Consider the following 288,358-nt stretch of genomic DNA (forward strand, 5'->3'; position numbering starts at 1 on the left):
TTGACCATTCAGTCAGTCTTCAATAGATTTGTGCTCCTTATAAAGTACTGGTGCTAGGAGAAATTATTTTGAGAGACTCACTACTTTGGTCACGCTTGCCAGTGTCATTGCTTAATCTGTTCTGTACTTGACAATATTGAATTTATGCACTTTACTTTGTTTATGTGAAATCCATCTGTATGTTTTGTCCCTACTTTCCAAAGTTATTGTGTGTTATATGTGCGTTATGCGTACCACTGTGGTTTAAACCCTGGTTCAGAGAAACATTGTCTGATTTAATGGTATACATGGATACAGTTAAAGGACAATAAACTTGACTTGATTTGACTACCTTGTGGGCCCTTAGCTCCCAGTAGAGCATAGGCGATTGATGTTTTGTCAATGTTTCTGCAATCCATTGTATCCACCATACAGGGGATCGGCCAATAAAGCTTCACCCGAGCCCTGTTGGCCTTGCTTATTTCCACCTCTTAAAACAGGAATGTAGAATTAGATTTCAGATGTCATTCAGTCAGTGATGTTGGGCAAGGACACCGAGACTCTGGATTTCTTCTTCACAAGGCAGTTGAAGTCAAGCCAAAAGTAACACACAAAGCACTGGAGGAGCTCAGCAAGCAGGTTAGGCACTTCAGGCTGAGGCCCTTCATGCAAATTGCATACTGGCCAGAGATGCTGCCTGACCTGCTGAGGTCCTCCAGTGTGTTGTCCTACATTCCAGCACACCTTATCTCTTGCATTTTAGTAGAATAGTGGATAGGTTTTTGCCAGGTGATATTAGAGATTCAATGGACTTGGAAAAAGTTAAAATAGATATTACTGTGATCATTAAATATTTATCTTCCTTTTCTTTAAATACTTCCAGTGACCCTGTCATGAGCCTGTGGGCCTATGCAGTGAGCTGTCGAGCATTGGGCTTCCAGGTTTCTCAAGCACCTGTATTTACTAAGTGTTATCATAACGAGAGTCATTAGGCCCTAATACTGTCAGTTTAATCTAATTTAATCAAGTTAATTCTGACTGGTGCAGGTTTCCTGTATTCTATGATTATTTAAAGGGGTCTCTAGTTACCTTTTAGTAGAGTCCTACCGCATTGTGGAGAATGATTGGTCTTGCGATGTTGCTCTGTCATCCCCCTGAGGCTTTCTTCGTGTTCCTATGCTTAACCTCTTGCCCGAAACCTCTTCATGAGGATTCTGCCATCCAGCACTCCTGGGTCAAGTCACGAGCTTGCCATTTGCCGCTCTCAGTGTTGAGCTGTGCCAGTGACTATCATAACAGTGAGAGAGTCTGCTGTTCATCCACACTTAAGTGCAATTTTGCGAGCGTGCGCCGGGACAGATCCAGCTTCCATAACGTTCCAAAGTAGAGAGTTGTAGAGAGTCACCATCCTCTAAAAGAAATCCCTGCAATCCTCAGTATTTAATGCTCATCTCTTGAACTTGTAACTATCTTCCCTTGTTTGAGATTGGGATGCTGTCACTGATGGAAACCGCTTTACATCTACGTTCTCTAACATGTCCCCTTTTCTGTTTCAATATTATCATTCCTCATTCCACTAAACTCCAAGGAGTCTTCCCTTCTCAATCAGATTTGCCCTTCTCCAGCCCCTTATCTCTTTATCTCTCTTGTCCGCTCTCCATCCATGCTGGTTGAGCGTCAAGCTAGCAACTCGACTTCGTAAAAAGTACTAATGATGTTGAGATCTTCATCCATGATGATGGATGAAACTTATCTCTTTAATCAATCAACTTCCCAGGTCTTTACTTCATTCTTTCCTCTCTCTTGGTTTCACCTATCACCTGCCACCTTGTACTTCTTCCTCCCCTTCCCTCCCCTCACTTTCTTACTCTGACTTCTCCTCTTCCTTTCCAGTCCCAATAAAGGGGCTCAGCCCAAAACTTCAACTGGTTACTCTTTTCCACAGATGCTAGACTTGCTGAGTTCCTCCAGTATTTTGTGTGCTGCTTCAGATTTCCAGCATCTACAGATCACCTTGTGTTTCCAAAGAGTACACATCTGGATTTTCATCCTGGTGAATTTATTTTGAAGTGGCAACAATGTCAGTATACCCTTGCTTAAGTGAATTGTGTACAGTCCAGCTGTTGCCTCATCACTACTTTATAGATTGAAACATTACTACTCCATCTATGAACTCCAAACCTCATGACAAAGGCCAATAAGCAATTTGTCTAGGGAACCACATGATTTCTTGCTACTATTTGTTTCATGCTCACAAAAGCTTCTAAATTCCTCTATCATTGCTCACATGTAATCTCTATTCATTTAGATAACTGCCTGCTTTTATATTCTTCCTAAAGTGCATAACTATGCTCTTCTCTCATTAAGCTCAATTTACAGAGTTTACACCCACACATTCAATCATCTGTATCCTGTCTAAGTCCTAACAGCTTCATTATGAGCCATCCCACCTATTTTCTTGTCATTGGTAAACAGTGTACTTACATTCTGCCCTCTCTTCCAGAGTATTGAAATCAGGAGTAAATAAATGAAAGAATGTTGTGGTCAGCCATGAATCAGAGGCCCCATTCATACTCCTGCATGTAGGTTAAGTTTCATTCCAGAAACTTAAGGGTAGAATCTCAATAATTCACTGATGCAGTAGGATGTCAGCATATTTGGGTGCAGTGACCTCTCGGAAGCCAACCCAAGGTGTGTTTTCTTTTTTGAATGTCCTTTTTATGATTGCAAGACATTGCTGGATTCCAAGAACTTAGGGTGCTGCAGGTCTACCCCCTCATAGACATCTTGTTGGCAGATGAGCTGCACTTGATGCAGACTATGTTGCTGTCTGCTTCCGTAAGTCATCTAAGGTGGCACGCAGAGTAACTATGGTTAATTATCTTGGCTGTTTCTCCTAGAATCATAAGACCCTGTTGAGCATTGATAAGTCAAGATGCCACAGGCCTGTCTCTCTTGTTTGGTGGTACAAAAGATGGTAGGGAAGCTGTGTGGCTTTGGTTGCAGTGAGGACTAGGCCTCAAGCCGCGGGTTTGCCTGTTGCTGTAGTCCGGGCAAGGAGACATCGGAGGCAGTGTAGCATGGTGACCATGGTTGGTTGGGGGCTGGCCTCTCCCATTGGAGCTTCCTCCCAGTGTCTGATTGGTGGAATGAAAATTCCGATTGCATGTCTGTGTTGATCTGCGGACTGCCTGGAAGTTCCCTATCAATTCGCAAAACGTGTCACTTGGGGACTTGCGCTATATACATTTTTTGTGTGACTACTTTTTTTTTGCTCACTCTCTTTAATGTGCTGTGTATGTCATGCACTTTGGACCCAGAGGAAAGCAATTTTGTTCGGCTGTGTTCAGGTATGGTTGAATGATAATTAAACCTGTACTTGATTTGATGTAGATGCCTGGCTTTAAGTGATATATTAAGTTGAGATACAGAGTGAAAGTTCACCTAATGCAAACAATCTCTCTCTGCCCTCTCTCTCTCTCTCTCTCTCTCTCTCTCTCTCTCTCTCTCTCTCTCTCTCTCTGCCCTCTCTCTCTCTCTCCCCCTCTCTCTCTGCCCCCTCTCTCTCCCCCTTCTCTCTCTCTCTCTCTCTCTCTCTCTCTCTCTCTCTCTCTCTCTTTCTCTCTCTCTCTCTCTCTCTCTCTCCTCTCTCGCTGGATGGTGAATCAGAGTCTGTCGGGCTCAAGTCAGGGGACTCAAACCAAGCAACATAGCAGATCGTAACATCAAAACTGTAAGCTGCTGGTCTCCCACCCACATTTGTTGCAGGAGTGATATCTCTCTCTCCCTCTCCCTTGCTAGTAAGAGACAGCCTAACTGTGATGTCAACATGTTGGGATGGACGCTAGATCATGGTCCCTTTGAGGGCTTTGCTCTTGCTTGCACATTGAAGGGGGTTGGGGGTCGGGCGTTTGCTGGAGCAACTGGGGGTAGGGCTGGTGCTTTTGCTGCTGCGTGTGCAGGGGAGGGGCATTATGGGGTTCTAATGTTTCTGTCAATTTTTTTTGTTTTTTCTATCTCAGGAATGTCTGCAAAGTGTAAGAATTTCAGGTTGTATACAATATACTGTTGTGTCTGTGCACAACTACATATTTATTAAATAAAAACACACATGCAGGACATGGCTTTAACTGGTGTGTTCACAAGAGAGAGAGAGAAATGAGCATGTGTGGACAACAGATCAATATTTAGTGCTAAGGGGCGAGTCATTGCTCTAAGAGAAATAGATCCATACATCACACTTCCTCTTCCTTCAGAATAATTCAACATAAAATTCTATGTACAAAACATTCAATTCCCCTTTCATAAGCCCATATTCCAAATAAACATGCTTTCACAATAACAGTCCATAACTAGCTTCACAGTTCTAGAGGTTCAATCTTTTGGGTGACGCTCTGTTTCTTTCAGGATAGCACCTCTGGACCTGTGGAGTGACACCAGGTTTGGTAGATGTCTTGTCTAAAGCAACATTCTCGGTTTCCAGTGTCATGTTGCTGTCAGTGACATCATCACTGAGAGAGAAGTTCAGTGACTGTAATGTGCCCGTCTGGTTGGATGTATTCAAATCAGGTATGTTCTTCAGTTGAGCATCCAGTATCTGCTCCACATGATGTCTCCATGTATGGCCTCCAACATCTACTGTTTACGTTAGTAGACCATTTCTTGTAGCTATTCTACCAGGTTTCCACTTGTCTTCTCAGTTATCACATGTTAGGACTTCCAATCCAATCTAGAAGCTCCTTGCTGCTTCACTTGGCAACAGGTTGAACTGTTTATTCTGTACTTCTCTCTGTAGATCTGGTTTCAGGAGGTCTACGCATGATTCCAGATTCCTGTTCATGGACGGTATTGCTGGTGTTCAATTTCTTCCTGCGTGACCAGATTCTGATACACAAAAAGGAAGTTGTGGACCTTGTGCTGTAGAGAAAAGTCCTCCTTGTCCATTGCTTCAATTGACTTCTTGGTTTGGATAAAATTTGTTATTGGGTGTGAGGAGCTGACTTGACATGTCTGATTCCACTTTTCTTCATGAACAGATGGAACTTTTCTGATGTGTATTGTGGGCCATTGTTACTACATTTGTTCTGGTAAGCCAATTCTGGTGAAGATAGTCCTCAGAGAGGACACAATCTTCACTGAGCTGATTGACTTCATCGGCATAACCTCTGGCCATTTCGAATGAGCATCCACAGCAATCAGAAACGTGGAGTCCATGATTAGCCACACAAAGTCAATAAACACTCTTTGCCATGGTGATGATGGCCATTCCCACAGGTGTAATGGTGCCTGGGGGGGGGGGGGGTGCATTTTGAATTTTTTGGCATTCCAAACAGCTTTTGGCCAAGTCTTCAGTCTGCTTATCTATTCCTGGTCTCCACATGTAGCTTCAGGTGAGACTCTTCATCTTGATTCCTAAACCATTGTCACAGTAAACAAATGATAGGTTCATTATTTACAACCAGGAGTTTTGCCACACAACAGGCCAGGCAGCATCTAAGGAGATGAATAAAGAGTTGACATTTTGGGCTGAGATCCTTCATCAGGACTGAAACAATGATGAAGTGTCTTGGCCCAAAAATCTTTCTTCCTCTTTATTGATGCTGCCTGACTTTTAGCGTTCCTCCAGCATTTTATGTGTGTTATTCAGTATTTCCTGCATTGGCAGAATCTCAGGTGTTTTTGCCAGCAATACAGACAAACTTCACAAAATATAAACAAGAGAAAATCTGCAGATGCCGGAAATCCAAGCAACACACACAAAATGCTGGAGGAACTGAGCAGGCCAGGCAGCATCTATGGAAAAAAGTATAGTAAACGTTTCGGCCCAAGACCATTCAGTAGGACCTTTTGCTATGTCCTGCTGAAGGATCGTGGCCTGAAACGTCAACTGTACTTTTTGTCACAAAATATATTCTCTTCAGATGGGTAAATGACTTACAGAGGAACAATGGATATTGGCAGCATTCTCATATTATCCAGATGAAACCTGGGGGTCATTTTTAGGTGAGCGTTGGCCCTTCTGATTGTGGTATGTGAGGTTGATTAGATGCCCAAAGATGGCTGCTCGCCAAATTCCTCTCCACAGCTTTGGATGGTAAAAACAGTTGAGGGATCAAAAAGCTAGCAAATTCAAAGGAACTATAACATGGATATCACTGTATCTTCCATTGGATGAATTGAAGGGGAGGAAAGCGATCAGATGAGTTAAAGGAAATGGAAAAAAAATATATAAAGACCTAACACTTAACAAATATGAAAGATTAAATTGAATAGAACCATTCATCTTTTTCTATACTTTTTTCTAGAATTTTATAGACTTTTCACCCATTTCCCATGATTCATCTAATAGATTTATCAAATTAGATGGATTAAGATAAATGGAAAATAATCTTAACATATTTGGGGATGGAATGGAGGTATAGTGATTAGCAAAATGCTATTGCAGCTCTGGAGACCTGGGTTCAAATCCAGCCACTGTCTGTATGGAGTTTACGTTCTACCCATGACCTCCAGTTTCATCCCACATTCTAAAGACATACAGGCTAACATGAAAATTGGTCATGAGTGTTACTGGGTGGTGTGGACTTCGGGCTGGGTGGTCCTGTTATGCTCTAAGCAACATTTAAAGAAAACAGATATTAAGAGCTAACGTTAATAAAAATGAAAGAAACAGTTCATTTGATTAAATGCATCTGTGTTCACTTGTTTTCTTGGCTTTTCTCATATGCCAGTTTAATTCCTCACCTTCCTTCTCTTTGCAAGTGTGTTCCCATTCTTAGATAAAGTCACAGAGTCATAAAAAGTACAGCACAGAAACAGATCCTATGGCCCCTCTGAGCCATTTAAACTGCCTACGCCCATCAACCTGCACTGGGACCATAACCCTCCATACCCCCACCATCCATGTACCTATCCCAACTTCCCTTAAATGTGGAAAGCAAGCTTTCATGCACCACTTGCACTGGCAGCTCCTTCCACACTCTCACAGCACCGAGTGAAGAAGTTTCCCCTCATGTTCCCCTTAAACTTCTCACCCTTCTCCCTTAACCCATGACCTCTAGTTGTAGTCCCACCCAACCTCAGTGGAAAATGCCTGCTTGCATTTGCTCTATCTATACCCCTCATAAGTTTGGATACCTATCTACATATAGAGTAACACAAGACCACCGTCTTTCTCGTCCACTCCTTGTTGCCTCATCACCACATACCTCACCTTCCCACTGCCTGATAATGAAAATAACTTTCATTTTCATTATATCTGCTACATCCTCTGATAACAGCAGGCCAGCCTTACATGCACTCATATTTCAGGCTTTACCCTGCCAAACAAGCTGTTATAAAACAAGCAGGTATATTAAAGACTTTTAAGAGTTGTTTAGATAAGCACATGAATGTGAGGAAAATAAGGAGGTATGGACATTGTGTTGACAGAAGAGATTAGTTTAATTAGCTATTTGATTACTAATTTAATTAGTTCAGCACAACATTGTGGGCCAAAAGACTGGTTCATGTGCTGTGCTGTTCTAAGTTTTAAGCAAGTAACTGCAATAGGTAATGTAAGGCTGTGATAGAGTGAATATGGAAAAGATGTTTCCTCTGGTGGAGGGTGTCTAGGACCTGAGGACAGAGCCTCAGAATAGAGGGGTGTCCTTTTAGAATGGAGATCGGGAGGAATTTATTGGCGAATCTGTGGAATTTATTGCCTCAGGTGGCTGTGGAGGTCATTCATTGGGAATATTTATGGCAGTGGTTGATAGTTACTTCATTAGTCCCTGAAGGAATACAGGGAGAAGGCAGGAGATTGAGACTGAGAATGAAAATGGATCAGCTGTGAAAAATGGCAAAGCAGACGTAGTGGTGCTAGAAGGTTTATGAACCCTGTAGAATTTTCTCTATTTCTGCATAAATATGACCTAAACTGAGATCTAAGTAAGCCTTAAAACTAAATAAAGCGAATCCAATTAAATGACACAAAACATTATAATTGTTAATTTGTTTATTTATTGAGAAACATTATCAATATAACATGTACAAATATTTGTATTTTTTGGAAAAAGTATGTGAACTTTTTCTTTCAGTAACTGATGTGACTCCTTCTACAGAAATAACTTCAACCATACAGTTCCGGTAACTGTTGATCAGTCCTGCTCATCAGCTTGGGAGAATTTTAGACCATCCCTCCTTACAGAACTGCTTCAGCTCTGGGATGTTGGTGAACTTCCTTGCAGGAACTGCTTGCTTCAGGGTTTCCACCATACTTCTATAGGATTAAGGCCAGGACCTCGACTTGGCTGTTCCAAAACACAAATTTTCTTCTTTTTAAACCGTTCTGTTGTTGATTTACTTTTGTCTTTTGAATCATTGTTTTGTTGGATTAACCAACTTGTATTGAGCTTCAGGCAATGGACTGCTACCCTGACATTCTCCTGTAAAATGTCTTGATGCAATTTTGAATACATTGTTCCCTCAACAAATGCAAGCTTTCCAGTCCCTGAGGCAGCAAAGCAGCCCCAAACCATGATGCTCCTTCCACCATGCTTCACAGTTGGGATGAGGTTTTGCTGTTGGTGTGCAGTGCCCTTTTTCCTCAAAACATAGCAACTTACATTTTTGTAGTTCTACTTTTGTCTCATCTGTCCACAAAACATTATCATAGAAGAATTGTAGAACATCCAGGTGGTAGTTTGCAAACTTGAGATATGCAACAATGTTTTTTTTTTGAGAGCAGTGGTTTCCTCCGTAGTGTCCTTGCTTGAACACCATTCTTCAGTGTTTTTCTTATAACAGACACATGAGCAGAGACTTTAGCAAGTTCTAATGATTTCTGCAGGTCTTTTGCTTGTTACCCTCGGGTTCTTTTTCACCTCCTTCAGCGTTGCATGTCGTGCTCTTTGCAGGATGCCCACTCCTAGAGAGCGCAGCAGCAGTACTGAGTTTCCTCCAATTGTAGACAATTTATCTTATTGTGGACCGATGAAGACTCAGGTCCTTAGAAATGTTTTAGTAGCCTTTTCCAGCCTCATGCATCTCTACAATTCTTCTAAGATCCTCTAAAACTTGTTTTGATCAAAGCATGGTGCACATAAACACATCTTTCTTGAGAAGCGCAGGCTTTGTCAGTAACCTGCGTAGTATGTCTTTAGGGCAGGGCCCCTCTACAACCCACATCTCCAATCTCATTGCATTGACTGAACCACCTGATAACAGAGAGTTTTTGTAGAAGGCTTGTAGAGCCCAGAGGTTTGCATAATTTTTCCAGCAAATACATATAATATTGGATCATTTGTTTCAATAAATAAACGAACAAGTAGAATATTTTGTGTTATTTATTTGATTGGGTTCTCTTTATCTAGATTAAGGACTTGTGTGAAGATCTGATCATATTCTGGGTGATATTTATGCAGTGATAAGGAAAATTCTATGGGTTTCACACACTTTCTAGAATGACTGTAAATGTCAGGTGGTGGGGTGGAGATACATCTCTTCCAAAGGAGGTGTGAAGCGCTTCTTCCCTTCGCTAGCCTGCAAATCACCCTTGGGCAAGGTGTACCACCTGCTTAGCAACCCCTCCCCTCCCATCAGGATCACGTGAATACATGGGAGAAGGTGGTGGATGGTCATATGAATAGCTGGTGCATATCACAACTCTAGACCACGTGACCACTGATGCCAGGCAGACAGTCTCTAACAGTATTGGTAATGGCTGGGGTCACCCATCTTTTAAAGACACTGCCTAGAAGAAGACAATAGCAAACCAGTTCTGTAGAAAGAGGATGGAGCTTAGGAGAAATTATTTGGAAAGAGCTCTATTTCTATCTTTAATATCTCTATTTTTCCCTTTCAGGATTCTTTTGAAGACCCTGACGGAGTTACATGCTGGCTTTGATTCTTTACAGGAACGGGAACCGCTCTTAGGGTCTTATGACTGGCCGTTATTCAATATAACCAGGATGTGGCCTAAGAGACTAGCTCACCTTTGGAGTTTCAGGATTTCGTGGCTCTGGAGGTGGGTGGACTTAAGGTCGGGGCCTCTGTAAAAAATTGGTGTGTTGTGGGAGACGGAAGATCTCTGGCTGTGTGCCCAGACACCCGAGTTCTTTGGGCACAGAGCTCGGAAAAAGCGACACAACAGACTTCTAACATCTTAAATCAGCGAGTCGTATTGTTATGTCTCCCCTCTCGCTGTGAAATGGAGACATCTATTGTCCCTTATTAGAGAGAGAGAGAGCCTGTGGTATGTTGAATTACTGGGTGAACAAGTAGTCTTTGGGGTACTGCAAGTCTGTGTCTTTTTTGCTGGTTTGTTGCACGTTTGGGTGCTCGGTGGGGGCACTAATGCTTTTCTTGCCGTGGGGGAGGGAGGATTGTTGCCTTGCTGCTGCTTCCGCATGGGAGGAGGGAGCTGGGGGGGCTGCTTTGTGGTTCTAACATTTAATTGATGTTCATCTTTTAAGGCACCCTTCTGTTTTCATGGATGATTGCCAAGAAGAAGAATTTCAGGAAGTAAATTGTATGCATTTCTCTGACATTAAACGTACTTTTGAAACCTTTGAAAAAATTGCCAAGGATAATCATGGTCATGGAAAAACAATGATCACCCGTGCCACACAACACAGCACATAATGATGATGATATTTAAAGGGCTGCAAGAATAGGTAATTGTCAGATGAAGTTTTGTGTAGCAAAGTAACAGAATCAGTACATGGAGAAAACATAGAATACTTTATAAAGGGCATGAAGGATCAGAAGGGCTTGGATGTGTTTTTGCATAAATCCCTGAAAGTGGCAGATCAGCTTAACAGAGTGGTTAGCAAAGGATGTGGGTACCTGGGATTTATGGGGATATTAAATATGGAAGCTGAGAAATTATGCTGAATCTGCTGGCTGGGCCACAATGGGAGCACTGCATCCAAACCACTTGTCCTGATCTGACATTAATTCACAAAGATCCTTCCACAGATATTACCTGTTCAAGTTCAAATAAAGCTCTCAACACCACTGAGCACATCTGTATGGAGCACCCTTGAAGGAAAGTATCATCCATCATCAGATACACTTTCCATGAAGGTCACGCTCTCTTCTTGATGCTGCCACCAGGAAGGAGGTACAGGAGCCTCAGGACTTACATCAGCGGGTTCAGGAACAGTTATTACCCTCAACCATTAGGCTCGTGAGCCAAAGGGGATAACGTCACACATCTCCATTGCCCCATCATTGAAACATTCCCACAACCTATGGACTCACTTTCAAGGACTTTTCCATTTTCATGGACATCCACTGCCTCTCCTTTGTCCACCCTGCTTGTTACTTCCTCGAAGAACTCTGACGGGTTTGTCAGGCAAGATTTCCCATTACAGAAATCATGCTGACTTTGATTTACTTTATCATTAGTACACCGAAACCTCATCCTTAATAACAGACTCCAACAACTGTCCTATCACGGAGGTGAGGCTAACTTTATAACTTCCTTTCTTTTGCCTTCTTCCCCTCTTAAAGAGTGGAGTGACATTTGCAATCTACCATTCCTCTCGGACCATGCCAGAGTGAAGTGAGTATTGAAAGATCATGACCAATGCTTTGCTGTCTCTTAAGAAACCTCTCTCATATGGCCCAGATGCCTTATCCGCCTTAAGACCTTTGAGTTTGCCTGGCACTTTTTCCTTTGTAATACCAATGGCACTCACTTCTGCGCCCTGACACTCACGGAGCTCTGGCACACTTCGACAGTGACTTCCACAGTGAAGGCAGAGGCAGAGCACCCATTAAGTTCATCTGCCATTTCTTTGTCCCTCACTGCTACCTCACCAGCATCATTTTCCAGTGGTCCAAAATCAACTCTCATCTCCCTTTTACTCATCATTTAATTGAAAAAACTTTTGGTAACCTGCTTTATGTAAATAGCAAGTCTGCCCTCATATTTCATCTTTTCCCTTCATATACTTTTAACTGGATTTTATAAACTTCGCAATTATCCAACTTCCCACTCACTTTTGCTTCTTTATATGTCCTTTCCTTGGCTTTTATGGAGTCAACTTCCTTTGTTAGCCATGATTGCCTATCCGTGCCATTTGAGAACTTCTTCTGTGGGACATATCTATCCTGTGCCTTGTGAACTATTCCCAGAAACTTCAGCCACCTCTGCTCTGCCATCATCCCTGCCAGTATCCTCTTCCAGTCCACCTGGGCAAGCTCCTCTCTCATGCCTCTGTAATTCCCTTTATTCCATTGTAGCATTGATCCATATGAGTTATGCTTCACCCCCTCAAATTGCAGTATGAATTCAATCATATTATGATCTCTTCCTTCTGAGGGTTCTTTTATGTTAAGCTCCCTAATAAGATTTGGGTTATTACATAAGACCCAGTCAAAGACAGCCTTTCCCAGAATAGGCACAAGCTGCTCTAAAAAACGGTTTTGTGGGCACTCAACAAATTACCTCTCTTGTGATCCGACAGCAATTTAATTTTCCCAAACCCCTTGCATTTCAGAGTCAGAATCATCAGAATCAGGTTTATTATCACCAGCATGTGATGTAAAATTTGTTAACTTAGCAGCAGCAACTTAATGCAATACATAATATAGAAGAAAGAAAATAATAAATAAGTTAGTTAATTATTACAGTGTACGTATATTGAATAGATTAATAATCATGCAAAAAACAGAAATAATACATATTAAAAAAGTGAGATCCTTAATAATGGTCGCTGCCTTTCTGAGACACTGCTCCTTGAAGATGTCCTATATGCTTTGTAGGCTAGTACACAAGATGGAGCCGAAAATATTAACAATCCTCTGCAATTTCTATTAGTCCTTTGCAGTAGCCAACCCCCCTCCATACCAGACAGTGATGCAGCTGTCAGAATGCTCTCCACAGTACATCTATAAAAGCTTTTGAATGTATTTGTTGACAGACCAAATCTCTTCAAACTCCTAATGAATATAGTCGCTGTCTTGCTTTCTTTATAACTGCATCGATATATTGGGACCAGGTTAGATCCTTAGAGATCTTGACACCCAGGAACTTGAAACTGCTCACTCTCTCCACATATAAACCCTCTATGAGGATTGGCATGTGTTTATCCTACCCTTCCGGAAGTCCACAATCAGTTCTTCTGTCTTATTGACATATAGTGCCAGTTTTTTGCTGCGACACAACTCTACTAGTTGGCATGCCTTGCTCCTGTATGCCCTCTCATCTCCACTTGAGGTTCTACCAACGATGGTTGTATCAACAGCAAATTTCTAGATGGTATTTGAGCTATGCCTAGCCACATGGTCATGGGTATATAGAGAGTAGAACAGTGAGCTAAGCACACCCCCCCCCCCACCGCCCGAGGTGAGTTGATCGTCAGCAAGGAGGAGATGTTATCACTAATCTACACAGATTGTGGTCTTCTGGTTAGGAAGTTGAGGATTCAGTTGCAGAGGGAGGTACAGAGGCCCAGGTTCTGCAACTTCTCAATCAGGATTGTGGGAATGATGGTATTAAATACTGAGCTATAGTTGATGGACAGCATCCTGTCTTAGGTGTCATATAGGCATTGATGTTGTTCAGGTGGTCTAAAGCCATGTGAAGAGCTATTGAAATTGTATCTACTGTTGACCTATTGTGGCAATAGGCAAATTGCAATGGGTCTAGGTCTTTGCTTAGGTAGGAGTTCAGTCTAGTCATGAGCAACCTCTCAAAGGTTGGTGAAGTCCCCCATTACAATTGTGTCATTACCCTTATTACAAGCCCTTTCCAGCTCCTTTTGCAATCTGAGCCTCACATCTTGGCTACTATTTGGAGGCCTATATATGATTCCCATAATTGAAAGCCTATAGTGAGCCTCTGTCACCTATTTCTAAAGATGCAATTCCATTTCTTACCAACACAGCCATTCCTTCACCTATGCCCTCCTTCCTGTCCTTTCGATACAAAGTATATCCTTTGATGTTTATCTCCCAACTATGCCCTTCTTTCAGCCATGACTCAGTGATGCCCACAATGTCATTCCCACCAATCTCTAATGAGTTCTTCCACCTTATTTCAAATGCCACGTACATTTAAATACAGTTCAGCATTCTTTGCCCTTTTGAATTTTGTCTCTCTGGTACAATTTAACTCTTTGCTCTGACTGCATTTGTACCCAATCATTGGCTTGTCCTTCCTTATATTCATGTTACACCCATCATCTACTTGTAAACCTGCTGGCTCATCCTCAGCTCTATCATACTGGTTCATCCCCCAGATTCTGATTCTTTCCAGCCTCCATGGGCTGTTATTTGCTTATGTTCTTCAGGTGTTCAGGGAGAGCTGGTGCCTCTGGTGAAGGGGCTTGTAGAGTCCAAACTGAAGCAGCTCACTCACCTTTGGGTCCCACCATATACTCAGCTCTCACCTATGACCCCAAGAAGCTGTTTGCATGTGACAATAGCTACATCCTAGAACACAACATCAACAGCCAGACTATACCTATCACGAGGTGAGGACAAGGGTGCTGGGAGAGGACCCACAAGCAGGACACTTCTTTCTTAGGTACAATAAAATAGCGTTTATTACTCGCTACACAGAAGATTGGGAAATCAAGGAGGACAAAGAGGAACACGAACCTTGGACTAGGGACTAGGATTGTCGTGGACCTGGGACTTGAACAGTGGGAACATGGACAGCTGTGGACCTTGGACAGGGGGAACATGGACAGCCACTGCCATGACTGGGACCCTGGGGACTGGGACCGCCACAGCTCTTGGACTTGGAGACTAGGACCTTGATTCACCACCACCAGACACTTGGACACCATGAATCACTGCAGCCAGAAACGTGGACATCAAAACACAGAACAAGGAATCTTGAGCCAGGACTCCTCCTTCAGCTCAGGCACCGAGCCAGGACTCTTCTTCAGGGGGTAGACACGGACACTGGGCATGAACATCGAGCTGGAACTCTGCCTTCAGCTCAGGCACCGAGCCAGGACTCTTCTTCAGCGGTAGACAGAGACACTGGGCATGAACATCGAGCTGGAACTCTGCCTTCAGCTCATGCACCAAGCCGGGACTCTTCAAGGGGTAGACATGGATAAGGGGCATAAACGTCGAGTCAGGACTCCGTCTTCAACTCAGGCACCGAGCCGGGACTCTTCGAGGGGTAGACACAGACAAGGGGCATAAACGTCGAGTAAGGACTCCGCCTTCAACTCACCCCTGGTAGATTGACCTTGCCAAGACCCACTCTGGTGACGGAAGGCAAATTGCTGGTACTCCGATGTGGGCTGGGTCACTCCGGTGACGGAAGGTGAATTGCTGGTACTCCGATGTGGGCTGGATCACTCCGGTGATGGAAGGTGAATTGTTGGTACTCCGATGTGGGCTGGGTCACTCTGGTGACAGAAGGTGAATTGCTGGTACTCCGATGTGGGCTGGGTCACTCCGGTGACGGAAGGTGAATTGCTGGTACTCCGATGTGGGCTGGATCACTCCGGTGATGGAAGGTGAATTGCTGGTACTCCGATGTGGGCTGGGTCACTCTGGTGACAGAAGGTGAATTGCTGGTACTCCGATGTGGGCTGGGTCACTCTGGTGATGGAAGGTGAATTGCTGGTACTCCGATGTGGGCTGGGTCACTCTGGTGATGGAAGGTGAATTGCTGGTACTCCGATGCGGGCTGGGTCACTCTGGTGACGGAAGGTGAATTGCTGGTACTCCGATGCAGGCTGGGTCACTCTGGTGATGGAAGGTGAATTGCTGGTACTCCGATGCGGGCTGGGTCACTCTGGTGATGGAAGGTGAATTGCTGGTACTCTGATGTGGGCTGGATCACTCTGGCTTGTCGTAGTGGCAGCGGTGACTTGCGAAGGCTTCCTAACACTCTCGCCCCGAACGGCTAAAGCCAGGGGCTTATAAGCTGCCGGTTCAGGCCGAGGGTAGATTGCCTTGATTGCCAAGCACAAGGGATGCGTGAAATGGAATTAGAAGGGAACAAGAAGTCAATGGTCCGGATTGCAACCTTGCTAAATTTAAAGGGGAACCGATCCGGACCATGACAAAACCAGGAGAGGGTAGCCAGCAGGTATCATACCCCAGTGAAATTGGGACATGCCTGTACAAGCATGTGAAGTCTGCTCCAGTGTACAAGGTGGATGAGATCTACAGTGAGGTCCAAAGATCAGGAAGGCAGTTCTGCAACGTTGTGTCGGGAGCGAAGGGCTTGACAAGGAACAGAAGACGTCATGGTCATCCATTGCAACCTAAGAAGACTCCAGTTTGTGACACTTGTTTGTACCTCTGGACCTGGACTTCCAAGATTGAGAGAGTGAAACTGCCCCAGTGCAATGGTTTTCCCAGTTGCACAGGTTTCCTGTCATCATTGGACATGATGGACAAACACCAATACAAATACCGTTTCATATTAACTAAGTTTATTCTTGGTCAGTCAGAGGAATCTGAACATTCGGTTTGATTGACAGGAAAGATACAATGCTGCTCATCCTTTTGGGGAATAATATCGCCCCTACACACCGCCTTCAAGGGAATATTTGCGCAAGTTGCATTTTAAATGTTATTATAAGAATGAAGCAGGTTCAGACTGAACCGGTTTGACCACTCAGAGTGCAGACAATACTGAAATCTACTCAAAGCAGTGAGATGCTATCTCTCAGAAAAGCTGGTGAAAAGTCAACAGGAGAACAAAATTAGAAATTCCTGTGCCATCTGCAGATGAGATCAATAATTCTTGTTTTATTCTTTTATGCTGAGTCAGATTTCTCCTGACAAAAAACAGGAGAGCAGTTTTGTCTTTGATAGCTTCCTGCCTCTATGAAAACATCCCCCTATACACAGCAACTGTCACAACAGTACTACTTGTAATCTAATATGCCTGCTGGTGATCAGGCCTTTGAAACCTCTGTTATTAAGCTGCTAGAATCTAATTGCAAGGCAATTTGCCTTTCACAGCCAGTTGGAGAATCTATACTGAATTTAATGCATGGTTTGCAGGTTTTAAGAATTCTCCATTTTGTCCTATTTGCTATGCAAACATGTCTATGTAAAATCTTAAGGTGTCCTAGTTTCTGGACAAATATCTCACCTTGATTTCTTTCAGAGATATTTGTTTACCACTTCCACTCCACCTCTTCCCCTGCCACCACTCCAAATTTATTTACAATGCCTATAAAAAATATTCACCCTCCCCAGAAGTTTTCATGTTTTACAACATTGAATCACAATGGATTTAATTTAGTTTTTTTTTGACACTAGACAGAAAAAAGACTCTTTCATGTCAAAGTGAAAACAAATCTCTGCAAAGTTATCTAAATTAATTACAAATACGAAACAGAAAATAACTGATTGCATAAGTATTCACCCCCTTTAATATGACACACCAAATTATCACTGGTGCAGCCAATTGGTTTGAGAAGTCACATAATTAGGCAAATGGAGATTACAATCGGCCCTCCTTATCCGCGGGTTCCGCATGCGCGGATTCAACCAACCGCGGATCGGGAAAACCCAGAAGTTCTCTCTCCAAGCACTCGTTGTTTGAGCATGTAGAGATTATTTTTTCTTGTCATTATTCCCTAAACAATACAGTATAACAACTGTTTACATAGCAAATACATTGTATTAGGTATTGTAAGTAATCTAAAGATGATTTAAAAGTGCAGGCAGTCCCCAGGTTATGAATAAGTTCTGTTCCTGAGTCTGTCTTTAAGTCGGATTTGAAGTCAGAACAGGTACATCTGGTATTATTTAGTGTCTGTTAGTAAAATGTTTTTCTTAGTGCATAGTACATATTTTACCTTTCTATGCATATAAAACACTTAAGAAGCATATGTATTTCAATAATTAAACCACTGCGTTGCTTAGTAATAATTGTAGCTTTCTTCGCGGTAGGGCCTTTCACATGCTCCATTAAAATTGTTCTGATCGTTGACCGACTGTAGCCTAACGCTTTTCCAATGACCAATGGCATTTCTCCTCTTTCTGATCACTTTATTACTTCCACCTTATTTTCAATCATAATCGTGATTATTCTCGTGAACAGAAACATTGCGGATTCAGAGTTGCGCCAGGTCCTAAAGTCCACCACACTGACACAGGTTAAAAAAAGTCTGGGTTTCCGCTGAGTCCTACAGACCACAGCACAGCCAGGGTAAATAAGGGATTTGAGCATCTGTGATTTTTGGTATGCGCGGGGGGTCCCGGAACCAATCCCCCGCGGATAAGGAGAGCCGACTGTACTATGCTTCAATCAATTGCAGTAAAAACAGAGTGGAAGGTCCAGCTGGTGAATCAGTATCCTAGCAAAAACAACACTATGAAGACAAAAGAAAACTCCAAGCAACTCTGTGAAAAGATTATTGAAAAGCACAAGTCAGGAGATAGAAACAAAAAAATTTCCAAGTCACTGAATATCTCTTGGAATACAGTTAAGTCAATCACCAAGAAATGAAAAGAATATGGCACAGCTGTAAATCTGCCCAGAGCAGGCTGTCCTCAAAAACCATGCAAGAAAGACACTAGTGAGGGAGGCCACCAAAAGATCTATGACAATTCTGGAGGAGTTACAGGCTTCAGTGGCTGAAATTTGAACAACTGCACATACAATGGTTGCCCAGGTGCTTCACCAGTCGATGCTTTATGGGAGAGTGGCAAAAAGAAAGCCACTGTTGAAAAAATCTCACATGAAATCTCAGCTGGAGCTTGCCAGAAGGCATGTGGGAGACTCTGAAATCAGCTGGAAGATGGTTATATGGTCTGATGAAACCAAAATTGAGCTCTTTGGGCATCAGACTAATGTTTGGTGTAAGCCAAACACTGCACACCATCAAAAACACACCATCCCTTCCGTGGAGTACGGCGATGGCTGCATCATGTTCTGGGGGTCACAAGATCACAAGACAAAGGAGCAGAAGTAGGCCATTCGGCCCATCAAGTCTGCTCCACCACTCCACCCTGAGCTAAACTATTCTCCCATCTAGTTCCAATTTCCAGCTTTTTTCCCATATCCCTTGATACCTTTCACTGCAGCAGTCCCTGGAAGGATTGTGAAGGCTGAGAGTGAAATGAATGTGGCAAAATACAGGGAAATCCTTGAGGAAAGCCTGATGTAGTCTGCAAGAAAAATATGACTTGGGAGATTTATTTTCTAGACAATGACCCCAAGCATAAAGCTAAAGCTACACGAGAATGGCTTAAAAACTTCAAAGTTAATATCCTGGGGTAGCCAAGTCAAACTCCAGACCTCAATCCAATTGAGAATTTGTGGCTGGATTTGAAAAGAACTGTTCATTCATGATCCCCAAGCTGTCTGACACAGCCTGAGCAGTTTTGTAAAGAAGAATGGGGAAAAATTGCAGTGTCCAGATGTGCAAAGCTGATGGAGACCTATCCACACAGACTCAAGGTTGTTATTTCTGCCAAAGCTGCATCTACTAAATACTGACTTGAAGGGGGTGAATAATGCAATCAAATGTACAATCGGCCCTCCTTATCCACGGATTCCATATGCGAGGATTCAACCAACCGCGGATCGGGAAAACCCAGAAGTTCTCTCTCCAGCACTCATTTCTTGAGCATGTAGAGATGATTTTTTCTTGTCATTATTCCCTAAACAATACAGTATAACAACTATTTACATAGCATTTACATTGTATTAGGTATTATAAGTAATCTAGAGATGATTTAAAAGTACAGGCAGTCCCTGGGTTATGAATGAGTTCCGTTCCTGAGTCCATCTTTAAGTTGGATTTGAGATCAGAACAGGTACATCCGATACTAGTTAGCGTCAGTTAGTCAAACGTTTTTCTTAGTATATAGTACATATTTTACCTTTCTATGCATATAAAACACTTAAGAAACATATGTATTTCAATAATTTAACCATTGTGTTGCTCAGTAATAATTGTAACTTTCATCGGGGCAGGGCCTTTCACATGCTCCATTAAAATTGTTCCGATTGTTGACCGACTGTAGCCTAACGTTTTTCCAATGACCGATGGCGTTTCACCTCTTTCTGATCGCTTTATTACTTCCATCTTATTTTCAATCGCGATCTTGATTATTTTCGTGAACAGAAGCACTGCGGATTCAGGTCTGCCAGGTCCTAATGTCCACCGCACGGAGACATGTTAAATAAAGTCCAGGGTTCCGCTGGGTCCTAAAGACCACAGCACTGATACATGTCAAATAAGGGACTTGAGCATCCGTGAATTTTGGTATCAGTGGGGGTGTCCCGGAACCAATCCCTCGCAGACAAGGAGGGCCGACTGTATTTTATGTTTACATATCTCTCTCTCTGTCTCTTTCTCCCCCCTCCCCTCCCCTCCAGGTGGACCAAAACCATGCTGTGGTTTGGATGCTTGTACTCCTCAATGACCCCGTGAACTCTATTGGCTGGAATCAGGGCTTTATGCTTTGGCTCTTGGTAGGGTCCCCCATGTCAAATAGGTCAAAAGGCCAAAGGGTTCTCCAAGTTCAAGGGTTCAGCTCAGGGCTAACAGGTGAAACAAAACTGTTACAGAAGCAACAAACCGCAATGGAGAGTCCCTCGACATCTGAGCATGATGGTATTCTTGAGCTGTCAGATGGGACTTCAGAAGATGGTCAAGGGCATTCAGAGATGGAGGATCTTCATTGCTGCTCTAAATGCCAACATCCTGATGGGCAGTAAATAATTTATTAATATATTGAAACGCAGCGTGGAATAAACCCCTCCATCCCTTTGATCCACACCGCCCAACAATCCCCAGATTTAATCCTAGAAGAATCATGGGGCAATTACAATTACCAATTAACCTACTAACCGGTATGTCTTTTGATAGTGGGAAGAAACCGGAGCACAAGGAGGAAATCTACAGTCATGGAGAGAATGTACAAACTCCTTACAGGTAGTGGCAGGAATTGAACCCGCGTTGCCTGCACTGCAAAGCATTGTGCTAGCCACTATGCTACCATGCCACCCATTATATATGTACGTATTTATGTATCTGTGCGTGTGTGTGTGTGTGTGTGTGTGTGTACGTGTGTACGTGTGCGCGCGCGCGTGTGTGCGTGTGTGCGTGTGCGTGTGTATTTTTAAAATTATATTTATTTATTGGCTTGTTCATTTGTGGACTCAACTCAGTAATAGTCCTTACTGACCCAAATGAGCCAGTGCTGCCCAATTACACCATTGTAACAAATTAACCTACTAACCCAGGCATCTTTGGACTGTAGGAGGAAACCAGAGCACTCAGAGGAACCCCATGTTGTCATGGGAAGAACGAACAAACTCCTGACAGATAAGGCCAGGGGTTGAACCCAGGTTACCCATACTGTAACAGAGTTACATTACCATGCCACCCCTAATGAGATGCAAACATGGGTAAAAAGATATCTGGTACATCAGGTGTTCTTTAGCAATGATACAAAAGCTCCTTTAAAAATAAATTAAGTAGAATTTTGAGTTTTTTTTTAGATAGGGTTTTATGTAGTAATACCATATGCACAGTGAGCTTCAATACCAGTAATCTCTTGTGTTAAGCGAACTTATCTCTTTGACGCTATGGACTGCTCCCAGCAACACTTCTGAATAGTTATTCTTCAGGTGTCAGTGTTGAAATGAGTTTTGACAAGGTGAGGAAAGAACTTACATTATTCTGAGCTGTTCACAGCTTCAGGATGTCCCATGTAACCCCGTGATCGAGGAAGTATTGTTGAAAACTACTCACTGTTGTAATCCTCATTCACTAAACACAAGAGATTCTGCAGATGCTGTTAATCCAGAGCACACATACAAAATGCTGGAGGAACTCAGCAGGTCTGGCAGCATCTTTGGAAATGCACAATCAGTCTAAATTCTGGGCTGAGATCATTCTTCAGGACTTCATTTCCAAAATGGCATCAATTTCTTTTTATTAATCTTTCCCGTGATTTCTGACCAGTGTTGGTTCTTGGTTAATCCATCCACTCATGCTACAATGCTTATATAATTCCAAAGTACGCTAGTAGCTTCTTCTCATTTTACAACCATCCAAGGTATCTGCGTCTCATCAAAAACACAGGGAAATCTGCAGGCACTGGACATCCAGAGCAACACACACAAAATGCTGGAGGAACTCAGTAAGTCAGGCAGCATCCACAGAAATAAATAAACTGTTGACATTTGAAGCTAAGATCCTTCTTCAGGACTGGTGAAGAAGAGTCTTGGCCCAAAACGTCAAGTGTTTGTTTATTTCTGTGACTCTTGACCAGCTGAGCTCCCCCAGCATTCTGTGTGTGTTCCACCTCATCAATTCTAACCTCTTAATCATCTCTGAATTATGAGCATTTGTAGTTGTCATGGCCCTGAGCTTTGTAATTCCCTATTATATCTCTGTATCTGTGCTCCGCTTTTGCTCTTTCAGAACCATCATTTACACTCGGTTCTTAGAGTTCTTAGAGCAGCACAATTGGATAGATATCACTTGTCCTTCATTATTGTTCGGTCTCAGTTCTGGAATGCCCCACCATTTTATCATCATGGGAGAAGGACCATATGACACAGGCCATTTGGTCCATCTAATCTGCTCTGTCATGGCTGATTTATTATCCTTTCAACTCCGTTCTCTCACAACTTGTGATGCCCTCAGTAATCAAAGACCTACAACCTCAGCTGTAAATATACCCAATGACTTGGCCTTCCAACCGATCTATGACAATGGATTCCACAGGTTTACAACCCTCTGGCTAAAACAATTCCTCCTCATCTCACTTCTAAATGGCGGCCCCTCTTGTCCCCCACGAGACAAACCATCCTCTTCACAGCCACTTTATCAACATTCAATAGATTTCAATAAGATTCCCCCCTCAGTTTTCTAAACTCCAGCAAGTACAGTCCTAAAGCCAACAAATGCTTCTCAAATTTTAACTCATTCATTCCCGGAAACATACTCACGAACCTCCACTGAACCCTCTGCAATGCTAGCAGCAGATATTGTAAATTGTTGTAAAGTACGTTAAAGGTTAAATGTTAAATGGGGTGACATGGCTGCAGAGCAGTCAGTGCATCGCTTTACAGCACCAGTGATCACTGAATGGGGTCCAGTTTCCACCACAACCTGCAAGAAGTCTCTATGTTGTCCCCATGTTTGCGTGATTTTCCTCTGGGTGATCTAGTTTCCTCCCACAGTCCAAAGACATAGGGGTTAGGGTTAGTGAGTTGTGGGTGTTAGTGTGTCTTTGAAGTAAGGACATACAGCAAAATGTTAACCATTAACTTCAGCAACTAACTTCTGCCACCAGTCTGCAGACCTGAATATGGACTGTAGATTAAATTAAAAATGCAATTAATTGGCAAGTCAGACAATGCTGATTTAACATTGACTTTGGGTGTCTGTAGTGTGGATGCGGAGAAGGAGATGTAGAAGCTATATGTAATACAAAGGAAGCATTGTAGATATATTATCAATATAGAATTGTCCTTTGATTCTTAGCATATAGAATGACATGAAATATTGGGTCAGGCTGGCCTCTTCCTCAGAAAGGGTCTCAATATGATGCCGGCTGTGTCTCATTTAGTCAAATAAAAGTCTTCTTCATATCCACCAGCTGCGTCTCTCCAGCAACATTGTTCATGCGACAACAGTGGGCATACTACGTTGGCACCAGAAGGGTGACAACACTTGCTGGCAGCCCTGCACAGACCTCGCTGATTTGATTTGATGCAAGTGATGCATTTCACTGTATGTTTCTCTGTTTTAGTGTAAATTTGACAAATAAAGCTAATTGGTCCTTAATCTGTTTGCCTTTTCTGCAACAGAAAGTGAGCAAATATTTGAAAAATCACTGTCATATCAATAATTCAGGACACAACCATTTGGGAAGATGTAAATGATTTCAAAACCACCTCAGTTGGTGACACACCTTTCTGAGCTCAGACTAGTCCCATTGGAAGGAATAAGGAATGACCTTCAGAAGGCTTCTGGATTCCAGTGTTGTTCAGCTCAGCTGAACACACAGGAAGGGAACTGACCCAACGGGCTCCTGTGTAAGCAAGCAATTCATAAAACAGACACAAACAAATATTTTTAGAAAGAGAATATTTCTTTCCCCAATATCGATTGGGTGAGTTAGTGAATAGTCCTTTGATTTGGTCAGGGTTAATCAGGGGTTGTTGGGCCTCGTGTTGCGAAGAGTTGGAAGGGCCTACTCTGTGCTGTACTCAATAAGTAGTAAATATAGTAATCCAGTTTAAGTTTATTATTTCAAAGTGTTCTCATATGGTGTAGCAGTTCATTGTCAGAATAATCCTTCCTTTAGAAGTAACCAGTAAGGTTAGAAAGTTCTCTTTGCTTCCGCTCACTCCTTTTAAACAGCCTGTAATGTATCATATCCCTACTGTACTGTGTGTGGTCCACTGGTGTGTGTAAATCTGAATGAGTTAGCTTGTGACACTGAATTTATTGGCCAGAAGTCAGGAAACTTCGTTTTTAGACAAGCCAGAGAAAATAATGTTACTGCTGACTGAATTAGGGGACCACATTTCTCTTATGGTGCCCATGACCAGAAAACCCTACGAAAGTTAATGGTTGTAGCAGCTCAGTCCATCACAAAGTCTGCCCCACCTTTGAACACATCTGGTACAAAGAGTTGTCGCAGGAAAACAGCATCCGTCATCATGGACACTTACCATCCAGGACATGCTCCCTTCTCACTGATGCCATCAGGAAGGAGGTACAGGAGGCTCAGGATTCTCATCACTACCAGGTTCAGGAACAATTACTACCTCTGAAACATAAGAGGCTCTTGAACGAGAGGGGATAAGTTTACTCAGCTTAACTCACTTCATCACTGTAATGTTCCCACGACCTATGGGCTCACTTTCAATCTTTTCATCTCAGTTTTCATCTCAGGTTCTCTTCATTTATCGCTTTGTTATTTATTATTATTATTATTTATTTCTTTTTATATTTGTGCAGCTTGTTGTCTTCTGCACATTGGTTGAACATCTAAAGCTGATGCAGTCTATTATGGATTTACTGAGTATGCCCACAAGAAATTGAATGTCAAGGTTGTATGTGGTGACATACAAGTACTTTGAGAATAAATTTACTTTATACTTTGGTATCTAGTGTTCTCCATTTATCTAAAACAATATTGAAACGTCATCTATTTATTTTGCCCTGAGACATGAGTGCAGTACTGAGTTGGTATTTTATTCATTCCTACAGGCACTTGACTTAGCTGGTAGCAGTCTTGCCTGAGTCAGAAACTCACTCCAGCAGCAAGAGACATAACCTAGACCAGGGGTCGGCAACCCGCGGCTCCGGAGCCGCATGCGTCTCTTTCATCTCTGTGCTGCGGCTCCCAGTGGTTTGTTAGTTTTTGAAATGTAATTCGAAATTTGAAGATTATGGTGATCTTGTACAATATAAATAAAACAATGTGGCGACACCATTTCCTGGCACATCCGAACCGGCTCACAATTAGCCACCGTTCCGGCTAAGGGAGATAGCCAATGGGGGTTTGTGAGTACGTGTCTTTTGGAGCATCCGCGCCCACGGAGGGCGGGTTGAGGGAGGCTTTAAAGTAAGGCTGTTTAGTTCGAATAAATTTATCTTTGACTGCAATGGCGTTATCTTAGCGCTGCGTATAGCACACCGCCACAACGTGTTTTTTATCGCTATTAATATACGTCACCACTGCCAATCCCTGACACCCGCCAGTGTGCGATTTCTTTTAATTTTTCGATCGAAGGTAGGCTAACTATGGAGTGACCTTCAACCCAACGTCTTTTTTTCGGAGTTCAAAATGTTTTTGTTGCATGCAGAAATGTAATTTCGTTTTCTCTGCAGGAGTTCATCAATTTCATAAATGTAACACATTATAGTTTGTTTATACATTGCATAAAGGCAAAAAAAAACATTGTATGCAGTGTTATTTCATTTTAAATGTCAAACGGGTTTTGTGGCTCCCAGTGTTTTCTTTTCTGTGGGAAAAGGGTCCATATGGCTCTTTCAGTGGTAATGGTTGCCGACCCCTGACCTAGACCATCTTTCTGAGTGGGCATTGCCTTTATAATAGAGTGCTGAGCAGACATTGTTTTACTAAGAGGGTGCTGAACAGGCATTGTGTTTCTGAGGGTGCTGATCGGGCATTGTGTTTCTGAGGGTGCTGAACAGGCATTGTGTTTCTGAGGGTGCTGATCGGGCATTGTGTTTCTGAGGGTGCTGATCGGGCATTGTGTTTCTGAGGGTGCTGATTGGGCATTGTGTTTCTGATAGGGTGCTGATTGGGCATTGTGTTTCTGAGAGAGTGCTGATCGGGCATTGTGTTTCTGAGGGTGCTGATCGGGCATTGTGTTTCTGAGGGTGCTGATCGGGCATTGTGTTTCTGAGAGGGTGCTGATCAGGCATTGTGTTTCTGAGGGTGCTGATCGGGCATTGTGTTTCTGAGGGTGCTGATCGGGCATTGTGTTTCTGAGAGGGTGCTGATCGGGCATTGTGTTTCTGAGAGGGTGCTGATCAGGCATTGTGTTTCCGAGGGTGCTGATCAGGCATTGTGTTTCTGAGGGTGCTGATCGGGCATTGTGTTTCTGAGGGTGCTGATTGGGCATTGTGTTTCTGATAGGGTGCTGATCGGGCATTGTGTTTCTGATAGGGTGCTGATTGGGCATTGTGTTTCTGAGAGGGTGCTGATCGGGCAATGTGTTTCTGATAGGGTGCTGATCGGGCATTGTGTTTCTGAGGGTGCTGATCGGGCATTGTGTTTCTGATAGGGTGCTGATCGGGCATTGTGTTTCTGAGAGGGTGCTGATCGGGCATTGTGTTTCTGATAGGGTGCTGATCGGGCATTGTGTTTCTGAGGGTGCTGATCGGGCATTGTGTTTCTGAGGGTGCTGATCGGGCATTGTGTTTCTGAGGGTGCTGATCGGGCATTGTGTTTCTGATAGGGTGCTGATCGGGCATTGTGTTTCTGAGAGGGTGCTGATCGGGCATTGTGTTTCTGAGGGTGCTGATCGGGCATTGTGTTTCTGAGAGGGTGCTGATCGGGCATTGTGTTTCTGAGGGTGCTGATCGGGCATTGTGTTTCTGATAGGGTGCTGATCGGGCATTGTGTTTCTGAGAGGGTGCTGATCGGGCATTGTGTTTCTGAGGGTGCTGATCGGGCATTGTGTTTCTGATAGGGTGCTGATCGGGCATTGTGTTTCTGAGGGTGCTGATCGGGCATTGTGTTTCTGAGGGTGCTGATCGGGCATTGTGTTTCTGGTAGGGTGCTGATCGGGCATTGTGTTTCTAAGGGTGCTGATCGGGCATTGTGTTTCTGAGAGGGTGCTGATCGGGCATTGTGTTTCTGAGGGTGCTGATCGGGTATTGTGTTTCTGGTAGGGTGCTGATCGGGCAATGTGTTTCCGAGGGTGCTGATCGGGCATTGTGTTTCTGAGGGTGCTGATCGGGCATTGTGTTTCTGGTAGGGTGCTGATCGGGCAATGTGTTTCCGAGGGTGCTGATCGGGCATTGTGTTTCTGATAGGGTGCTGATTGGGCATTGTGTTTCTGAGGGTGCTGATCGGGCATTGTGTTTCTGATAGGGTGCTGATCGGGCATTGTGTTTCTGAGGGTGCTGATTGGGCTTTGTGTTTCTGAGAGGGTGCTGATCGGGCATTGTGTTTCCAAGGGTGCTGATCGGGCATTGTGTTTCTGGTAGGGTGCTGATCGGGCATTGTGTTTCTAAGGGTGCTGATCGGGCATTGTGTTTCTGAGAGGGTGCTGATCGGGCATTGTGTTTCTGAGGGTGCTGATCGGGTATTGTGTTTCTGGTAGGGTGCTGATCGGGCAATGTGTTTCCGAGAGTGCTGATCGGGCATTGTGTTTCTGAGGGTGCTGATCGGGCATTGTGTTTCTGAGGGTGCTGATCGGGCATTGTGTTTCTGAGAGGGTGCTGATCGGGCATTGTGTTTCTGAGGGTGCTGATCGGGCATTGTGTTTCTGAGGGTGCTGATCGGGCATTGTGTTTCTGAGAGGGTGCTGATCGGGCATTGTGTTTCTGAGAGGGTGCTGATCAGGCATTGTGTTTCCGAGGGTGCTGATCAGGCATTGTGTTTCTGAGGGTGCTGATCGGGCATTGTGTTTCTGAGGGTGCTGATTGGGCATTGTGTTTCTGATAGGGTGCTGATCGGGCATTGTGTTTCTGATAGGGTGCTGATTGGGCATTGTGTTTCTGAGAGGGTGCTGATCGGGCAATGTGTTTCTGATAGGGTGCTGATCGGGCATTGTGTTTCTGAGGGTGCTGATCGGGCATTGTGTTTCTGAGAGGGTGCTGATCGGGCATTGTGTTTCTGATAGGGTGCTGATCGGGCATTGTGTTTCTGAGGGTGCTGATCGGGCATTGTGTTTCTGAGGGTGCTGATCGGGCATTGTGTTTCTGAGGGTGCTGATCGGGCATTGTGTTTCTGATAGGGTGCTGATCGGGCATTGTGTTTCTGAGAGGGTGCTGATCGGGCATTGTGTTTCTGAGGGTGCTGATCGGGCATTGTGTTTCTGAGAGGGTGCTGATCGGGCATTGTGTTTCTGAGGGTGCTGATCGGGCATTGTGTTTCTGATAGGGTGCTGATCGGGCATTGTGTTTCTGAGAGGGTGCTGATCGGGCATTGTGTTTCTGAGGGTGCTGATCGGGCATTGTGTTTCTGATAGGGTGCTGATCGGGCATTGTGTTTCTGAGGGTGCTGATCGGGCATTGTGTTTCTGAGGGTGCTGATCGGGCATTGTGTTTCTGGTAGGGTGCTGATCGGGCATTGTGTTTCTAAGGGTGCTGATCGGGCATTGTGTTTCTGAGAGGGTGCTGATCGGGCATTGTGTTTCTGAGGGTGCTGATCGGGTATTGTGTTTCTGGTAGGGTGCTGATCGGGCAATGTGTTTCCGAGGGTGCTGATCGGGCATTGTGTTTCTGAGGGTGCTGATCGGGCATTGTGTTTCTGGTAGGGTGCTGATCGGGCAATGTGTTTCCGAGGGTGCTGATCGGGCATTGTGTTTCTGATAGGGTGCTGATTGGGCATTGTGTTTCTGAGGGTGCTGATCGGGCATTGTGTTTCTGATAGGGTGCTGATCGGGCATTGTGTTTCTGAGGGTGCTGATTGGGCTTTGTGTTTCTGATAGGGTGCTGATCGGGCATTGTGTTTCTGAGAGGGTGCTGATCGGGCATTGTGTTTCCAAGGGTGCTGATCGGGCATTGTGTTTCTGGTAGGGTGCTGATCGGGCATTGTGTTTCTAAGGGTGCTGATCGGGCATTGTGTTTCTGAGAGGGTGCTGATCGGGCATTGTGTTTCTGAGGGTGCTGATCGGGTATTGTGTTTCTGGTAGGGTGCTGATCGGGCAATGTGTTTCCGAGGGTGCTGATCGGGCATTGTGTTTCTGAGGGTGCTGATCGGGCATTGTGTTTCTGGTAGGGTGCTGATCGGGCAATGTGTTTCCGAGGGTGCTGATCGGGCATTGTGTTTCTGATAGGGTGCTGATTGGGCATTGTGTTTCTGAGGGTGCTGATCGGGCATTGTGTTTCTGATAGGGTGCTGATCGGGCATTGTGTTTCTGAGGGTGCTGATTGGGCATTGTGTTTCTGAGAGGGTGCTGATCGGGCATTGTGTTTCTGAGAGGGTGCTGATCGGGCAATGTGTTTCCGAGGGTGCTGATCGGGCATTGTGTTTCTGATAGGGTGCTGATCTGGCATTGTGTTTCTGAGAGGGTGCTGATCGGGCAATGTGTTTCCGAGGGTGCTGATCGGGCATTGTGTTTCTGATAGGGTGCTGATCGGGCATTGTGTTTCTGGTAGGGTGCTGATCGGGCATTGTGTTTCTAAGGGTGCTGAACAGGCATTGTGTTGCTGTGTTTAAGATGAAATTTTTATTTCTTCTGCTAATTCAGATAGAAGTAACAATTAAAATTCAATTTATCAAAAAATTTACATGATATACTGTACAACCATAAGATTTATCTTCTTGCAGGCAACCACAAAACAAAGGAGCACTAAAGAACGTATTTTAAAAAATCTACACACCTAAGAATGTCATACACCCAATGTGTGAAAAAGAACAAATCATGCAAGCTATATAAAAGCAGGAGTTCCCAGCAGTGAGTTCACAGGCGATCTGCAGCAGATCCAGATTCCTGATTGCGCAGGCCACATCCAGAGTCAGTTCGGCTCTGAAACAAGTGGTGAAATCTCACCGGGTACTGAGCTGAACACTGGGTCAACACTCTCGGCCTCAACACCTTGACCTGGTTTGGCACTTTAATCAGTTTGCTTTCCTCTCTCAGGCCGGAGCTTCAGCACATTAATCCATCCCAAACTTTCATTCGGCCTTTAGTCTGCTCCAGCAATGGCTGCCATAGCTGCACCTGCATTTTTCAGAGTCCAGACCAGTCCAGTCATTTTCACCGTTACTTCCAAAACATGTTTGGAGTAGTTCTCATTGTGACCCCGTCAACATTGTTTCCCCAATCATCAACATTAAAAGCAGATGATCTTTGTCTCAATCGTTGTTGCAGGATCACAGGACTTTCCAAAAAGCTGCTGTACATTTTCCCAGAATATTGTAAATGCATAAGAACTAAAAGTGATTGTAATTCAGTTGTCAGTTGGAACATGCCCTCTCATCGTTTCACCCATGTCACCTTCCACCCACTCCCCCTCTCCCCCACCCCGCCCTAACACTCCTTCTCTCCCATCTGTTCCACAACCCTCCCGCAGTGCAACACTCTCACCATTTCCAACACCCTCACTAATTGTTCTGACCAGATTTACAAACTCGCTGTCTGTTCCACATTGACAAATACAGTTCCATGTAGACCTGTTAGGTACCCCAGCTATACATATGTGTGCTTAAGACTTTTGCACAGTACTCTATATATATATATATATACATACATACATACATATATATATATGTGTGTGTGTGTGTATTATGTATGCATACAGTATATATAAGAAATATATTAAGTACAAATTTGATTTTCTTTTTATATATATTTCTCACTGAAATTAATATTTTTATCATTATGTATTGCAATATGCTGCTGATACAAAACATCAAATTTCATGATATACATATCTTGACTTGACATATGTCAGAGATATTAAACCTGATTGTGATTCTCAAAACAACATGCCTAATTATTGCTTCAAGTCCACTTCAAAGTTCAATGTTCAAAGTTCAAATTACATTCATTATCGAAGTATATGTATATATCTATTACACAACCTTGATATTCATCACTTAACAGCCATGGAACAAAGGCCATCGCACCCAATGTGCAGAGAGAAAGAACACTTTTCCACCTGACCCACCATATCCCTCTGACTGCACAGCAAAAAAATGCTGGCTGTAAAATAATTCGGGATGCTTTGCAGATGTGACTAATTGCAAAGTATATAATGGTAAGTTTATTTGTATTACTATTTTGTGAATGTTCACAACTGACAGTGTGAACCAATAAATCAGGAAAGAGTAAAACTGATAGTTGGACAATGATACAATGATATGGCATTTACAGGCTAAAAGTTCCAAGGAGCAGTGGAGATGAAAGACCATATCTTATGGAGGACCATAAGATATAGGGTCAGAATTAGGCCATTCAGCCCATTAGGTCTGCTCCACCATTCTATCATGGCTGATTAATAATCCATCTGAATCTGCTTCACCATCTTTCTCCCTGTATCCTTTGACACATTGACTAATCAAAAGATATTAACCCCCAATTTGAATATACCCAATTACTTGTCTTCCACAGCCATCCATGGCAATATATTTCACAGATTCATCTGGCTAAAGAAATTCCTCCTCATCTCTGTTCTAAATCAATGTCCCTCTATTCTGAGGCTGTGCCTTCTGGTCCTAGACTCTCCGACTATAGGAAATATCCTCTCCACATCTACTCTACTGAGGCCTTTCAATATTCAATACTTATCTAAGATATTCCCCCCTCATTCTTCTAAACTCCAGTGACCAGAGGCCCAGAACCATCAAATACTCCTCATACATTAACCCATTCATTCCCAGAATCATTCTTGTGACCCTCCTTTGGACCCTCTCCAATGACAGCACATTTTTTTCTTAGACAGGGCACCCAAAATTGCTCACCGTATTCTAAGTGCAGTCTGACCAATCCCTTATAAAAAGGAGATTCAGGAAATACAAGTCATTGGATGGAATGAGAAACAGCTTGACACAACTAAACATGTTGTGATGGGAAAACAGTAATGATATAATGTTGGTCTGCAAAAACAGAAAAAATTGAAAGGAGGAACAAATGTTAAGCACCGATAAACTCCGAGGCCTGAGGCACAGTACAGAAAATGAAAGGGTAGGCAAAGGATACAATGTGGAACATTAAGGTTGACATACAGTGACCATGCAAAAAGATCTCTTGCCAAGTTGATCAACTGCGTTATCTTGGGAAAAGGCAACAAGGCACTGATCCAGAAGTAACGCCTCACTGAAATAGAGGCGACAACAGATACTCCTGGTCAGTTAAAGCCTTCACTGTGAATTTATTCAAGGACAATATATTTTCCAAAGGTAAAGCATTTCATTCATCTGAAATAATATTCTTTACTTTGACAAACATGACAATCAGAGAAGGGCTTTTTTTTTTATCATTGTCTTACATTAAATGAATTTGTTGCTTTCCAGCAGCAGAAACAGTGGCTGAGACATAAAATTACAGAAAATTACAAAACAAGTATTGTGTAAACAAAAAAGGGATAAGGTCAAGTTATGAGTTCACGGGTTGTTCAGGAATCTGATGATAGAGGGTCTGTTTTGGAGGGTGCCAGTGAATAATGTGACCAATGGCGACATCCTTCGAACAGTTCACAAACTGTCTTCATTTACTGCTTCTTCTTCTTCCAAATATGCTTCTACTGCTCAGCTGTGTGTAATTGGACTCTGTGATTTACATTTTGATAGTGTGTTTCTGGACCGATTGAGTAGTCTGGCACTTTGCTGTCACTGAGTGAGTTTGGTGAGGTTTGGAGCTGAGTGTGTGGCCGGGAGGTCTGGAAACCTGAAGACGGAGCATGAGCCCACAATCGACTCCATTGCTTCTCTCTGACTGTGACATTCAGGACACAAGCCCATGATTGACTCCATTGCTTCTCTCTGACTGTGACATTCAGGACACAAGCCCATGATCGACTCCTTTGCTCCTCTCTGACTGTGACATGAATGGCACGGCCCACAATCAACTCCATTGCTTCTCTCTGACTGTGACATTCAGGACACAAGCCCATGATCGACTCCATTGCTTCTCTCTGACTGTGACATTCAGGACACAAGCCCATGATCGACTCCATTGCTTCTCTCTGACTGTGACATGAATGGCACGGCCCACAATCAACTCCATTGCTTCTCTCTGACTGTGACATTCAGGACACAAGCCCATGATCGACTCCATTGCTTCTCTCTGACTGTGACATTCAGGACACAAGCCCATGATCGACTCCATTGCTTCTCTCTGACTGTGACATTCAGGACACAAGCCCACAATCAACTCCATTGCTTCTCTCTGACTGTGACATTCAGGACACAAGCCCATGATCGACTCCATTGCTTCTCTCTGACTGTGACATTCAGGACACAAGCCCATGATCGACTCCATTGCTTCTCTCTGACTGTGACATTCAGGACACAAGCCCATGATCGACTCCATTGCTTCTCTCTGACTGTGACATTCAGGACACAAGCCCATGATCGACTCCATTGCTTCTCTCTGACTGTGACATTCAGGACACAAGCCCATGATCGACTCCATTGCTTCTCTCTGACTGTGACATTCAGGACACAAGCCCATGATCGACTCCATTGCTTCTCTCTGACTGTGGCATTCAGGACACAAGCCCATGATCGACTCCATTGCTTCTCTCAGATTGAGGACTGAGCAAGGTTGACATCAACGAGGACAAGGGTGGAGGATGGATGGTGTAATGTACCATCTGCCTGTGTTGGAACAGTTCATTCTTTTCACTAGCTGCTGTTGGAGAAAGAGGGTCTTAGGATCCACATTGCAAGAATTGAATGAGAAGGCTGAGGACCAGTTTTGGGGGACTTTGGAGTTCATGTTGCATGTGTGTCTGGATTCTGGTTACTTTTTCTTACTGTTTTTGAGTGGCTGGATCAAGGTGATTGATGTGGTCTGGGATGTTTCAGTGAAGAATGCTTGCCCTACGGTCTGCAATGGACAAGCAGCATGATGTTAAGCTGACGTAAACCGAATACTACTGCAGTCTTAGTTTGATGTTTAATATTCTACACGTCGTCCACTTGCTTTTTGTCATTTGTGCAATTTACTCTTTATTTGTGCTTCGGGTGTTGGATGTTTTCTTGAATGGGTTCCATGGTGTTTCTTTGTGTCATGGCTGCCTGTGGGAGGACAAATCACAGAGTTGTATTCTGTAAACATACTTCGATAATAAACGCACTTTGAATCTGACTTTTCCTGAATGACTGCATGAGGACCTTCAGATGAATATGTTAATTAAAAAGAAGGAAACTCTTTTTTTATATACAGTACTTTGTAGAACCTCAGGTTATCCCAGAGCTCCTAAAAGCTCATAAGGCTGTAAAGAAGGAAACACAGCAGCTAATTTGCATACTGGAACCTCCCACAGAAAGAGAAGCAGCTAGTGGAACTTGATCCAGAGTTGGATGCACTTAGAGAAGTGGAGCAAGGCACATGGATATACAGTAACAAGAGAGAATCTGCAGATACTGAGCACACAAAATGTTGGAGTAACTCAGCAGGCCAGGCAGCTTCTATGGAAAAGAGTGAACAGTTGATGTTTCATGCTGAGACCCTTCATCAGGATGGATATATATTAAATTGCTGGATATTAAATGGTGTAGAGGAACAGAGGAACCTTTGTATATAAATTCACAGCTCCTTAATGTCAGTACAAATTGATAAGATGCTTAAAAGATCTTATGGAATGTTTTTTATTCCATAAGTATAGAATATATGGGTAAGAAGTTGTATAACAGTTTTATGTTATCTTATCTTACAAGAGTTTTGAGAATTATCACCTTGTTGTGGAGGGATCCTGAGATCCCAAGAGTGATGCTGTCTGGAGCTTAGCTATCTGGTCATTAACAGCAATAAGGTCAAAGGGGAGTTTCCAGAGCGATTCAATCAAGACAATCAGTTGTGGAGCTGGGAGAAGATGGTGACACATCACAACGGCTGAGACAGCAGAGGAAGGCTGCGCTTTCCATCTCATCATTCCATGCTACGAGACCCTGACCCCAAATCTGTCAAGGACCATGTGCTGGCTGCCCGTGCATCAGCCTTCCCATGTTAAACAAAGTTAAACAAATTTAATGAGCAGAGCAGTATCTTCTTTTATGAGAAGATAGAGGGATTGGAAAATTGTTGCTCTGAGGAAAAGACTGGATAATGTGTATCTTTTCCTCTTTGGAACAGAGTCGGCTGAGAAGACACTAGAGGTGTATGAAATCATGAAGTGCCTGGCAGGAGTACTGTCTCTTTCAGCACTGGGATGAAAAGCAAGGAGCCATTGGTTTAATGTAATTGGTAGATGTATGAAAGAAAATATAGAAGTTACTACCCCTCAGCCACCAAGCCAGAACAATTACTACTCCTCAACCATCAGGCCAGAACAATTACTACCAGCAGGCTCTTAAATATAGGCGGTAACTGCACTCACTTGCCCCATCATTGAAATGTTCCTCCAACCAATGATCTCACTTTAAATACTCCTTATCTCATGTTCTTATTATTTATAGCTATTTATTTATGTTTGCTTTTGCATTGTTTGTTGTCTTGTGCACCCTGGTTGATCTTTCATTGGTTTTGTTATAGTTACTGTTCTATAGATTTATAGATTTGCTGAGTATGCCCAAAGGAAAATGAATCTCCAAGTTGTATTTGGTGACATACATATATATAGATAAAAAATTACATTGAACTTTGAAAAGGAAGCAGAATTTCATCCCTTGTAAGCATGGCAGAGGTTTGTACCACATTAATTGGAAACTTAATGGAGTCAGAAAAAGCTTCATCTGATTGAAGCAGTATTGGACCTGTATTCAACCTGTAGGGAAAGGTCATCATGCTGAAGCAGAGGTCTAGGCTAGATCGTGCTTCTTTAACTTGCACAAACACAATCTGGTGAAATTATTGTAATACTTACATAGGATTCCATTATTTTATGAGTAATAACCTGATAATCAGCATTGGCCGTGACCCCAGGGACGATTCACTGGAAGTGTCATGGCATCTTTTACACTCTCTTGAATGAACAAATAAATCCTTGGTTGAATAATTCAAGAATCAAATTTATTTATCAGTGTACATTGAAACATCCAGTGAAATGTGTCATTTGGTTTACAATTGACACACCTGAGAGTGTGCTGGGGCAGACTGTAAGTGTTGCCACATATTCAGGCACCAACAAATCAATCCCACATAGCTTGGCAGAACAACACAGTACACAACAACAAGCAACAGAACAAGAAAGGCAAAACAAGCCTAATTTCTCGCTCCCGCCCACCCTGCACATACACAATCCATCAACCATGGGACAGGCCATCTTCAGCCTCCAGCAAACTCTGGCTCACAGACACTGGGCTTTGATTTCTCGAATGGACCCGCTGAGATTCGTAGATTGGAGCTCCAGCAACAAGCTTCAATTTCTGAACATCTAATGTCCCTTCGGCCTCCATCGTTGGCACCAATCGTAGGATCCCCTGATCACTGCACACTCAGCCTTGAACTCTGGACTCGTCGATAATGGGACCCTGAATATTAGGCCTCAAACTCCAATCTCACTGATTTGTAAACCCTGAGGACTATCGAACCTTGTTCCTCTTGCCTGCATGGAACTCCAAAACTCACTGGCCCTGGAGGTGCCATCAGCCCTCATCCATGCTGGTATGAAGGCTACAGATGTCCCATACACACATTGCTGGCCCTTGGACATGTGCAGAGGCTTAAACTCTGGCCTGACCTCCGATTACCCCACATCCTTGTCAATAAACCCTAATATGATCCCCTCAGTACTGCATAGAAATATCATCAAAGACTTTGAATATCCTGATCTTTGGAGTGGGAATCAAGCCCAAAATGTTTAAGATCAGAGGAAAAATACTTTGTAGTATCAGTCAATTGTAGTAATGACAATCAGAAGAAGATCAACTCACTGAATTAGGTCTAGTGAGCCAAAAGCCATTTTCTCATAATTGTGTGTTGGATTTAACAAAGTAGCGGAGATGTAGGTACTAAAGGGTCTGTCATTAAACTCAGAGGATGCTTGACTCAAAATAAGAGCAGCGGAGATGATTTAGCTGTGAGCGATAACTTCAATAATAGACTGCAAAATAACAATTCATGAGACAAGGCAGAAGAGAAAATAAACATAACATCAATGAGGTCATCTTTAGGCAGGAAAAGTGAAAGCTATGAACAACTGCTTGAGGCAGATCAATGCATGAACAAGGACTATAGATGAGAACTGTGGTTCAAATAGGCTGCAGGTGATGAGTCTGGAATGATCTTATTCAGAAACTACACACACACACACACACACACACACACACACACACATCTCATACCAGACAATGAGGCAACCAGTCAGAATGCTCTCCACTGTGAATCTGTCAAATTTTGCAAATCTTTTTGAAGACATACCAAATCTTCTCAAACTCCCATTGAAACATAGCCACTGGTGTACTTTCTTTGTTTCTACATCAATGTGTTGGGTCTAGGTTAGATCCTCAGAGATATTGGCACACAGGAATATAAAATTGCTCACCCTTTCCACTTCTGATCCCACTATGAGGACTGGTGTGTGTTCCCTCATCTTACTCTTTCTGAAGTCCACAATCCATGATGTGTTGCTTTTTACACTGTATATACCATTGCTGAATATTATCCCACCTACTGAGAATATGCTGTCATATTGGAATTGCAAAGGTTTGAATGAATGGCTAGCTCTTATAAAATAAAATGTTAGCACCTCTGCAGTCACTAAAGATTCAAGGTAAATCAAAAGACTAGAGGCAATGTTTTTACTGGTAGCTTAGTGAGGAAATTAAAATACTTCCGTCTATGTCCTGATGTGCAGTAGAGGGCAATTCTAACATGCTACATCACTGCATGGTATGGAAATTACACTGCAGTGGACAGGAAGCATCAACAATGGTAGTCAAAACTGCCTACTTGCCATCAGGGACATATATACAGAAAGATGCTGGAAAAGGCCTAACAACATTGGGCAGGATCCCACTTACCCTATTCATTGGCTGTTTATCCTATTCCCTTCAGTGAGGAGGCTACATATCATACACACCAGGACAACTAGACTCAAAACTTCCCTTAAGCTGTAAGGCTCATCAACAACTCCACCCACCCACCACTTCTTTATCATTTGCTATCAGAGTCACTTTATGTACAAACAGTCCTGTGTCTGGCATCACTTTAAGGACATATAATCGAACTATATTTATATATAGACTCATGTTTATAATCTGAGAAGATGGCCAGTAACATCATGGAGGATGCCAGCTAGCCTGCTGGTGGATTGTTTGTCCCACTCCCATCAGGGAGGATGCCACATAGCATCCACACCAGGACCAGCAGACTCAAAAAACATTTACTTTCCCCAAGCAGTCTGACTAATCAACATCTCCACCCACAAATGCACATCTTCACACCCTCCAACTGCCATTACTTTATCATGTCCTGTTAGCCACCTTACGTACAGACACTCCTTTGCCTGGTGTCACTTTATGTACATATAATTAATCTATGTATATATCTTATGAATTTATATTTATTGTTCGTTCTTTATCTTATTATGTTTTTTTTAGTGCTGCATCATCAGACCCAGAGTGACAATACCTCGTTCTCCTTTACGCTTGTGTACTGGAACTGACACTAAACAATCTTGGAGGAGATCGTGAGAAGGTGATCATGTTAAAAAGAGGAAAAAAAAATCCTGCGAAGAAAATCTGCCATTCTTATCCAGTCTGGCCCAAATGAGGCCCCAGAAACATCAATATTGATGATTCTTGACTGTCCAATGTTAATGGCCCAGTGAACCATTCAGTTCGGCAGTTGATTACAGATGGACAATATATTAGACCAGAAGATATAGGAGCAGAAGTAGGCCATTTGGCCCATCGAGTCTGCTCTGCCATTCAATCATGGACTGATCCAATTCCTCCAGTCCTCTCCACTCCCCTGCCTTCACTTCATACCATTTGGTACCCTGGCTAATCAAAAACCTATCTATCTCTGCCAATGACTTGGCCTCCACATCTGCTCGCGGCAACAAATTCCATAGATTTATTACCCTCTGACTAAAGTAATTTCTCCGCATCTCTGTTCTAAATGAATGTTCTTCAAACCTGAAGTTGTGCCCTCTTGTCCTAGAATCCCCTACCATGGGAAATAACTTTGTCATATCTAATCTGTTCAGGTTTAACATTCGGAATGTTTCTATGAGATCCCCCCTCATTCTCCTGAACACTGGGGAATACAGCCCAAGAGCTGCCAGACGTTGCTCATACGGTAACCCTTTCATTCCTGGAATCATTCTCGTGAATCTTCTCTGAACCCTCTCCAATGTCAGTATATCCTTTCTAAAATAAGGAGCCCAAAACTGCACTCAGTACTCCAAGTGTGGTCTCACCAGTGCCTTACAGAGCCTCAACATCACATCCCTGTTCTTATATTCTATACCTCTAGAAATGAATGCCAACATTGTATTCATCTTCTTCACCACCAACTCAACCTGGAGGTTAACCTTTAGGGTATCTTGCACAAGGACTCCCATGTCCCTTTGCATCTCTGAATTTTGAATTCTCTCCCCATCTAAATAATAGTCTGCCTGTTTATTTCTTCCACCAAAGTGCATGACCATACACTTTCCAACATTGTAATTCATTTGCTACTTCTTTGCCCATTCCTCTAAACTATCTAAGTCCCTCTGCAGGCTCTCTGTTTCCTCAACACTACCCACTCCTCCACCTATCTTTGCATCATCAGCAAATTTAGCCAGAAGTCCATTAATATCATAGTCCAAATCATTGACATACATCGTAAAATGTTACTCTCGTGAGCAAAGTCCACTTTTGTGAATGATCCCAACAGGAGGATGGTACAGGAGCCTTAGGACCTACACCACCCGGTTCAGAAACAGTTATCACTCCTCAAACATGAGGGTCTTGAACTACTGGGGATAACCACTCAACTTCACTTGCGTCACCACTAAACTGTTCCCACATCTATGGACTAATTTTCAAGGACTCTTATCTCATGTTCTCAATATTTATTGCTTATTAACTTATTATTCCTCCAAGAGGACCACAATCTCAATGACCTGGAGAGCTATGCTAGCTGGAATTGGGGCTTTAAGCTTTGCCTCTTTGCAGGGTCACATATACCAAACAGGTCAAAGGGTAAAGGCCAGACAAAGAGTGGTCCACCGGTCCTCCAGGTCTGGAGGATCAGCTCAGGGCTAACAACCCTGACAGGCAAAACTTAATTGTTACAGAGACAGCAATGAAAGCTTCACCTACATCCAAGAGCGATGGTATTCCTGAGTCTCTGTCCAGGACTTCTATGACTAACAGTAGTGAAAACCAAGAGGAAGCTACTGACACGATGAAGGAAGCCCTGAACGCCACCAGAGGCAGAGGATCTTCATTGCTGCTCTAAATGTCAGTGGCAGAATGGCTGCAAGTAAGTAATTTATTTAATTTTTGCATTTGCATAGTTTGTTGCCTTTGCACATTGTTTTTCCTACTTGGTGTGGTCTTTCATTGATTTGATTTAATTCTTGGATTTAGCAAGAATGTCTGCAAGAAATTGAAACTCAGGGTTGTATATGGTGTCAAATATGTACTTTGAACTTTGAATGAATAAAAAACAATGGTGTATAGAGGAATTTTGGACTGAGGGAGACACAGGAGGAGGCCGAGAAAAAGAGAGGGTTGTAAAAAAAAGGGAGAGAATTGAACAGAGGGATTCAAAATTACTGTAAATGAAAGCATTTCATAAAAGAGTAAAGTAAGAAATGTCAGGAGAAGTCAGTGGAGTTTCTCTTAGCATAAAATGTTCATTATTGAAGAATAAATGCAGCTACATCCCTGTGGATCAAAACAAATTGTGACACTTGTGAGCGCAATGCTATTAAATATCCAGTATATCTCAACATATTGCAGAGTATGTTGTCCATTCCTGCCTCATACTTTCATTTCTCGAATTGCGTTTGCCCTTCCTTCTCTGTTAGTTTCTCACATAAAACCATATCATCAGCAATTATGAATACAAGAATTGATACTAGAATTGCAACACCAGAGAAAACAATGGACAAAGAAAGCTCCAGAGGTTAAAGGGATAAAGAAAAAAATAACTGCAGCCAAAGCAGCTAAGATCCAAGCAGAGAAAGGGCTGATAAAAAAGAAACAAAAGGACACCGTGTAAGGTACGTTGGAACAGAAGCAGAAAAGAATAAAAGAAGTACAACAGTGCTAAAACATAGCATGCCAGATTACTGATGAGATGATATTGGACAGATTAGAAGCAAGGTGGCAAAGAGTAGGAGCACCTGGAACTGAATAATGCCAAGCACCATCTGTGTGATAAGTGGGCCTGGCTCCCCTTCCATCTATATTTCAAGTCAGTTGGATAACTGTGCATCTACACATTTACTTTGCATGGGAGTGCAACCAAGGAGCAGGGGAAGCTCATTTGAGAGCCAAGTGTTCACTTGGAACAGACAGCGTGACAAGCAGTGAACACACCAGCAAATTGAACTCTATTGTATTTGGCCGCAGGGAATTTCTTCTGCACTGTTTACTCCACAATGGCACAATGCACTCAACTTACAGAGGAGCTGGCCAATGTAAGCAGTGGCATTATAGCACTCCACTTTAAAGTTGGGTTCACAGACACAGAAAAGCTTGCTTGACTTTCAAGTGTATTAAAGTCACAAAGGCCTTCTAAAGTACACATTGCACTAAGCAAAAGTCTTAGCCACATATATATAGCTAGGGTGCCTTAGATTTTTGTACAGTACTGTAGTAAGTTTATGTATTGCACTATAAACACAAAGTGCACTGCAGATGCTGTGGTCAAATCAAGACATCTCGACCCGAAACGTTGACTGCTCCTTTCAACGGACACTGCCCGACCTGCTGAGTTCATCCAGCTTGTTTGCACGTTTTGTATTGCACTATACTGTTTCCATGTGGCCAAGTGGTTGAGTGGTTCGAGCCTTGGCTGAGGCTTGCGTGTGTACCCTTGAGCAAGGCACTTAATCACACATTACTCTGCGACGACACCAGTGCCAAGCTGTATGGGTCTAGTGCCCTTCCCTTGGACAACATTGGTGACGTGGAGAGGGGAGACTTGCAGCTTAGAACCATAGAACACTACAGAACAGTACAGGCCTTTCAGCCCTCCATGTTGTGCTGACCCATATAATACTTAAAAAAAAGTACTAAACCCACACTACCCCATAACCCTCCATTTTTCTTTCATCTATGTGCTTGTCCAAGAGGCTCTTAAATACCCCTAATGTTTTAGCCTCCACCACCATCCCTGGCAAGTCATTCCAGGCACTCACAACCCTCTGTGTAAAAATCTTACCCCTGATGTCTCCCCTAAACTTTCCTCCCTTAATTTTGTACATATGCCCTCTGGTGTTGCTATTGGTGCCGTGGGAAACAGGTACTGACTATCCACCCTATCTATGCCTCTCATAATCTTGTAGACCTCTATCAAGTCCCCTTGGGCAACTGCCGGTCTTCCATTAAAAAAAACCTTGCCCTGGAAACTTACCAAGGTGCAAATCCATGGTCTATTGAAACTAACGGAGGCCTACATACATACACACTACCCACTGTTTCCGCAACAACAGGAGTGCCATGACCGGCACTCTCCACCGGGGGCGGTGTGGCGTGACATCCAGGCTGGAATCAGTGCTGCCCCCCAGTGTTCGCCTAGTGGGAGACGGGCTCTATTATGGTTGACCGTCGATTGATGTGGATTGAGTTTTGGTCTTTTTTATTGTGATACCACGTGCGCTTGTTATCTTCTGTGTGTTTTGTGCTGTCTGTGTGTGACTGCTGGTACTGTGTTTTGCACCTTGACCCCAGAGTAACACTGTTTCATTTACCTGTGTTCATGAATGGTTGAATGACAATTAACTTTGGATTGGATTGGAAAAAAAACTCAAATTTCATGACCTATGTGAGCGATGATAAACTTGATACAGATATGAGTCTCTATTGCGGGCTGAGAGTGGGAAGGGCACAGGGAGAGAGGAATCATGCTTGGGAAAAGGGGAAGGGAGAGGGAAGGGAGCAGGAAGCAACAGATAGACTTTCTGTAATGATCAATAAACCAATTGTTTGCAATCAAATGACCCACACCATGCCCACCCCTGGCACTCCTTCTCTGCCATCTGTTCCACACCCCTCTCTTGGCACTTCACCCTTGCCATTCCTAACATCCTTTACTTCTGCCAGATTTACAAACTTGCCCTCTGCTCCAAGTTGACAAATACAGTACTGTGCAAAAGTCTTATACACACCAGCTATATATATGTGCCTAAGACATTTGCACAGTACTGTATCTTGAGTACTTAAGCAATCATGAACCTTCTTAATTATTAAGTAGCATAGCTTCCAGCTAGATAATCTTCAAGCACCAAGCTCAAGAAGCACCATATAATAAAAGTGATCATTCTGACTTTTCTAACTCGCAAACTGTATTGAGAATAATAATAGTCTTGAGAGACCATTGGAAATACCATTTGCGCCTTGGAAAGAAGGACCTGGGCAGGGTTGTATGGGAGGCTGGCATTTGCCCAAGCTGCAAGCCTCCCTTTCCATGCCACTGATATTGTCCAAGGAAAGGGCAAGGGCTGATATAGCTGGGCACAGGTGTCATTGCAGAGCAATGCTTGGTTAAGTGCCTTGCTCAAGGACACAACACACTGCCTTAGCTGTGGCTCAAACTAGCGACCTTCGGATCACAAGACCAACGCATTAACCACTTGGCCACGCGCCAACACATTGAGAAGTGTTTTGAAAATACACTGACTGATTTATACAAGTGTTTTATGAAACGTGTCTTTTTTCAATTAACGGTTTGCTGAATTGAATTACTTTTTGTGCATTTCCAAGGATACTGATCCATAATGAGATATGAGGTTTCTGAAACTATCATCCATTGCATTAGTCATCATACTTCAAGGACAATGAAGCAGGTGGCTATTTGATCATGAAGCCAAGTCAATAGAACTTGTAGTACAATCACAAGGACATATATAAAGAAAGATGCCAGAAAAAAAGCTAGCGATATCATGAAGGATCCCACCCATCCTGATCATAGACTGTTTCCCTCAGTCCCATCAGGGAGGAGACTATGTAACATCCAGCCAAGGACCATCAGTCTCACAAACAGTTACCTTCCCCAAGCAGCAAGAATGATCAACAGCTCTACCCACTAACCCACCAACAAACAACACTACTTTATCATTTCCTGTCAATCACATTATGCGCAGACAGTGTCACATAACCAGGACTTGTGCCATGCACCATCTGCTCATAAACCTTCCCATGGCTTCACATGACCCTCTCGGGGAGTTTAAGCGGGTATTACACCTTGGCCAAGGGTGACCTTTAGGGTAGCAGAGGGAAGGAGCACATTATACCTCCTTTGGTAGAGATATATTCCCACCTCGCCATCCCGGAGAGTCTCTGTGTTGAACTTGCCCACATTTTATTTCAGGAATGCCCTTACCTATTGTGTCAGTGCATAACTTTAAATAATAACAGTATATTAACTTTCTTTGCAAATAATAGACCATTAAACATAGGAGCAGATTTCAGGTCACTTGGCCCATTGAGTCTGTTCTGCCATTCCATCATGGTTGATGGAGATTGGTGTCTCCAACCTTTTTCATGCCACGGACCCTTACCATTAACTGAGGGGTCCGTGGACCCCAGGTTGGGAAACCCTGACGGAGATGAAAATTTATGTTTTGCTTTTGGAATTGGTTTATTATTTTCACATGAATCATCTTGAATCCTATTCATACAGAGCAGATCATTGCACAGTGCATTGATGTAAATCACAGTAAAATAACAGAATGTGAAATAAAATATAACGGTTTCATAGAAAGTGCAGTGCAGGTAAACAATAAGGTGCAAGATCAGAACCAGGTAGATCGTGAGATTAAAAGTCCAATTTATCATACTAGGAAACTATTTAATAGTCTTACCACAGTGAGGTAGAAGCTGTCCTTGAGAGAAGGCTTTTGAATATGCTGGCTGCTTTACTGATGCAGCAAGAAGCATTGACAGAGTCTATGAAGGAGAGACTGGTTTGATATGCTGACCTGTGCCCACAACTCTCTGCAGTCTCTTGCAGTCATGTGAGAACAGTTGCTTTACCAACCCATTAAGCGGGCAAAATCGTTTTACAATAGACTGATAAAAATTAGTAAGGGTCAATGGGGATATGCCAAATTTCTTTAGCCTTCTGAGGATGGAAAAGAGTCGGTGAGCTTCTTGGTTAGTCCATGTACCTGGTTGGACCAGGACAGGCTACGGTAACTTCACAGCTAGGAACTTGAATCTCTGAACTCACTCAACCTCAATATTATTTATCTGATAAATCAGTACATTTTTGTAAAGTGCTGCTAGGATATCAAAGAATAAACCCTAATAAATAAAACTACGTGCCATCACCTAATTCTGTGCTATAGCTTATAGTCTTATAACAAGTTGGATTGTGAGGTCAAGAGTCCATCTTATCATACCCATCATTATCATTATGTGCCATGTCATATGATGAGGCCAGTCATGGTCTTTCCATCACCATGATTGTTCTTGGCAATTTTTTCTACAGAAGCTGTTTCCTGTTTCTTCTGGGCAGTGTCTTTTAAATAAGGGTGATCCCAGTCATTATTGATTATATTAAAAAAAGTTTAATTAATATCACAAACTTGGTCTATTCATTCACTTTATTGCCAAGGGGTAAGAATTCTTTAGTCTGCAGTAACTCTCTAATTGATGTATTCATCAGAATACAGGTAAGATCACCTTAACAAATTAACTTACACTGTCTCTTCCCTCTCCACCTGACATTAACCATTAATCAAACTAGACGTTACCAATTAAACTGCCTGCAGCTATTACACCTGAAACTGAGAACAACCTTGGGAATTTACACATGTGGTCAAACATGAAAATCCAGAAGTTACTCTAATTCCCTACTCTTCCACAGGGTGTGCTGTTTCACCCCTCTCAAGTGTAATCTCCTGAATCAGAGAATTGACAACAACTTCAGGAATGCATGAATTGTACTCACTGAAAACTGCCCTCAAACTATTACACTTCGTTGTATGGGACAGTATAGTAACGCTGTGCACTGCTTAACAAACTCTCCGGCTCCAAGAATATTACGTTTGAGTTTTAATTCCTTTAAAAAATGTATTAGAATATTATTTGCGCAAGAGATTCTATGGATGCTGGAAATCCAGAGCAGCACACTCAAAATGCTGGAAAAACTCAGCAAATCAAACTACTTCTACGGTCAGGGAATAAACAATCGACACTTTAGGCCTAGATCCTTCATCAGGATTAGAAAGGAAGGGTACAGGATATTGCTTTCTTTAATTAAAGTTTTTAAATAAAAAATTAGCTGTTACCGTAATTGTATGTATAGATTACTGTCTTCACCTGTAAATTTTTATTTAAAAGTGAGCTTTCTCTTTGCACTTGTTACCGTCACTGAGAACTCTTCAATGTCATTAAAGCAGTGGATGCAGCCCAGCCCTACCCACTATGGAGCACATCTGCACGGAACACAGTCGCAGGAAAGCAGCGTTCGTCATCAAGGACAACCACCACCCAGAATTTTTCTCTCCAGTCCTGCCAAAGGGTCTCAGCCTGAAATGTCGACCGTAATTTTTTCCATAGATGCTGCCTGGCCCGCTGAGTTCCTCCAGCATTTTTTGTTTGTTACCCAGGCTATGCTCTCTTCTCAGTGCTGCCATCAGGAATGAGGTACAAGAGCCTCAGGATGTACGCCGCCAGCTTCAGGAACAGTCTATAACCCTCAACCATCAGGCTCTTGAACAAGAGGGCATAACTTCACTCAACTTCACTCACCCCATCACTGAACTGTTTCCAGAATCTATGGACTCACTTTCTAGGACTCAAAAATGATTTTTCTTATTATTTATTGTTATTTATTTATTACTATTACTTTGTTTGTTTCTTGTTTGGTATTTGCATAGTTTTTTGACTTTTGCACATTGGTTGTTATCCATTCTATTAGGGTTCCTCTTGGAGTCCACAGACTCCTCGGTTAATTGTAGAGGTCCATGGCCCGTAAAAGGTTGGGAACCCCTGTTAATTGTGTTTCTTATATTAACTGTAAATGCCGGCAAGAAAATGAATCCTAGGGTTGTACTGTATATAGTGACGTGTATGTATATTGGTAATAAACTTACTTTGAATTTTGAACTTCAAACTGCACAGCTTGGTGATGGTACTGCAGCTGAGTTTCAGGAGTTTCCGTTTCACTACCAGTTAATAACAAATGATGTCAGAAAACTGGAAGTTCATTTCCCAGAGAGCACTCAAACAATTTTGCTAATGATCCCAAAGTGCATGTCATTGTAGCTTTTTAAACTGATTTTCCTCGAAGACCTGTAAAGTTAGATTGTACCCTACATGTTTTCAAGATGTCCAATGTACTTAAGAGCCATGTAATACTATTAAAGTCTGGCCTTTGCCATTTAAAAAGTGCAAGAAATAATTACTAGACTGATTACTGTCATGGCAAATAGGGTTAAATTGTCTGCTACTCAATGCAATGAGAGGAGATCTTATTAAAACTTGCAAAATTGCTGCAGGACTCCACAAAGTGCGTGTGAAGAGGATGCTTTTTTTTCCTGGGGAAATAAATGAGAAGCATCTCATTTAAGACAGAGATGAAGAGCAATTTCTCCATCAATAGGCAGTAGTATTTGGGTTCTGTAACGTGGAAGGCCTCTCAATCACTGGGTTCATTTAAGATTGAAATTGATAGATTAATGGATATTAATGGATTGTGCAGGAAAATGGAATTGGGGTAGAAAATCAGCCATAGGGACAAGTCTCAATTGTCAGATATCCTACTCTTGCTCATAATCTTAACGTTCTTGTGTACTGTGTGTGTATATATATACTTAGGTATACCCGTGCATCTGCTCATCAATGTAAACATTGAATCATCCTGTCATGTGCCAGCAACTCATTGCATAAAAGCATGAAGAGATAGTCAAGAGACTCAGCTGTTGCTCACAACACCCATAAGAATGGGAGAGAAAAGTGACCTATGTGATTTTGGAATGATTACTGATGCCATACAGGGTTCCTTCATCCAGGAATGAAAGGGTTACCATATGAGGAGCATCTGGCAGCTCTTGGGTTGTTTTCCCTGGATTTCAGGAGAATGAGGGGGTATCTCATTAGAAACATTCTGAGTATTAAAAGGCCTGAACAGATTAGATATGGCAAAGTTATTTCCCATGGTAGGGAGTCTAGGACAAAAGAAGACGATTTCAGGATTGAAGGACGTCCATTTAGAACTGAGATGTGGAGAAATTACTTTAGTCAGAGGGTGGTAAATCTGTGGAATTTGTTGCCACGAGTGGCTGTGGGGCCAAGTCATTGGGTGCATTTAAGGCAGAGATAGATAGGTTCTTGATTAGCCAGGGCATCAAAGGGAATGGGGAGAAGGTAGGGGAGTGGGGATAACTGGAAGATTTGGATCAATCCATGATTGAATGGCAGAAGACTCAATGGGCCGAATGGCCTACTTTTGCTCCTATATCTTATGATCTTATGGCTTGAGTATCTCATCTCCTGGGATTTTCACACACAACAGTCTCTAGAGTTTATAGAGAATGGTGCAAGTGAAAAAAAACATCCAATGAGTGGCAGATATGCAGAGTATATATAAAATGCCTTGTTTATGGGAGAGTTCAAAGATGAATGGACAGACTGGTTCAAGCTGATAGGAAGATGAGAGTAACAATGCTGTGCAGAAGAGCATCTCTGAACACACAACACATTGAACTGAGAAGTGGATGGGTACGGCAGCAGAAGACCATGAAGACCAGGAGGTAACTAATAAAGGGAGCACAGTGTATAAAGGGTGTAATGTATTTGAATTTGGCAAATACATCATGTTACCAGCATCATGAAAAGTGTAGGCCAAGATCAAAAGGAAACAGAACATTTTAGCAGTTTATTAACCACAAAGACCTGCTGTTGTCCTCACACAGTGTGTCTCCTCTGGTACCTTCTCTGACAAGCACAAACACTTCTACGATCAATACTCATTCTGTGTCAGGTGGAGATATTTTACTGGTGAACTGCATCTTCTTCTGCTATGTAATTCCCTTTACCTTTAGCCACACCTTCTTTCATCTACATTGCCGTCTGTTTGGCAGACCACCAATCTTTATCTCTGTAATAAAGATTCCCCTATCTGAACTACAGATAATCACCTTAAAACACAACACCTACTCCAAACACATTTATCTTGATCAGATAAAGTCCTCAGAATGAGTGGACAATATTGACTTTGATCCATTGACTGCCCATTAACTTTGTTGGAAAAAATTTATGTTGATTCTGAGTAGATATTACCCATTTTATTATGAAAGACCTAATCTAACTCCAGACGTCCATGAATGGGAAGGGACAATGTGATATTTGGACAAGACTTAAGAAAATGACATCATAGACCCCAGATTATAAACAATTCTGCTAAGTTTATTTTAATTCCATCTTTGTTATTGAATTATCTGTACATATTCATTACTAATTTATTTAACTATTAATGCATCAATATATTGGCTTGTCACACTACTTCCCATAAGATCATGAGAAATAGGAGCAGAATTAGACCATTGAGCCCAAATAGTTTGCTCCGCCATTCCATCGTGGCTAATTTATATTCCCTCTCAACCAAATTCTCCTACCTTCTCCCTGTATCCTTTGATACCCATTTCGATAGGCAAGTAAATGTACAGGAAAAGATGGGGTATGAATAATAAGTAGGCAGGAGATAACAACTTAATTAGACATCATAATTCTCAATAATTCAGCACAATATCATCAGCCACCAGGTTCAGAAAACATAAATATGGCACTGGAGCTGTGTTTAGCCTCACAGACATGATTTGTCACAACCATGGATTCAGCAGCGCAGCAAATACGGAAACTGCACTCGTGAATATGTATGCGTCAGCTAATTATTATTTCAGTGTGATAGTATTTAACTCCATTCATTTCATCATAGTATTGGTCGAGACTTGGACACAGCAATGCTTCGCTGCCTGTTTGTATTCTGCCTTGCCTGAGAAATTGAACTGTCGAGCCAACTGACTTTGAAGACTAGCGGTATTCATTTTATTCTTAGTTGTTCTTTTCAGCTGTGTGTAGGCTTTGTTTCCCATTTGAGAGTTTTAGTTAATGGCCCTGTTTGGCCTACCATTTACTGTTCTCTTTTCCCCTTAACACTGTTCACATTAAAGTCTGTGAACTATCAACCCGCTTCAGTGTCTCTCACTCCGCACTGGGGCCATGTCTGAACCAAAGTGACATGATTATAAAGTGAGTAGTTCAGGGGGCTAAGAACACAGCCTTGTGCTGCACCTGTGCTGATGGAGATCACGGAAGAGATGTTTCTGCCAATCCAAACAAGAAGAACCTCCAGGCTATGCTCTTTTTGTGCTGCTGCCATCAGGAAGGAGGTACAGGAGCCTCAAGTTCCACACCATCTGGTTCAGGAACCATTATTACCCCTTAACTATCAGGTCCTTGAACCAGAGGGGATAACTTTACTCAACTTCACTTACACCAATACTTAACACAAACTATAACACAAACATTTTTGAAAACTCTTCATCTCATGTTCTTGATATTTATTGGTAATTCAGTTATTATTATTACCTTGTTTTTTCTCCCTTTTTTGTATTTGCAGCTTGTTGTCTTTTGCATACTGGTTGTTTATCTTGTTATGTACGTTTTTTCATCGATTCTATTACGTTTCTTTGTATTTACTGTGAATAACCAGCAAGAAAATAAAACTCAGGATAGTATATGGTGATATATACACGAGGAAATCTGCAGATACTAGAAATGCAAAGTGACACCCACAAAATGCTGGAGGAACTCAGTAGGTCAGGCAACATCTGTGGAAATGAATAAACAGTCGATGTTTTGGGCCAAGACCCTTCTTTAGGACTGAAGGAGGGTCTCACTCCAAAAAGTACATATATGATGACATAAATGTACTTTGATAATAAGTTTACTTTGAACTTTGAAGGTTCAAGTGCTGTACTGTTCTATGTTCTATGATATAAGGACATTAAGATCAATCATGGGGGTGAATACTCAAGTTGCAATTGTTCCATTGAGTTACTGGTTACACAGGCAAAACACTGAAAGTGCTGGAAAATGTTTATTCATTCTGTCCTATTCAACTTTTCAAATTATATTTTATTTATTGAGATACAGTGCAGAATAGGCCCTTCAGCCTCTTTGAGCCAACCAACCAGCAACCCACCAATTTAACCCTAGTCTAATTACAGAACAATTCACAATGTCCAATTAACCTGCCAACCAGTACGTTTTTGGACTGTGGCAGGAAACCAGAGCACCCAGAGGAAACCTACACAGTCACGGGGAGAACATACAAGCTCCTTACAGACATCACTGAGAAGTGATGCAGGTTGCTGGTAATATAAATCCTTGTGTTAACCACCATGCTACCATGCCACCCTGCTGGATGAAAGGTCATCAACATGAAATGATAACTCTGTTCTTCTTTCCGAAGATGAGGTCTGACCTGCTGAGTGCTTCCAGCACTTTTAAATGCCAGCTCAAAACTTATTTATTTAACCTCCCATTTAACTAACATATTTCTATCTTCTATTTTCATATTTTAACTTTATCCCATTGTAAAGCACTTTGAACTACATAATCTGTATGAAAAGTGCTCTATAAAGTTAATATGATTATAATTATTATTTACTGTTTTAATTTCAGTTTCTCAGCATTTTCATATACAAAATACATACATCTCCTCTGAAGTTACTTTTTATTAATCACCAAATCTATACCACTCTCTTTCACTTAGTTCAAACTTTCTTTTGTCAGTTTATCCCTCATGTCTTCCATTTGGGTGGCAGAATGGTGATATGTCTCTACCAAATGAAGTGTAAAGTTTTCCTTCCCTCTGCTAACCTGCAGATCACCTTCAGGCAAGGCGTAGCACCTGCTTAGCCTTACACCCTGACCAGGGTCATGTGAAGCCATGGGAGCAGGTGGTGGATGGTCGTATGAGCAGCTGCTGCATATCACAAGTCCTGGTTATGCCTCCACTGATGCCAGGCAGACAATCTCTGAAGAGTATTGATAACGGTTGGGGTCACCCGTCTTGTAAAGACACTGCCCAGAAGATAGCAACAGCAGACCACTTTTATAGAAAGTTTGCCAAGAACAATTATGGTCATGGGTCAGACCATGATCATCCACATCAATATGACAGGGCACATTTTTCTAAGTTGATTAAGAAACAGCACGGAATAGACACTTCCAACCTTTCGAGCCACACCACCCAGAATTCCCCCAATTTATTCCGAGCCGAATTACAGGACAATTTACAATGCATAATTAACCTGCCAAACGGGACATCTTGGGACTGTGGGAGGAAACCAAAGCACCCAGAGGAAACCCACACAGTAAATGATGATCTGAACTTAATCAAAGGTCATTGAAAGAAGGCGGGAGAATTGGGTTGAAAGTGTTATGCTGGAATAGCAGAGCGGACTCTATGGACTGAGTGACCCTGTTCTGCTCCTGTCTGCCGAGATTCGGCATGACATCAAGAACTTTAACAAACTTCTATAGACGTGTGGTGGAGGGTGTATTGACTTGCTGCATCACAGCCTGCTAGGGAAACACTAACGGCTCTGAATGGAAAATCCTACAAAATGTAGTAGATACAAACCAGTACATCATGGGTAAAGACCTCTCAATCATTAAACACATCTACATGAAACACTGTCATGGGAAAGCAGCATCCATCGTCAGAGTTCCTCACCACCCAGGCCATGTACTTTTCTCGCTGCTGTCATCAGGAAGAGGGCACAAGACCCTTAGGACTCACAGCACAGGTTCAAGAATAGTTACTACCCTTCGGCCATCAGGCTCTTGAACCAAAGGCAATAACTACACTCACTTACCCATCCATTGAGAAGTTCCCATGCCAAAGATCTCATTTTAAGAACTCTTTATCATGTTATTTCATGTTCTTGTTATTTATTACTATTTATTTATATTTGCCTTGCACAGTTGTTGTATTCAGCTCTTCATTTAAACTTTCATTGATCCCGTTATAGTTACTATTCTATAGATTTGATGAGTAAACCCACAGCAAAATATATCTCAGTGTTTATATGCTGACATTATGTACCGCACACTGATAATAAAATTTATGTTGAACTTTGTGTCTTGTAGTCTTAGTCAATGGATTTCTTGACCTAGCCTCCAACTGTCTTTGCAACTTTAAAATTACTTTACTTCATTTTTTTTTCCAAATTCATACAAAACATGGTTTGAAACATTAACCATGCTTCTCACTCCGCAGGTGCTAACTGGCACTCTGAGCATTTCCAGGATTATATGGTTTATCTCATGATTACCAGATGCAGAACAATGGGGACTACATCTAGATTCGGTGCGTAGAGAAAATCAACGTTTGCAATGAACAATGAAAATACGGCAGAAAAATGCAAGTAGAAATGTGTTCAAAGTATATCACTGGCATCTGCCAAAGGTCTCTCACCTGAAGTCAGGAATGTCTGACATCAGAGGGGTAGCAATTCCATCTCCTTTATTACTCATGCGCCACTCTTGACCCATTCGAGATGCCAGACGCTGGAATCTGGAGGACCAGACAATCTGCTGGAGGAACTCCATGGCTTGAGCAGCATCTGTGGAAGAAACAGCAGACTTTTATTTAAGTACTTTCAGCTACATTAGGCCCTTCTGGACCTTCGAGCTGCATCTGGTGGGAGGACCTACAGTACACAACTTACCTACTGGTAAGTACACAACTTACCTACTGGTCCGCCTTTGGAATATGGGAGGAAACTTGAGCACCTGGATAACGGGGAGAAGGTGGCAAGGCCAGGAATTGAACTGGACCGTCAGTCTGTAACCACTACCCTACCATGCCACCCACCTATTTCAGGCTGAAACTCTGCATCAGGACGGATTTTCCACTGTTGGCTACTGATGTTCCATTGATGGTCAGTGCATCTAGACAGACATATCTCCAAAACTGACACAAAAAGAGTGGAGGTTTGATAAAGGTATGCGACATTATGAGGGGTATAGATAGGGTAAATACAAGCAGGCTTTTTCCACTGAGGTTGGGTGGGGCTACCAGAGGTTGTAGGTTAAGGGTGAAAGCTGAACTGTTGAAGGGAACGAGCTTCCAGCGTAAGTGGTGGATGTGGGTTTGATTTCAACATTTAAGAGAAGTCTAAAGAGATACGTGGATGGGAGGGCGATGGTCCGGGCGGAGGTCCATAAGCCTAGGCTGATTAATAATTTGGCACAGACGATAAATCAAGGGCTTGTTTCCGTGCTGTAGAAACTGCTACTTCCATAAAATGGCTTGAGGCCATTCCAGGGATTTATTTTTCTCTGGTAGAGCTCTTCCTTCACACAATTTTTTTTGTGTATGAGTGTTATTTTAATGTAGTTGTTAATCTGTTGATTTCCAAGCAGATTAACAGCTGTTCCTTTATGTCGGTACGAAAAGGAGAACCAAGTTAAAGTTAGCGGAATGAACCACTGCTTTCCAAAAAGGAAACTGTCAGCGAGTTGTAGAATACGTACTGAAACCTAAAAAAAAGTGAGATCAAGTAGCGAGGTACAGGAAAAAGAAAGACGTGTATTCGCGTGATGCCAAAGTGGTTAACAGCCACTGAAGTACTTTTAAGAAGCAGAGAGCCTCAACTAAGTGCCAAACATGCTTGGCTTGATATCTGGCGTCAGTCCAATTGAGCGAGCGTGTCACCTTTCATTCACATCAGGTGAGAATTTCTCTCCCTGGGATACCGCAGTCCCACTCTTTCCCGCACCTCTCCGCCAGTCCGAACAGAGTTGACGTTCGCGCCTGGCACCACCGCCTCCCCCCACCCCCGCCCCGCCAAAGCGAACACACTCTCACAATGCTAAGGCAGTAGTCGAATGTTTCAAGTTACTTGAAATGGTCCTGCTTGTAAACTGCCAACACGCATTTACAAATTCTTGTAGTACACACAAAATGCTGGAGGAACTCAGCAGGTCAGACAGCTTCTATGGAAATGAATGAATATTCATGGTTGGAGCCGAGCGCTTTCATCAGGACTCTTGTGCAATGTTTACTGACCAGAGGGAGAGAAAGGAGATTTTTGATGATTATTCTAACATAGACGATTTCTCCTTACGTGCTTTAAGGTACAACGCTGTCTTTTTTTTAAATCCTAAAATATTCTCACCGCAGTAACGCGACTCCACCTGCGAATTCAGCAGCAAAACCTCAACAGCCCGCGCTCAGCGAATGGCTGGGAAGAGTTAAATTACATTCTGGGGCCGGTGAGATCAGCAAGTGGGCGTTTTCATATTTCAGACTCAGGAGTACAGGACTGTTTAAACTTCAGTTCCCAAGAATTCAACAGGTTGTCCCCCCTCAGCGGAGTAAAATGGTTCTCTGTGTGACTGGCGAGCGTAGAAGCGGCCAGAATTGAGGTAGGTCTTGGTCTTGGTCCCAAGTCGTAAATTCGTTTAAAAAGGCAGAGGGGGTCTGGATTACCAGTCGTTGTGGATAAAACTGCGAGCTACATTCATAAGAAAAAAGTATTAAGCCAAGTTACTCTGAAATCGGGCAGCTGGTTGTTAAATTATGTTCACTTTTAACGCAGGGAAGGTGAATGCGTTCTGTACACTTTCTAATTAAACTTTCGTGTTTATTTGCAGTTTCAGATCACAAGATTAAGCGCACGATTTCGCCGATTTTTCCCTATTGCGCTACATGTTTTATCTGCTCCCTTCAATGTTTCACGCGTTCCAGCCACACGTGTTGACAATTCGCTGTTTTCTTAAGCGCCCTATCTTTTCACGCATGTTTTCTCTCCTAATTGCCTCTCTGCTTATGGATGCCCTCCACTTCGGCCACGCCGCAATGGCCATTCGTTTCAATTCTCCAGTATCGCTTTCACGATCTGCAATCGCGACCGCGGCAAACTGATAAATGGTGTTTATCGGTCAGGATACTTCCCCTCACGTGTTGGAAAGGAAGGCAGTGAGTTTTCACGGATGCTTATATCCCAGCGCGGCGCTTCCCTCCTGAAACCCCGGTTCTCAATTGAGAAACACACACAAAATGCGAGAGGAACTCACGGATCGGGCAGCATCTCTGGAAATGAATAAACAGTCAGCCGAAACGGGCCGAAACCTTTTTAACAGGAAGGTTGAGTTTCAGCTGAGAAACCTCGTTTTCCCCTACTTCAGACTTCCCGTATAAATCCACCACAAAAAGCAAATCAAAACTACCTTGCGGCGGCGAAGACACTGGACAACAGTATGATACTAACAAAAGCTGCTTAGACAAGCCTGTCATCCGAAATATGTTTGATAAGTGTTTTTTTTAATAGAACAGGTCTACAAAGTAGAGGGAATCTTAAAACTATCGAAGTTGTTTATTGTTTACTGAATTGTCCGCTGTAAAACTGTCCTCAAATCGATCGGATTAAATAAAAAAAATTCAATTAAGACCAAAAAAACTATGTCCTTTTTTCGCGGTTGCGTTTTTTTTTGACAACGGTTAAGCCTTTTAGATCCAGGGGAAGTATAGGCTAAAATAAATGTCTTTATTACAGCTCCCGAGCGTCTGGTAGGAGAACAGTAAATAGGAGAGGAGAAGTACATAAACAAAAGACTCGAAATCTGGTCACTATCTACTTTCCACCCCCCCCCCCCCACCCCCCAGCACTGATTCCCTCGCCAATTTGATCTCTTATCCAATAGGCACAGCTTTCAGTTGTTGGAAGGACTCATTGCCTGATCTTGCAGTCAAGACTCGTTCCAAACCAAATGAACTTCTCAAGCGCTGGAGAAGTGTTAAAAAACGACCCGCCCCGGGGCTTTCTTTCCCGAGACGAAGCTTTGAACTCGCACCAGGTGGGCGTAGAGACCATCTCTCTACGCGGGGGGAGTCAAAAATTGACATCCCAATACCTGAGGGTGATCACAGTTAAACCGAATAAGACTCCCACCCAAAAAGGGGTGAGATTCTGGCTACGAATGGTAGCTGTATTTAAGTGGACGGCGAGTGGTTGTAAAGGCTGTATAAAGAAACGCGGAAGCAGGCTCGATGGGCTGAATAGGCTGTCTATCTGGGAAAACAGTTCCTGGACAACCAGCGTCATCAGACTTGGCTATCGGGACAAGTGGTGAACTAATTTAGAAAAATGATGTGCGCCGCGAGAAGAGCGGAAAAAGACACTGACTCCCTGGCGGCGGAAAATAAATAAATCGACTCCCTTTCGCTGCCTGTCGAAAACAAACGTGTTTCAGAAATGCAGATTTATAACTTAAAAACGACAGACACAACAACGGGAAGGAAGTGGTTCTTTCCTGACACAATTCACTGTATGGGGTGTTTTGATGTAAAATGCAAAATAAAGATTTTCAGCTTCCAAATCTAGAGCGATTCGAAATTTAACTTGATGCTGGGCAAGTCACTAATCTGCTTGTGTTGTCTACAAGAATCGAGTCCAGACCAATTCGCATTTTGCAATCATGTTTGTATAAACATAAAAAAATTCTTAATTGTCCACTTTTACACCGAATCGAAATGCAGAATCACTGAAGTATTTAACGAATGGATGCAAGTTTAATCACTTACTCGTCTTCGGAACCACTGCCTTATTCAGGATAGTTTTATTAAAACAATTCAATCTATGTATATACATTTTTATACATTTATTACGCATTTTGTTGTGATTTTTTAATCTTCTTGTGCTGTATTGGATACGGAGTATCGATTGTTTCGTTCCCCTTTACACTGGTGTACTGGAAATAAACAATCTTGAATCTTGTTCAGTGACAATCATACCCGCCCCATGCTCAGAGAGATGTCGGTGATAACTTCATTGGTACAATAGCGGTTTAAAAAGCAGCTTTATGCTCCACTATTCACTGTAATTGGCTCGTTTTCGTTCTAACACAAATGGTAAAAGGGAAGGATCCGTTTTCTCATTTTAAAGTGGGACCCAAAAAGTGAAATGTAAACACATTTCCTGAGCTCCCTTTATGATTAAATAACACATTGGCTTGTTGCAGTCAATCTGTGCAAAGATATGCAGCGGTTTTCCAGCCTAAGAGAGATCATTGGGTGACACTGGGATTTTAAAGAAGGCGCCGGCGGGATACAACTTTATCTGTCGCGCACTCTCTCTCGCTGATGTGTGAGGTCTCCTAACACGTAGAAGTATTCTCTTGACAACAAACCCGCCTGTGTGTACCACTCTGATGATTACTGTGTGGGCACTGTATAGAAATGCTTCTGTTTCCTCTCCATCCACTATTGAGTTGTTTATTCGTGAATTCGGCACGTACTTCCTTTCAACTATTATCTCATCACAAGCTTCTACTTTTTTTTGGGTCTGTTTCGGGGTTGAGAGATCAGTTAACGTGGCACGTTAAATCTCGAGCAGTGACCAACTCCTACACTCCCCATCGATCCTGCTTTCTGCCCTGTCAGCGTCTTATCTCGACTTGGCGGCAGTTGCTGGCTACACGCTCGCTGTCTCTCCCGTGAATGGGTGAGAGTGGCTGCCGACTGCACAGCGCCTCTCTTGCCGGCCTCTCAGCGCCGAGCGAGACGTGGAGAGAGCACCAAGAGCTTTTCCGATTTATTCGGATGTTTCCAAAAGCTGAAGATATTCGGCCCATCCCAGAACCACTACTTTACCCTTTCTGTCCGCCACCTTCTGTACAGACACCAGTACCCAGCGTCACTTATGCACATACAATCAGTCTTCGTATATAAGCTATCTTACGTAATTATATTTATTGTGTTTTTTTTAATTATTGTGTTCTATATCTTATTGTGTAATTTTGTGCTGGATAGGATCCGGAGTAACAATTATACGTTCTCCTTTCAACTTGTATACTGGAAATCTTACGCAATCCTAAAAATAATCTTAGTTCACAGAAACGTGTAAAAGATTGTATCTGTTACCGTCGGTAAACACCTCCTTCCGATACATCACTGTGTAACATAAGGCGGCAATTCGGTTGTCTGTGTACAAAGCTAGATTGTTCGACAACTAGATTTTAATACAATGTACAAGCCTTTCCTGTTTTTCCACTAATTGCGTGAGTTGGTATCTGATACCCTACGTGCTAAACTTTAAGAAAACTAATAACTTTAATAGTTCAGCACTGAACGGATTCCACTACCTAATGGATTCATTCTTAAAAGACTACAACTTGTGTTCTCAATGCTTATTGTTTATTCATTTATGATTAGTATTATATTTTTTTCTTTATGTATTTGCACAGTTTGTTGTCTTTTGCACATTGGTTAGTGTCTTGTGAGGTTTTTCATAGCTTCTATTTATTGTGAATGCCCCCAAGAAAATGAATCTCAGGAATGTATACAGTGCCATATATGTATTTTCGTTACACATTTACTTTGAACTTAGAACATTTTTGAACTTTGAATTACAAATTGGAATAGATTGCTGCTATTTCTTAGCATGTAGGGCATCAGATACCCATTCACCCAATTAGTGGAAAAACAGGAAAGGCATGTGTGGTGGGGTGGAGATACATCTCTACCAAAAGGGGTATATGGTGTTCCTTCTCTCTGCTAGCCTAAAGGTCACCCTTGTGCAAAGTGTAGCAACTGCTTAGCAACCCCCACCCCCCCTCGCCTCCACAAAGCGGGGGAACACGTGGTGGATGGCAAAATGAGCATTTGGTGCATATCACAAGCCCTGGTTATTCAAACACTGATGCCAGGCAGATAGTCTCTGAAGAGTATTGATAATGGCTGGGGTCAGCCGTCTTGTAAGAACACTGTCCAGAAGAAAGCAATGACAAACCACTTCTATAGACAAATTTGCCAAGAACAATCATGATCATGGGACCACAGAATGCACACGTCAAGTGACACTGCACATAAAGATGATGATGAGTCTTACATAAAATATGAGAAACTTCACTAGTTAGATGCTTAGCCTACTGTAAGATGTGAACAGCTTGCATACCAATGCCATCGTCTGTGATGTTAGACAACCTTTCAGCACCAACATTGCCTTCTCACCCTCTGCAATTTTTACACCTTTGCTATATCAGTAAACAAATAACCAAGTTCAAACTTCAGGATTGTTTAATGTCATTTCCAGTACACATGTCTAAAAGAGAACAAAATAATTGTTACTCCAGATCTGATGTGGCACAGAGAAAAACAATAAGAAAATATATAAAAATACAATTAATATAAATACATGAGATAGCTTATATACTTGGATTGTCCATAAAGTGAAGCCAGGCACAGAGGTATCACAATGAGTGCTGGTTTCGACTGAACCCAGGTGTGGACGAATGGCAGGCTCCCATGTAGAGGCAGAAACAAAAGGTTATACATAGGAATTCAAACTGAACGTTGGTGATATGACTGAGCGATACCACAAGACAAACATTCTCAACACACAGTACCCCACAAGGAGTGGTAAACAGGAGTCCACTTTAAATAATCACAAAATGTGGAAAACCCATGCCAGTCACAATGAAGTTGACAAGATTCAACAGGGAACACAGCTCCAGTTCAGACAACAATCAGTAAACACAGGTGCTTGAGAAACTTAGAAGCCCAACACCCTACAACTTGTTGCAGAGGCTCACAGAGCTCATGACACAGGAGTGACTGATATGAAATAAAGGAGTGATGACGGGGATGTGGAGTGGTGGGTTAGTGCGTGGAGTTGCTGAGCAGCTTTGCTGCTTAGGGAAAATAAGTGTTTTGAGTCTGGTGGGTCCTGGTGTGGATGCCACATTTTGTCCTCGCTGATGGGTGTTTAGAGTAATGCAGGAGTAGGAGTTAAATGGAAAAAGAATAAATTATAAGAAATACCTTGTACATAATACAGATGGTATCAATTCAGTTATGAACAGGATTGATATAAACATACACTGAATGGTCATTTTATTCGGTAAACCTGTATCTAATCAGACAATCATATATCAACAACTCAGTGCATAAAAGCATGCAGACAAGTCAAGAGGTTTACTTATTGTTCAGATCAAACAACAGAATGGGTAAAAAATGTGATCTAAGTGACTTTGACTATGGAATGATGGCATAAAAAAAGGTTGGGATCCCCTGCTCTAGAGTTTACAAAGAATTATGCAAAAAATTGTGAAATGAAGTCCAGTGAATGGCAGTTCCATGGGTTCTGTTGTGTATACTTTCAGATGTTCTTACAGTTTCAGATACCTTACAGTTTATCCCCCACACCTCAAAGTTTAGGCTGCATGTAATTTGGTACTGACCAGCATGTCTCTCAAGTTTTCTCTCCTAAAAGCCGACACTATAGTATACTGTAGGCTAAAATGCTTTATTAATGAGAGAAGTCAGAGGAGAATTAGTAGAGTGACTGAAGTTGACAGGAAGGCAAGAGTAACTCAGATAACCTCATGTTACAACAGTGGTGTGCGGAAGAGCATCTCTGAACAGACAACATGTTGAACCTTGAAGTGGACATGGTACAGTGGCAGAAGACCACGCCGGGTTCCACTCCTGTAACTATTAAAGTAACCATCAATCCTCTACAATCTTCTTCACTATACTTAGACTTGAAAGGCCTCACAAATCCCAGACCACAGCAATACTGAACCTACTGTAAAACCTAACACATCGACAAAGACTATTAGGCAGAATGAACGACAGCTGGCATAGGGTGGCGCTTTGGCACTGCAAGGAGTGTTGCTCCATCAGAGCTTCAGTGGTTCTATCCTAACATCAGGTGCTGTCTGTGTAGAATTTATGTACTTCTCCTGTCACAACATGAGTTCCCTCTTGGTGCTTTGGTTTCCTACCAGCCATAGTAAGCTATTTTCTCTCCCAAGCCCATCAAATCTCCCTCAGTTTCCTGCCAATCACTTTTATAATGAATTAATTCACCATGCCATCAATAGCAGCTGTTGGCAGGAAACCCAGAGGGAGTTGATGGGCATGTGAGACAAAATAGGTTACTGGAAAATAAGAGTGGAATGAGACCTATGTGAATCCTCTGGGAGCCAGCCTACACCTTATTGACTGATCGTCCTTATTCCAAGTCAAAAGTCAATATGAGCAAATGACTGTAATGCTACTGTTACTGTCAAAGTCAGTTTCCATCAGCTGCTCTCCTACCTCTGAGTTATCTCTTCAGTGTGCTATATCGTCATTACAGAAACAGGCCCTATCCACCCAGCTATTAATAAAAACAACAACAACTGGCTTTTATAACAAGAGGAATTGAGTATACGAGTAAAGAGGTCCTTCTGCCCTGGTGAGACCACACCTGGAGTATTGTGTGCAGTTTTGATCTCCAAATTTGAGGAAGGACATTCTTGCTATTGAGGGAGTGTAGCGTAGGTTCACAAGGTTAATTCCTGGAATGGCGGGACTGTCATATGTTGAAAGATTGGAGAGATTGGGCTTGTATACATTGGAATTTAGAAGGATGAGAGGGATCTAATTGAAACATATAAGATTATTAAGGGATTGGACACACTGGAGGCAGGAAGCATGTTCCCGCTGATGCGTGAGTCCAGAACTAGAGGCCACAGTTTAAGAATAAGGGGTAGGCCATTTAGAACAGAGATGCGGAAAAACTTTTTCACCCAGAGAGTGGTGGATATGTGGAATGGTCTGCCCCAGAAGGCAGTGGAGGCCAAGTCTCTGGATGCATTCAAGAGAGAGTTAGATAGAGCTCTTATAGATAGCGGGGTCAAGGGATATGGGGGGAGGGCAGGAACGGGGTACTGATAGTGTATGATCAGCCATGATCACAGTGAATGGCGGTGCTGGCTAGAAGGGCCGAATGGCCTACTCCTGCACCTACTGTCTATTGTCTATTGTCTAACAACAACAACAACAACAACAACAACAACAACAATAATAATAATAATAATAGCAACAATACTAATGATGGAACATGAACATTGTCCCTGTAGTAATATCTACAGCTGTTATCATCCCTAAATCACTACACAATAGCATTAAACAATTTGGGCTATGCAGCAATATTTATGTAAATCTCCAGAAAGCCACAATAGTAAACACCACTGGAATAGTCCAGAAGTTCTTTCAGTTGAGCAATGAGTGTGCTTGGCTATGCCCGTTACCTCAGGTTTTACCAGCTTGCGATCTGAAATAAAAGTACTAGAATAATACTGAAACTTATTTTTAGCGCACTTTCCATACAGACAACATAGTTTGAAGTATTTTACAATGGAATATGCTGCAAACATGAATATAAAAGACAAGAAGTTGTCAGTTAAAAGCAAGTTTAAATAAATAGCTTTTGAGCTGGTGTTTAAGATGGACAATCTGCACCCCTTAAAGTTTTAGGTATTGAGTTCCACAGTTTAGGAGCATAGTTCAGAAAAGCTGATGTGCTAATTATCTTTTGAGAAAGATTGTTTAAATTTAAGGGACTGGCAGATGAAGACCTGAGAACTGTAATGCAAAGCAAATCTGTGATGTATTCTGGTCCCAGACCATTGAGAGCTTTAAAAACAAGTGAGAGAACTTTAAATTCAATTCTAAAAGATAGAAGAATCTGATGCAGAGCGGTAAGGATGTATAGAATAGTGGTAAAGAGTATAGATTAGGCATCTATACTAATCCCATACGCTGGTACTTGGTCTATAGCCTTCCCATGCCTTGGTAATTCAAGTGCTCGCCCATTGTGAGAATCTCTTCCTCCACCATCATTTCAAAGTATTCCAGATTCCAACCATTGAGATTAAAAAAAAATCTCACTCAGATGTCTCTGGAAAACCTTCTTGTCTTCATTCTAAATGTATCAAGGATGAACTTTTATTGGCCAGATCTATTTGCATGAATTAGAAATTTTCTGTGGTGTGACATGCAACTAAAACAACATCCAACAATCATAATAAAAATTAATACAGAAATAACATTAGAAGTATAGATATAGAATAAAATGTGCATCAATATATAAATATTCTCATGTATTTACAATGCACTGATTTAAAGTGTTTTCAGCACAGTGCAGTGGTGGGGTAATGGATGGTGGGTGTAAAGTCAATTCAATTCAATAACTAGAATGCTTGGTCTGATTAACTGCTTGGGGGAAGATACTTTTAAGATGGTATGAAGATTTTGTTTAATAGCCCTTTAGCACTTTCCAGAAGGGACCTTTTGGAAAAGGCAGTTTGCAAGGTGGGTAGTATCCGCAATAATTTTTCCTGGCCATTTCTCTGTCCTCGACACATATAAGTCTTGTAGTAATGCTAGATGGCAGCCAATGACCTTTCTTGTTGTTGGCTGTACTTTTTCTTATCTTGTGAGAGGATGATGCACCAAACCAGACAGTACTGGCTGATGTGAAGATGCTCTCTATGATGATAAGTGTTCCATTTTTAATATCTATTATAGGACAAAGTCCACTTGAATCTACCCTGCTTATGCCCCTCATAATTTTGTGTATCTCAGACACTAATGATTTCATCGATGTAATAGCATATTAAACTTCTTCCATTCCTGACTCTTCATTTCCTCTCTGTCGCCTTTTATTTGTCAACAATTTGGACTCAGTGAGGTATGAGTATGTGGTGATGGGTACTGGAGTTCTATGCTTTGAGTGACTGGCGATTCATTAGCTTGCCCTGCATCAAACATGCTCCTTAATCTCATTCTTGATAGAAAGCTTTTCTAATGCCCAGATGACCTCTCCACCCCTACCCCTACACTGGTGCCTGTGAAATTTCCCAATGAACGTGCTGATTTAGTGCCAATTTGTGCTTAATTGGGCTAATAGCTTCTAATAACTGGACTCAGACTGAGTATTTATTTACTTAGAGATACAGCACAGTAAAGAGGCCCTTCCAGCCGAACGAGCCTGTACAGGCAGCAGCAGTAATTGAGCCTGGGTCGCTGGCACTATAACCACTTCTCTACCGTGCCAAGTAATTTTGGGTAATTTTTGTAATTTTGATGACCTGAAATGAGTAATCTCATTTTGTTTAAGTTATATTACCAAGTATAGACACAAAACTGTTTTGCTCTCATCAAATCGAAATGAAAGGCCATTCTCTTATACTGCTACTGCCCCAAAAGCCGCAATACCCTCTAATTGCTTTTCTTTTCTATGATAATTTCAGGAAATGGAATATTTTCTTGCCCTCTCTCTGCAGTGTTAACTTTAAGTAACTTAGGTTCTGTCATTACGTGTCTCACGTAATGTTCTCTCTGCATTGAGCTTTATCTTCAACCTCAAAACCTGCTCTGTTATTCAATCAGTGTGACTTTTTCCAGCTTGAACTCAGCCCACCCTGTGGCCCCGAATAAGAGTACCAATTTATTATTAGCAGCAGAGAGAGGAGACTTTCATCTTATGAACATAAGTTGGACTCAAACCAAATCCTGAGATGAAAGGCATTTAAGTTAGTAGTATGTTATTACTGTACGTCCAATTTTGAAAATTCATTTACTTCTGAAGTTGGCATCTTCGCATAATCTTTCCATGTATTAGAAACACAATTTAATATTCCAGTAATTTCCTCATGTATTCAGTCATCTTCATTAGATTTTGCTTGTATATTTTAAGCCACATTATAATTAGGATCCATGCAAGATTTAATAAAAATACCTGTCAACACTTTAAAGTCTTACATTCTTCCTAACTGATCATTGTAAACGCTCAAAATAATTAAACAAGGAAAATTAATTGTGAATATCACTGAATTTTTCACAGGATAACTCCAAGTGTGGTCAAATAAAGCTTAGCAAGTCACATTGACAATTAAATCTCCTATCAGTATTTCCTGCAGTTTACTGTTAACTCCAGCTGTTGTTACTTAACAGAAAATAAATTGGTTTTTATTGTATGCAACACACACAAAATGCTGGAGGAACTCAGTAGGACACACAGCATCTATGGAAATGAATACACAGTTGATGTTTCAGAATGAGGTCTTTAATCAGGACACCCATAGATGCTGCCTGACCTGCTGAGTTCCTCCAGTATTTTGTGTGTGTTGATCTGAATTTCCAGCATCTGCAGAATCTTTTGTGGCTATGACTTGGGCTTTTAATTTTGCCTTGTTTGAATGAAGAAGCAACGGGGGTACAGATTCCACCAGGTACACAATGCTGAAATTTCATTCTCCCATTGGATTCTATCGAGAGTTGGAGAAGAATCAGGAAAACTTTGGCTAATTTAATTCAATTATTGTCCTTTCCTTCTTGTGGATTCTAGTGTGTAAATTAGAAGTAGAATTTTGTAAACTATAACAGTGGGTCCACTTCGGATGTGCTTAACTGTCTGCAAAGAGTTTGACATTCAAGGAAACAACACTGTGCAAAATAGGTAAAATATATATATATCTATATATGAATTTGTCAACATGGAGTGGAGAGCGAGTTTTTAAATTTGGCAGGGGCAAAGTGTATTGGGAATGATGAGGATGGGGCACTGAAAGGGAGGTGTGGAACAGGTGGCAGAGGAGAAGTGCCAGGGGCAGGGGGATGCCATGGGTGCAGTCACACCCACACCTGAGACACCAGGCAAAGTTACATGATTCCAAACAACTGGTTCATTGATCATTATAGAATGTCTCTCTGGTGCTTTCTGCTCTCTCACCTCTCCTTTCCCTCTTCCCATGCAGGTGAATGCAGGCTTGATTTCACCATTTAAGTGAAATTTGGATAAGTAGATGCTCAACAATGGTAAGGAGGTGCGGGTCAATGGTACTATGCAGAATTATTGTCCAGCTCAGATGAGATAGGCTGAACTTGTTTCTATTCTGCAGTGCTGTGTGACACTAATATAATGATCAAATCGGCTGGGCTATTTGACTCAGATCAGAATCAGAACCAGGTTTAAGCTCACTGGCATATGTCGTGAAATTTGTTGTACTATGGCAGCACTATAGTGCAATACATAGTAATAAGACTATAAATTACATGAAGAAATACATTTTTCAGTTGTGCAAAAAGAGAGCAAAAAATTGGAAAGAAGATGGTGATGTAGTGTATATGGGATCAGTGTGTGTTCAGAAATGTAATGGTGGAGGGAAAGAAGCTCTTCCTAAAATGTTGAATGTGTGTGTTCAGTCTGCTGCGCAGTGAGAAGAGGGCACGTTCTACATGACATGCAATCACCAAGGTGACAAAAGTCTTAGACAAATATGTATAGCTAAGACGCCGAAGAATTTTGCACTCCACTGTAGTCATTTTATGTATTGTAGTTTACTGCTGCCACAAAAGAAAAAACACATTTCATGACATATGTGAGTGATGATAAACCTGATTCTGATATGGGTCTCTATTGTGGACTGAGAGTGTGAATGGGGTAGGGAGAGGGGAATCATTTTTGGGAAAGGGGGAAAGGAGCGGGAAACACCAGAGAGATATTCTTTAATGATCAGTAAACTGATTGTTTTGATCAAGTGCCTGGTGCCTCAGGACTGGGTGTGTCTGTGCCCGCACCACCTCCCACCCCTGGTACTCTTTCTCTGCCATGTGTCCTACACCCCTTCCACAGCGCTCCACCCTTGCCATTCCCAACACCCTTTGCTACTGCCAGATTTACAAACTCACTCTACTGCACAGTGACAATTACTAGCTATATATATATGTGTCTAAGACTTTTGCACAATATTGTATACAGCCATGAAATTAACTGTTTTGCGGTAGTACGTCACAGTATATAATAAAAATATAAATTACAATAAAATATATCTAAATACAAGTAGTGTAGTGTACATTAATTCATTGTTGGTTCAGAAATCTGATGGTGGAGAAAATGAAGCTGTTCCTAAAATGTTGAATGTGTGTCTTCCGGCTCCTGTACCTCCTACTTGATGATAGCAATTAGAAAAGGGCATGCCCTGCATGATGAGGGCCCTTTTAAACAAGTCTTTTGAACAAGTCCTTGATGCTACAGGAGGTTAGTGCCCAGAATGAAGCTGGATGGGTTTGCAACTTTCTGCATCTTTTTGTGATTTTGTGCAGTGGCCCCTCATACCAGTGATGCAACTGGTTAGAATGGCTCCATGGTACGTAAGTAGAAATTTGCTGGAGTCTTTGGTAACATATCTGCACCAAACGTCCTTGAACACTTCATGAAATATAGCCTTCTTAGTAATTGCATAACATGTTGGGCCCAGGATAGATCTTTGGACACAAAATGCTGGAGCAACTCAGCATGTTAGGCAATATCTATGGAAATGAAGATACAGTCAACATATCAGGGCTGAGAATAAAGGGGAAAGACACCAGAATAAAAAGGTCAAACACGAGGAAATCTGCAGATGCTGGAAATTCAAACAACAACACACACAAAATGCTGATAGAACACAGCAGAGCTTCTCCCTATAGATGCTGCCTGGCCTGCTGTGTTTTACCAGCATTTTGTGTGTGTTGTAGAATAAAAAGTTGGTGGGAGGGGAAAGAGGCTAGCTGTGAAGTGATAGATGAAGCCAGCTGGATGGGAAAGGTCAAGGGCTGGAGAAGAAGGAATCTTAATAGGAGAGGAGAGTGGACCATCAGAGAAAGGGAAAGATGAGGGGGAAGTAATAGGCAGGTGTGAAGAGGTGAAAGGTCAGAGTGGGGAATCAAGGAAGAGAAGGGGTGGGGACAATTTTTTTATCCGAAGGAGAATTTGATATTCATGTCATCAGGTTGAGGGCTACTCAGATGGAATATAAGGTGTTACTCCTCCATCCCACTCGCCTGGCTTCACCTATCGTCTTCCAGATAGCCTCCTTCCCTTCTCCACATCTTCTTATTCTGGCTTCTTCTCCCTTCCTTTCCTTTCTTGATGAATGGCCTCGGCCCAAAACATTGACTGTTTATTCATTTCAACAGATGCTGCCTGACCTGCTGAGTTGCTCCAGCACTTTATATGTGCTGCTTTGGACTTCTATCATCTACAGAATTTCTCTTGTTTAGATCTTCAGAGTTGTTGACACCCAGGAGCTTGAAACTGTTTTTATATTATACAGAACTACATAAACTGAAGTCATTACTGTTCTTAATGTGGATAGTTGTTTCAGATATTGATTTCTACATTATTTTCTTTGCAGGCTTTGAAACTACTGTGAGAAAATTATTTCAACAAGTTGCATTTTTAAAGGAGGATTGTCACAGAAAGAATCGAGACTAAGCGTTGTTCAACTCAAGGTACGTGACTGAAACAGTGTTCAAAGCGAGAATTTGTGAGAATATTTCGAAAGGTACAGAAAGAGAAGAACAAATGAAAGGGGGTGGGAGGGCAGGCTTGGACATGAGGGGTATCAGACAGGTGTCCAAAGGTAGAATAGCAGGACCACTGTAAGCAAAGCTCTGAATGAGTCAAGTGAGGACATCAAGATTCAGGATTGTTTAATGTCATTTCCGGTACACAAGTGTAAAGGAGAACGAAATAATTGTTACTCCGGATCCAAAGCAGCACAAAAATCACAATAAGATAAAGAATAATAAAACCACAATAAATACATAAGATGGCTTATGTATATAGATTGATTGCATGGCCATAAATAGGTGTTAGGTACAGGACTGTCTGCACATAAGGTAATTCTGACAGGAAATGATAAAGTCATGATGGTTCTGGGATTGGAGGAGTGGACTAGTGGTTGGAGATGTTGATCAGCCTTACTGCTTGGGGAAAGCAACTGTTTTTGAGTTTGGTGGTCCTGATGTGGATGATATGTAGCCTCCTCCCTGATGGGAATGGGACAAACAGTCCATGAGCAGGGTTGGTAGGGTACTTCATGATGTTCAATAAGATCTTGCCTGAATCGACTTTGCTGTCAACATCATCTTTCACATTTGTACAATTGATGAAGGGTCCTGGCATAAAACACCAGCTGTTTCCTCTACTCCATAGAAGCTGCCTGCCCTCCTGAGTTCCTCCCGCATTTTGTCTGTCTTGTTCGCATAATTTAAGGGAAACAATCAATCTCCACCTGGAATATATTCAATAGCCAACTCCAGCACTTTCTGGTATGAACAGAATCAGAATCCACATGCAATGTTCCAGATATCATTATCAGTGAAAACAGCTCATCCTCGGAATCTCACGTATCTCAATAAGTTCGTCTCTCATTCTTCAATCCCCCAGTGAATATAAGCCCAGACAGATGGACATTCCTTCGCCCCAGATATCAGTGTAATGACTCCTCTCTGATTGTTTCAAATGTAACAACAAACTAAGCGAAAGAAACTCTGCTGATGCTGGAAATCCAAAGCAAGGTGTACAAAATGCTGGAGGAACTCAGGTGGTCCGGCAGCATCTATGGAAATGAATAAACAGTCGCTATTTCGTGCCGAGACCCTTCTTCAGGACTGAGAAGGAAGAGGGAAGGTGCCAGAAAAAAAAGGTGGGGGGGAGGGGAAAAAGGCTCGTTGGGGATGACAGGTGAAGTCAGGTGTGTGGGAAAAGTCAAGGGCTGGAGAAGAAGGAACATGATAGGTGAGGAGAGTGACCAGGCAAGAAAGGAAAGGAGCAGGGTTCCTGGGGGAGGTAATAGGCAGGTGAGAAAAGTTAAAAGGTCAGAGTGAAGGATACCGGAAGGGGAAAGGAAAGGAAATTTGTTTACTGGAAGACAAAATTGATATATCTTTCCCCAAGTATGGAAACCAAAGATGTAAATACTGTAGAACAACAGCAGTAGCCTCAACAGTGCAAAATTATACTATTTTTTCTGCTGCTTTTATACTCCATTCCCTTTGTAGTAAAGGCTGTCATTAGAGTTACGTCCACTCGCTTGGTCCGGATACTGATACTTGTATCATGTTCTCTTTCATCCCTTTCATCCCCTGGTCATATCCTAAAGCCAAAATTCTACTCAAAGCCCCTGGTATTTTTTGTTTTTAGTTGGTGGTTAAATGGTGGTTGGCGGTTTAGTGATTGAACTGTATTGCGACAACAACCTTGTACTCGATGTCAGTAAGACTAAGGAACTGATTGTAGACTTCAGGAATGGAATGTCAAGGGAACGCACACCAGTCCTCACCAAAGGAAAGGGTGACCAGTTTCAAGTTGCTAAGTGTCAACATCTCTGAGGATCTATCCAGGGCCCAACATATAGATGCAATTACAAAGTCTAAGGCTGCACAACTCCAGCTATATCTCATTAGGAGCTTCTGGCAAATTAGTATGTCACCAAAGACTCTAGCAAATTTCTGCGTATGTACCATAGAGAGCATTCTGACTGGTTACATCACTGCCTGGTATGGAGGAGCCATGCACAGGGTTAGAAAAAAGTTGCAGCAAGTTGCTAGCTGAGGCAGCTCCATCATGAGCACTAGCCTCCCCAGAATTGAGGACATCTTCAAATGGTAATGCCTCAAACAGGCTGCATCTATCATGAAGGATGCTCATCACCCAGGATGTACCCTCTCATTGCTACCATCAAGGAGGAGGTACAGAGCCTGAAGACACACACTCAATGTTTAAGGAACACTTCTTTCCCACTGCAGTCAGACTTCTGAATGGACAATGAACCCATGAACACTACGTTGCTATTTATTTCTATTTTTGCTCCTTTTTGCATAACTTATTTAACTTATTTACATATATATATTCTTATTGTAATTTGTAGCACTTTTTATTATTATTATGTGTTTCAACATACTGCTGCCACAAACAAGAACTTTCAGGACATATGGCAGTGATATTAGACACAAAGTACACTGCAGATGCTATGGTCAGATCAAGACGTACAAGCAAGCTGGATGAACTCAGCAGGTCAGGAAGCGTCCGTTGACTGCTCATTTCAGCGGATGCTGCCCGACCTGCTGAGTTCATCCAGCTTGTTTGTACGTCTTGTCAGTGATATTAACTTGATTCCAATTCTGATAAAGTGGCAATCTATCATTTCCCTTCTCCAGTGTTTGTAAATCCAAACACAGGATGTGAATTGAATCTCTTTCCTCCTCTTTGCCACCTCCTCTCCCATAAGGAAACTCATGAAAGATTACTGCATAATGAAAGTACAAGGGTTTGGGGAAATATGTTGACATTGATGAGGAAGTGGTGGGGGGCAGAAAGGGACCATGAAACACAGAATATCAACATTGATACAGACATAAAGAACTCCAGCATATTTGTTAACCATGATTTCCCTTTCATAAATCCATTTCTTTTTGATGTTGGATTTGGCAAGTTAAAAGAAAGAATGAGTAAAAGTGGGTGAGGATGAGTATTAATTGAAAAGCAGGATTTCTAACATTATCGGGCATGTGGAACAATTTAAACTCAGTTATATTCTACCAGCAACACAACCTCTAAATGAAATGAAGAAATATTTGGAGGAAATAATTGTGGAAGAAAGAGAGGTTGATAGTAGAGTTGTAGGGTGGGGAAATGAACACAGGTTGGTGGTACAGATGAGGATACAGATTACCGTAAATTCCAGACTATAAGCCGCTACTTTTTTCCCACGCTTTGAACACTGCGGCAACACTGCGGCCTATACTACGGTGCGGCTAATGCATCTTTTTTTTCATGCCGCCAAAAACATTTCGCCTCGTAACAGTAGACCAATAAAATTGATGAGTAGTTCACAGAGGTCCAATGAAATTGTACGATAAATCAAGCGCACTTTCACAATTAAATTGTTGTAAATCAGTCAACTGTACTCACCCTCATCAACATGGAAAACACTCGAAGAAAAGCATAAGATGCAGCTTTTAAGTTAAAGGCGATCAATCTGGCGGTTGAAGAAGGAAATCGAGCTGCTGCACATAATCTTGGCATAAATGAATCGATGGTGAGACGGTGGAGACGCCAGCGTGAAGAACTGAGTCAATGCAAAAAGACGACAAAAGTTTTCAGAGGTAATCATAGCAGATGGCCCGAACTTGAAAACTTTCTTGAAGACTGGGTTAACACACAGAGAGCAGGCGGCCGCGGTGTTTCCACAGTGCAGATCAGACTGAAGGCTAAAGCAATCGCCACCAAAATGAAAATCGAAGATTTTAGAGGTAGGCCATTGTGGTGTTTTAGATTTATGAGACGTAAAGGCCTGTCCATCAGGGTACGCACGACTCTGTGTCAGCAGCTCCCTCCCAACCACGAGGAAAAACTTGCTAACTTCCGCACATTCACTCAAACAAAGATAGCGGAGAATTCCATCGGGCCAGATGATATCATAAATATGGATGAAGTACCTTTGACGTTTGACCTGCCTCTCACTCGGACTGTTAATAAAAAAGTTGACTCGTCCATCACACTGAAAACAAGTGACCATGAGAGAACGCATTTTACTTGTGTTCTGAGCTGCACAGCATCCGAACTAAAGCTTCCACCAATGGTGATTTTTAAGCGGCTGACAATGAAAGTTCAGTTAAAGCTGCCATCAAGAGTACAAACTCAATTCCAGCTGTGATTCCTGGGGGCACTACGAAGTATTTGCAGCCACTGGACATCAGCGTGAACCGGGCATTTAAAGTGGCGCTGCGCGTTGAGCGGGAGGCTTGGATGACGAGCGGCGAGAAATCCTTTACCAAAACAGGATGCATGCGAAGAGCATCTTTAACTCAAGTCTGCCAGTGGATCCTAAATGAATGGAGCCGTGTCACAACATCCACCATCACCAACGGGTTTCGAAAGGCTGGACTGCTGCGTGATGAAGAGGACCGCGTGCGCTCAAGTGAGAGCGACAACGAAGAGACTGAAGTGAGTGACGAGATCCTGAGGTTGTTCAATTCGGACACTGAAGAAGAGGACTTTGATGGTTTTAGTGCGCAGGAGGAAGATGAAGAAGGCAATCAATAACTTTTCCCGGTAGGCTGCAGTATATATATTTTTTTTACCAGTTGTTAGGAGATATTGGAATGTTGTTCGTGCACTGTTCAGTAAAAAAGTATACGCAACGTAATTTGTGTGTTACCGATACCTAGGTATATTTAAAAGTAGCTGTGTTACAGGCACTGTTCGAAAAAAAGCATTTGCAATATGTATTTGTTTATGTTACCATACGGATTTAATTAAAAGTTAAAAAATCCTCACGTGTAATATCTTTCTGTGTAAATATCTCATATTACAACGTGGGACACCTGCGGCTTAAAATCCGGTGCGGCCTGTACAAGTACAAAGTTGATTTTCTTTCTAAAATTAGAGTGTGCGGCTTTTAATCAGGTGCGCTCTGTAGTCCGGAATCTACGGTACCTTGGAGATGGCTATAAACTCCATTTCTTAAACTCAGCTGATAGTAAAATGCAGACACTAGAACCGTGCTTCACCAGGAGAGATTGTAATTAGATCTCTACATGGTAGCTTTGCTCTTGTCTTTTGTTCCTCCACAAACTATCTCTTTAAATCTTTTAAATCCCACCTCAAAATGGTGAACAAAGGAAGTGTGCACTAACTTTTATGATGTTATTTAAAAAAAGCATTGGCACTTTGCCCGAGAGGACTTCATTCCTGGATAGTAGGCATGCTCAGTCATTTTTCAAGATTGGAATTATTTTAATGTGCCGTACTGTTTCATGAGCATGATCTTGGTCTTTCCATGACCATAATTGTTCTTGGAAAATTTTTGTACATAAGTCGTTTGCCATTTCTTTCTTCTGAGCAATATCTTTACATGATAGGTGACCCCAGCCATTATCAATACTCTTTAAGGATTGTCTACCTGGCATGAGTGGTCACATAGCCAGGACTTGTGATATACACAGGTTGCTCAGATGACTATCCACTACCTGCTCCTGTGGCTCCACGTGACCCTGATCAGGGGGCTAAGAAGGTACTGCACTTTGCCCAAGGGTCCCTTGCAGGCTGTTGGAGGGAAGGAGTGCCTTATATCTCCTGTGGTAGAGTTGTAATTCCACCCCACCACCCAATTGGCACTGTATCCATGGCTTTTTCAACAGTGGTCAAATGGAACTGGTACATACTAAAATCTGAAAAACCCTTGGTGTCAGAAAAGCATTGGAGTTTTGCCTGAGTGGATTTTATTCCTCAATAGCAGGCTTGTTCAGTTATTTTTAAAGTCATGGCCTTCGCAATAATGGTCAAATATATTCAAGATACTGGTACACACTAACACCTGAAAATTCATTGGGAATCAATACTGTAGATGTTAATGTTCTGTGTGACAGGTTTGTGTGAATCTGCAGCAGATTTGAAGGTAGGAGACAGTATTCTGAAAGAGTGAGAACAGATGCCTGCATTGTAGAGCTAAGCAGCTTGTTATAAATACCCAGCAGTTTAATTGGTCTGAAGATTTTATCTTTATCCAAGTTTTCAGCAAAAAAATACAATAGTTTTTCAATTACTCTAATGTGATAATTCAGCCCTTGTTTTACAGGAAGTCATGATAATATTTTTTTGCTGAAATATTTTCAGATCTCTCCATGTTATTTCCTTCACTATTCATGATTCTGAGGAGTTTCTGAGCTTCTAATTCTGGTCTATTTTATTGCCAAGGTGTAATCAATTCATTCTTGACAACTGTGTGATTAGCTGACCCTATCTTAAGCTTGGCAATCTAATTCCTTGAAGTTTGTTGCCTGTCTAACACCGTTTTAAAACAAAAGTTGTTTAAAACTTGATTCTTATTATTTAGAACTTTGTTCCTCTGAACGTTAAAGGTTGAGGGGAGAGTTGATAGAGGTATACAACATTTTGAGGTGTGTAGATGGTAAATGCAAGCAGGCTTTTTCCACTGAGGTCGGGTGGGACTGCAACTAGAGGTCATGGGTCAAGGGTGAAAGGTAAAATGTTGAGGGTCATAGAATCATAGAAAAATACAGCTCAGTAACAGACCCTTCAGCCTATCTATTCCATGCTGAACCATTTAAACAGCCTACTCCCATCGATCTGCGCTGGAACATAGCCCTCAGTATGCCTACCATCCATGTGCCTATCCGAACGTCTCTTAAATGTTGAAATCAATTTTTTATAGCAGAAGAGTAACCTCTCTATTCCTGAAAATTAATTGTCCTTCTATTAATATCACAAAATCAATCCACAATTTCTGGTCACCCTCATGCTGATTATTGTGGGAACTTACAGAGAATGATGTGAAAAACTAAAATAGAAAATTCAGAGGGCAAAAGCACTTTGTTAATGAGGGAGGTCAGAGGAGAATAGCCAGACTGGTTCAAGCTGACAGTAACATTTTACAGTGTACAGAAAAGCTTCTCTGAACACACGACACATCAGACCTTGAGGAGGATGGCCACTTTATTAGGTAGAAGAGGTACCTTTACACTTGGCCACTGAGTGTTGATTTCTGTGCTCAGTTTCCCATTCTCTGTAAACCTGAGAGAGTTGTCCATGAAAATTATAGAAGATGGGTAGTTTCTGAGATACTCAAACCACCCCATCTGGCACCAGCAATCATTCTATGGTCAAAGTAATTTAAATAACTTTTTTCCCCCTATTCTGATGCTTGGTCTGAACAACAACTGAGCCCCTTGACCATGTCTGCATGCTTTTATGCAATGAGTGCTGCCACATGATTGGCTGATTAGATATTTGCATTAATGAGCAGGTGTGGGGGTGCGCCTAATAAAGTGGTCACTGAGGGTAGAATAAACATTTCAGTGAATTCCAAAGGAGTGCAGCAATGTTGGAACATCAGTCATTTGAATGACAGATTGAATCAAACGCTTGCATGCTCATATTCTATGCCAGACCCACATTTATACCTCAATCACAGTAACCAAAAATGAATTGGCTTGTCACCATCATGTTAGTCTGAGGGACCATGATGCCTTGTTTCTTTGAAACAAAACCAGTTCAAGAAAACACATTAACCATGCAGGTAATACCTGCTGATCTATTCACGTCCTGTGTGATCTCTGCTTCGAAAAAGAATTATTTCCCATTGAACTAGCTACCAAGTAATTTGAGAGGTCAGATTAAGCTGGCGGCCTGAATCTTGTACTTCCTACATCTGTAGCTGCAGAGTGTACACTCCACACCTGGATTGCTGACAAGTTGTTAGCCATCACTAGTAAAAGCCACTCTTTAGGAGAAAACGCTGGAAAACATGAAGAAATCAAACGGAGCCATTTGTCACCTCTAACTCAAAAGCTGAAAACCTAACATCTAAAGCTTATGATTCCAGGAAAAGAAATTGCAAATTACCCAAACTCTAATAGGATGCCTTTTGTATTTTGCAGTGCTTTTGGATTCAAAATTCAAAACTCAAAATTGTTTAATGTCATTTCCAGTACACAAGTGTAAAGAAGAATGAAATAATCATTATTCCAGATCCAATGTAGCATAAAAAGACACAATAAGATGAAAAATACAATAATATTAAAACACAATAAATATAAATAGATAAGATAGCTTATATACATAGATGCATAAAGTGATGCTAGGCCCTGGAGTGTCTGTACATAAGGTGCCTCTGACAGGAAATGATAGCATAGTGATGGCTGGGGGAGATGTGGTGGGGTGATATTAGTGGTTGGAGGTGTTGATCAGCCTTCTTGCTTGAGGAAAGTAAATTAAGTAAGGTTTACAATGGCACTGGTGAAAGACAATGACGACTTATTGGCCACAAACAAAACTACTAACTACTTTATCAATCACAGTTTTTCTGGAAAATTATCACTGCAGTCATAGCCTGTATCCTCCCTTTCAAAGTTGAGCTTTCGAACTACCTGTATGACCTGGCATTTTTGTAGTGCAAACTGAAGTCCCGAAGGTGCAGGATGTGGCGTGTACAGGCCAAATCGCGCCAGTGGGGCCCGGACCAGAGAACGAGGAATGAGCTAATATATGGCCATTGCTGGAACGACTTGGAGCCAGTTCGAAGAGGTAGATCAAGGTGAAGCGGTGGGGCCCATGCACGAGAGTGAGAGAGATGGTTGGCTGATTTTAAGCTTCAGGCCAGATGGGAAAGGTCGACGCTGCATAGCTCAGGCCTGAGGGCATATCAAAGTGGCAGGGCCTGGGTCCGAGAGGGAGGAATGACCCCAGCTTTGGATGATTTAAGCACTGGGCCAGATTGAAAATGTCAGGATATTGGGGCCAGAGGTGAGGGACAGGCGATTCAGCTTACTACTCCATGAGGTTTACTGAACTCTGCACTGAGATCTGGGTGCTCTGGTTTCCCCCCACAGTCCAAAGACATACTGGTTATTAGGTCAATTGGTCATTGTAAATTGTCCTGTCATTTGTCTAGGCTTAAATAGGGCATTGCTGTGCACCATGACTCAGAGAGACAGAAGGGCCTTTTCCATGCTGTATCTCAATCAATCAATAAATAAGTAAACAAACATATTATATAATACTGAATTGGAGACTGCAGCTGCTAGAGCAGGCAAGGATTGATGCTGAAGCAAGGTATGGGCTGGAGTTGAGATATGAGGCCAGAAGGTGGTGCGAGAGGGAGAAAATAAGTGGAGTGGAATGCTGAGAACTTGAAGCTGAGTGAGAGAGCAAAGTGGTAACAATGGGTTTTCAGTAGCCTGCAGATGGGTGCATAGAAAGCCCAGATGGAGCTAAGGATACCTGGGGGCAGGTTAGGTTCCAGTTCCTCAAGGAAATCAAGTGGGAATGTAATGCTGAAGTTTCATAAGGCATTGGTCAGACTGCAATTAGGAGTACTGTGCTGGGCAGTTTTTGACCCCTTATCTAAGAAAGGATATGCTGGCATTGGAGAGGGTCCAGAGGAGGTTCACGAGACTACAACTTTCAAGGACTCTACAACTCAAGCTCTTGATATTTATTGCTTATTTATTATTATTTGGTTTATTTTTTTCTTCTTCTTGTATTTGCACAGTTTGGTGTCTTTTTCACATTGGTTGTTTGTCTGTATTTGCTGTGTATGGCTTTTCACTGATTCTGTTGCGTTTCTTTGTATTTCCTGTGAATACCCATAAGAAAATGAATCTCAGGTTGGTATATGGTGACATATATGTACATTGAAAATAAATTTACTTTAAAATTTGGACGAATGAGAATGTTACTGGGAATGAAAGGGTTAATATAAGAGGAGTGTTTGATGGCTCTGGGTCTATACTTGCTGGAGTTTAGAAGAATGAGGGGGTATCTCACTGAAACCCGTCAAATATTGAAAGGCCAGATAGAGTGGATTTGCTGCGGATGTTTCCTATCACGGGGTAGTTAAGGACCAGAGGGCACAGCCTCAGAATAGAGGGACATTCCTTTAGAAAAGAGATGAGGAGTTAATTATTTCTCCAGAGGGTGGTGAATTTGTGGAATTCATTGCTAGAGCTGGTTCTGGAAGACAAATCACTGGGTATATTTAAAGTGGAAGTTGCTAGATTCTTGATTTTAAAGAGCATCAAAAATTATGAGAAGAAGGCAGGAGAATGGTATTGAGAGGAATAATAATAAATTAGCCATGATGAAATAGTAGTGCAGATTCAATGGGCCAAATGGTCCCTCCATCAGATGTTTCGTTAATCGGATTAGTTGTCCCAGTTGTTTCTTAATAAAGACAAATCGTTTAGGAGTTTGTATGGAGGGCACAATTTCCAATTTCCAAATCTGCAGGTTCACAAACTTAAAGATGCAGTGGGTGTTGTAGAGAACAATTGTCGGCTCAGGGAGATATAGAATGGGTGGTGAATTCAGCAGAAGGATGGCAAATGATGCCTATTAATGAAAAATGTGAAGTACAGTGGATTCCAGTTAACTGGGCCATCGGTTAATCAGCATAGCCGCTTATTTGGGACAAATCTTAAAGAACAAAAACTACTCTAGAAAATAGACTGGATTTACTTCATTTATTTGAGACACTATGTCACAATATTGGGGCAGGAGACTGTTATTGATCAGGTTCTAATTAGTGTCAGTTGCATGCACTTCTGTGGCCGCTCAGTGCTACACTGTACTTTGAGTGATGAGGTTTTAAAATAGCATCAGTTGCGGTTGTTTGTGTTCAAAAAGCAATGATTTTTTTATCACTGTTAGCCGGTAAGAAATAAACAGTAAGCCAATTCAGAACTGTTTTGCTCGGAGATGTTCTCCAGTCAAACTTGGAGATGCCAGAAACAGCAAGGAGCGAAAATGAAACGATTTCACTACGTCAACAAATTAGGAACTACGAAGAATTTGAAGGTATCGTCAATCATCTTGAACGTTACAATGCAAGTGAATATTTGGATGCCATCATGGTTTGAAAGTAGTCCATTTTTTGCTCTAGGTATCTACATTGATTTTGTTCATTGCGTAGACTGGATGAATTCATCCCTCGATAAATATTAGGAACTAATAAAAAATTTCATAGTATTGTAGTAGTATTGGTAGTGTTCTAATTTGTTCTGTATTTCACTTAAATGCATAATTTGTTTCTCGGTTTGTCCTTTTTATATCTTTTTAACTACTTCCATGAAACTTCGGGGCTAGTTGGAGCAGCCTAATAATTAAGACCAAAGTGTCAAGGACACAACTGAATCCATTGTACATATGCTGATAAGAAAAATGTGAAAATGCAATATTCATTTGTCATTAAGGACTTCCATCACCCAGGACATGCCCTCTCCTCATTGCTACCATCAGGGAGGATGTATGTATAGGAGCCTGAAGACACACTCTCACTGTTTTAAGAACTGATTCCTCCTCTCTGCCATCAGATTTCTGAGTGGATAATGAACCTATGTACACTAACTCACTATTTTTCTCTCACTTTTTGCACTAGTTATTTAATTTAATTTATATATGAAGTCTGCTCAGGTGATCCAACAGCCAGGAAGGTGGTATTGCAATGCTCTGTGGAGGGCAAAGGGCATTGACAAGACACAGAAGATGTCATGGTCATCCACTGGTACCAAGGAAGAGCCCAGATTATGACGCTTGTTCATACCACTGGACCCGGACCCGGAGTTTGAGAGAGAAGGACCACCCCAGTGCATTGGCTTTTCCAATTTAAAAATTCTCCTGCAAGGGTTTCCTGTCATTGATGCACACCATGGACACCGCGACATATACAAAGTAATAGGTTGAGAGGGTTACCAACACAGAAACTCTGTGGATTATTCTTTGAAACTAGAAAGTCAAGATGGTGTTTTAGAAAGATCATACATAATCCTGGGTTTCATAAATTAAATTCAGCAAGTCACCATTATCCTTTATAAAATACTGGTTCAGATCCAGCTGGAGTATTTTATCGAGTTTTGGGCTCCACACTTTAGCAAAGATGTGAGGGCTTTAGAGACCATACTGAAGATTTACTGAAGATACCAGGGATGAAGGACTGCTGTGTGTATGCATTAGAAAGGCAGAATTTTTCCTCTTGAAGCAGAGGATGTTATTATTAATAATAATATTAATAACTTATTTATAGAAAATCTTTTATACAATGTAGTTCAATGTGCTTTACAATGGGATAAAGTACAAACATGAAAATAAAAGATAAAAAAACTTGTTAGTTAGAAGCAAGATTAATTCAATAGTTTTTGAGATGGTGTTTAAAAGTGTCAACTAAGTCTGCATCACTTATAGTTCTAGGTATAGTAGTCCTCATTCTAGTAGTCCTAGGTATAGTAGTCCTAGTTCTACTAAGGTAGGTGGCGTTGTGGATAATGAAGTAGGTTTTCAAAGTTTGCAGAGAGATTTAGGCTGGTTAGAAGAGTGGACTGAATGATGGCAGATGGAGTTTAATGCTGATAAGTGTGAGGTGCTACAGTTTGGTAGGAATAATCCAAATAGGACATACATGGTAAATGTTAGGGCACTGAAGAATGCAGTAGAACAGAGTGATCTAGAAATAATGGTACATAGTTCCCTGAAAGTGGAATCTCGTGGGTAGGGTAATGAAGAAAGCTTTTGGTATGCTGGCCTTTATAAATCAGACCATTGAGTATAAGAGTTGGGATGTAATGTTAAAATTGTACAAGGCATTGGTGAGGCCAAATTTGGAGTATTGTATACAGTTCTGGTCACTGAATTATAGGAAAGATGTCAACAAAATAGAAAGAGTACACAGAAGATTTACTTGAAAGTTACCAGGGTTTCAGCATCTAAGTTACAGGGAAAGGTTGAACAAGTTAGGTCGTTATTCTTTGGAGCGTAGAAGGTTGAAGGGGGACTTGATAGAGGTATTTAAAATTATAAGGGGGATAGATAGAGTTGACATGGATAGGCTTTTTCCATTGAGAGCAGGGGCGATTCAAACAAGAGGACATGAGTTGAGGGTTAGGGAGCAAAAGTTTAAGGGTAACATGATGGGGAATTTCTTTACTCGGAGAGTGATAGCTGTGTGGAACGAGCTTCCAGTAGAAGTGGTAGAGGCATTTAAAGTAAAGTTGGATAGGTATATGGACAGGAAAGGAATGGAGGGTTATGGGCTGAGTGTGGGTCAGTGGGACTAGGTGAGAGTAAGCACTCGGCATGGACTGGAAGGGCCGAAATGGCCTGTTTCTGTGCTATAATTGTTATATGGCTATATGGTATTGAATTCCACAGTTTAGGAACATCGTTCAAAAAAGCTGACCTGCCAATTATCTTTTCAAAGTTCAAAGTAGATTTATTATCAAAGTACATGTATGTCATCATGTACAACCCTAAGATCTGTTTTCTTGCAGGCATGCTCAGTAAATCCAAGAACCATAACAGAATGAATGAAAGACGACACCAACAGGATGGGCAAACAGCCAATGTGCAAAAGACAACAAACTGTGCAAATATACAAAGTTAAATGGAAATAAAAAATAATAATAAATAAATAAGCACTAAATATTGAGAACATGAGATGAAGAGTCCTTGAAAGTGAGTCCATGGGTTGTTGGGAATTTTCTGTGATGGGGTGGAGTGAAGTTGAGTGAAGTTATCCCCTTTGGTTCAAGAGCTTGATGGTTGAGGAGTAAAACTGTTCCTAAACCTGGTGGTGTGGATCCTGAGGCTCCTGTACCATCTTCCTGATGGCAGCGGTGAGAAGAGAGCAAGATCTGGGTGGTAGGGGTCCTCGATGATGGATGCTACTTTCCTCAGAGATTATTTAAATTTAACAGAACGGCAGATAACGCTAAGAATTTAATTTAAACTTATTAAACATATAGATAGTCGGAAACTAGTCCCTTTGTGGGAATGGTCATGAACCAGGGAAGTTGGGTGCCATAGTAGTGTAACAGTTAGCGCAATGCAATTACAGCTCAGGGTCTTCCGGTGATTCTGTAAGGAATTTGTACATTCCTCCCCTAACCATCTGGGTTTCCACTCAGTGCTCTGGTTTCCTCCCATGGTCCAGTGGCATACAGTTTAGTCGGTTAATTGGTCATTGTAAATTGTCCAGTGATTAGCACTTCAATAACAGCAATAACACTTCACGGTTAAATTGGTGGGTTGGTTGGCAATGTATCCTGTTGGGCCAGAAGGGCCTGTTCCACACTGCTTCTCTTAAAAAATATATAAATATGTTAAAAGGAAATCATTTTTCTTAAGATGAAGGGGAGAGGGTGAGTGGGTGATACGAGTTAGATCAACCTATCTAATTTGCCTTACACCTTGGTTAGAATTAAACAATTATTAAATAAAAAACGAATAAACTGATGTGCACATTAAATCAGTATTGCGATTTATCTTTCTAGCCTGGAGCTGGTTGATTGATTTATTTATTTAGAGATACAGCGCAGAACAGGTCCATTCGGCCTAATGAGCTGCACCACCCAGCAACTAACCAATTTAATCCTAGCCTAATCACAGGACAATTAACAATGACCAATTAACCTTCTGACCAGTACAGCTTTGGACTGTGGGAGGAAACCCATGTGGACATGGGGAGAATGTACAAACTCCTTGCAGATGGTGCGAGAACTGAACCCTGAGTTCCGATGTCCAGAGCTGTAATAGTGTTGCACTAACTTCTATGTTGCCATGGTGCCTTACAGCTGGTATGCTGTAGTCACCACATTTTACCCTGATCCCTTTATTCAAAGAATGAAAATGCATTCAATCCTGCTTCACACTGAGGATGTGTTGTACGGAGGTGGTGTGCTATGCAAATCTATGCTATGCAGGGTCATTATAACATTACATAAATGAACATGTGTGCATGATTTAAAAAAAATCAAACCTGAGACATATGATGTATTATTTTATGTATAGACAGTAACTCGTGGAATATCAAACACACAAATAGGCCCAATTTGTTCGTCAGTGGAGCAGCAACACTTCACAGCAGTAGTGGAGGGAAGCGGGTGGAGGTTACATCTTGGAGGAGGGACCAGACTGTGAGTCCTTCTCTAACTTTGGCTTCCTCTTCAAGTAGGCATTGAGATTTGACTGCTTTCTCTTAAGTTTCCTTTCATAAAGCAGTTCTCGGGAGCAGGGAATCATGTTGAGAACACCTCTCTTTGCCTTATTGCTTCACTCCCAGGGTTATTATCGATGAACTTGTGTGACCATGGTGATGGTAGAGCTGAGGACTTTTACGCTGAGGTTTCTTGCTGGTGTTTCCTCTTCTCCATCCGTGCCCTCAGACTCTCCCAGGATGTGTTGCTCTGCCAAATCTCGAAGCTCTTCATTATTAAGGCTCTCACCATAAGAATGCAGTTTCACATCCATGCTAATACTTTTCCTAGATATCTGAGATGTAGTACCCTCACTGGAAGTTGCAGGCCGTTTCCAGACATATTGCGTGAAAAGATGGAATAAATTGGCGAGGAAGCAAGGACGTTTACACACGTGGGGGAGGGGGGAGGCAGAGCGTGAAGTAATACATGATTGGCTATGAATGGCTCAGACCGTATGTAAAGCACTCTCATTGGCTGATTGAATGTTTATTGTAATGGTGGCTGCTCTTGAGAAGTTTAAAGTATTGCTTAGGATGAATGTTTGTCATTTTGAAAAATTTCAATAAAGAATTAAATAACCCAGTTGTAACGAGTCAATGCGATTCAGGGTAGCATTATGCACAGTCTGACTCTACCTGCAGATTCAGTAGGTCACCATACCAAATTTGGTGAGTCTACGAATTAACTGAATTTCTATAGAAGGAACTCAGCAGGTCAAGCAGCATCTATGGAAATGGCACCCTTCTTCAGAAATAATAAACAGTCAACATTTTGGGCTGAGACCCTTCATCAGGATCAATAAGCAGTCAATGCGTCATGCCAAGATCCTTCATTGGGTCCTTCTCTTTCGGTCCTGAAAAAGGGTCTCAGCCCGAAACATCAACTGCTCATTGGTCCCGATGAAAGGTCTCAGCCCAAAATGTTGTCTGTTTATTGGTCCTGGTGAAGGGTCTTGGCCTGAAACTTCATTTGTTTATTGGTCCTGATGGAGGATGTCAGCCTGAAACGTTAACTGCTTATTGGTCCTAAAGAAGGGTCTCAGCATGAAATGTCAACTGTTTATTCACTTCCATAGATTCTGCTGGTCCTGCTGAGATCCCCCAGCATTTTGTATGTGTTGCTCTGGATTTCCAGCATATGTAAACTCTCGTGTTTATACTTATTATAGAAGTCTATTCTATGGTGACAAGCCATCCCCTGCAGTCAAAATACACCTTGTGGTGTGGTCAGGAACAAAAAGTCCCAGACTTTACCACACCTCTGGTATTACCTCATGGGGAATTCAAATGCTGAGGCAATATGGAATTTGAAAGCAAACTCTGTTTTTCCGCGTTAACGGCTGGGCTGTGAGAAGTTTTGTTCCTCGAGGAAGCAATGGATCTTGGATATTGGAAATTGGAAATTATATTAGAATTGAAAGGAAGGATGTGTTCATAAGATTGTATGGAGTGTTGTATGATAACTGATAACTGGAAATGCAGCAGAGACTATTCCTGCATTTGTAGATCTATTTGACTATCTCCAAATCTATTTGTTTCAAAATTCCTGATGAAGTTTTCAACTACCCATATCCTAATCTCCAAAGTTCACCCACAAACCTTTCCTTGACTTCAGATCTCTTCTCTTTCCGATTTGACCAAGTTTTAAGAAATATCTCGAGTTTTAGCTTATCAGCAGCTGTGAGATCTCATGCTGGAGTTGAGTTTTGCTGGTAATGCCTCGATGAATTCTGCCATACTGATTGTGTTGTGTGTAAACTCTTAATTTGTGGGGGAAATTGACTGATAATTTCACTTCCCTGTTTGGTTGGCAGTCAACAATGATCTTTTGTTTTCTTTAGCATACATGTCATCATTTGCGGTTTAATTAAGATGAGAAAGTTAAGTCAGCAAATTTTAATCCTGTTCTAGTGTCCTTAAACTTGCTGCATTCCATTATTTTTAAAATGTTTCAAACCTTGTTCCAAATACTTGTCAAATCTCCGAATGTCAACATTCTCAAAACCATGGGCGGACGACTTAATCTTCTTTTCTACTCAGTCTGTCTCAAGGCATTGAGACAAAAAGGCATTGTCTACTGTGGTCAAAGTGTGCATACCATTGAATTGCAGCAAGGTGCTAATGTTCTGAACCGAGGTGTGAATAAACAGAAAAAAATTTTGATCTGCAGATCGACCTAAAATTTGATCCGTTTTATGGTACATTTAGCAAAACATATAAGGTCATAACGTGTCAATATCAAACATGTGCAACCCCCCTGGTTTCCTGGGTCTCATTACTTACAAAGCAACCCACCTGGCTTCATCAATCACTTTCCAGCTAGCCTCGTCCTCCTGCCCACACCATTTTGTACTGGCTTCTTCCCCCTTTCTTTCCAATCCAGATGAAGGGTCTCAGCCTGAAACATTGACTGTGTATTAATTTCCATAGGTGTTGCCTGATCTGCTAAGTTCCTCTAGCATTTTGTGCATGTTTCCAGTAATGTTATAGTATTTACTTTGTAACTTGTTCAGTCAAGATTGTTTAATCAAGTCAAGTCAAGGTTGTTTAATATTATTTCCAGTACACAAGTGTAAAGGAAAATGAAAGATCTGATGCAGCACAAAAAACACAGTACAATAAAGAACATAATAAATATAAATACATAAAATAGCTTCCATACATTGATTGATTGTGCGTCTATAAAGTGACACTAGTCACGGGAGTACATAAGGTAGCTGACAGCATATGTGCCGTAAATGCACCTTATGCTAAATGTCAGTCTTCTGGGATATATTCAATTATTTGTTAATTTATTTCTGATAATATACTTTGTGTTGTGTGTGTGAGTTATAGTATGTGCTGTATTTTGCACCTTGGTTTAGAAGAACATTGTTTCATTTGGTGCTATACATGTACCAGGGCCCTACCACCGACTCCACAAGTTCTGCCTTACCAAAAATACAACGCTTCACATTTATTTGAATTATACTTCATCTGCCATTCCTTGGTGAATGGTTCAGTTGACTAATATCACATTGCAGTTTTAGAAAACATTCTTCACTGTCCACTCTCCCTCCAAGTTTAGTGACATCCATATTCTTGCTAATTATGCCACCTATGTTCTCATCCAACTCATTAATGTAAATGACACGCAACAGCTGACCCAGCAACTATATCTGTGGCACACTGCTGGTCACAAAGTTCAAAGTACATTTAATACCAAAGTATTTATAAATTATACAACCTTGAGATTCATCTTCTTGCAGGCAATCACAAAACAAAGAAACACAACAGAATCCATGAAAAAACATACTCAACCAAGACCACCAGACATCCAATTTGCAGAAAGGAACAAATTATGCAAACAATAAAAATGTAAAGAAATAAGGTATAGAACATGAACCATAGTGTCCCCAAAAGTGAGTCCACAGCAACAGAATCAGTTCAGTGCTGATGGCTGCAGTTCGCAGCCTCAAAGTCAGTTTAGTGATGAGGGGAGTGCCACAGAATCAGTTGAGTACAGGTGCAAGCAAATTCTCACAGAGTAGTGAGTTGAATAGTATTTGTCCTTCTGGCCTCTGGTCTGAAAACAATCCTCCACCACGGTCCCTTGTCCTCTACCGTCAAGTTGATTTTGTATCCATTAGGCTGGTTTGCTCTGGATGTCATATGATCTAACTTTCTGGACTGGACTAACGTGCAGTATTTGGGCACAACGAGCTCAAGTAGGGAGTGTTGTAGATGTCACAGCCAGGTAGTGGGCTAGGCAGATGTCAAATTAAAACAAATTGCCAAAAGTGAAAAGTTTGGTCATCAAAAGCACACTGTGGTTGCATAGCAGTTAGCACAATCATTTTACAGCATGTGCAATCACTGCTCAATGTTCAATTCCCGCTGTTGCCTTTAAGGAATTTGTACATTCTCCCCATGATCGTGTGGGTTTTCTCCAGGTGCCCTGGTTTCCTCCACTTGTCAGAGATATTAGTGAGTTAGAGTTAGTGAGTTTTAGGTATGCTATGTTGGCAGTGTAAGTGTGGCTACATTTGCACGCTGCTCCAGCACAATGCTCAGACTGCATTGGTCACTGTATGTTTTGATGATTTGATCTACAGGTGACAAAGAAAGCTAATCCTTACTGACATCGTTACAGGTGAAGCAACCTTTATTTTCATGATCTGGCCATCAGTCAGACTGTATTTATAATATTGCAGACATTCAACATTCAAAGTAGATTTGTTATCAAAGTACATATTTGTCACCATATACAACCCTGAGATTCATTTTTTTGTGGCCATTCACAGTAAATGCAAGGAAACAAAAATAACAAAAAACAAGCAAAATTATGATAAATAAATAAGCAATAAATATCGAGAACATGAAGAGTCTATGAAAGTGAGTCTATAGGTTGTGGAAACATTTCATTGTTGGGGTGAGTGAAGTTATCCCCTCTGCTTCAGGAGCCTGATAGTAGGAGGAAATAACTCTTTCTGAACCTGGTGGTGTGGGACCTGAGAGTCCAGTACCTCATTCCTGATGGCAGCAGTGACAAGACAGCAAGGCCTTAATGTCCTGTATTCTGCTTCCAAAAGAGTGTTGGCCTGTTGGTGAAGATTTATTGAAAAGTGGAAAATGACCTTGAAGCTCTGGATGTCAGAATTTATTCTCCAATGGAGGGAAGTAGCTTAAAACAAAATATATGGTTTCTAAACTGTTACAAGGTTTTGCTTAACTTGGACTGCAGCCCCTGAAACTAAACTATGAAAAGAATCTCAGTTCACCTCCACTCAGCCTTATAATAAGTGGAAGTATTGCACTAGCTGCCCTTCCCCGTAGCAAACCCCCCACGTTTATCCAAGAAAGATTACACCGATCCCCCCTTCCCCTAGCAAACCCCCCATGTTTATCCAAGAAAGATTACACTGATCCCCCCTTCCCCTAGCAAACCCCCCACGTTTATCCAAGAAAGATTACACCGATCCCCCCTTCCCCTAGCAAACCCCCACGCTTATCCAAGAAATATTACACCGACCCCCCCTTCCCCTAGCAAACCCCCACGCTTATCCAGGAAATATTGCACTGACCCCCCCCCCCACTTCCCCGAGCAAGCTCCCCACACTTATCCAAGAAGGGTAGTCAGAGTTGGGATAAAAAGGAATTAGTTGTGAGAGACAGCACTCCAGAAATACTTGGCCAAGGGTAGAATTCATAATATTATCAACCTCTGGGTAGAAAAGCTATTACTTTGCCACTGAGATCAAAGAAATTCCACATCCTGACAAGTAAGTCATAGTTGAACATTTTCAGCTTAATACCACTTTATTGCTTTCCACAATCCTGAAGTCAAGGCCAGTTATAGTCACCGGGAATAGTTCTGAGCGCTTGGTGGCTGTAAGGCCTAAGAGCCTTTCATGTTCTGCCATAAAAATAATCCACTTTCTGCAGAGAATGTTGCCTTTTCCTTGAGAATTCAACAGCTAGCTGAGTCTTCAAAACCCCCTCTTCTCGCCGCTTAATTTGACCCTTTCCAACTCCACTCCAATTTAATCAATGACAGTGCCGTGGAGAACTATCATCAAATGAATATGATCTTTCTGGACAAGGGTAAAATAGTAAATTTGGCACTAACGATTGATTACAAATTTCTGCCTGAATTTTCTTTTTGGTGCTGTTTTCTTTTTGCAGCTCCCCTGATCACTAAAGATCCCTATGATCTAATGGACGAAGATTATCTTGGAGTTGAACTTACTGCTCAAAAGCTGCACTCCAGGGGTGAGACCCCAGGATACACTGCCCAAGCCCAACTCTTTAGATATACTAGGGGAGTGGATGCAAAGCAGCTGAACCAGCCTCCTTCCTCTCAGAGTGTATTTGAGTAATCGAGGAATGGAGTAAATGAGGCATACATAGCGGGGGCAACACTGTTCAACTTCCTGCCTTCCAGTGAGACCCAAAGTCGTGACTATTTATTTCACACAGAATAGACCCTTTCAGCCTTTTGAGGCACACCATCCCTATTTAATCTGAGCCTAATCACAGGACAATTTTCAGTGACCAATTAACCTCTGTGTTTGGACTGTGGAGGAAACCGGAGCACCCAGAGGAAACTCAGGCGGTGGGGGGGAGAATGGACGAACTCCTTACTGTAAAGCACTGTGCTAACCACTACGCGACCGTGCTGCCCCAAAGTTCTACTTCGGCACTCCATGGGATTGGGTGCCGGTCAAGTGATTTTATAGCCCACGGGGAAAAATTATTTTAAACTTTAATGGACCGATACCATTAAGCAAGAGGTCTGTGGGCCTCAGGTTTGGAACCCCTGATTTCAAGGGAGTTTTGATCACAGAGTTGGCTCATGCTAATTCCTCAGTCTCCAATGACTAAAGGTCTGAAATCAAAATTCCATATCATGAACTCACCTGAAGTCATTCCACTTGAGATGCTGCACTGTGTGTTCATGATTCCCTTTAACCATCAGGGCACAGATCCATAACCACTAATGACCACACACCCAACCCCTGCCTGGCCCACTGGGTATTTCTGCAGGTTTAAGTCTGAATAGTGAAAGCCTTGATATGATAATTCTCAGCAGGAAGGAGCAAAGCGTCAAGAAAACAGCCTGCGGGTATTCATACAATTAAACAGAATGGCCAAGACGTTTTTTGCCTGACTGAATAACATCACCATATACATTCTACACAAGCTTTCTAGGTCTCTTCACCTAATGTCAGTAGATCCATCCATGTCCTCAATTTATCTTCACTTTCAGAATCAAAATCAGGTTTAATATCAGCAGCATATGTCATGAAATTTATTGTTTCGTGGCACCAGTACATTGCACCACATAATAATAAACACACACACAAAATGCTGGAGGAACTCAGCAGGTCCAGCAACATCTATGAAAATGAATAAAGAGTCCACATTTTGAGTTGAGATCCTTCTACAGGAACTTTGATCTGTGCTGACCTAATGAAGGGTCTCGGCTTGAATCATCGACTGTTCATTCATTTCCATAGGTGCTGCCTGGCCTGCTGAGTTCCTCCAGCATTTTGTGCGTGTTCCTCTGGATTTCCAGCATCTGCGGGTTTTCTCATGTTTGTGATTCTACTACTACACCATGAAGTCTCTTCCAGGGATGCCTACCCTGAAGAACTTCAAATTGCCCCTGTCCTGATGAAGTTTTACAGCTCAAAACATCAACTGTTTACTCTTTTCCATGGATGCTGCCTGACCTGCTGAGTTCCTCCAGCATTTTGTGTGTGTTGCACTAGATTTGTAAATTGGCTGATTACTATTACAGTTACAGTTCAAACCTTGCCTTGCATTCAGATCAGCTAATTATTACTGTACCTTGAGGTAGCAGAGTACAGAATAAAGATTTGCATTACGTACCGAGAATGTGCAGTGCAGGTAGACAGGGAGGTGCAAGGTCACAATGAGGTACTGGAATTGGAAATAACAATTATTTTATTCTTGTCACATGTATTGAGAAACATTGAAAACTTGACTTGCATACTGTTCAGACAGATCACATCATTACACGGTGCATTGAAGTAGAAAAAAAAAGGTAAAACAGTAGCAATGCAGAATAAAGTGAAACTGCCACAGAGAAAGGGCAGTGCAGGCAGATATTAACGCACAAGATCATAATGAGGTAGACTGTGAGGTCCATCATACTGTACTAATGAACTGTTCAATAGTGTTATAACAGCGGGACAGAAGCTGTTCTTTAGCCTGGTGGTACGTGTGTACCTTCTGTTTGATGCAGCGTGGGTGGGAATGAAGAGAGAATATAAGGCCATCAGACATAAGCGCAGAATTAAGCCAATTGGTTCATCGAGTGTGCTCCTCCATTTTATTAAGATACAGCATGGGATAGGCTCTTCAGCCTCTCAAGTCACATCTCCCAGCAATTCCCAATTTCATGTTAGCCTAATCATGGGACTATTTATAATGACCAATTAACCTACTAACCATCTTTGGACCATGGGAGGAAACTGGAGCACCCAGAGGAAATCCATGCAGAAATTCACAGGGAGAATTTAAAAACTCTTTACAGGCAGTAGCGGGATTTGAACCAGGTCACCTGTACTATAAAGCTTTGTGCTAACCATTACACTACCTTGCCGCCCCCCTCTCCAATCCCATCATGACTAATGACTTATCCCTCTCAACCCCATTCTCCTGCCTTTTCGTCGGAACCTAATCAAAAGCCTATCAACCTCCACTTTAATCAAATTATGTTCTTTAAGTGTTGATGAGGACTTAATTGAATATGCTTCTTGGATTTTAAAAAAGTCTCATATTTTTAAAAAATGACGCAGGATTTAACCTTTCATCTGCTTCAGCCGTGGGACCATCGTCTAGATACTCTACTAAGGGGGCAGAGTTTGGGGGGAGTGGCAGGGGAAGGGGAAAGGTCCTTCTGAGCACTGCAATTAAATCATCAGACTTCATTCACTGGGGAGGATTCCATTCAGATAGCACTGACTAAATAAATTGCTCATTGTGGTACGTGATTAGTTGATGCTATTCTAATCAGGACTTTTATCAGTTATGTTAAACTCGAGGAAAAAAAGTGAATTGTTAATGGCAAAAATTATAACAGCTCCATTTTGTTGTCATGTCACGAAGACGCTGAATCCTAATCCTTTCAGAGCCCACATGCAATTTAGGGAAGAAATTTGGCTGTGCATAAGATTTTCTCCTCAAGAGGACCACAATATCTCCAAGAAATGATACCTCAGAAAGTCAGCATCCATCATTGAGGGCTCTCATCACCCAGGCCCTGCCTTGTTCTCATTGTTACCACCAGGTCGGAGGTATAGAAGCCTGCAGGCACACATTCAGTGATTCAGGAACAGCTTCTTCCCCTCTGCCATCCGATTTCTGAATGGCCATTGAATTTGTGAACACTACCTCACTTTTTTACTTCTATTTTTGCACTTTATTAATTTATTGTTGTTTAATATGTATATATGCTTACTGTAATTCACAGCCTTTTTCTATTATCATTGTACAGCTGCCACAAAGTTAACAAATTTCACAAGATATGCCGTTGATATTAAAGCTGATTCTGATTCTAGTTCTGACCTCGTCATGCTTTGGATGCTTGTGCGCCTCAATGACCCCGGAGAAGAAAGCTGGCTGGAGACGGGTGGGTGGGGGCTTTGAAAATGTTGGCTACTTTACTAAGGTACTACTTTACTAAGCTTATGCAGAGTCGACGGAGGAGAGGCCGGTTTCTGTGCTGTGCTGAACTGCGTCCACGACTCTGCAGTTTCTTGTGGTCACGGTTAGAACAGTTGCCACTACCAAGCTGTGATGCACCCCGGTGGGATGCTCTCTAGGGCAGATCGCTAAAAATTGTGCTGGTCTGGTTTTGCGTGCTATCACTCTGGCACACCTCAAAAGACAGAACTTTACATCATTGGGTGTCAAATCCGGTCAAAAGACTTGGTAAGGAAGTCAAAAAAAGGGACAGTCCTGCTGAAAGATCTCAGCCCGAAACATCGACTCTACTCTTTTCCATAGATGCTGCCTGGCCTGCTGGGTTCCTCCAGCATTTTGTGTGTGTTGCTCAAAAAGGGGAACACTCTTGTAACCAGGAGGCTCTGGAATGTCATTGGCAGTAACTGTGAACTCCTTTGCAAAATTGCTGTTTAAATTGTGTTAGCGAGTTAAGCTGCTGACTCGTTCCTTCAGTATGTGTCTAAACAAAGACATCTTTGCAAGCAATAGCTGACTCATGAACAAGCCAAGTGATTTAAGCATCAAATAATACAAATGTTACTGTTGGGAACGGGAAGCTGTGATTGCACATCATACCAAAGGGTGCTAGGCAACATAGCTATGCAAACATTTGCAGACAAGACTCCAATCAATCAATATTTACACCCAATGGCCATTTTTTAGATACCTCCTGTACCTAATAAAATGACAACTCAGTGTATGTTCTTGATCTTTTGCTGCTGTAGCCCATCTGCTTCAAGAATTGAATGAGATGTGCATTCAGAGATGCTCTTCTACATAGCACTATTGTAACGTGTGGCTATTTGAGTTTTTGTCGTCTTCCTATCAGCTTGAACCTATCTGACATTCTCTTCTCATTAGCAAGGTGTCTTTGCCCACAGAACTGCCGCTCACTGGGTGATTTTTGTTTGCCGCACCGTTCTCTCTAAACTCTAGAGATTGTTGTGCGTGAAAATCCCAGAAGTTCCTGAGATACTGAAACAACCGCATCGGGCACCAACGATGGTTGGAACGCACTTCTTCCCCATTGTGGTGTTTGGTCTAAACAACAAATTAACCTCTTGACCATGCCTGTATATTTTTATGTATTGAGATGCTGCCACATGATTGGATGATCAGATATTTGCATTAATGAGCAGGTGCTCAGGTGTACCGAATAAAGTGGGCACTAAGTGTAGATATCTCTACATCTCTTTTGTACCTGGAGAATACTCAGGAGATTTTAAGGGAAAGTTCTCCACTGATTGGATTTGAACTAAATTTTCATTTTTTTGCCCTCAGGACATGTGTTTTATTCAAAATGGCAAAATACTTGGGAACAGTTTTAATATTTAACCAAAAGATTGGACTGCAAATCAGGACTAATACTAGCTCAGAAGAGGCAGGCCACCACTAAATTAATAACATTATAACTTGTGCAATGTGCACTGCTCTATGGCAGGGTAGAGGTATGTCTCTACCAAAGGAGGTGTGAGGTCCTGCTTCCCACTGCTGGCCTGTGGATCACTCTTGAGCAAGGTGTAGCACCCGATTAGCCTCCCAGTCAAGGTCATGTGAAGTCATGGGAGCTGGTGGTGGATATCACAAGTCCTGGCTATGTGACCACTGACACCAGGCAGATTACCATGCTGGTACACTCAATGAACACCCATTAGAAAGGGGCTGCCACATGACTGCATCGTACTTATGTGATGCTGTTTTGAACGGCTGTTTTTCCAGATGGCTAGCGAGGCTTTCAGCCACGGGTCTTCATCTTTGCCGAGCCACCATTAGACCATAAGGCATAAGGAACAGAATTAGGACATTCAGCTCATTGAATCTGCTCAGCCAGTCCATCATGGCTGAATTATTATCCCTCTCAAGCTCATTCTCAAGTCTTCTCTCCATAACTGTAACGTTGACACCCTGATTAATCAAGAACATGTCATCCTCTGCTTTAAATACATCCATTGACTTGGCCTCCTGAGCTGTCTGTGGTAATGAATTCCACAGGATCACCACCTACTCTACCGAGAAATTCCTCCTCAACTCTGTTCTAAAGAGATGACCCTCTATTTTGAGGCTGTGCCCTCTGGTCCTAGACTCACCACTAGAGGAAACATCCTCTCCACATCCACTCTATCTAGGATACTCTATCTAGTATCTCAGCCCAAAACATCAACGGTAGTGTTTTCTTTTTTCCATTGCTGTTGCCTGGCCTGTTGAGTTCCTTCAGCACTTTATGTGTGTTGCTTGGATTTCCAGAATCCGCAGATTTTGTTTGTCTTTCAATATTTCAGAGGTTTCAATGAGATTTCCCATCCCCACCCCCACCCCCCACCATTCTTCTAAACTCCAGCAAGTACAGACCCAGAGCCATAAAATATTCCTCATTACATTAACCCTTTTGTTCCCAGAATCATTCTTGTAAACCTCCTCTTTGCAACTGTTCAGGAGCTGAGTCCACAGTAACTTTGTCAAATTAGGCAGAGATGCATTTGATCCAAGTCTTGGTTGTAAAATCAGGGAAAGTAAGCAAAACCTGAGCGACCACTTGGTGCTGCCCTCTGGTGTTCACTCAGTGGAAGAACATGCTGGACCAGGACAACATCCCATTAAGTCTGCTGCCATGTCAGTCAGAGACTTGGGCTATATATCTTTTTGTGATTGTATGTTTTTTCTGAATTTGCAACCATATGTATTATTCATGCTAAGTGCTATGTGCTGTTGATAATATGTTTTAGACCTTGGCCTCGGAGAAACGTTTTGTTTGGCTATGGTTTATGTATTTATGTATTTATTTATTAGTGATATAGCATGGAGTAAGGTCATCCCAGACCTTCAAGTTGTACTGCCCCAACACACCCCCGCAAACCCAATTAACCCAAAATTAATCATGGGACAATTTATAAAACCAAATAACCTTCCCAGTAGGCCTTTGGACAGTGGGGGAACACCAGAACACCCGGGGAAAACCTAGGCATTGCATGGGGAGAATGTACAGAGACTCCTTATAGAACAATATTGGAATTGAACTCCGAACTCTGGAATACCCCAATCTGAAATAGCGTCGCCCCAACGGTAGTGTAGTAAGAGCGGGGTGGTAACGTAGTGGTGACCCGGGTTCAATTCCCCCCACTTTCCGTGAGGAGTTTTCACGTTCACCCTGCGACCACGTGGGTTTCCTCTGGGTGCTCCGGTTTCCTCCCACAGTCCAAAGATGCACCGGTTAGTGGGTTAATTGGTCATTGTAAATTGTCCTGTTATTAGGCTAGGATTAAATTGGGGATTGCTGGGCAGCATGGCTCGAAGGGCCAGAAGGGCCTATTCTGCAATAAATGTCATAAATAAACACTGTGCTACTGTGGTCCGGCAGGTGGTGCAGAGGCATCTGCACCAGACTTTGAGGCCAGTGGTCCTGTGTTTGAATTTAGTCGGTTCTTTACACACTTTCCATCTGTTCTAGGTTAAGCATCAAGCTAGCAGCTCGGTCTCTTTAAAAAAAAACAGTTAAATGCTAAAGAAACGGCAAGATTGCCCCCCGATGCAAGGAGAGCAACAATGCTACCGTACCAGTTGAATGATAATTAAACCTGACACTTCAACTTCAACTTGATAATGCTTCATTTTGTGATGAAGAATTTTTAGTAAGTTTTTTTTGCAGTGCTTGGGTAACTACATACATATTCATTGACAATAATTATTATTTATATCCAAATGAAATTAATCTAACTCACACCTCATGCTTCACAGTCTTTAAGACGTGGTTGATTTAGAAGCTTGGCTTTTTATTGGTTTCTTTTCATTAACAATGGCTTCAATTGCCATTAATAATATTTTGTTACCTTGTAAAAGCTTTAAATCAATAAGACATTTATCTGTGGAAATGACTGAGGCTACCACGGTCAGTGACCGTGGATTAAATCAAATGGAAGGGATTGGACGACAATCCCAATAAATTGGATGGAGCTGCTCAAGATGTTAATTAGAAATCTTAATTACAATTTGGAAGAACTCTGCAAGGCTGTCAGAACAGAATATGGGGAAGTCCCCATTAGATTATTGTTACAAAGAGTCAGTGCAGGCACAAGGGGATGAATGGGCTTCCTATGTTCTTGATTCATGGCGACAGACAAAGGCAGATGGCACGGGGCTTCCATGGTGATACCAATCTATCAGTGACCTCTATCTTCCCACCCAACAAACCACCCTGGATTTAGAGATACAAGAAGTTCTACCTATGTCTCAAACAACAAACACAAAATACCCACGGAATTCAGCAGGACAGGCAGCATTTATCGAGGCAACTGAAATAGTCAATGGTTTAGAATAATAACTTTCATCGGTATCTCCTTCCCTTGTACTAACGTCCACTGGCCTCTCCTATCAGATTCCTCCTTTTTCAGCCCTTTTTCTCTTCCACCTGTCATCTTCCACATGTCTTCTTCCATCAACCCACTTCCTCACCTATTATGTTTGTAACTTTAAAACATTAAACTCATTCAAATGAAGATAGGAGTGTGAAAATATGGGTGTAGTCTGAATTTAAGCACATATCACATGGTAGTGGGATGACATTTACAATTAATATTTTTTACATATAACCCATAATTAATTATATAAGCAAGAATGCTTAATCAAACTGTATATAAGATTACTCAAATGTAACTGAAATATTAAATGCACAACACCACTCATCCGCCTTCCCCCTCACATAATACCTGCCAGATGGTACTCCACACCCGCCCCACCTTCCCATTCTGCCTCCTGCCCCCTTCCTCACCAGTCCTAACGAAGAGTTTCGGCCCAAAGCATTGACTGTTACTTTCCCTCCCTGAATGCTGCCTAACTTGCTGAGTTCCTCCAGCATTTTGTCTGCATTGCTCCATGGATTAAAGCTGAATAAGAGGCACTTTGCACACTTTAACCCTGATTTCTGAAAGATTACGTAAGTCAGGGTTAACTCCTATTTCTGTTATATCTCATAATAAGGTGGCGATGGTTTCACATATTGGCCTGCCTGCCATACCACCAGGCTACTGTAACGAGAAGACAGGAGGCATTTTAAAATTGGTTAGTATCGCACACCCAAAGCACTCACTTATCCAAAGCTGCAGGTCCATTTAATAAGGAGTTTGAGCACCAGGCAGTGGAAGGGGTAAGTGTGGTGGCATTTCCGTGGTAGATATAGGTGATTGCTTTCCGCCCAGCTGTACCGAGTTAAGGGATCAGAGTGAAGTTTTTTAGTTGTGTGGAGGAAGTGGACGCTGGAGAAGGATTATTTATTTATGGAGATTCAGCGTGGAACAGGCTCGTCTGGCCCTAGGAGATGTGCCTCCCAGCAACTAACCGACTTAACCCTAGCCTAATCACAAGACAAATTATAATAACCAATTAATCTAATAGCTGGTACAGCTTTGGATTTTAGGAGCTATCAGAGGGAACTCACAGGTACACAGGAGTGAACGTACAAACTTTCTTACAGAAGACTCCGAGGTCAAACTCTGAACTCCAACACACCGATCCGTAATAGTGTCAGAACCAGAATCAGAATCAGACTTTAGTCGCCAAGTACCTATGCACATACAAGGAATTTACTTCCGGCAGATGTTGTCTCTCTGCTCATAACAATAATAATGATAAATATAAGTGAAAATACAGATTATACATACAGGTAGTGCAATCCAAGTAATAGTTAGCCGACAGTTAACCGGCAGTTAACTGTTCAGCAAAGTGACCGCAGTAGGGAAGAAAACTTCTCCAGTGCCTATTAGTCTTAGTCTGGAGGGATCTGAAGCGACTACCAGACAGAAGCAGTTCAAACAGTCCGTGCGCAGGATGGAAGGAGTCCTTTATGATGTTCCCCGCCCTCTTCTTCAACCTGGAAGAGTACAGATCCACAATAGAGTGCAGGGAGGCTCCAATGATGCGCTCGGCAGTCCTCACTGTGCGCTGTCGTCTGGTTCTATCCTGCTTGGTGGCGGCTCCAAACCACACAGTGATGGAGATGCACAGGACAGACTCAATGACTGCAGTATAGAACTGCAGCAGCAATTCCTGGTCCTACTAATGCTACTAAACTGTCACAGATGGTAGTAGAGGTTTGATCATTAGAAACATTTAGGGCAGAGATAGATAAGTATTTGAAAGATTGAGGCATTGAAGATTGTGGGAACAGGTACACTATGCCAGCATAGATCAGCTGACATTATGTTAAATAGAGGGGCAGGACAGAGGGTTTTGCTGTCCTGCTCTTGCTCCTGTTTCCTTATGTGCCGTGATCCTGTTGCTATGGATTCCTCATTCCCTTTCAAATAAAAAATCATGAATAGAAACTTAGATTCTGTACATTATCAATGAGGAAGAGATTAAATAGACTTGTCAAATAATAGGAGGCCATCAATAAGATGGGCAGAGCAACACACGCAAAATGCTGGAGGAAATCAGCAGGCCAGGCAGCACCATTTTGTGTGTGTTACTCGGATCTCCAGCATCTGCAGATTTCCCCTTGTTAGTGATAAGAAGGATGAAGATTGTTTTGCCTGTCGAGAAGGATGAGGGGTGGCCTTATAGAAGTTTATACTGTACTGTGCAAATGTCTCAAACGTACATACTATATTTGTCAATGCGGAGTGGAGAGCGAGTGTGTACATCTGGCAGGAGCAAAGGATGTTGGAAATATTGAGGATGGAGCACCAAAGGAGGGGTGTGGGTCAGGGGGCAAGGAAGGAGTGCTAGGGGCAGGGGTTAGTGTGGCTGCAGACACACCCAGCCGTGAGACACCAGGCAAGGTCATTTGATTCCAAACAATTGGTTTATTGACCATTACAGAATGTCTCTCTGGTGCTTCCCGTTCCCTCCCCCTTTTCCCAAACATGATTCCCCACTCCCTGCCCCTTCTCACTCTCAATCCACAAGAGAGACCCATTATCAGAATCAGGTTTATCATCACTCACATATGTCATGAAATTTGCTTTTTTTTGTGGCAGCAGTAAAGTGCAATACATAACATTACTACAGTACTGTGCAAAAGTCGTAGGCAACTAGTTATATATATGTGTGTGTGTGTGTGTGTGCCTGAGACTTTTACAAAGTAATGTAAAATCATGTGGGCATAGAAAAGATCAATAGTCACAGACTTTCTACCAGGATTTTTGAGTCTGAAAGTGTCAATTTAAGAGAACTTAAGGGGCAGTTTTTTTCACACAGCTTGCAGTGGAGTGCTGTGCATTTAGAACAAGCAATCACAGTGAGTGGTAGAGAGCCCTACACTTACAACATTTAAAAGGCATCTGGACAGGTGCATGGATCAGAAAGATTTAGAGGGCTGTGGGTGAAATGCAGGCAAATGGTACCACCTTGATTACCATGTACAATTTAAGCTGTATTACCCAGTGATTCATAATGCATGTAAATACTGAAAATATTAAAAAAAACATTAGAAAATGTAACTTGTTTATTTTGACCTCAGCATTTCTGTCATGTACAGCATGTCTTCCAAACTAATACCTGTGTAGAAGGGGCACTAAGCTACCACTGGCCTGTAAAATTGTTTTCAGTTTCCTTACCATTGCTAAAGGGATCTGTATCTCCAGCATCAGCACTAATCATCCATCAAGCACCACTTGTCAGAGATCTGCTTATTTGTCTTAGGTAACGGTAGCATGGCATTTAGTGCGACACTATTACAGCTCCGCGCATCCAAGTTTCCCGTTTAATTCTGTTACCATCTGTAAGGAGTTTGTACGTTCTCCCTGTGAGTGCTCCGGTTTCCAGCCACAGGCCAAAGGCTATCAGCTACTAAGTTAATTGAATGAATAAGATAGCGCAGTAATTGACATTGTCGTTTTAAGTTGTCCTGCGACTAGGTTAGTGTTAAATCGGGGGGGGGGGGGTTGCTGGGCAGTGTGGCTCATTGCGCCAGAAGATCCTGTTCCACATTGATCTTAGAATAGGGCAGCATGATAGCATGGTGGTTAGCGCAATACAGGTGATCCGGGCTCATGTCCCGCCTCCGCCCGTAAGGAGTTTATACGTTCTCCTCGTGGAATGTGTACGTTTCTTCCACGTGCTCCAGTTTCCTCCCGCAGTTCAAAGACATAGCAATTAGCAGGTTAATGTGTCATTGTGAATTGTCCTGTGATTAGACTAGGATTAACTTGGGAATTGCTCAGCAGCCTGGCTCAAAGGGCCAGAAGGGCCTATTTTCCACTATATCACAATAAAATAAAAAAAATATAAATAGAATTAAGTTTGCCGGCTATTAAATAATCTAGTAGCAGATATAGTAGACCCATTTCAAACTAGTCACAACTCTCACTTGGCATTTGTGCTGACATTTGCGAATCAATATTCCTACTATGTCCATCTATTTATATACAAGTTTCTAAAAGGAATTCTGGCCCAAATTTTGCTGTGTTCTTAATGTTGATGCTGTCAGCACCTCAGATTTCTGTAAAATACTTCTTGGTCGCACTATAAAATCATGCTAATTGCCCACATAATTTCTCATTAAAGGCCAAAGAAACCTCTAGGGCTAGTTTGATCAGGATTAGCTGATTTTTTTTAAAACAATCTACTAATTGTCACTGGATAACTGATTTAGTTCTGTCATTGGGAGGTACTGAAGCCTCAAGTCCCACACCATCAGGTTCAGCAAACGTTATTACCCCCTCAATCTCACCCCAACACTGAAAGGGTTCCACATCCTATGGACTTACTTTTAAGAACTCTACGACTCATGTTGAGTCATAGAATCAGAAAACAAAAACAGGCCCTTCAATCCATTGAGTCTACGCTGAACCATTTAAACTGCCTACTCCCATCGACCTGAACTGAACATAGCCCTCCATATCCCTACTAGTCATGTATCAATCCATCTTCTCTTAATTGTTGAAATCAAACTCTCATGCACCACTTGCACTGGCAGCTCGTTCCACACTCCCACAACTCTCTGGGTCAAGAATTTTTCCCTCATGTTTCCCTTAAACATTTCACCTTTTACATTTAACCCACAACCTCGGGTTGTAAGCCCACGCAACCTCTGTTGGAAAAACCTGCTTGCATCTACCCTATCTATGCCCCTCAAATCTCCCCTCAGTCTTCTTTGTTCTCAATATTTATTGTTTGTTTATTTATTTATTTTTGAAGTTTTTCTTTTTGTATTTGCAGTTTGTTGTCCTTTACACATTGGTTGTTTGTCCATCTCTGTCATGAGCAGTTTTCCATTAATTGTGTTTCTTTCGACTTAATGCCTGCAAGGAAATGAACCTCAAGGTTGTATATGGTGACATGCATGTAATTTGAACATAAATTTACTTTGAACTTTGTTTCATTCCATCAAAAGAAAATTAATAAGACTGATTTAAACATTCCTGCTGTAATCTTGCAGTACACTCTCTCAATTCATGTATATGTATGAATATCTATTTCATTTCCTTTTCCCAAAATATATTTAAAATGTCCTGAGATGACTCCTGCATTGCTGATCATGGTTCTCACTTGAGAAGTACTGTGTAAGAAATCTTGACAATGTGTCGATAGTGAACACAGTGCGCCAGTAACGGAGTGCACGAGCTGGCAGAGGACAGCTTGCAATGATAGATGAAATTCAAGTGGATTTCCTTATCCCAGATGTTTTTGGCCACAGGCGGTCCCCATTTTCCTTAAGGAATACGTTCCTGCAAAGCCGATTTCGGCAGTTGCACGGTAGCGTAGTGGTTAGGATGATGCTTTACAGCACCAGCTGTAATAAGATTGGGGTTCGATTCCCACCTCCCTCTGTAAGGACTTTGTACATTCGCCCCAGTTTCCTCCACATCTCACATTCCACAGACATACAGTTAGGATTACTATGTTGTGGGCATGCTAAACTGGCATTGGAAGCATGGCAATACTTGTCAGCTGCTCAGCATAATCATCATTGGTTTGATTTGACACAAACAATGCACTTCACTGTATAAACATGAGAAATTCTGCAGATGCTGGAAATCCAGAGCAACACACACACAAATGCTGAAGGCAGCAGGTCAGGCAGCATCTATGGTAATGAATAACGGAATGGAAATGGGCCGAGACCCTTTATCAGGACTGGAAAGGAAGGGGGGGGGTGATGCTAGAACATGAAGTGAGGGGGGGGGAAGGAGGGTAGCTGGAATGTGTTAGGTGAAGCCATGAGTGGGAATGGTAAAGGGCAGGAGAGGAAGGAATCTGACAAGAATGTAGAGCGAAACTTAAGAGAGAGGGGACCTAGAGGGGAGTGATAACAGGTAAAAAGAGGTGAGAAGCCAGAGTGGAAAATTGAAGAAGAGGAGAGGGGGAGGGATTTTTTTTTTAACTGGAAGGAGTAAACAGTATTCATGTCATCAGATTGGAGGGCACCCAGATGGAATATAAGGTGTTGCTCCTCCATCCTGAGGGTGTCCTCACCTTGACACAAGAGGAGGCCATTAACCGACAGGTCGGAACAGGAATCGGACACTCTATATTTAGATGTACATTCAACAAATAAAGCTTATCTTAAAAATCTTTCATTTCATTGAATAATCATCCACACATAACCCATACTTAAAATAATGGAATGTATACTGTGTCCAGTCATTAGCAAACAATATAAACATATCATAAATGTATGATAGAAATTTGTGTGAAATCTGATTTTCAGTGTCCAGACATTGGAAACCCTGGAAGCCTCTTTATTGTTGACCAGGCTGAACTTCCTGTCACAGTTTTGTCTCAGCAGTTGACAGAAAGGATTCAAGGAGTTAAAAGGCGAGGCACTAGCTGCTGAATACAGCTGAAGTACTGCATACAGTTCTGATTGCTCCGTTACAGTAAGGATGTCGCGGTAATGGAGAGCAGGCAGAAGGACTTTAACAGGATGCTGCCCGGATTAGAGGCCATGTGCTAGAACGAGAGGTTGGACAAGTTTAAGATGTTTCCTGCGGAGTGGCGGGGAGATCTGATAGAGGTTTATAAGATTATGAGAAGCGTAGATAAGAGTTACAAGCAGTATCTTCATCCAGAGTTGAACTGTCTAAAATCAGAGGGCATGCATTTAAAGTGAGGGGGTATAATTTCAAAGGCGATGTGAGGGGCAAGTTTCTTTTATTCAGATTGGTGGGTGACTGGAAAGAGTTGCCTGTGGTGGTGATAGAGGCAGGTACATTAGGGACTTCTAAGGGATGGTTAGATAAGCACATGAATGTGAGGAAATGGAGGGATTGGACATTGTGTAGAGAGAAGAAATTAGTTTAGTTAGCAATATGATTATAAGTTACTTATCATTATTTAATTATTTATTGTTTTATGTTGCTATATTTCTACACTTTTCCTGATTGGTGCGACCGTAACAAAGCTCAATTTCCCTCGGGATCAATAAAGTATATCTGTCTGTCTGTAATTTAAATGGTTAGGCTCAACATTGTGGGCCGAAGGGCCTGTTCCGGTGCTGAACTGTCCTATAAAGTCAGGGTTCAGTCCTGTTCTTGCAGCTGGGGTGTTTATGTGGTTTTACTTACATTGGTTCTGATCTCCATGTCTACTTTGCATGCTCACTGTATGGATTTGCTGACTTTAATTCCACAACACGTATTCTCAGCCATAAAAGACCATATTTAATGCGGAGGACACCAAGCGTTTTTCCTATTTAAATTATGATTGTGAAATTTATAAATAACCTTCAGCTTATTTATAACAAATGTTTCCACTTTGCTACTTGCCTTGAGCAAAACCAGCTGTTTGTTAGAATTTGAACAAGTGAGGTCAAGCATCTTTTGTTGTTTGTGTCCTTGGCATCCCGTGAAGTGAGGCTGTAACTAATATCCCCTGATGTGTTGGCATGCAGTACTGTGCAAAAGTCTTAAACAAGTATATATAGCTGGGACTTTTGCACAGTACTGTAGCGTATTAGTCAATGTGGAGCGGTCTATTATATCTGTGATAAGTAGCCCAGTCAAGGCTGTTTATCAACATTCTTCACATAGTAAAGCATTCTGCTTTTGAAGCATAAAACCGTACTGTCTGAGTAGCCTACAATTTGATGGGATGAATATCGATTTCTCCTTCCAGTTAAAAAAATTCCCTTCCCCACCCCTAATCTGCTGCACCTCACTCTGGCCTCTGTCCTCTTCTCACCTGCCTATCATTTCCCCTTGGGTCCTCTTCTCCTAAGGTCCACTGCAGACTTCCTTGTTTTATAAAACATTTATACTTTAGAGCGGAAATGACACACTCTTGGAAGACTAACATGTTTTGCTCTGCGTTTGTAACCTATGAGAGTGCAGTATGTAGCCAAACGTTTCGTGTGTGAACTATTCTAAGAGGAAACATTGGGGAAAAAAAGTTGTTTTGATGGCACAATTAATGTAAAGAGATGCATGCACTTGTTGCAGTTCCTCTGTTTATTGTTAAAAATAATGTTTTTTTTTAAATGAAAACAAATCCTCATAAATGCTTAGGCTTCCTTCAGATGCTCTGGTCTTCTCCCACAGTCCAAAGACACACCAGTTAGTAGGTTTTCTGGCCATTGTAAATTGTTCCATGATTAGGCTAAGGTTGAATCAGTGGTTGCAAGGTGGGGTATCTCAAAGGGCCCAAAGGGCCTATTCCAAGCTGTATCTTCAGTAAAATAAAATTGCTTTTGATCAAAGCCATTGACCATTGCTTTCATTGGATCCCATTGATGCAGCATGACCTTCCTGAGTTCCTCCAGCAGACTCCAACATCTGCCACCCCTTGTGCCTCTGTTTGTCTGTTCTTCTATTGGACCTCAGTTTCATGCCAGACTCAGATCATGGAAGAACATGAATCCATTAATTTGAATGACACCAATTAATTGTACTGAATTTCTAAAATTTCTAAAATTGGCGTGTACAAAATTATGAGTGATGCAGATAGGATAAATGCAGACAAGCTTTTTCCACAGAGGTTAAGTGGGACAGCAACTGGGGGTCAATGGTCGAGGATGAAAGGTAAAATGTCTGAGAGGAACATGACTGGAAACTTCTTCACTCAGAGGGTGGTGAAAGTCTGGAGTGAGCTGCCAGTGCAAGTGGCAGATGTGATTTTGATTTCAACGATAAGGAGAAGTTTGCATAGCAATATACCACTTTAGAGCTCGGGGTGTCAGAATTCACAGTTTAATTCAGACACTATCTATAAGTAGTTCGTATGTTCTTCCCAATAAGTGCATTTGTTTCCCCCAGGTACTCTGGTTTCCTCCCACATTGCAAAGATATAGGGTAGTAGGTTAGTATTGATTTCTGCCGGCTGTAATGTTCCCTGAAGGAAGGTGAGGTGTAGCTCAGTGGGTCACTGGTACTAGGTCAGAGTGGGAGTGGGATGTTTAAGTTGAAGTTCAAGTTTATTGACATCTGACTGTGTATATATATATATACAACCAAATGAATCTATGCTCCTCTGGGCCACAGTGCTCACAGAACAAAATATAACTGCAAATATGTTAATAAAATATAATTCAAAGTGCATGTAGTGCTCAGCACAAGTAATCACTGTCCGAGTGATGAGACCTTGGAGGTGGCAGGATATTCATTAGTCTCACAGGCTGATGGAAGAAGCTGCTACCCAGTCTGGCAGTCCTAATCTGGAGGATGTTGTACCTCCTTCCTGACAGTAAAGGGTCAAAGAGATAGTGAGTTGGATGATAGGGTGCTTTGGGCCCTTCGTATACAACTCTACTGGTAAACAGTGGAGAGGGAGAATCAAAGTGGAGACAACCAGAAACCACTGTTGCAGACACACTGCATAGTGATGGCCCAATCAGTGTTTGGTAACCATTTTATTTAGAGACACAGCACAGAATAGACCCTTCTGCCCCAACGAACTGAACCACTCAGCAACTGTTATTCCTAGATCTCTCTGTTCCTCTGCATTCCTCAATGCCCTACCATTTACCCTGTATGTTCTATTTGGATTATTCCTGCCAAAATGTAGAACCTCACACTTCTCAGCATTAAACTCCATCTGCCAATGTTCAGCCCATTCTTCTAACCGGCATAAATCTCCCTGCAAGCTTTGAAAACCCACCTCATTATCCACAACACCTCCTACCTTAGTATCATCGGCATACTTACTAATCCAATTTACCACCCCATCATCCAGATCATTTATGTATATTACAAACAACATTGGGCCCAAAACAGATCCCTGAGGCACCCCGCTAGTCACCGGCCTCCATCCCGATAAACAATTATCCCCCACTACTCTCTGGCATCTCCCATCTAGCCACTGTTGAATCCATTTTATTACTCCAGCATTAATACCTAACGACTGAACCTTCTTAACTAACCTTCTATGTGGAACTTTGTCAAAGGCTTTGCTGAAGTCCATATAGACTACATCCACTGCCTTACCCTCATCAACATTCCTCGTAACTTCTTCAAAAAATTCAATAAGGTTTGTCAAACATGACCTTCCATGCACAAATCCATGCTGGCTACTCCTAATCAGATCCTGTCTATCCAGATAATTATTAATACTATCTCTAAGAATACTTTCCATTAATTTACCCACCACTGATATCAAACTGACAGGTCTATAATTGCTAGGCTTCCTTCTAGAACCCTTTTTAAACAATGGAACAACATGAGCAATACGCCAATCCTCCGGCACAATCCCCGTTTCTAATGACATCTTAAAGATCTCCGTCAGAGCTCCTGCTATTTCTACACAAACTTCCCTCAAGGGAAAACAGAGATGCAGAGAAATTTCTTTAGCAAGAGGGTCATGAATTTGTGGAACTTATTACCACAGGCAGCTGTGGAGGCCAGGTTGTTGGGTGTATTTAAGGCAGAGCTTGATTGTTTCTTGATTGAACATAACATCAAAGGTTACAGGGAGAAGGCTGGAGAATAGGACACGACATCAAGGAGAATAGGACATCATTACGAGGAGTGGGGCTGAGGAGGGTAAAAAAGGATCTGCTATAATAGAATGGCAGACTAGACTCAATGGCCAAATAGCCTAATTCTGCTCCTATGTCTAATGGACTTAATATCTAACCACAGGACAATTTTCAGTGTCCTATTAGCCTACTAACCAGAACATCTTTGGAATGTGAGATGAAGCTGGAGCACTCATTGGAAACCCACGTATTCATGGAATGAACTCTGAACTCAGACCCCTGAAATGTAATAGCATTGCACATACTGCTGCGCTACCATGGCACCCCTAAAACAGGCCATGTTATTGGTCTATTTTTTTAATTTTTAAATTTTTTTATCGGTTTATTGTTGCACGTCACCCATTCTGCTTCATGGGACAGATACAGGAGTGAGGAATTGAGCTGCAGGGCGGCATAGTGGTTAGCACAACACTTCACAGTATGGGCAAATCGGTTTCAACTCCCACTGCTGCATTTAAGGAATATATACACTCCCCCCATGACCGTGTGGGTTTCCTTCGAGTGGTCCAGTTTCCTCCCACAGCCCAAAACATACCGATTGGTAGGTTGATTGGCCATCGTAAGTAGTTCCATGATTGGGCTAGGATTAAATCAGGGGATTGCTGTGCAGTGCGGCTCAAAGGGCCAGAATGGCCTGTTCTCAATAAATAAATAAATTATGATGATAAATAAATTTCATCCATGAGGATGAAAAATGTGTCACTTTGAGAACAGCAGGACAGAGTCCAACCAATTCAGTTTTCTAAATGGTGTGTTCGCTTTTGAGTTTTGCATGTTCTTAACTTCGACTGCTAAATACAGAGTCTCTAAACTCAGCCAAGAAAACTCTTCTCAGGGTCAAGGATAAATAACATTGGCTAAATGGAAAAATGAGCAAAAAGGCTGACACTAATTACAAACAAGCTAAACATAATGTACAACATGATCTGTGTGCTATCACTTGAACTACAGAGAACCTAATTGGATTAGCTGTGAGTCGTAGGAAACCAGTGGGTAGAATTCACCTTTGTTGCTTAGAAGGTGACAAAGTGGAGAGAAATGGTTCACACATTTAGCTCAACTGTTGATAATCACAATGAATTTGCAGAAAATAAGTTCAAAGTTCAAAGTAAATTTATTACCAGAGTACATACAGTACTGTGCAAATGTCTTAGGCACATATATACAGTTAAGGTATTTAAGGATTTTGCACAGTACTGCATTTGTCAATGTGGGACAGAGAGCAAGTTTGTAAATCTGGCAGGAACAAAGGATGTTGGGACTGACTAGGGTGGAGCACCACGGGCGGGTGGTGGGTGTGGGACAGGTGGCAGAGAGGAGTGCCAGGACCAGGTGGGGAGCCAGGTAGCACAGTTGCAGACATACCCAACCCTGAGACACCAGGCAAGGTAATTTGTTTTGAAACAATTGGTTTATTGAGCATTACAGGATGTCTCTCTGGTGCTTCCCACTCCCTCCCTTGCCCTTTTCCCAACCATGATTCCCCTCTCTCTGTCCCCTTCCCATTCTCAATTCACAATAGAGAGCCATATCAGAATAACTCACATATGTCATATAAGTTTTTTTATGTCAGCTGTACAGTGCAATGCATAAAATTACTACAGTACTGTGCAAAGGTCTTTGGCACCCCAGCTATTTACTGTATATGTGCCTAAGACTTTTGCACAGTACTGTATTTGTCACCATATACAACCTTGAGATTCTTTCTCTTGCAGGCATTCACAGTAAATAGAAAGAAAATAATAGAATCAATGAAAAACTGCACACAGGGACTAAAAACCAATGTGTAAAAGGCTACAAATTTTGCAATTACAAAAAATTAAAATATATATAAAATATGAAAGAAATATCCAGAACACAAGTTGTAGAGTCCTTGAAAGTGAGTCTGTGTGGAAACAGTTCAGGGTCAGGGTGAGTGAAGTTACCACCGTTGGTTCAAGAGCCTGATGCTTGAGGGCTAATAACTGTTCCTGAGCCTGGAGGTGTGCGGACTGATTCCCCCGTACCTTCTTCCTGATGGCAGCAGCAAAAAGAGAGCATGGCCTGGGTGGTGGCCATGGACAACTCTTGTGCACATGGTGCCACCTATAAAAAACTGGAATTCTCTTCCTTTTTAAGTCTTACATTAATTTTTCCAAGTAGTTACGGTGAGTAAAATTGTTTTGAAACCTTGGGATTATAAAGGTGCATGCAAATCTTCAATGGTTTACTGAAAAAGGTGACTTCTCTTCATAATACTGACCAGTGCTTATCCATAGTTGGGCTCGGCATTGCTATAAGACCATAAGGCTCAGGAGCAGAATTAGGCCATTCAGCCCATTGTGTCTTCTCCATTCTATCATGGCTGATTTATTATCCTCTCAATCGTATTCTCTTCCATCACCCCATAATCTTTGATGCCTTTACTAACCAAGAACTGATCAACCTCTGCCTTAAATAGACCCATTGACTTGGCCTTCACAACTGTCTGTGGCAATGAATTCCACAGATTCACCATCCTTGGGCTAAAGAAATTCCTCTTCATCTCTGTTCTAAGGGATGTCCTTGTATTCTGAAAATGTGTCCTCTAGTTCTAGACTCACCCACTATTGATCCTCTCCGTATGCACTCTATCTAGGCCTTTCAATATCCATATTACTTAGCATTTTACTGAAATGTTAGTCTTGGGAGGGAGAACAATTCCACATCTGAGGTCAGTAAGAGAAATGTAAAATGTAAGCAAGATATGCCAAAGTACATATATAACCATATGCTGTTAAGAGGTTCATTTTCATGCAGGCATTCATAGTTGATACAAAGAAACATGATAGAATCAATGAAACACTGCACGTGGCAGAGATCGACAAGAAGCTATGTGCAAAAGACAACAGTTTGTGCAAATACAAAAATAATAAATTAGCAATAAATATTGAGGACAGAAATTGTAGATTTGTTAAGAGTGAATTCATGCTCAGAATCAGCTCATTGTTGGGGTGAGTGAAGTTGTCCTCTTTGGTTCAACAGCCTGATGACTGAAGAATATTAACTCTTTCTGAACCAGTTGGGGTGGGACCTAAGACTCCTGTACCTCCTTCCTGATGATGACAGCGAGAAGGGAGTGTGGCCTGGATGGTGGGGGTCCTTGATGATGGACTCTGCTTTCCTGTGACAGTGCTCCTTTTGTAGGTTTTCTGTTCAAGAGCATTAGTGTTCCAATATCAGGCTGTGAAACAACCAGTCACTATACTCTCTCCGCTGGGTATATAAAGAAGTTTTTTCAAAGTTTTAGATGACATGACAAACCCACGCAAACTTCTAAGAAACCAGAGGCACTTAGTGGTCAAATAGTTCCAAGTATCCTCTTCCTCAAGCAACATACTCACAGCTATTAAAGTTGCAGCAGTGACCTGTGTTTAATCTCCACATCCGAGTTTAGTACACTTTCCCTGTAACTGCATGAATTGCCCATTTCCCCCTCCCATAAACTTGCTAAGTTACTTGACTGACACAAGTAGTGTGTGGGTAAGGGAGGAATCTAAATTTTGATTGGAATGTAAATGGGTTGGAGTTGGGTTAATGTAAAACGTGGGTACCTGATCAGCACAGACTAAATGGGCCGATGGGCCTGTTCCCATGCTAGATCCCTCTAGAACAGCGGGCTCCCAACTTTTTTATGCCATGGACCCCTACCAAGGGGTTCATGAAGCCCAGTCTGGGAATCACTGCTCTAGAATCTAAGGCAGAGCAGTGACTGGACCAGATGATGCAATACACCTACAAACTGTATGGTCAGAGATATCTAGAAAACATTACTTACTTACTTAGTCCATCAGCCCTCCTGGGGCAGAGGCCAGACAGCAGCTCGCCAGAGTCCTCTGTCCTGGGTTTGTCTTTAAGTTGTCCCCAGGAGTAACCCATCTTGGGATGATGCCTTTGGAACTTCTGCTGGTATCTCTGTAGCTCTGGGTTTATAATGGGATGGAGTTACTTGCCCCATGCCCAACCCTCCTTTAACAGGTGGCTTTGGGGCAGTCCATGGTGGAGTCATCTAGAAAGCATTGAAAGCATTTAAATAAGTGAATCTTTTAAAAATGATAAAAATATTGGAAATTCATTAAAATGCATTCAGCTCAGGCGAATTAACAGATTTTTTTAAAAATTAAGATAAATTTTTAATGAAGCTTTGAGATCAACAAATCCACTCAGTAGAGCAACTGAAGGGCAAGGAGCTGAGAAGCTAGTCGTGATGTATAGTTTCCCCTCAGTTTGAAACCATATGGGATCGTCCCTGGCCTCAGTCCCAGGTCCAGGCCTGTGGTGAGAGATCAGATGAACAGTGTGTTCAGAACTTCCAAGCTAAATTCTGCAGGCATGCAAGTATAGAACATGCTGACATATGCACTAAAGCTGTTTTCTGTGGAAATGTGCAATTTGGCTCTTAAATTGTCAGGGAAAATAAACCCACTTTTAGAATCACAGGTTTACATTTTCATTCATAGGATACACTTGAACCCAGATTCATCACCCTAACCATTGATTTCAGGTACTTTTATATAATTGTCAAAATTTGTAAGAAAAATATCCAAGGAGGTCAGTACATTCAAAGTACATTTTATTAACACAATACATATATGTCACTATATACAACCCTGAGACACAATTTCTTGGGGGCATACTCAACATATCTATAGAATAATGACCACTACAGAGTCAGTAAAAGACTGCCCAACTGGGGCGTTCAACCAGTGTGCAGAAGACAACAAACTGTGCAACTGCAAAAAGAAGAAACAATAGTAATGATACAAATGATGATTGTATTATGATGAAGGTACGTGAATGGTGTCATACTGGCATAGCAGTTAACACAACTCTAGTACAGCTTGAGGTGCTGGAGTTTGTATTCCATTCCAATGCCACTTGTAAGGAGTTTGTATGTCCTTCCCATGACCACATGGGTTCCCTCTGGATGCTCTGGTTTCTTCCCACAGTCCAAGGTTGAACAATTTAGTAGTTTAATTGGTCATTGTAAACTGTCCTGTGATCAGACTGGGGTTAAATAGGTGGGTGGCTGTGCCCTGTGGTGCAGCTCATTGGGCCAGAAGGGCTTGTTCTGCACTGTATCTCTGTCTAAATAAAAATAAAATAATTAAATGAAGAAGATACTTCCATTGAGAGTGTCGTCCTGATAGTCTCCCATCTCTGGTGGATACACATTATTCTAAGGTATGATTTTGTGGAGAGCTGAGTGGCGTCATTGATAACCTGGCCAGAATTTACCCTCTTGTCTTCACTTTGGTGATCTGAGTAGGTCCTTGTTCTAGGCAGGGTTTCCTGTGTAGCAGCAGCTATGTATGTTGTGTATTTAATATATAAAGTAATATTTGAGTAATTGTTGTGTAATATTAGTTGATTAAGCACTCTTGTTCATTGAACTAATTATGAGATATGTGTAAATTATGTGGATTACATACATCATCATACGACCATGTGATACTTACGTGCCTCGCTTAAAGTAAACATGAAGTTAGACTTGTATTTCAGACTCTAGTGTCTTCTTTTGAATTAGTTTAATGTTTTGAAGTTACAAAACACAACACGGTAGTCTATTAGTTTTAAGGTGCTTGGGATGTCTTGAAATGTGCTCCATTATGCAAATTTTCAATTTCATTTTAAGCATGCAGTTTGCAATTATGTCATAGGGTGCTTTGCAGCCAGGGAAATCATTTTAAAATGTGTCTGCCACTGAGTGATTTGGCATAGCAAACAGGTCATAAAAATAAAGATTCCATGGAAATCAATGTCAAGAAAATTCTTATACAGTTATTTGGGCCATTAGTTAACCAGGGCAGCTTCTTATTTGGGACAAGCCTTAAAGAACAAAAGCTAATTAAGAAAATAGCAAGATTCTCTTAATTATTTGTGACACTATGTCTCTTAATTGAGACAGGAGACTGTTGCCGAGCAGTTTCTGACTAGTGTCAGTCATGTGTCTGGCCATAAGACGCTACACCATGCTTAGAGCAAAGTTTTTTTAATAGTGTCAGTTGTTTGTGCTTGTGTTATATTATCTACTTGGCCTGACGGACACCTATTCAAGAAGCAGTGATTTTAGATAAATATGTTTTTTATTTTAACTTCATAAAATTTCAGACCCTTGCCAGGATGCCATAAAGAGATTTTGACACCAGCAAATAAAATGCCCTAGGTCTGCGCACTGATTTTGTTCATTTACAGTCAATTAATAGAACATGGCAGCGTACGCTGGATGAATTCCTCCGTTGATCATATAATGAATGAATACACATTTATATAGCATTGTGGGAGTTTTTGTAATGTTCTAATTTGTTCTGTATTTCATTTAAATACATAATTTGCTACTCAGTTGAATGATAATTTGTCTTTTTTATAGCTTTTTAATTATTTCCATGAAACTTCAGCTAATTGGGGCAGCTGTTTAATTGGGCCAAAATGAAATGGTCCTGATGTGTCCCAGTTAACTGGAATTGATTCTATTTGTAAAGTAATAAATGCTGGCCTGAATAGGAGATGGGATTTCCCTGTCCCTCTTTGGTGATGTCAGAGGGTTGTTTGCTTGGATCTCAGAGGATAGATAAGGTCTCAAGTATTATTTGTGCCAGCTTTGAGATTTTAATACTGAGTTACGTTTGATGTGAACAAGTTGATGGGATAAAATGCCACTGGGATTTCCTGTAACTTGTTTGGGCAAGTTGTAAAACATATCCGAAGCAATTTTCATCTTTTGGTGATGAGCCATGTACTACACAATATTTAACATATGAAGTAACTACTTACATCTGTTAATGTGGACACTTGGCTAGACTAAAAAATAAAACAATAATGAGGATTTTTTTTAAAAGCCAACTGGAGTTGTTCTTCTGTTGTGCTAATTTTCCGTGGAATGTTGGCTCACAAAATGCAGTTATTTTATTTGAATCCAAACTCTATGGAAACTTCTGTGAGATGGCTGTCAAATGCAAACCGGAATAAGTCAGACAATCTTAGTCATACCAAAGAGTGACACTGGCCAACTCAAAATCAGATTGTCAAAAATACAAGATTTAAGATTGTTTAATCTCTTTTCCAGTACACAGGTGTAAAGGAGAATGAAATAATTGTTTCTCTAGATATGATGCAGCACCAAAAACCACCCCCACAAATGTTAAGGAACATAATAATAAAGAAAACGATAAATATAAATACATAAGAGAGCTTATACACAGTGCTTATAAAACGAGTTGACTCCCCTTTCAAAGTTTCCATGTTTTATTGTTTTACAACATTGAATCACAGTGGATTCAATTTGGCTTTTTTGACACTGATCAACAGAAAAAACCCTTTCATTTCAAGGTGGAAAGATATTTCTATCACTTGGTCTAAATTGATTACAATTATTAAACACAAGATAATTGATAGCAGAATTACTCACCCCCTTCAAGTCACTGTTTAATAGATGCAACTTCGGCAGCAATTTCAGCCTTGAGTCTGTAGGGATATGTCACAACCACAGATTCGGCAGCGCAGTATATATGGCAATTGCGCTTGTGAATTTGCATGTGTCAGCTCATTATTATTTAATCGTGATAGTATTTAACTCCATACTTGTTGTCGTAGTGCTTGTCGAGGCTTGGACAGAGCACAGGGACAGAGCTGCCTGTTTGCTTGACTCATACCTGGCCAATGAATCTCACGGCCAAGGTCAGCTGCTCTCTCTCTGCTCTCTTTGTGTGGTCGAGACTTGCTGTTACCACGGTTCGGATATGGCCTAAGTGCGGAGTGAGAGACACTGAAGCAGTTTGATAGTTTACAAACTTTAATGTGAACAGTGTTAAAGGGAAAATAAACAATAAATGCTAGGTCAAACAGGGCTGTTAACTAAAACTCTCAAATGAGAAACTAAGCCTACACTGCAGCTGAAAAGAAAATCTAAACATTAAACAAATACCGCTAGTCTTCAGAATCAGTTGATTCGAAAGTCCAATTTTTCAGGGAAGGCCAAAAACAAACAGACAGTGAAGCATTGCTGTGCTCTGTCCAAGTCTCAACAAGCACTACGATGACAAGAATGGAGTTAAATACTATCACGATTAAATAATAATTAGCTGACATGTGCAAAATCATAAGCACAATTGCTGTATCTACTGCGCTGCCGAATCTGTGGTTGTGACACAATAGGGCTCTATCAGCTTTGCTTATCTGAACACCATAAATTTTTCCCCAATCTTCCTTGCAAAACTGCTCAAGCTCTGTCAGATTGCATGGGGATCATGAGTGAACAGCCCTTTTCAAGTCCGGCCACAAATTCTCAATTGGATTGTTGTCTGGACTCTTGACTTGGGTATTCCAGGACATTAACTTTGTTGGGTTTAAGCCACTCCTGTGTAGTTTTGGCTTTATGCTTGTGGTCATTGTCTCACTGGAAAACAGATGTTCTCCCAAGTTGCAGATCTCTTCTAGACTGCATCAGGTTTTCCTCCTGGGTTTCCCTTTATTTTGCTGCATTCCTTTTACCTTCTACCTTCAGAAGCCTTCCAGGGCCTGTTGCAGTGAAGCATTCCCACACCATGCTTCACAGTCGGGATTCTGTTTTTGATGATGTGCAGTGTTTGGCTTACGCTAAACATTAGCATTTAGCCTGATGGCCAAAACCTCAGTTTCGGTTTCATCAGACCATAGTATCTTCTCTAGCTGGCTAGAGGCTCCCATGTGCCTTCTGGTAAACTCTAGTCGAGATTTCATGTGCATTTTTTTTCAACAGTGGCTCTCTCTTTGCCACTCTCCCATTAAGCTTCGACTGGTGAGGCACCCAGGCGACAGTAATTGTATGTGCAGTCTCTGTCAACACAGCGATTCAAGCTTGTATTTCCTCCAGAGTTGTCAGAGGTCTCTTGCTGGCCTCCCTCACTCAGTTTTTGAGGATGGCCTGCTCTAGTCAGACTTACAGCTCTGCCATATTCTTTCCATTTCTTGATGACTGACATGACTGTACTCCAAGGGATTTTCAGTGGTTTGGAAATATCCTTGTATCCATCTCCTGACTTGTGTTTTTTTAATAACTTTTGGTGGAGTTGCTTGGAGTGTTCTTTTGTTTTCATGGTGTAGTTTTTGCCAGGACACTGACTCACCTGCTGTTGGACCTTCCATATAAAGGTGTATTTATATGATAATCAACTGAAACACCACGAATGCACATGGTGATCTTAATTTAACTAATTATGTAGCTTTTGAAACCAATTGGCTGCACCAGTGATGATTTGATGTGTCATTTTAAAGGGGGCGAATACTTATGCAATCAAGTACTTTGTGTTTTATATTTGTAATTTGGATCACTTTGCAGAAATCTGTTTTCACTTTGATATGAAGGAGTCTTTTTCTGGTGATCAGTTAAAAAAAAAGCCAAATTAAATCCACTGTGATTCAATGTTGTAAAACAATAAAACATGAACACTTCCGGGGGGGGGGGGGGTGGTGGAGTGAATACTTTTTATAGGCACTGTGCATAGATGGATTGTATATCCATAAAGTAACAATAGGCAGAGGAGTGTCTGACGGGAAATGATTGTCAAGGTGGTTGTGCAGGTGGACGTGTGGGTTCGTGTGTGGAGGGGTTGATCAGCTTTACTGCTTGGAAAAAGTAACTGTTTTTGAGTCTACTCCAGCACAAAAATAAATCCACAAATGCTAAAGAACATAACAATAAAACACACAATATATATATACTTAGAGCTTATATATTTTGCACTACTTAATTAACTATTTACTTACTGTAATTCATGGATTTTTTTCCTATTATTGTGTATTGCATTGTAGTCGCTGCAAAGACAAAAAATTTCATGACATATGCCAATGATACTAAACATGATTCTTATGCTTATTCTGATATAAAAGCACAATATAGATACTTAAGATGATTTATATACATAGACTGATTGTGTGTCCAAAAGGAGATATGAGGCTCTACATAAGGTGACTGACAAGAGATAATGAAGTAGTGGTGGAGTTAGTGGTTGGAGGTGTTGCTCAGTCTTACTGCTTGGGGAAAGTAAGTGTTTTTGAGTTGGTTGGTCTTGGAGTGGATGCTCCTCCCTGATGGGAGTGGGACAAACAGTCCTCCTGGATGTTTCTGTCCCTTTTCTGGCACCTTTCTGTATATATGTCCTTGATGGTGAGCAGACTGGCACCGGTGATTTGTTGTGGAGTCTTCCTCTCCTTCTCAGTGCAGTTTTTGTACCAGTCAGTGGTGCAGCTGGTTAGGATGCTCTAACTGCACACTTGCAGACTGTTGTATAATCCGTAATGCGACCCAATGTATAATTTCTCATTGGACAATACTGTAACTACATGGAAAAGTGGAAACAACGAGCTCTACAGACTTCCTCTACTCAATCAGAACTGCACCTCCTCTCATTTACACAATACTGATCCAGATACTTTAAGATCTCAAACAATGTAAAACTCATTGTTTCCCCCTCTCAAACCAACATCTGGGGCTGTTTGGACAAGCTGCACATTTTCCAGTCTGCTTTGGGTGAATATGACCAGAGGAAATGTTTTGTCTGTATGTAGTCAATTAAATCCTTTCATTTCTTGGAACTTTGCACTTGGAACTCCATGAGTCAGTCCTCATTAGGGGATCAGAGGTGGAGTCATCATCAACTTCAAATTCTTTGGCATTAACTTTAGAGAGGATCTATTCTGGGTCCTATAAGTAAGTGCCATTACAAAGAAGGAATGGCAGATCCTCTTATTTCTTAGAAGTTTGCACAGATTTGTCATCTAAAACTTCTGCAGATAGGTGGAGGAGAGTATATTCACTGGTTTCTTAATGGCCTGGTATGGAAACACCAAAAAGCCCAGTCTATCATGGATAAAGCCCTCCCCGCCATTGAGCATATCTACACGAAGTGCTGTCACAAGAAAGCAACATCGATCATCAAGGACCTCCAACATCCAGGCCATGTTTTCTTCTCACTACTGCCATCAGGAAGGAGGTATAGGAGCCTTGGGTCCTACACCACCAGGTTTAGGCATAGCTATTACCCCTCAACCATCAGGCTCCTTAACTGAGAGAGATAGGTACACTCACCACAACACCAAATTGATTCCACACCTACTCACTTTAAAGGACTCTGGAATTCATAGTCTTGATATTTATTGGTGTTAAAATTTTTTATTATTATTACTTTTTTTCTCTTTTTGTATTGCACAGTTTGTTGTCTTTTGCTCATCAGGTGTTTGACCATTTCTGTTGTGAGCAGTTTTTCATTGGTTCTGTTGTGTTTCATTGTACTTATTGTGAATGCTTGCAAAAAATAATCTCAGGGTAGTATACGGTGACATATATGTACTTTGAAAAAATGTTACTTTGATGCTTTGGAGCAGTACTCAGGGTCACTTTTGGGCATTCTGCCATCAGTTAATGCCAAGCCATAACACTCAGCTTGAGAACCAAACTTACTTAAGACAGCTGAATAAATATGTTGACATTTATATTGGATTTTTCACTACTTGTAGAATCCACAAGTGTTAACAAGCAAGTACTTTTGCAGTGTCGTCAGAACTCTAAATTTTTTTATTCTTCATTTACAGATGTGGTCCTTGTTGCCTATTCCTAATTACCATTAAATTATTGAATTCTGCCGGTGACAGTTCTCTCACTGTGCTCTTGAACAGGGAGTACCCAGATTTTGAACCACTAATGACGAAGGAACAGTGGTGATTTTGCATTTCAGGCTGATGTCTGGCTTAGAGCTTGGTTAACTGTGCCAAGTACAATGAGAACCAACTATATGAAACTGGTTTAGTTCAGTTTGCTACTAAAATACTTAAGCTCTTGGACTTGGGTTGCCTTATGCTGGCCCAGGATAGTTCTTCATAAATAAATTTTAAAAACTGCTTCTTGGCTTGGGTTTCCTCTGGGTGCTCTGGTTTCCTCTCACAGTCCAAAGGCATACAGGTTAGTAGGTTAATTGGTGATTGTAACTTGTCCCAAGATTAGGCTAGGCTTGAATCAGAGGTTGCTGTGTAGGGCAAATCAAATGGAAGTAAGGGCCTAGTGCATGCTTTTTCCCCAGTAAACTCATCACTAAACTGTTCCCACAACCTATGGACTCACTTTCAATGACTCTACATCTCATGTTTTCAATATTTATTGCTTAATTAGTTACAATTGTTATTATTATTGTTATTATTATTATTATTATTATTATTATTATTATTATTATTATTATTATTATTATTATTATTATTATGTGTCTTTCTTTTTGTATTTCAGTTTATTGCTTTATATTTTTGTGCATTGATTGTCCGTCCTGATGGGTGTGGTCTTCCATTGATACAACTGTGATTCTGTTCAAGAAATGAATCTCAGGCTTGTATATGGTGACATGTATATACTTTGGTAATAAATTTACTTCAGACTTTGAAAGGTGAGGGAGATATAGGCCTCAACCCTGACTTATGGACAATAAAGGGGGTAGGTTAGGTAACGGTATACCGATCACTATGTTAAAGTTACTCCCAGGGTAACCTCCACAAATCTTGGACCACGAGCACCTCATGGACTTGTGCATGTAGCAACAACATCCCTCTATTCCTCCACCTCCCTACTTTGTCCATTACCGCCAGCATAGCTTTTTGAGTGCCTCCCTGACCTTTCATCAACATGATATGACTGGATGTTTCAGTTGGATGCCAATAAAATTAAATCTTCAGACTGGGTTTGGGTTGTGATTGGTAGTGTTCAGTATGGGTAATATATGCCCAAGTGGGCCCCTAATGTAAATTGGTGAGGACACTATAGGTAATTGCATTTCCAGGCCCCTAATGGCCATATCCTTCTTGACTGTAATACTTTACAAAATCCTTTACAAGGATGTTGCTGGGACTCAAGGACCTGTGTTATAGTGAAACATTGAACAGGTTAGGATTTTATTACCTGGAATGTAGAAGACTGACAAGAGATTTAATAGAGGTACACAAAATTATGCAGGGTACAGAAAAGGTAAATGCAAGCAGGCTTTTTCTACTGAGATTGGATGAGACTACAGCTAGAGGTTATTGGTTAAGGGTGAAAGGTGAAATGCTTAAGACCGTAAGACCATAGATAAGGGGAATTTCTTCACTCAGAGGTGGTGAGAGTGTGGAATGACTTGCTAGCAGAAGTGGTCAATGCGATTTCAATTTCAATGTTTAAGAGAAATTTGGATAGGTGCAAGCATGGGTGGGGTATGGAGTGCTATGGTCCAACTGCAGGTCAATAGGAGTAGCAGGTTAATGGTTTAGCATGGACTAGATGGGTTGAAGGGCCACTTTCTGTGTTGTAGTGCTTTATGATTCTATGACCCTAACCCAATCAATTTTCATCTCGCCTGCAAACTTACTAACCTACCTTTAATCCATACCATTTATAAATACACCACAAACAGCAGAAGTGCCATTGCTGAACCTTGTGGAACACCACTGGCCACAAACCTCAAGTCAGAGAAACACTCCTTCACTTCTATTCTCATCTTCTACCAGCAAACCGATTTTGTATCCAGATTTGCCAACTCAACATGACTTCATGAATGAATGTTTAGGGTGTGGATTGGATTTTAATTAAACAAGGCTCTTTGTTTTGAACAGTCATTTTCTCTCTCTCTCTCTCTCTCTCTCGCCGGATTTGAATTCTGAACTCCGACACCCCGAACTGTAATATGCCGTGCTAAACAGTACACTCCTGGCACTCCACTCTCGAGTGCCAATAGAGCAGGTGGAGGGCATTGCAGTGTGCTGCCAGTAATATAGAAATCTCAGCCAATGACTTGAGTCCATGAAATCCCACAACCATCAATCAGACTAATGACTGAACAATTGATTTTATTGTTTTTGGCTGTTGGATAGATTTTCAAAGTTAAAAGTTCAAAATAAATTTATTATCAAAATACATGCACATCATCATAAGCTATCCCGAGATTGATGTTCTTGCAGGCATTCGCAGTAAATACAAAGAAACACAATAGAATCGATGGAAAAACCACACACAACAAAGACTGAGAAGCAACCTATTTGCGAAAGACAACAAACTCTGCAAATTCAAAAAAAACCTGAAGAAAATAATAGTAAATAAATATTTACTTAGAACATCAGATGAAGAGTCCTTGAAATTGAGTCCATTGATTGAGAAAACAGTTCAATGTGGTGGTGTGGGTCCTGAGGCTCCTGTATCTTCTTCCTGATGGCAGCAGTGAGATGAGAACATGGCCTGGATGCTGTTGGTCCTTAGTGATGAATGCTGCTTTCCTGTGTATGTGCTCCTTGTAGATGAGCTCAGTGGTGGGGAGGGCTTTACTCATGATGGACTGGGCCGTATTCTCCACTTTTTGTAAGACTTTCCATTCTAGGGCAAGGTAACAGAAAGAGTAGCCGATACTTGTGTGTGCAACTTTGAGGTGATTAGTCTCCTAACTGAAGAAGGGTACATTCTGTCACAACCACTCCCAATCAGTGCTTCTTGTAAAAATTCAGCACAGTTATAAGCCCAGTGAATGGACTGTTATTTTAGCCACATTCTTTGGCTCAAAGGCATGGGTTTGATTGCTCTGCCAACAATCTCCATAATAAGCAACTAGTGATAAAAATCACACCCTTTAAACGTTTGCATTGTAAACCCATGTTGCCTATTTGATGTTGATTTTGTTGGTGGGATGTCTGGCATAAAGGAAAAAAAAACCCTGTTTGCAAGTTAAAATAATCACAATAGTGCCTGCCGAAATTCTTATTCTAAAGACAAGGTTTTCTCAATTTACCCAAGAGGCATACTTGAGTTTAACTCAAGCCAGAAATGAGAGGACTAGCAAAGAGAGCTTGAAGTCCTATTTTTTCTTCTTCTTAATCCTGTCACCCCTACTGGGCCAAATTTCAAAGTTCAAAATAAATTTATTACAGTATCACCAAATACCACCCTGAAATTCACTTTCTCGCAGGCATACTCAGTAAAGCCAAACAACTGTGAGCAGCTCACAGGAGTCCTCTGTACTGGGCTGTTAGAAGGCTAATCAGCTTGGTGTTTCTGTTTTCACCCCATGACTTCAGCCATCTTCTCGGCGAAGATCCTTCCTCTCCCAGGAATGAGGTCTTTGGAGCTCCTGTTGCCATTTCTGCATCTCCGGGTTTTCCTGGGATGGGGTTGCTAGCCCCATGCTCAACCCAACCCTTGCAGAGCAGGGCTTGGTGCAGCCTGTTGTTGAGATGATTATTGCTTCCCACTTTAGAGCTTGCATGTGTGATAAGGACACTGATGTATTTTGCCCTCCACCCCCTTAGAACAGGGCAAGGACCATGCAGCTGCTCTTCATTGCTGGGAAGTCCGAGTTAAGCCATTATCTAAGTGTGGTGACGTATCAATTTTATTGAATATTATTGAGGACTGCATCCTTGTCGAACTCTGGGAAGCCTGATTGCACTGAGCTCAACAGATGACGAGGGTGTGGACTAGCTCAGCAGATGTGCATGAGCTAAGTAATAGATGACACCTAATAAATTGGAGAAGACAAAGGAGCCAGTCCAATAGATAAATAAAGCTGCAGAAGAATTCCATCGCTGAACTCAACTGCACGGGGAGCGTTCTAACTGGCTGTACCACTGTCTGGTAGGGGCGGGGGCACTGCACAGGATCGAAGAAAGCTACAGAAAACTGTGAACTCAGCCAACACATAACTCTCCAAGACTTCCACCATCTCCAACTAGTTCCCACCACCAAACACGTCTTTCCCTCCCCGTCCCCCACTTTCTGCTTTCCGCAGGAATCAGTTCCTACGCAACCCCCTTGTCCATTCGTCTACCTCACTGATCTTCCTCCTGGTACTTATCCTTGCAAGAAGAACAGTTGCTTCACCTGCCCATACACCTCCTCCCTTACTAACATTCAGGGCCCCAAACAGTCCTTCCAAGTGAGGCAACACTTCACCTGTGAGCCTGTTGGGGTCATATTCTACATTCAGTGCTCACAGTGTGTCCTTTTGTATATCAGTGAAACTGAGTAAGCGGGATCTCCCAGTGGCTCCCATTTTAATTCCACTTCTCAAACATGATTTAATGGTAATTGGGAATAGGCATTTGTCTTTCTCACCACCGACTCAACCTGCAAGTTAACCTTTAAGGTGTTCAGCACAAGGACCCCTAAGTCCCTTTGCATCTCAGATTTTTGTAGTTTCTCCCCGTTTAGAAAATAGTCTGCACAGTTATTTCTACTACTAACATGCATGACCCATGTATTCTCCAACACTGTATTTCATTTGCCACTTTCTTACCCATTTTCCTAATCTGCCTAAGCCCTTCTGCAGCTTACCTGTTTCCTCAGCACTACCAGTCCCTCCACCAATCTTCATATCATCTGCAAACTTGGAAACAAAGCCACCTATTTCATCATCTCAATCATTGTTATACAGCATAAACAGAAGTGGTCCCAACACCGACCCCCGTGGAACACCACTACTCATGGGCAGCCAAACAGAAAAGGATCCTTTTATTCCCACTCGCTGCCTCCTACCAATCAGTCAACACTCTAATCATGTTAATAACTTTCCTGTAATACCATGGGCTCTTAACTTGGTAAGCAGCCTCATGTGTGACACCTTGTCAAAGGCCTTCCAGAAGTCCAAATATACAAAATCCACTGAATCCCCTTTTTCTATCCTACTTGTAATCTCCTCAAAGAATTCCAACAGGTTCAGCAGGCAAGAAAACCATGCTGACTTTGTCCTATCTTGTCCTGTGTCACCAAGTATTCCATAACCTCATCCTTAACGATTGACTCCAACATCTTCCCAATCACTGAGATCAGGCTAACTGGTCTATAATTTTCTATCTGCTGCCTTCCTCCTTTCTTATAGCATCTGGCACACTGCTTGTGTCTTCCATAGTGAAGACTAATGCAAAATTTTCATTTCATTCATCTGTCATCTCCTTGTCCCCATTATTATTTCACTGGCCTCATTTTCTAGCAGTCCTATATTCACTCTCATCTCTCTTTTATTTTTTTACATTCTTTGAAGAGCTTTAATTATCCACTTTGATGTATTTGCTAGCTTGCTTTCGTTTTTCAACTTTTCCCGCCTAATGACTCTTTTGGTTGATCTCTGTAGATTTTTAAAAGCTTCAATATCCTCTGTCTTACCACTAATTTTTACATTGTTGTATGCCCTCTCTTTTGCTTTTACATTAGCTTTGACTTCCTCAGTCAGCGACAGTTGTACTATTTTGGCATTTGAGTATTTTTTTGTCTTTGGAATACATCTATCCTGCACCTTCCTCATTTTTCCGAGAAATCCATGCCATTACTGCTCTACTGTCATCCCTGCCAGTAGCTCCTTCTAATTTACTTTGGCCAACTCCTCTCTCATACCACTGTAATTTCTTTACTCCACTGAAATACTGCTACTCAGACTTTACTTTCTCCCTGTCAAATTTCAATTTGAACTCAATCATATTGTGATCACTGGTTGCTAAGGGTTCTTTTACCTTAAGTTCCCTAATCGCCTCCGGTTCATTACATAACACCCGATCTAGTATAGCTGATCTCCTAGTAGGCTCAACGACAAACTGCTCTAAAAAGCTATCTCATAGGCATTCAACAAACTCACTCTCTTGAGATCCATTACCAACCTGATTCTCCCATTCAACCTGAACATTGAAATATCCCATGACTACCATAACATTGCCCTTTTGATACGCCTTCTCTATTTCCTGTTGTAACCTGTGGTCCATATCCCAGCGACTGTTGGGAGGCCTGTATATAACCTTTTACCCTTGCAGTTTTGTGCTGCAATCCACAAGGATTCAATATCTTCCGATCTTAAGTCACATCTTTCTACTGATTTGATGCCATTCTTTATCGGCAGAGCCATGCCATGCGCTCTGCCTACCTCTAATACAGCATGTAACCTTGGACAGTCAGCTCCCAACTACAACTATGCTTCAGCCACAATTCAGTGATGGCCACAACATCATACCTGACCATTGGTAATAGTGCACCAAGGTCATCCAGCTTATTTCTTACCCTCTCTACATTGAGATATAACACTTGAGTACTGTATTTGCTACCCTTTTTTGATTCTGCATCCCTGTATAAGATGTTGAGAGGCGTTGATCGTGTGAATAGACAGAGGCTTTTTCCCAGGGATGAAATGGTTGCCACAAGAGGGCACAGGTTTAAGGTGCTGGGGAGTAGGTACAGAGGAGATGTCAGGGGTAAGGTTTTACTCAGAGAGTGCGTGGAATGGGCTGCCAGCAAAGGTGGTGAAGGCGGATACAATAGGGTGTTTTAAAAGACTTTTGGATATGTACAAGGAGCTTAGAAAAATAGAGGGCTATAGGTAAGCCTAGTAATTTCTAGGGTAGGGACACGTTCAGCACAGCCTTGTGGGCCGAAGGGTCTGTATTGTGCTGTAGGTTTTCTATGTTTTAATGCACTGCTACTCATCCTGCTGGCTACAATTTTGGCCTATCACTTGCCTGCCCTTCCTGACAGTCTGACTGCACACTGTCTTTGTGTTCGTCCTATCCTGAGTCCCTTCACTCCAGTTCCTATCCCCTGCCAAATTAGTTTAAACCCTCCCCAGCAGATAGAACAAACTTGCCCGAAAGAATATTGGTTCCCCTCTGTTTCCAACCCGTCAATTTTGAACAGGTCTTATCTCCTACAGAAGTGACCCCAATAATCCAAGAACCTGAAGCCCTGGCCCCTGCACCAACTTCTCAGCTACACACTTATCTGCCAAATCATCCTGTTTCTACCCTCATTGGCACATGGCATAGGCAGCAATCCAGAAATTACTACCCTGAAGGTCCTGCTTCTCCACTTTCAACATATCTCTCTAAATTTTCTTTTCAGAACTTCTTTGTTTTTCATTCCTATGTCATTGGTACCAATATGTACTAAGCCCTCTGGCTGCTTTCCTCTTCCCTCTCCAAAACACTGTAGATGAGATTGGAGATGTCCCTGACCCCGGCACCAGGGAGGCAACATACTATCCAGGTGTCCCGTTCACGTCCACAGAATCTCCTTTCTGTTCCCCTGACTATTCAGACCCCAATTACTACCGCTCCCCTCTTCTCTCTCTTTTCCTTCTGCACAATTTCCCTTATCAATCGTTTGTGCTCATTTCCATCCATAAGTCTTTAATGCTTAAACTTTAAATTTGCAATATTAAAAGAAGTGAAGAATAAGCTAACTTTTGTCTGGTTGTAAGACTAGTGTGTGCAGCTTTTATCTAAGCCCAGTTATTCTCCATTTCTCGGATCAGTCCCTCTTGCTAGTCTACAGCTCGGCAGCTATTGGTGAAGCAGGAAGCTCGTACATGCACCGATTTCCCAGTACATGAAAGAATTGGCCATGAATCGGTAAAGGCACGCACAAACATCCTGGGAAATTTGAACAAGTCTGTATAAATCAGACTTATCTGTACAGATTTCTGACAGGACGTACCAAATGGCTATTTTTACATGGGAGTAGTACATAGTATACAAGCTTGCTATTCAAATTAAGTACTGACTGTTCACTCATACGGGGATCATCACTGAGTAACATTTATATTCCACTCAGAGGGCAGATTAGCTTCATTTGTCAGAAGTACATTGAAACATAAAGTGAGATGTGTAATTTTTCATCAAATCTAATCAGCAAGGGTTGTGCTGGGTAGCCTGCAAGTGTCACCACTCTCCTGGTGCCAGTTTAGCATGCCCACAACTCACCATGGTCTTTGGAACGTGGGAGCGCCCAGAGGAAACCCACGTAATCATGGGGGGAACTTACAAACTCCTAACAGCCACCGATTTTGCAATCGATGCTTCTGGTAAGGTAGTAGCATGCTTGGATGCAACCGCTTCTAAGGGGCCAAACAAAGGTGCTCGTGTCTTTTTTAGGTATAATTTTTAAGTGTGGTGAACTAATTAAAATAGCAACTAAATTGCTAACAAAGCCTATTTATTTATCTATCTATCTATCTATCTATCTATCTATCTATCTATCTATCTATCTATCTATCTATTTACCTATCTATTTATTTAGGGGAAATCGTGGGTCAGGTCCCTTGTGCTGGCTGTTTTGCCCAGAAACTCCTGATTTAACCCTAGCCTAATCATGGGGCAATTTACAATAAGCAATTAACCAACTAACTGGTACATATTTGGACTGTGGGAGAAAACTGAAGACCCAGGAGGAACACCCACATTCCATGGGGTGGATGTACAAACTTCTTACAGAGGACACAGGAATTGAAGTCTTAACTCCGATGCCCCAAGTTGTTATAGCATCACGCTAACTGCTAGGCTACCAAGGCGCCCCAGTCTCTTCAGTCTACATAATATCCATATCCTACCATTTTCCTCACATTCATGTACCTACATAAGCATCTCTTAAAAGCCCCTAATGTGTTTTCCTCTACCACCACCCCAGGCAGTGCACTCCAAGCAGCCACCACTCTCTGTGTAAAAAAATTGTGCCTCACATCTCCTTTGACATTATCCTCTCTTATATTAAATGTAAGCCCTCTGGTATTAGACATTTCAACTCCTGGAAAAGCATACTGCCTGCCTACTCTATCTCTGCCTCTCATAAACCTCTATCAGGTTTCCACTCAGCCTCCACCATCCCAGAGAAAGCAACCCAATTTTGCCCAGACTCCCATTTTAGCCCATGCCGTCTAATCCAGGCAACATCCTGGTAAACCTCTTCTACACCCTCTCCAATGCCTTGGCATCCTTTCTGCTGCATTGTGAGGAATGATATGACATGTACTAATATCTGAAGGGCTGATTAGCCGTTGGCAGAAGAACTATCATCCAATGGGTAATTCTCTATTATATAAGTTCTACCACTGCACACATTCACACCAACCACATCTCAATTTATTGTCCAGTAAATTCTAATTGGTAGCAAAGAGTTAATCTCCTAGAATATGCTGAGTTCATGGGTGATGTCTCTGTTGAAAAGTTTCTTGAAATCTAAAGAAGCACTGGCTCGAGGTTTAGGACACTTGTGTTGGCTGTGCTAATGTCATTGTGACCATAAGGCTCTAACTTCTCTCTAAAGTTTCTGAACTTCTCATGAAACTTAAGTAGAAAACTGGCCTCAAGCCTAGAATAATGGGAGTCAAATCATTTTTAATCATTTATGACACTTTTCACTCAACATCATTATTCCAAAGAATTGATTCTGGGATTTCAGGAAGGGGATGTCGAGGGAATACACGAGTCCTCATCAAAGAATTAGCAGTGGAAAGGGTGAGCAGTTTCAGGTTACTGGGTGTCAACATGTCTGAATATCTATCCTGGGCCAAACATATTGATGCAATTACAAAGAAGGCAAGTCAGTAGATATATTTCATTGGGGGGTTGCGGAGATATGGTATGTCACCAAAGACTCTAGCGAATTTCTACAGATGTAACTTGGAGAGTATTCATGGTCTGGTATGGAGGGGCCACTGCACAGAATCAGAAAGAGCAGCAGAAAGAAAACTTAGCCAAAGCTCCGTCATGGGCACCAGCATTCCCAGTATCGAGGACATCTTCAAAAGGAGATGCCTCAACAAGGCAGCAAGAACCCCCATCACCTAGAACCTACCCTCTTCAATGAACCATCAAGAAGGATGTTCAGGATCTTGAAGACACACATTTAACTTTTAAGGAACAGCTTCTTCCCCTATGCCTTCAAGTTTCTGAGTGGACAATGAGCTCGTGAACACTAGCTCAGAATTTTTTTTCCTCTTTTTTGCACTTCTGACTTAATTTAAACTTTTATAAATATTACTTATTGTAATTTATAGTTTTTATTATTATGTATTGTTACGTACTGCTGCCTGACAGTGATATTTAATTTAATTTTGATCTTAAAGTGACTCTACAAGGAGGTGAACATCTCGCTGAGGTTTTATACAGACACCAGGACTTAGCAGCACAAGTAGACATTTTGTGACTTTGATAGGGATGCTGGAAAGGTCATTTCCTGAGCACGACTCTTTCCCGGTTCCAGATATTCCCTTCATTTGGTGACCTTTCACTGGGTTTTCATGACAGTGCCTGCCTAACACAGCCTTTTTTGTTCAAGTCTAATGTTTTCACAGCTTGTCGATGACCATGGTGTTGCCAGCTGAAGCATTAATCTGAATTTCTTTCCGCCTTTAATTTGCTACTGACTGAATTACTTTATTAAATTAAAAAAACACTACGCAACTTGGACAAACTCCATCCATTTGGCAAAAATTAAATGCTATATTTCTTTTGAATTATTACTCTGCACATATGTTTCTTGGATAAGAAGAATTATATCAATACCTCTAGTTTTAAATAGTCGTGTTATTGCATTTATTACTTTTGCACTGAAATTTTTGTTCCCGTGTTATATTTCACATTAAATAGTTTTTCCAATTTACATTTCCAGTGGATCTTATCTGTCACTCAGATCTTACCTGTTGAATGTCCTCGTGGTTAAATTGGTTAACTTTCTGAATTTTTGCCTCTTTCTAATCCTTAATTAGTGTTGTTGGAATGTACCAATTATATCATCAAAGCTGTTTTAAAACTTTAAAGTTTGATTCAATCAATTCCTGCAAAATGATTTTGCATTCCATCACAGAGAACATTTTAGAGCCAATGTATCTATCGGCAGTCTGTATGACTGTGCACAGAGAAGGTTCAACATTTTGTTCTGACCCTCTTTCACTTTGCAGACTGTTGCTACGTTGTGTCACTGTATCAGAAATCCTACTTTTCTTTCCAAACACTAACTGGGTGTTGAATTGCTGTCATCTGCTCAATTATATTCCTGGCATTTGGCCTATACCTTCTTCAAGGTGTTGTTTTTCCACGTAGGGAAGTGAATATCAGAGGGCGAATGTGCCCTCCGTCCTCACACCTATTTCTCATGAGACTAAAGAGGTAGATCAACCTTCTGCTGTCATTATTGTATGAGGCACACAGGAAGCTCAGGATCATATTTTAACACTGGCTTTGCTACAACTCTGTACTCTTGAAGAGAAAGATGTAAGGAGAACACAATTTCTCTGAAAATGTAGTATAAGTAACCAGGAAAAGAATAGATCCAGACAAGAACAAAAGGAATTCAGGCCTGGAACATCCTGAATGTCTAAATAAATAGTTCACAACTATTTTTTTACCAAGGAGGAAGACATGGATGATGGTGAGGGATTGGTGTAGTGATATTTTAGGAAATTTCACTATTAAGGACCCAAATCAGAATCAGGTAGTATTACTGTCATGAAATTTGCTGTTTTGTGGCAGCAGTACAGAGCAAAACATAATAAAAAGCTACATATATGAAAAAAATAATAAGTATGGTAATCTTCATGGATTCATTGTCCACTCAGAAATCTGATGGCAGAGGGTCATAGAATCATAGAGTTATAGAAAAGTACAGCACAGAAACAGGCACTTTGGCCCATCCAGTTCACTCTAAATCAAATAAACTGCCTATCCTCATTATGGCTCTACAGGAGGATGTTAAAAATATCCTGGACTACACACATCAAATGAGCAAGTTCTCAGAAGAGCCCAAGCAGTCAGATCACTCACACCAACAACAAGAGAAAGACAACTCAGATTCCTAGGACACATCATGCGGAAAGATGAACTAGAAAATCTCATACTCTCTGGAAAGACCGAGGGGAGCAAACCTGGAGGAAGACCTCGGCTTACGTACATAAAAGGCTAGCCGGGTGGCTACACATCAAGGAAATGGAAGTCATCCAAAGAATAAGGGATAGATCTATATGGAAAATCATGGTCACTAAAGTCCATATCAGATATGGTACACAGACAGAGAGACAGACTCTCATCAACCTGCACTGGGACCATGGCCTCCATACCCCTCCCTATCTAAATTTTTCTTAAACATTGAAATCAAGCTCACATGCACCATGCATGAAGCAACAGTTCCTGAAAAGCTGAGTGTGTGTCTCTTGAAAACAAAACATCAAGGTGGATAAATCTCCGAGGCTAGATGCAATTTATCCCAGGATAATCAAAGAGTCAAAGGAAGATATTGCTAAGATTTTGACAGAGATTTTTATGTCATTTTCAGTCACAGTCAGAGTCCCAGAAGACTGGAGAAGAGCCAATGCTCTTCCTTTGTATAAGCAAGGAAGAAAGGAAATTATAAGCCACTGAACCTTACTTCAGAGTAGGGAAATTACTGGAGAATATTGCTCAGGATAGAACTTATTTGCATTTGGAACATCATGGACTTATCAGAATGGCTTTGTAAAGGAGAGGTACTGCTTTTCAAAGTGAACTCCAGTGAGTACACGTTTTATCCATCAAACGCTCTTCATACTACAAGCCTTTCATTCTCAGAATTCATACCTGTGAACCTCCTTTGAACCCTCTCCAATGCCAGCACATTCTTTCTTCATCAAGGTGTCCAAAACTGCCCACAATACTCCAAGTGAGGCCTCATCAGTGTCTTGTAAAGCAAGTGGGATAAAAATAATTGGCCGGTGAGAGAAGATAGATTGTAATGGTGGAGGGGTATTTGTCTAATTGGAAATCTATGACCAGTGATATTCCATATGGATCACTGCTGGGATCTCTGTCCTTTCTGATATAATATAAATGTCAGGAAAAAGTACATGACCTGTTTTCATAGGTTTGCAGATGATATGAAAATTGGTGGAGTTATGGATAGCGAGGAAGGTTGTCAAAGGACTCAGGATAATAAATATCAGCAGGATATTTATAGTCTGATGTATATCAGTAGGCTTCTCCAGGGAAGGTTACCTTGTCATGGTGGAGAGGCTTGTGAGTTCCTAAGGTCCCGAGAATGATGCTGTCTGGAAGGTAGCTCCTGTTAGGGTCACCCATGACGGTAAATTCAAGGTGGAGGATCCCAACAAAGAACGATCCAACCACGACCTCAGTGGTGGAGCCGGCATTAGTTAATGCCGCATCACAATAGCCGGGAAGGCAGAGAAAGGCTGCAGCAGTGGAGGGTCCGCAGTCGTCTTGCATTCCACGCCACTTGACGCTGACCCCGATCTGACAAGGACCGTGTGGCGGCTGCCCATGCATCAGCCTCCCTACGTGAAACACAGTCACCCACAGGTCATTTGCATTAAGTGAATAATCGCTTTGGAGAACATCAGACTTGTCTCAAGTCATTGCAATACTAATACAATCTTAGTAGGAAACGTGAAGAGAAATTATAATTGGAATTTAATCCAGATGCGTGTGAAGTGTTGCATTTTGGGAGGTCAAATACAATAGCATATCACAGAGCCTTTAGGAACATTGATGTAGAGGAAAATAAGACTATAAGACCATAAGATAAAGGAGCAGAAATGTTGGGATGTGAGTCTATAACTCTATGAATCTGGCAACATTCTGTATGTAGAGAAGAAAACATGGTGGTGAAGAAAACATGCAGCATTGGTCAGAATGTTGAATATAAAAGTCCAGAAGTCCTGTTGCAGCTGAGAAAAACTTCAGTTAAGCCACATTTGGATTACTATTCTGTTCGCCCCTTTACAAAAAGAATCTAGAAGCTTTGAAGTGAGTGCAGGAGTTCAACAGGATGTTCTCTGGGTTAGAGTGTATTAACTCTAAGAAGTTAGACAAACTTGGATTGTTTTCTCTGGAACATCTGAGGGTGAGAAGAGACCTGATAGAATCATGTACAATTTAGAGAGGCATAGAAGTCTTTTTATCATGTCAAATACTAGTGGGAATAACTTTAAGATCTGAGGGGAAACATTTAAAGGAAATCTACAGGGCAAGTTTATTTTATACAGAGAGCAGTAGAGATGCTGAAGAGGAGGTGGTAGACCCAAATACAATAGCAATGCTTAGAAAGCACTCAGACAGACACATGTACAGCGGAGTGTAGATGAAATACAGACCATCTACAAGTAGATAGAATTAGTTAGATTGGCTTCATGGTTAGCACAAACACAGAGTAGGTGCTGATTTCTTCATAGAACCACAATTACTTTTATACAATGCAACACACTCAAAATTCTGGAGGAAATCAGCAGGTCAGTCAGCATCTCATGATCCTCATCATCATTACTTGCTGTGTCATATGACGTAGGCAATCACTGTCTCCATAATCATGCTTGCTCTTTGCAAATTTTCCTACAGAAGTGATTTGCCATTGCCCTCTTCTGGGCAGTGTCTTTACAAGACGGGTGACCCCAGCCATTATCAATACTTTTCAGATTGTCTGCCTGGCACCAGTGGTCACATACCCAGGACTTGTGATATGCATCAGCTGCCCATTCGACCATCCACCACCTGCTCCCATGGCTTCATGTCACCCTGATCGGGGGGAGCTAATTAGGTTCTACACCTTGACCAAGGCTGACCTGTAGGTTACTCGAGGGATGGAGTGCCTTACACCTCCTTTGGTAGAGACATATCCCCACCCCACCACATGGACGCACATTGATAATAAATTAATTTTGAACTACAAGTGTGAATCAATTAGTAACTACCTGCAACTGGTTAATGATTCCTTCCAAAAACGTTGGTGAGGGTATGAAGGACTAAGGGAGTAGGCAGGTTAAATGGTTAATCACAGACCGGATGGGCTGAAGAGCCTACCTCTGTGCTGTACTTTTCTATGACTAGTTAAAGAAATAAAAGATAAAGTGGGTATTTGTGATTATCAACAGAGAAATGGAACAGAAAGAAAACATAAAGGAAAGAAACTCAGGCTACGAAAATATAATTGAGAGATGGAAAGTTTCATGTTGAATGAGGTGTACAATGACGAAGGATAGTAAAATCTGCTGAGAGGATCACTGGGGTCTTTGTCACCCCTATTTGTGACATTTACCAGGTGTGTAGTAGACAAAGGACCTAAAGCATTGTTGACGATCCCTACCACCTATCCCACAACCATCAGGAAGGAGCTACAGGAGCATCAGGTCTAGGACTGCTGTCTAGTTAATAGTTTTTTCACTCAAGCTGTGAGACTAATGAATAGCCCGCCCCACCGAGGTCTCATCAGTGGGACATTGTGCAGTTTACTGTTTACCTGTGCTGCACACTACGTGTTTTAAATTATATTTTGTTAACTTATTTATACTGATATTTTGTTTTATGTGCTGTGTGTGATATATGTGTAATGCCTTAGTTAAGGTTTCTACTGCTATGCTGTGAGGTATTTTATTTTATCAGTTTTCTGTAGAAGCAGAATGACCTGCTGGTATGAGTGCTTTGGTTTTGGCTAAAGATAAGGAGCCATATTATCGAACTTGAGTCAGCCAATCAGGATGGTGGGATGGAGAGAAGGCTCAAGAGAGAGTGACATCTGATGGACAGATGTGGGGTTTGTGCTCTTTTTGCTGGAGATGCAGAGAGGAGAAGATCAGGGAAGATGCCTTGAGGATTCTATCCAAAGGGAAGACCACAATGCAAGGAGTGATTCACAAGACAAAGGGGTCCAAGGGAAGCTCTACCTGTGATTGGTGATGAGAACTCAGCACTGTGAATAAAGGAGTACACCCACCACCCCCCCCCCCCCCCCCCGCCCCCGGCCACAACCGAAATGAGCTCCAATGTTAATGTGCACATTTAGACTGGTTTAACTGTAATGGGCCCATTTTTTTCTCTTTCCTATTAACTGTTTGATAAAGCTGAAATGGGTAAATATATTTTCTTTATAATTTTATATGGTGTACAATCTGCTATTTCTTGCTGGCCAATAATTGTGTATGGGCAGTATTTATACAGCCTTCACTCAGATCAAGATTCCTTTAGTCGGAATTCCCGATGTTCCTCTCTGGCTGAACCGCGGATCCTAAATATATATTGTTTATGAAAGGTCGTCTTCTCATTGCTGTGTCATTTGCTATTAGCAGAGTTAGCTAACAAGCCAAGTTTGTATGCAAGTCCCAGTGAAAGGGTAACGTATGTTTTGTGGGTGCGCTGTGGTCTGGAGGAAGATTGTTTTATTTGGTGGTCTTTATCTACATACAGATGACAATAAACTTGAACTTGGAGATGAACACTCTGAAGCAAACAGCAAGTGCTGAGGAACTGCGGGTAGCTAACATTTTGGAGAATGGACACAAACATTTATCTGGTTACATGCTAAGAAGTTTTTCAAGTTTAGTGGATCACTTAGTAAACAGCATCTCCTTTGACTCTTATATTGATCAATGCAGTGGGAGATGCTGTAGTTTATAAAATAACACACTGTTCAATAGACTTCATTAGAGATGTGCTGTAACAGATTTAATCTGCTGTGAATCATTCGACTGCTGCATGGCAAATTAACCTTTACATTTAGAAATGCAATTATAATGAAAAAATAAGAGTACCATTATTTATATCTTAAGAGATTATTGCTAATTTGTGTGTAGATTTTGAGATACAGCACGGTAACAGACTCTTCTGGATCAACGAGACCGCATCACACAACTTACTAATCTGTATGTTTTTGGAATGTGGGAGGAAACTGGAGCACCAGAAAAACCAACATTGTCATGAGAAAAATGTACAGACTCCTTACATTATCATCATTATGTGCCATGTCGTGTGACATGGACAATGCATGGTCTATGATTATAACAGTTCTTGGCAAATTTTTCTACAGAAGTGGTTTGCCATTGTTTTCTTCTGGGCAGTGTAAGATGTATGACCCCAGCAATTATCAATACTCTTCAGAGATTGTCTACCTGGCGTCAGTGGTCACATAATCAGGAATTGTGATATGCAACAGCTGCTCAGACAGCCATCCACCACCTTCTCCCATCATTTCACGTGACCCTGATCTGGGAGCTAAGCAGGTCTACACCTTGCCCCGAGGGAGAACTTGTAGGCTAGCAGAGAGAAAAATTGGCTTACATCTTGTTTGGTAGAGAAGTATCTTCCCCCCCCCCCCCGCCGCCACCGAAATTCCTTACTCTACTGTGAAAAGCGGTCACAAAGTAAAAGGGCATGCCCTTTTCTCACTGTTACCATCAGGTAGGAGGTACAGAAGCCTGAAGGCACACACTCAGTGGTTCAGGAATGGCTTCTTCCCCTCTACCATCCGATTCCTAAATGGACGTTGAATCTTTGGACACTACCTCATTTTTCAAATATATATTATTTCTGTTTTTTGCATAATTTCAAATCTATTCAATATACTTATACTTTAATAGATTTATTTATTTATTTGACATTTTTATTTTGTTTTGGTTTTTTTCTTGTATATTATGTATTGCATTAAATTGCTGTTGTTAACAAATTTCACAATACATGCCAGTGATAATAAACCTGATTCTGATTCTGAACTACACTAACTGTGCATTTAAGACATTGAAATTAAATTATGTATATATGTTCTTTTTTGTGCTGGCCAGTGACGTAGTGGTATCTGCACTGAACTTTGAGGTGATTGGTCCCAGGTTCAAGTCTGGCCAGCTCCTTGCACACAATGCTGGGCTGAGCATCGAGCTAGCAGCTGGGCCTCATAAAAATGATAAAGAAACAGCAAGGTCTCTGCCTGATGAGCCACAAGACGCAGAGGGGATCAGCAATGAACAATATAAAAGTTTACAAATATTTAACATATTCATAGAAATCACGGTCCAGTATTTAAAGAAAGGTTAGCCAATTTGAAATTGGTCTTAAGGAGCTATGGAATTTGATCCAAATACCTTGCCTTTTCATGCTGAAGTTTGTACCGCAAAATTGGAAGGCCAGAAACTTTCCAGATTAGTATATTGTCACAGTATCCTAAGCAATAAACTACCACTTAGCAAGGGAATATAAAAGGAAAGGAGTTTGCAACTTTGAAGCCTGTTATTTTGTCGTGAAGTGCACACTGACTACAACATCAATAACAGATTCAACCCATTCCTACAATCCAATGAACTTCAGTTACGCTGAGAGAGGTAGCTGATTACACTGACATTGTGAGCAGAAATATAAAAGGAAACCAGAGTGTAAAATGAGCAGTGGATCAAGAATGAGCAATATTAACAGCACCATTAGATTGAATTAGATGGTAATCCCTTCCGTTTAGCTTTAAACTTTACACAAAAAAATCTGTATCAAGAGTAAAGTGAAAAAGAGTAAACCTGAAGAAACAGACAACTGACAACAGTGATACTCAGCTGGTCAGGCACCATCTATGGAAATTAATATAGTCAACGTTTCAGGTCAAAACCCTTTGTAGCAGTTAGCTCAACGCTATTACTGTCAGAGAGTAAGAGTACAGAGTTCAGTTCCAGGGTCCTCATTAAGCAAGCTTGTACCTTCTTTTTCCTTTGACTGTGGATTTCCTCTGGGTGCCCCAGTTTCCTCCCTCAGTCCAAAAATGTACCAGCTAATAGGTTAATTGGTCATTGTAAATAATCTCGTGATTAGGTTAGGGTTAAATCAGTGGGACGACTCTAAGGGCTGGAAGAGCCTGTTTCACACTGTATCCCAAAATAAAATAAAGGAACAGAAGGGTCCAGGTCCAAACATCGACTGTTTATTCATTGGTGCAGGTGCTGTCTGACCTGCAGATTTCCTTCGCATTTTGTATCTGTAACTCTGGATGTCCAACATCTGTAGAATCTCCTGAGTTTGAGACAGCATTAATTCTGAATTGCAGATTGCTGAGACATTCACTCTTTGTAAAGGTGCCTAAAACATATTATTATTATGATTAATGACATAGGGAACCAGAAGCTATCATTGTGTCCATACATAACTTTCAATATTTCCCATCACTGCATTGTAACAATGCCGGTATTCAATAACATGTTTTCTTAAATGATATGTCAGATGTAATGTTAAATCTAATTTGGCCAAATTGAAAACTCACAGCTAAAGACAAAACTGCATTTTCCTTAAAGTCAGCCCATTTTGGCACCTTATTCCACTCCAAAGACCATCATAACTTCAAAATCAGAATTAGGTTTAACATCAGTGGCATATGCCATGGAAATTGTTATTTTACGGCAGCAGTGCGTTGTTAAAGATAAGAATCAAATAGAGATTAAAAAAACATATATATATATATATATATTTAAAATTTATTTATTCATTTACTTATATGAATAAAGAATTTCAAATTATACTAGTGCAAAAAGAGAGGGAAAAAATATTGAGGTAGTGTTCATGAGTTGATTAGACATTCTGAAATCTGATGGCAGAGGGGAAGAGGTTGTTCCTGAAGCATTGAGTGTGTGTCTTCAGGCTCCTTGATGGTAGCAATGGGAAGAGGGCATGCCCAAGTGATGGGAATCCTTAATGATAGATGCTGCCTTTTTGAGGCATGGGCTTTTGAAGGTGCCCTTGACACTGGGGATGCCTAGGCCCATGATGGAGCTGGGTGAGTTTACAACTTTCTGCAGCTATTTTCCACCCAGTGTGACTGTGCCAACAGTAAAGCTCTTCCTAAATCTCTCAACTTCCATGCAGTCTATCAAAACCCAACTAAAAAATGAGTTCTTCAGCTGAACCCTGGAGAATTTATCTTATTTAGTGCTACAGCATGAAGTAGTGCCCTCCTGCCTTTGAGCCACACCGCCCCACAAACTCCCAACAATCCAGTCCTAACAATCACAGGACAATTTACAATGACCAATTAAGCTACCTGGTATGCCTTAGGACAATGGGAGGAAACCAGAGCACCCAGGCAAACACACGAATTCCACGGGGAGGACGTACAACCTTCTTACAGAGGACACCAGCAATGAACCCCAAATTCCAGAATGCCCCGAGCTATAATAGCGTCACAGTAACCGCTATGCTACGGTGATGCCTGTGGCTCAGAATCTGTTTCTCTCCCCTCTCTAGCCCCCCAGCTCTGCCTTTCCCTCAAACCTGTATGCTCGTGCATTTTTTTCTTTTGATCTAAAGACTGTCACAGAAATGCAAATTACTCCTGATGCTGTGCTTCTCACCCTAATTAATGGCTGCTTTGATGAGAATTTCTTTCAACTTCTGACAATTTTTATAGTAAGGCTTCATATTTCTGCTTCTCTGTGATCTGATATACAGGTAACAGGGTAAAGTAGGCAATTTGTACCTTTTTTTAGTGTTGGGGCAAGAGGAAAGCAAAATTATGATTATTAAAATGCCTGCATCTAGATTCCAGCACTTGCTTATTTCTCTGATCATATTAGTAGCCATTTGTCTTCAGCTATGGTATCCCTCCTTGGAATCAGAATCAGAATATCCACTCACAAACAAGAGAAGATCTGCAGATGCTGGAAATCTAAGCAACAGACACAAAATGCTGGAGGAACTCAGCAGGCCAGGCAGTGTCCGTGGAAAGAGTGCAGTCGACATGTCGAACCGAAACTCTTCAGCAGGATTGAAGAGTGGAGTTAGAAGGTGGGGGAGGGGAGAGAGAAACACAAGGGGATAGGTAAGACTTCAGGGGAGTGAAGTGAAGAGCTGGGAAGACTGCTGAAAAGGCAGATAGTGTTGAGGAAGCAGGGAGGCTGCAGAAGGACATAGACAGGAGAATGGGGAAGAAAGTGGAAATGAAGTACTATGTTGGAAAATGAATGGTCATGCACTTTGGTAGTAGAATTAAATGTGCGGACAATTTTCTAAAGGGGGAGAAAATTGAAAAATCTGAGATGCAAAGGGACTTGGGAGTCCTTGTGCACAACACCCTAAAGGTTAACAGTGGTGAGGAAAGCAAATACCATGTTAGCATTCATTTCAAGAGGTCTCGAATACAAGAGCAAGGATGTGGTGCTGAGGCTTTACAAGGCACTGGTAGGGCCTCACTTTGAGTATTGTGAACAGTTTTGGGCCCCTCATGACAGAAAAGATGTGCTGGCATTTGTGAGGGTCCTTCTGAAATTCAGAAGGATGGGGGGAGGGAGTCTCATTTGATTATTGAAAGGCCTAGACAGAATAGATGCGGCAAGGATGTTAGCCATGGTGGGAGAGTCTAGGTCAAGGGAGCACTGTCTCAGGATAGAAGAGTGCCCTTTCAAAACAGAGTTGTGGAGAAATTTGTTTAGCCAGAGGGTGGTGAATTTGTGGAATTTGTTGCCACATGCAGCTGTGGAGGCCAGGTCATCGGGTGTATTTAAGGCAAAGATTGATAGGTTCTTAATTGGATATGGCATCAACGGTTATGGGGAGAAAGCTGGGAAATGGGTTTGAGGAGGAGATTAAAAAAGAAGAATCAGCCATGATTGAATGGCAGAGCAGACTTGATGGGCCAGATGGCCTAATTCTGCTCCTATGTCTAATGGTCTAAGTTGAAAGGTACAGGGCTGGAGAAGGGGGAGGGGGTTCTAATAGGAGAGAACAGATGGCCAGGGAAGAAAGGGGATGGGTATTCCCCTTCCCGATATGTCAATTCATGGCCTCCTCTACTGTCATGATGAGGCCATACTCAGGTTGGATGAACAACACCTTATATTCCATCCAGGTAGTCTCCAACCTGATGGCATGAAGATCGATTTCTTGAATTTCCAGTAATGGCCACTCCCCCTTCACCATTCCCTTTTCCTTCTCTCACCTTACCTCCTTGCCTGCCGCTTTGCCTCTTTCTGGTGCTCCCCCCCTTTTTCTCTCTTCCATTGGCTTTCTGTCCTCTCCAATCAAATTCCCCCCTCTCCAGCCCTGTATCTCTTTTACCAATCAACTTCCTAGCTCTTAACTTCCCCCACCTGGTTTCACCTATCACCTTGTGTTTCTTTCTCCCCCTCCCCCACCTTTTAACTCTACTCCTCAGCTTATGTTCTCCAGTCCAGCTGAAGGGCCTCAGCCAGAAATGTTTACAGTAGTGGTCACCAACATTTTTAAGCCCAAGATCCCCTACATCGGCCTTAGTTCAAGGCAAAATCGACCCCAGGGCAATTAGTTACACGCATGCGCACCAGGGCAGAAAAGACCAGAAGTAAAACCCCACAACCCGGAAGTAGAAATTATGTATGAACACCACCCTTTTATGCACTGTGGACCGGTTTAATATTGACAATATTCTTGCAGACCAGCCGACTGGGTGGTGGGGGGGGGGGGGGGGCGGTGTTAAACACGATGGGAATACAGCGATACTCGAAACAGGTTCCTTATGTTCAGTCTATTCCGCAATTTCGCGGCTCTCGGCACGTAGCTTCTGTTCGCGCTGCTCACAAAACTCAATGTATTTGTCTTTAAGTGCTGGGGCTTGGACTCAAGGTACCGAAGCAGTTTTGAGGGCTTCATTGCCTCAGACAGCCTCCGGGCCCGAACTCCAGCCTCCTGCCACCAGACGCCTTGGCCAGGTGCGGTTGGTTGTGGATCGGGTGAAAGGACAAGCTCAGGGCCAGAGGTCCCCGTACCAGGGGGTTGTGGTCGCAGTCCGAAAAGAGCGATTGAGTGATCGAGGAGTTTAACAGGGAACGGGCCCGCCCCCCTTCCCCCGTAGGATCTATCAGCCGACAAAAGTTTGTTTCAGTAGATCGCAGCACAGTAGCTGCTCTGATACTTACGAAACGCCGAGCCCGAATTAGGCCGTCTGCGAATATTTTAGCACCAGGTTCCCCGCGAACATTCGGTGTGTTAAACAGGTTTAGAGGCAGTGCTCCAGGCCAGTAGCGACGGCACTTCCCGTCGGCCGCCGGAAGCCAACCGGTGATCCCTGGCGCGAGGGTATCACTGCGTTTAGGCGACTGATGACCTCGCGTGCATTCAAGTTCAACAGTGGGTGTGACAGGGAATGAGGAAAGGTGCAACTGACTCATATTGTTTCCTCCTGGCACGGTGGTTGGGGACCACTGAAGTACACTGTGTAGTGTGGGGGAGCTATATACATGCGCACTGGGCAGAAAGAACGGAACTAAAACCCCGCAACCCGGAAACAACCTCTCAACAGTATTTGTGTATTTTTTTTTCTTTTCTTTTCGGGATCTACTGGGAAAGTCTCAAAGATCGACTAGTGGATCGCGATCGATGGGTTGGCGACCACTAGTTTACAGTATTCTTTTCCACAGATGCTGCCTGGCCTGCTGACTTCCTCCAGCATTTTGTGTGTGTGTGTTGCTCAGGTTTAATTTCACTGGAAAACATACGTCAAAGGATTCAAAGTACATTTATTATCAAAGTCTGTATGTAGTATACAGCCCTGAGACTCGTCCTCCCCCCCCCCCCCCAAACCATGCACAAAAAAACAAATCACACAAGTGGTGACAAAGTCTTCAAAGTTTTTTGAAAACATTGAATATAAAACACAAAAACAGAAGAGGTCAGCTCAGTGTTCGTTATCTGCATGCCACCCCAATTCAAAGTTGCCCAAGAATGACACCAGAGAAAGGAGCAAGTTGTGAAATTTGTTGTCTTACTGCAGCAGTTTATTGCGATACATAAGAAAAAAAACATAAATTACAATAAGAAACATAAACAAAAAATTAAATATGTAGTGAAAAAAGAGAGCAAAAAAAATAGTGAGGTAGTGTTCATGGGTTCATTGTCCATTCAGAAAACTGAAGGTGAGGGGACAAAGCTGTTCTGGAAACATTGTAATTTTCTACCTGTCAGGGTAGAGGATCAAATATTTCTCTATCCATCTTTAAAAATCTCTTTGACCAAGCTTTTACCTATCAATCCAAAGAGCGCTGCTTGTGGCTTGGTTGTTAAACTGCTTAATAATCACTACTGTGTAGAACTGGTAGATGTATTGGCATGTTCCAAGTGATACGTTATTCCATCTTCATGCTAATTTTTCTGAACTATTTATTAAAATCCTGTAAAGCTGATCAAATCGTAAATGAGTTATTGACTTGGAATTAACAAATATGACCTGAAATTATTTGAAAATATATCACTTGGACTGACAGTCCTATCAACGTGGTATGGGAACTTGAACACGTTATTTAGTAGGCAAAGTACACTCACAACGCAAACAGCAGCCAGCTAAAGCAACAGATACAAAATGCTGGAGGAACTCAGCAGGCCAGGCGGCATCTATGGAAATGAATAAACAGTCGATGTTTCAGGCCAAGGCCTATCTTCAGGACTCAGCTAAATTGAGAACCCAACCAAACGTTAATTCAACATGTCCAGGACGTGAAAGTGAAGAATGACGGGATACCAGTCTGCCCATTTAACATGGACAGGATGCTCACTGCTTGATCTAGTAGACTCTATTTACTTAATGTCCCAAGGGAGTATTATCCAAGAATGTTGTCTTTCGGATCAGATGGAAATGCCGGCTGCAACCATTTTCTGTCGATAAGATTTGTCCTGAGAGGACATTATAGTAAAGAACCACAGAGTCATGGAACACTACAACACAGAAACAGACCCTTTGGGCTTCAACGTGCACCTGGACCATAGCCTTCCATACCCCTCCCAACCTGTCCATAGCTATCACAGTTTCTTTTAAATGATGAAATCAAACCTGTATCCACCACATGCACTGGCAGCTTGTTCCACACTCACCACCCTGAGTGAAGAAGTTCCCCTCATGTTTCCCTTAAATATTTCACCTTTAATCCTTAAACTATAACCTCTAGTTGTAGTCTCACCCAATCTCTGTAAAAAGAGCCTGCTGCATTTACCCCATCTCCTTATAATTTTGTATACCTCTATCAAACCTTCCCTCACTCTCTTACACTTCAGGGAATAAAGTCCAAACTTATTTAACCTTTCCCTATAAAGAGAAAAACATAAAACTTAAAATCACAAACAAGAGAAAATCTGCAGATTCTGGAAATCCAAACAACACACACAAAATTCCAAAGAGTTTCAGCCCAAAACATCAACTGTGCCTTTTTCCATAGATGCTGCCTGGCCTGCTGAGTTCCTCCCGCATTTTGTTTATGAAACATTAAATTGCCGGATATATTGGAGCTTAGAAAAATAGAGGGCTCTGGGTAATCCTAGATAATTTCTAAGGTAAGGACATGTTCAGCACAACTTTGTGGGCCAAATGGCCTGTCTTGTGCTGTAGGTTTTCTATGTTCTATGTTGTTTGTGTACTGAAAACAGGTTTAATTTGAGATAAATGTTGCTTCTGACATGACTGGCTATATTTTAGACACACTTTTGTTTAAAGTAAAATCAGAAACTCTCGCAACACACACAAAATGGTGGCAGAACCCAGCAGGCCACTACTGCGGAATTATAATCTATCTGACAATCAGAATTCAAGGCTCACTAACACCAAGTTCTCAATGACAAACCATATCTAGTATTCACCAGGTCTCTGGTTAGCAACTGGCAGCATCAAACATGGTGTGTGGACACGATCTACCAGAGTGGAGAAGGTGAAAGCAGTCGAAATGGAGTACAAAGTATTGGGTGGGGTGCAGGGTAGATGGAATTCCACCATGGATGGTCCCAAGCCCAGCTGCGAAAGGTGGAAAGTTGGGTGTGGAGCTAGCAAACCCATCCCGTGAAAACCCAGAACTACAGAAATGTCAACAGAAACTCCAAAGAGAGGAAAGATACACCAAGAAGATGAGCTATACCTGGAAAAAGTTGGAAGACTGGCCCAGGGCAGAGAACTTTAGCAAGTTGCTTTCAGCGGTCTATGCTCTAGTAGAGGGTGATGGACTTAAGAAGAAAGAGCAGAGTAGATGAAATTGCATAATTCAAGGGCTGAGGAAGATGGGAATAGTATTTGTGTGGAGGGATGGACAGAATTCCTTTGCAGGTGAAGTATCTGAGGGTGAGGGGTGTAGATTAAAGAAAGAGAAAGAGAGAACTATAGATGGGAAATGAGAGAAACTAGGAGATATGAACAGTGGAATAGAGAGAACTGGTGTAGGAATGGACTTTCACCTTAGTTTCACTTTCCTGCACTAACTCTTTATCCTTTAATTGCCTTAAAATCTGAAAATCTATTGATTTCTGTCTTGAATATACCGAGAAACTGAACTTACATGGCCCATATGAGTAGAGAGGTCTTATGATTCACCATCTTCTTCTTCTTAAACCATCACCCCACTGCAGAATGGGCCAAATGCAACTGCAGCTTGCCAAAGTCCTCGGTCCTGGTTTGATCTGCCCCCTGTCTTCTGCTTTCACCACATGACTTCAGTATGCCTTCTAAGTGCAGATCCTTCCTCTCCCAGGGATTAGATGCTTGGAGCTTCTGTTGGTGTTTCTGTAGCTCTGGATTTTTATGGGATGGGGTTTGCTATCTCCAAGCCCAAACCTCCTCCTTTTGCAGCCAGGCCTGAGACTGTCTATGGCAGAGTTCACCATCTTCTGGATAAAGAAATTTCTTCCTAAAAACCAACCCCTAATTTGAAATTGTTATGTCTTGATACTAGACAGCCAGTTAAAGGAAGCATCATCCTCGCATCTTCCCTGTCAAGCTGCACAAGAATTTGGTATTTTTCCAAGAGATCACAAACCATTCTTCTAAAAGTAAGAGAACACTGGCTCTCTTCTCATTCCTGCCATTCCAGTAACAAATCTCATCAACCCTCACTTCATTTCCTCTATTGTTCAGGATACCTGACCTGAACTCAAATATCCCACATTAAGAGATCTCATAGTATGGTTTCTACTGAAGTTCTCTTGGAATGCTGACCATTATTTATACCCCAACTACTTGCTTACATTAAGCACATTATCACCTCTCTTTTTGGTGGAGTTAGCTTGTGTAAGTGAACCACAGGAAACCTGAAAGATCTTAGCAAGCTATGAAGTTGTAAACTACAAATGCAAGTTCATGAACTCATTCAAAGTTGAAAGTAGATTTATTATCAATGTTACTTTGAGATCCGTCTCCTTGCAAGCATTTACAGGAAAATAAAGAAAGACAATAGAATTCATGAAAAAAAACTATAAATAACAAGACTGACAAACAATCAATGTGCAAAAGAAGACAAATCAAGCAAATAATAAAAAATAAATAAATGATACTGAGTTGTAGAGTCCTTGAAAGTGAGTCAATAAGTTGTCGAGTCAGTTCACCATTGACGTGGGTGAAATTATCCATGCTGTTTAAGATCCTGATGGTTGAAAGGTAATAACTGTTCCTGAACCTGGTGGTGTGGGACCTGAGGCTCCTATACCTCCTTCCAAATGGCAGCAGTGAGAAGAGAGCATGGCCTACACAGTGGGGATCCTTGAGGATGCATGCTGTTTTCTTGCACATCCTCATAGATGTACTCAGTGCTGGGGAGGGCTTTAGCTGTGATGCAAATTACTCACACTAGTTCAAGAACTTGAAGATTGTACGGTGATAGGTTTGCAAAGGAAAAGAATTTCAGGATGTATATTTGTTTGACATTAAAGGTACCTATTGAACCTATTGAACAGGGATTCATTCACTATTTATGGATGCCATTTTCTGAGTTAAGTTTGAAGTGCAAAGTCAAGTTTTAGGTCCTGTTCTGGAGCGCTGCCCTTTTAAAATTCATTGTCTGCTTTCGGACAGCTGCTCAGAGGCCCTGAATCTGTAATGGTGGTGGTTGGGGCATGCGAAGGTGCAAGCAAAATGATACTGGTGTTAACTCTTAGTGATTGGATGAGCAAAGGTAGGTGATTGGATTCTGGAAAGTGCAGGAAGGGATGAAAGGAAATTGGGATGGGAGGTGGGAAAGACAATGGTCCTAAAACCAACAACAGTTCTCTCTCCCCCATCCATTCCACCCCCCCCCCATTCCACTTGGTGAATACAATAATACAATATTGCTAGCGCTTGTTGGTGAGATCCGGGCATCAGTGGCAAGGACAGCAGTTATTCAGCACTGCCAATTGCCTTGAGAAGATGATGGCTGTCTTCTTGAGTCGTTCTTGTTCCCCTGTTGCTGCTAGTCCGGAGTTCTCTTGGACAGTGGGATGGGAGAGAAAAACCCCAAGGTTAGACCCAGTGAATAGTGACAGAACAGTTTCAAGTCAGAATGCTGTGCAACTCAGAGGGGATCCTGCAGAAGGTGAGGTTCTAACATAGCAGCTTCCCTTTTCCTTGTTAGTGATAGAGGCCACAGATTTGGATGGTGTTGTTGGAGCACCAACTGCAGTGAGCTTTGTAGCTATCTCAGATGCCACAGTGTGCTGGCAGTAGAGAAAATGGAGAATTAGGTTGTAGATCGGGTGCCTATTAAATGGGATGTGTTGCCCTTCATGTCCCTGTCGGCCTTGACCTAAAGGTGGAAAGAATTGTGTTGCAAAATGGAGTAGGTTCGAGCATCTGTAAGTCAGGGTAGTAAATAGTGAAAAATTACAGAGTTGGGGGTGGGTGAGGTGAAGGAAGGAAAGAAAGGAAGAAGGGGTAGTAATTGTTGCAGAGGGATGCAGCATGAAATTTGCAGGCTGCACTGCAAAAATCATAGCAGTTGGAAAGGAGTTGAAATGAGTGATGCAAAATAGAACAAAATCATATTTGCATATTAGTATGCTTACCTTAGCTGTCCTGGTGAGGTCATTTAATTTTAGAGCATTATAACCACATCACCTTCAGCACTCCTTTGTACTGACTGATATTTCCATCTTTGCCTACTCTGACGAAGCACCTTCCCGTTGGATAGTACCGCTATCGTCCTGTTACTACAGTTCATGGACCCTTTTGAACTCCTCAGCTTTGTACAGATACTGCCTGCAACAGGCAAGCGCCACCTCTGTAGCAGGGAAGCTCTTCCTGCCAGGTAATCTCCGGCTCCAAGTCTGAAGTGTCCGGGAAACCACAGCTCGTCTGGGGCAGAAGACAATCTTGCCTCTGAAGGTCCACGAAGAAACAGCCCATATCTTTAATCCCCAAACTTCGTTTTTTTTGTTCCCTTTTGTGTGTAAAAAAAACCAAAACGCGTTCTTCCTGATCGAAGAGACGTGGCGTTGTCTGCAACCTCAGCCTGGTTGGAGGTTGTGCCTCAACAGCTTTGAGACCGGAGGCTTCAAGCAACGAAAGGCGATTTGCGGGAGTCTGTGCCCCACAGTCTGAACTCCAGCCACGGCGTGACCTTGGTAGCAGTGACACTGGTGACAGGTTATTTAAGGACCACCCAGCAACCAAATACTTCAGCTTTTTCTTGGCGTCAGAGAGATTCTCGGGATTTAAAGAGTCCAGTGGGGGGAAAAGAGAGATTAAAGCTCCATTTGTAACTCTTTCGATTCCCGCAGTTTTCACACACTGGCTCGCCGAGTAACCCCAGCAAAAGAGGGGGTGTCTCCAACTACTCTTCACTGCGTTCCGCTGTTAACATGGGCGCTCCGGCTCAGCACCACGGAACGCTGAGCGTTCAACATCATTAGCGAAAAGGTAATGCACGAACATAGCGGAACTGCCAACCAGGTGTTCATTTATTGAAAAGGAAACATTGAAAGAGGGCAGGGGAGGTGGAGAAACCATTTTCACAATCAAAAGTGCCTTCAGCACTCCACACATAATTCACCAACATCCTCGATTGTGGAATGGGGAGGGGGGGGGGTAGCAACAGTCCTTCCCCAACCTTCCTGTTAAATGTGCGTGTCCTCTCATAGACTCGTCCCATCTGCGTATTGAGTCCCCCCCCCCAAAAAAAAGTATTTTATTTCTCTGTGCAGCCCTGTGTGTGTGTGTTTAGTTGGTGAGATTGAAATCGTTACGAAAGCGGTTGTCTGTAACGCCTCCCATTCGCGCCAGTTGAGTGCACGGTGAGAGCCCGCGTTCTGTACTGCACTGCCACCTCGCTATAACCCACCGCATCTGCTGCCGCGGAACCCCGGCCGCCCGGATCACTTGTCAGCGCTGCGCACACGTTAACCCTAGCGCTGCCCTGCTGCCCCGATTCCTGTTTAAAACACAGACATCCCACCCGCCCCCCTCCCCTTTCTGGCTTGCTCGCCGTCGTGTCGGAGGACAGATGTTTCCCCGATTTCAACACTAACTTGAGGCGAAGATTCACGGTGCTTCACGGCGGGGATCTGTCTGGAGAACCATTGAGATCTTCATTCGACTGGAGCAACTCGCGAGTTTATAACTTCGGATGATGCAAGATTTTGATAAACTGTTCGCAGAAGAGCTTCCTTAAAACTTGCCGCAAATTCTGTAATGAGATGCATTCAATTCTCCGCAGTTTTGACGACTAATTCGCCTTTTGCTGGGATTTTTAAAACATTGAGTACAATCCGTTCGGCGTGCAAGGTAGAACTATTAGAATCTTTTTCGCTTAACTGCACTCTCTGCTCTCCAGGGAGGAATTATTATGGAGAAAGCACAGGACTGGGACTAAATCGACCCCCTGTGCTATCATTATGGTCAGAAATTTGTGGAGAAAACTGTTCGATATTTCCCTCTTGTGCGCGTCCATCTTTCGGGCGCATGCAGTTAGTGTAGCCCAGACATGTCTCTTGCAAAAAAATCGCAGCTAAAATGTTTGGTTCGATCGCAATTAATTGTCTCCGCAAAGGTTTGAACAGATTGATGACTCGGCTGCGGTGGAGTCGGTGTAAAACATCTCTGTCTCTCTCCCCCCCTTTCTCGTTCTCTCTCCCTCTCTCTTTCGCTCTCCCTCTCTCCCTCCCTCCCTCCCTCTCTCTTTCGCTCGCTCCCTCTTCCTCTCTCTCTCGTTTGCTCTCCCTCTCCCTCCCTCCCTCTGTTGAATGATCAGCGATTGACAAAAAAAAGGGAAATCAATCGTCCAATTCATTAGGAACTTTCTTTTGATGTTACCGTTTAATAGTTTGGATTGTTTAATAGTTCAGGGAGTGTCAGATAGTCTCTGACTGCCGATGAAGGTTTGCGCCAAGTGTTGTTTAAAAAAAAATCCGAACGGCTGAAGGCAGATTTTAAATAGTTCCAACAGCTATTTGACTGCAAGGGATTATATGTTTCTGTCCGGGCTCAAGGTCAGTAAAATGAAAGGGGGGGGGGGGTTGATAAAATATCAGCCAGAGTGCATCATTTATCGAACAATTCCACAGTTTGTCAGAGGGGTTCTGAGGAGTCGGGCATTCGCTCCTGCGAGGGGAAGCGGCGCCGCCGGAGCTAAGGCTTCCTCACATGAGGGAGAGAGAAAGAGAGAGAGAGAGAGGTGGGAGGGTCTGTGTGAGAGAGGGAGATCGCTGTCAGCTGAATTCATTACTGTAAACATCTCCCATGGGTTTTAAAAGGGAAAGGGAAGACTTACATTAGCAATAAACAGCCTGATCAGACGCATTATTACTGGCATTTCGCTGTATGCGCCAGCACTACAGGCTGGGGGTACCGAAAGGGTAATAAGTGGCTGTAGCCTTTTTTTTGTGTTGTTGCCTAACGTATAAATCCTCTCATCTCTAGAAGCGGCACCAGAGCAGAGGCTGCACTTGAGGGGCTCCGGAGAGAGAGAGAGAGGGGAGTGTTGAAGCATGGTCAGACAGGGAAAGCGGAACCCGCCGCTGGGCTGAGCGTGGACGCTGTTCACTAATGCTGGCAGCCCGAGTGGAGACCAAGTCAGCCTACACCAACTACTGGGACTGCGCGGCTCCGTCTAAAGCACGAATAGCCATCAAAAATCGCGAGGAACTAGAGCCAGTGGATGATGATCCTGACAGAATGTGAAGGTGGTTGTAATTTAATTTACCGTTTCGTTGTTTATTTAAAAAAACTGATCGAATTTTATAATGCATATTCATTTGATTTTTTTTCTTTAATTCACTAGTACTAAATTCAGCCACTAGTGATAATCCAGTCAATTACTGCTTATTCCTTAGCCGGTATCTGGGCTGCTTCTTGCTGCTGCACTCTCTCACGCTCTACCTCTCCTATACGAGATTTTTAATAGTCTTGTTTTATTAACTGGCGTGGAGTAAGCTGAAGGTAGTTAACGATATACTGACAGCCCATAGATTTGTCCAGCAGAGGCAGCCCTAGGTTTGAAAAAAAAATGCAGCTCAAAGAGTGTGTGAATCCCAATGAACTGCTCATTTATTCCTTGTGTTTGTATGTGTTTTTGTTTTAATTGTATAGGATTCTAGATGCCCACGGACACGGCTTCCTGACTTGGAACGGCAGTGTGTGACGAAGGGAGTCCAGATTTAATAAACCCACCCAACACTGCTAGGCTGCGTGCATGCATGTATATGTGCAATTTCCAATTGCCAATCACCGGGGAAAGCAGTATGTGATGTGCTTTAGTTATCACCGAGTGTCCTGCTTTAGATGGCAGAATTTGCAGGGACCGACTCCACTTAACAAATTGCTGCTCTCACAACTGAAGCAAAGGAGAAAGTGCCCACCAGGATTATTCTCACCAGGCACATATACAGTCTCTGCTCCTCAGCGTCTGGATGAAGCCAATACCAGCTTTACAATAACTGGAGCTGCCTCTGGCTTTGAGGATTTTTTAACAGCCTGCTGTTTTGCAATTAGAATTCCTTAATGGTTAGAGTGATGGGAGTGTCACAGACCAGAGTCTGTTTCAAGGACCGGAGTACTTTATTGTATTTATGGACTATGTTTCTATTGGGACTGTACACACAGATAACTTGGGCGGAATTCTGTCCTTCAGAGTGTCGTTGCGACAAGAAATTTGTTTACTGCAATGACCGTGAATTGACATCAGTGCCTTCTGGGATACCAGAGGGGGCCAGTATTCTCTACCTCCAAAACAATGTCATCAACAATGCTGGATTTCCACTTGACTTGCGAAATGTGCTCTCTGTTCAGACCGTATACCTCTACGGCAATGAACTGGACGAGTTCCCTGTGAATCTACCAAAAAACGTGAAGGAGCTGCACCTGCAGGAGAATAACATCCAGACGGTCTCCAGGGAGGCTCTCAGCCAACTGCAGAACCTTGAAAAGCTTCACCTGGATGACAACTCCATCTCAACCGTTGGCATTGAGGACAATGCCTTCCGAGAAGCTACTAACCTTAAGCTCCTGTTCTTGTCCAGGAACCACCTGAGCAGTGTGCCGGTGGGGCTGCCACTGGGACTGGAAGAATTACGGCTGGACGAGAACAGGATCTCCACTGTGTCGGAGCTGGCATTTCAGAACTTGACTCTCCTTCAACGCCTGGTGTTGGATGGGAACCTCCTGGCCAACAAGGGCATTGCCGAGGGAGCCTTGAGACAACTGGTGCAGCTGACTGAGCTCTCGATGGTGCGGAACTCCCTGACCCGCCCACCAGCGAACCTCCCTGGTGGCCGACTGGTGAAGCTGAATTTGCAGGACAACCAGATCAGTCAGATCCCGGTCACCGCCTTCAGGCAACTGAAGCGGCTCGAGAGGCTGGACCTTTCCAACAACCAGCTCCGGATGCTGGCAAAAGGAGCATTTGATGGCATGACCAGCTTGAAACAAATTCTGTTGAGGAATAATCCGTGGTATTGCGACTGCAATATAAAATGGGTGACCAAATGGCTGCAGTCCCTTTCTTTTTCCATCAATGTGCGTGGCTTGATGTGCCAGGGGCCCGACAAGGTCAGGGGCATGGCTATACGAGATCTGAATATGAATCTGGTGTCCTGCCCCATTTCTACAACTGCTCCCAAAGTCATCCGCGTATCCCCTGCCCCCTCGCCATCAGCCTCACCCACGGTCTTTTCTACTGTTCTGACTCCTGCTGCAAACGCTTCCATTTGGCCCTTCTCAGCTGGCTCAAGCCCACCTGCGCCCGGCGGCGATGACGAATTCACGGACTCTCCCCCGGTAGGTCCGCTGCGGCTTGCCGTTCGGTTTGTGAACGACACGTGCATCCGGATCAGTTGGCTGGCTGACTTCACGGTGACCAAGTACCGGGTCACGTGGGTGAAACTGGGCCACAGTTTGGTAGGCGGCATTGTGCACGAGAGGGTAGTCAGCGGGGACACCAAGCAGCTGAGCCTGCAGAACCTGGAGCCCAGGTCCACCTACAGGATCTGCATGGCCCTGCTGGACGCCTCGAACAACTTTTACCCCGAGGATGATACAGTTTGCTCAGAGGCCACAACCAAGCCGCCGTCTTTTAACACAAACCTGCCCTCCAGCCCCGAGCAGGCCACCCAGCAGGAACTGAGCTCCCCGCTGTTGCTGGCAGGGCTGATAGGGGGCGCAGTGCTCATCATACTGGTCGCCCTGCTGGGCGTCTTCTGCTGGCACATGCACAAAAAGGGGAAGTACGACTCACACTCGTGGAAGTACAATCGTGGCCGCAGGAAAGACGACTACTGTGAGGCCGGGACCAAAAAGGACAACACCATTCTCGAAATGACTGAGACCAGTTTTCATATAGTCTCATTAAATAATGAACACATGTTGAAGGAGGATTTTAGACTGCAGTCAATATATCCTCCAAATGGGGCTATTAGTTACACAGACTGCCACACCAGAAGCAACAGCAGATTCTGTACTAGTGGGGCTCCAGATTTGGAACAATGTCACACATGACCCTGCAGTCTGAGACCCCCCCAACTTATAGGACTTTTAGAATATATTTGTGAATTATTGTCCAGACAGATTGTGTCTGCCAACTGTGTAATTTATACAGTGTAAAAAAATTGCTATCTTTTCTATTACAAAAATTAAGTAGCAACAATTTTGTAAAGCAGTCATGTGATTTAAAAAAAAGAGATTAAGTATGCTGTATAGTTGTTGCTGTACAATCAAGGCCTATGTTCATAAATGTAATTTTTTAAACCCCCATATGTTAGCATTTAAAGACATAGTTTCTGAAATAGGGTCAAAACATCTGCACAGTCATCCTGGGGACTGAATCTGGAAAACTAATATAGATTGATGGGTAACAGGACCTTTTGTCCCCTTCCTCACCCTCATCTTCCATGTTTTCTCATCTTCTTGCCCTACAGGGATTTATCTCTTGGCATGGTAGATTTTTTTGTGGGGCTTATCACCGTCAACTCAAGGCTTCCCTTCCCTTACGTCTCCTGTAGCTTCAGTCAGATCACTGTATGAATCTGAACCCACAGACAGCATTGAGAGCTGAGCCTGACATTCTCCTACTCTCCAGCAGAGGTCACTGCCTACAAATCCGAGGAAGTAGTTCCAGACTTCATTGTGCCCCAACACCTTTAGCCCAGGGATAATGCATCATTTCGAGCATCCCAATCAATGGCCCTGTTAATTCAACCGAGGCTGAAAGTTCAATGTGAACTATATACATTTGATGACTGAAATCCAAATCCAGCAAGCTGTTCCTGTACCTTAATCCAATGCTTTAACTGGATCTTCAGTACTTCTAAAATACTATATAATGTCAATTTGTGCTTAGTAGTGATAAAAATATTTGATAAACATTTATTTTAATTAATCCCCTTACCTATTTTGGATTTGTATGTGGCTCCAGAGAGACAACAACTCAGTAGCGTAGTAAGTAGTGTGACGCTGCTTCAGTTCAGGGTGTTTGAGTTCAGAGTTCAATTCCGGAGTCCTCTGTAAGAAAGTTTGTATATTCTTCCTGTGAGGGTGTAGATTTCCTCTGGGTGCTCTTGATTTTCTCCCACGGTCTAAATACCAGTTAGTAGGTTAATTGGTCATTGTAAATTGTCCTGTGATTAGGCTAGGGTTAAATGGGTGAGTTGCTGGGCAGCGCAGCTCGTTGGACTGAAAGGGCCTGTTCCGCGCTGTATCTTTAAATAAATAAAATAAAATAAATTAAAAATTGATTATTAATTGTTCACTGTTCCATGAGCCGGGGCAATTAAAGAGAGGCTTTAAAAACTGTCCTTGCTGGCAATGCCCACATTCTGTCAAATGAACAAAATTGCTGTAATTAGATTTCCCCAACACTAATTACACCTGTCAGTACAAGAGCAAGATAGTTTCATAATAATAAGGATAACATTCACTTGGAAAGCTTCTGTTGCAACATCAGCTTAGAGCACAGCCTTTGATTAGCAAAATAAAGGTGTCTTTATTCTCCAACAATGAGATAATTAATTCAATGAGGGTACACTCCTCCTTGCCAATGTTAAAACTTCGCAGACTTTCCGTGTGACTAGGCAGTTTTTAAGAACACATTTTTTTCTAAAAAGTACAGCTAATGGTATTTTAATCTAAGCTATCTTTCCATGGCAACCATAAAGAATTTGAATCTCAGGTAGGTATCTGAGAAATTGATCACGTAGGAAGATCAAAATTGTCATAACATTAATTGAGCAGAATTTTGTGGCATACACAAGTAATATGAAACATTTACAGTCATTCCATTAAAACTGAAGCTGTTTTTTTATATCTTTCCCAATAGCTGTACAGATGAGCAAACCACAATCATGACACGTAATTCCTTTTTTAAATAGATATCCAGCTGTATGTTGGGACAATGGACTGAAAGTTCAGCTACCTTACCCTTTCACAAAACTAGCACCATTTTACCATCCCTGATGTTTTATAGGGCAACGTAGCATTTGCAACTAATGAATTGTATCCAGGTCTTTTAGGTAGGTTGGTCTGTCACTAGAACTTTACTTTCTGCTCCCCTCTGCCCTTTGTGTCGTGAGAAGGATGGCCCGTTCCTTGGCAGCTGCCCCTCCTACCCTCATCCCAAAGCTCCTTGGTTGTGACCGCCCCACCCATTGAGTGAGTTGAACACATATGTGAGCAGAACCCCCCCCCCCAACCCATCCCCCGAGGGGAGGGTGTAAGTTACTTAATGGCATGACTGAGATATGCATAAGCACAATCTTGCCCGTGTACCATTCCATGACATCGCCAGTTGTCCAGTTTATCAATGGATAACTTCCAGATTTATATAAGGGGCACGTCGCTAATTGAAGGACGAGACTCCATTTTAGAGCAAAGAACACTGCACTAACAGTATTCTATATTGTTAGAGATAGGTAAATATTCACACAGTACTTTATCCTGGATGTGCTGATGTTACTGACAACTGAAGGGTTAGCTGTTCACTAAACCTCTGGATGATTATGGTTTAATCGATTCAATTCGATTAATCCAAACACAGATGATGAGCCCACTGAGATATTTATTCTTTCCAGCCTCCACTTGGTAACTAACAGCTCTGACGCTGAGCCAGTGTTTTGGAATAAGCAATACTGGTTAACCTGGCACTAAATTTACAAACAGCGTAATGATAATCCAGATTTTTTTAAAAGAAAATGTCTACAGCAAGAATGCTGAAAAATCACACAAGATCAATCACAACTTTTGTAATGCAGATGTCCTCTCATGTTTGTGTAGATGACAATGTCAAAATATTAGATTTTGTTCTCCTTTTGTTCCTAATTTTCCATTGTGCAAGGAACCAAAGTTCATAATCTTGCACCGTCTTGGTGTATCATGTATGTGCCTTGAATTTTAATCATAAGTGTTAAAGTACTTCAAATTGATTCATTTCCACTCCTGTTTCCTTATTTTGCAGAGCATGTATGAATACTTGGGTATTGTGGTTAAGTAACGTAATCCCAATACCTGATTAATCATCCATAAATATGAGTTCAAATCTCACCAAGAGCAAGGGTTTTGAATTTGGTTAATAATTGTGAATTTTGATAAAAGTAGCCAGTGTTGGTGGTTGTAAAATGATTATCTTGTAAACTACCAGATTTGGTTCACCAATTCCCTTAAAATGAGGTAATATTCCATTTAAGCTGGTGCAACCTAGATATGAATCCAGACTCAGCAACAATCTAGTTGATTCTTAAATACCCTCTGAGGTTGACCATTCGGATAAGCTAACTCAGTCCTACCATAACACAGAAGTGAGTGTAACGCTATTACAGCTTGGGACGTTAGAGTTTGGAGTTCAATCCCCACATCCTCTGAAAGGAGTTTATGCGTCCTCTTTGTGTAATGCGTGGGTTTCCTCTGGGTGCTCTGGTTTCCTCCCACAGTCCAAAGACGTACCAGTTAATAGGTTAATTGGTCATTGTAAACTCTTCTATGTTTGTGCTAAGTTTAAATTAATGGGTTGCTGGTGATATAGCTCAAAGGGCCCGAAGGGCCTATTCCACACTGTAACTTTAAATAAAATAAGTAAAAAATAAATAGTTTCTAAATGATAGAAGGTGGCACTTCATCAAGAGTAACAATGGATGCCGGACTTGCTGGAAAGACCAAGTTATTGAAAGATGAAAAAGGTATAAAATAAAGAAACAATACATTTACAACACCAAAATCAGCTATAGAAGTTAAATATTTAATAAAATTCATGTGAATCATGTTTTTTTTCGTAAAGATGATTCTGTTACCTTTGTGTTTATGCAGCATTTGAATTCTTGTTATGAATTGTAACTGGAGCGATAATGACCCTTCTTTAGTGAAATAACAACTGCTTTTTAACCACTTTAATATACTACTAGAAGCAAAGGACTGAAAGGATTGTGCTTTTTTACAAGAGCAAATATTGTTTCTTTTTTGTCATAATTTAATCAAATCCAGTGGCCAAGCAATTTGTGAAAGTAAGCATTTTTGTGGGACAACACAAAACAACCTCTGAGATGGTTAAATATACCCGTTTAAAAATACTGTGGATTTGTTGAATTGGACATTGTTACTTTATACAGTGCAGTTACATTATTTCCATCCAACATACAAATACCAATTGATTACAATTAACGAGCGATTAATCCTTATTTTCTAACTGATCAAATGCACAGCTGGCTTTTTTATTTTTTTACGTAGCTGCTTCAGGGCCAATGTTGTAATAAAGATAAATCCTTTCAAAAATATTTTTTCTACTGCAAAGGCGAATTTAAGAGAAAGAGAAAAAAAATCTTTTTTTTAAAAGACTGGGTGAAAAAATACCTTTCTCAACCATGGTGTGTTAAAGGGAGCAAGGCCACTTGTGCTCAGTTTTCCTGTTTAGCCTTATCTAGATAAGAAAATCTCACATTGAAAGTGCAACAGTACATTTTATGTTTTGTATATATTTTTGTCTTGTTGAGGTGGGAAAAAGGAAATCTCTTGCTTTATATATAAAATAGCAACTTGATGTAACTTATAATAATGCACAGGTTTACTTGTTCTACTGACAGGTTGCCGCTTTCAGAGATACTGTGTACCTCACTTGCGTACTCCTTACTTCCAACAATCTCTCTGTATTTCTAAATCATTGTTTGAAGGATGTCCATAACCAAAATACAAAATAAAGTATGGTCACAACGTATAGAGCACTGGTATGAAACAACTTTGACTTATTCACAATAAAAGGAAGACAATGTTTGGGTAAAGCTCGTGAATTGTCATTCATAGTCACTTGGAATCTAGTGAGCCTACTGCACCCAGGATACCTTAAGCAAAGAAGGGCATTCGGTTGTACTTTGTGTGTCAGTATAAAGAGACATTAGAACTGTCATCGTTACAATGATCCATAAAGAGGTAGTAATCCAACACAGGAGATTCTGCCGATGCTGAAAATCCAGAGCAACACACACAAGATGCTGGAGGACTCAGCAGGTCAGGCAGCATCTATAGCAATGGATAAACAGTCATTGTTTCAGGCTGAGACTCTTCATCAAGAAACATAGAAAACCTACAGCATAATCAAGGCCCTTCGGCCCACAATGCTGTGCTGAACATGTACCTACTTTAGATAATATCTGGGGTTACCCATAGCTCTCTATTTTTCTAAGCTCCATGGAGCTATCCAGGAGTTTCTTAAAAGACCCTATTGTATCTGCCTTCACCACCGTTGCCAGCAGCCTATTCCATGCAATCACCACTCTCTGAGTAAAAAACTTACCCCGACATCTCCTTTGTACCTACTTCCAAGCACCCTAAAACTGTGCCCTCTTGTGTTAACCATTTCAGCCCTGGGAAAAAGCCTTTGACTATTCACACAATCAATGCCTCTCATCATCTTATACACCTCTATCAGGTCACCTCTCATCCTCTGTCGCTCCAAGGAGAAAAGGCCAATTTCACTCAACCCATTCTCAGAAGGCATGCTCCCCAATCCAGGCAACATCCTTGTAAATCTCCTCTGCACCCCTTCTATGGTTTCCATATCTTTCCTATAGTGAGGCAACCAGAACTGAGCACAGTACTCCAAGTGGGGTCTGACCAGGGTTCTATAGAGTTGTAGGACGTAAGACTGGAAAGGAAGAGGGCAGAAGCCAGATTAAAGCTCAAAGTACATTTATTATCAAAGTATGTAAACTATATGCAACTTTGAGATTTGTCTCCTTACAGGCAGCTTCAAGACAAAGCAAACTATTAGAACCCATTAAAAAACAGTAACCATCAAGCATACAATTTGCAGGGAAGAAACAAATTATGCAAACAATAAAAATAAGCAAATAACATTCAGAACTGCAGCTCACAAAAATGGATCCACAGCCACAAAGCCAGTCACCACTGCAGCTGATTCAGGAGCCCAGCAGCTGCAGGCCACAGCCTCAATTCAGTGCAAAGATGAGTAAACCTCGTGCAGCAGCGAGCTGAACTGGCCTGACCAGCCCCAACACTCTGACCTTTCAAAAGTCTCTTGGTATTCTGCAGAAACCCGGAAATCCAGAATAACGCACACAAAATGGTGGAGGAACTCACCATCTACGGATATAACAAAAGAGTTGGCGTTTTGGGCCAATGAAAAGTTTTGGCCTGAAACATTGACTTCTTATTCCTTTCCATTGATGCTGCCTGACTTGCTGAGTTTCTCCAGCATTTACTGTATGTTCCAGTTTAAAACACTTTTTTCAACAGAGGGCATATACAGTAAAAGAAGCGTATTTTTATATTTGCTTATTATCCAAAGATGGGATTGCATTGATACTGTGTTAATCTGCTGTCCTTTGAATATTTTTGTATTGTGCTTCATGGACTGTGATACCAATTGTATGAAGAACCTCGTCTTCTGAATGTAAGAAGCATTACCTGTACTGATAGAGCTTTGGTCTTTCATGGGCCTTCTGAGCCACTCTGGCATTACAAATTCACCTTTGGCACTTGCCTGCTGTACTCCTACAAAAAGTAGTGGACATGGCCCAGTCTGTAACAGGTAAGGCCCGATCCACCTTTGAGCACACTTACACAAAGCAGTACCCATTAACAGGGAACACCCACCACACAGGCCATGATCTCTTCTCAATGCTGCCATCAGGAAGAAGGTATAGGAGCCTCAAGACACACACTACCAGGTTCAGGGACAGTTATTACCCCTCAGCCATCAGGCTCTTCAAACAGTGGGGATAACTCTCTCAGCTTCACTTGCCCCATCACTGAAATGTTCCCACAACCAATGGATTCACTTTCAAGGGCTCTTTATCTAATGTTCCCAATATCTATTGCTTATTTATTTATTATTAATATTTCTTTTTGCACAGTTTGTTGTCTTCTGCAGGCTGGTTGGATATCGAAGTTGGGTGGTCTTCCATTGATTTTGTTATGGTTATTACTCTACAGATGTATTGAGTATGCCCTCAAGAAAATGAATCTTAGGGTTGTATATGGTGACATATATGTATTTTAATAATAAATTTACTTTGAATTTTTTTACCACTGGCAAATCCCTATTCACTCTCGCCAGGACAGGAGAAATCAATGTGCCAAGCTGTCTTTCTCTGAGAAGCCCCTTATTTAATTAGGAGAGCCATAAATGCATTTCCTCCAAGCCCTGGCCTTCGCCTTCGTCTCCCCAAATATGGCTCAACTGCACTGTCTGGAACAAAGTACTTTTCAGCGAGTCAGGAAATCCTTGTGAGCTCTAAACTCTGACTTCTCACCTTGACATCAGTGGCAGGACCAGCCTCTCCAAGTCCAAATGTTGTCTTTTCTTGGAGCAATTCTCCACAGCTCACCAGGTCACATCCTTCAGCCACAGCAGCTAAATTATTAACAGCAAAAAGCAAAATACTGCAGTTGCTTGAAATCTGAAAGAATAACAGAAAATGCTGGAAATATTCGGGCATCATCAGCGGAGAAAGAAAGGGTATTAACATTTCAGCCCATAAGCTTCCATCTGCCAACGGATGATGCAGCATAAGGGAGACACGAGAGAGCGCAGATGCTGGAATCTGGAGCCACAAGCAAGTGTTGAAGAAATTCAGCAGGTCGAGCAACATCTAGTCATAGAGTCATAGAAAAGTACAGCATAGAAGCAGGCCCTTTGACCCATCGAATCCATGCTGAGCCATTTAAGCTACCTACTGTAATCGACCTGCACCGTGACCATAGCTCTCATACCCTTGCTTTCCACATACACATACAAACTTCTCTTGCATTTTGAAATCAAGCTCACATACACCACTTCCACTGGCAGCTCGTTCCACACTCTCATGACCCACTGAGTGCAGATGTTTTCCCTCAAGTTCCCCTTGAATATTTCACCTTTCACCCTTAATCTATGACCTCTGGTTGTAGTCCCACCCAATCTCAGTGGAAAAAGCCTGTTTGCATTTACCCTGTGTATACCCCTCATAAGTTTGTATACCTTATCAAGCCTCCTCTCAATCTGTTATATTCCATGGGTTAAAGTCCCAACCTGTTCAATTTTTCCATAAAACTCAGGTCCTCCAGACTCGCCAACATCTCTGTACTTTGTCTTTCTTTTTCTCCAGAATTTTCTCTGCGGTTGAGAAGATTCCGAGCACTGAGAAAAGGAACTCCATCTTCAAACAGCTTTAAATGACCAGAATCAGGTTTAATATCACTGGCATATGTCATGAGATTTGTTGTCTTTTAGCAGCTGTACGTTACAGTACATAGTTTTTAAAAACTATAAATTATAGGAAGAAATATATTAAAAACAAATAAGTTCTGCAACAGAGACAGCAAGCAAAAAATGTTGAGGCAGGGTACTTGGGTTCATTGCCCATTCCAAAATGAACCCATTTATTTACCTGAATTCTTGGCATTGTTTAAATTCTCTGCACAGTGGGTGTTTGACGGTTTTCTCCTTTTTATTGGGGGTTCTTTTGGGTTTCTCTGTTTTGTGGCTGCCTGTAAGGAGACAAATCTCAAGGCTGTATACATACCTTGATGATAAATGTACTTTGAACTTTGATGGTGGAGGAGAAAAAGCTGTTGATTAGGTGTCTTCAGTCTCCCATACCCCCTCCTAGATGGTAGCAATGATTGAGATAGTGCCCATTTTTATGTACACATCACCAAACTTTCCTCCTGGCACATTCCCATTAGGGAGAAATGGAATTGTTGATGTTTTGGTTTGAAATCTTGCATGAGAAATAGCCTGGGGTGTTTCCTTTAACATTTAATGGTCAGATATTGGGGTGTCACAGTACCGTTGGTTAGCATAACAGCTTACAGTGCCAGCAAACCCGGGCTCAATTGCTGCCATTGGATGGAAGGAGCTTGTTACATTCCTCCTGTGACTGTATGGGTTTCCTCCAGTTTCTCTGCTTTCCTCCCATTGCCCATTGATGTTACGGTTGGTAGGTTAATTGGTCAATGTAAATTGTCTTCTGATTAGGCTAGGTCAATGATTTCCAACAGGGGTAGCAACTTGTCCTAAGGGTGCACTAGGGGAATTAGAAGTCATCAGAGAGTTGTTCTGGATTCTTGGTGGGGGGAGGGGTGGTAACGGTAAGCAGCACCCTAACTTGAGGCAGGAGACCTGACCAACCACGTCAACTCACTGCCATCATCAGCGTCCATCATCAATAGACATTCACAGTTTGTGTTAATTTTTTATTTTAATTTAGCCCTGTTAATGATCCTGACGACTCTGAAGGTGGTGAAGCCTTGAATTCTAATCCTGCTAAGTAACAGAAACTACAGAAAGTGTGTCAATACAATGTTACATACCTGGAGTATGGTTTTATTCAGTTCCCATCAGATTAGCAACACCCCATGTGTCTTATTTGTAATACTGTCCTGTCTAATGAAGCCATAAAACCACCAAGATTGCAGGAACACTTTTAGTAAAAGACACCCTGAAAAGGCTACTTCTGGCATTACTCAATTCCAGAAGATGAAAGAAGCATTTGAAAAATGTTGTACACTCAAGTCATTTGCCAAGAAAGCTAAAAAAGACCAGGATAGTTGTCTCATTGCTTCTTATAACATTTCTAAAATGATAGCAAAGTGTGGACAATCTCATACAATTGATGAAAGATTAATAATGCCTACTGTATCAGAAGAGCTCACCATTGTCCTTAAAATGGATACCAGTATTTTAAAATCAATTCTTCTGAGTAATAACGCTGTAGCTTTCCATATTAATGAAATCAATGAAGACATTGAGTATAAACTATGCACAGAGCCACAAAAAATAGAACTTGGGATACAATTGGCTGAGTCATCTGTGTGAGACAATGAAACATTGCAAATGGTCTATGTACAGTTTATCAAAAATGGAAAAGTTTATGAAGAAATTCTCTTTTGTAATAAGTTAAAAACAAGTATCAACGGAGAATCAATCTATGATGAGCTCAAAATGGATATTGAGGATACAAATATTCCAATTAGGAGCATGATTTTTTGTGCAGCAGCTGAAGCACCATATATGACAGATCATCATGCTGGTTTAGTGGTATTTATGAAAAAAGAAATTCCAATTCTGTTTGCAATCTATTGTGTAATTCATCGTCAACATCTCCCAGCCAAAAATCTCAGACTTTTTCAAGCATTACTGTTGTAATGTCTGCAGTCAACAAAATTAAAGCTCATCCATTAAATAGCAGAATATTTCACTAGCTATGCTAAGATAATGATGAAGAGTTTGAATGCTTACTTCTTCAACATAAAGTGTGTTGGCGGTAAAAAGGCTGCTGCTTAAAATGTTTCTTTGATCTTTTGGACAACATGGTTCAACTTTTGCTCAATATCAACAAGAAATTGGAAAACAAGATTGGACTACATGGAGATAAGGCATACATAGCTGATCTGTACGACAACATGAATGTTCTAAGTATGAAGCTACAGGGAAAGAATTTCAATTAAATCCATGCAAAAAGTGCAGTGTCCACTTTTATCAGAAAATTGGAAATATATAAGCAAAACATTGGGTGAAGAATGTTTTCACAGTTTCCCTGCATGGAAAGCATGACACTCTCAGATCACAAACGGTGATCTGCAAGAGTACTGCTTATAGGCATTGAGAAGGATTTTCAGAGTCGATTCAAGGATTTGAAGATCTGGAAATCCCAGACTGGGTAATTAACCCATTTCTTTGCAAGATGGAAGCACAGGAAGAGAGAAAAAATGCTTTTCAAAAATGTCAACTTTTGTGATATGTAGCTACACCGTCACGATAGACAAGTTTTTACGCTATGGGGACATTGGAAAGTATATTGTCCCTAAGAGAGGCATTGACAAACATGAAGGTGCTTTGGGGGGGGGGGGGGTGTTGGGGCTAAAAAAAGTTTGAGAAACATTGGGCTATGGTTAAATTAGGAGATTGTTAGGAAGTGCGGCTTAAAGGGCCAGAAGGGCTTGTTCCACACCTTATCTCAATCAATAAATAACTAAACAATGCTGTAAGCTTGTGTTTGCTCAGGGTGCCCCAGTTCTCCCCCAATCTCCACATTCCAAATATGTACTGGTTAGTAGGTCCATTTGGTCATGTAGGAGTAATTTGGCAGCGTGGGTTCGTTGGGCCGGAAAGGCCTGTTACCATGCTGTAGCTCTAAATAAAATAAATAAATCTATTTCGAGTGAATATAAATCATATGTTGCTTTCCCTTTCGTTTATGTAACATTATTTTAAACAATGACTACAGTTAAGGAAGACAGCTTGCCCATTGAATCTATGTTGTACTTGGGATGATCTACAGAGATTGCAGCCTGTCTAAACTAGTTCCTGTCACAAACACCGCCCACAATAAACCCTAATCACAGCCTGTGCCTTATTGTTGGAATGCAATGGGGACACATGAGGTTGCAGATGCTGGAAATCTGAGCAACAAGTGATCTGCTGGAGGAACTCAGTGGGCCGAGCAGTATCTGGGACAGGAAAGGAAGTGTCAAAACCCTACATCGGAATTGATGCACAATTTTGACCCAAAACGTCAACAATTCCTTTCTTCCCACAGATGACATTTGACCCCATGAATTTCGCTGGTATGTCAGATGGTAGACTGAATAAACAATGATACAAAGGAAAAATGCTACAGCTCTGGAGAAAGTCCAATGCAAGATCTAAATTATTAACTCCATATCTCTCTGCATAGATGGTGTCTAAAGTATTTCCAGCACTTCTTTTTGTTAAAGCTTCACAGAATAATTCTTTTTTTGGACAGGATGTTCCAAATGAATTCAAACACCACCACATGTCAAACAAAAGAATACACAAATTAAAGCCCAGGCCAGCAGCATTATCTTTTACAATATGGGAAGCAATGGATCATTTTGCTGACATTTGGAAGATTTAAAAGGACAATTTAATTATCATTTCTGTATATTCTAATAATCTTTTCTCTCCCTTTGTCTCTGAGGATTGCTTATAATCTAACAAAGGTCACATATGATCTTCCTGATAAATTTCTTTGGGGTGCTAATTGAGTTATGTCATTTAGTTTAATCATCATTTTAATTTCCACTGCCCCCTCCAGTTGTGCTTGGATATTGTTATACAGGCAGTAAGAAGTACTTGTTCCCTCTTGTGTATCTAGTTATGGGGCTTGATGGGGTTGGTGTGGGATTCATGCTTTCTCTGATTGGGATCTTCAAAATCAAGAGAGGTTTCTGCCTGAATTTATTTCCATAACTGCTGGCTGACCTGCTGAGTTCCTCTAGTATTTTGTGCCTGTTACTTTAGATTTAAGGTCGTTTAATGTCATTTCCAGTGTAAAGGAGAATAAAATAATTGTTACTCTGCATCCATAAAAACAAAATAAGATAAAGAATACAATTATAAAAATAACAATAAATATAAGTACATTAGATAGCTTTGATAATAGATTGAGTGTTTGTCCATTAGGTGACACAAGTCACAGGAGTGGCTGTACAAGTGATGATTCTGACAGAAAACTGTGAAGCAGTGCTGGTGTGAGGTGTGGGGGGTTGGATTAGTGGGTGGAAGTACTGAGCAGCGTTACTGCTTGGGAAAAGTGATCACAATCTCAAAATAGCCATCTAGTATAGAGATGAAAACATTTTTTCTTTTGCCCTGAGAGGGCCGAATCATTCGCATTATCCACCTGACAGGCCTTTAGAGACTGAGTTGCTGGGTATATTCAAGACAGACCCAGATTTTTCAGATATGAAGTGAACATCGGGGGATAATGTAGGAAGGTGGCTCTGAGGAGGGAAGTTCGCCTTGATTTCCTGAACGCAGAGCAGATGGCCTACTGTGGCTCTGTGTCCTGTGTTTTCCTCTTGTCCTTCTTCACGATGGAAGCCCCATCAGACGAGGTGGTTGTAACTAAATTACTTCTGAACTTGGTCATGTCTTGGCACGGTAGCGTAGTGGTTAGCGCAGGTGACCCCAATTCATTTCCTGCCGCTGCTTGTAAGAAGTTTGTACCTGTGAATGCTGGGGTTTTCTCTAGGTGCTTGGATTCCACTCACAGTCCAAAGACATTCCGGGTGGTAAGTTAATTGATCATTGTAAATTGTCCTGTGATTAGGCTAGGGTGAAATTTGGGGGATTGCTGGGTGGAACAGCTTGAAGGGCTGGAAGGGCCTATTCCACACTTTATCAATAAATACTCTGACATGTCCAATTCAAAAGTAATGTCTGACACTCAGGAACAGGTTCCTGCAATGTCATATGTGCTCATCCCTAAATCCAAGAACAGCCATCAATATAACACCTCCACCCTCAATTGACCAAACAATAATGCACGTCAGACTTAGTCCTATTCCAGCATAATTGATTTAGCTTCAAACTCAACCACGCTGACCGGAACTCCTGTCGGGGGTGATCCCGTTTGCCTGCTTTTGACCCATATTCCTCTGGATCTGTTCTGTTCATGTGCCCGTCCAACTGGACAAACGTAAATTATTTTCTCTTTGGAGTGTTGGAGGCTAAGGGACAACATGAAATTATAGGAGTCATGATGGGATAGGGTAGCTTAAGGCTGTGATAGCATTTAGGTGGTAATGGGAGTAAACTCCCACTACCTACTAAATTCTCCCCTTGGCGTGTGTCTCAAATAGCTTCTCACAACCAAGTCCTTCACGTGTGGCTTAGCTACTAAGCCTGGTGAAACCATTTCTACTGACAGGAGAAAGGGCAAAGGCAGGTTACTAGTGCCTGAAAACCAGTCACTTCAGGTAGATGGGGCTCGTCAGCCATGTTTGGCAGCTCACCGAGGAGAAAGAAAGCATGGACCTCAAACCTCCACTGCCCTGCAGCTATATCCACTCATTGGGAAGGTTTCAGTGGCAAACCCTAAGAAAAGTTCAAAGCTGGAGTCCTTAAGGCAGTCCTACATTGACAACTCCTCTGATGCTGCTGGTGTCAAAGTCTCTGCCATTCCTTTGGGTTCATCAGATGTGTGGAGAGAGGCAGCTTGCTACATGGGCAACGTGGCTCTCCATATTGTACTGCCCAGGCTTGCGTACCTAGACAGCTAGAACACATGGTTCTCTCTGACCAACAGAGGCCTCAGATACAAGAGAAATGGAGTCTATTGCAGCAAGTGCAGAAATGTCAAATCAAACTCATGTTTAATATCTGTGGCATATGTCAGGAAATGTGTTGTTTTGTGGAAACGGAACAGTGCAACACATGAAAAACACTATTTCAATGATTCAATGGTTACAAAAATAATTAGCAAATGGTACAAAAATTGAATAGCTAGGTAGTGTACATTGGTTCATGGACCTTTTAGAAATCTAATGGCGGAGGGAGAGAAGCTGTTACTAAGATGTTGAATGTGTGTTTTCAGGCTCCTGTACCTCCTCCGCAGTGGCACGAACGAGGAGAGGGCATGGTGCATATAGTGAGGGTCCCTCATGACATTTCTGAAGCACTGCTTTTTGAAGGTGTCCTCAGTAGCAGGGAGAGTTGATGGAGCTGCCTGAGTCTTCAGCTCTCTGCCAATTTAGGTTCTGTCATTAGAACAGGAGTTTTTAACGTTTTTATGGCATGGACCAATGCCATTAGGCAAGGTATCTGTGGATCCCAGTTTGGGACTCCTGCTTTAGAACCTCTTTACGAGGCAATGATATCCTCAGCCTGAATGTTCTCTGTCCCGTAGAATTTGCAAGTTTTTGGAAGCATACCAAATACGAAAGAGCTTAGCCTTAAGGTGAGAGGGAAATATTTAAAGGAAAAGACAAGGTAATTTTACACATCATGGTATGTATTACCAGGTGAGTTGGACAAAACAGGTACAATAGTATCAAGTAAGAGGCTTTTAAATTTATACTGTACAGTAACAGGTAGAGGTTGGTTATATGGATCATGTGAAGCAAGATGGGATTAGTTTTGATTGGCATCATGGTTGGCAGAGATATTGTGGGCTGAAAGGCCTGTTCCCACAATGCAATCTTCTATGTCTTGACCGATCAATACATTTTCCCAACGGTCCAGCATGTAAAGGAGGGAGTGTCTCAGGAGGGAGGTTTGGTGATATGTGCATAAAACAGGCATTATCCTAATCATTGCTGCCATCAAGGAGAAGTTACAGGAGCCTGAGGGCACCCAATCAACATTTCAGAAACAGCTTCTTCTTCTCCACCATCAACGTTCCAAGTTCAAAGTACATTTATTATCCAAAGTTTGTATAGATTATACAGCCTTGAGATTTGTCTCCTTACAGGCAACCATAAAACAAAGAAACCCAAAAAAAACCCTTAAAAAAGAGGATTGTCTAACACCTAAAGTGCAGAGAATAAAAAAAAAACAAATCATGCAAACAATAAAAGTGAGTATTTTTGAATGGACAATGAACCCAAGTACACTACCTCAATATTTTTTGCTTGCTGTCTCTTCTACAGAACTTATTTAATTGTTCTTAATATATTTCTTCTTATAATTGACAGTTTTTTAAAGTTATGTACTGTTGCTAAAAAAACAACAAATCTCATGACATATGCCAGTGATTTTAAACCTGATTCTGGCCATTTAAAGCTGTTTTAAGGTGGAGTTCCTTTTCCCAGAGTGCTCGGAATTTTCTCAACCTCAGAGAAAGTTCTGGAGAAAAAGTAAGACAAAGTACAGAGATGCTGGTGGGTCTGAATGACCTGAGTTTTACAGAAAGATTGAGTAGGTTGGGACTCTATTCCTTGGAACGTAAATGATTGAGAGGAGGTTTGATAGAGATATACAAAATTATAAGGGGTTGAGAGTGTGGAATGAGCTGCCAGTGCAAGTGGTGCATGTGAACTTGATTTCAACATTTAAGAAAAGTTTGATGGGTAAATGGATGGCAACTTGTATGAAGAGCTATGGTGCCGGTGTAGGTCGATGGGAGTAGGTAATTTAAATGGTTGGCATGGACTAGATGGGCCAAAGGGTCTATTTCTTTGCTGTACTTTTCTATGACCATGACTCTAATTAAGTATCTTCAAGGTTGACATTGGGGAATAAAAAGCTGGCAAAACAATGTTGAAGACAAACACTAGATCAGTCATGGTCTTATTGGTCAATCGAGCCCTTAACTGAAATATCTGCCTGAATTATTCAAAGAGGATAGCTTCAGCCATAACCTTCAGATTCATGGTTATTCAGCCAACGGTGACACTTAGATGATTTGATGTTCAATTATAGACCAAAGCATAAGCATGGAGGCACTAAACATCCCCCTTCACACTGAGAGTATGGAGATTTATCAAGCACAGCAATCACACACCAACCTGATGTCCTCTGCTGTCAGTGGGTCTAAATCCTGAAACTCTTTACTCAGCATCGCTGTGCGAGTACCTTCACGAGAAAACTGCAGTGGTTATAAAAAAAGTAGTTTGCCACTTTCTCCTCAAGGGCAATTAGGCGTGGGGGATAAATACAAATCAATGTGTGAGTCAAAACGAGAATAAAGAACTTCCATGTCTTCCCAGTTTGGAGAACATAGTTAATCAAGGTTAGTTACTTCTGATCCTCGGGCATCGGAGTTTGGAGTTCAGTTCTGCTGCTGTCTGTAAGGAGTTCGCATGCACTTCCCGTGAGCATGTGGGTTTTCACTGGCTGTCCCAGTTTCCTCCCACGGTCCAAAGCCGTACCGTTTAGAATATTCATTGGTCATTGTACATTGTCCTCTGATTAGGCTGGGTTTAAGTAAGCAGTGAGGCTTGTTGGTACAGAAGAGCCTCTTCTGCATTGTATGTCAACAAATAAAATAATAATTATTTTCCAGAAGTCATGACGTTCCAAGATATTGTGACCACTTAACTAGTGTTTTCCCAGAGATGTTCTCCCAGAAAACGCTAGGTTATTGCCCTCCACTCCACCTCCCAAACACCTTTTCCCTCAGGATCAATAAAGTATGTCTGTCTGTCTGCCTGTCTTCCTCTTCCCTGTGGTGGATATCACTGTCCACCTTGTGAGGTGGACAGTGTGAGGGTGCGAGGAACAGCTAGCACCCACGTTTACAATTGAAAGATGCTGAAGACATCAAAATGGAAAAACTCCCCTTAAACATACAGCAAATGGTTTGATGAGATTCACAAGGCAGTTTAAAGAAAGACTTTGTAATCATCTGTCAACATGCAATATTAATCTAATTATACACGCTCAAGGAGGTTCATGAGAATGATTCCAAGAATGGAAGGGTTAACTTATGAGAAGGGCTTGATGTCTCTGGAACCTTAGAAGAATGAAGGGGGATTTCACCGAAACCTCTTGAATATTGAAAGGTCTCGATAGATTGGATGCAGAGAGTATGTTTTATATAGTGGTGTATTCTAGGACCAGAGGACACAGCCTCAGAGTAAAGGAATGTCTATTTAGAATGGAGGTAGGGAGGAATCCCTTTAGCCAGATGGTGGTGAATTTGTGGAATTCAGTGCCACATGTGGCTGTGGAGGCCATTCATTCAATGTGGAGGTTAGTAGGAACTTGATTAGTAATGGCATCAACAGTTATAGGGAGGAGGCAGAAGAATGGGGTTGTGAGGGATAATAAATCAGTCATGATGGAAAGGTGGAGTAGACTTGATGGGCCGAATGACCTGCCTGTTTAGAAAATCAGCTGCTTCCTCAGCACAGAGCAATCAAAGAGGGATGATGCATTGCTAGTTATGTCGACATTCCATGATGTACCTAAAAAAATACAGAATAATAGTTAAAATATACAATGTCTGAAATACATCTTATGGAAAGGTTTGATTGATGATGAACTTCAATAAAAAAACCTATAAAAATAAATAAATTAGAATAAAAGGTTCATATTTCTTTAGTTCTCACCCTTTGCCTTACAGATGAATTAAGATCAATTATAGTTTTGAATTGTTTATTAATATGCTGTAGATTCCATTTAACTCAGCCAAGCTAAACTAAACTAAGGGTTATTGGCCATTACTAAAGGTAATGTTACATTATCTAAACATGGTTTGAAATGTTTCAGTACACAATCAGCCTTACTTTCTACATTCATCCCTTGTATGTAAGTAGATTGTTACAATACCTGGTCACTTTGGTAAAGTGAAGGCAATATAAACTCAAATGGGTTCCATTTTAATGTAATTCTTCTGAACAATAAACAAGGCAAATTACTTTTGACAATAAGCATACTTCTGTCCTGAAGAAGGTCTCAGCCTGAAAAGTTAACTGTTAGTTCATTTCCATCAGCGCTGCCTGATTTACTGAGTTCCGCCAGTATTTTGTGTGTGTTGAAATGACAATTATCTTTTCCCTGCATTACATTAAACACAAGAGAAATCAATATCAGAAGGTGTTCTTTATTGACAATATTAAAGGCCTTAGATATCCACATCAGAAAGGACAAAGGAGAGGTAGTAGATGTCACTTACATGGATTTCCAGAAAGCACTTAATAAAGTGCCACACGTGAGGCTGCTTAGTGAGGTAAAATCCTATGGCATTACAGGAAAGGTACTGGCATGGACAGAGGAATACCTGTCAGGCAGAATGCAGTGAGAGGAAATAAACAGGGCCTTTTCTGTTAGGCTGCTAGTGACTAGTGGTGTTCCTCATGGGTCAGGATTGGGACCACTACTTCTCACATTATTTGTCAATGATTTAGGTAATGGAATTGATGGCTTTGTGGCAAAGTTTGTTGATGAAATGATGATAGGTGGAGGGGTAAGTAGTGCTGAAGAAGCAATGTGATTGCAGCAGACTTAGACAGATTAGAAGAATGGGCAAAAGAAGTGGCAGATGGAATACAGTGTTGGGAAATGTACGATCCTGCATTTTAGTAAAAGGAACAATAGAGTGGGCTATTAACTAACTGTGGCGAAGATTCAAATGTTAGAAGTGCAGACTCCTGGAAGGTTAATTTACATGTTCCAGTTTGTAGTAAAGAAGGCAAATGCAATGTTGCCATTTTTTTCAAGGGGAATAGAATATGAAAGCAAAGAGATAATGCTGAGGCTTTATAAGGCACTAGTCAGGCTGTACTTGGAGTATTGTCAACAGTTTTGGAATCCATATCTCAGAAAGAATGTTTTGTCATTGGAGAGAGTCCAGAGGAAGTTCATGAGGATGATTCTGGGAATGAAGGGATTAACATATGACAGTGTTTTGCAGCTTTGGGCCTGTACTCACTGGAACCGATTGTTGAAAGGACTAGATAAGGTGGATGTGGAGAGGATGCTTCCTATGGTGGGGATAGTCAGAACTGGGGGCACAGCCTCAAAATTGAAGGGACACCTTTTAGAAGGCAGGTGTATGGGGTTAAGTGGGATCCGGGATCAGCCATGATGGAATGATGGAGCAGACTCGATGGGCTGAATGACCTAATTCTGCTCCTGTGTCTTCTGGTCTTATGGTTAAGGGATAAAACGTATCTCTCCTGAGGACAGGAATATGACTTGAACAATCTGTTATTGCAGATACACCAGGAGAGGGAAATTCATCTGCCTCGTCTTTAACTCAGGAGCAAGCAGAACAGAAGCAGTGAGTTTCCTAAACTGCAAGTGTTTCCATAGTGTTGATAATCAGAGAGGTGCCTGCCCTTCTTGCACAAAGGAGAAACATTTTGTGAGGCCTGCCCTTGCATGGTCCCCCTAGCACTCTGGTGCACCCTGGTCACTCCTCTCCTGTCCTCACAGTATCCATTTATTATGTAACAACTTGAAAGGAGTTTGATACATCTTTTTAATAGCTGCTATGAATTACAGTGGATCACAGTATGATATTATGCAGGGAAACCTAATGAATCTCTTTTGTGAACCTCATGATTACATACCTCAATCATTATCCAAATCCCCAAAAAAACCTTAAGGTGTTTGTTTTTAACAACATTAAAAATGCATTAAAGCAATTTCTCTGCTCCTTACTCTAATGTTCCATTCCTATCTTTATATGTTGGTCAATATGTCCATCGTCTTCCTAATTATTTCATGTATCTGAGCATCTCTTCCTATGTTCCCTCTGAGCGGTTGCGCAGTAACTGAAATGCTCCCGTGCACAAGCCTTTGTTGCCATGCAGTTTTCAGGCAATGTAAAAATTTCCGGCTCAGAGAAATATATGTGAGGGAACTTCGACCTCTTTTATGTTTTGTGATGTCACCGTGCTCCATTTGATGATTCAAATAAGCGTGGTGATTATCTCCTCCAAATATGTGAATCACTAGAGTTCTCTCCCACTATCTGACGTCCAAATTATCCATAGCAATTAAGATATTTGTTGATGAGCCGTAGTAATGTAATGGACACACTGGGTCTAATTTCATGCCTCTGGAGTTTAATTTAGTTTAGTTGTTTTGCTGTGGGCTAAGTCATGGTGTTGAGGGCATCACAGCAGTTGTGGCAGTACTGTGACACTACTATAACTCGGGGCATCGGAGTCTGGAGTTAAACAACTTGCATGTTCTTCCAGTATGGTTTCCTCTGGTTTGCTATCACATTCCAAAGACGTACTTTGGATGTGTAGGTTACTTGGTCATTGTAAATTGTCATGTAATAGAATAGGGTTAAATCATTGAGTTGCTGGGTGGTGAAAACAAACAAACAAACAAACAAATAAGTAAATAGAGCATAGGCTTAAGTTGAGAGGAAAGATTTATAAAGAGGATTTGAAAGCAAATTATTTTTAATACTTAGATTGGTTGATGTCTAAAATTCACTGCCAGAGGACATGATGGAATTTATTGTGTTTTTTAGGAGATATTTAGAAAGATGTTCAGATCATTATTTTTAGGAGATATTTAGAAAGATGCTCAGATCTGCAAGGCCTAGAAGGATGTGGACCCAGTGTGGGTGAATGTAGTTAGGTGGGCAGAAAGTTCAGCATGTTTTTGTGGGCCATGGACCCTGTTTCTGTGCTGTACAAATCAAAAACTCTTTGACTAAATCAGGCTTTAAACATTGTCTTGGAAACTTATTTCCCCCCTTCCTGAGATTTATTGGCTGCATTTTGTAGAAAGAAGCAAATTAGGGTAATGTGACAGGAGAACTAACTGCTGATGTTTGTTTGAATCATTAGAAATAATGAAGTGAATTAGACCTTAATGATCTTTCTGTAATAAAATCCTTTCCATTCTCTTCAATAACTGTCATAAAAGGTGCACTCAGGCCTCTGATTAATGGCAATGTCTTTGAGCTTCCATTCCTACTGGCTTATTGTTGCCTCAGTGTGAGCAGTCTTATCAGAAGACGATTATTGCAGTACCTTTCAATTTTTCCATCCACGCGCTATCTGTGAGGCTCCCCTAGAAACAATGAACTCAGTAGTCACCTGATTTACATTGAAAATTATGGGCTGGACTGACAGTGGTATGAAGCAGAGTGAAGCTCCATGAATGGAAGAGATTTTGAGCAATTAACCTTAGGGTCAACTTGTGCATTTGTTTGTTCATTATGTGCCATGTCATATGACATGATGATCATGGTCTTTCTCTGAACATGATTGTTCTTGGCAAATCTTTTTCCAGAAGTGATTTACCATTGCCTTCTCCTGGGCAGTGTCCTTATAAGCCATTACCAATAATCTTCAGAGGTTGTCTGCCTGGCATCAGTGGCCACATAACCAGGACTCCTAATAAACATCAGCTGTTCATTCGACCATCCACCACCTGCTCCCATGGCTTCATCTGACCCTGATCGGGGGGGGGGGGGAGGGGTGTGGTGAAGCAGGTCCTACACCTTACCCAAGGGTGACCAGCAGGCTAGCAGAGGGATGGAGTGTCTTACACCTCCTTTGGCAGAAACGTATCTCCACCAGGCCACCGAACCTGTGTGTACACATTCAACATCTACATCAGGATTAGGTCAAACTGATATTAGCTTCACACTAACGCCAAACTTCTGCATTGACAAATCTCTGACAATTGGCATTACGTTCGACTCACGGTGTAGCAGCTACCAGACTGAAACTAAGGGAAATCTGGATTTACCAGTCATGTCCTGTCCATAAGACCATAAGAGAAAGGAGCAGAATTAGGCCATTCAGCCCATTGCATCTACTCTGCCATTCCATTATGGCTGATCCCAGATCCCACTCAGTTCCATACACCTCCCTTTGTACCACATTCTTTGATGCCCTGACTAATGAGACAACAATCAACTTCCTCTTTAAATATACCCATGGACTTGGCCTCCACTGCATTCTGTGGCAGAGTATTCCACAGATTCACTAATCTCTGGATAGTTCTGGGTACGCCACCACAGGAAGCATCCTCTCCACAACCACCTAATCTAGTCCTTTCAACATTTAGTAGGATTCAATGAGATCCTCAGACTTTCTTCTAAATTCCAGTGAGTACAGGCCCAAACGGTCCTCATATGTTAACCTGAATCATCCTCATGAACCACCTCTGGACTCTCTCGAATAACAACATACCCTTTCTGAGATACAGGAACAAAAATTGTTGACAGTACTCCGAGTGGCCTGACTAGTTTCTTTTTTATAAAGTCTCAGCATTATCTTCTTGTCATGGGCACTCGCTTCTGTAGCATCCAAAACATCTTCAAGGAACAAGCCTCAAATGGTGACAGCTATCGTTAAGGATGCTCATCACACAGGTCGTGCCTTGTTCTCCTTGCTGTCACCAGGAAGGCGGTACAGAAGACCAAAGGCTCACACTCAGGATTAGCTTCTTCCCCTCTGCCATCCAATTTCTGAATGGACACTGATCTCATGAACACAACTTCCCTCACTAATTTTTTTAAATTTCTATTTTTATACTGCTTATTTAATTTACCTATTATATACATAATAGCATATTATATATATACTTAATGTAATTCAGTCCTTCTCTATTATTGTGTATTGCATTGTACTTCTGCTGTGAAGACAACAAATTTCACAGCATATGCCGGTGACATTACACCTGATTCTGATTCTCCCTAATGGAGCAACAAGCTGCAAATTTTACGATGTGGTAGAGACAAGCAGCAGCCTGAGGCTCCCTCAGTGAAAGTGGCCATGATCTCAGATCACTCAAGGTGAGCAGACAAGGCTAGACCTGAGTCCACATGAGGTGATAGACGTTGATGAGGAGAGGGAATTCTGCTTGTACGTTGGCTCTTTAAATAGTGCCATTTCAAGGAAAATAGATGAACAAACCTGGCTACTTTGTGAATAAATAAAAACCCTGACATTACTCAAGCCGTGAAGTGAAAACCAGACAATTTTAGCTTGTTGCCTAACGATTTACCAGCATTTGAGTAATTCTAAGCTGTTGTAGAAAAGGGGTCGGGATCAGATTTCCTAATGACCAGTAAGGAAATCAGTAAGGAGCACAAACATGTCCTACTCCATGCAATTTTTAATCAATTCATTAATTTCAGACTTGGCATATGTCATGAAATATGTTGTCTTTGTGGCAGCAGTACAATGCAATAAATAATAAAAAACTATAAATTATATAAAAAATTATTAAGTTAATTACAATTTAATTAACTAAGTAGTGCAAATAGAGAGCAAAGAAAATTGCAAGGTAGTATAACACACACAAAATATTGGAGGAATTCATCAGGCCAGGCAGCATCTATAGAAGAATGTACGGTCGGGGTTTCAGGCAGAAACCCTTCACATGACTGGAGAAGAAAGCTGAGGAGTAGATTTAAAAGAAAGGAGAGAGAAACACAAGGTGGTAGGTGAAACCAGGAGGGGGAGGGAATAATTAAAGCACTGGGAAGTTGATTGGTGATAGAGATACAGGGCTGGAAAAGGAGAGTCCAATAGGAGAGAACAGAAAGCCATGGAAGACAGAAGAGGGAGGAAGAGCACCAGAAGGAGATGATGGGCAGGTAAGAAAATAAGATGAGAGAGGAAAAGGGGAGGGGGAATAATGAAGGTGGGGAGGGCATTACCAGAAGTTTGAAAAATCAAAGTTCATGCCATCAGGTTGGATGCTATCCAGATGGAATATAAGGTGTTGTTTCTCCAACCCAAGTGTGGCCTCATCATGACAGTAAAGGAAACCATGAATTGACATATGGGAATGGGAATGCCCCCCCCCCTTCTTCCATGGCCTTATGTCCTGTCATTTAGATTCCCCTTCTCCAGCCTTGTATTTCTTTCACCAAACAACTTCCAAGCTCTTTACTTCATCCCTCCCCTTCCCGGTTTTACCTATCACCTTGAGTTTCTCTCTCCCCTCCCTTCACCTTTTAAATCTACTCCTCATCTTTTTTTCTCCAGTCCTGCCAAAGGATCTCGGCCTGAAACATCAACTGTACTTTTTTCCATAGATGCTGCCTGGCCTGCTAAGTTCCTCCAGCATTTTGAGTGTGTTGCTTGGATTTCCAGCATCTGCAAATTTTTTCTTGTTTGTGAGCTAGTGTACATGGGTTCATTGACCATTCAGAAATAGGTGTGGCATGGTAGCATAGTGGTTAGCACATTGCTTTACAATGCCAGCAAGCCAAGTTCAATTCCTACTGCTGTGTGTAAGGAGCTTGTGACTGCATGGGTTTCTTTTGAGTGTTCTGGTTTCTTCCCACAATCCAAAGATGAACCATTTAGTAGGTTAACTATTATGGTAATTTTTTTGATAATTAGGCTAGGATTAAATCAGGGGATTGTTGGCTACTCTGTATCTCAATACATCAGGGGTGTCAAACTCATTTTAGGTCACGGGCTGGATTGGGCAAAATGCAGCTTCATGCAGGCCGGATCAGTCGGGCACGTGCGAACGCAGCTTTCATTGCCTCCGTTTTTTCAGCCTGTTCTCATGTGTCTCAGTCTCTGCTATAACTACAAAATGTTTCACTTCACAAATTCTGTTTCTTATGAAGAAGACTGCTGAGCAAGCATTATTTTTATGATTGGTATTAACTTACTATCATAGGCTTCATATCGCCGGGCCATTAATAATTAAAATAATAGATCTATCTAAAATGATCTTGCGGGCCGGATATAATTGTACACCGGGCCGGATATGGCCCGCGGGCCTTGAGTTTGACACCTATGCAATACATAAATCTATTTCAGAAGCTGTTCCTGAAACACTGAGTTTGAGTCTTCAGGCTCTTGTACCTCTTCCTTGACGATAGTGATAAGAAGAGTCTATGAAGGCAGGAGAATGGGGTTGAGAGGGACTGTGAAATGGCAGAGCAAACTCAATAGGCTGAAAAGCCGTATTTTACTGCTATGTCTTATATTTCTTAAGAGGACATGTCCTGGGTGATTGATGCCTTATTGTTTGTGAATTTGACTTTTGAGTATGCCCTCATTGCTGGAGGAGGTAGTGCCCATGATGGAGCTGTCTGAGTTAGTAACTTCCTGCTGTTTTTACCAATCCTGTGAAGTGGCTTCTCCGTCCCAGACGCCTCGTGTTTAGGCCTAATGTCCAAGTGTTGCAAGAGGAACAAATGATACATGGTCACAGTAGCACAACTGAAGAATATACCGTTTGTACATCAATAAAGTCAGGTGTAGACTAGGATGCTTTGCATGGTGTACATTCTTTGTCAACACCTAAAATTATATGAAGTTGAATAGTTTAAATCAGAGGTTCCCAACCTGGGGTCTGTGGACTCCTCCGTTAATGGTAAGGCTCCATGGCATAAAAATGTTGGAAATAGCACATATCAAATTTAATGACTTTCTTGGTATCTACAATATGTATTAAGTCTCTCTGAACGCACCAGAACTCAGGAATCTCATTAATGCATACCAAAAACGTAAGGTTTGCATCCTTCTGATCCTGAGGCGATACAGTAGCCTGAAGTCACACACACAATATTTTAACATCAGCTATTTTCCCTCCATCAGATCTCTGAAGGTGCAGTGAATCCACGTACACTGCATCACTAGTTCTTTTTGATCTCTTTTTGCACTACTTATTTAATTTAATTATATATATAGTTCTTGTTGTAATTTCTAGTTTTTATTATTATGTATTGCATTGCACTGCTGTGTAAAACAACAAATTTCACGCTGCATACCAGTGATATTAAACCTGATTCTAAGTCAAAGTCAAAGAACGTATTCTACATGTCCTGGGTATGATTCTAAACTGCAACCGGTGAACAATGTGGCTTTGTGAAAGACAAAGGTACAAGAAACGCAATATTGATGTTAAGAATAATATCAGAATGAGCAATTCAAGTGCAAAAAGATTTGTTTGTTTTATTGACTACACAAAAGCACTTGATAAAGTGAAGCACAATAAGTTATTTGAAATATTAGTCAAGTCAAGTCACTTATATTGTCAATTTGACCATAACTGCTGGTACAGTACATAGTAAAAATGAGACAACGTTTTCTCAGGACCATGGTGTTACATGACACAGTACAAAAACTGCACTAAACTACGTAAAAAACAACACAGAGAAAAAAACGACGCTAGACTACAGACCAACCCAGGACTGCATAAAGTGCACAAAACAGTGCAGGGATTACAATAAATAATAAACAAGACAACAGATGTACAAAAAAGCTGGATGAACTCAGCAGGTCGGGCAGCATCCGTTGAACGGCTGCTGAGTTCATCCAGCTTTTTTGTACGTCTTGATTTGTCCACAGCATCTGCAGTGCACTTTGTGTTTACTAAGCAAGACAACAGGGCAGTAAGGAGTCAGTCCAGGCTCTGGGTATTGAGGAAACTCTAGATCTAGATTTGAAAAACCTCCACCTAATCAGAAATCTGTACTGGGAACAAACTGCCGCTGTATGAATAGATGGAGAATTGAGTCAGTTTACAAAAATCAAGAGAGGCATTTTCTCCCCTGATTTGTTTAATGTGTACAGTGAAACAATATTACAAAAAATAAGAGACATCTTGGGTATCAAAGTTGGCAGTGAAACATCAATAAATTCAGATATGTGGGTGACACTGTGTTAATTGCAAGTACGGAGGAAGAATTACAAAACTTAATTGATACAGTTGTTAAAGAAAGCGCAATAATGGGTCTATCCATCAATTGCAAAAAGATAGACTGTACGGTGATATCAAAAAAGGAGAATCCTATCTGCAGGCTGAGCATAAATGGGGAAGACATAAAACAAGTACAGAACTTTTGCTACTTAGGAAGCTGAGTGACATCAGATGGCAGGTGCGACATGGACATCAAAAGAAGAATAGGGATGGCAAAAGACACCTTTACGAGAATGAAGAGTATACTGAGCAACTCTAAACTAGGCATGACAACCCGCCTCAGAGTACTGAAATGTTACGTTTATCCAGTTATGTTATATGGTTCAGAATGTTGGTCAATATCTAGTAACATGAGGAAACGAATTGAAGCAGCAGAGATGTGGTTTTTGAGGAGGATGTGAAGAATATCATGGACGAAACGAATATCTAATGAGGAAGTCATGAACAGAGCAAGCACAAAAAGAGAAATAATGTATGAGATCATGAAAAAGGCAACATAACTTCATTGGACATGTGCTTAGGAAAGAGGAGTTAGAATGCATGGAATTAAGGGAAAAGATTAAAGGGAAGAAAGCAAGAGGAAGGCAAAGACAAGTGTTGATGGAGACAGCAGCCAGAGAACTGGAAATTATGCCAGTGAATTGATCCACTTGACCCGAAACAGGAGTGTGTGGGCCATGGCAGTCAAAGCTCAAACTGGGCATGGCACCTGATGACGATGATGATGATGTATTCTACATACAAACTTGAGTTTTGTTTCCTTACAGGCAGTCACAAATCAGAGAAACCCAATGGCACACATTAAAAAAAGATCATCACATGCCCAATGTACAGAAAAAAATAACAAATCATGCAAACAAATTCTGGTTTGGTTTCATCTGGGTGTGCAACTCTCACTTAAGCTCATTGTTTAACAGTTCTACTGAATTTACTGATCACAAATTATTTTTTTGCTGTCTGAGTTTACCGATCCGTATTGTTTTTCTTGGTTTGAGCCTAGCATGCATGTATATTCATCGAAGAATATGTTATCCTCATGTGCCTCAAGGGGTTAGGTGCCTCACACACAAAATGCTGGAGGAACTCAGCGGTTCAGGCAGTATTTATGGAGAGGAATAAATAGTCGACATTTCAGGCCAAGACTCTTCATCAAGAGGTGAAAGAAAAGGTGAAGAAGTGGGGAGAGGGGAAGGATTACCAGCTAGAACGTGATGTCTGGTGGGTGGGGGAGGAGGGATAAAGTGAAAAGCTGTGAGGTGATTGGTGGAAAAGGAAAAGGGCTAAAGAAGAAGGAATCTGATAGGAGAGGAGAGAGGTCTGTGAGAGAAAGGAAAGGAGGATGGGCACCAGGGAGAGAGGAGATAGCCAGGTGAGGAGAAGAGGCAAGAGGTGAGCTGGAGTGGGGAATGGAAAATGAGAGAAGAGGGAGGGGGAACAATTACTGGAAAATGGAGAAAGTGATGTTTATGCCATCAGATTGGAGGCTATCCATACAAAGTATGAGGTGTGGATCCTCCAGTCTGCGAGTGGCCTCTTGTTGCAGTAAAGGAGGCCGTGAACCAACATGTTGGAATGGGAATAGGGACTGGAAATAAAATGGTTAGCCAACAGGAAGCCCTGCTTGCTGGGGATCAGTAAAGTGGACGACAAAGTGGTTCCCCAATCTACACTCAGTCTCTTTGTTACAGAAGAAACCTCACCAGATACAGTAGATGATCCCAACAGCTTCAAAGGTGAAGTGTTGCCTCACCTAGAAGTACAGTTTAACACCCTGAACGAAGATGAGGGAGAAGGTAAATAGGTAGATGTAGTCCTTCTTGATCTCGCAAGGATAAGTGCTGGGAGTTGGAAGGATGAACGGACTAGAGAAACATGGAGAGAGCAATCCTTGCTGAAAGCAGAAAGTGGTGGAAGGAAAATGAATTTGCTGGTAGGAAACTGTGGGAGTGGTGGAGAATGATGTGCTGGTTGTAGAGGTTCATTAGGGAAATCAGTATTGTTCTCTTTCCATCTGGTAACATCTTGTGCAAAAACAGCCTTTCAAGTGTAACACTTACCCAACAGGCTGGTATATGTCTAGGGAAAAGGAGATCCAGCCACTCACCAACCCCACCTCCCGTACACGCAGGTGCTGTGAGAATCAAGTTTATGCCTCACGCCCGCACACAGTATCAACTTCACACCAGATACCATTATGAAATACACTTTAAAGAGTTTACTAAAGCTAAAAGAGTACTAGGCAATACAATATATATGAAAGAAAAGAAAAAGCAAAAGGCGCCAACTTATCAAAGTTCAGTCAGCTTAGTGCACATCGTTGGAGCTCAACCATCGAACCATTCGACCCCTCGTCGCTTGCCTCCGACCTCCACGTCTTTGCACCCGGGACCACCCCAGGTGGTCAACCAAGCAGTGCAGCGCATGTCCACCTTCCTCGGCGTCTTCCTCCCGACTCTCGCGAAAACCCCCCCCAAGTTCCTAGCCTCACAAGACAAAATAACATTCCCCATTGGTTAACAAATGAATACAATCCCCATATCAGCAAGCTTAAAGCTAAACAACTGCGAGAGAAACACTTATCAGACAAAGAAGCATTCCTACTCTTAACAAACCAAAGAAGCCATTTTGAGTCACATACACAAGACATTGTACACAAGCAAGAATGAAAGTTATTGTACAATGAAAGAGGTTGGTAAGTGTAAATTTCCATGAGAAGCTATGACAGAGAGGAGGGAAAAACAATCAAAATATCTTATCCACAAAAATGACAGCAAGGGATCTGTTGACAGCCAAATAACTCAGTTTTTGCCTCTGATTTTTCTATCTTTTCTGGTTAGAATATTACAGCAATCTTTAATGGTCCAAACCAGGCGCCCAATAATGTTACATACCATAAGACATAGGAGTAGATGTAGGCCATTTAGCTGAAGGAAGAGGCCGGCTCTACCCAATATGACATGACATTTTATATGCTAAGGATCAAAGGACAACTATTTACAACATATCTACAATACTTCCTTTGAATTATGTATATACCATAACTTTCATACCTCCTTCTTCACAGCCACACTTCAGACACCCAAAATGAATATTAATCTGCATTGTCTGGCTTTTCAATTAGCTGCTGTTCACAGCTCTGGAAACCTATTGTCCAGAGTTGCATTTAAAATTTAATCTACTATCCATGTTCAGGTCTTAAAGATTGGTTGCTGAAGTTAGTTGCTGGAGATACATTGCAGAACAGGCCCCTCCAGTCCAATGAGCCACACCACCCAGCAACCCATCTATTTAACACTAGCCTAACTACAGGACTATTTACAATGAACAATTTACAACTATTTACATCTACCAAATGGCAGGTCTTTGGACTGTGGGTGGATACCAGAGCATGCAAAGGAAACCCATGTGGTCATGGAGAGAATGTACCAAACTCCTTACGGAGTCCTTACAGAGATCAGTGGGAATTGAACCTGGGTCACAAATAATGTAAAGCACTGTGTTGGCATGTGACCAAGTGGTTAAGGCATTGGTCTAGTGATCTGAAGATTACTAGTTCGAGCCTCAGCTAAGGCAGCATTTTGTGTCCTTGAGGCAGGAACTTAACGACACATTGTTCTGTGATGGCACTGGTGCCAAGCTGTATCGGCCCTTGACCTTCACTTAGACGACATTGGTGGCATGGAGAGGGGAGACTTGCAACATAGGCAACTGACGGTCTCCCATACAACCCTGCCAAGGCCTGCACCCATTCTAAGGTGCAAATCCATGGTCTCTCGAGACTAACGGATGTCTATATGTGTTAACCACTACCCTACAGTGCTGCCCAATGTCTTGCTTTGTACTGCTGCAATAAAACATAAGGATACATGACACATAAGGATGTGGAAGCTATGGAGCAGGCGCAGAGGAGATTTACCAGGATGTTGTCTGGATTGGAGAACAAGTCATATGAAGCAAGGTTAGCAGAGCTGGGACTTTTCTCTTTGGAGGGTAGAAGAATGAGAGGAGACTTGATAGAGGTCTACAAGACTATGAGGGGCATAGATAGGGTGGATAGTCAGTACCTGTTTCCCAGGGCACCAATAGCAAACACCAGAGGGCACATGTACAAAATTAAGGGAGGGAAGTTTAGGGGAGACATCAGGGGTAAGTTTTTTACACAGAGGGTTGTGAGTGCCTGGAATGACTTGCCAGGGATGGTGGTGGAGGTTAAAACATTAGGGGTATTTAAGAACCTCTTGGATAGGCACATGGATGAAAGAAAAATGGAGGGTAATGGGGTAGTGTGGGTTTAGTACTTTTTTTAAAGGATTATATGGGTCAGCACAACATGAAGGGCTGAAGGGCCTGTACTGTGCTGTAGTGTTCTATGTTCTATGGTTCTATGCCAGTGACATTAAAACTAACTGTGATTTAACGTTTCTACACTTGGAACAAAAGACTCAATCTATCCTATCAATGCCTCTCATAATTTCATATTATCACACAGCCTCTGACACTCCAGAAAAGAACAATTCAGGCTTGTTCACCTCATTAGGTACATGCCTAGAACAGATCCAGAGGAATGTGGATCAAAAGTGGACAAACGGGGTCAGCCCAGCTGGGAATTTTGGCCAGCGTGGTTGAGTTTGAAGTTAAGTCAGTCATGCTGGAATGGGACCACGTCTAGTGTGCATTATTGTTTGTCAGTTGCAGATAGAGGTGTTATAATTGAATTTAGGGACGAGGACATTTAATTTTGTAGATTTCTGTTCCTGAGAGTCAAGACATTGCTTTTAAGTTGGAAACCTGAGAGCTGGTTCCCATTCAACAATGAGTGCTAAATTATATCATGTACAAAGATTGAAGGACAGTCTCAAGTAATGTAAAATGAAATACTAAAGCGACAATAATAGCATTAATAATGGAGGTAGAGTTAAGAGCCCAGGAATCAAGTTCAAGTTTAATTGTCATTCAACATGAATACAGCTAAATGAAATAGCATTCCTCCAGGGTTAAGGTGCAAAACACAGTGTCTACTTTCACACAGAGCACAAGAAATATATAGCACTTATAATTATGATATCAATAAATGTACAGCTGCATTAAAGAAAAAAAAGACAGCCCAAGTGCCTGAGTGTCACAGCCTGAAGATTAATGGTGTATGGAATGTTGTCCTGGAGCCAAGTTTCTGCAAGAACAGGTACACAACAGTTCCTCATCATGTGCTAGTGCTGCTGCAGATGAACACAATCCAGGTTGACTTCCACTGAGAGAACACTGGAGTGCAGCATGAAGGTAATGGGCCAGACCCCAACCCAGTACAGATTCCAGGGTGCCTGCTTTGCCTCTGCTCTCTCCAACCTGACTCCGACTTCTCCTTCCTGGGTGGTTGCAAGAATGTGGCAGCATGACCGGGAAAGAGATATGGAAAGAGTAATTGGATCAGCAGTTGTGAAGAAGCTGTTTTTAAATTCAATTATCTGGGCACTCACTCCATAATATCTTCTGAGATATTGGAGATAGTTCATATTTTCAGCATCCTGTTGTGGAACTTCATCATCAGATGGGAGTGTGGCATGGTAGCATAGTGGTTAGTGCATCGCTTTACGGTGCCAGCGTCAAGGGTTCAATTCCCACCCCAGTCTGTAAGTAGCTTGTACATTCTCCCTAGGACCACATGGGTTTTCCTGCCATGTTCTGAAGATGTATGGGTCAGTAGGTGAATTGGTCACATGGGTGTAATAGGGCTGCATGGGCTCACTGGGCCAGAAGGGCCTGTTGCTGTGCTATATCCCTAAGTAGGTATGTTTTGGAGCAGCAGCATTTTGGGAGAGAACTGCTGCTTTGCAGATATTCAGTGTAAGGTCAGTTCTGCAACTCATTTTCCAGTGACATGGAGTTTGACCTCAGATGGAATACAAGTAGTGTCCTTGTACTGCAGCTTAAGTGCCAAGGTCGGAAGTGACACTACAACAGCAGAATGTTGGGTTGAATATTGGGAAGTTCAGGTATGCTCTTGTAGGCTCATTAAAAAATGCAACATTTCTGCCAGCTTCTTAGAATCCCTGGTCCATGATCTCTCAATATAGAGAAGAAGCAGTTGGGATGAAACTGAGAAACATAAGTCCATTTTTATAAATGGCAGGACTGGTGCCCTCTCTCACACTCTAACCCACATGCACTGATTTCCAGAGGCACTTCTAAACTGGAGTGGAACCATCTCTTTTGTGTCCTTGAAATATTACTGAGAGAAAAAAAAAACTGAGGAAATTCTGTTCATAGTATTCTACCATTTGATGCCAGGCATCAGAAAGTTACTGCACATGCAGGCACCTCCCAGTCTTCATCCCCCTAACAGGGGTCATCTGCTCCTTATTACCAACTCATTACCTGCAGCCTATTTAAACCCAGCTCTCCTACACAGTCCTCTACTCACCCATTGAACCAGCCAGCCTCAACCAGTTGTTCCAAGTCTTTAGTTACCTTGTTGCCTTGTCAAGTATCTGTCCTGTTTTGTTTTGTGACCCCTCATGACTTATTATTTTGTAGTTTATTATAAAATATTGTTTACTCCTAAATCATCTCCACTGCTCTGCTTTTGAGTCAAACCTCCTCTACATTTCCTGACAGATTCAGTACGTGCCTGAAGAATGCTAATCCAATTACAACCTTTATATTGAGCTGTTGTTCTGTCTCATGCATTCTAATATTGCTTCTGATCTATAAGATGAAGCTTTAAATACGGTGTAGATTTTAAATTTAAAGCAGATTGAAATTAAGACAAATAATTTCCCAGTTTTCCATTACCTGTTTTGCCCTGTCACAGAGTCAAATCTGCCTATGCAGAGAACAGTACAGTACAGGGACAGACCCTCCAGCCCACAATGCTGTACTGAACCAATTAATTTAGAAATCAAACCACTAACTTAACTAATCTCTTCTACCTGCACAATGTCCATATCATTCCTTTTTCCTCAGATTCATGTGTCTATCAAAACACCTCTTAAAAGTCTCTAATATACCTGATATTACCTGTATACCTGTATACCTAATATACCTCTACCACCACCCTAGGCATCCATCACTATGTGAAAAACTTGCCCCTCTCATCTTAAATACATGCCCTCTGCTATTAGACATTTCAAGCCTGGGAAAAAGATATTTTCTGTCTACTCAATGTCTGCCTCTCATAATCTTATAAACCTCTCTCGGATCTCCCCTCAGCCACTGCCACTCCAGAGAAAACAACCCAAGTTTGTTAAAGCACGTGCCCTCTAATCCAGGCAACATCCTGAAAAACCTCTTCTTCATGCTCTCCAAAGCCTAGACATCTCTCCTATTCTGTTTTATACATTATTTTCTGCTGATTTATAATATGAAGCTTTAAATACAGTGTAGACTTTAAAGTTAAAGCAGATAGAAATTAAGGCAAATAATTTCCCAGTTTTTTGTTACACATTTTACAAAGTTAAATCTGCTGATGTAAATCTTGAACATGGAGTTGTATTGCTTGCAATGATCCACCAATTAAAATCAACAGCCTCAAAGTTTTGATAAGTCATCCAACACAGCTATTATTTTGGTACTGTGTAAAGATGTGCAGATGTTCCCTAATGCCCACGGTGTTTCAGTTCAAGTGTAATTGTACATATAAGACTCTTCCTCACCATTACAATCTCACACATTTCCCTTGAAACACAATATACTCCCACGCACCTTTCATTCTTCAAATCAAACTGGCAGCTAAAGTGTGTTTAAAATTAAACCATAAATTTATTCATATCCCTTGATTATAGAAATTTCTATTTCAATTTGCTTTGCTCAAATAAGCAACAACTTCATAATGCATTCAGCAGATTTATTTGCTATCTCATCAATCTATTGTACTATATAATATTTCCATTATCAAACAATGTTTTTAAAGCCAATGATACAAAACTTCATATAGGTAAGGATTAATATATTCCACAAACAAGTGGGAAATTGTTAGCTCAGTAATACAGCATTTCTGATATCTTCCCAGCAAGAAATGCATTGTTCAAATTTCAAAAACACTTCTTCAAAGATTAAACACATCCTTATGATGTGATAGTAGTGGGAGCCATTTTTGTCATCTTTATTGATCAGTGGTTTGAGACCCTTGTCTCCACTATTTGAACATTCAAAGGTGATATACAACTGGTAATGTCAACTCGGCTTTCCCAAGTAACACACCTTGCTCATTGAGAGACAGACATGTAATCAGATTAAGGAAATGTATAAGAATAACAGGGTTGTTGTAGACTTCCCTAATATAAACTGGGGCCTTCTTAGTGTAAGAGGTTTAGATAGGGCCAAATTTGTTAAGTGTATTCAGGAAAGTTTCTGAAATCAATATGTGGATGGTCCAATGAGAGGAGCAACCGTACTGGATCTGGTGTTGGGTAATGAGCCTGGCCAGGTGACTGACCTTTCAGTGACCAGTGACCTCAACTCCTTAACGTTCAGGATAGCTGTAGATAAGGATAGGTATGGTCTTCATTGGAGAGTATTAAATTGGGGCAGGGAAAATTGAAGGCGTTACGCAGGGACGAAGAAGTGATAACTATGAACACATTTTCTCTGGCAAGTCCACATCAGGAAGGTGGAAGGTATTTAAAAATCAATTGCATAGAGTACAGAAAAGGTACGTTCCTGTTAGAAGGAAGGGCAGAAATGGAAAGATAAGAGAACCTTGGATGTCCAGACAAGTGGTGAATTTAATCGAGAAGAGAAAGGAAAAGTTTGTAAAGACATGGCAGTTAGGATCAACCGAAGCACATGAGGATTATAAAGAAGCCAGAAAAGAACTAAAGAAATGAATTAGGAAAGCCAGGAGGGGGTCATAACATATCCTTGGCAAGTAGGATTAAGGCGAAGCCAAAGGCATTCTATACATAGATAGATAGATAGATAGATAGATAGATAGATAGATGCTTCAATGATCCCAAAGGTAACCACAGCATCACAGTAGCATCGACTCCTTGGGGAAGCCACATCATTTTCAAATCCAACACAAGACTCCTGATAAAGGCAGCCCTTTGATCCCCAAATATGCATTGGCGATATGCAAAAGAGCATGTTCTGGTGAGCAAGTCCTGCCGAATGATTTCAGTCTAAAACATCGACTGTATTCTTTTCCTAAATGCTGCCTGGCTTGCTGAGTTCCTCCAGCATTTTGTGTGAAGTGCTGATGAGAATGAGTTTGAATGCAACTGCTGGGTAAACATGTCGAATAATGTGTCAGATTCGATTGTTTAATTCTCAGATTAAACTGTTTAATTGTCATTTTTTTACAGTTTAACAATTAATTACCTACTTGTATTGTATATAATGACTTCTATACAAGTAACTGCTCACTATAATTGCCTATGGCTATATTACATAAAACATAGAACATAGAAATTCACAGCACATTACAGGCCCTTCGGCCCCTAATTTTGTGCCGACCATGTAAACTACTCTAGAGACTGCCTAGAATTTTCCTAGTGCATAGCCCTCTATTTTTCTAAGCTCCATGTACCGATCTAACAGGATCTTAAAAGACCCTATTGTATCCACTTCCACCACTGCCACCGGCAGAGCTATTCCATGCACCCACCACTCTCTGTGTGGAAAACCTACCCCTGATATTCCCCCTGTACCTACTTCCAAGCACCTTAAAACTATGCACCCTCATGTTAGCCATCTTGGCCCTGGGAAAAAGCCTCTGGCTATCCTCACGATCAATGCCTCTCATCATCTTATACATCTCTATCAGGTCACCTCTCATCTTTTATTGCTCCAAGGAGAAAAGGCCAAGTTCACTCAACCTATTCTCATAAGGTGCACCCTCCAATCCAGGCAATGTCCTTGCTAATCTCCTGTGCACTCTCTCTATAGTTTCCACATCCTTCCTGTAGTGAGGTGACCAGAACTGAGCACAGTACTCCAAGTGGGGTCTGACCAAGGTCTTATATAGCTGTAATATTACTTTGCTGTTCTTGAACTTATTCCCATGGTTGATGAATGCCAACACACCATATATCTTCTTAACAGCACTGTCAACCTGCTCAGCAGCTTTGAGTGTCCTATGGGCACTGTTCTCAAGATTTCTCATATTCTTCACACTGCCAAGAGTCTTACTATTTATATTATATTCTGTCTTCAAATTGGACCTACCAAAGTGAAACACTTCACACTTATCTGGGTTGAAGTGCAGCTGCCACTTCTCAGCCCAGTTCTGCATCCTATCAAAGTTCTGCTGTAACCTTTGACAGCCCTCCGCACTATCCACAACACCCCCAACCTTTGTGTCATTAGAAAACTTACTTGCCCACCCGTCTACTTCATCCAGGTCATTTATTAAAATTCACACAGAGAAGGGGTTCCAGAACAGATCCCTGTGGAACACCACTGGTCACCGACCTCCATGCAGAATATGTACCATCTACAACCACACTTTGCTTTCTGTGGGTATGCCAATTCTGGATCCACAAAGCAAGGTCTCCTGGGATCCCATGCCCCTTACCTTCTGAAGGAGCCTTGCATGGGGAACTTTATCAAATGTCTTACTGAAATCCATATACACTGCATCCACTACTCCACCTTCATCAACGTGTTTAGTCACATTCTCAAATAATTCAATCAGGCTCATAAGGCACAACCTGCCTTTGACAAAGCCATGCTGACTACTCCTAATTATATTATGCCTCTCCAAATGTCCATAATTCCTGCCTCTCAGGATCTTCTCCATCAACTTACCGACCACTGAGGTAAGACTCACTGGTCTATAATTTCCTGACTATCCCTAATCTGAGTATGCACATGAAAGTTTAATATACCAAGACTAACAACCTCAACTGGCAAAACAAAATTGTTCTGGAAACAACGATCCTTCTACATCTGTGTGCGACAGCATCCCAGTGCTTGAGTGATTGACAGTAATGAAAGCTGAAAGGAAGTGAGTGACATGATGCAGAAAGGCCTGAACACTGCCAGAGAGGGAGGACCTTCATTGCTGCCCTAAACACCAGTGGGATTATGGGCAGGAAGGAAATATTACATCATGTGTTGTGTCAGTAGTATGTACAGTACTGTGCACCTTGGCCTGGGGGAATGCTATTTCATTTGGTGATATACATACGAACAGTTGAATGACAATTGACTTGAACCTGAGCAGACCTTGAGGGGGAGAAAGGTGATTTCAGAGAAGATATGGGTCTGGAATTTTATTCAAGAAATCTCTTTTTAAAGATTTGCTGTTACAATAGCTGAGAATTATTTGGTGGAAATCAATAAAAAAGTGATTTTATTGATCTTTGATGTTACGGATAACAGCTTGTAGGAGGATGTGACAGAGTAATTGCACACTTCCATTAGCCAGTGTGTGTAGTACCATCTGATTGTGCATGCTTGGAGTTGAGCACATTACATTCAGTCTTACATCATTAGGGAGGCATGGGGTATGTAGAATAATGTGTGCAGCAGACAGCTTTCAGCTACTTACATTCACCCATTACTCTGAGCTCTCTTTGTGTCAAAGATCCCCTGATGGTTGTGGTAATGCTGCAGACACACACTGACTTGAGAAAATCTGCAAATCCAAAGCAACACACACAAAATGCTAGAGGCCAGGCAGCATCAATGGAAAAGAGTGAACAGTTGTGGTTTCGGCTGAGACCCTTCATCAGGAATGGAAAGGAAGAGGAGAAGTCAGAGTAGGAAGCTGAGAGGGAATGGAGGAAGAAGTACAAGGTGGTAGGTGATAGGTGAAACTGGAAGAGGGGGATAGAATGTAAAGAGCTGGGAAGCTGGTGAAAGAGATAAAGGGCCAGAGAAGGTAGAATCTGATTGGAGAGCACAGAAAACTACAGAAGAAAGAGAAGGGGGAGGAGGAGTACCTGAGAGAGAGGATGGGCTGGTAAGGAGATAACGTGAGAGAGGGAAACAGGAATGGGGAATGGTGAAGGAGAGGGGGGTTGGGTGGGGCAATTATCAGAAGTTTGAGATATTGATGTTCATGGTATCAAATTGGAGGCTACCCAGACAAAATATAAGGAGTTGCTCTTCCATCCTGAGGGTGGCCTTATCGTGGTAGTAGGGGAGGCTATGGACTAACATGGCAGAATGGGAATGGGAAGTAGAATTGAAATGGGTGGCCAAAGGGAGGTGTCGCTTTTTCCGGTGGATGGAGCGGAGGTGCTCTGTGAAGCAGTCTCCCAATCTACGTTGGGCCTCACAGGAGGCCACTTCAGGAGCACCGGATACAGGAGGTGACCACAACAGGCTCACGGGTGAAGTGTCACCTCAGCTGGAAGGACTATTTGGGACCCTGAATGTTAGTCAGGGAGAAGGTGTATAGGTGTCATTTGTTCTGTTTGCAAGGATAAATACCAAGAAGATCAGTGGGGAGGGATGATTGGACAAGCGAGTCGTGTAGAGAGTGATCCCTGTGGAAAGTGAGGTGGAGGGAAAGATATGCTTGGTGGTGGGATCCCATTGGAGATGGTGGAAATTACGGAGAATTATGTGTTGGACACTGAGGCAAATGAATTTCTAGGTGATATGTCTCAAAAAGCCAGAAGGGCCCTTTTTGTCCTGTACCTTAACATATTTATACATTATTTCTTTATTTATTTCAGAGTTTCCTTTTCTGCCATGTCACTGCTTACCTCTCATGAACAAAGACCACATCTAAAGTGAGCAACTTGCCTGACGCCCAGAACTGTCTGAATTTCACGGTGCTTTCTGCCTTTATTCCTCAATGCCAGAAGGGTCTCTATGTGCTAGTCTTCAGCTAATACAATTAGTTTCTCTCACAAAGCAAATTCCCTGTAACACCTTGAAAACAGTTCAAATCTGCCCTAATCTATATTTTAGGGAATGCAAATCCATATTGCATTACCACCCCTTTGAACCTGATCCTCGGAGTCCAGGTGCAGAGTGGATTTACCTTGGTAACTCTGCTGTGCTCTTTCCAGAGCTCTTTCTGCTGTCTCGAGGAGTACACCAGGCTTATGCGTCTGCTGCATAGCTTCAACCCCTGCCCCACCCCCCTCACCCCTCCTCTTCCGATTTGTTCCTCCTCCTGAATTTGGTATTGTCGTGAACTCTGTATATGCATCCCAGGCTGCATGTTTATAAAACTCTGGTTAGGCCACATCCGGAGTTTTGCATGCGGTTCTGGTTGCCCCACTATAGGACGGATGCTGGGGCTTTGGAGAGGGTGCAGAGGAAGTTTACCAGGGTGCTGCCTGCTTTAGAGGGCAAGAAATGATAAACTAGGGTTGTTTTTTTCTGGACTCTCAGAGGCTGAGGGGAGATCTGATAATGATAATGAGAGGTAAAGATTGAGTAGACAGACAGTATCTGCTTCCTAGGCTTGAAATGTCTAATTCTAGAGGGCATGAAGCTGAGAGGGGGTAGGTGTAAGGAGGATGTAAGGGATAAATGTTTCACTCAGAGAGTTGTGGATGCCTGGAATGCACTGCCTGGTATGGTGACAGAGGCAAATTCATTAGAGGCTTTTTAGAAATGTTTGCATAGGCACATGGATGTAAGGAAGATGGAGAGATATGGACATGGTTTTAGTCGGAGAGATTGGTGTTTGAGTTACTTTTTAGCTGGTTTGACACAACATTGTGGGCTGAATGGTCCATTCCTGTGCTGTACTCTTCTGTGTGTGTTTCATTGGTCTTCCATCTATACATGAATCCCTATGTTCAAAGTTCAAAGTAAATTTTATATCAAAGAACATGCAGTATATATCACTGTCTACAGTTCTGAGATTCTTTTTCCTGTGGGCATACTCATCAAATCTATAGAATAGTAGCTGTAACAGGATCAAGGAAAGATCACCCAGAGTGCAGAAGGTAACAAACTGCACAAATGCAAATATAAATAAATTGCAATAAATAATGAGAACATGAGATAAGAAGATAAAGGGTCCATAAAGTGAGATCATTGGTTGTGAGAACATCTTAATGGATGAGCAAGTGAGTATAGTTATCCCCTTCTGTTTAAGAGCCTAATGGTTGAGGGGTAGTAACTGTTTTTGAACCTGGTGGTGTGAGTCCTGATGCTTCATATCTTCTATGTGATGGTAGCAGCGTTAAAAGAACAAGGCCTGGGTCGGGGATCTCTAATGATGAATACTGCTTTCCGACAATAATATTTCATGTAGATGTGTTCAACATTTCGAAGGCTTTACCCGCGAGGTACTGTCTCATTGTCTTCGCTCGGTACATGAATCCCTCTGTCTCATTGGTCTACACTTTTAACCTTTACACTATGTAGAAAATACTTTATCCAAGGAATGTGACCTCACATTTCATTAAAAAGAAATCCAATTACCACAGTTTTTCATATTTGCTTAAGCTATTAATATCTCTCAGTAATTTAACACATGTGTCCTCAATGCAAATATCCTTCCTTGCAGACTGTGAATCTCAGCCTGTGACAGCACAGTTATTTCATAGCTTGGGTTTCTTAGCTGGATGACAGGATTGTGATATGTTCATTCTCATTTCAAAAGGAGCAAGGGGAAAAATCGAGGACAACATTTTTTCACCAAACCTCCGGTGCTCAAACCAGCTTTTATTTTAATGAAGGCTTTGAGGTTTGGTGAAGAAATTCCTTCAGAATTTAAATTTGCAGTTCATGATACATGCAATACATCAACTCACATTATACATTCAGGATGAGAAACCCATCTTTTGTTGTGACTGCACTGAATTTCATTCCCAAAATGCGAGATTGACCCAAATATGAAATGTGCACATTTAGTGCATTAGACAATGGATGAATTTCTATCTACAGGCTGTTCCTAGGGACATGCACAGAGAAAGACATCAAGTGCTGTTGGCAGATCATCAACTCAGTGATAGATGCCCTTTGGTCGGCCCAGAGATCGTTGGTCTGCCTGAACGTCGAGTTGTCGGCCGAGGAATGCTGCCAACTGACACATTTCAGAGTGCAGGAGTACGTGCTGAGCAACGCACTGCCTCTAAGTGATGATTAATGCAATGTCTGATTTTTGTGCAGGTAACTAAATCCTAAAGCACTCACTGCAATACAGAGCTGATGATAATTGGTGTATTGTCTCATTCTAACGAGTTCCTAAGATTTGTCACACGGACTCTAACTTCTATAACCATATAACAATTACAGCACGGAAACAGGCCACCTTGGCCCTTCTAGTCTGTGCTGAACGCTTACTCTGACCTGCACTCAAACCCATAACCCTCCATTCCTTTCCTGTCCATATACCTATCCAATTACTTTTTTTAATGACAAAATCGAACCTGCCTCTACCACTTCTACGGGAAGCTCATTCCACACAGCTACTGCTCTCTGAGTAAAGAAGTTCCCCCTCATGTCATCCCTAAACTTTTGCCCCTTAATTCTCAGCTCATGTCCTCTTGTTTGAATCTCCCCTACTCTCAATGGAAAAAGCCTATCCATGTCAACTCTATCTATTGCCCTCATGATTTTAAATACCTAACCACATATCAGGATTATTAACTACTCAGTATTATTTGGAATTTGAAGGCTGATCTTCAGAACAATGATGGTTGTCCATTGTGACCATTGGTGACAGGAAACCTGCGTGGGAGAGGTTTTAAAGTAGAAATAACATTGCACTGGGGCAATTCCACTCTCACGATCTTAGAAGTCCAGGTCCAGTGGATCAGAACACTGATACTGAAAAATAAAGGGAAGTTACTTTTATATTAAGTAAGTGTTTAATTTGCATCTCAGTGACAATTGTGTTCACTGGTTTTAAATGTTCAGTAGGTAGTTTAAGCAGATGTTTAAAAGGCATTCGGAAAGATAAGGGGTCCCATTCTTTTGAGTGAGGCTGTTACTCTTGGTGAAAACATTAAATATAGCTATACACACAGAATGCTAGTGCAACTCAGCAAGACAGGAGCATCAATGGAGGGGTACAAACAGTCAACCGACACCCTTCATTAGGGCTGGAAAGGAAGGGGGCAGAAGCCAGAATAAGTTAGCACAGCGCTATTACAGCTTGGGGCATTGGAGCTCAGCGTTCAGTTCCACTGCTGTCTGTAAGAATCAGAATCAGAATCAGGCTTAATATCACCGGCACATGTCATGAAATCTGTGAGCATAGCAGCAGTAGTACAGTGCAATACATGATAAATATAGGAAAACATAATGAATTAGATTAAGTATACATATGTATAATAAATAGTTAAATTTAAAATAGTAATACAAAAACAGAAATAATAAAAGGCAGCGAGACTGTTCATGGGTTCCATATCCATTAACAAATCAGATGGCAGAGCCAAGAAGCTGTTCCTGAATCGCTGAGTGTGTTGCTTCAGTCTTCTGTACCTCCTTCTTGACGGTAGCAATGAGAAGAGGGCATGTCCTGGGTGTTGGGAGTCCTTAATAATAGACATCATCCCATGACCATGTGGGTTTCTTCTGGGTGCTTCAGTTTCCACCCTGAGTCCAAAGACATGCCTATTAGGCTAATTAGTTATTGTAAATTGTCCTGTAATTAGACTAGGGACAAATAGGTGGGTTTGCTTGGCAGCATGGTTGATTGGGCCTCTTCTGCACTGTATGTCTAAAATAATACATTATACAGAAAATGGGGGTTGGGCAAGGAGTACAAGCTGGCAAGTGATAGGTGAGACCAGGTGAGGTGGAAGGTAGGTGGGTTTGGGCAGGGGAGATGAAGTAAGAACCTGGGAGGTGGTAAAGGCTGAAGAAGAAGGAATCTGAGGACCTTGGACAATGGAGGAAATAGAAGGAAGTGGGAACCAGAGGGAGCTGGTGGGTACCTGAGAAGAGAAAGGCTGAGGGAGTAACTAGAATTGAGAATAGATAAGAGGGGAGGATGGAGAAATAATCGGAAGCTGGAGAAATCAATGTTGGTGTCATCAGGTTGGAAGCTACCCAAACAGAATATGAGGTGTTGATCCTTCCACCTGAGTTTGGCCCTCTTGTGGCAGTAAGAGGTCCATTGCCAAACATTTCAGAATGGGAGCAGGAAGTCCAATTGAAGTCAGTAGCCACTGGGAGATCCTGCTTCTTGCAGTGGATGAAGCAAAGGTATTTGACAATACACACCCCCAATCTACATTGAATCTACAGATGCAGAGAAGACTGCACCTGGAACACCAGACAGTGTAGATGACCCCGACAGACTCGTAGGAGAACGGTTGCTTCACCTGGAAGGACTGTCCGGGTGATGAGGGAGGAGGTGTAGGAGCAAGTGTAGCGCTTGTCCCACTTGCAGGGTTAAGTGCTGGAAAGGGAGATCAGTGGAGAATGAGTGGATCAGGGAGTCACATACAGCATGATCCCTGTGGAAGCAGAGAGGGGGGCCAAAGGGAAAACATACTTTGTTGTAGGATCCCATTGGACAAAGCAGAGGTTATGCAAAATGATGTGCCAGATACAGGGGCTCATGGGGTAGTAGGATAAGGTCAAGGGGAACGTTATCCCTGTTGTGGCATCAGGAGGATGGGTGAAGGAAGATGTGTGGGAAATAGGGGAGATATAAGTGAGTCCAATGTACTGAATGGATCTATTTCTTTTACAGTAATGATTCCCCTTATCACTACATATTGATCTGTTGTTTACACAATAACATTGGTCTGTTCTCAATCCATGCATGTTTTTTTTTTCTCTCTCTCTCTCTCTCATAGAAATATAGAAACATAGAAAATAGGTGCAGGAGTAGGCCATTCGGCCCTTCAAGCCTGCACCGCCATTCAGTATGATCATGGCTGATCATCCAACTCAGAACCCTATACCTGCTTTCTCTCCATACCCCCGATCCCTTTAGCCACAAGGGCCATATCTAACTTCCTCTTAAATATAGCCAATGAACCGGCCTCAACTGTTTCCTGTGGTAGAGAATTCCACAGATTCACCACTCTCTGTGTGAAGAAGTTTTTCCTCATTTCGGTCCTAAAAGGCTTCCCCTTTATCCTTAAACTGTGTCCCCTCGTTCTGGACTTCCCCAACATTGGAAACAATCTTCCTGCATCTAGCCTGTCCAATCCCTTTAGAATTTTATACGTTTCAAGCAGATCCCCCCCCCTCAATCTTCTAAATTCCAGTGAGTATAAGCCTAGTCGATCCAGTCTTTCTTCATATGAAATGTGACTGCACCAGTTAAAGCCATGTCCCACATGTGTATTTTTGTTTAATCAATATGTCATTGTGCACAGACACAACAAATTGGCAATGAGTATGACCCTGAATGTCAGAAAATATCACAACCTGCTCCGACAGTTATGGGATGAAACAGCGAGATGGAAGAGTTAAACAGTATGGAATCCATCACGGACGTTAACAAAGGAACGCTTGAGTACAGCATAGTACACGTGAAAGACGCGCAACTAGCAAAATGTAAAGTGAAAATAATGTGATGATGGCTTCAGTCGGGAAAGCTGATGAATTTGATACCGCTAATGGAGGCTGGGAGTTGTATATTGAGAGGTTAGAACTGTAACACAAACAATGTGGAGAAGCAAAAGAAAGCCCCAACACTTCATAGTTTAATGAGTGCAATGACATAAGTCTTCTATGGAACTTAGTAACCCCTGAAAAGCCAGCAAGCAAGGCGTTCAATGAAATTGTTACAATTTTACAAAAGCACTTGACCCTGAAACTGTTGGTTATAGTTGAGAGATTTAGATTTCACAAAAGGAACCAGTCAAAGGATGGCAGCATGTCTGAACACATTGTAGAACTGCACAAACTTTCCCAGTACAGTACTGTGACTTTAGAGATGGACTTTCTGATGCATTCAGGGACAGGTTTCTATGTGGCATGCATAGTCAAAGCATTCAAGCAAAGTTACTGGCAGAAAGAGACCTAACCTTAGAATGGGCATTGGCTATTGCAATATTGTTAGAGACTTCAGCAAAGGATGCAGCAGAACTACAGAAAAGAGGTTAGGAAGAGAAATGCACAAAATGTCCCTGAATGGCACAAAAACCCCAAAATGTTATCCATATGGTAAATGTTCCCATGATGCAAATGGCTGTTGGTTCAAGGGAAAAGTTTGTTGAAAGTGTCACAGACAAGGTCACATAGTGAGAGTGTGCAAGTCAGACAAAAGACACAACCGATTGAAAACTTTCAAACATAAAACAAAGCAAGTGCATCAAGTGACCAAATGTGAAACAGAGTCAGACAACACAGAGTCTGACAAGCGTGACTTGTCGTGCTTAGAACTGCATAGTGTAACTGAAGCAGATCACAAAATCATTTGGATCACAATAGATCTGTCTGCTGTAAAACTGGAAATGGAGCTGGATACAGGGTTAGCTTTGTCTACAATTCCAAAGGCTGAACACAACAGATTGTTTTCAAAGCCCCAATTAGAGAATACCTCAATGATGTGATAGATCTACACAGGCGAGAAAGCGTCTCCCAAAGGCAAACTGAAAGTAAATGTGATGAATGGAGGCCAAACAAAGCAGTTAGAGCTTTATGTATTGAAAAATGGAGGGCCAGCACTTTTCGGATGTGAATGGTTGAGAAAAATCCAACTATGCTGGCACTCAATCAAAGTTCTCAGTATGGCATCAACAGGCAACATAGTCCAAATGGTAGCATTAACCAGAGGCGGGCACAGCTGCTGATGAGAAGGTGTTTGAGAAGGGGATTGGTAAACTAAAAGGCATGAAGGCCAGAACTGAACTGGATGAAGCAGCAACATCAAGATTCCATTTAGCGTGTCCAGTGCCTTATGCACTACATCCTAAAGCGGATGCTGAACTTCAGAACCTGGAGGCATTGGAATTCTCTCCAAGGTTGAGTGGAGTGATTGGGACATGCCCATTGTTCCAGTAATCAAGAAAGGAAAAGGCTGGCGTCGTGCATATGTGAGGATATCAAAGTAAGCATCAGCCCAGTGCTCCATACTGTGCAGTATCCCTTGGCATGAATAGAAGAATCTTTTTCATCTTTGGCAGGCAGTGGGAAATTTTCAAAGATTGACTTGTCACAAGCCAATCTGCAAATAGAGATTGGCGAGTTGAGAAAGAAGTTCCTCACCGGGGAATGTTCCTGTATAATTGTCCCATCTTTGGCATCACATCATCTCCAGCAATTTGGCAAAGAGCAAAGGTCAAAGTACTCCAAGATATCTCTGGAATACAGAGCTACCTTGATGACATCATCGTGACTGGGAAGAATGATGAAGAGCACCTTCAGAATCTTGGTTAAGTGCCTTCCAGGCTGACAGAGTATGGTCTGCACGCAAAGAGAGAGAAATGTGAGTTTTACAAGACTGAAATCTTATATTGTGGACAGGTTATTGACAAGCATGGCTTACCTAGGTCACAAGAGAAGAATTACAGGAATTACAGGAAGGATATTAATAAGGTTGAAAGAGTGCAGAGAAAGTTTACAAGGATGTTGCCAGGACTTGAGAAACTGAGTTACAGAGAAAGGTTGAATAGGTTAGGACTTTATTCCCTGGATCATAGAAGAATGAGGGGAGATTTGATAGAGGTATATAAAATGATGATGGGTATAGATAGAGTGAATGCAAGCCAGCTTTTTCCACTGAGGCTAGGGGAGAAAAAAAAAACAGAGGACATGGGTTAAGAGGGAAAGGGGAAAAGTTTAAAGGGAACATTGGGAGGGCTTCTTCATGCAGAGAGTGGTGGGAGTTTGGAATGAGCTGCCAGATGAAGTGGTAAATGCAGGCTCACTTTATACATTTAAGAAAAACTTGGACAGGTACGTGGATGAGAGGTGTATGGAGGGATAAGGTTCAGGTGCAGGTCAGTAGGACTAGGCAGAAAAAAGGTTCAGCACAGCCAAGAAGGGCCAAAAGGCCTGTTTCTGTGCTGTAATATTCTATGGTTCTATGGTTCTAAGTCTATGAAATCACCATGCAAGGATGGCCAGCTCATGGTAACCCCATGTTTCCAGAGTTCTCAGTGAGATGAGACAAAAAGTTGGTATGTGAAAGTTTCCTCTAAACTGCTCACCAGAGTGTTAGAGAATCAGCACGAAGGTTACCTGGGTCCAGTCAAGATGAAGAATCTCACCCAGAGCCACTATGTGTGGTGGCCAGGAATAGACAGACAGATTGAAGACTTAACCAAAAGCTGTTTGGGATGCCAAATACTTCGAAGAGCACCCGTGGGAATGGCCGTCATCACCACAGCAAAGAGTACATCTTGACTTTGCTGGGCTAATCATGGACTCCATAATCATTCGAAGTGGCTGGAGTTTATACCAATGAAGTCAGCCACCTCAGCAAATACTGTCTCTGCTCTGAGGACTACCTTCACCAGAACAACAGAACTGTCGTGTCTGAGCAAAATCTGAGTGACAACGGACCATAATAGACATCAGAATATTGAAGTAAAGTGGGATCAAACATTTCAAGTCAGCTTCTCACCACCCAGAAGTGAATGGGTTCACTGAAAAGTGTGTCCAAACATTTAAGAAGTCCATTGCAGCAATGGACAAGGAGGATGTTTCTCTACAGCACAAGGTGAACAACATACTTCTTACGTATTTGAACTCTGTTCATGCGATACATAGCAAACACCTGCAATATTGTTCATGAGCAGGAATCTTGCATGGATTTCGTGAAACCAGACCTACAGAGGGAGTGCAGAAGTACAGTTTAGCCAGTTCCCAAGTGAAGCAGCAAGGAACTTCAAGATTGGACAGGAAGTCCTAGTGCGTGATTACTGAGAAGACAAGTGGACACTGGTAGGATAACTGTAAGAACTGTAGGTGCTGGAGATTAGACATGGAGACATCATGTGGACTAGCACCTGAGTCGACTGCAACCAACAAAGTTGGCACATTTGAATCACCAGACTTACTTCTCACTGATTATGATGCCACTGACTGCAGCATGACACTGGCAACCAAGACACCTACCAAACCTAATGGCACACCAGAGGACCAGAGGTGTTAGCCTGAAAAAAGCAAAGTGCCACCCAAAAGATGGAATCTTTAGAACCGTGAAGTTAGTTATGTCCTGTTACTATGAAATCATGTTGATTTGGAATATGTGTTTATGAAAGGGAAATTGAATGTTTTGTACATGCACAGTTTTTTGTTGCATTAATGTAAAGGGGGAAGACGTGTAACATATGGATCTATTTCTTTTACAGCATTGACCCCCTCTTAGCGCTACATATTGATCAGTTGTCTATGCATGTACATTGTTCTTTCTCTCCCTCTCACTGCAAGGCAAGTACACCAGGTAAATCACTTCTCGTGTGTGTGCTATGTAGTTGTGCACAAACACAACAGCCAACATCAAAATCCAGTTCTTTAAGAAAAGGACATCTCAGATATTCTAAAATGGGAAGTCTCATCCTGTGAGCTGACATGGTTAAAAGAGAGGAACTAAGAGAATGGAATAGCAATTTTACAAGTGACAGAATTGGTAAAGGTATAGTCAAGATAACTGTGAGAGTGAGCAGGTTTCTAAAAGATGTTAGTCCCCAGAGATGAAAACAGAGAGACTGAGAAAAGTGAAAGAGATCACAGAGATGCACCAAGCAAATTTGACAGCAGGATGCAAGTTGGAAGCAAAGTTGATGAATAACCTTTTCTCTTACCATATTCTGGCATCTGCCTCCTTCCTTTCAAGTACTAATGAAGGGTCTCAGACTGAAATATCAAATGTTTATTCCCTCCCCCCCTTGGATGCTGCCTGACTGGCCGAGTTCCTCCAACACCGTGTGTGCTGTTCAAGATTTCCAGTGTCTGCAGGATCTCTCGTGATTCAGTGAAGATAAAAGGCTTCTTCTGTTTAACTTACTTTAACTAATTAGAATGTTTTATAAGTTCATGCCAATTTATTGTATTTTAAAGGAAAATTATTGATTAATTATTTTAAAATTAGTAGTTGTTAATTGTCTACTTCTGTCCACACACTAGGCTCAACTCAAACGTCATCTATAAAGTTGCCAATGACACAACTATTGTTGGCAGAATTTCAGATGGTGACAAAGATGCACACACGAATAAGATAGATCATCTGGTTGAGTGGTCTCGTAACTACAACCTTGCACTCAGCATCAATAAGACCAAGGAATTGATTGTGGTTTTCAGGAAGGGGAAGTTCGATGATAAATTTATTTTGAACTTTGAACTTGGAATGGCCATGGTAGGTCGTCTCTGAAGTCGATAGGAAGTATCCGGCCACAAGATGTCAGTGCGGACAAAGGGCAAGTTCACAGGGTGATGGGAATTGAGTATTACAAGGTGTAAGAAAACTCCCACAAAATCCAGCCTGTGAAATCTTCACTGGAAATTGGCGACAACATTCCAAATAGCTAACAAATTACACCATGTGTGCAGACTAACTTCTCATGTCTAAATCTAATCGCATGACTAATTGCAGCATTTGTACAACATTAAATGGTGCTAAGGGAACATCTTTTGAGTTCCTTACTGAAAAATGATATATTGCTGAAGGTTCTGTGATTTTAGCCTTGTTCAGGAAACTGCTTCATCAACTAAAGGCATCACTTCAATTTGTCAACAAAAACCTTACAATGCATTTGATTTGAGCATCCTGCAGCTGCTTGTAAGGAGTTTGTATATTCCCCCTGTGACCACATGGGTTTCATCATGGGTGCTATGGTTTCTTCCCATAGACCAAACATGTACAGCTTAGTAGGTTAACTGGTCATTGTAAATTGTCCTGTGGCTAGGATTAAATTGGGGGATTGCTGGGCAACCTGGCTCAAAGGACCAGGAGGGTCTGTTCTGTGTTATATCTCAATAAATATAATAATAAAAAATTCATGAACTAAGATAACCTCAAGTTCAAGTTCAAGTTTAATTGTCAGTCAGTCATACACGTGAAATAACGTTTGTCCGGACAATACCAAAAGTCATGCACAGCTCACAGCGCATTGAGTCGTGGTAGCAGAGAAGCATACAGTCACAAAAAAACTAGATCCTGTGTCCCTGAGTGGCATGGCCTGTTGATTTGTGATTCAATAGTCTTCATCATGTGCTGGTACAGATGCAGATAAATGCAATCCAACTCATCTTACACTGAGTGAACACTGAAGGGCAGCACCGACGGGGGTGGGGCCAGTCCCCAACCCAGTGTGGACTCCAGTTCTATCCTCCCTGGCTCCGGTATCTCCTTCCCTGGGTGGCTGCAACAGGTGGCACTGTGGCCTGGGGGTCTGGCCTTATAGATCAATGGCACTCCATGTAAAGTGTTGCAATATGTTTGCTTCTCTGAATGTTTTGTACCGACAAGCACAAGTACTGGTGGAATGGCTTCACATCAGCAAGCCCTGGTTACCAAAGACACCTGCAAATTTCTACTAATGTATTGTGGACAGCATTCGAATTGGCTGCATCACCGCTTTGTATGGGGCTAATGCACAGGATCTAAAGAAGCTGCAGGAAGTTGTGAACTCATTTAGCTCCATCGTGGGCACTGGCCTCTGGGGCATGCAGGACAACTTCCAGCAGTGATGCCTCAAAAAGATGGCATCCATCATTAAGGACCCCCATCTCACAAGACATTCCCTTCTCTCATTGCTTCCATCGGGGGAGGTACAGGAGCCAGAAACCACACACTCAACATTTCAGGAACAGCTTCTTTCCTTCTGCCATGAAATTTCCGAATGGGCATTGAACCCATGAACACTGGCTCACTACATTTTTTTTGCACAATTTACTTAATTTAACTATTTTATATGTACTTATAGATAGATAGGTAGATACTTCCTGAAATTTACAGATTCTAAATTGGAGAAGGGCCAATTTTGATGGTATCAGAAATGATCTGGCAATTGGGGATTGGAGCAGGTTGTCTTCTGGCAAAGGTGTACTTGAAAGTGGGAGGCCTTCAAAAACAAAATTTTCAGAACATGAAGATTATATGTGGCTATCAGAATAAAAGTAAAGATAACAAGTGTAAGGAACCTTGGTTTTCAAATATTGAAGCCCTTATTAAAAGAAAAAAAAGAGGAGGGTAGTAGGCATAGGCAGGTAGGAACAAATAGGTGCTATAGAGTACAAAAAAGAAATCAGGAAGGCTAAAATAATGCATCAAGTTCTTCTCGCAGACCAGATCAATGAGAATCCTAAGGGATTCTACAGGTATGTTTAAAGCAAAAGAATTGCAAGGGACATAATTCATCCTCTGGAATACCTCCATGTGCGGAGACAGAAGAGATAGAGGAGATTTTAAATGCTTTCTTTGTATCTATATGAATTCGTAGTCTATAGAGGTGAGGCTAAGAGGCATCAACTTCATGGACCCTGTACAGATTACAGAGGAGGAGGTGTTTGATACCCTGAGGCACCTCAGGGAGGATAAATCCCCATGGCCTAGCAAGGTGTTCCCTCACATGTGTGAGAGACAAGTGCAAAATTTGCTAGGTCCCTAGCAGAGATATTTAAAACATCCTTAGTGACAAGCGAGGTACCAGAGGATTGGATGATAGTCAATGTGTCCTGCTTTTTAAAAAAGTCTCTAAACACAAACCAGGAAATTATAGACTGGTGGAGTCTGACACCAGTAGGAGGTAAGTTATTGGAAGGTATTCTAAGGGACCAAATATAAGTATTTTGATGGTAATAGACTGATTTAAAATAGTTAGCATGTCTTCATGCATGGTAGGTCATGTTTAACTAATCCTATAGAATTTTTTGAGGAAGTTACCAGGAAAGTGGATGAAGGCAAGGCAGTGGATATTGCCTACATGGATTTTAGTAAGGCATTTGAAGATTCCGCATGGGAGCTGGTAAAGAAGGTTTATTTAGGATGAGGTAGTAACTCGGATTAGACATTGGCTTTGTGGAAGAAGCCAGATAGTGGTAGTAGAGGGTAGCTCCTCTGACCGGAGGCCTGTGGCTAGTGGTGTGCTGCAGAGATCAGTGCTGGGTCCATTGTTGTTTGTCATCTATATCAATGATCTGGATGATAATATGATTACTGGATCAGCTTATTGTAGATGATACTAAGATTGAGGGTATAGTGGACAATGAGGAAGACTATCAGGGCTTGCAGAGAAATCTGCAGCAGCTGGAAAAATGTGATGAAAAAAATGGCAGATGGAATTTAATGCAGACAAGTGTGAGGCTTTGCACTTCAGTAGGACCAATCAAGGTAGATCTTATGTAGGGAATGGCAGGGCACTGAGGAGTGTGTCGAACAAAGGGATCTGGGAATACAGGTCCATAATTCATTGAAAGCGGTGTCTCAGATAGATAGGGCCATAAAGAAAGCTTTAGCACATTGGCTTCATAAATCAAAGTACTGAGTACAGGAGATGAGATGTTATGTTGAAGTTGTATGAGACATTTATGAGGCCTAATTTGGAGGACTGTGAACAGTTTTGGTCACCTACCTACAGGAAAGGTGTCAATAAGGTTCAAAGAGTACAGAGAATATTTACAAGGATGCTGCCTGGACCTGAATTATAAGGAAAGATTGAATACATTGGGACAGTGTTCTTCACAATGTAGAATACTGAGAGGTGACTTGGTAGAGGTATAGAAAATTACGAGGTGTATAGATAGACTTTTTCCACTTAGGTTGGGTGGGACTACAACCAGAGGTCATGGGCTAAGAGTGAGAGATGAAAAGCTTAAGGGGAAACTTCTTCATTTCAAGTGTCATGAGAGCATGGAATGAGCTGCCAGCACATGTGGTGCATGAAAGGTCAATTTCAATGTTTAAGAGAAGTTTGGATAGGTACATGGATATTAGGGATATGCAGAGCTATGGTCCCAGTGCTCGTCAATTGGGAGTAGACAGTTTAAATGGTTTCTCTATAGACTAGATGGGCTGACAGACCGGTTCCTGTGCTGTACTTTGCTACAACTCTATGATTAGAAACAGGTGTGTCAAGTCCTCATATTGATGAGAATACCTTCCCATATTCTGGAAAAAGAGCCAGTAATGATCCTACCCATCATCCTCATGGACTGTTTGCCCCACTCCCATCAGGGTGGAGGCTATGCAACATCCACACCAGGCCACCAGACTGAGAAGCAGTTATTTTCCTCAAGCAGTAAGGCTGATCAACATCTCAATCCATTAACCCATCCCACCGAACCCCCTACCACCACTACTTTATCATTTCCTGTCAGCCCCCTTATGAACCGACACTCCTGTGTCTAGCTTCTGAGGCCAATTCTCTGGATGCTTTCAAGAAGAAGCTAGATAGATATCTGATGGATAGGGGAATCAAGGGATATGGGGACAAGGCAGGGACTGGGTATTGATAGTGAATGATCAGCCATGATCTCAGAATGGCAGTGCAGACTCGAGGGGCCGAATGGTCTACTTCTGTACCTATTGTCTATTGTCTATTATCACTTAACAGATATAAAATCAATCTATGTATATACGCTATCTTATGTGTTTATATTTATTGTGTTTTTTATTATTGTGTTTTCTGTGCTGCATCAGATCCAGAGTATCAATTATTTCATTCTTCTTTGCACTCATGAACTGGAAATGACATTAAGCAGTCTTGGAGGAGATCATGAGAAGGGATCATGATGAAAGGAGAAAAAAATTCTGTGAAGAAAATTTGCCATTCTTATCTGGTCCAGCCCAAATGAGGTTCCAGAAACATCAATATTGATGATTCTTGACTGCCCAGGAGCACCAGAATCAAAAACTGTTACTTTCCCCAAGCAGTAAGGCTGATCAACACCTTCACCCACTAAGCTATCACTATGCACCCCCAACCTCCACTACTTCATCACTACCTGTGAGAATCACCTTATGTACAGACACTCTTGTATCTAGTGTCACTTAATGGACATACAATCAATCTACTGATGTAAGTTTTCTTATGTATTTATATTTATTGTATTTTTTGTGCACCACTGGATCAGAGAAACAACTATTTTGTTTTCCTTGACACTTGTGAACTGTAAATGACATTAACAATCTTGAATATTGAATCTGGAATCCTGAATCTTGTCACATGGGAACAGGTCCATTAAGTCTTCATATTGAGGAGAATGGCTTCCCAAATTCTCTTCAGATCATATACTTCCTGAGATTTTACCATTCATCAACACATCAGCAACGGTTATTGTTTGGCCTCTTAACTCTTTTCATGAGCCTATCTCCTCTCCTTGGTGTCTCTCCTCCTTCCCTTCCTCCCATAATCCACTCCGCTCTTCTACTAAATTCATTCTTCTTCAGCCCTTTACCTTTTCCACTTGTTGTCTCCCAGCTTTTTACTTAATCTTCCTTCCCCCACCCATCTGGCTTCACCTATCACCTTCCAGTACCTTCCTTCCCCATTCCCCACCTATATATTCTAGCACCTTCCCCCTTCCTTTCCAGTGCTGATGAATGGTCTCGGCCTGAAATGTCAACTGTTTATTCATTTTCCTCGATACTGCCTGACCTGTTGAGTTCCTTCAGCATTTTGTGTGTGTTGCTTTGGATTTCCAGAGCATCTGCAGAATCTCTTGTGTTTATGATTTGTCACATGACAGTGTCCCCTTGGAAGAGGCCAGCCATGTGCTCTGATTCAATGAAGCGAAGCAACTGATCCTGAATAAAAGACTGCATGGCTGCTTCCCAACAATATCGGAGAAGCGATAAAAAAGGTACTACCCATTCACAGACAGAAAGGTGATGTGGTGTCATTTAAAAAGGTATAATGTACGTATACAAAATGCTGGAGGAACTCAGCAGGCCAGGCAACATCTATTGAAAAAAAGCATAGTCGATGTTTCGGGACAAAACCCTTCGGCAGGACTGGAGAAAGAAGCTAAGGAGTAGATTTGAAAGTTGGGGTGAGGGGAGAGTGAAGCACCAGAGGAAGGTTATGGGCAGGAAAGGAGATAACATGAGGGAAAAGGGTATGGGAAATGAAGGGCGGCATTACTGGAAGTTTCTCAAACTTCCAGTAATGCATCCACCGCCCCTTCACCATTTCCCATCCTCTTTTCCCTCTTTCCTGTTACCTCCTTACCCGCCCATCACCTCCCTCTGGTGCCCCCCACTCCACTTTTTTCTCTCTTCCATAGCTTCTGTTTCTTTCACCAATCAACTTCCTAGCTCTTCGCTTCATCCAGCCCCCTCCAGGTTTCACCAGTGTTTGTCTTTCCCCTCTCCCCACCTTTCAAATCTACTCCTCAGCACTTTTTCTCCAGTCCTGCCGAAGGATTTTGACCTGAAACTCCAACTGTACGTTTTTCCATGGATGTCACCTGACCTGCTGAGTTCCTCCATCATTTTCTGTGTATTGCTCAGATTTTCAGCATCTACAGATTTTTTCTTGTTTGTGATAATGTACAATATGCTTGCTTAAGTTGCTTCTCAGACTTCTAAAATGTTAGCATTCAACTCCATGACAGCAGTGTTTTTGAGATGCATTAATACCCTTCACAACACCATAGTTGAAAAACAGCTCCCTGGCAGGGTGAGACTGTGAATTCAAAGTCCTTGTTGGAAGATGATAATCAATTACAAATGAAAAAACAGATCTTATTTACATGAGAAACTCTGGAGATGCTAGAAATTTAGAACAACATACACAAAACGCCAGAGGAACTGAGCAGGCCACGCAGTATCAATGGAGATGAACTTTGGACACAGCCTCAGAATAGAGGGGCATCCTATTAGAATGGAGATCAGGAGGAAGTCCTTTAGTGTTGAATCTGTGAAATTCACTGACAGAGGCAGCTGTGGAGGTCAGGTCATTTGATATATTTAAGCAGAGGATCATAGATTCTTGATTAGTCAGGGCATGAAGGGATATTGAGAGAAGGCAGAAGAATGGTGTTGAGAGGGAAAATGGATCAGCCATGATGAAATGACAGAGCAGACTCAATGGGCCAAATGGCCTAATTCTGCTCCTATACCTTATAGTCTTATGGCCTTATAAACAGTTGACATTTCGGGCCAAGACCCTTGAAATCTCATTTGCTGCAGGGTTATACATTGACATGAAGTAATTTTTTAGCTTTTGAACACATATTATAAGTATAGCATCTGTGCTGAATTGATCTAACTCTATTCATGAGTTTTGAACATAAAGTTACTTTAAACAGCTGAGGATGACATTTATATTCACTTTTTGTTGGGTAAATTAACAGAGTCATAGAGTCACAGAAAAGCACAGCACAGAAACAGAACCAGGCCTTTCGGTCCATCTAGTCTGAGCCAAATCATTTTAACCAACTACTCCTATCGACCTGAACCGTGGCATAGCCGCCCATAACCCTATCATCCATGTACCTAGCCAAACCTCTCTGAAAACATTGAAATCAAACTCACATGCACCTCTTGTGCTGGCAGTTCATTCCACATTCTCATGACCCTTTGAGTGAAGAAGTTTTCCATCACGTTCCCCTTCAACTATATAACCCATATAGCAAAACAATAAAATAAAACATGTTGGAAACAAAGAAAATGTAGATTATGGAAATATGAAATGAAAATATACAAGGTACAAAAGCCAGAAAGCACACATCGCCAGGATCAAGGACAGTTTTTATCACTCTGTGGAAACTCTGTTAATCCCTCCGTTAAGACTATTAAATAGTTCCCTGGTACAATAGATTGGTCTTTTAACCTCATAATATATCTTGTTACGTTCTTGCACCTTAATGTTTATATCAGGGTACATAACCTAGGGGCTGTTGTCCCCTTGCTTAATGGTATTGGTCCATGGCAGAAAAAAGGTTGTGAACCCCTGGTTTACATGCACTATGCTCTCTCTGTAAGTGTTACACTTTATTTTGTATTGTTATTGCTTTAGCTTGTTCTACCTCAATGCACTGTTGTAATGACCTCATCTATATGGAGGGTTTGCAGGACAAGCTTTTCACTGTATCTCAGTACTTGTGACAATTATACACCAATTCCAATTCCCATAAGTGCAGGGGGTACTTAATAGATCAGGCAGTGGCTGCAGTGAGAAGCACTGTTAATATTTCAGATCAGTGACCATTTATGAGAGCTATGCAATGGTCTTTGTGTTTTTTCTTCCTCATCTGTCTACCGGTGTTATGGGGTGTCAAGGGATGGATGATACCTCTGGTGAAGAGGCTTGCTGTGTCCATTCTGAGGCAGCTCGCTCACCTTTGGTCCCCACCGGACACTCAGCTCTCAGCTGTGGCTCCAAGCAGCTGTTTGCATGTGAAGGCAGCCACGTCCCCGTACATTGCTTCAACATGTAGGTTAAACCAGGCGAAGGGAGCTGGTGGGCTTCATACAGAAATAAAACAAAATATATGTACCCCAGATCCCTGAGTGACCTGGCCTGTAGATTGCTGGTGCATGGGATGTTGTCCTGGAGCCATGTTTCTGCATGAACCAGCATGCTGCAGTCTGATCATCTCGCCCTAGTGCAGTTGCAGACAAAAGCAATTCAGTGAGATAAGGACATGCCTGTCCTAGCATATGAAGTCAGCTCCAGTGAACTGAGTGGGTGATGTCTACAGCGAGAGCCAACAGCCAGGAAAACAGTTCTGCAACACTCTGTGGAGAGCGAAGGGCACAACAAGGCACAGAAGAAGTCATGGTCATCCACTCCAACCACAGAAGACCATAATTTGTTTCAATTAGTTGCACCACTGGACCTAGAGCTCCCAGGTCAAGAGAGTGGAAGTGCCCCAGTGCAACAACTTTTCCACTTCAAAGTCTGTCTCACACAGATCTCCTGTCATTGCTGTATGTGACAGACAACCAGTTAGAAAGCCATTGATCTGCAATGTTGAATCTGCTTCATTTTTTGTGGATGCTGACTGACCTGCTGAGTGTTTACCACATTTTATATTTTTAAATTAGATTCTCAACATCTGTCATTCCTTAAGGTTGTTATAACCAGGTGTGATAATGGGGATAAATGCTCAGTACCTATGAAATGCTCCCAGTGGCACGTGCCTCAAATAACCTCCGGCAGCCAAGTCCAGGGTCCGGCCTTCATGTGTGGTTTACCTGGTAAGCCCAGTGGAACTGTTTCTACTGACAGACAAAGGGACAAAGGTGGTTTGCTGGCAACTTAAAAACAGTTCCTGGCAAATCGGCCTCATCAGCTGTGGCTGGATGGTTACCGAGGAGAAGGAAAACTCTGATCTCAAACCTCCACTGCCTTGCAGCTAAACCCACTCAGGGGGAAATTTTTAAAAAGTAGTGATTTCAACACTGACTAGAAACTCCTGTGACCTCATTGGTGATGAACTGTATTGGTCTGTGCCATTCTATTGAGTTCATCAGATCAGTGGAGAAGGGGAGCTCGCTACGAGGGCAACAGCTTGCCCTCCATATCACTCTGCCCGGACTTGAATATCTAGACATCGCTGGGATGCAACATCCACAGTCAACCCAAGTCAACAGAGGTCTGAAAATCAACTTGGCAGTTTCTTGATTTTTGAAGTAAAGTCTATTGTTGTTTACTTTCTTATAAACTTTAAAGGCCTTCTATGTCCATTAACTGTGGAAATAAAATAAAACAACTTGATCCATTATTCTGAGTGTGGGATGAGTTTTGTTAGCTACCTGGTTAAAAGGAAGAAATTCTGCATGATCGAGTGGGCTAGAGGACCTGTTTCTGGACTCTACAACTCTGATTCTGTGACTCAATGGGAAACACAAAGCAATGAAGTTAGACATGGTAAAATGGAAAGAAAAAATTCAGCCAGAAAGGAGGTGGGGGTGGGGGTGGTGGTTCTGCCTGATCTCGGTTGTGCCTGGACCAGGCCCTCATTCCACAACATTGCCTGTTGCAGCTGCCCAGGGGAGGAGACACTGAAAGCGATATGGGAGAGAGCAGAGGTGCAGTGGGTGTGCTGGAGTCTGTGCTGGGTTTGAGTTCAGCCCCTTGTGTCAGTGCTGCTCTCTAGTGTTCGCTCAGTGCGTCATGTCCATCTCACAAGCTGGATTATGTCCATCTGTGGCTGCACTAGAGAGTGATGATAACTGCTGCGGGCTTGTTCTTGCAGAAACATGGCTTCAGAACATGACCTCATGAACCATCAATCTACAGGCCATGACACTTAAGGACTTGGGTAATAATATTATTTTTTGTGACTATATGCTATTCTGCTGCTGTAGCTAGATGTGCCCGATGTGCTATCACTGTGTGTGGCTGTTGGTACACTGCTTTGCACCTTGTCTCCAGAGGAACACTATTTCATTTGCCTGTGTACATGTTGAATGAAATTAAACTTGAACTTGACTTGAAGAATACCTCCTTTAAGGTGGACGTTTCAGGACAGAAAGAAATGACAACTTCAGTAAAAATCCAAAAGCAAATACAATAGATTCTGGAATTCTGAAATACTAAACAATGAAAGGAGTTCTGGAAGATTTTAGACAGTAGACACCCAACATGAGGTCCACAGATCCTTTGCTTAATGGCATTGGCCTGTGGCATAGCATTCTGACAGGCTGCATCACTGCCTGGTATGGGGGTGTGGGGGGGGGGTGGGGGGCGGCTACTGCACAGGACCGAAAGAAGCTGCAGAGGATTGTAAATTTAGCCGGCTCCATCTTGGGTACCATCCTACAAAATACCCAGGGCAACTTCAAGGAGCGGTGTTTCAGAAAGGTACCATCCATTATTAAGGACCTCCAGCACCCAGGGCATGCCCTTTTCTCACTGTTACCATCAGATAGGAGGTACAGAAGCCTGAAGGCACACACTCAGCGATTCAGGAACAGCTTCTTCCCCTCTGCCATCTGATTCCTAAAAGGACACTGAACCCTTGAACACTACCTCACTTTTTTAATATATATTCTTTCTGTTTTGCACAATTATTCTCTATTTATTATACATGTACTGTAATTGATTTACTTATTTTTGACTATTACTATTATTTTTCTTCTTTGTATTGCATTGAACTGCCGCTACTAAGTTAACAAATTTCACGACACATGCTGGTGATAATAAATCTGAGAAAGGTTGGGATCCTGTGATTTATACCGTAAGTCATAGGAGCAGAATTCAGTCATTCAACTCTTCAAGTCTGCTCCACCATTTGAACTTGGCTAACCTATATTTTGTTTCAACCCCATTCTTCTGCCTTCTCCCCCAAACCTTTGATTAGTAAGTTTTCTCCCCCAAACTTACTGATCAAGAACCTAACAACCCAAAACAGTGCACGTTATTGTCACTGAGCACATGGAAAGCTTCTGTGGGTTGTCTGGGTAGTACCATCGTAGGACCATTAGTTTCAATTAAGTGAGTAAAAATTATACTTTCATCCACAAGACCATTTGCAACAGTTTCGATAAAACAATGCCTATAAAAATATATTCAGCCCCCTTGGAAGTTTTCATGTTTTATTGTTTTACAACATTGAATCACACCAGAAAAAGACTCTTTTGTGTCAAAGTAATAACAGATGTGTACAAAGTGATCTAAATTAATTTCAAATATAAAATACAAAATAATTGATTGCCTATGTAGTCACCTTCTTCAAGTCAGTGTTTAGTAGATGGATCTTTGGCAGCCATCACAGCCTTGAGTCTGTGTGGATAGGTCTATATCAGCTTTGCATGTCCAGACATTGCAATTTTCCCCCATTCTCCTTCACAAAACTGCTCAAGCCCTGTCACATCGCATGGAGATCGTGAGTGAACAGCCCTTTTCAAGTCCAGCTACAAATTCTCAATTGGATTGAGGTATAGACTGACTTGGCCACTCTAGGACATTAACTTTGTTGTTTTAAAGCCATTCCTAGGTAGCTTTGGTTTATGCTTGGGTTATTGTCTTGTTGGAAGAAAAATTGTCTCCCAAGTTGCAGTTCTCTTGCAGTCTACATTAGGTTTTCTTCCAGGATACCCCTGTATTTTGTTGCACTCATTTTGTCCTCTACCTTCACAAGCCTTCCAGGGCCTGTTGCAGTGAAGTATCCCCACAACATGATGTAGCTACCCCCATGCTTCACAGTAGGGATGGAGTGTTTTTGATTATATGTATTGTTTAGCTTATGCCAAACATGGTCTGTTGGCCAAAAAGCTTAATTTTGGTTTCATCAGGCCATGGAACCTTCTTCCAGCTGACTTCAGAATCTCCCACATGCCTTCAGCAAAACTCTAGCCGAGATTTCATGTGAATTATTTTTCCCCCAACAGTGGCTTTCTCTTTGCCACTCTCCCATAAAGCTGCGACTGGTGAAACTCCCAGATAATAGTTGTTGTTTGCACAGTCTTTCATATCTCAGTTACTGAAGCTCGTAACTTCTCCAGAGTTGTCATGGCTCTCTTGGTGGCCTCCCTCTCTAGTCCCTTTCTTGCACGGTCACTCAGTTTTTGAGGATGGCCTGCTCTTGGTCATTTACAGCTGTGCCATATTCTTTTCATTTTTTGATGATTGACATAGTTGTACTCTAAGGAGTATTTAGTGACTTGGAAGTTATCTTGTATCCATCTCCTGACTTGTGCTTTTCAATAACCTTTTGCTTGGAGTGTTCTTTTGTCTTCATGGTGTAGTTGTTGACAGAACTCACCAGCAATTGGACCTTTCAGATACAGGTATATTTTTACTACAATCAATTGAAACACCTTGACTGCACACAGGTTAATTCCATTTAACTAATTATGTGACTTCTAAAACCAATTAACTGCACCAGTGATGATTTGATGTGTCATGATAAAAGGGGTGAATACTTCTGCAATCAGTTATTTTATGTTTTATATTAATAATTAATTTAGATCACATTGTAGAGATCTCTTTTCACTTTGACGTGAATGAGTCTTTTTCAGTTGATCAGTGTTAAAAAAAAACAAATTAAATCCACTGTGATTCAATATTATAAAACAATAAAACATGAAAACTTCCGGGGAGGGGGGGTGAATACATTTTACTGAGACTGTAAATCTTAAAGCTAGATGTCCCTTAATGACATCCCAAACACCATAGGAATCTCTTACTCAAACACTGGTTTTACAAGTCTGTCCCACATAGGGTTGAGTTGGCTCCAGTATTTCAGTTGTACTGGGATATTGACACTAACAAAATTCCCAAATTCTTCTTTGCTAAGAAGAGCAGTCACTGTATGGGAGAAAAATGTTTAATGATTACTTTTAACAATGTGTTCTGTGCATTAAGACAGACAGACAGATACTTTATTGATCCCGAGGAAAATTGGGTTTCGTTACAGCCACACCAATCAAGAATAGTGTAGAAATATAGCAATATAAAACCAGAAATAATTAAATAATAATAAGTAAATTATGCCAAGTGGAAATTAGTCCAGGACCAGCCTATTGGCTCAGGGTGTCTGACACTCCGAGGGAGGAGTTGTAAAGTTTGATGGCCACAGGTAGGAATGACTTCCTATGACGCTCATTGTTACATCTCGGTGGAATTAGTCTCTGGCTGAATGTACTCCTGTGCCTAACCAGTACATTATGGAGTGGATGGGAGACATTGTCCAAGATGGCATGCAACTTGGACAGCATCCTCTTTTCGGACACCACCGTCAGAGAGTCCAGTTCCACCCCCACAACATCACTGGCCTTACGAATGAGTTTGTTGATTCTGTTGGTGCCTGCTACCCTCAGCCTGCTGCTCCAGCACACAACAGCAAACATGATAGCACTGGCCACCACGGCCTCGTAGAACATCCTCAGCATTGTCCAGCAGATGTTAAAGGACCTCAGTCTCTTCAGGAAATAGAGACGGCTCTGACCCTTTTTGTAGACAGCCTCAGTGTTCTTTGACCAGTCCAGTTTATTGTCAATTCATATCCCCAGGTATTTGTAATCCTCCACAATAGCGAGGGTTCCTATGAACCCCTCAGTTAATAGTAGGCCTCCATCATAACAAGATTGGGAGCCTCTGCACTATAGGACATATATTGCAATGTTGCGGATTTTGATGATGTACATATAACAAAATTTTCAGAAGAGAAAATTACAAAAGGAAGATGAAAATGAAGTGGAATTAATTGAGCTGAAACAAAATCAGTAAATGCTGAAAAAAAAACAACATGCCACCATCTGTAAAAATAAAGTCACTAAACATGCATTGTGTTGCTTCATGCATTTAGTTCTGACAAAGGTTTGCTGAACATTAAATGTTTCTCTTTTCACAGATGCTGCTTGAATTGTTGAGTTTTCCTAGCATTTTCCGGTTGTTATTTCAGATCTCCAGCATCTGCAGATATTTTAATTTTTGATTAATTTAGCTCCTATTAGAAAAATGCAGGCTTGTAAAATGGCACATATGAATCAAAGCTTCCTCTCTCTGATTAGAATGTGAGTTGCTATAGAACTGAAGAGCAGAATTAGATACATTTGCAGAGGAGAAAGAAGAATTTAGCTGTGGAATTCAGCTGAAGAATTTAGATGAAGAACTTAGAGGAAGAATATAGATGAAGGTTCAGAGGAAGGATAAGAACCAGGAAAGATAATTTGGCCCAAATGCCCTGTTTGTATTTTGTAAACTCTATTCAAATCACCATGGTACTGCAAATCATTTCTTACCCAGTGCCAGACATTAAGTCCAGAATTACACAGAGAAGAGAGCAAATGCTCGTATCTATGCAGCATGAAATCTCAGCCTTGTATACATAACATTAGAATTGAACTATTTCATACTTTCTGATAATTCTTCAACATTAAAATTCATTGTCATGATTTTAAATGTCACACGTTGCTGTAGATCTGTGTGCCCAGTGACACTAAAGTTTCCCTTCAACTGTGTTCACATCTTCACAAATAAGAGCTGTCATTACCATATGTAAATAGTATAGCCTGGGACACAGTGCCATCTTCAGTTACTGCAAGGGGGGAATGGACACACAGTGCTGTGCATTGCATTTCACATTTTACAAAAGTAGTCATCTGAGAAAAATTCTGGTTTATTTTTTAAGAATATTCACTGGAGGGTTTGCATATTTTAACCAGTTGCTTGTGTAGTACGTTGCATATGACATTTCTTATACTTCTGGAATTTGAAAACGTTTCCTGAACAAGAAAAGTGTAATAATGCTTGTCATTTCATTTTAGTAAGTTAATAAAGTAATAAATACATTGAAGTACAAAGTGTGTTGTGTCAGTAACCTTGGCTCAATGACTCAGAATAGAGATGTGACTTTCTAAGGTGTATCTATAAAAATTAATGAAAATCCAATTTCTAAATGGACACTGAACCCGTGAACACTGCCTCACTACCTTTCTATTTCCATTTTTTAGCTACTTATTTAATTAAACTATTTATAGTGAATATTTCCTGTAATTCATAGTTTTTTTCTGTTATTCTGTTTGCTTTATATTGCTGCCATATAACAACAACTTTCATGATCTATGCCGGTGATATTAAAACTGATTCTAATTCTGAATCAACTAGGAACCGTGCTGAATTTCTTTAGATTCCTGAAGAAGAAGCGGTACCTGTGCATTTTTCTGGCTATGAATGAATGTTACAAAATTAACAGTACTAACAAAATGGAGAAATGATAAGCAAATCATATTTGGGAAGCTATTAGTAATTAATTTAACAGTGATATCAAAAACAAATCCTCCCTCACCCCCGCCAGCCTTCCTCTTACACAGCTTCAAAGTTCAAAGTAATTTTTCCATCAAAGTACATACATGTGGGCATTCACAGTAACTGCAAAGAAAGACAACAGAACCGATGAAAACCCACACACAACAAAGGCAGATGAACATCAGTGTGCAAAAGACAACCGACCGTGCAAATACAAAAAGAGAAAAAAAGAATAACGATAAACAGATAAGCAACAAGTATTGAGAACATGAGTTATAGTTGTAGCTTGCTTTGTTTTTTTATTCTTCTCCCGATTCTTTATTCTCCTATTCTGTTGCTGATTCACTTACAGAAACTGCACAGAAAAAAATACTCAGTAATTCAGTCCAATGGCAGTTTTGTCAAGGTAGAGCAGCGAAGATTTATCATATTGATTTCTGGGGCAGAGTTTTGCTATATGAAGAGAAATTAACAAGACTGGGATTACTTATTAAAAATACATTTGAATTTATAAGCATTAGATCTCATTGAAACATACAGATACTTATAGAACTTGACAGAGCAGGTATTGAGTTGACATTTTCTCTGACTTGGGTGGGTGGCCCATGCAGTGCATCAGCTCAAAGACTGCCGAGTGGTTGATTTCTGATCCTGCAGATTAAAGTTTAAAATTTAAGTACTGGCAACAGCACTCGTAGTGAAAATGAGCTTTACAATGAATAGGGAGGTGAGCTCGGGCAGAGTTACTTGCAAGTGGCTTGTCCATACTGCCTGCCTTCATTCCAGAAAGTTCAATGGATCTGTGTGAGATATTTCATTGAGGGTCAGTCTTGAATTTCTGCACCAGAAGAGGACTAGCAATAAAGTCTGCAATTTATTGTGTTTTTTTATGCCAGATGTGTCTATTTCCAATTGGTCTACATTAACCATATAACAACTACAGCATGGGAACAGGCCATCTCGGCCTTTCTAGTCCGTGCCGAACACTTACTCTCACCTAGTCCCACTGACCCGCACTCAGCCCATAACCCTCTATTCCTTTCCTGTCCATATACCTATCCAATTTCACTTTAAATGACAATACCGAACCTGCCTCTATCACTTCTACTGGAAGCTCGTTCCACACAGCTATCACTCTCTGAGTAAAGAAGTTCCCCCTCGTGTTACCCCTAAACTTTTGCATTGTCTTTCAGCAAGCATTAGGCTCCATAATAGCATAGCAGTTAGCGCAATCTATTACAGCTTGGGGTGTTCTGGAGTTTGGAGTTCAATTTCTGCACCATTCTGTACAGAGTCTCTGTAGTCCTCCTTGTAGAATGTGTGGGTTTTCCTTGGATGCTCCAGTCTCCGCCAGCATTCCAAAGATGTACAGGGTAGGCTAACTGATCGTTGTAAGCTGTCCCGTGATTAGGTTCGGGTTAATTAGAGTTGTGGGTTTGCTGAAGTGGCACAGGTTGAACGAGTAGGAAAGCCTACTCTGCACTGTATCACTAAATGAATAAATAAATAAAATTCGACAAAAAATTTGGGGTTCCACAGTAACATACCAGTTAGCATGATGCTATTACAGTTTGAGGTATTGGAGTTCCGAGCTCGGTTCTGATGTCACATGCAAATAGTTTGTGTGATCTTCCTGTGAATCACATGGGTTTCCTCTGGGTCCTCCAGTTTCCCGCAAAAGTCCAAAGACATTCTGATTGGTAGGTTAATTGGTCAATGTAAATTGTCATGTAATTAGGCTAAGGGTGGTCACATCCTTCAGTTATGGAATTGTCCTCAGGGCAGACTTCATCATTGGAGAATTTGACTAGATAGTGGATAGCGGCTGTTTGGAATGATCCTGCCTGAGAGCTCTACGATGGAGAAACAAAGGCCACAGATGCAGTAGCAGGTGATTGACGGGTTGCAAATACAATTCCTTTGTTCAAGAAATAACCTTGGGAATTGGACATTTTAAGGAAGGTTATCAGGATAATTGAAAGGCTGAGATAGAGTGGATGTTTCCCATAGTGAGGGAGTCTGGTACCAGAGGGCACCGTCTCAGAATATAGGGATGCCCATTCATAATGGAGATAAGGAAGAATTTCTTTAACTGAAGAGTGGTGAACTTGTGGAATTCATTGCCACAGATGGTTGTCAAGGTCAAGTCAATGGGTATATTTAAAGTGGAGCTTGATATATTACTGATTAGTCAGGGCTCCAAAGGTTATGTGGAGAAGGAAGAAATAGCTAATAAATCAGCCATGATGGAATGACAGAGCAATCACGATGGGATGAATGGCCTAATTCTGTTCCTATGTTTTTTGTTTTATGCTCTAGTGAGTCTTATGGCAGTGATGGGCAAACAATTGAAGAAGATTCTTAGATACATGATTTATGAGCATTTGGAGAAGTATAGTCTGATGAGGGATACCCAGCCTGGCTTTGTGAGGCACAGGTTGCCTCCTTGATTGAATTCTTTGAGGATGTGATGAAAGAAATTGCTGAAGGAAGAGAAGTGAGAGTGGTGTATATGGACGTTAGTAAACTTTAAACAAAGTTCCCCGTGATAGACTCATTCTGAAATTCAGGAGATATGGGATTCAAGGAAACTTGGCTGCATGGATTCAGAATTGGCTTGCCCACTGAATCCAGAGTGTTGTAGCAGATGGAGCGTAGTCTGCAGAGGTCAGTGATCAGTGATGCTCTGTACAGATCAGTTCTGGGACCTCGGTTTTTTGTGATTTTCATAAGTGACTTGGATGATGAAATGGAAGGGTGCATTTGTAATGCCAGGAAGTTTGATGGTGTGATGGATTGAGTAGCAGGTTGTTGTACATTACACTGGGACATTGTTAAGATGCAGAGCTGTGCTGACGTGTGGCAGATAGAGTTCAATGCAGAAAACTGTGAAGTGATTCACTTGAGCGGTTGAATTTGAAGATGGAGGATAATGGTAGAATTCTTAACAGTACGGAATAACAGAGTGATCCACAGATCCCAAGAGATTGCTACGCAAGTTGATAGGGTAGATAAGTAGGCATACAGTGAGTTGTTCTTCATTAGTTGTGTGATTGAATTCAAGAGCCATGAAGTAACATCTCAGCTGTATAAAACATTGATTAGAGCACACTTGGAATATTGCGTTCATTTCTAGTCCCCTCATTATAGGAAGGATGTGGAAGCTTTAGAGCGGGCGCAGAAGAGATGCTGCCTGGATTAGAGAGAATGTCTTATGAGAAAAGGTTGAGCAAGCTAGGATGGAGTGAAAAAGGATGAGAGGTGATAGAGATGTACAGGATGATAAAAAGCATAGTTCGAGTGGACAGTCAGAGACTTTTTCCCAGGATGGAAATGACTAATAAAAGAAGACATTCCTGAATCATTGAGTGCATGTTTTCAGGCTCCCATAATTCCTCCCTGATGGTAGCAATGAAAAGATGACATATGCTGAATGATGGGAGTCCTTAATGATGGATGTCACCTTTTTGAGGTGCCTCTCCTTGAAGATGTCCATAAGATCACAAGAACATAAGACATAGGAGCAGAATTAGGCCATTCAGCCCTTTGAGTCTGCTCTGCCTTTCCAGCATGGCTAATGCTGGGGATGTGAGTGACCATGATAGAGTTGACTGAGTTTACAAATTTCTGTAGTTGTAGTAGACATGAAAGCCAAATATCCTTCTCCTGTTCTTTTTCATATATTCTTCTGCATATTGACTTTGAATAGTTCTGCATTATGTGGAATTCAGAAGAATACAAATCAGAATCAGAATCAAGTTTCATATCATGTGCATACATTATGAAATGTGTTAACTTTGTGGCAGTAGTACAATTCAACACACAATAAATATTGGAAAGAACTGAATTACAGTAGATATGTACACTAAATAGTTAAATTAAAGCAAGTAGTGCAAAAACAGACATTAAAAAATAGTGAGGTTGTTTTCATGGGTGCAATGTCCATTTAGGAATCGTATGGCAGAGGGGAAGAAGCTGTTCCTGAAATGCTGAATGTGTGCCTTTAGGCTTTTGTACCTCTTCCTTGATGATAACAATGAGAAGAGAGCATGTCCTGAGTGGTGGGGTCCTTAATGATGGACATCACCTTTCGGAGGTACCACTCTTTGAGGATGTCTTGGATACCATGAAGGTTAGTACCCAAGATGGAGCTGACTAATTTTACATCTCTCAGCAGTTCACTTTGATACTGTGCAGTAGGCCCCTCCCTACATACCAGACAGTGATGCAGCAAATCAGAATGGTCTCCATTGTACACTTGTTTTAGGTAATAACCAAATCTCCTCAAAATTCTAATGAAATATAGCTGCTGTCTTGCCTTCTTTATAGTATGTGTTCCCTCATCTTACCCTTTCTGAAGTCCACAATCAGCTTGTTGATCTTACTGATGTTAGGTACAAGATTGTTGCTGCGATATCACTAAACTTGCTGGTTATATCCTACTCCTGTATGCCCTCTCATCACCATCTGAGATTCTGCCAACAAATTATCATGAGCAAATTTATAGATGGCATTTGAGCTATACCTAGCCACACAGTCATGAGTGTAGAGAGAGGAGAGCAGTGGGCTAAGTACAGATCGCTGTGGAGCGCTAGTGTTGATCGCCAAAAGGGTGGAGAAGTTATTACCAATCCGCACAGATTGTGGTCTTCCAGTTAGGAAGTCCAGGATCCAATTGTGGAGGGAGGTACAGAGGCCCATGTTCTGGAGCTTTTCAACAGGACTCTAGTAATGATGGTGTTAAACACTGAGCTATAATCGATGAACAGCAACCTAACATTGGTACTTGTATTGTCCAAGTGATCCAAGACTGCATGGAGGGCCATTGGGTTTGCGTCCGCTATAGACCTAGGCAAATAGCACTGGGTCCGGGTCCTTGCTGAAGCAGGAGTTGATTCTAGCCACGACCAACTTCTAAAAGCATTTCATCATCTTAGTTGAGAGTGCTATGGGTCAATCGTCATTAAGACAGCTCACATTAATATTTTAAACAGTGGTATAATTGTTTCCCTTCTGAAGCAGGTGGGAACATCTGACCATAGCAGTGAGAGGCTGAAAGTGTCCTTGAATACTCTTGCCAGGTGGTTGGCACAAGGTTTCAGAGCCTTACCAGGTACTCCATCGCAGCCAACAGCCTTGCAAGGGTTCAACCTCCTGAAAAACAGCCTGAAATCAGCTTTCCAGACAGACATCACAGGGTTTCTGGGTGATGCAGGGATCTTCGTAACTGTGATTTTATTCTCCACTTCAAAGTGAGCATAAAAGACAATGAACTTGTCTGGGAGTAAAGCATCACTGCCATTCCTGATGTTGGGTTTTACTTTGTAAGAAGTAATGGCCTGCAAATCCTGTCAGAGTTATTATGCATCCAGTGTGGCCTCCAACCTCTCTTGGAATTGTTTCTTAGCTCTTGAAATAGCCCTCTGCAAGTCATACCTAGTTTGCTTGTATTGACATGGGTCACCAAAATTAAATGCCACAGATCTAGCCCTCAGCAGACTGCAAACCTTCTGATTCATCCAGGGCTTTTGATTTGGGGATGTACAGCAAGTTTTCGAAGGCACGTACAGGTCCACACAGGTTTTAATGAAGTCAGTGACAACAGTGGCATACTCAACTAGATTCGAAGACGAATCCCTGAATACAGTCCAGTCCACTGATCCAAAGCAGTCCTGTAAACACTCTTGTGCTTCCCTTGTCCATACCTTCTTGGTCCTCAGTAATGGTGCTGCAGACTTCAGTCTCTGCTCATACTCAGGGAGTAGAAGCACAGTCAGGTGATCGGATTTTCCAAAGTGTGAGAATGGAATTGCACAGTAAGTTCTCTTGATGGTGGTGTAACAGTGGTACAGTGTGTTGCTTCCTCTGGTTCTACACCTGATTTGTTGCTGATAATTATTTGGTGATTTTTTTCATACTGGCCCAATTAAAGTCAGGATTTCTTGTTTCATGTCTGTTGATCATATCGCTCAGATTATCTGGAGTTTATGTGCCATTGGCCTGAGGTGGAATGTACGCTGCTACCAAATTGATGCCTGAAATCTCCGTTGGCAGGTAAAATGGTTTTGCAGACATGTAGGTTTTATATCATAGAATCAGGGAGCTATCCAACACAGAAACAGGCCCTTTGGCCCATCTCATCAACTCTGACCAAACTGCTATCCAACTATTCCTGTTCAAGGTTCAGCTTTCATGATTGTTCAATATCATTTTCAGGACACAAATATAACAGAGAAGAAACTAATTGATTCATCATTTTCCCATGTTTGATCTACATTCTTCTAAACCTTGTACCCCCATGCGCCTGCTGAAACATCCTTTAAGCATTTTAATAACAGCTTCCTCTGGCGGCTCATTCCATATACCCACCAGGCTCTGCATTCGTAAAAAAGTTTCCTCACTGGTCCAATTGCCAAGTAAACCTTTCCTATTCATCACTGCAACTACTTCTGACAGGTCATTTCAGACACCCATCACCCTCTTTGTGAAAAGTTGCCCCTCAGATCCATTATAAATCTTTCCCATCACAAGTTAAATCTCTTTCCTCTGGACTTCAACTCTGGAAAAATGACTATAACCATCCACGTCTCATCATTCTATCTGCCTCCGCAAGGTCACCCTTGGTCTTCTGCATTCCTGACTTACTGCCCTTTACCCCACTGGCACTTAGGGCAGCAGTGAAGGTCCTCCATCTCCACCTGCTTTTCAGGTGTTCCCACATTGTATTCCTCTTTGTATTCACCACCGTCAGTCACAAAAGTCCCAAATGGAGACTCAAAATACCATCACACTCAGATGTTGAAGGATTCTTCATTGCTGTCCATAACAACTTTGTCCTCCTGTCCTATTAGCATCCTCATGAATCCTTTCTGGGCACATTTCAACTTAATAACAGCTTTCCTATAGCTGGGCAACCAAAACTGTACAGAATACCCCAACAGTGATCTTACTGATGAATCGTGGAGTTGTAACTTTCTGAGACAACAATTGAGAAAATTATAGAGAAGGTGCAAATTATGATGCTCAATATACCAATTTATTTGATCAACACCTCCACTCACTACCCTCCCCTCCACACCCCCAACCACCACTATTTTATCCTTTCCTGGCAGTCACCTTATTTACAGACACTCCTGTGCCTAGTGTCGCTTTATGGACATACAATCAATTTATGTATATAAGCTATCTTATGTATTTATATTTATTGTGTTTTTTAAATTATTGTGCTCTTTATCTTACTGTATTGTTGTTTTGTGCTGCATCAGATCCAGAGTAACATTTCATTCTCCTTTACATTTGTGTACTGGAAATGACATTAAACAATCTTGACTCTTTCAATCTTCAAGTCGGCTAGGCAATTTTCTGTTCTAGCAGCACCATTAGCCTATTGGAGCTGAATCTCTCACAATGTGTGATTACTTTAAGTCATATTTCACGTACTGAGTTTCGAAAGGAAACCTGTATGATTCAACTCAGACACAGAATTCCAGTCAGTGTGAACATACAACACATTTCCTAGATTAAGCACAAGGGGGCTCCTGTCATAAATACAATCATCTTTATTTTAGTGATTCGGCACTCCAAATTACTATAGCAACAGCTCAGTAAGGTTGGAATATGAGCCATACATTGCATTTAAATTCCTCAACTTGGCTCCCATTTTGTGTCAAGGACTAAAGGCATTTTCAAAAGTCTTTTATTGATTTATTGGCACAAGGGCTGTCTTATAAGTACATAATCATTTGTGCCACTGTGACCTCAACCAAGCATGTGAGTGCTGTTGAAGTGCTGTACAATTACCATCTAGGCCCAAGAAGAGACTGTTGTCTTCTACTCGAGCTCTTGGAACTGATAATATAAATAACCTGCAGTTCATGAAAAAGGCATTAGAGATTGATTAATTCCACTCTGTTGTTGTGGGGCTGGAGAAAGTAGACAGCTGAAACTCATTTCACTATTCCTTTGGAATTCAGCAATCATTTGTGGCTGGCATGGCAGCGTAGTGGTTAAGGCATTGTTGTACAGTGCAAACTAGTGATCAGCAAACAGGTTTCAAATCCTGCTACTGCCTGTAAGGAGTTTGTACATTCTCCCTATGACCACGTGAGTTTCCTTTGGGTGCTCCAGTTCCTTTCCACATTCCAAAAACGTAACAGTTAGGAGGTTAATTGGTCACATGGGTGTATTTGGGTGGCGTGGATTCATTGGGCTGAAGGGCCTGTAGCTCTGCTGAATCTCTAACTAAAAATAACTGACTGTGGTCTCATGACATTTATTCGCCTTTCAACTGAACTAAGACTGTGTCCTGCTCCGGGTACAATGATGCCTGGCTTTGTGTCTGTGTTCCTGTGATGTTTACTCGGTTTCGTGATGAACTCAGGCTGTGGCCTGCTCCGGGTACAATGATGCCTGGCTTTGTGTCTGTGTTCCTATGATGTTTACTCGGCTTCGTGATGAACTCAGGCTGTGGCCTGCTCCGGGTACAATGATGCCTGGCTTTGTGTCCGTGTTCCTACTATCTAAAAACGCTCCTCATGGCATGTGCCTCTGACAACCTCTGCACTAAGCTGAGGCTGAGGCCTGCTCTGAGGCAGAGATGCCCGGCTTTGTGTCTTTCATAAACTGCAATTCTGAATGCTATTTTCTTTCTTTTACTGTTTGCACAATGTGTGTTTTTTTTTCTGTCTCTATGCTGATTAGGTGTTTGACCATCTTTTTTTAATGGGCTCTATTGGGTTTCTTTGTATCATAGCTGCCTGTAAGGAGATGAACCTCAATGTTGTATAATGCATACACACTTTGATAATAAATGTATGTTATTATAAATTGTACATTGAATTAATAAATGATTAAACAGTAGTGCAAACTCGATGAATTGTGAATGAAGCTATAGTTGTTGGTAACATCCTGTGAAGACTGCAGTGGCTATAGAACTGCATCAGGAGAGGCAGCTGCTTTGTTGCCTCTCACCATCAACGATGGGCATCTCATTTATAAGTGACAACAGAAAATTTTGAAGATATTTGATTGCAATCTATAAATGTGGTGTGCCACGGTAGTACAGCAGATAACGTGACACTTGTACAGCCCGATGCGTAGGAATTTCAGAGTTCAATCCCAGCATCCTCTGTAAGGGAAGATCCTGAGAGGCAGGATTTATGAACATTTCGAGAGGCATAATATTATTAGGAATAGTCAGCATAGCTTTGTGAAAGGCAGGTCGTGCCGTACGAGTCTGATTGAATCCTTTGAGGATGTGACTAAACACATTGATGACAGTAGAGCAGTAGATATAACATATATGGATTCCAGCAAGTTATTTGATAAGGTAACCCATGCAAGGATTATTGAGAAAGTAAAGAGAAATGGGACTCAAGGGGATATTGCTTTGTGGCTCCAGAACTGGTTTGCCCACAGAATGCAAAGAGTGGCTGTAGATGGGTCATATTTTGCATGGAGGTCGGTGACCAGTGGTGTGCCTCATGGATCTGTTCTGGGACCCTTACTCTTTGTGGTTTTTATAAATGATCTGGATGAAGAAGTGGAGGGATGAGTTAGTAAATTTGCTGATGACGCAAAGGTTGGAGGTGTTGTGGATAGAGTGGAGGGCTGTCAGAGGCTACGGTGGGATATCAATAGGATGCAAAACTGGGCTGCGAAGTGGCAGATGGATGTCAATCCAGATAAGGGTGAGGTGGTTAATTTTGGTAGGTCAAGTATGATGACAGAATATAGTATTAATGGTAAGACTCTTGGCGGTGTGAAGGATCAGAGGGATCTTGGGGTCTGAATCCCTAGGACACTCAAAGCTGCTGCACAGGTTGACTCTGTAGTTAAGAAGGCATATGGTGCATTGGCCTTCATCAATCGTGGGATTAAGTTTAGGAGCTGAGAGTTAATGTTGCAGCTATATAGGAACCTGGTCAGACCCCACTTGGAGTACAGTGTTCAGTTCTGGTTGCCTCACTACAGGAAGGATGTGGAAACCTTAGAAAGGGTGCAGAGGAGATTTACAAGGATGTTGCCTGGATTGGGGAGCATGCCTTATGAGAATAGGTTGAGTGAGCTCAGCCTTTTTTCCTTGGAGCGACGGATGAGAGGTGACCTGATAGAGATGTATAAGATGAGTGGCATTGATCGTGTGGATAGTCAGAGGCTTTTTCCAAGGGCAGAAATGGCCAGCATGAGAAGGCACGAAGGTGAAGGTACCTGGAAGTAGGTACAGAGGAGATATCAGCGATAAGTTTCTACGCAGAGAGTGGTGAGTGCGTAGAATGGGCTGCCCGAGACAGTGGTGGAGGCGGATATGATAGGATCTTTTAAGAGACTCCTGGACAGGTATATGGAGCTCAGAAAAATAGAGGGCTATGGGTAACCCTAGCTAATTTCTCAAGTAAGGACATGTTCAGCACAGCTTTCTGGACCAAAGGGCCTGTAAGGTGCTGTAGGTGTTCTATGTTTCTATACCAAATCTCCTCAAAACTTCTGATGAAATTTAGCTGTGAAAGGTAATAAGCATCACTGGCCACAAAGAAATAGTCATGTATCACAAAGTAACCTAGACTCAGGCAAACGTCTGTAGATATATTATAGAGAGAGCATTTTAACTGGTATCATCACCATCTGGTATGGAGGGGCCACTGCACAGGATTGGAAAAGAGTTGCAGAAAGTTACAAACTCAGCCAGCTCCGTCAATTGGCATGAAAATTGAGGGCACCTTCAAAAGGCGATATCTCAAAAGGGTGGCATCCATCATAAAGGACCCTTGTCATTCAGGACATGCCCTCTTCTTATTGCTACCATCAAGGAGGAGGTACAGGAGCTTGAGGGCACCCACTCAACATTTCAGGAACAGCTTCTTCCCCTCCTGCATCAGATTTCTGAATCAACACTGAACCCTTGTACACTACCTCAATATTTTTCTCCTATTTTGTTCTCTTTTTGCACTTCTTATTTGATTATCTATATATAGTTGTAATTTATAGTTTTATGGTGTTAGATATTTCAATGTACTGCTGCCACAAAACAACAAATTCCATGACGTATGCCAATGATATTAAACCTGGTTCTGATTCTAGATTTCTGTCAGTTAATTAACACATAAGATTATGAGCTGGTTTTTAATTCAGAATCATAATCTCATTTTTCTCCGTAATGTTTCACTTCTGTCTGCTCGCAGACATCCTTGCCCAGCTGTGAAAGCGGGAACGTCCAGGCTGCAAGTACTTCCCTGAGTCCAATCAATGTATTTCCTTGACAGGCCCGCATGAGGAGACACAGATCAAGTTGGGACAGTCAGACAATGGGCCCATTTACACCAAGCAGCTGGGTGGTGAGGGACTTCCTCAGCTCAGTAGATTGTACAATGCCGAGGCAGAAAGAGGCTTATTCCTTGTTTATTCAGCAGAGTCAACAATTTTGTCAAAAAAGTGCTGAAGGCTATAAATCAGTCTTTTACACTTGTCAATAGAAAATAACTCATTTGCATTCAATTTGTTCTGGCAGCTAAGGAAAATCTTCACTAAGCTCATACACTGTTTATTTATTTATTTAGAGATACAACATGGAACAGGCCATTCTGGCCCCATGACTCTCACTACCCAGCAACCCACCTACTTAACCCTAGCCTAATCATAGAACAATTAACCTGCTAACCACTGTGGGTGGAAACCAGAATACCAAGAGGAAACCCACATGCTCACAGGGAGAACATACAAACTTCATAAAGAGGAATTGAGCTACAAACTCTGATTCCCGCAACTGTAAGAGCATCACGTTAACCACTGGGCCTCCGCTGGTGCTATAGTAGCATAGCAGTGTACAGAGGCACCATTCCTCTCTCAATGTGCATAGCCAGCAACGATACTCCAAATGCGACTACACAAAGAATGACAGGAGAGGGTTTTCTTTTCAGTCCCTTGAGCAGAATTCCAGGAGTAAAACAGCCACTTTGTCAAATAGAACTTCAAGTCTGAAAATATTGGAAATGTTTAACCGGTCACGCAGCATCTGTGGAAAGGCAAACAGAATAATGATGTAGGTTTAGATTCAAGATTACTTAATGTCATTTATAGAACATAGAACACAGAACCTAGAAATCTACAGCACATTACAGGCCCTTCAGCCCACAATGTTGTGCTGACCATGTAACCTACTCTAGAAACTGCCTAGAATTACCCTATTTTTCTAAGCTCCGTGTACCTAAGAGTCTTTTAAAAGACCCTATTGTATCCACCTCTACCACCGTCACCGGCAATGCATTCCACACACCCACCACTCTCTGTGTGATAAACTTATCCCTGACATTCCCTCTGTATCTACTTCCAAGCACCTTAAAACTATGCCACCTTGTGTTAGTCATTTCAGTCCTGGGAAAAAAGCCTCTGGCTATCCACATGATCAATGCTTCTCATCATCTTATACACCTCTATCAGGTCATCTCTCATCCTCCATTGCTCCAACGAGAAAATGCCAAGTTCAGTCAACCTATTCTCATAAGGCATACTTCCCAATCTAGGCAACATCCTTGTAAATCTCCTCTGCACTCTATCTATAGAGTCCACATCCTTCATGTAGTGAAGTGTCCAGAATTGAGCACAGTTCTCCAAGTGGAGTCTAACCAGGGTCCTCTATAGCTGTAACACTTCCTCACTACTCTTGAACTCAACCCCACAACTGATGAAAGCCAACACATTGTACGCCATCTTAACAACACTGTTGACCTGCACAGCAGCTTTGCATGTCCTATGGACATGGACCACAAGATCTCTCTGATCCTCCACACTGCCAGGAGTCTTGCCATTAATATTATATTTTGTCTTCAAATTTGATCCTCCAGAATGAACCACCACACTTATCTGGGTTGAACTCCATCTGTCACTTCTCACGCCAGTTCTGCATCCTGTCGATGTCCTGTTGTAACCTTTGACACCCTCCAGACTAAACACAATACCCCCAACTTTTGTGTTATCAGCAAACTTACTAACCCACCCTTCTACTTCTTCATCCAGGTCAATTATAAAAGTCACAAAGAGGAGGGGTCTGAGAACAGATCCCTGCTGAACTGCACTGGTCATGAACCGTCTACAACGACCCTTTGCTTTCTGTGGCCAAGCCAAATGTGGAAACATAAAGCAAGGTTTCCTTGCATCCCATGCCTCCTTACTTTCTGAATGAGCTTGGCATGGGGAACTTTATCAAATGCCTTACTGAAATCTATATACACTACATCCACTGTTCTAGCAATGCATTTTGTTACATCTTCAAAGAATTCGATCAGGCTCATATGGCACATCTGCCCTTGACAAAGCCATACTGACTATTCCTAATCAGATTATGTCTTTCCAAATGTTCATAAATCAGGCTCATATTTTCAGTGCACAAGTATAAAGGAAAATGAAATGATTGACTAAGAAGGGGGCTCATCATTACAAGCTTCTCTTCTTTGCTCTGTTTATTGCACTACAATAGCCGATTGAAAATGTTAACAAAAACCTAAAAATTTCAAGTAATTGTTGCATCAAAGACATATTTAAAAGGCAATGCCTCAGAAAGGTGGCATCCATTATTAAGGGCTCCCATACCCACTTTTCATTACTAGCATGAAGGAGGATGTACAGGAGCCTGAAGACACACAACCAGTGTATTAAGAATAGCTTTTCCCCATCTACCATCAGACTTCTGAATAGACAATAAACCCATGTACACTACCTCATTATTCTTTTCTTTATTTTTCTCTCTCTTAATGCACTATTTGTTATATACAAAAATTATATATACTATTATTGTAATTTATAATTTTTATTTTTATGTATTGCAAAGTACTGCTGTTGCAAATTCTTTCACTCTAGCAGGAAAAGCAATAAATGGCTGAAGTATTTTACTTTCCCTCTAGTAAAGAAAAAATATTATGAGAAAAGAAGTTGTTATTTTGTACTGTATTTTTATGAAGTTGCATATTTCCAAGATTTGTTATTCAAGATTCAAGACTCAAGATTGTTTAATACCATGTCCAGTACACAAGTGTAAAAGAGAATAAAATAATTGTTACTCCTGATCCGATGCAGCACAAATATAAAGAACACAATTATAAAAAGCACAAAAATATAAATGCATAAGATAGCTTTTACACATAGATTGATTATATGTCCATAAAGTGATGTTAGGCATAGGATTGTGTCTGTGTATAAGGTTACTCTGACAGGAAATGATAAAGTAGTGGTGGTGGGGTGATTAGTGGAGAAGATATTGATCAGCCTGACTGCTTGGGGAGAATAATTGCTCTTGAGTCTGTTGGTCCTGGTGTGGAGACTACAGAGCCTCCTCCCTGATGGGAGTGGGACAAACAGTCCATGAGCAGAGTGGGGTGAGATCCTTAGACCATAAGACATAGGAGCAGAATTAGGCCATTCAGCCCATCGAGTCTGCTCTGCCATTCCATCATGGCTGATACTGCATTCCACTGAACCCCACACACCTGCCTTCTCATAATATCCTTTAATACCCTGACCGATCAGAAAACTGTCAACTTCCGCTTTAAGTATACCCATGGACCTGGCCTCCACTGCAGTCTGTGGCAGAGCATTCCACAGGTGTTAGGCTTAGGTGTATGGTTGGGAGGCCGTGTCACGGGACCTTACAGTGTTGGGAAGGACTGAAAGAACACCCAAATTGATTCACTTGTTTATTTATTATTATGTTTTTATTTTATTTTTTTCTCTCTGCTCGATTATGTATTGCATTGAACTGCTGCTGCTAAGTTAACAAATTTCATGACACATGCCGGTGATAGTAAACCTGATTCTGATTCTGATTCTTTCTGGCTAAAAAAACCCTTCCTTACCTCTGTTCTAAAAGGTTACCTCTCAATTTTGAGGCTGTGCCCTCTAGTTCTATATACCCCCACCATAGGAAACATCCTCTCCACATCCACGCTATCTAGTTAACCCCTTCATTCCAAGAATCATCCTCGTGAACCTCCTCTGGACTCTCTTCAATGACAACACATCCCTTCTGAGATATGGGGCCCAAAACTGTCGACAATACTCCATGCAGCCTGACTAGTGTCTTATAAAGCCTCAGCATTATCACCTTGCTTTTATATTCTATTCTCCTTGAAAGAAAATGCCAACATTTCATTTGCCTTCTTTACCACAGACTCAACTTGTAAATTAACCTTCCGGGAGCCTTGCCCAATGGACTTCTAAGTCTCTTTGCATCTTTGAAGTTTGAATTTTCAACCCATTTAGATACTAGTCTGTATTATTGTTCCTTTTACCAAAGTGAATTATCATACATTTTAAGTACTGTATTCCATCTGCCACTTTTTTCCCATTATTCCAATTTATCTAAGTCCTGCTGCAATCTCATTGCTTCCTCAGCACTACCTACCCCTCCACCTATCTTCATATCACCTGGAAATTGAGATTTGTTACACCAGGCGATGCTCTGCTCTTCCAATTTTTAACTTTCCAGTTTTAATGATCCTGTTCCCACTGTAGCTTTAGTTTCCTGTTCTTAGCTGACAAGAGTGGAACTTGACATGTTGTTCCACTGTTGTAGCCCATCCACTTCAAGATCCAACACATTGTGCATTCAGAGATGCTTTTCCGCACACCACTGTTGTAATGTGGGTTATTTGAGTTACTTTCACCATTCTCCTCTGAGTTCTCTCATTGGAAAGCTATTTTTGCCCACAGAACTGCTACTTTATTACTTTCTCATTTTTTTTCATTTTGCACCATTCTCTGTAAATTCTGGAGACTGTTGTGTGTAAAAATCCCAGGAGATCAGCATTTTCTGAGATACTCAAACCACCCCATCTGGCACCGACAATTATCCCACAGTCAATTCACTTAGATTACATTTCTTCCCCATTCTATGTTTGGTCTGAACAACAACTGAACCTCTCGACCAAGTCTGCATGTGTTTATGCATTGAGTTGGCTGATTTAATATTTGCATTAACAAGGTAGTGTACAGGTGTACCTAATACAGTGGCCACTGACTGTATATAGTAATTAATCAAAGGAACTGCAACCACCTTCTTGTAATTGATACAACTAGATGTACTTGCCTATACTTTAAATGATTTTCTCTTGCAACTAAATTTTACTCTCTCCTGAGTATGCTCAGATGTTATTGATAAAATGGAAACTGCTTCTTGTTAAGAACACAATCCTTCAATTTCTCAAGAAAGATGGCATTGAAGGAGAATCCTTATACACATCTAACAATTAATGCGGAAGACGCATCTGTACTTCCCCAAGCAGTAAGAGTGATCAACACTTCCACCCACTCCTCCTCACCACTATTTTATCATTTCCTGTCAGAGGAATCTTATGTACAGACACTCCTACACTTAGTGCCAACTTATGGACACACAATAAATCTGTGAATATAGCTATCTTATGTATTCACATTTTATTATGTTTGTGTTCTTTATCTTACTGTGTTTTTTTGTGCTGCATTGGATTCAGAGTAGTAATCACTTCATTCTCCTGACACTTGTATACAGGAAATGACACTAAGCAAACTTCAGACCTGAATCCGGAATTTCCAGTGCCTGGTTGAGTAAGGAATCACCTTAACTAACTGGCATAAACTGCATTCCTTTAAAACATGTACAGAGCGTAAATAAAAATGGGAGTACTGACACAAACATCAATAAAGATATCTGTTCTGTTAAGTGAGGAAATTATAATAAAACACGTTTTTTATAATGGTTAGTTTACTGAGCAGTAACTATTAACTCAGTGACATCACTTACACCTCCTGTAACACACACAAAATGCTGGAGGATCTCAGCAGCTCAGGCAGCATCTATGGAAATGAATAAGCAGTCGATGTTGCGAGCCAAGACCCCTCAGCAGGATTGAAAAGAAAGGGGGAAGGAGCCAGAACAAGGAAGGTTCGGGAGAGAGGAAGGAATGCAATCTAGAAGGGTGGGACAGGGGATTGAAATAGGGAACTGGGAGGTGATAGGTGGAAAAGGCAAAGGGCTGTAGAGGAAGGAATCTGATAGAAGAGAGTGGATCATTGGAGAAATGGATGGAGGTGGGGCACTGGGGCTGGTGATAGGCAGGTGAGGAGAAGAGGTAAGAGTGGGGAATAGAAGAAGAGGGAAGGGGGTGTGGGTAAAAGTTCAAGAAATAGATATGCACGCCATCATGTTGAAACCTACCCAGACAGAATAAGAGGAGTTGTTCCTCCATTCTGAGAGTGACTTCATCATTTGCAGTGGAGGAGGTCATGGACCGATGTGTTGGTATGGGAATGGGAATCTGGAGCTAAAGTGGTTGGCCACAGAGAGATCCTGCTGTAAACCAGATTAAAATCTTCTCAATGTTTCATGGTGAGATTAACTCATAATAACATGACATTCATTCAGTTCGAGTGATTTGTTTTGATTGTAGTTGTAGAGGCTTCAAACAATACTTCAATCACTGACAACTACTTCATGATTTCTGCGTAAAACCATGTACCTGCAGAAATCTTGAGACTGCTGACACGCTCCATTCTACCAGTTCCAAAGCTTCTTTCCCATAGCCATCCAGCTTCTCAACAAAACTCACTCAGGTTTATCAGCACATGTACAACTTTGATCGGCCTTATTTCAAGCGGTAATGAGACAGCATACAAAGCAGAGTTCTGCCAGGATAGCAACCTCTCCTTCAATGTCCAAACAAGAGAACTGATTGTGGACTACAGGAGGAACGGTGACAGGCTCGACCTGATCAACATCAATGGGTCTGCGGTTGAGAGGGTGAGTAGCTTCAAGTTCCTCGGTATACACATCACTGAAGATCTCACCTGGCCTATAGGCACTGGCTGTGTGTGGAAAAAAAGCACAACTGCATCTGTTCCACCTCAGGTGACTGAAGAAGTTTGGCATGGGCCCCCAAATCATCAAGATCTTCTGCAGGGTCACATTGAGAGCATCCTGACTGGCTGTATCACGGCCTGGTATGGGAACTGCATCAACCTTGATCATTGGGCTCTTCAGAGAGTGGTATGGACAGCCCAGCACATTTGGTGGATGTGAACTTCCCTCCATTGAGGATATTTGTAGCAGCAGATGCAGAACAAAAGCCTGGAAGGTCATCAGTGACACCAGTCACCCCGACCATAAACTTTTTCACCTGCTTCTGCCTGGCAAATGGTACTGCAGCATTAAAGCCTGGACAACAGGTTATGAGACAGCTCCTGTCTACAAACCATTAGACTTTTAAATTCACATGTCTGTACATTGCAACAAACTCCCTCATGTTGTGGGATGGATGTGAGATTTTAAATAAATGCTAATTCTAATTCAAATTCTAAATGATAATTTTAATCCGTTAAATGTTCTTTCCTACTCTCCTTGTTCAGTTGATAATTATTGAGTCTGTTCATATGTTCACTTCTATTTAAGTTTGATTATTGATTTTTGAGCATGTGACTGTTCTGTTAATTGTTGATTGCTCATGACTGTGTCCAGTGTTGTCTCGTAAATTGTTGGTTGATTTTGAGTTTTGGTCTTGTCCTATGTTTTATGCTTGGCATCGAACTACAATCAATTGTGGTATGTTTCGCATATTGGCAATAAAGTGATTCTGATATGAAACTATGTAATATTGTAATATGTCCAATAAAAAGGAACTCATTCTGTCTGATGGTGAGGGAAACAGTTTAACACTTCAGGTTGGTGATCTCTCAACTAAGTATTTTTGTTTAATCATATTTATTTATTTAGAGATACAGTGTGAGCCATTTTTACAAGTTAGCAGAGTTGACTGTGGATAATTAATTCTGAACCTGTTGCATATTATTTTCAACTTCACCAGTTTCGTTATGCTGCTAAGTGAAATCTAATCCATCAAATCAGATGTTTGTTGGTTTTCAATAAATTTGCTCACCTTTACGGATGCAAGTGCACTGTTGACCTTTGACCTCTGCAGGCGCCCTGCTACAGTACTGATGGGGATAAATGCGGTGAAATGGGAGGTGATAAATAATACCGGCAGCCATGTTTCAACAAGGTGGAACCCTTTGTATAATAATCATCAATTGTAGAAAATAACAAGGCTTTTTTTTTTCCCAGAGCAGCTTTGCAATCAACTCATGACCATGCCAAGGCAAGGGCTGAAATGATTGAAAGACAGAATAACGTAAAGGTCTGCAATCATGACCATGATCTCAATGATCGTGAAGTGTAAGTTAGAATGCAGAAGACGGATCAAAAATACATTGCTTGCTGTAAACCTCAGAGAAATTACAGACCGACTCAGATTTCCTCCCTGAGGCTACAGAATCTAGTAATTGAGAGAATAATTTGCCTGTCATCTGATATCATACTTACATAATCTTTCTATGAAGTTTGTATCATGCACTTTCATATGCATGTCAAACACTTTGAGCAAATTCTCTTAAATTGTTGGAAGTAGTTAGCGCGAGGGTTTCCTTCAGGCATTCTGGTTTCCTCCCACAGTACAAAGATGTACCGCTCAGTAAGTTATTTGTTCATTGTAAATTGTCCTGTGATTAAATAGGGTTAAATAGGTGGGTTACTGGGTGGCATGGCTTGGTGGGCTGGAAGGGACCGTTTTGTCTTATATCTCTAAATAGCTAAGACTACATAACTCTACTGATAATGAGATATGATTAAATACAGGAAATGCTTTAAAAGATCAGCAGTTCTTATTGTGGTCTGAAATGTGATCACCAGGAACTGGTCCATTAAAGACCATCAATACTTACTTTCTTATCGCTACTTACTTTCTTATCGCCCGTTATGTTGCAGACGTTTCGGGCAGCAATGCAGATCCTCCATCTCTGGTGGTGTTCAGGGCTTCCTTCTTCATGCCAGTAGCTTCCTCTGGGTTTTCACTACTGTCAGTCATGTAAGTCCCAGGTGGAGAGCCAGGAAAACCATCGCACTCAGATGCAGAAGGAATCTTCATTGCTGTTTCCATAACAACTTTATGTAATCAGTCAGGGTTGTTAGCCTTGAATAAAACCCCAAACTTGGCCTCTACCCTTTGACCTGCTTGGCATGGGTGACCCCACCCAGAGGCAAAGCTCAAGGCCCTGACTCCAGTTCTCCGGGTCACTGAGACTCACAAACCTCCAAACCCAACTACAAGGTTGTGGTCCACTTGGAGGAGAGACCACCAAAACCTTAAAAATGCATAAATCTTCACTACAAGCATTTTAATTTAGATCTTTTCTCACCTCAAATTCCACTTGCATGTCATTTACAACACTGCCACTGCCTGGAAAGAACCTGATAGAAAAAAAAATGTGAACATTTCAAAGTCACTTGCTTCCAAACACATTTTAATTTGATGTTCAAAACCAATGCAAGGACAAAATTAGTAAAAAGTAAATTTAAATTAAATCATGAACAGGGCAGGATGGTTGTCCATAAATTAATCAAATGCTTTAAATTTACATATCGTGCTATGTTGTGAGGTTATTTTATCCATACCTATGGCAATAGTAATTTCATAGGCATAGTGAAGACATTCATTATTTGCAACCAAGTCATTAATCTGGTATTGCAATTGGTCACTGGTTTAATTTTCATTTAAAGTTCAAAGTAAAATTTCAAAGTTCAAAGTAAATTTATTATCAAACTACATACAGTACTGTACAAAATTCTTAGGCACATATATATAGCTGGGGTGCCTAAGACATTACTGTGTCAATGTGGAGCAGTGCCCGAATTTTACAAACTGGTGGGAGCAAAGGATACTGGGAATAACGAGGGTGGAGTACCAAAGGAAGGGCATGGGACAGATTGCAGAGGAGTGCCAGGGGTGAGAGGTGGCACTGGTGCAGACACACCCACTCCTGAGACTCCAGGCAAGGTCATTTAATTCCAAACAATTGGTTTATTAATAATTACGTAATCCCTATCTGTTGCTTCCCACTCCTTCCCCTCTCCCTTCTTCTTTTTCCAATCATGATAATATTTCCCTGCCCCTTTGCACTCTTAGTCCCTATTAGAGACCCATATCAGAGTCACGTTTATCATCACTCACATATGTCATAAAATTTGAGTTCTTTTATTGTAGCAGTACTGTGCAATACACAATATTACTACAGTACTGTGCAAAGGTCTTTGGCACCCGAGCTATTTACTGTATATGTGCCTAAGACATTTGCACAGTACTGTATCTGTCACCATATTCATGGGATTCATTTTCTTGCCGGCATTCACAGTAAATACAAAGAAATACAACAGAATCAATGAAAAACCATACACAACCAAAACGGACAATGTGCAAACGCAAGGTGAAAAAACAAACTAAGAATAATAATAAATAAATAAACCAGAAATACTGAGAACATGAGATGAACAGTCCTTGAAATGGAGTCTGTAGGTTGCAGTTAATTGGTTTAAGTGTGTGTGATCTGCAATACCGAGGATGGATGGGAGGACGTATAACTATTAATAGTATTGAGTTATGCCCCATTTCTGCACAGATAACTGACTCCAATTTTGAAAATGATGTGCAATGTGATTATCCAATTAGAAACATAGAAACATAGAAAACCTACAGCACAATACAGGCCCTTCAGCCCACAAAGTTGTGCCAAACATGTCCCTACCTTAGAAATTACCAGGCTTACCCATAGCCCTCTGTTTTTCTAAGCTCCATGAACCTATCCAAAAGTCTCTTAAAACACCCTATTGTATCCATCTCCACCACCGTTGCTGGCAGCCCATTCCACACAGTCACCACTCTCTGCGTAAAAAAACGTTCCCCTGACATCTCCTCTGTACCTACTCCCCAGCACCTTAAACCTGTGTCCTCTTGTGGCAACCATTTCAGCCCTGGGAAAAAGCCTCTGACTATCCACACGATCAATGCCTCTCAACATCTTATACACCTCTATCAGGTCACCTCTCATCCTCCGTTGCTCTAAGGAGAAAAGGCCGATTTCACTCAACCTGTTTTCATAAGGCATGCTCCCCAATCCAGGCAACATCCTTGTAAATCTCCTCTGCACCCTTTCCTATGGCTTCCACATCCTTCCTGTAGTGAGGCGACCAGAACTGAGCACAGTACTCCAAGTGGGGTCTGACCAGGGTCCTATATATCTGCAAAATTACCTCTTGGCTCCTAAATTCAATTCCATGATTGATGAAGGCCAATACACAGTACGCCTTCTTAACCACAGAATCAACCTGCACAGCTGCTTTGAGCGTCCTATGGAATCGGACCCCAAGATCCCTCTGATCCTCCACACTGCCAAGAGTCTTACCATTAATACTATATTCTGCCATCATATTTGACTTAACAAAATGAACCATGTCACACTTATCTGGGTTCCAAAATCCAATTTCCCTCGAGATCAATAAAGTATGCCTGTCTGTCTGTCTGACTGTTGAACTCCATCTGCCACTTCTCAGCCCAGTTTTGCATCCTATCAATGTCCCGCTGTAACCTCTGACAGCCCTCCACACTACCCACCACACCCCCAACCTTTTCGTCATCAGCAAACTTACTAACCCATCCCTCCACTTCCTCTTCCAGGTCATTTATAACAATCACAAAGAATAGGGGTTCCAGAACAGATCCCTGAGGATTAAAATCTACCCACTGGTCTTCATAAGGTTATTACAGCTGGGGGTGGTAATGAGGGTAAGCTCCCACTAACAATTAAATACTCCCAATGGAGTGCATCTCAAATAGCCTCTGACAACCAAATTTACCTCCTGACCTTCACGTGTGGCTTAGCTGCTAAATCTGGTTGATCCATTTCTACTGACAGGAGAAGGGACAAATGTAGGTTACTGGCACCTTAAAACTAATCCCTTCACTCACCTTGGGCCTGTCGACCGTGGTTGACAGCTTTTCAAGGAGAAGGAAAACTCTAAACTCAAATCTCCACTGCCTTGTGACTGTACCCATTCACGGGGAAGGTTTTGGGACCAAACTCTGAGGAAAAATCCAGAGCTGGAATCCCTAAGCCACTCCTACGTTCTCAACACTGACTGGCAAGCCCAGTGATGCCGCAGGTGTCAAACTGTATTGGTCATTGCTGTTCCTTTGGATTCATCAGCTGCATGGAGAGAGGGAGCCTGCTGCATGGACACCTGCCTGATCTCCATATCGTACTGCCCTGGCTTTATTATCCTGTAGACAGCTAGGATATAATATCCAACTACTGAAGGCCTCAATCTACCCACTGAACAGCAATGCCGAGCATTATGGATCCCCGGCCTATGAACCTGAGACTTTGAGAAGGGCTTAATGCAGAGATCTGTCCTTCGAAGAATAAAACTTACAGTGTGTTTGAGCAATGTTAATGCCATCTTCCATTATACTGTGCATTGAAGAAGCAATTTGACTATCCTTAAATCTACACTGTTCAGGTTAGTATTGTCTGCTGAGGTTGAAGAAAGTATCTTTAAATCTGGTAAGCAAATTTCTCCCGCCCCCCCCCCCCCCTTCCTCTCTCTGGCCTTTCACCTCTTCTCACCTGCCTCTTACTTCCCCTTGATTATCCTCCTCCTTCCTTTTCTCTCAGTGATCCAATCTCCTCTCCTATCAGATTCCTTCCTCTCCAGCCCTTGACTTTTCCTATCCATATGGCTTCACCTATCACCTTCCAGCTAGCCTCCTTCCCCCTCCCCTCTTTTTATTCTGTCATCTTTCCCCTTCCTTTCCAGTCCTGAAGAAGAGTCTCTGCCAGAAACTTTGACTCTTTATTTATTTCCATAGATACTGCCTGACCTGCTGAATTCCTCCAGAGATGCTTTGGATTTCCAGCATCTGCAGAATTTCTCATGTTTAAAATTATGGACATATGAATTTGAAGCAAGAATTTTTCAATCTCTCCCTTGAGTTTGCTCCATTATTCAATACAATCTTGGCTGAACTGATGATAAAGTCCAAGTCCATGATCTGTAGGCTTGCTTAACTACAATATATCCACATCAGCTTTAAAAATATACAAATTCTCCTTTGGGATGGAGAGTTATGGACAACAAAGTGGTGCTGTAGTGGAGCCTCTTCCTGCTTTGATTCACATCAGTGTTGCTATCTTTGTGGAATTCCCATTGTTTCCCTGCAACTTTGCATGTTTAATCCCACATCACACAATCCACGGAGTGCAGGTTACTTGGCTATTGTAAGCTGTTTCCTAGTACACAAGTGAGCAAGAGAATTTGGCAGAATTCAGAATTGTCAGAATCTGGCAGGAGTTGCGAAGGAAATACTTGTTTGGGTGAGGGTTGTATCCTAAAGGATTAATCATTGTGCCTGTTGAATTCCTCACCACCACTTAACTTGAATATAACTGATCTCTAATTGAGGTGAAGGCCTCCATCAATCAGAGTTGACCAGGGATATTGCATCCTAGCTGTCTAGATACACAAGCCTGGGCAGTACGATATGGAGAGCAAGCTGTTGTCCATGTAACAGGCTCCCCCACTCCACACACCTGATGAAGCCAAAGGAACAGCAGAGGCCGATACAGTTTGGAACCGGCAACATTGTAGGAGTTGCCAGTCACCATTGAACTCAAAGTAAGACTGCCTTAGGGACTCCAGGTCCATATCTTTCCCTTGGGGTTTACTCTCGAAGCCTTCCCCATGAGTGGGTACAGCCACAAGGCAGTGGAGGTTTGAGATCAGAGTTTTCCTTCTCCTAGGTGATCTGCCAGCTACAGCTGATGAGCCCATCTGTCCTAAGCAACTGGTTTTAAGGCACCAGTAACCTGCCTTTCCCCCTTCTCCTGTCTGTAGAAACACTTCCACTGGGCTTAGTAGCTAAGCCACAGGTAAAAGTCAGGAGCTAGACTTGGTTGTCAGAGGTTATTTGAGGCACATGCCTTTAATAGGCAGTGGGAGCTTGTTCTCATTACAACCCCTGTCTATAAAAACCTTAAGGAACCAGAACTCTGATTACTACTACGGAAATACAACCATAAGAATGCAATGCTACTGTGGGAACAACTGTTGTAACGTGTATGTTAGCTGAACATAGAGGTGGGACTTGTGCGGAGTGGTGGCAAGTGATGGTGATGGTTCTGATGTGATGGTCTGAACTGCTGCTATGTGCAAAGTTCAAAGATCAAGGTAATTTTATTATCAAACTACATATACTCTATGTCACTATACACAACCCTGAGATTTATTTTCTTGCAGGTGTACTCAATAAATCTATAGAATAATAACCATAGCAGAATCAATGACAGACCACTCAACTTGGGCATTCAATGAGAGTGCAGAAGACAACAATCTGTGCAAATAATAAAAAAAGCAATAATAATAAATAAATAAGCAATAAATATCAAGGACATGAGATTAACCCTACATACTGTTTGGGTCGAATTTGACCCATTTTGACATTTAATAACAGTAATAATACCTTAAATATCATTTTATTTAGCCAAAATTTGGTGACTTTTCCTAAAATGATCCAAAATGTGCAAAAACGTAAGTATTTAAAAATTTTATACTTTTGTACAGGTGCTACAAATTTTTGTACATTGAGGCTGGTCTGGGTCAAATTTGACCCGTATCTATTCAAATGGATTTTAGATCTCTGAAACATTAATTAAGGATTAATCACCCATTTATTAATGTCAGATAGGCTACTTATACATTCTAAATAGATCTGTGGTTCAAAATTTGGTATAGATACCTGTTATGAGAGGATTCTTGGGCCGAGTCAAAATTGACCCAGAACATACTGTGAAGGTATAGGATATGAACAGTCTGTAAGGGTTAATAGTACTTGAAAGTGAATACATAGGCTGTGGGGACATCTTAATTATGGGGTGAATGAAATTGAGTGAAGTTATCTTGTTTGGTTCAAGAGCCTGATAGTTGAAGAGTAATAACTGTTCCTGAACTTGGTGGTGTTGGTCTTGAGGCTCCTGTATCCTCTTCTTGATGGCAGCAGTGAGAAGAGAGCACGTCGTGGGTGGTGCGTGTCCCTGATGATGGATGCTGCTTTCCCGTGACAACGCTCTGTGTAGATGTGCTCTTTGGTGGGAAGTATACACACTACACTGTCATCGTGTCTACTATGTGAATACTCGGTGGCCAGTGCAGGTTCATTGGGCCAAAGGGGGTGTTTCTATCATGGATGAGACAGAGGCCTGAGACTTCAGGAGATTCACATCTTCTTTGTCATGCCATTTTTCTTTCAAGTGACTGTGGGAATATCTATTACTTTTTAAAAATAGAATCGGACTGCAGAGTCATGCAATATGTTTCATAAATCACAACAGGATATTCTATATGTAAGCACATGATTTTGATAGAGCCCTCGACTCAAATAGACATTGACATTATTATTAATGGGGCCAAAAGTTCCATTTATTGGCTAAATGTCTCTTTAATGAATACTGCTGTCAATTACCTTACCTTTTCTTCAGGATAGTGGTGAAGGGGTTTTCCTTTCTAAAATTACGTTCAATCACTTGTTTACGTATTTTATGTATTTATTTTATTTTGGGATACAGTGTGGAACAGGCCTTTCCAGCCTAGTGCACTGCGTCACCCAACAACCCACCTATTTGTTTTAATTAATTAATTTATTTATTGAGATACAGCACGGAACAGGCCCTTCCAGCCCAATGAGCCACACCACCCAACAACCCATTTATGCAACCCTCGCCTAATCACAGGACACTTTACAATAACTAATTAACCTACTACCTGGTACGTCTTTGGACTGTGGGAGGAAACCGGTGCACCCAGAGAAAACCCACACATTCCACGTGTAGGACATACAGACTCCTTGTAGATGGCATCGGAATTAAATTCCAAACTCTCGACACTTTAAGCTGTAATAGCATCATGCAAACCACTGCGTTACCAAGGCAATTCAACACTAGTCTAGCCACAATACAACTTACAATGACCTACTAAATTGCATGTCTTTGGTCTGTGGGAGGAAACTGGAGCTACTCGAAGAAACCCTTGCACACACAGGAAGAAAATACTAACTTCCTTGCGGGCGCCAGAATTGAACTCCAAACTGTGACATCCATAGCAGTAACAGCATTACGTTTACCACTAGCATGGCACCTGTTTGATGCACAGGTAAACAGAAATCCAGTGTGATAGTCTGTAACCCAAAAGATTCTGCAGTTGCTGGAAATCCAGAGTAACACATATAGAGTGCTGGAGGAACTGAGCAGGTCAGGATGAAATTATTTCAAACGAATGTTGCACCAGTTAGAGTGGCTTTGTGTTTGATGATCATAGAGAACTGGAAACAATATGGTCCACCGCACCTGTGGAGTTCCTCACCTTTCCATGGTATTTCCACCTGTTCTCCAAATGTTTAATTTTGAAGTAAACACACAATTTTCATTTTAAAATAACTATTGGATCTATCATTTCCAAACCACATCAACTTGCAATGTTGTACCATTGAAATTCTGGTCAGTAATCCCATGATAATCTGGGTGGCAGCCAGTCAAATATGAAGATACAGAAGTCACAAAATTGCCTCCATTTTAAAATTAGCACTGACTTGGTTACACACTCTTACTGGAAACCCAACTGCCTGGAGATCATCAGAAAAGAAGGCCCCTGGCATCAGAAGTACTTGAACCAATGTTGTAAAGCCAATTAAAAATATAGTTGGCCAAAACAGTTTAATTAATAAAAATCAAATAACTTGAAAATAATATAAATCATTGTTCTTTTTGCATTGAAATTACTGAGCTCCTCCTTTGTTAGATTTGTCAAAGGAATATACACTGAGTGGCCACTTTATTCGGTACACCTGCTCATGAATTCAAATATCTAATCAGCCAATCGTGTGGCAGCAACTCTGCATAAAAGTACACAGACATGGTCAAGAGGTTCAGGTGTTGTTCAGAGCAAACATCAGAATGGAGAAGAAATGAGATCTAAGTGACTTTAACCATGGAATAATTGTTGGTGGCAGACAGGGTGGATTTGATTATCTCTGAAACTGCCAATCTCCTGAGATTTTCATGTAGAACGGTCTCCAGTGTTCACAGAGAATGGTGCAAAAATCAAAAAAAATGCAGTGAGTAGCAGATCTGCAGATAAAAGCACCACGATAATGAGAGAGGTCAGAGAAAAATGACCAGACTGGTTCAAACTGACAGGAAGGTGACAGTAACTGAAATACCCACACGTTACAACAGTGGTGTGCAGAAGAGCATCTCTGAACGCACAACATACTGAATCTTGAAATGGATGGGCTACAGCAGCAGACAAGCATCAACATTCACTCAGTAGCCACTTTATTAGTTCCAGGAGGTATCTAATAAAGTGGCAACTGAATATATATTATTTCTCTTTTAAATTGAATTGGATTAGAGTGATAAAATATGATTGTTTCATAAATCTATGTTTCACTGAGAGATATTATGCAATGACTGCTGAACAACGGGCAAAGCTCAGCATGATCTGGACACTCAGAACTGTAAGAGGTATTCTGTATGCTAAGTATGCCCAAGTAGCTGAACCTAGTAGCAGTGAGGTTTAAGATGGTGCTACAGAAGACAGGCAACAGCTTACTGGTGGTTCATAAAGCAAGAAATAAAACTAAATACTTCATTAATGTCACCTTTTCTGTGGAAAATTGTGGCAAACGATCACTGTAAACAATGAAGAGGTGAATGATGTCAAGGCTAACTCGAAGGGTTGAGGTGTACGAGTGCGATGCAAGGTTGGAGTGAAGTTGAGACGCTTAAGGACTGGTCGGAATGAAGTCAGGACATGGTAGAGAAAGTGTTGGGAAGTGCAAAGCAGAGAGAAGTCGGACCAGAGGAGTTTTGGAGCTTGTCCAGCAAAATTGGGAGTGAGAGTGGATTGATCTAAGTGCCGGGCCAATTTGGAAGGGTTGGGTACAGAACGGAACATGGCAGTGGGGTCCAGGCCCAGAACGTATCAAAGTGGCAGGACCCGGGTCCTAGTGCGAGGGATGACCCAGTGTTTGGACAATTTAAATGCAGGACTGGATGGACTGAAAAGGCAGGGTGTTGGGACCAGAGGCGAGGGTTGGACTGATTCTACTTACACTTCCGTGATGTTTTCTTTTCTCTGTGGCACTGAGGCTGTGAGACTGCTCCAGCTACTCCCAGCTTCACGGTGAGGTGTCCTGCTGTGTGATGAACTGAAGCTGAGGCTGAGCTCTGGGCCTGTTCCGGCCGCTCCGGGCTTCGTGTCCAAGGACTCGCTGTCATTCTGAATGCTGTTGCTTGCACGATTTTCCTTTTTCTCTCTCTCTCCGTGCATTGGGTGCTCATTAGTCTTTTTAAAAGTGGATTCTTTCAGGTTTGTTTTTTTTGTGGCTGTGTCTAAGGAGACAAATTTCAAGCTTGTATTATTTTACATACTTTGAAAATAAGTGTACTTTGAACTTTGAACTTTATGAAATATGCGAAACAGCATTTAGCTCGCAAACTGATTGATGCACATCTGATGCACAGTCTTTCTTTATCTTAAACAACCACTAGAATTGAGTTTCTGTGTGGCTAGGCAAGCCCTATGATACAACTACCGCTGGCAAAATTTCGGATGGTGACGAGGAGGTGTTCAGGAGTTAGATCTGCTGGTTGGGTGGTGTCATAACAACATACTTGCACTCAATACCAGTATGACCTAGGAACTGATTGTAGACTTCAGGAAGGGGAAATCGATGGAACACTCACCAGTACTCATCGAGGGTTCAGGAGTGAAAAGAATGAGTGGTTTCAAGTTCCTGGTTGTCAACATCTCTGAGGATTTATCCTGGGCCCAACATATTGATGCAATTACAAAGACGGCACAACAGCAGCTATACTTCATTAGGAGTTTAAGGAGAATTGATATATCACCAAAGACTCTAGCAAATTTCTACAGATGTACCATGAAGAGCATTCTGAGTGGTTGCATCACTGAATGTCATGGAGGGGCCAATGTACAGGATCAGAAAAAGCTGCAGAAAGATGTAAACTCAGCCATCTCTGTCATGGTTACTAGCTTCCCCAGCACTGAGGACATCTTCGAAAGGCGATGCCTCAAAAGGGCAGCATCCATCATTAAAGACTCCCATCATCCAGGACATGCCCTTTTCTCATCGTTACCATCAAGGAGAAGGTACAGGAGCCTGAAGGCACACACTCAATACTTCAAGAACAGCTTCTTCCCTTCCCCCATCAGATTTCTGAATGGACAGTACCTCAATATCTTTTCCTTCTCATTTTGCACTACTTATTCAATTTAATATTCTTTTTTATATGTACTTGTTATTGTAATCTAGTTTTTTATTATTATGTATCACAATGTACTGCTGCTGCAAAACAGCAAATTTCATGACATATGCCAATGATTTGAAACCGATTATGATTCTGATAAAGAGATGTAGCTCAGAAATGGGACTTCTAGCCCATAAAACTTTTCACTGGACTTTGGTACATTGACAGCGATTTGGGTGATACACCAGCGTAGTGGTTAGTGCCATCAACCGTGATCACTGACTGGAATTCGATCCGCAGGTTTCTCCGGGGCTCCAGTTTCTTCGCACATTTTGGAGAGATGCATTTAGGTTTGGTGAGTTGTGGGGGTGCTATTTGGGGTGCCACGTTCGGTGTATCAGATTTCAGAATTCATTTCTGGCCTCCTCTGTGGAAAGTTTTGTACATTTTTCCTGTGTGCATGTAGGTTTCCTGTAGGTACTCTGGTTTCCTCCCACTGTCCAAAGACTTGCTGGTTAGTAGGTTAACTGGTCATTGTAAATTTTCCTGTGATTAGGTTTGATAATTTGCTAACAAAGTTGTGTCAGATTATTTCACATAGGTAGCCTCCAACCTGATGGTGTGAACTTTAATTTCTCCTTCTAATAATATTTTTCCCTCACCCCTCCCCTCTTCTTCTATTCCCCACTCTGGCTTTTTACCAATTTTCACCTGCCCATCACCTCTCCCCAGGTCCCCTCCTACTTCCCTTTCTCCAATGGTCCACTCCCCTCTCTATCAGATTCCTTCCTCTCCAGCCCTTTACCTTTCCCACCCACCTGGCTTCACCTATCACCTTCAAATGATCCTTCTTCCCTTCCCACCACCATTTTATTCTGGTGTCTTCCCCCTTCCTTTCCAGTCCTGCAGAAAAGTCTCAGCCTGAAACGTTGACTGTTTATTCATTTCCAGAGATGCTGCTTGGCCTGCTTATTTCCTCCAGCATTTTATGTATGTTACTCTGGATTTCCAGCATCTGCAGAATCTCTTGTGTTAGTTTGTTCTGTTTTACAATCAGAAGTTTATTCCGTCAATTTAATATGCACAAATGCTGAATACTTCCAGTTCCTGCTCACAGCACCCTCTATGAATTAGTATGATATGTGCTCTGGGACCATAACATGATTATATTGCTGTTATGCACAACCTACCTACTTTAAAGTTTCTTATGGTTGCTGTAGCTGGTGGGGGTGTTTGTGGGGATAAGCTCCCACTAGCTATTAAATACTCCCAATGCCGTACATCTCAAAGAGTCTCTGACAGCCTCTCATGTGTGACTTAACTACTAAGTGTGACGGAACCATTTCTACTGACAAGAGAAGAGACAAATCTGAGTAACAGGTGCCTTAAAACCAGCCCAGGTTGGCAGCTCATCTAGGAGAAAGAAAATTGATTTCAAACCTCCATTGCCTTGCGGCTATACTCACTCATGGGAAAGTCTTCGGGAGTAAACCCTGAGGAAAAATCCAGAGCTAGGGTCCTACACTGAGTTCAACGCTGACTGGCAATTCCTGCGATGCCACTGGTGCCAAGCTGTTTCGGTCTCTGCTGTTCCTTTGGATTCCTCAGCGGAATGGCGAGGGGGAGACTGCTGCGTGGGAAGCAGCTTTCTCTCCATATCGTACTGTCCTGGTTTGTGTATGGACTATGTAGACAACAAGTACGCAACATCCCTGGTTGACTCTGACCGGAGGAGGGCTCCAACTTTGAAAGGACATTTATTGCATTAAGGGTAGAAGAACTGGGAGAAGCCATCAAGGAAATAACATTATTATAAGAGTGAATGGGATTGCTGCTTCCAACAGTACTTATTGAATGCTTCTGTTGGAATTGTGATAGGAATCCACTCAGTGAGTCAGGTTATGCTGAATACAAACAAATGTACGACGGTGCCAACCTCAAATAAATAAGATACTAGCTACCTATCTTTGTGTAAACACAAGGGATTAGTTAAGTTAGCCATTTGACTACCAAGTTATTTGGTTCGGCATTCATTTTTGACCAAAGGGCCTGTTCCTGTGCTGGACTGTCCCTTGTTCTTTAGATGTGATGGGCGAGTTCTTTACACAGAGAGTGGTGGGTATCTGGAATGGACTGCCTGGGGTGGTGGTAAAGCAGATACAATAGAGACTTAAAGAGACATTTAGATAGGCTCATTAATGTGAGGGAAGTGAAGGGACATGGACTTTAATAAGAAAAAATCTGTGGATGCCAGATATCCAAAGCAACAGACACAAAATGGAGGAGCTCACCAAATCAGGCAGCTTAGGAGGATGACACCTAACGATGACACTCCTTTGGTTGCATCTTCAGAAACAGCGATATTTCTAATTTTAATACTTCTGTTTTTCCCTTTCAGGGTTCTTTTGAAGACTCTGACCTGGAGTTACACACTGACTTCAGTTCTTTGCGGAAATAGGACCTGCACTCAGGGCCTCGTGACCGGCTGCTTTTCGATATGCCGAGTACACGGCCTGGGAGACTAGCGTGTCTTCAGGGTGCCGGATTTTCATGGCTCTGGCACGCCGGTGGGCTGATTCGAGGCTGGTACCGCTGCCTGACGTGTCGTGGGAGTACACGGAAGATTGGAAGCAGTGAGCTGCCTGTGTGTCCAGAGACCCGAGTTCTTTGGGCACTGAGCTTGAAAGAAGCACCGCAACAGTCTTTTAACACCATAAACCAGCGAGTTGTTTTGTTATGTCTCCGCTCGCGCTGTGAAACGGGGACACCTTTTTTTCCCTTATTAGAGACAGAGAGAACCTGTGGTATGTCGTTTTACAGGGTGAACGAGTAGTCTTTGGGCTACTACAAGTCTGTGTCTTTATTGCACAATTGAGTGCTCGGTGGGGGTGTCAATGCTTTTTTGCTGGTGGGGGAGGAGGAGTTGTTGCTTGCTGCTGCTTGTGTATGGGAGGGGGAGCTGGGGGGGTGCTTCGGGGTTCTAACATTTAACTGTCACTCATTCTTTGGGGTACTCTATTTTTGTGGATGTTTGCAAAGAAAAAAACATTTCAGGATGTATATTGTATACATTTCTCTGGCATTAAACGTACCTTTTGAAACCTATTGAAGATATTCAATGTTTCAGACAAAGACCCTGTTTCAAGACTGTGAAGGGTTTTGGATCAAAATGCTGACTGACTATTTATTTCTGCCGATGCTGCCTGACCTACTGAGAAATGGATATTGTGGCAGCTTGAGGGATTAGTTTAGTTAGTCACTTGATTACTAATTTATTTGCTTTGGCACAATATCGTGGCTGAAGGGACCAGTCCTGTGCTGTACTCTTCTATGTTCTATGTTCCTTGATGTTCAATAGCTTTGGCATCACTGAACCCTGCACCATCAATATCCTGGGGGTTACCAATCACCAGAAACACAACTGGATTATATTTGCAAGAGCCAGTCAGAGCCTTGATATCCTGCAGTGAGTGACACACACCCTAATGCCAAGGCATTTCCACCATCTACAAGGCTTATCAGCTTTGTAACGTAATACTCTCCACTTAACTGGGTGAGTCAAGTTCCTACAACATATCAGAAAATATTACACCATTCATCACAAAATGGGTACAGCTGGTGATGTAGTGGCATCCACACTGGACTGTGAGACTGTGGTCCCCGGTTTGAATCCGGCCAGTTCCTTACACGCATTCCATCTGTGCTGGTTTCAGAATTGAACTAGCAGCTGAGTCTCACTAAAAAAAACAGACAAAATGTTAGAGAAATTGCTATCCCATGCACCACACGGCATAGAAAGGAACGCCAAGCAACAAAATGGCCTGCTGGTATCTGATCCATTCCTTCCATTACCACGAAACAATGTCTATCTTATATCCCATCTGGAGAATTCATTGCGTTTACTCATTAGACCATAAAAACAAAGACACTGGAGTAGAAATAGGCCAATAGGTCTGTTCTGCCAATCCATCATGGCTGATTTATTATGTTTCTCAACCTCACTCTCTCCCCATTACCTTTGATGCCCTGACCATCTACAGAATCTATTGTGCTAAAATTCAGAGTGTAGGAGCAGCAGCTTATATTCTGATTGGGTAGCCACTAACCTGATGGCATGAATATTGATTTCTCCTTCCAGAATAAGAAATTTCCCTTCCCCCTCCCCTCTTCCTTTATTCCCCACTCTGGCCTATTACCTCTTCTCACCTGCCTATCACCTCCCCTGGGTCCCCTCCTCTGTCCCTTTCATCTATGGTCTACCCTTCTTTCCGATCAGACTCTTACCTCTCCAGCCCTTTACCTTATCTACCCAACTGGCTTCACCTATCAAAGCTACAAATAAAGCAGGTGCTGCAGTAGTCCAGCAGACTTATCTCTATCTCATTGAGGCCCACCGACAACTCTAAGATACCTCCTCTTGCTTACCCCTCGAACAGGATCCCACCAAGGAACACCAGGTCAGTGTCTCTCACACCATCACTGACCTTATTAGCTCTGGGGATCTCCCATCCTCTGCCACCCACACCCCGCACCTCCCATTTGTACCTCCTACCCAAGATCCATAAACTCGCTTGTCCAGGCAGATCTATTGTTTCAGCTTGATCCTGCCCCACTGAACTCATCTCGGCATACCTTGACTCTGTCTTATCCCCCCTAGTTCAACCTTTCCTACCTACACCTGTGACACTTCACATGCTTTAGATCTTTTCAAGTTCCCTGGCACCATCATCTTATTTTCAATCTGGATGACCAGTCCCTATATACCTTCATCACCCACCAGGAAGGCCTCAAAGCTCTGCGTTTCTTTCTGGGTACCAGATCCAACCTGTTCCCCTCCACCATCACATTCCTCCATCTAGTGGAACATGACCTCACTCTTAATAATTTCTCCTTTGGTTCCTCTCGCTTCCTTCACTCGCACGGGTCCCAGCTATGCCTGCCTTTTCTCAGCTACGTGGAACACTCTATATTCCATGTCAATGTTGGTGGCCTCCCCAAACTTTTCCTGTGCTACATCGACGACTGCAGTGTTGCTGTTGCCTGCACCTGTGCTGAACTCATCGATATCATCCATTTTGCCTCCAACTTCCACCCTGCCCTCAAATTTACCTAGTTTGTTTCCAACACCTCCCTCCTCTTTCTTGATATCACTGTCTCTATCTCTGCAGACAGTTTATCTACTGATGTCTAAACCCACAGACTCTCACAGCTACCTGGACCATACCTTGTTCCACCCTATTATTTGTAAAATAATGTCACCCTTTTTTCTCAATTCCTCCATCTCCACCATATCTGCTCTCATTTCAGGTGTTTCATTATAGAACAAAAAGGTCCTCCTTTTTCAAAGAAAGGGACTTCCCTTCCTCCACTACGAATGCTGCCCTGAACTGCATCTCTTCCATTACATGCATATCTGCTCTTACCCCGTCTTCCCACCACCCTACCAGGGATAGGGTTCCTCTTGCCTTCACCTACCGTCCTGCCAACCTCTGCATCCAGCGCCTAATTCTCTGGCATTTCTGCCATCTCCAACAGGATCCCACCACCAAGCACATCTTTCTCTCGCTTCCGCTTTTCGCTTTCTACAGGGATCGCTCCCTACCCGACTCCCTGATCTATTTGTCCCTCCCCACTGACCTCCCTCCTGGCATTTATCCTTGCACGCAGAACAAGTGCCTCCTCCCTCACTACCATTCAGGGCCCCAAAAAGTCCTTCCAGGTGAGGGGACATTTCACCTGTGAGTCTCTTGGGGACACACACTTGTACCTGGTGCTTCTGGCATGGTCTCCTGCATATCAGTGAGACCTGATGCAGATTGGGAGACCGCTTCTCCAAGCACCTATCCTCTGTCCACTAGAAGAAGCGGGATCTCCCAGTGGCCACCCATTTTAATTTCACTTCGCATTCCCATTCCAATATATCAATCCATGGCCTTCTCTACTGTCATGATGAGGCCACGCTCTGGTTGGAAGAACAACACACTATATTCCATCTGGGTAGCCTCCAACCTGAAGGCATGAACATTGATTTCTTGAACTTGTGGTAATGGCCACAACCTCCCCTCCCCTTCAATATAGACCATCCCCTTTTCCCTCTCTCACCTCATCTCCTCGTCTGCTTATCGGCTCCCTCCAGTGCTCCTCCTCACTTTGCTTTCTTCCATGGCCTTCCGTCCTCGGCTATTGAATTCCCCCTTCTTCAGCCTGTATCTCTTTCACCAATCAACTTCCCAGTTCTTTACTTCATCCACCCCCTCCCAGTTTCAGCTATCACCTTGTGTTGCTCTCTCCCCTCCCCCATCTTTTAAATCTACTCCTCGTCTTTTTTTCTCCGGTCCTGCCAAGGGTCTCGGCCCAAAGTGTTTCCATAGATGCTACCTGGCCTGTTGAGTTCCTCCAGCATTTTGCATGTGTTGCTTGGATTTCCAGCATCTGCAGATTTTCTCTTGTTTGTTCACCTATCACCTTATAGGTTGTCCTCCTTCCCTTCACCCAACCTTTTTATTCTGGCAGCTTCTCCTTTCCCTTCCAGTTCTGATGAAGGGTCTCGGCCTTTTACTTCCATAGATGCTGCTCAACCTGCTGAGTTCCATCAGCATTTTGAGTGTGTTGGTTAGGATTTCCAACATCAGCAGATTTTCTCATGTTTTCAGTTTCAGTTGCTGTAATCACCTACCTAACTTTAACATTTTGAATATAGTCTGGTAAACTTACAGAAATAAATATTTATGACGGTAGCACATCCCTTGACTTCAATACTGATGTCTGTCAAGGAGCTTCTGAGTATAAACTGCTGACATCCAGATTATGCCTATTTGGTTCTAATTTTGAAGGATGTTTCTATGAATAGACAACTAACCAGAAGTTTAAGCAACAATACAGACCTGTCCTGAACTATGCTTTCAGTGCAGGGATACTCTTTTAAAACTGTGCTACTGTAGATATATAACTCGGAGGAAACATTGATGAAAGCAATGTCAATCTAACTATGCTCTACGCTCTACAAACTGGATTAGGCATTTGTACTGATGGGATAGGTCTGAAGCTGTTACAGATTTGATGGACCACTTGTCCTCTTAGATGTGGAGTAAATATGAAAGTTCATTTTCTTACTCAGTATTAAATTCCCATGGTGATATCAGTCCAGTAACTTAACCAGAATGTTACCACAGATGTTATTTAAATTTTAGTTAAAGTGTTGCTGTGATTATTCAATATCATTAAATACAGGATTGACTAGCTGGTAGGATTTATGCTTCAAGCTGAGGATGTAGAAGCATTGACGTAGGTTATGTATTTAAAACTCGGGAGCTGGCCGATGTAGAACCATAAGACACAGGAGCAGGTTTAGACCACAAACAAGAGAAAATTTGCAGATACTGGAAATCTGAGCAAAGGGAAGGGTTTCGGCCTGAAATGTTGACTGTACTTTTTTCTGTCAATACAGCCTGGACTGCTGAGTTCCTTATGGCATTTTGCATGTGTTGAGCAGATTTAGACCATTCGGCCCATCATGTCTGCTCCACCATTCCTCATGGCTGATTTACTATCCCACTCAAATCTATTCTCCAACCCATGCCTAATTCAAGATCTTGTATTGATCATATTACTTAATTGTGTGAGATAGCAGTCTAACATGATAAAATCGTTTTGAAGATAAGCATTAAAATGCACCTACTGTACAATATTTACATTGTGGAGTGTGGTACAGTATAGAGCATTACAAAATTAGAAGCATAGAAACATAGAAAACCTACAGCACAATACAGATCCTTTGGCCCACAATGCTGTGCTGAACATATCCTTACCTTAGAAATTACCCAAGGTTACACATAGTCCTCTTTTTCCTAAGCTCCAAGTACCTATCCAGGAGTCTCTTAATCTGCCTCCACCACCATCACCAGCTGCCCATTCCACACACTTGCCACTATCTGCATAAAAAAACTTACCCCTGACATCCGCTCTGTGCCTACTTCCAAGCATTTTAAAACTGTGCCCTCTCATGCTAGCCATTTCAGCTCTGGGAAAAAGCCATTCTATCAATGGCTCTCATCATCTTATACACCTCTGTCAGGTCACCTCTCATCCTCCATCGCTCCAAGGAGAAAAGGCCAACTTCACTCAAATTATTCTCATAAGGCTTGCTCCCCAATCCAGGCAACATCCTTGTAAATCTCCTCTGCACCCTTTCTATGGTTTCCACATCCTTCCTGTAGTGAGGTGACCCAACTAAGCACAGTACTCCAAGTGGGGTCTGACCAGGGTCCTATATAGCAGTAACATTACATCATGACTCTTGAACTCAATCCCATGATGAAGGCCAATGCACTGTATGCTTTCTTAAATACAGAGTCAACCTGCGCTGCAGCTTTGACCGTTGTATGGACACGGACCTCAAGTTCCCTCTGTTGCTATATTCTGCCATCATATTTGACCTACCAAAATAAACCACCTCATACTCATCTCGGTTGAACTCCATCTGCCACTTCTCAGCCCAGTTTTGTATTCCATTGATGTCCTGCTGCAAACTCTGACAGCCCTACACACTATCCACAACACCCCTAACATCTGTGTCATCAACAAATTTACTAAGCCATCCCTCCACTTCCTCATCCAGTTCGCTTATAAAAATCATGAAGAGAAGGGTTCCCAGAACAGATCCCTGAGGCACACCACCGGGTAATGTGACACCATGGTGGCTGGCTTGATCAGAAGGGATGATGAGATGGTCTACAGGGATAAGGTCCTCCACCTGGCCGCATGGCGTGCCGACAACAACCTGGCCCTTAACACTTAGAAGACCAAGGAGATCATTATGGACTTCAGGCATGCTAGGAGCCATACTCACATCCCATCTACATCAATAGAGCTCTAGTGGAGCATGTATCAAGCTTCAAATTCCTCTGTGTCCGCATTTCCATGGATCTCACCTGGTCCCTGAACTTCTCCATCCTGATCAAAAAGGAGCAACAGTGCCTTTATTTCCTGCGGAGCATCAAGAAAGCTCACCTCTGTCCCAGGATATTGACGGACTTTTACCGCTGTACCATTGAGAGCATACTCACCAACTGCATCTCAGTTTGGTATGGCGATTGTCCCGTATTGGACTGCAAAGCACTCCAGTGGGTGGTGAAAACTGCCCAGCAGATTATCGGCACCCAATTGTCACCATTGAGAACATCTACCATAAACGCTGCCTGGGCAGGGTGAAAAGCATTATCAAGAATGCATCTCACCCTAACCATGAACTTTTTACTCTCCTCCCATCCGGTAAGTGCTTTAGGAGCCTCCGTTCCCACAACAGCAGGCACAGGAAAAGCTTCTTCCTTGAGGCTGTGACCCTGCTGAACCTCACATCACAGCGCTAAGCCGTATTGCACCCATATTGTACTGTCTCAGTAATTTCATATTTGTGTGCTGTAGCACTTACTTTTTATTCACAGTTATTTTGTAAATAACACTATTCTTTGCATTTCTGGTGAGATGCTAACTGCATTTCATTTGGCTTTGTATCTGTACTCGGCACAATGACAACAAAGTTGAATCTAATCTAATCTATACAGAACATGACCTGTCTACAACCACTCTTTGCCTTCTGTAGACAAGCCAGTTCTGGATCCACAAAGCAAGGTCCCTTTGGATCCCATGCCTTCTTACTTTCTCAATAAGCCTTATCAAATGCCTTGTTGAAATCCATATACACTACATCTACTGCTCTACCTTCATCAATGTGTTTAGTCACATCCTGAGAAAAATTCAATCAGGCTTGACAAAACCTGCCTTTGACAAAGTCATGCTGACTATTCCTAATCATATTATACTTCTCCAAATGTTCATAAATCCTGCCTCTCAGGATCTTCTCCATCAACTTACCAACCACGGAAGTAAGACTCACAGATCTATAATTTCCTGGGGTATCTCTACTGCCCTTTCTTGAATAGGGGAACAACATCTGCAGCCTTTCAATCCTCCGGAACTTCTCCTGTCCTCATTAGTGATGCAAAGGTCATTGCCAGAGTCTCCTCCTCCTCCTCCCACAGTAGCCTGCAGTATATCTCGTTCGGTCCTGGTGAACCTAACTTGATGCTTTCCTAAAGCTCCAGCACGTTCTCTTTCTTCATGTCTATTTGCTCAAGCTTTTCAGTCTGTTGTAAGTCATCCCTACAGTCGCCAAGGTCCTTTTCCGTAGTGAATACTGAAGCAAAGTATTCATTAATTACCTCTGCTATCTCCTCCGGTTCCCTACACACTTTTGCACTGTCACACTTGATTGGTCCTATTCTCTCATGTCTTTACAAATTTAATTAATGAAGTTAAAATGATAAACCCAAGAGATTTTGCAGATGCAGGGAAATCCAAGGCAAGACACACAAAAGGATCTATGGAAAGGCAGAGTCTATGGAAATGAAGAAACCGTTGACATTCCGGGCCATGATCTGTCATCAGGACTGAAAAGGCAGGTGGAAGATGCCAAAATAAAAAGGTGGGGTAGGAGAAGGGGACAAGCTAGAAGGTGATAGCTGAATCCAGGTGGGTAGGAAAGATAATGGGCTGGAGAGGAAAGAATCTGATAGGAGGGTACAGTGGTCCATAAAATGGAAGGATGAGGGGATCTAGGTGGAGGAGATTGGCAGCTGAGATGATATGAGGCCAGAATGTGAAATAAAAGAAGAAAGAAGAGGGGGTTTTTTTTTATCTGAAGGACAGATTGATATTCATGCTGGGGGATCTCTTCATTGAGCATCTCCACTCCATCTGCCAAAAGTAGAATATTCCCGTGGCCAGACATTTTTATTTTGATTCCCAATCCCATTCTGACATGTTGATCCATGGCGTCCTTTTTTTCCCAAGAGGAGGCTACCTGGGTGGGCAGCAACACTTTATATTCTGTCTGGTCAACATGTACAACACTCTAGAGGAACTCAGCAGATCGGCCAGCATCCATGGAAATGAGCAATCAACGTTTTGGGCCGAGACCCTTTGTCAGGACTGAAGAAGGAGGGGGCAGGGGCCCTGTAAAGAAGGTGGGGGGAGGGTGGGAAGGAGAAGGCTGATAGGTGCCAGGTGAAAAACCAATCAGAGGAGAGATCAAGGGGTGGGGGAGGGGAAGCAGGGAGGGGATAGGCAGGAAAGGTGAAGAAGGAATGTAAGGGGAAAGCACTATGTGTAGTAGAAGAAGGCAGAATAATGAGGGAGGTGATAGGCAGCTAGAAGAGGAGGCCGAGTGAAACTGGGATGGGGAAGGAGAGGGAAGGAATTACCGGAAGTTGGAGAATTCAATGTTCATACCAAGGGGCTGGAGACTACCCAGGCGGTATATGAGGTGTTGCTCCTCCAACCCGAGTTTGGCCTCATCATAGCAGTAGAGGAGGCCATGTATGAACATATCCGAATAGGGACGTGAAGCAGAGTTGAAGTGGGTGGCAACTGGGAGATCCTGTCTGTTGTGGCGGATGGAGCGTAGGTGCTCGACGAAGCGGTCCCCCAATCTGCGTCGGGTCTCGCCGATGTGGAGGAGGCCGCACCGGAAGCACCGGATGCAATAGATTACCCCAACAGACTCACAAGTGAAGTGTTGCCTCACCTGGAAGGACTGTTTGGGGTCCTGAATGGTGGTAAGAGAGGAGGTGTAGGGACAGGTGTAGCACTTACGCTTGCAGGGATACGTGCCAGGTGGGAGATCTGTGGGGAGGGACGTGTGTCCCCCTCCCACCTTCTTTATAGGGCCCCTGCCCCCTCCCTCTTCAGTCCTGATGAAGGGTCTCAGCCTGAAACGTTGACTGCTCGTTTTTTCTTTTCTTCATCCATCTTCTCTTGTTTTCTAATCCCTTCTCTGGCTTGTTCCACTCTTCTTGCCTATCACCTCCCTCTGGGTCCTCGCCTCCTTCCCTTTCAGATTCCTTCTTCTCCAGCCCTTTACTGTTCCCACCCACATGACTTCACCTTCTAGCTATCTTCCTTCCCCTCCCTCCACCTTTTTATTTGTGCACCTTCTCCCATTCCTTTACAGTCCTGCAGAAGGTTCTCAGCCTGAAACAGCTGTTTATTCATTATTGAGTTCTTCCATCATTTTTTGTGTGTTGCAACAAAATTCAAATTAAATTTATTATCAAAGTCCATATATCTCACCATAAAAAACCCGGAGGTTAATTTTCTTGCAGGCATACTCAGTAAATCCAGTAATCATAATAGAATTAATGAAAGACTGCACCAACTCGTGTACGAAAGACAACGATATCATTACACCATTTCTGGAGTGATAATGATATTTTACAAGTCTGAATCTGATTGTAGTCTGAAGATTCATTGGAGACATTCAATGCGGCAAAACAGTCTGCAGAACCTACTTAAATTTTAAGGCTGAATGCATTCCAGACAATGGTCTTAATTTCAGATCATTAATTTCCACACCCCTCAGGCTGACTCATCACCACCAACAGAGCAATCAGAGATATCTTTACTGCCCTGCTGCCTTTCAAAATCAATTCATTTGCACCCAATTGCCTGCAGTGGAGCTAAAAACCAAGGCAGGTTTCACTTGTGTCCTACTGCAATCATTTCCACTCAATTCGGTAAGGAGCAGCAGCTTCTTCCTCTCAGTGAATCACATTTCTTATCCAATCTCATGCAGCAATTAAGTGTCTAATTTGCCTGCATAAAGTGCTCAACATTGTAAAGCAAAGCCCCCAGCTATTGTGGTTGAACATGTACTTTTGAGGTAACACGATGCTGTCTGCACTTTAATATTAAGCAGCACCAGGAATTTGCCATTGGCAGATGCATTCCCAGTTACATTGAATTTACAGATGCGAACTGTTCAGCCCTAAAGAGTAAAGATTAGTTTTATCTATCTGTCACATATGCACCAAAGCATCGAAACATTATGTGAAATGCGTTGTTCGCATCAGGGATGTGCTGGGGCGGACCGTAAGTGAAAGGTCAGGTATGGGCCAAGAGTGTATCGAAGCAGAAGGCCCTGGGTTCAAGGGCAAGGAATGACGGGAGGTTTGGATGATTAAAGTGCCGGGCCAGATTGAAAAGGTGAGGGCCAAGCTGGCTCTGCTTTCTGTTCTGCAAGCTTTATTTGTCTCTGCACTGAACTGGGTCTGCGGCCTGCAGATAATGAACTTCGGTTCTGAGTGCTGTTTGCTTACTGTGCACTGTTTGCATGATTTGTTTTTTTTCTCTCTCTCTGCGCGTCGGGTATTTGATGGTCTTCTTTTATTTGAGCAGGTTCTACTGGGTTTCTTTGTTCTGCGGCTAACTGTAAGGAGACAAATCTCAAGGTTGTGTATAGTTACTTTGATAATAAAAATACTTTAAACTTTGAAGTTTCATCATGCTTCTTGCATGCATATAAGTACTAACGCCTTTGGAATGTGAGTGGCAGCAGCCAAGGAAAACCCATATGGTGATGGGGGAATCTACCGCCTCCTTACAGACAGCAGTGGGATATGAACTGTGGTCTTTCTAGGAGCTGCACAAACAGCTGTGCTGCTGCATCACCCCAGGTCTTCGTACCACACCCTGCTTCTCTGTGGCAGATGTTATGCTTCACTGTGCAACAATTCTTGGTTTATCGCTGCCTAATATAGTTTATTCAGTTTTAAACAAATCCATGGCATTTATCCCTTCTTTCCCTTCATTGAATGTTTTATTTACCCTTCCAACACTGTGGAATTCCACTGGCACTGAGGAGACGCAGTGATGTGGGTGGGGAAGTGCAGAGGAGCAAGTTAGTGGAGCTGCTGTTCCACAACTCTGAGGGTGTCTTTGAGGGGTAGTTTGCAAGTTCTCCTGTGAACATGAGGGCTTCCATGGATGCTCTGAAATATTCCAAAGACAGGCAGGTTGGTAGGTTAATAGGGCCTAAAGTCTTGGTGAGAAGATGGTAAGGTGGATAGAAACACAATACATTCACTTCTCCTGTGGCCACTGTGTGTACAGTATGTTCATGTTCTTCTGTTGCTGTAGCCCAGCCTCTTCAAGGTTCAGTGCATTGTGCATTCAGAGATGTTCCTCTGCACACCACTGTTGTGTTGAATAGTTATTTGAGTTACTCTCACCTTTCTGTCAGCTTGAACCAGTCTGGCCATTTTCCTCCGACCTCTCTCATTAACAAGGCATTTTCACCCACAGAGCTGCCAATCACTAGGTGACTGGTTTAAGCGGATGGGAAGGCAACAGTGACTCAAATAACTACAGATTACAGTGGTGTGCAGAAGAGCATCTCTGAAGGCACAACACATCGACCCTTGAAGTGGCTGGGCTACAGCAGCAGACGACCATGAACATATACTCAGAGGCCACTTTATTAGGTACAGGAGGTACCTGTATACTGGCCACCAAGTGGATTTTTATTTTGAACTTTATCACAATTTTCAGCAATTAGTCAATGATAAGCCTCTGCAAATTGCCTCACAACTGAAATATAAATAAATATGGATTACTAGATTCCAGAAAATTAAGCAAATCAAATAATATGTAGTGTAGAAAAATGATGCTGAGCTAGAAAATCAGCTGGGAAGTGCCAAATGGTTTATTCCTGTTCTAATTATTAATTATGTGCAAGTTCTTAATTATGGGCAGCACGGTAATGTAGGGGTTAGTGCAACAAGATTACAGTTCTGGGTATTCCGGAGATCGGAATTCAATTCTGGTGTCATTCTGTAAGGAATCAAGGAAGTATTGAGATCTTGGCCTCAATACCTCCTAGTGCAATTGGATCCTGGACTTCCTCACTTGTCAGTTTGTTTGGAGTTGCAATCCCATTCAGATCAGTTTGGCACAAGCATCTCCTCCATGATCTCCATCAGCACAGGTGCACAACAGGCTATGTACTTAGCTCTCCGCTTTACTCACTTAACACCTATGACCATGTGGCTATGCACAGCTCCAATGCCATATTCAAGTTTGCTGATGACACAACTTTTGTGGGCCGAACCAAAGAGAGTGATGAATCAGCATACAGGACGGAGATTGAAATTTTGGCTGATTGGTTTAACAACAACAAACTCTCACTCAATGTCAGTAAGAACAAGGAACTGATTGCAGACTTCAGGAAGGAGAAACCTAAAGCCCATGAACCCATCAGTCTTCAATGGAGGGTCAGAGGTGGAGAGGGTCAACAACTTTAAATTTCTGGGTGCCACTATTTCAGAGGATCTGTCCTGGACCTAGCATGTAAGTTCAATTGTGAAGAAAGCATGGCAGTGCCTCTGCATCCTTAGTTGTCTGTGGAGATTTCACATGACATCTAAAACTTTGACAAACTTCTATAGATGTGTAGTGGAGAGTGTGTAGCAGCCTGGTATGGAAACACCAATGCCCTTGAATGGAAAATCCTACAAAAAGTAATGGATACAACCAAGTGCATCACAAATAAAGCCTTCCCAACCATTGAGTGAATCTACACAAAATGCTGTTAGAGGAAAGCAGAATTTATCATCAGATATCTCCATCACTGACACCATGCTCTTTGCTTGCTGCTGCGCAGATTTTTGTCTTCTGCACTCTGGTTGCTCTTTCATTGAACCTGTTATAGTTACTACTCAATAGATTTGCTGAGTATGCCCACAGGAAAATGAACCTCAGGGATGTATATGATGACATATATATACTCTGAGAATAAAACTTATTTTGAACGTTTTCCCCGTAGGATTTGTCGCTTTGGTTTCCTCCACAGTCTAAAGATGTAATGATTGTCCGTCGCTGTAAATTGTCCTGTGATTAGATTAGGTTAAAACTGGGTTTGTCAGAGGTTGCTGGACGGCGTGGCTCGAAGGACCAGAAGGGCCTATTCCATTCTGTATCTCTAAATAAATAAACAAGCAAACTTGCTGCTCTGCCTCAAGAGCAAAGTTCAATAGTCATTCCTCTACGTTTGTCTCTTTGTGCCACTTTAAAGAATATTCCAACAGCCTTTTTTTTCCACAATGATGTGAAGTCACCAGAGTGCTGTATGTGGTTAACTGAGAAAATGCCAAAGCATCAGAGAAAACCTGGCCAGGAAGGACATGATTGAATCACAAGATGGGGTTTGCTGCTGCTGAAAGCTGATCACCTTTGACATAGTCGTAACAATTATCTCAGTGATTTGAGGTCATTCACCACAGGGACATCCCTGCAAAAATGTTCAGCCTTAAAATAAAATTTTATAAATGGCTTTCCGATTATTTTCTCAGTGTTCCAGTGAATATTTCTTCATGTGAGTTTTTACTTGATACTGAATGAGAGTAATGTCCACAGGAGATAACTGTACCAGAAGTTTCAGCACAGCTTTTGTTACAATCCAGATTCAATATATTTTCCAGTCAGTAAAGCTGTGAAAGGTTTGCAGTTTTAACTTACTGTGGATTAATTCTGAGATACTACCCTCACCTTGATGTTTTACCATCACCGAATGTTATCCTCACAATTGTTAAGTTGGATTGCAGTGTCAAGTACTGTTTTTGTTGTAAGTGGTAGATGAGAGGAAAAAATGATTTTGAACTTTAATACAATTCTCAGGAATTAGTCAAGGACAATGGGTCTGAAAATTGCCTCACCACGGAAACACAAATGAGTTTTCTGTTTGACGTTCTTATCTGTGCTATTTCAGCAAAATAATTCATCCTATTGAAACAGCAGAGACAGACATTTCAGACACTAAATAACTGTTGTTCATAAGTTGTGGTCTTTCCTTGTTAGGTCCTTTGAACTGGTATTGTTTTGTAAATCTATCATCAATATCGTTATGTATCATGTCGTATGATGAGGGTGATTGTGGTCACATGACCATGGTAGTTCCTGGCAAATTCTACAGAAGTGGTTTGCTATTGCCTTCTTCTGGGCGGTATCTTTACAAGTTGTGTGACCCCAGCCATTATCAATACTCCACAGGGATTGTCCACCTGGCTTCGAAGGTCACATAACCAGCACTGTGATATGCACCAGCCACTCATAAGACCATCCACCAGCTGCTATCATGGCTTCACATGACCCTGATTGGGGAGGGGCGGTGGTATGTAGGTTCTACACATTGCAGAGGGAAGGAACGCCTTACATTCCCTTTGGTAGAGACATATCTCCACCCTGCCACCTGTGTTTAGATAGATAGATAGATACTTTATTGATCCCAAAGGAAATTACACAGTGTCACAGTAGCATTGCAATTGCACAGATATAAATATTAGAAGAGAAGCAGAAAGAATAAAAAACTAAGCTACCACATACAGTCTAACAGGAAGGGGGCATCATTTCCCCGGCTATAGGTTGACTCATTTTAGAGCTTAATGGCCAAGGGTGAGAATGACCTCATATAGTGCTCTTCGGAAAAACACAGTTGTCTTAGTCTATTACTAAATGTGTTCCTCTCTTCAAGCAAGGTGACCTGCAGAGTCTGAGAAACATTGTCTAGAATTGCCAGGATTTTCCATTGGGTTCTTTGTTCTACCTCAGATTCCAGTGTGTCCAGTTTGACTCCTATATGAGAGACAGCCAACAACTGTTTTTTTAACATGGCAAAATTGGTTGGCCTCATCAGCAACAATAATAAACCAAAGTTCAAATCAAATTTATTATCAAAGTATATAACCCTGAGCTTCATTTTCTTGTGGGCATTCACAGTAAATCCAGGAAACATAATAGAATCGATGAAAGACCATAGCCAGCAAGACAGACCAACACCAATATGCAAAGGCACCAAACTGTCTAAAAAAGCAAAATAATAATAATAATAAATAATTAAACATTACATATACATGAGATGAAAAGACCTTGAAAGTGAGTCCATAGGTTATGGGTAGAGTTCAGTATTGGGTGAGAGAAGTTGAGTGAAGATATCCCCTCTGTTTCAAGAGCCTGATGGCTGAGGGGTAATAATCATTCCTGAACCTGGTGATGTATGACCATAAGACCATCAGCACCGAGCTTGGCCATTTGGCCCATTGAGTCTGCTTCACCGTTCAATCATGCCTGTTTCTTTTCTCTCCCCTCCTCAACCCCACTCTCCGGCCTTCTCCCTGTAACTTTTGATGCCGTGTACAATCATGAACCTATCAAGTTCTGCCTTAAATATACCCAACAACCTGGCTTCCACAGCTGCCTGTGGTATTAATCTCCACAAATTCACCACCCTCTTGCTAAAGAAATTTCTCTGCATTTCTCTTTTAAATAGACACCCTTCTATCCTGAATCTGTGTCCTTTTGTCCTAGACTCCCACACCACAGGAAACAACCTTTCTATATCTACTCTGTCTAGGCATTCCAACATTTGGAAGATTTCTGTGAGATTCCCCTTCATCCTTCTAATTTCCAGTGAGTACAGGCCCAGATGATAACCCTTTCATTCCCCTGATCGTCCTTGTGAACCTCTTTTGAACCTTCTGCAATGCCAGCATATCTTTTCTTATATGAGGAGCCCAAAACTGTTCACAATACTCAAGGTCAGGCCTCGCCAGTGCTGAGGCTCCTGTCCTTCCTTCCTGATAACATGGCTTGGATGGTGGGGGTCCTTGATGATGGATGCTGCTTTGAGGTAGAGTGGTTTGTGGAGTTGTGTTAAATCAACGACTTGGACAAGACTGAAAAGAAGATTGTGGACTTTAGTAAGGTATTTGTATAGTAGGCTGACCACTCCCTGCTGCACACCAACAGCTCCTCCATTGTGAGAGACAGGAGCACTATGTTTCTTGGAGTGCATCTCATGGAGTATCTCATCCAGTCTTTCAATACCATCTCTTTAGTCAAGGAAGCACTGTAGTGTTCCACTTCCTGAGGAGATCGTGGTAAGCAAGGCTTTGCACTCCCATTTAAACCTCATTCTATCAGAGCTTGGTTGACAGTGTCCTGACCAGCGGTATCACCATCTGGTACGGAAGTCACAAGGCACCTGATCACAAGATCCTGCAGAGTATAAGGACTGCTGAGAGAATCATCATGGTCTGTCTCCCTCTCCTCTTCCCCATCATCCAGGGTATACACCAGAAGCACTGCATTTGCAGAGCCCTCATCATTATCATGAACCCTTCCTACCTGACCCTCAACCTCCTTAATCTCCTAACATCAGTCAGAAGATACTATGGTATAAGCTAAAGGACTGTTCAGCTGGGGTAACAGCTCTTCCCAGGCTGTGGTGCCCCTCAGTACCCAGCATTTACAATGTAACAGTGCCAGTAGCATTACACCACTGTATGTTTAGTCATATGTTGTATATGCTCTTTATGTCAACTTGTACATTTACAGATTTATTTGTTAATATTATTTTATGTGTTGCATGTGGTACACATACTGTTTTGTGCACTTTGGTCTGGAAGAATGTTGTTTCATTTAGCAGTATACATAGATATTAACTTGAACATGAATGTAAAAATGACATAAATACCAAGATAAGGTAGCCAGTTTGATTTACTTTTAATGAGAGATGAATCCAACGGTAAACTTCTTGCTCTTTTACTTCGGTTTTGGACAATAGTACTAATTACTCCAGTCTGTTTTGTTCTTTCTTGTCTCTCAGAAACCCCAAAGACCTCTTCTCTGCAATCATTCTGGCAAGTCTCTTCTGCACTCTCTCCAAGGTCTTGATCATCATCTGCACAGAATGCTCCTTATGTTTCAAAACTTGGCCTTTTTAAAATAAATTACAATCATCAGGCTCTTGAACCAGAGGGGATAACTTCATTCTGCCTCAGTCACCCAACACTTAACTGCAAGTTCAGTGCTGTTCACAGACAGACAGACAGACAGACAGACTTTATTGATCCTGAGGGAAACGACATTCTTCCAGACCAAAGTGCACAAAACGGTATGTATGCCACATGTAACACATAAAATAATATTAACAAATAAATCTGTAGACCCATATGCATTCATAGGTTAATTGAGCACATTGGTGTGATTGGAAGGCATAGCTCATGGAGCCGAAAGGGGTTGTTACATGTGATGTCTCTCATTAAAAAGCCATTTTGCATCGACTGACTCCTGACAAGCTGATATGGGAATTGCAAAGCATCTGACTGCAGGTCCCTAAGGACTGCTGAGAGAACCATTGGGATCTCTCTTCCACCCATCATAGATATTTATCAGGAGCCAACCTTAAGAATTGTCAGTGATCCCTCCCATCTGTCCAACAATCTCTTTGACCCCTTACCATCGAGCAGGAGGTATCATAGCATTAGGAGAATGGGGCACAGCTTCTTCCCACTGCCTGTGAGACTTCTGAGCTCCCTACCATCACCCAGGTCTCGTCAATACAGTACAAAGCACCATACGGTCTGCATTTTAACTTGTGTCCTAAATAGACCTTTTTATTTGCTAATTTATGTGTCAATATTTCTTTATATTTTATGAGTTATATGTACTATGTTGTGCACCTTGGTCCAGAGGAACGTTTTTGTATTTTGTTTTGGTTGGCAGTATAATGTGTACGGTTGAATGACAATGAATTGTACTTGAACATGATCAGAGATTACAAAGAAAATAAACGTTCATAGTATTGGCATGGACCCACTTCCTCTTGGTTCCCTTCTTCCCTTTCTCCGATGGTCCTCTCTCCTCCCCTGTCGATTTCTTCATCTCCAGCCCTTGACCTTTCCCACTCACCTGGCTTCACCTATCACATTCCAGTTATCCCCCTTCCCCTCCCCCACCTTTTAATTCCAGTACTTTCCCCCTCCCCTTGCAGTCCTGATGGAGGATCGTGGCCAGAAAAACCAAACTGCATTTTCACTTCAATAGATGCTGTTTGATCTGCTGTGTTCTTTCAGCATTTTGTATATGTTGATATTGATAACAGAGTACATTTCATTTTTTTCTGGACAGCAAATAAAATGCTACAGTGATCAGTGCTGCAATCTCAAATTTTTACAAAATACATATGTAAATAATTTAGATGAAAAAACCAAATGTACAGTTCCTTCGTTTGTTGATGACCCACAGGTAAGTAGAAAAGAGTAAGTGGAGTAAAGGGCGAAAGGATAGACATACTGTAGATTGTGTGGAAAAAGATCAGGCATAATTGGAACATAAATTACAAATTGTTTATTTCAGTAGGGAAAAAAATAAGAAGTGTTTTACCTAAGTGGTGAGAGGTTGTAGATGAAGAGTGATCTGGGTGTTCTAGTACATAATTTGTGAAGAAAAACAAAGATGAAATAGCTAGGAAAGCTAACAAATTGTTAACATTTACAGTGAAGGAAATAAATTCAAATATATATCATTTATACAACACCAAAAGTGCTGTCTACTGTGGCCTTTCTTAAGGAGGGACGTTAACATATTGGAAGGGGCTTAGAGAAGGTTTATTAGATTAATTTATCAGACTTGAGTTCCTTCTGTTAATCATTTGTTGCTCCGGATTCCAGCATCTGTAGTCTCATACGTCTTTATTAGAATAATTCCTGGAATGGATTCTTTGGCTTATGTAGAAATGTTGGGTTGGCTACGGTTATATCCACTAGAGCTTCGAAGAGTGATCTCACCGAAGGATATAAGGCAGTGAAGAGTTGTGACGGTGTGAATGTTGAGAGGATAATTCCTCTTAATAGAGAATCTTGAACCAGGGCTCACAATTTCAATGTATACTTTTGGCCAGTTAAGACAGCATTGAGACTTTTTTTCTCACAGAGGATTATCAGTATTTGGAACTTGCTTCCTCAAAGATAGTGGAAGAAGAGCTGTTGAATATTTTTCAAGCAGGCATAAATACCTATTTATTCCTGTGCCAGGTCAAACCTATTTATTTAAACCTGTTTTTTATGAACATCTTTTTGTCTTTTATTTTCATATTTACACTTTATCCCACCGTGAGCACTTCAAATTGCATCATTTGTATGGAAAATGCTCTAGAAATAAGTTATTACTATATTTTTATTTTTTTCTCAGCTCAAGCTGGTAAAAGCTGTGGTATGGGCATAGCCTAGCACACTGTGTCTCAATTGCTCTATTCTAGTGGTGGCTTTACATAAATACTGCTGTGTAGGCCAGTTTGTAGTGACTGTTGAATGCTAATAGTTGTAGATATTACAATATCCTGTTCATGTTCCATCGTCTTTCAATTTCATCTTTTAATTCAGCATGTTTCTGATGTTTCTCACTTATAGATTTCTTTACTTTGTCTGTGTTTGGAATGTCTATTTCTATTGAGTAAGTTGTACTTGCTTGTTTATCCTGCAATATTATAACCAGGTGGCTATTATGGATTGTCCAGCTCTAATAATGGACTGCTCATAATATAATAACAATAATAATTATTATTATATAAAGACACTGGGAAGTGATGGAGTGAAACGGGTGGATAGGAATAAAGAATTGTGGTTGCAGCCAGATTAACCATGGTCTTTCGGCAGAGAAAACTCCACGTGTCATCAAGACGTACAAAAAAGCTGGATGAACTCAGCAGGTCGGGCAGCGTCCGTTGAAATGAGCAGTCAACGTTTCGGGCCGAGACCCTTTGTCAGCACTAAAGAAGGAGGGGACAGGGGCCCTATAAAGAAGGTGGGGGGAGGGTGGAAAACCAATCAGAGGAAAAATCAAGGGGTGGGGGAGGGGAAGCAGGGAGGGGATGGGCAGGAGAGGTGAAGAAGGAATCTAAGGGGAAAACACTATGGGTAGTAGAAGAAGGCAGGGTCATGAGAGAGGTGATAGGCAGCTAGAAGAGGAGACAGAGTGAAGGTGGGATGGGGGAAGGGAGAAGGAGGGAATTACCAGAAGTTGGAGAATTCTATGTTCATACCAAGGGGCAGGAGACTACCCAGATGGTATATGAGATGTTGTTACTCCAAATGAAGTTTGGCCTCAAGTTTGCATCCGGTGCTCCCGGTGCGGCCTACTCTACATCGGTGAGACCCAACGCAGATTGGGGGACCGCTTCGTCGAGCACCTACGCTTCGTCCGCCACAACAGACAGGATCTCCCGGTTGCCACCCACTTCAACTCTCCTCCACATTCCCATTCAGATATGTCCATACATGGCCCCCTCTACTGCCATGATGAAGCTGAACTTAGACCGGAAACGTTGACTGCTTCTTTCAACGGACGCTGCCCGACCTGCTGAGTTCATCCAGCTTTTTTGTACATCTTGATTTGACCACAGCATCTGCAGTGCACTTTGTGTTAACCCTAGATGTCAAATGGCTGATCCCTCTTCCTAACCAGCATGTTCATGTGAACAGAACACATCACCACAGTCTAGTATATATTAACTGTATTCAATACAGATTAAATGACGCAGCTCAGTTCTTCGTGTTTGCAGATTAAATGCTGTTGGGTGACACAACAGTGTAACAGTTAGCACAATGTCCTTACAGCACCAGTGTCCAGAGTTCAAATCCACAGCTCTCCTCATAATCAAATGGATTTCCACTGGGTGCTTCAGTCTCTTCCCGTATTCCAATGATGCATTTGTTTGGTTACATAGCTGTAACTGGGTGGAGGGGTTCATCAGGCCAGAAGGGCCCGTTACTATGCTGTATCTCTAAAACAAATAAATAAATGCAACACATACTCCTACTCCAGTGACGGATCTCCTAAAACTAAATGATTTCTACGTTGAAAGCAATGCCTCGAATTATTGCAGCACCTCTTCAATGCAAGGGTTTATCAGATGCTGGAAATTCGGAGCAACACGCACAAAGTGCTGGAGGAATTCAGCAGGTCAGGCAGCATCTATGGAGAGGAATAAACTATTTCAAGACTGGAAAGGAAGGGAGAAGACTCCAGGATAAAAAAAAGGTGGGGAGAGTGGAAGGAGAACTAGCTGGAAAGTGACAGGTGAGGCCAGCTGGGAAGGAAAGGCTGAGGAAAAAGGAATCTGATAGAAGAGCAGAGTGGACCATGGGAGAAAGGGCAGGAGGAAGTAATTATTAGGTTAAGAGAAGAGGAAAGAAGTCAGAGAGATTAAAGGTGGAGGGACAGGGTGAAAGAGAAATTTGCCGTGTGCCGTTGATGCTGTTCTCCACACATTGGAAATGACAGTCCATACCTGCTAGTGATGGATCACTCTGACATGCACACATTAGGATCAGATTTCAATTCTGTCAGACTGTGCATGAACTGCAGAGCTAAGGGAAAGGTTATCCTATTGTAACAAATAACAGATGATCTTCAGCGTATTCTGAAAATATTCTGGAAGTGAGACTGTACCTATGAAGAGAAAAATGGTTAATGTTAATGAACCCACAGAACATTATCAAAAAACTGGAGAGACATGCTAAATTGTGAAGGGTTCCGTTTTTAAAAAATTATTCAGATTATTACTTCTCTTGTATTCTCACAGTATGTTGTCTTTTGCACATTGGTTGTTTGTCCATGTTTGTTCTTTTCTTTGTTTCTTGGATTTACTGTGAATGTCTACAAGAAAGTTAATCTCAGGGTAGTATAGGGTGACACATTTGTACTTTGATAACAAATTTACTTTGAATGTTGAACTTTGAGAACAAAAGAGAATGCATGGATAGGCTGTAGAAATTAAATGACTAAGAATCTAAATGGTTCAGCATGGACCAGATGGGTCAAAGGGCCTGTTCCTGTGCTGTGGTTTTCTATGACTCTATAACATGTACAAGATGACACAACAGTGAAACAAAAGGGAGAAGCAATCTTTTATTTAAGCCCTCTGCAAGAGAATGCAGTGAATTGTGGAGATCTATTAAAATGATTTCAAATTGTTGGACTCAGTGTTAAGACAGAATCAGACTCAGGTTTAATATCACTGGTGTGTGTCATGAAATTTGTTGTCTTACAGCAGCCGTACATTGCAATACATAATAATAGAAAAAACCTGAATTACAATAAGTATAGATAAAATAGTTAAATTAAATAAGTAATGCAGAAATAGAAATAAAAAAGTAGTGAGGTAGTGTTTATGAGTTCAATGTCCATTCAGAAACCGGATGGCAGAGGGGAAGAAGCTGTTCTTGAATTCTTCAGGCTTCTGCACCTCCTTCCTGATGGTAGCAATGAGAACAAGGCATGACCTGGGTGATGGGGTCCTTAATGATGGATGCTGCCTTTTTGAGGCATCGTTCCTTGAAGATGTTTTGGGTACTGTGGAGGCGAGTGCCCATGATGGAGCTGACTAAGTTTACAACTCTCTGTAGCTTACTATAACCCTGTGGAGTAGCATCAACCCCGCCCCCAGCATTCCCAAAATACCAGGTGATGTAGCCAGTTAGAATGCTCTCCACAGTACATCTGCAGTAATTAGTGAGTTTCTTTGGTGACCTATCAAGTCTCCTCAAACTCCTTAAGAGATATAGCTGCTGCCATGTCTCCTTTGTAGGTGCACCGATATGTTAGGTCCAGGATAGACCTTCAGAGATATTGACACCCAGGAACCTGAAATTGCTCGCTCGTTCCACTTCTGATCTCTCTATGAGGATGGTGTGTGTTCCCTCATCTTACCCTTTCTGAGGCCAACTATCAGTTCTTTGGTCTTACTGACATTGAACTAGCTGATATACCCTGCTCCTTTGTGCCCTCAAGTCACCATCTGAAAGTGTTCGATATCCTAAATTTCCAGATAACTTGAGCAGACAATACATCCGGCAACTGCAAATTTCATTCATGTAGCACCTTTAACCTGGACAAATAGCATTTTGGAAAGGTGTAAGAAGAGACAAATCCATTTAAGAGCAGCAACATCACAATACAGACTGTTCTCAACTTTTGATATCTACTGGTACTTCATTTGACTTTCGGCGAAAGGGAATTTTTATTATTTTTTTATTTTTTATTTAGCAATACGGCACAGTAACAGGCTCTTCCTGCCCAAGCTTCCCAGTCACACCATGTGATTTATTAACCATGCCACTTTGGAATGCGAGAGGAAAGCAGAGCATCCTGCGGAAACCCACATGTTCACTGGGAGAACGTATAACCATATAACAATCACAGCACAGAAACAGGCCATCTCAGCCCTCCTAGTCCATGCTGAACTCTTAATCTCACCTAGTCCCACCTATCCGCACTCAGCCCATAACCCTCCACTCCTTTCCTGTCCATATACCTATCCAATTTTACATTTCAAATTTTACAATTTGAAAGTATTACATCTGGATCACCCACCCAATGACTCAATCATTTACCCTCATTACCATGTTAAAGACCAATATTGAAAGAAAAACACGCAAAGTGAAAATAGACACCTCTCTAAATGTTGAGCTGACTTTCCTACCTAAGTTTCTTGCAGGAATGTCCAACAGATTATTTTTAAAACTATGAAAAAATCAAGATAAGCTAAATGTCCATTCCGTGCACGAGGATCTAGTGCTAATCTGACCCTCTCCACAGAAAGCTTGCACTAGTGAATTGTGAAATGTCAGCACACATATCCTTCCAAAAGTAACCTTCAGTGAATCTCAAGCACCTATGAGCATCAAAACAGCTGATTAGGAGTATTCATTTTTTAATGCTCTATTGCTCTGTCACTTCAAGACACCTTGCTTAATTGGGCAACTTGGTAACATAGCAGTTAGTGCAACATTTTACATCTTGGGTGTCAGAGTTTAGAGTTTAATACCGGCATCCAATGTAAGGAGTCCGTACATCCTTCCCATGGAATGTGTGTGTTTCCTCTGGGTGTTCTTGTTTCATCCCACAGTCCAAAGTCGAATTAGTTAGTCAGCTAATTGGTCATTGTAAATTGCCCAATGATTCGGATAGGCTTAAGTAGATGTGTTGCTAGGCAGTGAGTCTGGTTAGGTTGGAAGGGCTTGTTCTTCATTGGATTATCTCTAAAAAAAATAAATATGTAAGTCGATGCAGTACTGTGCAAAAGTCTGAGATACATATGTCATTTTATGTATTGTACTGTAATGCATCTGGGTAGACTGGAGCATTGTGTGGTTAAGTGCCTTGCTCAAGGACACACATGCTGCCTCGGCTGGGCTGAAGGTCACTGGTTCGAGCCCAGCTGAGGCGGCATGTGCGTCCTTGAGCAAGGCACTTAACCACACAATGCTCCAGTCTAACCAGCTGAAAAATGGGTACCGGCAAAAAAAATGCTGGGGGCCAACCTCGCGATAGACTGGTGTCCTGTCCGAGGGGGAAGTCTCATACTCTCAGTCGCTTCATGCCACAGAAACCAGCATAACCATATAGCCATATATAACCATTTAACAATCACAGCATGGAAACAGGCCATCTCGGCCCTCCTAGTCCATGCCGAACTCTTAATCTCACCTAGTCCCACCTACCCGCACTCAGCCCATAACCCTCCACTCCTTTCCTGTCCATATACCTATTCAATTTTACCTTAAATGACACAACTGAACTGGCCTCTACTACTTCTACAGGAAGCTCATTCCACACAGCTGTCACTCTCTGAGTAAAGAAATACCCCCTCATGTTTCCCTTAAACTTCTGCCCCCTAACTCTCAAATCATGTCCTCTCGTTTGAATCTCCCCTACTCTCAATGGAAACAGCCTATTCACGTCAACTCTATCTATCCCTCTCAAAATTTTAAATACCTCGATCAAATCCCCTCTCAACCTTCTACGCTCCAATGAATAGAGACCTAACTTGTTCAACCTTTCTCTGTAACTTAAGTGCTGAAACCCAGGTAACATCCCAGTAAATCGTCTCTGCACTCTCTCTAATTTATTGATATCTTTCCTATAATTCGGTGACCAGAACTGTACACAATATTCCAAATTTGGCCTTACCAATGCCTTGTACAATTTTAACATTACATCCCAACTTCTGTACTCAATGCTTTGATTTATAAAGGCCAGCGTTCCAAAAGCCTTCTTCACCACCCTATCTACATGAGACTCCACATTCAGGGAACTATGCACTGTTATTCCTAGATCTCTCTGTTCCTCTGCATTCCTCAATGCCCTACCATTTACCCTGTATATTCTATTTGGATTATTCCTGCCAAAATGTAGAACCTCACACTTCTCAGCATTCAACTCCATCTGCCAACGTTCAGCCCATTCTTCTAACTGGCATAAATCTCCCTGCAAGCTTTGAAAACACACCTCATTATCCACAACACCTCCTACCTTAATATCATCGGCATACTTACTAATCCAATTTATCACCCCATCATCCAGATCATTTATGTATATTACAAACAACATTGGGCCCAAAACAGATCCCTGAGGCACCCCGCTAGTCACCGGCCTCCATCCCGATAAACAATTATCCACCACTACTCTCTGGCATCTCCCATCTAGCCACTGTTGAAGCCATTTTATTACTCCAGCATTAATACCTAACGACTGAACCTTCTTAACTAACCTTCCATGTGGAAGGTTATGAAGTATGTATGACATGTATGAAGTACAGTACTGGGTGCATGGAATTGCGTGTGAACCACTTTAGAATAGATATCACCTTTATGATAAAAGTATGCAAACTGGACTTCTGTCCTCTGGACATCGTAGAGCCTGTAGATAATGAAATTCTATATGTTTTTCAATTATGTCCTTCAGCAAGGGACTCCACTTCACATTCCCGAGTGAGTTCTGTCCAAGATCGTTCAAAGTTGTTCTGTGAATAGAAGAACACCTTCAGTACAGAACATTCCACGGATACCAAATGAACCTTGGCTGTGTTCTTCAGAGTATCCTTGTTTACAGAAGGAGAGGTGTTCAACCAGACTAAATTTTGAGGTTTTTTTCAGGATGATGGACTAGAGGTAGCAGGTATTAATAGAAACAAGAGCCAAGCATTCTTCAAAAATAAAGCTTGTTGAGATGTAAAGTAAAAGCAGTAATTAGTTTTGCAGTTGAAAGGCATCTACAGGGCACAGGATGTCAGCCCATAGCAGGAGATTGGTTGCTCAACATATTATCTGTAGACTGACATTACAATAAGACATTCTTATCTGCATCTGGCAAAAATAAGACAACGGATCAATGTCCACTGCCCTGCATCAAGTAAGGAACCTACAGCCAAGTTATTTACACCCACCCCCTTCTTCCAGATATTAAAGAGAATTAGAATCAGAATTAGATGTAGTATCACTGGTATATATTGTGAAATTTATTGTTTTGCTGCAGCAGTAGATTGCAATACATAACAATAAAACATAAATTACAAATTAAAAATATAAATTATACATGTGTATTCATATGTGCATGTGTGTATAACTTAATTAAATAAGTAGTGCAAAAAGTGAGCAAAAAAAGAAAATAGTGAGGTGGTGTACATGGGTTCATTGTCCATTCATAAATCTGTTGGCAGAGGGGAAGAAGCTGCTCTCGAATCACAGAGTGTGTGTTGTCAGACTCCTGTCTCTCTTCCTTAATGGCAGCAATGAGGAGAGTGAATGTTCAGGTGATGAGGGTTCTTAACAATGGATGCGGCCTTTCTGAGGCATTGCCAAATTTGCTGGTCATAAATTTCTGCAGCTCTTTCTGATCCTGTGTAGTGCTGCCCCCCCCCCCCACCCCCATTACTAGACTATGAGACAACCAGTTAGAATATTCTCCACAATATATCTGTAGAAATTTGCAAGTGTCTTTGGTGACACTAATTTCCTTAAACTCCTGATGAAATATAGGAGTTTGAGGAGACTTGACCCAGAATAAATTTTGTTTCGAATTCTTTAAGGGGTGTTGAACCAGACTAAATTTTGCAGTTAACCTATTAAAACATGGTCATATGCATACTTGTCCTTTCAATAACTGGGATATTTGTGTATCCAGAGAATTAACCCTCACAACACCCTCTGGGTGTCTGGTTCTCTGATTTCAGAAACTTTTACACCATCCTTGTGAATTAGTTTGTCACAACAAAGATTTTTGAAGATTATTTGGTGTCTGAGCCTTACATCTGTGGTGGAGAAGCTGTTGGAAAAGATTCTTAGAGATAGGATCTATGGGCATTTAGAGAATCATGGTCTGATCAGGGACAGTCAGCATAGCTTTGTGAAGGAAAGATCATGTTTAACGAGCCTATTAGATTTCTCTGAGGAGGTGACCAGGCATATAGATGAAGGTAGTGTAGTGGATGTGGCCTACATGGATTTTAGTAAGGCATTTGATAAGGTTCCACACGGTAGGCTTATTCGGAAAGTCAGAAGGCATGGGATCCAGGGAAGTTTGGCCAGGTGGATTCAGAATTGGCTTGCCTGCAGAAAGCAGAGGGTCGTGGTGGAGGGAGTAGATTCAGATTGGAGGGTTGTGACTAGTGGTGTCCCACAAGGATCGGTTCTGGGACCACTACTTTTCATTACTTTTATTAACAACCTGGATGTGGAGGTAGAAGGGTGGGTCAGCAAGTTTGCAGACAACACAAAGGTTGGTGGTGTTGTGGATAGTGTAGATGATTGTCGAAGATTGCAGAGAGACATTGATAGGTTGCAGAATTGGGCTGAGAAGTGACAGATAGAGTTCAACCCGGAGAAGTGTGAGGTGGTACACTTTGGAAGGACGAATACCAAGGTAGAGTACAAAGTAAATGGCAGGATACTTGGTAGTGTGGAGGAGCAGAGGGATCTAGGGGTACAGGTCCACAGATCCCTGAAAGTTGCCTCACAGGTAGATAGGGTAGTTAGCTTTCATAAGTCGAGGGATAGAGTTTAAGAGTCGCAGGGTAATGATGCAGCTCTATAAAACTCTGGTTAGGCCACACTTGGAGTACTGTGTCCAGTTCTGGTCACCTCACAGTAGGAAGGATGTGGAAGCATTGAAAAGGGTACAGAGGAGATTTACCAGGATGCTGCCTGGTTTAGAGAGTATGGATTATGTTCAGAGATTAAGGGAGCTAGGGCTTTACTCTTTGGAGAGAAGGAGGATGAGAGGAGACATGATAGAGGTGTACAAGATATTAAGAGGAGTAGACAGAGTGAACAGCCAGAGCCTCTTCCCCAGGGCACCACTGCTCAATACAGGAGGACATGGCTTTAAGGAGAGGGGTGGGAAGTTCAAGGGGGATATTAGAGAAAGGATTTTTAGTCAGAGAGTGGCTGGTGTGTGGAATGCATTGCCTGAGTTAGTGGTGGAGGCAGATACACTAGTGAAATTTAAGAGACTACTAGACAGGTATATGGAGGAATTTAAGGTCGGGGGATATATTGGAGGCAGGGTTTAAGGGTCGGCACAACATTATGGGCTGAAAGGCCTGTACTGTGCTGTACATATTATGTCCTATGTTCTATGTTCTACAATGAGCTACCACTATAAATATTTACCTACAATGAACCATGTATCAGATACAAAATTCTGAAGTAAATGATAGTGTTATAATTATTGAAATTGTATAGAATCACCTACCTATTTTCCTTAAAGGTACCTGGAATTTGGGAGACTCAACCAAGAGGGTTTCCCAAAAATGCTTGCTTTTGTGATGGGTAAAGGCTTACAACTGACTCTGCAGCTGAGGCCTGGGGCTATCAAGCTTTGCTCGCCTCAGTGGGCTGGCACAGTGACTGTGAACTGCAGCCATTAGGCTCCTGGACCAGCTTCACTCTCCTCAGCGCTAAACTGGCTCTGTGGCTGTGGACTCCCTTCCAGGGACACTGCAGTTCATGTTATTTGTTTACCTTTTTCATTGTTGCATGGTTTATTCTTGTTTTAACACATTGGATATATCAGTCTTTGTTCAAAGGTTCAAAGGTTCATTTATTATCAAAATACACAACTTGGAATTCTCCTCTGGGTAGCCATGAAACCAAGAAAGAAATGGGGAGTAGCACGATCATCAACCCTCAAAATCCCACTCCCCACACAAAAAAATGAACAAAAGTGGAACAGGCATATCGACCCCCAACTTCCTCCTCCCCACATAGAAAGATTGGATGAAAAACACAAAATATAAAAACTATAAGACTGGAAAAAAGTCTACAGTCTGAGTCCACATCCAACACAGAGAAAATCTAGGGAAAGTTCTTTGGGCCCAGCAATAGACCACTCCCTCTCCGGTACAGAGCAATCGAAAGACACGCAGCCACACTCGCCTTAATGTTTCAATCTCCCTGTCGGTTTAATCAGCGCACAATGGACGTTTTAATTGGTGAGATGAAGTCGAACATTGGCTCACAGCCTGCTCGCCACAGATTCCCACATGCTGCCTCTGCCCCCTAGAATCCTCTTGGAGACCGCAGAGCGCAGGAACACCCAAGCAATCTCCAAACAGCAAATCACAGGCTCCAGCCGTTCCAGAATCATGCCCAAGATGAAAATCAAATGTACAATGTAAAAGAAGTGAAATATATGGTTTCATGATCTATGCAGGAGATGTTGGCAAAAGAAGCAATGTACGCAGGTGCCATCTTGACTCGAAGATGTTGTTGTGTGGGATGTTGTGTGGATTCTATTGTGTCTCTTTGTTTAATGCTGCATGCAAGAAGATAAATCTCATGGTTGTAAATGATATAGATACTATGATAATAAATGTACTTTGAACTTCCTTCATATCCACCAGTCTCTTCAGTGACTGAGCCACCATTATGACAGAAACTATCACTGACCATTGTTCAATCCAAATCTCTTAATTTAGCACTGTTAGCTCCAAAATATTTTTATTATTCACTTTTTCTTGTTACTGTTGAATTATTGATTTAGTATGTGATTTATGTATTGGCTTTCCCAAAATAAGAACAATTAGACAAACTGCAAACTTTCGAAAAACTGGTCACAACTGTCACCTAATGTTGGCTTCAATGCAAAACATCCATAATTCCATTCCTTCCACAGATACTGACTGACTTACCAAGTTATTCCACTAAATTATTTGATGCTTCAGATTCCAGCATTTTACAGCCTCTTGTGTCTCTATGGTCATAGATTAGTGTTTGGTCTCTCCATATGAAGAATACTGTCAAGTGTTCATACTTGGAAATAGTTTAATCTCTGGGGAGTTGTTTCAGAAGAGTGGTGACAACAAGCTTCTAATTACTTAATTTCTTTCCAGCTTTTAAACGAATTATTTTGCCACCCACTTAGTTTTCAGTAAGGAATTAGGAACATGTTAAGTAAAATAATTATTTATACTATGCTTAATTGCAAAATTATGTAAATGGTCTTAAATTAACTGTAATCAAATTAATTGACTGCATTGGAAGTACAATGCTTTATTGTTTAAATGGACCATATGTTTTTTTTAAAATTATGGTTTATACAATACGTAACCTGTCAACTGGGTATTGATAGATTCCTGTGAAAATAATGGTAGATTAATATATTCTCCTTCTTTTATCTTGACTGCTTATGGCCCTTCAACTGCATAAGGATATAGATTAAGGAACAGGATTAGGCTACATGAGTGTCAAAGCCTGTTGTGTCACTTAGCAAGAAGTTAGATGATCCCCACCACAATTTCTATAACTATTTACCTTATTCCTTGATTCCCTTAGAGCAGGGTTTACCAACCGTTTCTATGCCATTATCCGAGTGATCCACAGACGCAGGTTGGAACCACTGCCTTCAAGTCTAAAAACCTCTTGATCCTTGACTTGAATATATCCATCAACAGAATACTGGTAGATAATTACAAAAATATTCAGCCCTCTGAGTCCTTAAATGAGTAATTGCTTTGTATGTCATTTGCTTTAGCTTGATTGGAGAAAGGAGATAGCCTTCAGTTAGATAAAGTTAGATATGGCCCTCGTGGCTAAAGGGATCAGGGGGTACAGAGAGAAAGCAGGTACAGGGTTCTGAGTTGGATGATCAGCCACAATCATACTGGATGGTGGTGCAGGCTCGAAGGGCTGAATGGCCAACTCCTGCACCTATTTTCTATGTTTCTATGTTTCTATGTTTCAACGTCAATTTCCAAAAGCTGTTTTGTACTTGACAACTTGAAAGGAGGCTATTTTGCTCATGAAGTCTTTGCTGGTTCTGAAATAATTTTCACAGCCCCATTCCCCCACTATTTCCTGCTAATCTGTTCTCTGTCACATGTCTATTAGCTCTAACTCCCATAGACACCAGGGGTAATTTGCAGCAGCCAATTAACCTGCCAGCACAATTTAGGGATGTTCAAAGTTGAAAGCATATTTATTATCAAAGTACATACTGTAAACGTCACATTATACAAACCCAACATTTATTTCCATGTGGGCATGCTCAATAAATCCAGCAACCATAACAGAATTAATAATCGGCCGCACCAACAGGCTGGTGGGGGCCCTGGTGATGGATGCTGCTTTCCTGCGACAATGCTCCATGAAGGTGAGCTCAGTGGTGGGGAGGGTTTTACCTGTGATGCCCTGGGCTGTAGTCAGTACTTTTTGTAGGATTTTCCATTCAAGAGCTTTGATGTTTCCATACCAGGCAGTGATACAGCCAGTCAATATACTCTCCACCACACTTCTACTGCATAGGAATTTGTGAAAGTTTTAGATCTCATGTGAATCTTCACAAACACCTAAGGAAGAAGAGGCACCTGACGTGCTTCCTTTGTAACTGCACTCATGTGCTGGCCCAGGACAGGCCCACTGAAATGATAACAGAGGGATTTAATGTTGCGAACTTTCTCCATGTCTGATCTCCTGATGAAAACTGGCTCTTGGACCTCCGGTTTCTTTCTTCCTGAAGTCAATAAACAGCTCCTTGGATTTGCTCCACGTGTACTGTGGTGGGCATTCTAACTGGTTCCATTGCCACCTGGTATAGAGGGGCCACTGCATGAGATTGTGAAAAGCTGCAGAAAGGTGTGAACTCAGTCAGCTCCATTGTGGGCACCTGCCTCCCCAGCATCCAGGACATCTTCAAAATGTGATGCCTCAAAAAATCAGCATCTATCATTAAGGATCTTCATCACCCAGGACGTGCGGTCTCCTCATTGCTACTATTACGGAAAAGGCACCGGAGTCAGAAGACACTGTCGATGTTTTAGGAACAGCTTCTTCTCTTCCACCATCAGACTTCTCAATGGACAATGAACCTATGTACATTACCTCATACTTTTTTTCTTTTTTTTAAACTCTTTTTTCACTACTTTTAATTTATTTTAATATATATTTCTTATTCAAATTTGATGATGATGGCATCCGTTAGTCTCGCAAGACCGTGGATCTGCACCTGGAAAGTCCTCCCCAGGGCGTAGGCCTGGGCAAGGTTGTTTGGAAGACCCGCAGTTGCCCAAGATCAAGTCTCCCCTCTCCACACCACCGATGTTGTCCAGGGGAAGGGCTGATGCAGCTTGGCACCGCTGTTGTCGCAGGAGTTTCCAGAACAAGGTTGAAGACAACGTCGGACTACTTTAGGGACTCCAGTTCCGGATTTGTCCTCAGGGTTTACTCCCGAAGCCTTTCCCGTGAGTGGGTATGGCCGCAAGGCAGCGGAGGTTTGAAATCAGAGTTTCCCTCTATTAGATGGACTGCCTTCCCAGGCTGACGAGCTCCATCTACCCGATATTCAAATTTATATGTTTTTAATTATTATGTATTGCCATCTACGGCTGCCACAAAACAAATTTAATGAGGTATGCCAATGATATTAAACCTGTTTGTGATTCTGAAAGCTCCACATAGACAGCACCAGAGCTCAGGATCAAACATAAGGGAGCAGCAGCTCTGCCTGATCAATGTTGTGCCATTCAGCTGACCCCTTTTGGGTATATTTTCACCAATAACTAATAGCAAGGTTGCTCTTTAAACATGGGAAGGACTTTTGGTCAACAAGAAGCATTATTTTGGAGTGTTTCAAGTAGAAAGATGTTCAACATAGTTTTGTCTTAAACCATAAGATATAGGAGCAGAATTAGGCCATTTAGCCCAGTGAGACTGCTCTGCCATTTCATCATGGCTGATCCATTTCCCTCTCAGCCTAAATCTCCTGCCTTCTCCCCATATCCTTTATGCCATGACTAATCAAGAATCTATTAGCCTCCACTTTAAATATTCTCAATGACTTGGCCTCCACAGCCACTTGTGGCAACAAATTCCATAGATTTACCACCCTCTGGCTAAAGAAATTACTCCTCATCTCCATTCTACATTAATGTCCCTCAATTCTGAGGCTGTGTCATCTGGTCTTAGACTCCCCCACGATAAGAAACATCCTCTCCACATCTACTGGATTGAGCCTTTCAACATTTGATAGGTTTCAATGAGGTCACTCCTGTTTCTTCTGAATTCCAGCAAGAAGAGGCCTGGAGTCATCAAACACTCATCATATGATAAGCCTTTCAGATTTGCCACCCTCTGGTCAAAGAAATCCCCCCTCATTATTAGCAATGACTACATCAAGCGGCTTCAGCAATGGAAAGATTTAACGTATCCTTTAGTTGATCGCAGGTGGAATTATTCCCGTACACCAGATGGCAGAATGCAAGAGTTGCAGTATATCAATCCTGCACCATCAGTCTGCATCCTCTCAAGGCAACTTCTTTTTCAAAGTCTGGGCGAGCTTTAAACAGAATCAGCAGCAGCGTTAATGGACGAATAAAAAGGCAAACTGAGAATTGTGAGCTTCTGGATTGTTCATTGAGCTAGTGATAATTTTATAATTCCAGCAGACACATTGGACCTTCAGATTAAGCTTCACTATGATGCATTTAGCCTACAGAGGAAACTCATTTTGTGATATATATGTACAATGTCTGAAATACATCTTATGGAAATGTTTGTTTGTTGAATTTCAATAAAAAAATAAATTACAAAAAAAAAGTAGCATGAATTTTGTGATCATCACAAAGTTCAGAGACCTTGCACCAGGGCAGAAATGGTTAACTTCTTTAATGATTACATTCATCTTCGCCATGTGCCTTGTCTAATCATGGTCTTCTATCTGTCTTTAATCTGAGAGGTACTAATAAGTTCAAACCCTTTGCCTGTCCATCCTTGATGAAAAGTTATGCACTGTCGACTGTGACTTTTTCTTCCATCAATTTTTCCTGTTACTGAAGAACATTTGAGCTTTTCTTTCCTCAGTAAATGTCTCAGAAATTCCAGCTGCTGATTCCTGATTGATGATATCAGCTCACTTCTTAGTCTGGCTTTTCACAATTCTTCCTAATACAAGGTTACATAGAAACATAGAAAACCTACAGCACAATACAGGCCCTTTGGCCCACAATGCTGTGCTGAACATGCCCCTGCCTTAGAAATTAATAGGCTTATCTGTAGCCCTCTATTTTTCTAAGTTCCATGTACCTATCTAAAGGTCTCTTAAAAGACCCTGTCATATCCGCCTCCACCACCATTACTGGCAGCCCATTCCACGCACTCACCACTCTCTGTGTAAAAAACTTACCCCTGATATCTCCTCTGTACCTACTTCCCCACACCTTAAACCTGTGTCCTCTTGTGGCCACAATTTCAGCCCTGGGAAAAAGCCTCTGACTATCCAAGAGTCTTAATACAAGAGGGTATAATTTTAAGGTGATTGGAATTGGAGGAATGTATGGGGGGGGGGGGGGTGATGTCAGAGGTAAGTATTTTACATAGATAGTGGTGGGAACATGGACTCACTTTTAAGAACTCTATAACTCATTCTTGTTATTTATTTATTATTATTATTATTATTATTGTTCCTTATTAATTTGCACAATTTGTTGACTTTTGCACACTGGTTGTTTGCATTTATTGTGTGTGGTTTTTCATTGATTCTATTGTGCTTCTTTGTATTTACTGTGAATGCCCCCAAGAAAATGAATCTCAGAGTTGTACAGGCTGACATAGATGTACTGTGATAATAAATTTACTTTGTACTTTGAAGTTTGAACTTTTAATGTCCTGCCAGATGTAGTGGTAGAGGCAAAATATATTAGGGGTATTTAAGAAACCCTTAGATTTGCACATGGATGATACAAATATAGACAATTACGTAGGAGGAAAGGGTTAGATAGATCTTTGAGTAGGTTAAAAGGTTGGCACAACATAGTGGGTCGAAGGGCCTATTATTATGTTGTGATCTTCTATGTTCTATGCTCTAATGCGAAGAGGAAAAGAATTCAGACCTGTTAATGACCCTTGCTCTACTGAGAGCACTGACATATAGACTGTCTTATCTTAACATATTAGGGTGACCCATTAGTGTAGCACTTAGCACATTGCTTTATAACACCAGTGAGCGGGGTTCAATTCCCACCACTGTCTCTGAGGAACTTACACATTCTTCTTGTGACCACGGAGATTTCCTTCAGGTGCCTGGTTTCCTCCCACGTCCCAAGGATGTATGGATGAATAGGTTAA

General features: G+C 41.9%; 1 protein-coding gene and 2 long non-coding RNA genes across 9 annotated transcripts; 1 reads left to right on the plus strand and 2 right to left on the minus strand.

Annotated features, from left to right (window-relative positions):
* Positions 1-30,990: 30,990 nt before the first annotated feature.
* LOC132389944 (uncharacterized) lies at positions 30,991-55,605 on the minus strand. 2 transcript variants are annotated; one of them, XR_009510738.1, is made up of 3 exons: positions 55,560-55,605; positions 53,855-54,002; positions 30,991-34,329 (listed from the first exon to the last, which is right to left on the minus strand). It is a non-coding gene; the product is annotated as an uncharacterized LOC132389944 (long non-coding RNA). The 2 variants fall into 2 exon arrangements; XR_009510739.1 differs by lacking the exon at positions 30,991-34,329 and adding an exon at positions 50,955-51,065.
* si:dkey-87k14.1 (leucine-rich repeat transmembrane protein FLRT2) lies at positions 55,092-159,702 on the plus strand. Of its 6 annotated transcripts, none has more exons than XM_059962477.1 (5): positions 55,749-55,809; positions 66,973-67,033; positions 69,394-69,490; positions 151,809-152,071; positions 152,478-159,702. In XM_059962477.1, exon 5 carries the CDS (start codon positions 152,889-152,891, stop codon positions 154,878-154,880), a length of 1,992 nt encoding a protein of 663 aa, XP_059818460.1. In that variant the 5' UTR covers positions 55,749-55,809; positions 66,973-67,033; positions 69,394-69,490; positions 151,809-152,071; positions 152,478-152,888; the 3' UTR covers positions 154,881-159,702. The 6 variants fall into 6 exon arrangements, with proteins under 6 accessions (XP_059818475.1, XP_059818453.1, XP_059818460.1 ...); XM_059962485.1 differs by having other exon boundaries at positions 55,782-55,809; positions 66,973-67,041; XM_059962492.1 differs by lacking the exons at positions 55,749-55,809; positions 66,973-67,033 and adding an exon at positions 55,092-55,112.
* LOC132389955 (uncharacterized) lies at positions 88,777-118,691 on the minus strand. Its single transcript, XR_009510740.1, has 4 exons — positions 118,433-118,691; positions 112,467-112,697; positions 91,909-91,959; positions 88,777-89,114 (listed from the first exon to the last, which is right to left on the minus strand). It is a non-coding gene; the product is annotated as an uncharacterized LOC132389955 (long non-coding RNA).
* Positions 159,703-288,358: the final 128,656 nt, after the last annotated feature.

This window comes from Hypanus sabinus, chromosome 2, assembly GCF_030144855.1.
Source record: "Hypanus sabinus isolate sHypSab1 chromosome 2, sHypSab1.hap1, whole genome shotgun sequence".
Classification (NCBI taxonomy): domain Eukaryota; kingdom Metazoa; phylum Chordata; class Chondrichthyes; order Myliobatiformes; family Dasyatidae; genus Hypanus; species Hypanus sabinus.

What these genes read in the sequence shown, in the direction of transcription:
- si:dkey-87k14.1 (XM_059962492.1), top strand. Translation starts at nt 152,889, where the DNA reads ATGGTTAGAGTGATGGGAGTGTCACAGACCAGAGTCTGTTTCAAGGAC.